Source organism: Aethina tumida, chromosome 4 (assembly GCF_024364675.1).
Source record: "Aethina tumida isolate Nest 87 chromosome 4, icAetTumi1.1, whole genome shotgun sequence".
In the NCBI taxonomy this organism is placed as follows: domain Eukaryota; kingdom Metazoa; phylum Arthropoda; class Insecta; order Coleoptera; family Nitidulidae; genus Aethina; species Aethina tumida.
Genome location: NC_065438.1, coordinates 19,642,722 through 19,920,745, shown reverse-complemented (window position 1 = coordinate 19,920,745; position 278,024 = coordinate 19,642,722). Strand labels below are relative to the sequence as shown.

The 278,024-nt window shown below is 27.8% G+C and overlaps 12 protein-coding genes, 1 long non-coding RNA gene and 1 other non-coding gene across 21 annotated transcripts; 5 read left to right on the top strand and 9 right to left on the bottom strand.

The window, feature by feature from the left end:
* Positions 1–47,049: 47,049 nt before the first annotated feature.
* LOC109602440 (protein big brother) lies at positions 47,050–70,323 on the bottom strand. Its single transcript, XM_020018801.2, has 3 exons — positions 70,080–70,323; positions 64,901–65,089; positions 47,050–47,593 (listed from the first exon to the last, which is right to left on the bottom strand). Exons 1-3 carry the CDS (start codon positions 70,311–70,313, stop codon positions 47,312–47,314), a joined length of 705 nt encoding a protein of 234 aa, XP_019874360.2. The 5' UTR covers positions 70,314–70,323; the 3' UTR covers positions 47,050–47,311.
* Positions 70,324–78,339: 8,016 nt separating this feature from the next.
* On the bottom strand, positions 78,340–80,116 carry LOC109605937 (tRNA-dihydrouridine(20) synthase [NAD(P)+]-like). Its single transcript, XM_020022527.2, has 6 exons — positions 79,826–80,116; positions 79,637–79,775; positions 79,254–79,586; positions 78,913–79,200; positions 78,532–78,858; positions 78,340–78,477 (listed from the first exon to the last, which is right to left on the bottom strand). Exons 1-6 carry the CDS (start codon positions 79,995–79,997, stop codon positions 78,369–78,371), a joined length of 1,368 nt encoding a protein of 455 aa, XP_019878086.2. The 5' UTR covers positions 79,998–80,116; the 3' UTR covers positions 78,340–78,368.
* Positions 80,117–80,238: 122 nt separating this feature from the next.
* LOC109605941 (uncharacterized) lies at positions 80,239–81,575 on the top strand. Its single transcript, XM_020022533.2, has 2 exons — positions 80,239–80,855; positions 80,915–81,575. Exons 1-2 carry the CDS (start codon positions 80,702–80,704, stop codon positions 81,325–81,327), a joined length of 567 nt encoding a protein of 188 aa, XP_019878092.1. The 5' UTR covers positions 80,239–80,701; the 3' UTR covers positions 81,328–81,575.
* A 530-nt stretch (positions 81,576–82,105) lies between these two features.
* Positions 82,106–86,695, top strand: LOC109605939 (run domain Beclin-1-interacting and cysteine-rich domain-containing protein). The gene is made up of 7 exons (XM_020022532.2): positions 82,106–82,441; positions 82,495–83,776; positions 85,198–85,462; positions 85,517–85,693; positions 85,743–86,108; positions 86,163–86,316; positions 86,379–86,695. The coding sequence occupies exons 1-7, from the start codon at positions 82,271–82,273 to the stop codon at positions 86,568–86,570; spliced, it is 2,607 nt and encodes an 868-aa protein (XP_019878091.2). The 5' UTR covers positions 82,106–82,270; the 3' UTR covers positions 86,571–86,695.
* A 1,389-nt stretch (positions 86,696–88,084) lies between these two features.
* On the bottom strand, positions 88,085–92,512 carry LOC109605938 (G2/mitotic-specific cyclin-B3). Of its 4 annotated transcripts, none has more exons than XM_020022528.2 (6): positions 92,377–92,512; positions 89,795–90,060; positions 89,467–89,738; positions 89,094–89,373; positions 88,475–89,036; positions 88,085–88,417 (listed from the first exon to the last, which is right to left on the bottom strand). In XM_020022528.2, exons 2-6 carry the CDS (start codon positions 90,047–90,049, stop codon positions 88,260–88,262), a joined length of 1,527 nt encoding a protein of 508 aa, XP_019878087.1. In that variant the 5' UTR covers positions 90,050–90,060; positions 92,377–92,512; the 3' UTR covers positions 88,085–88,259. The 4 variants fall into 4 exon arrangements, with proteins under 4 accessions (XP_019878087.1, XP_019878089.1, XP_019878090.1 ...); XM_020022530.2 differs by having other exon boundaries at positions 89,094–89,370; XM_020022531.2 differs by having other exon boundaries at positions 89,094–89,349.
* An 87-nt stretch (positions 92,513–92,599) lies between these two features.
* Positions 92,600–110,562, top strand: LOC109605936 (peroxisome biogenesis factor 1). Its single transcript, XM_049966686.1, has 14 exons — positions 92,600–92,800; positions 92,849–93,070; positions 93,123–93,237; positions 93,296–94,267; positions 94,999–95,260; positions 96,662–96,824; positions 96,875–97,025; positions 97,074–97,258; positions 97,812–98,011; positions 100,553–100,612; positions 100,799–100,985; positions 108,548–108,715; positions 110,240–110,355; positions 110,410–110,562. Exons 1-14 carry the CDS (start codon positions 92,711–92,713, stop codon positions 110,474–110,476), a joined length of 2,958 nt encoding a protein of 985 aa, XP_049822643.1. The 5' UTR covers positions 92,600–92,710; the 3' UTR covers positions 110,477–110,562.
* LOC109607694 (sialin-like) lies at positions 100,992–102,848 on the bottom strand. Its single transcript, XM_049966688.1, has 3 exons — positions 102,834–102,848; positions 101,928–102,776; positions 100,992–101,877 (listed from the first exon to the last, which is right to left on the bottom strand). Exons 1-3 carry the CDS (start codon positions 102,841–102,843, stop codon positions 101,342–101,344), a joined length of 1,395 nt encoding a protein of 464 aa, XP_049822645.1. The 5' UTR covers positions 102,844–102,848; the 3' UTR covers positions 100,992–101,341.
* On the bottom strand, positions 102,936–104,852 carry LOC126265393 (sialin-like). The gene is made up of 2 exons (XM_049966687.1): positions 104,647–104,852; positions 102,936–104,421 (listed from the first exon to the last, which is right to left on the bottom strand). The coding sequence occupies exons 1-2, from the start codon at positions 104,663–104,665 to the stop codon at positions 103,040–103,042; spliced, it is 1,401 nt and encodes a 466-aa protein (XP_049822644.1). The 5' UTR covers positions 104,666–104,852; the 3' UTR covers positions 102,936–103,039.
* Positions 104,961–106,651, bottom strand: LOC109607693 (sialin-like). Its single transcript, XM_049966689.1, has 3 exons — positions 106,512–106,651; positions 106,092–106,454; positions 104,961–106,043 (listed from the first exon to the last, which is right to left on the bottom strand). The coding sequence occupies exons 1-3, from the start codon at positions 106,534–106,536 to the stop codon at positions 105,046–105,048; spliced, it is 1,386 nt and encodes a 461-aa protein (XP_049822646.1). The 5' UTR covers positions 106,537–106,651; the 3' UTR covers positions 104,961–105,045.
* LOC109605964 (sialin) lies at positions 106,659–110,222 on the bottom strand. The gene is made up of 3 exons (XM_020022558.2): positions 109,071–110,222; positions 107,672–108,520; positions 106,659–107,619 (listed from the first exon to the last, which is right to left on the bottom strand). Exons 1-3 carry the CDS (start codon positions 109,072–109,074, stop codon positions 107,105–107,107), a joined length of 1,368 nt encoding a protein of 455 aa, XP_019878117.2. The 5' UTR covers positions 109,075–110,222; the 3' UTR covers positions 106,659–107,104.
* Positions 110,563–129,854: 19,292 nt separating the features above from the next.
* Positions 129,855–155,127, top strand: LOC109604454 (uncharacterized). Of its 3 annotated transcripts, XR_007547841.1 has the most exons (4): positions 135,989–136,143; positions 149,220–149,309; positions 150,224–150,313; positions 154,901–155,127. It is a non-coding gene; the product is annotated as an uncharacterized LOC109604454 (long non-coding RNA). The 3 variants fall into 3 exon arrangements; XR_007547840.1 differs by lacking the exons at positions 135,989–136,143; positions 150,224–150,313; positions 154,901–155,127 and adding exons at positions 129,855–130,009; positions 149,960–150,041; XR_007547839.1 differs by lacking the exons at positions 150,224–150,313; positions 154,901–155,127 and adding an exon at positions 149,960–150,041.
* Positions 155,128–170,829: 15,702 nt separating this feature from the next.
* Positions 170,830–182,224, bottom strand: LOC109604453 (transcription factor SOX-14-like). The gene is made up of 2 exons (XM_020020983.2): positions 181,404–182,224; positions 170,830–171,741 (listed from the first exon to the last, which is right to left on the bottom strand). The coding sequence occupies exons 1-2, from the start codon at positions 181,610–181,612 to the stop codon at positions 171,243–171,245; spliced, it is 708 nt and encodes a 235-aa protein (XP_019876542.1). The 5' UTR covers positions 181,613–182,224; the 3' UTR covers positions 170,830–171,242.
* Trnan-guu (transfer RNA asparagine (anticodon GUU)) lies at positions 172,789–172,862 on the top strand. The gene has a single exon. It is a non-coding gene; the product is annotated as a tRNA-Asn (tRNA).
* A 47,847-nt stretch (positions 182,225–230,071) lies between the features above and the next one.
* On the bottom strand, positions 230,072–276,863 carry LOC109605450 (transcription factor Sox-21). 3 transcript variants are annotated; one of them, XM_049966487.1, is made up of 6 exons: positions 276,845–276,863; positions 265,046–265,293; positions 254,099–254,293; positions 249,951–250,037; positions 235,962–236,107; positions 230,072–231,616 (listed from the first exon to the last, which is right to left on the bottom strand). In XM_049966487.1, exons 1-6 carry the CDS (start codon positions 276,856–276,858, stop codon positions 231,065–231,067), a joined length of 1,242 nt encoding a protein of 413 aa, XP_049822444.1. In that variant the 5' UTR covers positions 276,859–276,863; the 3' UTR covers positions 230,072–231,064. The 3 variants fall into 3 exon arrangements, with proteins under 3 accessions (XP_049822444.1, XP_049822445.1, XP_049822446.1); XM_049966488.1 differs by lacking the exon at positions 276,845–276,863 and adding an exon at positions 273,337–273,520; XM_049966489.1 differs by lacking the exon at positions 249,951–250,037.
* Between the last annotated feature and the right edge of the window lie 1,161 nt (positions 276,864–278,024).

Sequence of the window (278,024 nt, the reverse complement as noted above, 5' to 3'; positions counted from 1 at the left end):
TTTGGTGAATCTAATTGTTTAATGAAGAAAATCTCAGTTTAAAACAAAATGATGAAGAAAGACCAAAGAACAGTGCAAACAAAACCTACGATGAAGAGGTTAATTTTAATTGTTTATTTAATTGTTAAATGAAGAAAACATTAGTTTTTAACAAATTGATGAAGTACCTAAAAGTCTAAATCTAAAATTAATAACAATAAAATAATGAAGAACTACCCAAAGGTGAGGAGAAATTGTTGATGAAAACAAATAATAATGGCAAAGATGTCATGTTAATTTCTAATTAATATAAAATAATAAAGAAGGTCCTGAGATACAATGGAACTGATTATAAACAAACAATTTCTGACATAATTTGAATGATTTAATTCATCACAAAATAAAACCTTTTCTATTTCTACTCCTGCATTTTTAAACGTTTCAAATTCATCGTTGTGAATCGGCCCTTTGTGAAATATTTGCATGAACAAGGTGATAATGCCATTCATATCGTTCCATACTCCTTTTTCCACAATACAGATTACAGATAATATAATACCGTAAAATATAGGCGACAAGAAAAGATTACCTCGCATGTTTACATAACGGGGTATGAACTGTACCCTTTCGCATACGAAACTAATGTGCAAAGGGTTCGTCCGTAATTGCTCTAAGCAGTACGGCAAACAAGTCCGGAACCGTGCAGCCACGAATTTAAATCGAGATATCAACGCCTATCCCGTTTTTTTTGGACGTGCGTTTGCATATTAAGACATAAATCATCGATTTGGGATCGGATTTTACTTGTTAAATGTTGTTTTTGTATTGGGGAAGGGTTGGAACGTGTGAGCGGCACGTTTGATTACGAAAATAGACGTACGATGACCAGAAAATTGGAATGAATTTGGGGTTATCTTCTTAGTAATACATCTCAATATCAGTCATGAGACGTAGCTACGTCAAGATTATGCTCAAGATCATCGTGGATCAGAATTGAAGAGTGTGAGTTGCAAAAATAAACTTTTGAATACCATAAAATTGACAAAAATGTAATGTTATCTTTTAAGTAATTCATCCCACTCCAAGACTAAGGTCAAGATTATCGTGGCAGGGTTGAAGAGTGTGCATAGCAAAAATAAACCTTTGAATACCATAAATTTAAGATGTAAGATAAAGGCCGAGATTATAGGGGAACAAGGTAGAAGAGTTTGAGTTCCTAAAATAAACCTTTAAATACTATAAAATTGGCAAATATCTTCTCAATATCTCATCCAAATATCTGTGATGAGACATAGCTACTCCAAGATCAATACCACGATCATCGTGGGACAAGATTAAAGAATGTAAGTAGCAAAAATAAACCTTTAAATACCATAAGATTGGCAAAGATGTAGTAATATTTTCTCAATAACTCATCCCAATGTCTATAATGAGACGTAGCTATTCCAAGATCACCGTGAGACAGGATTGAAGAGCGTGAGTAGCAAAAATAAACTTTAAAATACCATAAAATTAACAAAAATGTGATGTTATCTTCTCAATAACTCATCCCAAAGTCACTAACGAGACGTAACAACTCCAATATTAAGGCCAAGATTATCATGGGCAGGATTCAAGGATGTGCATAGCAAAAATAAGCCTTTCTATACAATAAAATTGGCAAAAATGTGATGTTATCTTCTCAGTAACTCATCCCAAGGACTGTTATGAGAAGATAAAGGCCGAGATTGTCGTGGGACAAGGTTGAAGAGTGTGAGTAGCTAAAATAAACCTTTAAATATCATAAAATTGGCAAAGATGTGGTGTTTTTTTCTCAATATCTCATCCCAATGTCTGTGACGAGACATAGCTACTCCAAGATCAACGCCAAGATTATCGTGGGACAAAGTTAAAGAATGTGAGTAGCAAAAATAAACCTTTAAATACTACAAAATTGGCGAAGATGTGGTATTGTTCTCTCAATAACTCATCCCAATGCCTGTCATGAGATGTAGCTGATTCCAAGATCAAGTCCAAGATCATCATGGGACAGGATTGAAGAGTGTGAGTATCAAAAATAAACCTTCAAATACCATAAAATTGTCAAAAATGTGGTGTTATCTTCTCAATAGCTCATCCCAATGTCAGTGACGAGACGTAGCAACTCCAAGATTAAGACCAAGATCATGGTGGGCAGGGTTGAAGAGTGTGTATAGGCAAAAATAAACCTTTGAATACCATAAAATTGGCAAAGACGTCGTGTTATCTTCTAAGTAACTCATTCCAATGATAAGAAGATCAATGCCGAGATTATCGTGGGATAGAGTTGAAGTGTGTGAGTAGCTAAAATAAACCTTTAAATACCATTAAATTGGTAAAGATCTTCTCAATATCTCTTCCTAATGTCTGTGATGAGACGTAGATACTCTAACATCAAGACCAAGATCATCATGGGACAGGGTTGAAGTATATGAGTAGTAGAAATAAACCTTTAAATACTATAAAATTGGCAAAGATGTGGTGTTATCTTCTCAATAACTCATCCCAATGTCTGTTACGAGACGCAGTTACTCTAAGATCATAATCGGAAAGGACTGAAACGTGTGAGTATCACGTTACAAAAAAATAAACATATAATGACCATAAAATTGGGAAGGATGTGGTGCTGTCTTCTCAGTAACACATCCTAATGTCGATGATGATGCATAGCTACACCAAGATCGTGGAAACAAACCTCAAAGATGTGGTTACCAAAAACTGTTGCTACGTTAAATACAGTGGCTCGTTTCACAATCGACAAACCTAACTAAATTTTCTCATGTGCAAACCGAGAACTCCTCCAGTACTTGATACGTCATTACCGTTCATGCAAACATTAACAGGCTTTGACGTCGTGAGTCACCCGAGTCATCTAGTTCAGGTGTGGTCCTTGTTTTCCGCATTTTTTTTATGCTCTCGGTGACACCGCACTCTTATTGCGTTAGACACAAGGGGGGGGATTACATTACGGCGTCGATCACGGGCGACCTGATACCAAAAAGAGAGAATAAGTAACTGCGATCATTGTTTCACGCTCAGCTGCCTACGATTATTAGGGAGTAAACATCGGACTACGGGGCAACGTGTAATTACGAAACTCGAACCTGTCCGACGTATTATGCCCTCTTTTTACGGTTTTCAATTACTTTTGGCTGATTATTGATTTTTAAATTGAGGCCGGTGCGATTCGGTTATAATAGAAATGGATTATGAGATGGTTTTTTTTTTTTATTCCTGTTCTTCTGCGTTCCGGTAACGATGTAATTTCGAGTGGAATGAACCTGCGACGTTGCGATGAAGATGTTTCGGTTATTAGGTACGTGGAAGAATGCTGTGGGACTGTGGCTGAGACCGTCTTGGTCCGTGTCCTAACAGTTTTTCATTGACTGGAAGGAGTTTCACCCTTCCGAAGGCCGACTGGATGCGAGCGTAATTTGTGCCTTCGCACCCCCGGGCCGACCCTCAATTTCGAATTCACCAAACAATCGTAATAAACACGTCAAAAACTGACACATAATTCGAGGATTACTTTCCATTGAACAGCTGAGGCGCTTTCGAAACTTCCAAAGCTGATATCTGACGCCTTTTATAAATGGATTAATGCCGCTCTAATCCCGGATGTTTTCCTCCAAGGGTTATTAGGTTTATTATGATATGTTTAAGACATGTTTTCAAAACATGTGCTTTGTACGTTCCTAAGGTGTAATTACAAAACAGAAACTCTTCCATGGGCTGGTTATCGGGATCGATTCATCAACTGGACGCGATAACACTGATTTTTTTTCGGGCTCATTTTTTACGAACACGTGGTGGTGGGCGTGCGCCCTTTTCGTCCGACGTTTAACATCACAAAACTGCGATAGGAGGAGGGGTCATTAAAACGTGCGCTAATCCTTTGATAATCGAGAGAGCGTTTCCAATCGATCATTTTTTATTTTCGGTAAAATTGATGTATCATCGCGACGAAATGGGACCGTTCCGTTTTTTTTTTTAATAAATAACGGATTACGACGAAAACGGCCATAAATCACGTCGAAAGGTCTCGTGAAAAGTTCATTACCGACATAAAATGGGAAGCGGATCGTGTGGGGATTTGCGAGCAAATGTTAGTCAATAAATTTAACAGCGTGTTTAATTTTAATGTTGTCGTGTTAAATTTTAATTGCTTTTTTGAAGAAAAACTGAAGTTTTTTCAGCAAAACAACGAATAAGTACCGAAGTATGTGTGCAAAGATATTAATGAGGAGTAAGTTAATTTGTATGTATTAGTATGTTGAAAATGACTATGAGAAAAACAAAAATGTTTCATAATTATGAAGAAATACTTAAAGAACTAACACAAGGATCTGAGTATAAAAGAGGATGATGAATTAGTTTTAGTTGTGTCTCTTGAAATAGAAAAACCAAATTGCTTTACAATGTCGTCAATTGCTTCTTCGAAGAAAACATCAATTTTTAACAAAGATTGATGAATAATTACACAAAATTATTATAAAAATGATGATAATCATGAGTAAATCAATTTTGTAAGTAACTGATGATGAGTAAAATAAATTGTTTATTTATATTGCTGTATTAGATATTAATTGACACCTTAAAGAAAAACAGTGTCTAACAAAATGATGAATAAGTACACAAAAGACTAATATAAATATATCAGTACCAAAAAATTGATGAGGAATAAGTCAATTTTTATAGAATACGTTCTAAATGATGTTAAGTAAAGCAAATTGTTTAGTATTTTGTTACCATATTAAAGATTAATTTCTGGTTTGAAAGAATTATCAAATTTTAACAAAATGATGATGAAGTACCCAAGAGACTAATATAAAGATATCAGTGACAACAAATTGAAAATAAATAAGTCAATTTTTGTAGAACATGATGTAAATGATGAGAGTAAAACAAATTGTTTGCATTTATTGTCACCATAATAAATATTAATTGTTAATTTAAAGAAAAACTCAGATTTTAACAAAATGAAGAAGAAGTATCCTAGAGACTAATATAATGATGTCAGTGACAACTAATTGAAGATGAATAAGTCAATTTTTGTAGCAAAACGTTTTAAACGATGATGAGCAATGCAATTTATTTAATTTCATTGCTCATCATCGATGGTGAAGAAGTACCCAAGAGACTAGTATAAAGATGTCAGTGCCAACTCAGATGAATAAGTGGATTTTTATAGAAAATGGTGTAAATCATGGTGGATAAAGGAAATGGTTTAGTTTTATTGTTGCCATTTTAAAAATTAATTGTTAATTTAAAGAAAAACTCAAATTTTAACAAAATGGTGAAGTAGTACCCAAGAGACTAATATAAAGATATTAATGCCAACAAATTGAAGATGAATAAGTCAATTTTTGTAGCAGAACGTTTTAAATGATGATGAGCAAAACAAATTATTTAATTTCATAGTTGTCATATTAAAGATTAATTGTTAATTTGAAGTAAAACACAGATTTTAACAAAATGGTGAAGAAGCACCCAAGAGACTAAAATATAGGTATCAGTGACAACAAATTGAAGATAAATAAGTTAATTTTTATAGAATACGATGTAAATGATGATGAGTAAAGCAAATTGTTTAGTTTTATTGTTGCCATATTAAAGATTAATTATTAATTTGAAGAAAAACTCAGATTTTAAGAAAATGATAAAGAAATAACCAAGAGACTAATAAAAAGATGTCACTCACAACTAATTGAAGATGAATAAGTCGATTTTTATGGAATATGTTGTAAACCATGATGAATAAAGCAAATTGTTTAGTTTTGTTGTTGCTATTTTAAAGATTATTTGTTAATTTAGAGGAAAAGTCAGAATTTAACAAAATGATGAAGTAGTACCCAAGAAACTAATATAAAGATGTTAAAAAAAGCAAATTATTTAATTTCATTGTTGTCATATTAAAGATTAATTTTTAATTTGAAGGAAAATATAGATTTTAACAAAATGGTGAAGAAGCACCCAAGAGACTAAAGTAAAGATATCAGTGACAACAAATTGAAGATAAATAAGTCGATTTTTATATAAAATGTTGTAAATTTTGATGAATAAAGGAAATTGTTTAGTTTTGTTGTTGCCATATTAAAGATTAATTGCTAATTTGAAAGAAAACTCATATTTTAACAAAATGATGAAAAGGTACCTAAGAAACTAATATAAAGATATTAGTGCCAACAAATTGAAGATGAGTAAATCAATTTTTGTACATTTTGTTGTAAATGATGATAAATAAAGAACATTGTTTAGATTTATTGTTGCCATATTAAATATTAATTGCAAATAGATTTTAACAAAATGATGAAGAAGTACCTTGTATAAAGATGTCAGTGCATCAGTCAATTGAATAAGTATATTCATCATTATTGTCAAATTAAAATTTAATTGGTAGTTTAACAAAAAAACTCAAATTTTAACAAAATGATGAAGAACTACCCAACAGAATACAATGTAAATGATGAGTAAAGCAAATTGTTTAGTTATATTATTGTCATATTGAAGATTAAATGCTAGTTTAAAGAAAAATTCTGATTTTAATAAAATGATGAAAAAGTACCCAAAGATGCTGTGTCAATAAATTGAAGAAGAAATCAGTTTTTGCAGAATAAGTAGTTAGTCATATTGATGATGAACAAATACCAAAAAGACTGATAAAAAATGTCAATGGCAAAATGAATAAGTTAATCAATCAATATAATTAATTTTTGATTTCGTTGAAAATATGAAGAAAACATATTTTTAAAAGACAATCATTTAGTTATTAAACTTAACTAAATTATTCAAATAAGATTCTGAAATTCAAGATGATTTCAAAATTCCAATTCACCCGTTTTTAATATTCAAAGGATAATTTTGTGATCGGAAACAACCCGAACCAAATGCAAAATCAACCCTCGTTAATTCTTTGATTTCCTCTCAATAACATTGACGTCTAAATAGGTACAAATCAGTCAATGGATGAATGGGCCGTATTTGCTGAATGCACCATTATACTCCCACACAACACTGACAGGGCTAATTAGTTGCAAATACAATCAATACGTCAATAGAAAATTACAGGTACTCGGATATAAAATTATAGCTATTATTATAGAGGGGGAGTAGAACAATTCATTCGTGAATTAACTCATGCAACTGGCCATAAACGTGAGCATTCGGGATTTCTCTACTGGACGTATAAAATACGTCGTTAATCTGTGCATTTGTTATAATTGATTCAATATTCTGCTGATCGAAGATCTACCCTCCTCGTAGCAGCCGGGAGCTGTGTTTTAACACCGATTTGCATACATCAACCCTTGCGTTGACGGCTTATTCAAATCTGACTAACGGCTTACGGTGCCACCGAATTCACTTTACACCTGCACATTTCCTACGAGCCTTTGATTTATCGATCCATTTTTTTCAACAAAAACCGTGTCGAAATTATTTAAATACGACGCACAGAAGGTACGCCATGACGAATGGCCCGGTACCACATTGTTCGATCATTTTATCACTTTATTCTAATTCGAGTCGAGGGAGAATCGTTAATGTTTCGCGATTTGCACCATGTGAAATATGTAAACCACATCTTGAACCTGACCCGAAATAAACTTTCGAGTCATGAATGTCTGTGGTGGAATAATCGTACCATCAATAAACTCGAAGATGTGCAGACATTCTGTGTATTATGCGGTTGTGCAGTAATTTTAAAGTAACTAGAAAGCCTACAATGAAAAAGTAGTGTTCGGACACACAGCGTTTATGATTTCACGATTGAATTCACTTAGACAAAGAAACAGAAAATCCCATTGACCACTTTCTACACAGAATCCGATCGCTCACGTTGTAAACTGTAGCAGGAAACGATTATCAAGTTTTGCTGATTTTTTTGCGTTAATAAATCAAGTCGTTAATGTTTAAGCCGGAGCGGGACTTGGTGACGGGGTTCATTAATTACGGGGGGCTAAATTTCATAAGACTGTGATAATTGAACCATCTGTTTAAGCCCTGTGTCAAACACACAAGTGTTAAAGCGTGCATACAAAGATCCGGTACGTGATACTGCAACACTTTGCATAAGGATATTGTAACGACACCGTTATCAATATGCACCCAATAATAGGGGTTGAAAACTCCCCCGACTCAACCGTTTTTCGACCTTTAAAGCTGCCCCGTTAATTATCTCGACTGGGCTAAATTAACGTTACAATTCTGGAATTATTTAAATTAAACTTGAAAGGAAGATAAAGATATGTTAATTACCTTGACCATTTGAAACTTCCTTTTGTTTCAAGATAACTTATCCATATCAAAAACCATGGCGTTTCCTAAGACGCCAAATATTTCAAGTTTGTCGTAATATTTATTCAATTTAATTAATTTGGAAGAAGGAACAATTTTCACTGACCCAAAAAAGCTTCCCCAGTATGCAAACTACACTTGTTTCTAATGCAGGATAATAGAAAGGGGCGTTACGTGTTAATTATGCGCCGATAACTGGATTTGCATATTTTTAAATCTAGTTTGCATAATTTGCCTTCGATATATTTGTCGGGGGTTATACGGTGCGTCTAGGTTATTGAAATTCATAATTTATATCCCATATCGAATCGCGGGATTCGATTAAGTATGTGGCAATAAAGTCTCCGGTTACGAAACCGTATCTTCGGTTGCAGCTGAGGAAGGGTCATGTTTTTTGAGACTCGAACAAATAGCCTCGATGAGAATTAAAAAACAGAACTAGAATATTAAATTTATTATTTATAACTTTGAAATTATAATTTTTATAATTTATAATAATTATATTTTTAATTTATAATAATTATATTTTTAATTTATAATAAATAATTATAATAATTTATAATAAATAATTATAATAATTTATAATAATTATAAAAAATTATATAATTCTATATTTATATAATTCTTCTTTCAAACTTTTTTCATAGTGGAATCTAAAATTAATATGATTTTTACTTGTACCATCATTTTATTTTTAATTTTTATATAATTCTTGTTTTTTGTAGAATAATTAAGAAGAAAGTTAGCACTCACAAATAATTCAGAATATATTTATTTATAATAATTTAATTTATAATTTATAATTTATAATTTATAATTTATAATTTATAATTTATAATTTATAATTTATAATTTATAATTTATAATTTATAATTTATAATTTATAATTTATAATTTATAATTTATAATTTATAATTTATAATTTATAATTTATAATTTATAATTTATAATTTATAATTTATAATTTATAATTTATAATTTATAATTTATAATTTATAATTTATAATTTATAATTTATAATTTATAATTTATAATTTATAATTTATAATTTATAATTTATAATTTATAATTTATAATTTATAATTTATAATTTATAATTTATAATTTATAATTTATAATTTATAATTTATAATTTATAATTTATAATTTATAATTTATAATTTATAATTTATAATTTATAATTTATAATTTATAATTTATAATTTATAATTTATAATTTATAATTTATAATTTATAATTTATAATTTATAATTTATAATTTATAATTTATAATTTATAATTTATAATTTATAATTTATAATTTATAATTTATAATTTATAATTTATAATTTATAATTTATAATTTATAATTTATAATTTATAATTTATAATTTATAATTTATAATTTATAATTTATAATTTATAATTTATAATTTATAATTTATAATTTATAATTTATAATTTATAATTTATAATTTATAATTTATAATTTATAATTTATAATTTATAATTTATAATTTATAATTTATAATTTATAATTTATAATTTATAATTTATAATTTATAATTTATAATCATAATTTATTTATAATTTTTAGAATAAATATTTACAATTTTTATTTAAATTAATTTAAATTCTGAATTATTTATAACAACTGAAATTCATTTCTCATAAATTTTGTAATTAAACAAAAAGCTATAAAAATTTAAATTAAAATATGAAGATGTAACTAAATATTTGTTTAATGGCATTAATTTTTATTATAAACATGAAATACAGAAGTTAAAAATATATGTTTAAATATTCTTTTCTTCTTTTATATATAAACTGTAATTTAATAAAAATAATATGAAATATAGAATTAATGAAATAAATTAATTAAAATTTTATTAAGAAATTATTAGATTAAAAAATATTTATTTTATTCAATATTTTAAATTTTGAAATTTGAAAAAAATATTGTAGTTTAAACAGAAAAATCTATAAAAAATAATATTTTAAGATTTTGTTAAGTAATTTTTGGAATATTTATTATTTTTATAAAGAAATTTCTTTTAAATTATCTTAAATTATGAAATACTAATAAGAACTGAAATTTTCTTAAAAATTTTAACAAAAAAAATATAAAAATTGAAATTAATCATATTTTAATTTCGAAAACTTTTGAAACACAATATTATTTTTTTAATCATATTAATTTTTATTTCAACCATAAAATGCAGAAGTTAAATCCTTAAATAAAATTTTATTTTTTATTTAAAAACAGTTTAAATAAGAATAATAAAAATTATAGAATTAATAAAATAATAAATTAATTAAAATAATTAATATCATTATTAAGTTTCATTAGAATAAAAATATACTTACTTACTTTTAAATTTTAAATAGATATTGTAATTAAAACAGGAAAAGATAAAAATTGAATATATTTTGAAGTAGTTTTTGATCCTTAAATATTTTAATAAATAATTTTTAGAATAAATATTTACTATTATTATAAACAAATTAAAACTATCTTCTTTTAATTATTCAGGAAAAAACAAAAAATAAAATAGTGGTACAAATAAAAACTTTTTAAATCATATTAATTTTGATTTTTACTATTAAAAACAAAAGTTTAAAAGATATCCTTAGTAGACCTTAAAGTAATTATTAGAAGAAATATGTTTTCCGTTCTTCTTATTTAAAAAAAATGTAATAATTAAAAATAAAATAAGATTGAAAATAAATATGTTCCTGTAGCTAAATAATCTATTAATTTAGGTATCAACCATGAATACAATTAAAAACGATCTTAAATAAATTCTTAAAAAAAAAACAATAATAAACTTAATAAAATTATGATTAATTAAAATAATTATTTTATTAAAATAAATATTACATTATCATTTAACTTATTTTAAAATTTCTTCCTATATATATTAATAATAAATAAAATACCAATAAAAATTAAAAATAAAGTATGATAGTGAAGTTAAAATCGAAAAAATAATTTTGTCATGAAAAATAAGTAGAAAAATATAATAAAATTAAGTCATAAAAAGTTTTAAATATCAAAATATTAAAATTGGCTACTTTTAAAATATGATAATAATAAGAAAAATTGGTTGAGGGTTGTAAATCCTTTGCGGTAGGTCCAATATAACAATAATCCAGTTAAACTGCATCCCAAAAACACCGAAACACCGAAACACCGAATAATAATAAAAACCTCAATCCCATGCATATTCCCAGAAAATTATCTATCGCATTCGTAAAACTCTCACACAGATCAGGGCATCTTACGCTGCGTTTGGTTTTACGGAACGGCATCCGTGTACTTTTATATTGTGCAAAGAACAATATAAAATCGTTTTAAAATAATTGCTTTGAAAGCGGCACCCGAATGGAACGGAGTTCTTGCCCGGCCACGGTTGAACATTTTTAAAATTGAATTTTTCACACACCAGTACTCTTTAATGTGGCTCGGTGCGTTCAAATTTTTGCCGTTTAACTAAAAAGGCAGCAACCCTTTTCTGCCATTGTGCCGGTTCAATGTTTTGGAAAAATCACACCAACTTAATTATGTTGTAACAAACATAATAAACGGGTTGTAAAAATTAAGCCGTAAGCCATGTACCACCCAGCGCTACCCCGGGGGCAGATGCATCGATAATTTTAACAATTTTGCCGACGGTTCAAAACGTATTAAAAATTGCCAGTTAAAAATACAATTTCGTCGTATTGTCACATTACCCCAGTTTGAGCGGTTTACGTTAATTGGACGGGACCGAAATTAGAAGCCATAAGTTTCTTCGACTACGAAGAGGGTGTGCGTAACTAAAAGTATTTTGACTACTCTAAATACCTACGAGTAATCGTTCCGTTTGTTTTCGTTCCGCTTATTTGTAGTTTATTTTCGTTTACGATTGTTTTGACACAGTTTTTCTCCTGGGACAAATGTCAAGAATAAATCTCACGCTAATGGCACGACGTAACGGATGTTGATAATTTATTAACGGCGCCCTTATCTCGTCTTCCTATGTGCGATAACGCAAGTTGCGTAATTTTTTTTTTCGCTGATAAAGTCACCTAATTTTCGTGTAGAGTGACCGCAGCAAGCACTTTTTCCTGTCCAACACTTCTGTCTAGGGAAATGATAATATTTTAATGTTGAAGGTTATCAGCAACACAAAAACTTTCAAGGAGGTCTATGCAAAATATTAATTAAATTCACTCTTATAGCGGACACTGTATATCCTAAAAAAAATTGAAATTTTGTATGCTTAAAAACTTATTTAAAATTTTTGATTAGATTTCTCATAAGTTTGGATACAGCTGAAAGCTTTTAACTTTTACTGATTTTTTTCTACCAAAAAAACATCATCAAGAGCTCAATAAAAATATACACTAAGGTGTCTTAGCACACTCTGTATATTGATTAAAAAAATTGACGTTTGATTTATCGTAAATATAAAAAATGTACTATTTTCACAGTTATAAAAATTAAAATTTACATTACTAAAAGCTTGGAGCTTTTTAAAATTTTTTATTAGTTTTCTTAAAAGTTTTGGTGCAAGTGAAAGCTTTTAATTCTAAACTATTATACTTAGGTTGCAAAGTTTTAATAATATTGTAAATTTTACTGATTGTTTTCTACCAGAAAAATGTCAACAAAAGCTCAATAAAAAGATACATTAAGGTGACCTTCTAGCAGACTGTATATTGATTAAAAAATTTGACATTTGAATTATAATATATCATAAAGATAAAAATATATAAAAAAAGTTAATAATCTTGTTATATGAAATGATAAATTACAAATTATTTATATATATATATTTAAAAAAAAAAAACAATAAATAAAAATTTGGAGCTTTTTGAAATTTTTCATTAGTTCCTCAAAAGTTCTGCTACAGGTGAAAAGACTTAATTTAAAACAACTATTGTTAAGCATTAAGCTCATAATCAACTTAAAAAAGTTATATTAAACTGACCTTGTAACAGGTACTCTGTATATTCATTACCAAAAAATTTTGAGAATTGATTTAAAATATAGAGATAATAAGTTTGTATAGTCATAAAAATAAATTAATTAAGAAGCTGTTTATTACACTTCTATAACCAAAAAATGTTTAATTATAAAAATTTCATGTGAAAATTATTGTGAAATAAATTTCTTGTGAAAGCAAAATTTGGTCCTCTCGAATAATTTTGTTTCGAAGAAAATTTCCCGATTGAGAAGTAAATACTAATGAGTCATAATTTCGAAATTTCTTGGGTGCACTAATTGCTGCAATTACGAGTGGTAGCCTTAAAGAAATATATATACATACAGTATATATATATAAATATAACGATGTTACGAAAAACGTAAAAATTTACTAAAAACGTAAAAAACTACTAAAATCTCAAAAATTCATTAAAAACGTGAGAAATTACTAAAAATGTAATGTGACCTAATTCCATACGATCAAATTACATACGATCATTTTCCATACGATTAAAATCCATACGATCATTTTCCATACTATGAAAATCCGTACGATCAAAATCCATATGATTATTTTCTATGCGATCATTTTCCATATGATCAAAATCCATACGATCATTTTCCATGCGATCAAAATCCATACGATCATTTTTCATACGATCAAAATTCATATGATCATTTTCCATAGGATCAAATTCTACACGATCAAAATCCATACGATCAATTTCCATACAATTAAAATATATAGAATAAAATCTATACGATTAAATTTATACTGATTAAATTACATAGTTTCACTTTAATAACTTTATGGATTTTTATTTTTTTACTAATACTAATTTTCTGAAAAATCATTAAATCATTTGAATTCCCAAAAAATTACTAAAAACGTAAGAAATAACTAAAAGACATAATCATTTTATTAAAAGAACAATTCTTTTTAATTTAAATTAATTTTATGATTATTTATATATTTTTGAAAAAAAAAATAAATAAAATTTATAATATTATTAAAAGCTTGTACATATGAAATATTAATTAATTAAACGATAAATAAAAATGATTTATATATTTTTGGAAAAAAAAAACAATCACTAAAATTTACAATATTTGTTGAAAATTTTAATTAGTTTCTCCAAAAGTTTTGGTACAGCTGAAAGCTTTTGTATGAATATTGTTAAGTTCCAAGTTGTAAGTTTCACTGATTTTTTCGTTCTATCAAAAGATCTCTGTAGATTTATTATTAAAAAATTTTATTTGATTTCAATCATAAAGATATATAATTATAAAAATATTAGTTAATTAAACGATAAATTAAGAAATGTTTATATATTTTTGAAAAAAAAAAATAGTAAATAAAATTTACAATATTATTAAAAGCGAAGCTTTTTGAAATTTTTGATTTCTCAAAAGTTCTGGCTTAGCTAAAAGCTTTTAATATTAAATTATTATTATTATCAAACTGCAAGCTTTTATTGTACTAATTTTTTTTTCTTCAAAAAATAAAAACATTAATAGTTTTTTATAATTTTAGGGTTCTGATAAAACTAAAAGCTGGACTATTATTGTAAATCACCAAGCTTTTAATAATATTGTAAATTTAATTCAAATTTTTGTTTGTACTAAAAAAACATTGTTTCCAGTTCCAAAATGAATAAAAAGGATTTTGTCAGCCTTAATTTGACATTTTTAAATGGCCAAACGCGGCAAAATGTTGTTTGTTAAACCTCCACTGTTTGATGTAATAAAACATCGTTTGAAATCATATCGAACATACACTTCTAAAACACCGACATATCGTTTGCATCCCTACTTTAGTCGCCAGTCAACTCTGCTCATGTGTATTCATGGCACTAAGTGATGTGTGCCATCCAGTCACGTGGCCACCCACGGAGACACGTGCATTAATGGCACTAATGCTAGGTTAATTGGCGGCCCGGGACCGGATAATCCTTCGTTTATTAACGAATTCTTTGTGTCCCGAATTGAAGTCCACGCACACGGGAGGTGCGGCAGGTCGAGCGCAAAAAATTTTTTTGTCCAAATTCATCGATGTCTATCTATCGGCGAGTTTGCGTTACAAAAGGCAGATTAGAATTCGAGTTTTCGGGGATTTGTAACGAAATCGAAACCCCGGATTAGCAGTATATATATGTGCAAACATTCCGATAACATCGGAGGAGTAATATTCCACTTGCGCTTCCAGACGTTCGGGCACACAATGGGCCGTTCCTTGAATAACTTGCTCGTGTTTCGCTTAAATTGCGATTAGATAAGAGAACTGCCTGGACGTTATTTATTTCCTTCTATATAGTTTTTTTTGGTTCATATTATGTATTTAATTCCCCAAGGCAATAAAACACTGACCGTAACACGTGTAGAACGGGGCAAATTTCATCTGTGAAGTCATAATTCAGGGCGAAAACGACACATGTCGATAATTTCACCGATTTAGGGAAAAGGGTGAAATGACTACTGCATTGTGTACCATTGAGACATAGTTTTTATTTTGTAAAGGGTTGGTTAATATATCAATAATATCGATACACTGTGTCTAATCACTTACAATTCGTAATTGTCTGGAACGGATTTTCAATAAGATATGTTACAAATTTTGTGTGGGACAGAGCAACAAAAATTCGCACGTTTAACACAAGAATTGCTACGATGAACAGATTGTTCGAGGAAAAATTGAACTATACAGTTTGTTTCAAACAATATTTCTTTGTCACAAACTGGTTGATTTTGGCTTTTACAGGTATTTTCTGACCATACTTAATATCCTTTGTTTCAGAGGCAACAACATTAATTATCTTAAAATTTTTCAGAAATATCGTTTTATCTTAACTATAGATAAAAGTAAAATAAAAAAAATAAAATAAATAAAATAAATAAAATAAATAAAATGAATAAAATAAATAAATTAAATAAATAAAATAAAATAAATAAAATAAATAAAATAAATAAAATAAATAAAATAAATAAAATAAATAAATTAAATAAATTAAGTAAATTAAATAAAATAAATAAATAAAATAAATAAAATAAATAAAATAATTTAAATAAAATAAATAAAATAAATAAAATAAATAAAATAAATAAAATAAATAAAATAAATAAAATAAATAAAATAAATAAAATAAATAAAATAAATAAAATAAATAAAATAAATAAAATAAATAAAATAAATAAAATAAATAAAATAAATAAAATAAATAAAATAAATAAAATAAATTAAATAAATTAAATAAATTAAATAATATAAAAAAAATAAAATATATTTTTATGAAATCTGATAAATGTTAGTTACCAGAAAAGGACAAAATCAACCAATTTGAAACAGCTTGTACAAATTACTAATGATACAATCTGTAGCAAGTTAAAATTATGACATATTTTATTTAATTCAGAACGATTATTCCTACTACAATAAATAAACTAAAGCTTTCTTGAAAAAAAAAATATTCGAAATGAAATACGAAGAATGGAAACGCATGCAATTATTCGTATACACGTACAAAAATTAAACAATTCAAAAATAAAATAAATATCACATTAAACGCTTATTAATTCGCCGGTTTTCCTGTTGTTTAAGTCAGTCGGCGTTCACCTCTGAAAAGAAAAAACCCATGATTAGATTAATTGAACAAGATCAAATAATACAAAACAACTACAATTTATTTAAATAAATTAGTGGTGTGAGTCAAATTAAAAAAAAAAAAAATACAGTAAATGATGGGAAATTTAATGATTAATATAAAATTAATTTTAAATTATTAGAAAACAATGTCATTACTAATTTATTTAAATGATTCGTAAAATGTTATGACTTTTCATTAAATAATGTTTTAAAATATGTTAATTTATTATCCTAATAAAAAACTTCGTTAAAATTAGTTAATTGAATTAAATAAATTTTATACATTGTAAAATGTAAATTCGTAACAATAAAATTCGATTTTTTTATACTTTTATAAAAGAAAAATGGTAAATTATATTTTTAAATAAGAAACTTAATAATAAATTATTTTAAATAGTTGTACTATTCAAAACTACAAGTAAACTAATTTATTGAAATAAACAAGTTTTACGAAATGTAAAATATTCATAACAATTAAATTTGTTTTTTCTCTAAATAATTTTGTCAAAGAAAAGTTAAATTAAGAGAAAAATAAAGATTATTTTTAAATATAGAAAATTGATTAAAGGCTTAATAATAAATTAATTTGTTTAATTGTTAAAATAATTTATTTTATTTAACTTAACATTCTAAATAATTTTATAAAAGTTATTTAGTTAAAGAAAAATAGTAAATTATATTTTAAATTTAAAATTAAAAATGAATTAAAATATTTGATTTAATAATAAAATATAATAATAAAATTTTTAATAATAATAAAAAAAGATATTAAAATATTTAATTTAAATTAATATATATATATATATATATATATATACACCTAATTTAAAATTAAAGAGAAATAAAATATTAAATTATTTTTTTTAGTTTTATCATAAAAAACAATGTCAAAACTACTTGATATTTCTCTAAATAATTTTGTAAAAATTATTTAATTAAAAAAATAATAATAAAATTTTTAATTTTATATTAAAAAATTATAATAGATTTTATTTCAAGAAAAAGTAAAAAGAAAGGAATTTAAATGAAATAAATAAAATATTTAAATTAAAATTAAGAAAATAAAACGTATAATTTAGATTAAAAAAATGATTATAAAGATAATAATTTAATTGATTTAAATTATAATATATATATTTATATTACAAAAATATCAAAATATTAAATAATAATAAATTATTAAATTAATTAAATTTTTTAATAGTTTAATCAAAATAATAATATCAAAACTAATTTATTGGATTAAACTTGATATTTCTCTAAATAATTTTGTAAAAATTATTTAATTAAAAAAATTGTAAATTATATTTTAAATTTGAAATTAAAAGTAAATTAAAAAATAATAATAAGTAATTTAAATAAAAAAAGTGATAAATTATTTGATTTAAATTAAAATATATATTTATAAATAATAAATAAGTCTTATTTAAAATTAAAAAAATAAAATAATAAATTAATATCTAAAATTAATTAACAATAATATTAATAATTAAAAAAATTAAAATACTTAATTTTAATTAAAAAAAAAATAATTTAATTTAAAAAAAAAATAATTTTAATTAAAAAGAAATTAAAATATTTAAATTAAAATTAATAAATAATAAAAAATTTCATTTAAATTAAAAAAAAAAAATTAAAATATATAATTTAAATTATAAAAATAAAATTATTATTATAATTTAAAATTAAAATATAATAAAATATTCAGTTTAAATTAAAATATATTTATAATAAAAATAAAACAACTAATTTAAAATTAAAAAAATTAATAAAATATTAAATAATAGTAATATTTTTTTTTTAATAATTCAACTTAAAAAACAAAGTCAAACTAATTTACTGAATGTCACTGTTTTATACATTGTAAATTTATGACACTTAAGCTTGATTTTTCTCTAAACAATTTTGTACGAAATACCCAATTAAAAATTTTGTGACTTAATAGTAAATTATTTTTTTTAAACAGCTTCATTAAAAAATACTAATTTACTAAATTGAACAAGTTTTATACATTGTAAAAAGTTAATTTAAAATAATTAAAATCAGCTTTTGTCTAAATAATTTTGTAAGCAATGTTAAATTAAAAGAAAAACAAGTTTTATATATTGCAAAATTTTAATTCATAATTAAATAAAAAAATTAAATTAAAAAAAAAAATAATAATAACATAATGATATAATAATTAAATTTCGTATTTTTTTGCATTTGTCTAATAATTTTGTAATAAATGCTGAATTAAGAAAAACTAAATAATTGTTTTATACAAAACTAATGACAAAATAATAATCTAAATTGGTTAAATATTATCAGCATTAAACTAATTTATGTAAATTTGAAGCAGAGTTTTGAATACGAACCCGTTAATCAACCACCAGTTAAAATTCCTTAAATTCTTTCAAACATATTAACCGTGACTTTAATATTCACATATTTCACAAAGAACCCAAAATCATTCAGGGCATTTTAAACGCTCCAAAAAAACATCCAATTTAAAAGCTTTGTAGCCTAATAGAATTTTTAATGTAGTGTTTCCCAAAACATTCGGGAACAGTCGATAAAGCACCATTTCAGAACAAAACACAATCCTTAATACTTTTCACCAGCGTGAGTTATTGACGTCGTCGAAGAAATAAACGGCCCCATTCGACAATAATATTTCAGTGTGCCCATCGACAATAAAACGATGTTGTACCCCGTAATTAAATAAATGGGCCCCGGTCGTTTTACGTCTCTATTCCGTCCTCGATTTTCTCGGTAAACACCTTAATAAATTAAAAACTCAACGTTTTACCTAACTTTAAGGACTCATTTTTTACTCAACAAACTATCCAAGTGTCAATTTCTGTTTGTGTACCAACCGGTAGGCATTTATAAATGGTAAATTTGCTTTTGTCGGCCGATAATATCTCTAAACACGGAGGACATTTAAACATATCAATTTCGGCATGGTGTCGCCCAACGAAATCTACGTCCTCAGGTAGTTTCGCACGGGGTGAATTGTTGTTTGTGCGACTACGGGGGCTGTGTAAAAAAAAGTGCTTTTGTACACTGTCAAAGTGTCAGTACTTAGGAGACGTGTACGGTAGCCGACGGAAGGGAGTGAAACTGTTTTGAGGGGGTCGGAATGGTGATTCTACCTGGAGCTTTTTTTTTTGACTACTACAAAAGACATGTCACAATCATCACAATCGTCACGACGTATTATTGTGTTATAAATGTTGTTTTTCGAAATTAGAAACCAGATCGTTCGCAGAACAAGTTGCAGAAGAAAATTGTTCAATCAGGCTTCGCCCTTTTTTCTTCGGTTTATTAATCAATTGTGAAATGGCATGCTTTCTAATCGATAAATATTTCGTTTACTTCAGTTTGGTAGCGTGATAATGTTACAATTAATAATAGATTTTGTTTGATCTTAGTGTTTAGATTAATTTTACAGGGTACTAACCATAATATTCGTTTTGTAAACTGTGTATATTTAATAAACACACCACTAATTTTGTTTTATAATAATAACAACTATAACTATATAGGAATGTGCTTACGACAATAAGGATGAACGTTTTATTGATTATTAATTTTATTTATAAAATGCAGGATTTATAATCTTTATTTCATACCGGTATCGTATAATTTTTAATCAATAATTTTAAATTTAAACAAAAATTAAAATTATATTATAAAAATAATTTAATTCATATTAACAACTGAATCTAATTTAGTGAATTTTGCATTGTTATTACATTGTGGTTTAATTTATGAACAATAAACATTTAGAATATTCATGATGCGGAATATTGATTATTCTTTTTTTTTAACTTGGTTTACGTAAGACATTTTTACAGTACATTTTTCAATAATATACTCATTTTTTTCTTGTTTTATTCATTATCAATATAAATAAATAAGAAAACTATTTTCAGTTTAGTCGGAAATAGTTATTGTATATTTACAATTAGAAAATATTTTGCTAAAATTTTTACAAAATAAAATAATGAAATTGTATTTTCTAATAATAAAAGAATAAGTAAATGATAATAATATATAAATAATTAAATTAAAACATATTTTTTTATTATTTTATTAAATTTATTATCAAACACAATTTAATAATTTAATAATATAATATGCTTATTTTGAAATTATATTTTTTGTTAAAACTTTAAAATTTGAAAAATTTATAGTCTAACTTTATTTGTAATAATAAATTAAATTTAATATTGAGTATTTTGTCAAATGTTCTTCTTTGTCATTAATCAAATATTAAATATTATTTTAAGATATATTACATATTTCTTTAATATTATTACATACTTTATATTTTTAAAAATTTATTGCCCAAATTTCATTACAACAATTTATGATAAGAATAGAGAATATTAAAATTTGTATGATATTTTTTAAAATTTTATTTTTATTTTAATAATATAAAAACTCATGAATATTTAAAAATTTATTTCTCAAATTTCAATGTATTAATTAATTAAATATTACTATTATCTGTAGTATTTTAAAATCTGTTGTGTTTTTTTTTATACTGAAATTTATTAAATTTATTATAATATACTAAATATTATTTTAATATATAATTTTCATTTTTTTTTCTTCTAACATATTTATTCTCTTCTATTATTTCATTATAACAATTAATCAAATTAATATTTTAATAATTATAATTTATTATCATCTTGTATATTTTAAGTTTTACAACACATTATTTTAATATATTTTTATATCATTTTTATTATTATATTATTTCCTTAATAAAATGTTACATACTTTGGTAGATTTTTTTTATTTATTCCATACATAACATATTATTTTAATACTTTAATAATTTATTATTTTCATTATTATCTTGAGTATTTTAAAATCTTTCGTACAATTTCATATTTTTGAATTTATTAAATTTATTCCAACACATTATTTTGATATATTTTTAAAATCGTATTTCCACGAATGTTTTTACAATTTTTAAATATTTATTAGTCAAATTTTATCGTAATAATTAATTAAATATTATTATTATTACTATCTTGAGTATTTTAAAATCTTTAAATAGAATGTTAATTTTTTTGTATTTATTAAATTTATTCCAACATATTATTTTAATACAATTTTTATTATTTTCAAAACCGTATTTCCTTCATAAAATCTTAAAACCTTATTTTTTTTGTATTTTACACTCTTTTTGGATTCAGTTAAATTCATTCTAAACCACTAAACATTATTTTTAATAAATATGTTTTTATTATTAAAATATATAATATTTAAATAATATACTCATAAATATTTAAAAATTTACTACCCAAATTTCAATGTATTAATTAATTAAATATTATAATATTCAGTTGTATTTTAAAATTTTTTGTAGATTTATTTATATTGGAATTTATTAAATTTATTATAAACATTATTTTAATAATTTTTATAATTTTTACCTTGATAAAATGTTACATATTAATATATATATTTTTTTTTTTGTTTTTTTTTTTTCAATTTTTAAAAATTTATTCTTTTCTACTTTCGTAAAAAATGTATTAATCAAATTTCATTATAACAATTAATTAAATTAATATTTAATATTAATTTATTATTTTCATTATTATCTTTAGCATTTTAAAATCTTTCGTAGAATTTTATATTTTTGAATTTATTAAATTTATTATTTATTATTATTATTATATTAATATATATTTTATTATTTTTAAAATCGTATTTTCTTGATAAAATCTTATAATGTTTTTTTTTTGTATTTTACACCCTTTTTGGATTCAATTAAATTTATTCTAAAACACTAAACATTATTTTTAATAAATGTGTTTTTATTACTAAAATCATATTTTTATTTAAATTATATACTCATAAATATTTAAAAATTTATTACTCAAATTTCAATGTATTAATTAATTAAATATTATTATTTTCTGTTGTATTTTAAAATTTTTGAAATTTATTATAAACATTATTTTAATAATCTTTATTATTTTTAAAATCGTAATTTCTTGATAAAATGTTACATATTTATACAAATTTTTTTTAAACTTTTAAAAATGTATTCCCTTCTACTTTCGTCGAAAATGTATTAGTAAAAATTTCATTATAACAATTAATTAAATTAATATTTAATAATAATTTATTATTTTCATATTATCTTGAATCTTTCGTAGAATTTTTTTTTTATTTATTAAATTTATTCCAACATATTATTTTAATATATTTTTTATTATTTTTAAAATCCTATTTTCTTGATAAAATGTTATATAAATATAATGTTTCAATTTTTAAAAATTTATTAGTCAAATTTCATTGTAATAATTAGTTAAACTAATATTTAATAATAATTTATTATTTTCATTATTATCTTGAGTATTTAAAAATCTTTCTTAGAATTTTATTTTCTTGAATTTATTAAATTATTTTAATATATTTTTTAATTTTTTAAAATCGAATTTCCTTGAAATCTTACAATCTTATATTTTTTTCATTTAATTTATAAAAATTTCTTAATAAAATTTCATTGCAAATTTCCTTTACATATTGTTAATTTTATTATAAATTAATTTTTTGTTTGTATTTTTTTTTTCAATCTTAATATTTTAATTCTTTTTTTGCCGAATTATTAAATATTGACATATTTTATTTTAAAAACAAAAATTGTTTAGTAATTCTTATTCAGATACTATTAAAGTCAAATGAATAATAGGGTTCATTCTTAAGTCTTCTTTGAGTTCTTGGGATAATAAGTATGCTTTTGATTTCTTGTAAGAATCTTACAAATAAGAATTATTTAGTAATATTTATACATACGCTTTCAAAGTCAAAAGAAGGGTAGTGGTTCATTCTTAATCTAGTTTAGTACAAAATTATATATATTTGATCACTTGTAAGCATCTTACAAACAATAATGTTGAGTAGATTATTTACATAATTTATTTATTTTCATGCTTATAAAAATGTATTTGCCCAAATGTCATCGTCATAATTACTTATTAATTAACTCTTGAGTATATTAAAATCTCGTTTCCTTGAAATTACAAAGCTTTCAAGAAAAACGAAACAAAACACAATTACAAACTTATATGCATTTAGATTTGATTTACAATTCCAGAATAATAATTTCTTGACACATGTGGGGTTTTCCTCCCATTAAATTGGGTCCCACCTTTTTATTTAATATAAAACAAATGTATTATTAGCCAACAATAGACTTCTAAGAAACGCAATTTCACTAAAACCGACAAAAAATTAAATTTATTCTTCTAATGTTTTAACAACTAATCATTTATTCGCAAACAAAATAAAAGTTCCGAGTAATTTCTCGTTCTTACATCACCGTAAAACCCACCGCCTTAATAGAAAGTCAAATAATTTTAATTTATTTACTTTTTATTCGAATTTTATTTTTGCACAAACGTTAACAAACAGAAACCTACATAAATAAACAAAAATGATTGTGATCGTGTTTCTTTGTTTATTACGCACGTTGTCCGTCGTTAACAACTAACTAAAACAACAACGTACACACATCCTCCCTGATTCATCGTCGAGTGTCGTATTATTTTATTAATGATTCATTGGATGTAAATGGACGCACATTATATTTGAATAATATCTGACATCTGTTTACAAGTTAATATATGTTAAAATGTAGCGGCACCGAATAGACCTTGGCTAAAAGGCACATCCGAAGTCTATTCAAATTAATTCCGAACCCTTTTTTATTTAATGCCGCCGCCAGTGGGACAGTGTCACATTTGTTTCGAATGACCCACGAACAATATGACCGTGTTGTCACCCCTATTTTCTTCGTCTAATGGCCCGCCAGTCGTTTTCGTTTCGTACCATTCTAATTGCTCGTCGGATTTACGACCGTATTTTTTATTTTTTTTTTTTTTTAATTACCTCCAAAGTCATAAAGTGACAGAAACAAAGAAAATTAGCAAATGAGATTCATGATAAACGAATGGAAATTCGAATTAGTAACGCGATAACCGGTACCGGGAACAGCCAATTTAAAATCAAAATATATTACGTGCGTACGTGGCTTTTCATAAATATGAAACGGAACCACTTGTATGTGTGTGAGTGTGTGTATTATAATTATGCGGTGATTAATTGGGAATGATCCGGTGATTAATATGGTTCGTACGTCAATTACGGCACGAAGAATTTTTCCATGGCACAGTTCCATCGATTAGGTGGCTATGATTGACGGGACGAGAAATAAAAATTAAGTGCAAATCTGTCCGCAAATATTGACCAAACTTCTGTTGATTCGTATTAAACGAGGGAAATAACAGTTGTTTGAGCACGTCCGTATTGCACGTGTTCTGTCAATGAATTTGATCGGACGTAAGATTCTTACTAACAAACATTATTTAGTAATTTCTATTCAAACGTCACTTTACAAACGAAGATTATTTACTAATATTTATATAGTTGCTTTTAGAGTCAAAAGGAGAACACCAAGTTTTAGGAATGAATCATTAGTGATTAATCAATTATTAGTCATTTGATCACTTGTAAGGATATTAGAAAGCAAAAGAGTTTAGAATTTTTCCTTCTAATGCTTTCAAAGTTAAGAAGTAGAAATTCAATTCTTACATCTTATTTCGCTTTTCAGAAAGGAAATTTGATTACTTGTAAGGATTTTACAAACAAAAATTGTTTAGTAGTTCATATTGTTACTTTCAAAGTCAAATGAATAACAGGGATTCATTCTTAAGTCTTCTTTAAGTTCTAGGGATAATAACTATGCATTTCATTACTTGTAAGAATCTTACACACAAGGGTTGTTTAGTAATATTTATAGAGACGGTTTCAAGTCAAAAGAAGAGTTGGGATTCATTTTTAATCGAGTTTATTACAAAAAATTATATATTTGATCACTTGTAAGCATCTTACAAACAAACAGTATTAATTAATTTTTATTTAGGTTCCCTCACAATCAAAAGAAGAAATGAGATTCTTTCATAAATATTCATTTGGTTTTAGGGCAATGAAGTAATCAATTGATGACTTGCAAGGATCTTACAAACAAAAATTGTTTAATAATTTCTATTCAGATGTTTTCAGAATCAAATGAGTAACAGGGATTCATTCTTAAGTCTTATTTGAGTTCTAGACAAAATAAGTATGCATTTGATTACTTGTAAGAATATTACAAACAAGAATTATTTAGTAATATTTATACATATGTTTTCAAAGTCAAAAGAAGAGTAGGTGTTCATTCTTAATTTAGTTTAGGACAAAAAAATATATATTTGATCACTTGTAAGTATCTTACAAACAAATAGTGTTGAGTAATTTTTATTTAGGTTCTTTCACAGTCAAAAGAAGGACTGAAATTCATTCATAAATATTCTTTTAGTTTTAGGGCAAGAAAGTAATCATTTCATCACTTGTAAGGATCTTACAAACAAAAATTGTTTAATAATTTCTAATCAGACGTTTTCAGAATCAAATGAGTAACAGGGATTCATTCTTAAGTCTTCTTTGATTTCTAGACAAAATAAGTATGCAATTGATTACTTGTAAGAATATTACAAACAAGAATTATTTAGTAATATTTATACATATGTTTTCAAAGTGAAAAGAAGAGTAGGGGTTCATTCTTAATTTAGTTTAGGGCAATGAAGTAATCATTTGATAACTTGTAAGGATCTTACAAACAAAAATTGTTTAATAATTTCTAATCAGACGTTTTCAGAATCAAATGAGTAACAGGGATTCATTCTTAAGTCTTCTTTGATTTCTAGACAAAATAAGTATGCAATTGATTACTTGTAAGAATATTACAAACAAGAATTATTTAGTAATATTTATACATATGTTTTCAAAGTGAAAAGAAGAGTAGGGGTTCATTCTTAATTTAGTTTAGGACAAAAAAGTATATATTTGATCACTTACTTGTAAGCATCTTACAAACAAATAGTGTTTAGTAATTTTTATTTAGGTTCCTTCACTGTCAAAAGAAGAACTGAGATTCTTTCTTAAATATTCTTTTAGTTTTAGGGCAATGAAGTAATCATTTGATAACTTGTAAGGATCTTACAAACAAAAATTGTTTAATAATTTCTATTCAGATGTTTTCAGAATCAAATGAGTAACAGGCTTTCATTCTTAAGTCTTATTTGATTTCTAGATAAAATAAGTATGCATTTAATTACTTGTAAGAATATTACAAACAAGAATTATTTAGTAATATTTATATATACGTTTTCAGAGACAAAAGAATAGTAAGGGTTCATCCTTAATTTAGTTTAGGACAAAAAAGTATATATTTGATCACTTGTAAGCATCTTACAAACAAATAGTGTTGAGTAATTTTTATTTAGATTCTTTCACAGTCAAAAAAAAACTGAGATTCTTTCTTAAATACTTCTTTAGTTTTAGGGTAATGAAGTAATTATTTGATCACTTGTAAGAATCTTACAAACAAAAGTTGTTTAATAATTTCTATTCAGATGTTTTCAGAATCAAATAAGTAACAGGGATTCATTCTTAAATTTTCTTTTATTTGTAGACAAAATAAGTATGCAATTGATTACCTGTAAGAATATTACAAACAAGAATTATTTAGTAATATTTATATATACGTTTTCAAATTCAAAAGGAGAATAGGGGTTCATCTTAATTTAGTTTAGGACAAAAAAGTATACTTTTGATCACTTGTAAACATCTTACAAACCAATAGTGTTGAATAATTTTTATTTAGGTTCCTTCGCAGTCAAAAGAAGAACTGAGATTCTTTCTTAAATACTTCTTTAGTTTTAGGGTAATGAAGTAATCATTTGATCACTTCTAAGGATCTTACAAATAAAAATTGTTTAATAATTTCTATTCAGATGTTTTCAGAATCAAATAAGTATGCATTTGATTACTTGTAAGAATATTACAAACAAGAATTATTTAACAATATTTATACATACGTTTTCAAAGTCAAAAGAAGAGTAAATAATCATTCTTAATTTAGTTTAGGACAAAAATTATATATTTGATCACTTGTAATCATCTTACAAAGAAATAGTGTTGAATAATTTTTATTTAGGTTCCTTCACAATCAAAAGAAGATTTCAGATTTGTTCTTTAATATACCTTTAATTTTAGGGCAATGAAGTAATGATTTGATCACTTGTAAGAATCTTACAAACAAGAATTATTTAGTAATTTTATACATATGTTTTCGAGGTCAAAAGAAAAGTAGCAGTTTATTCTTAATTTAGTTTAGGACAAAAAAGTATATATTTGATCACTTGTAAGCATCTTATAAATAAATAATGTTGAGTAATTTTTATTTATATTCCTTAACAATTAAAAGAAGAACTGAATTATTTAGTAATATTTACACATATGCTTTCAAAGTCAAAAAAAGAATAGAAATTCATTCTTAAGCCTTCTTTCTAGGCAAAATAAGTATGCATTTGTTTACTTGTAAGAATCTTACAAATAAGAATTATTTAATAATATTTTTACAGGCGGTTTCTAAATCAAAAGAAGAGTAGGGATTAATTATTAATTTAGTATAGGATGCAGCAGTATATCACTTGTAAGCATCTTACAAAGAAAAAATAAATTAGTGACAATTATAAAGATCTTTTCAAAGTCAAAAGAAGAGCGGGAATTCATTGAGTCATTTATTCTTTTCATTTAAAGGAATTTAGTTAAAAAGTCTTCACAAAACAAAAAATTGATTTTAAAATTAAAATATTGTTTACCTTGGTGGACCATGACATCGCGATGTGACACCTCCATGATGTCCATGATGACCGTGAATATTGTTCGTCATTCTTAACTGTAATAAAGAAAACGTGTTGTTAATATACATTTTCCTGTGGGAGTAACCAATAATTACTGCTAGTATTTACAATTCATAAACAAATCTGAACAAAAACAAAGGGGACGTTCGAATAATCAATTCATGTTCTTCAAAAAATAAAACCTTAAATAAAACACGATCCAAAATATATTCAGACACGAATTGTAAAATCACGTTCTCGTAGACAAAGGCGGAACGCACATCGACGGAGATCCGTCGATTCATTTTTTTTTATGCAGGGAGGAAACGGACCGTGGGCCGTTTCTATAACGAGCGTCGAGGGTGGCCCCGTGAAGGGGCGCGACCCTCGCAAATTAAAGGGCGACCTTTCGCTATATTAGAGCCTACGCGACAGCCAATCAGTTCTACACACCCTCCGACTTTGTTCTTGGAGCTACTGCTACTTTCCCTTCCCCAGCGATGCTGCAAGCTTGAATAATTGATATCTGTGTTGAGATGTTTCGCTGCGTTTATTATACTGAGTGTTTTAGAAGGAACCCCGGCAAAATTATCAAAATAAAATTTCTATAATTAGTACTGAGGTTTATTGAATTAATTATCGTTGATGAAGAACACCATTGTAGGCGATGGCTCAGTTGAATTTTGGGTGTACCACAAGACAGACATTTTCTTATTAAACACCGAGGCTAAGTTCCAATTGAATCTCAATATTAGAGCCTACGCGACAATCAATCAGTTCTACATCTTCCAACTTTGTTCTTAGAGCTACTGATACTTCTCTTCCGACGCTGTAAGCTCGAATAATTTATATCTGTATTGGTAAGTTATAGTGGATTTATAAAATTGAATATATTAGAAGAAACAGTGACAAAATTATCGAAATAAACCATCCATAAATAGTACTGAGGTTTAAATTAATTATTGTTGATGAATAAAACCATTGTAGGTGTTGGGTCAGTTGAGGTTTGGGTGTACCACAAGACAGACATTTTCTTATTAAACAGCGAGGCTAACTTACAATTGAATCTCAATATTAGAGCCTACGCGACAATCAATCAGTTCTACATCTTCCAACATTGTTCTTAGAGCTACTTCTACTTCTCTTCCGACGCTGTAAGCTCGAATAATTTATATCTGTGTTGGTAAGTTATAGTGGATTTATAATATTGTGTATTTTAGAAGAAACAGTGACAAAATAAATAGTACTGAGGTTTAAATTAATTATTGTTGATGAATATAATCATTGTAGGTGTTGGCTCAGTTGAGGTTTGGGTGTACCACAAGACAGACATTTTCTTACTAAACAGCGAGGCTAACTTCCAATTGAATCTTAACATTAGAGCCTACAAGACAATCAATCAGTTCTACATCTTCCAACTTTGTTCTTAGAACTGCTGCTACTTCTCTTCCGACGCTGCAAGCTCAAATAATTTATATACGTGTTGGTAACTTATAGTGGATTTATAATATTGTGTATTTTAGAAGAAACAGTGACAAAATAAATAGTACTGAGGTTTAAATTAATTATTGTTGATGAATATAATCATTGTAGGTGTTGGCTCAGTTGAGGTTTGGGTGTACCACAAGACAGACATTTTCTTACTAAACAGCGAGGCTAACTTCCAATTGAATCTTAACATTAGAGCCTACAAGACAATCAATCAGTTCTACATCTTCCAACTTTGTTCTTAGAACTGCTGCTACTTCTCTTCCGACGCTGCAAGCTCAAATAATTTATATACGTGTTGGTAACTTATAGTGGATTTATAATATTGAGTATTTTAAAAGAAACAGTGACAAAATTATCGAAATAAAACATCCATAAATAGTACTGAGGTTTAAATTAATCATCGTTGATGAATAGAACCATTCTGGGTGATGGCTCAGTTGAGGTTTGGGTGTACCACAAGACAGACATTTTCTTATTAAACAGCGAGGCTAACTTCCAATTGAATCTCAATATTAGAGCCTACGCGACACTCAATCAGTTCTACGCATTCCAAATTTGTTCTTAGAGCTACTGCTACTTCTCTTCCGACGCTGTAATCTCGAATAATTTATATCTGTGTTGGTGAGTTATAGTGGATTTATAATATTGAGTATTTTAAAAGAAACAGTGACAAAATTATCGAAATAAAATATCCATAAATAGTACTGAGGTTTAAATTAATTATTGTTGATGAATAAAACCATTGTAGGTGTTGGCTCAGTTGAGGTTTGGGTGTAACACAAGACAGACATTTTCTTATTAAACAGCGAGGCTAACTTCCAATTGAATCTCGATATTAGAGCCTACGCGACAATCAATCAGTTCTACACATTCCAACTTTGTTCTTAGAGCTACTGCTACGTCTCTTCCGACGCTGTAAGCTCAAATAATTTATATCCGTGTTGGTAAGTTATACTGGATTTATAATATTGAGTATTTTAGAAGAAACAATGACAAAATTATCGAAATAAAACATCCATAAATAGTACTGAGATTTAAATTAATTATTGTTGATGAATAAAACCATTGTAGGTGTTGGGTCAGTTGAGGTTTGGGTGTACCACAAAACAGACATTTTCCTATTAAACAGCGAGGCTAACTTCCAATTGAATCTCAATATTAGAGCCTACGCGACACTCAATCAGTTCTACGCATTCCAAATTTGTTCTTAGAGCTACTGCTACTTCTCTTCCGACGCTGTAATCTCGAATAATTTATATCTGTGTTGGTGATTTATAGTGGATTTATAATATTGAGTATTTTAAAAGAAACAGTGACAAAATTATCGAAATAAAATATCCATAAATAGTACTGAGGTTTAAATTAATTATTGTTGATGAATAAAACCATTGTAGGTGTTGGCTCAGTTGAGGTTTGGGTGTAACACAAGACAGACATTTTCTTATTAAACAGCGAGGCTAACTTCCAATTGAATCTCGATATTAGAGCCTACGTGAAAATCAATCAGTTCTACATCTTCCAACTTTGTTCTTAGAGCTACTGCTACTTCTCTTCCGACGCTGTAAGCTCGAATAATTTATATCTGTGTTGGTAAGTTATAGTGGATTTATAAAATTGAGTATTTTAGAAGAAACAGTGACAAAATTATCGAAATAAATCATCCATAAATAGTAATGAGGTTTAAATTAATAATTGTTGATGAATAAAACCATTGTAGGTGTTGGCTCAGTTGAGGTTTGAGTGTACCACAAGACAGACATTTTCTTATTAAACAGCGAGGCTAACTTCCAATTGAATCTCAATATTAGAGCCTACGAGACAATCAATCAGTTCTACATTTGCCAACTTTGTTCTTAGAGCTACTGCTACTTCTCTTCCGACACTGCAAGCCTGAATAATTGATATTTATGTTGGTAAGTTGTAAACCACTTATTATACCGAGTATTTTTAAAGAAACCATGACAAAATTATCACAATAAAGTATAAATAAATAGCACTGAGGTTTAAATTAATTATCACTGATGAAGAAAACCCATTGAAGGTGTTGGACGGGCTGAGGTTTGGGTTTACCACAACGCACGCGTTTCGTTGTTAACCAGTCCGGCCAACTTTCAATTAACACACATTCACGACAAATCCGACGAAAGAAGTTTCGATCGAAACGAAATTAATTACGAAGCCGGAAGAAATCAAAGTGTAACCCGTAAATAATAACCTGTAAACAAACAGTGTCACGGTCGGTTTTACGAGATCGAATAAAAAAAGTCTATTAAAATCACGAAAGCTGAACACTCCGGGTATTTTTAGAATGCCGCCAGAAATCCCGTGTAATCCTTCAAAAATACCGACGGGTCTTAAATAATAATAAAAAAAAAAGAAACCGGGGGCTAAGCGCCATGCCTGTTTACGTGATGCCCCCATTAAAATTGTCATGGGGGCATTATAAAAAAAAATAAAATAGAACGGGAGTCCGGAATGAATCGCTTCAAAGCGCCGCCACTATCATCCTCTCATCCTCTTGTGTTACAGATTAAAAAGTGATACTGTGACAAGATCGGCCGATAAAAAAAGGTATCGGGAAATTTAATCTTTGCATGCGGACACTTTCCTGATTGGACCGTGCAATTTCGGGGGCCGGAAATTCGTTTTTTTTTTTACTATTTTGATGTTCTACCTGGGTACCACGTTAAGTGTTTATCAAAAACGGACTCGGCATTATTAGAAAATCGGTATAAATGAGGCACTTGTAACGGATACTCTCTCACAGATGTGAAGCACTTAATAAGCCAGTTGTACTTTTTGTATTAAATTTGCTTATTGAAGGATTCCGGACAATGGGCATTGTGAAGTGTTTACGAACGATAACAGATGTTTAGCTTTCGACGGGTCAACAAAAGCTTTTTTTAAATTTTATTATTCCGGAGAGATTGTACAATTTTACGTACGAAAATGGTTATTGTATGTAGACTTATCGTTTTTTGTTTAATAACATTTTCCCGGAATTTTCAAGTGGTAAACACCATTTAACACAAAAATGCTAATAAAGATAATTTTCTTAAGATCTCTTTTGTAAATATTGTGCTGTTTGAAGTGTATATGTGGGTTTTTACACTTATATTTTCCTGTAAGTACAAAATTAGTTTATAAACTGCTCAGAAAAAAAGAAATTTTACTTTTTTTCTTTGGGTATATATCTAATTTTATTAAATTTAATTCAAAATAAAAATATTGTGTCTTTAAACAGAAGATTATAATATTTCTTTGAAAAGAAGAATACTAATACAATTTTTAAATTTTCCAAATTGAATGCTTTATTAAAATAAATGAAAGTATAAAAAATAAACAAAATTAGGTTGAGGAATAATCAAATCCAATTATTTTTTTATTTCCTGTTTTGAACTATATTTCAAAAATTGTAAAATTAATATTAAAAATTGTTTAATTTAGTTTAAAAAAAATCATAATTCTTTTAAAAAAGATTAACAATTGGAAATATTTAAATTATTTTAATAAAATTATTTAATAAATTTTATATTTAAAATTTTGTATTTTAAACATATAAACTTTCGAAATTGTGAACTTGAAATATTACTGATTTAATTGAAAAAAATATATATTTTAAAATATTGAAAAAATTTATATAAATAAATATTATTAACTATATATAATATTTATTTATTTAAAATTAGTAAATAAATTTATTAAAAATAAATTTTTTTATATTTAAAATTTTGAAAAATTAATTAAATAATTATTTAAAAGTTACAGATTTAATTTAGAAAAATTTAAAATGTCTAAGGAATATAAAATATAAAAAAGTTGAAATTGAATTGAAATATGTTGAAATTTAAAAAAAAAAATTAATTAAAAATCCTATTTATTAGAAATGTTTAAATAAATTTAATAAAGCCAATTAATTTATATTTACAATTTTCAAATTATTTTTGATATTAATGAATTTTTTAACTTTAATATACTTTTTTAATATATATTCAAAATTTTGAAAACATCAAATTAATTTGTAATCTTAATTAAATAATTATTTAAGAATTACTAATTTAATTTAAAAATTTAAATTTTCTAAAGAATCAAAAATTTAAAAAATTAAGAATTCAAATATTTTGAAATTTTAAAATAATTGAAAGATAATTAAAAATTCTACTTATTTGAAATTTTTGAATAAATTTATTAAAATCAATTAATTTATGTTTACAATTTTCAAATTATTTTTGATATAAAACAATTATTTATAAATTATTGATTTAATTCAGAAAAATTTAAAATGTTTAAAGAATATAAGATTTAAAAATGTTGAGAATTGAAATTCTGAAAAAATTCTATTTATTTTAAACTTATGAATAAATTTAATAAAATTAATTAATTTATATTTACATTTTTCATATTCACATTTGTTTGAAACTTTTGAATATATTTAATAAAATTAATTAAGTTATATTTATAATTTTCAAATTATTTTAAATATTAATGCACTTTTTTACTTTTATTAAAATATTTAAATATATATTTGAAATAGATAATAATAGATTAAATTTTAATCTTAATTAAACTATTCTTTAAAAATTACTCATTTAATTTAGAAAAACTAAAAAGTTGGAAATCGATATATTTTGAAATTTTGAAAAAAACATGGAAAAATTTAATGTTTAAAGAATAAAAGATTTAAAAAATTGAGAATTGAAATATTTTGAAATCTAAAAAAAATGAAAGACAATTAAATATTTTATTTATTTGAAAATTTTGAAAAAATTTAATAAAATCAATTTATATTTACAATTTTCAAATTGTTTTTCATATTAATGCATTTTTATAATTTTTTTTTTAAATATATCAATATATTTGTAATTTTGAAAATACCAGATTAATTTGAATTCTTATTTAAATAATTCTTTAAAAATGTCTGATTTAATTTAGGAAAATTAAAAATTTCTGGAGAGTATATAAAATTTAAAAAAGTTTTGAATTGGAATATTTTAGATTTTAAACAAAAATTAAAGTTTAGTTAATATTATTTATTTATTTAAAATTTTTGAATGAATTTATAATTTTTTATTTTATAATAAATTAAAAATTTTTTAAATTTTTAATAAAATTTGAAATATTTGATATAATTTCAGAATAAAGTAATAATTTTTAAAATTGCCAATTATTTTTGATATATTTAGTGTATTTTTTCCTTTTTTTATTTATTTATTTTTAAATTTATATTACATTTTTTCAAAGAATCAAATAATCATCAAAATAAATAAAAAATTAAATTACAGTTAATTTAAATAAAATTATTTCAAAAAATTTTGAAAATATGGTATTTTAAATTTTCAACCAAAATTAAAAGATAATCTGAAATACTTTAATATTAAATTTTATAAATAAAAGGGAATTTTCCAAATTATTTTTAATTAATTAAATTAAACATTTTTTTTAATATGTATTATATTTATTTAATATTTTTTAGAAATATATAATTAGAAAAATAATAAGTTAATTAACTACACAAAACTTTTTTAATAATTTAAATTTGTAAGATACATTTATTTAAATCCACAACTAGGAAGTATATTGTATTTTTTATATATTTTAATGACCTCAAATAAATAAAAGTCCTTCAGCAACAACAAACAGACAATCTTTGTTAATTACCATAAATAAAAGCCAACAAACAGTGCGCCGCATTGAACGTAACAAATCAAAGAACCAAATTACATTTCGTCGACCGTTATTCCCTCAATACACCGACGACAATAAAAATCGTATTAGTAATAAATTAACAATTCTCATATACGACAATACAGAAAGCAATCTCATCCGAAAAATGTATATAAAAAAAAGCGTTCGGTCCGTAACACGAATTAAATTCCACGTATATTCAATTGTACGCCCTTATTAGACACCCCGAGGGGGGCTCGACGGGTGGCCGTCCCCCCCTCCCGATCGCACGCTGCCCCCGTTTCCCGCCGACAATATTCGGGCCCAGCATGCGCAACTTATTGACATCTGAAAAGGTGCCGAAGTGAAAAATCAAAAAAAATAAAATGAAATAGAAAGGAGGGGACCCATATTTGTGTTTATGATACCCCCTGTCGAGACTCAAGTTTGGCCACGTTTTTGTTACAGTAGTTTTTCTATTTTGAATCTGTTAGCATATGTCCGACCTGGATACGGGAATAATAAGCTTAGCTGTTGTTGAATGACGTTTATGATTTCCGTACAGGTAGATTTTACAATAAATCTAGATTCCGGCTTTATATATTATGTACGTTTTCGGATTGTGAGAGTGGATGTTTGTGCTACGGCTTGGGCAATCTCACGGATCAATAACAAGACGTCATCTTTGAATGCCTACGGTTTGATCCACAAACAATTTTACAAATGTTTTATTATTTTATTATGAAAAATATCATAATCTCTGATTCATCTATTCATCTTTTTATAAAAAATGTTTGTACTTCATTTTTATTAAGTTTCAGTTTCCTTTTTATACACTTTATTACTGACTATTAGTATCTTCTCATTACATGCTAATTTAATAGGATATAATTTTCATGAAATCTGAGGAGAAGTAATCCAATCCTTTCTTTAAAAATTTTGTGGCTGAGTTGAGTTAACTGCCTGCTTAAACTATTATATATCAATACTTTAGTTATATATGTCTATAATTGGTAGAAGACTTTCCAGTTTTCTTCCTTTACTTGTTTATGAAGTCTCATTATGTTAAAATTAATATTGATTTCATCTCAATGAAACCAAATAAAAAAAATAAAATTCTACTTCATACCTTTAAATTAAAACCCTCATCTATAGCTAGATTATTCATTTTGAAGTGACTAATTATCTGTTGGTGAAGTTTTTTTATTTTTATATTTAGTATTAATGTAATAAAATTAATCCGATTAAAGAATTTATAGCTTTAAATTAAACCCTTCATCTACATCTTATTGAGTCACTTTGACTTGATTGTCTGTCTGTTAGATGGAACTGAAGAAAGATTCTCTAATATTCTTCCTTTAATTTTGTGTTGAGTATTAATGTAATAAGATTAAACTGATTGAAGAAGAGTCATGTAAAAATAAAACTTGCATTTGTGTCTGACATTTGGAAATATTTATTTTTTATCTCAAAATCACTGAAGTCTAATTACTTTTATTTTTACTTATTCAATTATGTTCATCACAAAGAGACATTATAAAATCTAGAATAAAATTCTTTTTATTCTTTCTAATTTAATACTCTTTATCACAATGAGACCAAAGAATAGAAATAAAATTCTATTTTACATCTTTAAATTAAACCCTTCATCTACATCTTGTTTAGCCATTTTAACTTAATTGTCTGTCTGTTTGATGGAACTGAAGAAAGATTCTCTAATATTCTTCCTTTAATTTTATGTTGAGTATTAATGTAATAAGATTAAATCAATTGAAGAAGAATCATGTTCAAATAAAATTTGCCTTTGTGTCTGGCATTTGGAAATATTTATTTTATAACTCAAAATCACTGATGTCTAATTACTTTTATTTTTACTTATTCAATTATGTTCATCACAAAGAGACATTATAAAATCTAGAATTAAATTCTTTTTATTCTTACTAATTTAATACTCTTTATCACAATGAGACCAAAGAATAGAAATAAAATTCTACTTTATAGCTTTAAATTAAACCCTTCATCTACATCCTGTTTAGCCATTTTGACGTGTTTGTCTGTCTGTTAGATGGAACTGAAGAAAGATTTTCTAATATTCTTCCTTTAATTTTATGTTGAGTATTAATGTAATAAGGTTAAACCGATTGAAGAAGAGTCATGTAAAAATAAAACTTGCATTTGTGTCTGACATTTGGAAATGTTTATTTTATAACTCAAAATCACCAAAGTCTAATTACTTTTATTCCTACTTATTCAATTATGTTAATAACAAGAGACATTATAAAATCCAGAATGTAATTATTTTTATTTCTACTAATTTAATACTCTTTATCACAATGAGACCAAAAAATAGAAATAAAATTCTACTTTATACAGACAGTCTGTTAGATAGAACTTAAGAAAGATTCTCTAACATTTTTCCTTTAATTTTATGTTGAGTATTAATGTAATAAGATTAAATCGATTGAAGAAGAATCATTAAAAAATAAAACTTGCATTTCAGTTTGACATTTGAAAATATTTATTTCATAGCTCAAAATCACCAAAGTCTATTTACTTTTATTTTTACTTATTCAATTATGTTAATCACAAAGAGACATTATAAAATTCAGAATGTAATTCTTTTTATTTTTACTAATTTAATACTCTTTATCACAATGAGACCAAAGAATAAAAATCAAATTCTACTTTATAGCTTTAAATTAAAGCCTTCATCTACATCTTGTCTAACCATTTTGACTTGATTGTCTGTCTGTTAGATGGAACTGAAGAAAAATTCTCTAATATTCTTCCTTTATTTTTATGTTGATCATTAATGTAATAAGATTAAGATAATTAAAATTCAATTATGTTCATCACAAAGAGACATTACAAAATCCAAAATTTAATTCTTTTTACTTTTACTAATTTACTAATGTTGAGTTTTAATGTAATATGATTAAACCGATTGAAGAAGAATTATGTAAAAATAAAACTTCCATTTGTGTCTGACATTTGGAAATATTTTCTTTATATTCTAAAATCACCAAAGTCTAGTTAGTTTTAACTCATTTAACTTAACAGCACATTTAACTTAACTGGGTCCAAAGATGATTTTGTTAGAAGTAAAACACTAAAATCTAAAATCACTAAATTTTAATTGCTTCCATTATCACTAACTCAATTAATTCCATCAGAAGCAGATTAAATAAGCTTGTGTTAGTAGAACTTCTCTTCGAGCCTACAGACTAAATCCTTTCTGCTGATCTCGTTCAGTTCATTTTGAGCCAATTATCTGCCGTAATCCAAAACTTGTCGAAGACCGTGCTCACAAAAAAACTTTAGACAATGAACTGCCGCTGTTATTTTGATATCCGCGACGGCTCAAACAAAAGGGTGGAGGGTGAAAGCGCGTGCGATCTTTGAAAACTACTTGAGCCGCTCAACGATTTTTCGATTGTTTGTTATTCATTAGAGCCGGATCAAGTGGTCTTTAGCGTGCCGTTGGGGGAGATCCGACTAGGATTTCGTAAATAAACTCGTACCGACGTCGGACGTGATTCCACATAATAATTTCGTGAACGCATTTAAATCGGGACCGTCGTCGGATTATGCTTTTATCTAACGACGAAATTAAAATGCAACAGCCATTTCCTGGTTCGAATGCTACCGGTTGACTTGTGCGACTGACCGGTACGGGGTGGCATTGTTAAACGGTTGAAATCGGCGTAAATGCCTCGGGGGATGATTTATTATCGAGATCGGGCCCATTCAAATTGAAGAGGCTTATGGTGATTTGTAAAATATTTGGACGTTTAGGGGAATTTATGATTTCCGTGGCCAGTGATGTGTTAATTATGTCTATGTGAACTTTTACGGTGGAAGTAATCCGGATCGATCAATGTCAACTAGTTTTTTTGGGATTGTTGGGCTTTTTTGAAGCGACACCCTCGTGTAATTGATTCTGATAAAAAGTGGTTGCGTTAGATTTCGAGCTGAAGAGAAAATTGATTCGAGGGAGTTCTCATCTAACAATTTTAATTGGGTTTCTCAAAAAATTATCGGTAGCACAAAGGTCTTTCTTCTTATTGCTTCTTGCTTCTGATTCAGTCTGTATTTAATAGTCTTTGTTACTTATCATTGATCTCTGAAAAGTTCAGTAGCATATTTAAAAAGGCCAAATAAATGAAAACATTGGCTTAGACCCTTCTCAGTAAGTATTGTGTTAAAATTCACAATAGAGCTGAGCCATACAAAGACCATTAAGCAAATTAAGAAGTGCCGTGTAGTTTTCAGTCAAATGAAAATAGTTGTATAAACACATATTAAATAAACTAGTTTTGTTTAGGATTATTTGGTTTTTTGAAACGGAACCCTTATGTAACTGAATCTGATGAAAAAGAATTGCCTTAGATTGTGAATTGAAGAGAAAATTGTTTCAAAGGAGTCCTCATCTGACATTTTTAATTAGGTTTCTCAAAAAATTATCGGTACCACGAAGTTCTTTCTTCTTATTGCTCCTTGCTTTTGGTTCAATCTATATTTAAAAGACCTTGTTACTTATCATTGACCTCTAAAAAGTAGCATATTTGAAAAGGCCAAATAAATGAAACCATTTACTTAGACCCTCTTATGCAATTGATTCTGATGAAAAGGAATTGCCTTAGATTTTGAATTGAAGAGAAAATTGTGTCAAAAGAGCCCTCATCTGACATTTTTAATTAGGTTTCTCAAAAAATTATCGGTACCACAAAGTTCTTTCTTCTTATTGCTCCTTGCTTTTGGTTCAATCTATATTTAAAAGACCTTGTTACTTATCATTGACCTCTAAAAAGTAGCATATTTGAAAAGGCCAAATAAATGAAACTATTTACTTAAACCCTCTTATGCAATTGATTCTGATGAAAAGGAATTGCCTTAGATTTTGAATTGAAGAGAAAATTGTGTCAAAGGAGTCCTTATCTGACATTTTTAATTAGGTTTCTCAAAAAATTATCGGTACCACGGATGTCTTTCTTCTTATTGCTTCTTGATCCTGGTTCAATCTATATTTAAGAGAATTTGTTACGTATCATTGACCTCTAAAAAGTAGCATATTTAAAAAGGCCAAATGAATGAAACCATTTACTTAGACTCTCTTATGCAATTGATTCTGATGAAAAGGAATTGCCTTAGATTTTGAATTGAAAAGAAAATTGTTTCAAAGGAGTCCTCATCTGTCATTTTTAATTAGGTTTCTCAAAAAATTATCGATACCACGAAGGTCTTCCTTCTTATTGCTTCTTGCTTCTGGTACAATCTATATTTAAGAGACTTTGTTACTTATCATTGATTTCTAAAAAGTAGTATATTTAAAAAAGGCCAAATAAATGAAACGATTTACTTAGATCCTCTTATGTAAATGATTCTAATGAAAAGGAATTACCTTAGATTTTGAATTGAAGAGAAAATTGTTTCAAAGGAGTCCTCATCTGACATTTTTAATTAGGTTTCTCAAAAAATTATCGGTACCACGAAGGTCTTTCTTCTTATTGCTTCTTGCTTTTCGTTCAATCTATATTTAAGAGACTTTGTTACTTATCATTGACTTCTAAAAAGTAGCATATTTGAAAAGGCCAAATAAATGAAACTATTTACTTAAACCCTCTTATGCAATTGATTCTGATGAAAAGGAATTGCCTTAGAATTTGAATTGAAGAGAAAATTGTGTCAAAGGAGTCCTCATCTGACATTTTTAATTAGGTTTCTCAAAAAATTATCGGTACCACGGATGTCTTTCTTCTTATTGCTTCTTGATCCTGGTTCAATCTATATTTAAGAGACTTTGTTACTTATCATTGACCTCTAAAAAGTAGCATATTTAAAAAGGTCAAATAAATGAAACCATTTACTTAGACTCTCTTATGCAATTGATTCTGAGGAAAAGGAATTGCCTTAGATTTTGAATTGAAGAGAAAATTGTGTCAAAGGAGTCCTCATCTGACATTTTTAATTAGGTTTCTCAAAAAATTATCGTTGCCACCAAGTTCTTTCTTCTTATTGCTTCTTGATCCTGGTTCAAATATATTTAAGAGACTTTGTTACTTATCATTGATCTTTAAAAAGTTTCGTAGCATTTGTAAAAAGACCAAATATATGAAAACATTTACTTAGACCCTTCTCAGTAAGTATTGTGTTAAAATTCACAATAGAACTGTGCCATACAATGAGCGAATTAAGCAAATTAAGAAGTGTTGTGTTGTGCTCAGTCAAATGAAAAAACACTTGTTAAACACATTTTAAGCGCCATTAGTACTACAATGCTCGTTGGAGTTGTTCATTTCCGTCAAAAGTAAATACCTTCCCACGATAAAATCATTATCCGTGTCCGAACTAGGTTTCACTTATACAATGCTACCTAGCCGAGTTTTTTTTTGAAGCGCCGCCGAAATGTAAATCTCTTAATAACACACCGGAGGAATTGCGCAAGCAACCCCCGAAAACATCCATCACAGGTGGATAAAGTGCACAGATATTTATCAGTTCGGAGAACGTCGTCCAAAAGTAAAAGTTTCAAGGAACCAACCGGCACCCCAACGAAACAATTCCATCGAAAACAGACGGCGGCGTAATTCACTGCAGCAGCAAGGGTTGCAGGGCCACCCTTCCCGCGTTTCAGCCGGGCATTCCGAGGGGGCCTGATCCAATAAAACAGTTTAATTGAAATCAAAATATATCGGCGAACGCAATAAAACATCCCCATCAGCTTAAACTTCTTAAATCGGCGGCCCTTTTGTCATCCTACATTTTAATATCCCTTAATTGAATTCCTCGCATCCCCGATTTCGTGCACATGTTCATCAGTGCACCTGTATGTTCGTTTAATAATAAATAACTACAAGTTTTGGTTCGAGTTTAACGGTACAGTTTTTGCATGCGTCCCTTAAGCGGCCATTAAAGTCACAATAAAAAAAGGTCCTTCGTTCCCCGGCCGTCCCTTTCTTGTACGAAATTCGTTCGTCAGGTGGATGATACGTTTAATCCGATTAGGGAGAATAATGACGTATAAAAATCATCGGTAATGCATCCCTCGGGTCATCCAAAAATCTGCGTGGGAGACGACCGTGATGTTTAAACAGGATTTCGGTTGAAAGACCCCCGGGTTCGGGAAACGGGTGGCGCTTTCCCCTCCGGGACAAATTGGGAATCCATGCACGAACGCTTCGGACGCATACGTTTAAACAATGAAAATCGCTTCGGATGAATAATTTAGTTGTGACGGCGTGTAAATAAATAAAGAGATAATCATCGGTGTTCTGGGTGAGGATGAGCTGGACGGAATTTTGAAGACGTTCTAGTTTGTCACCAACAGATTTTTTTATATTGACTCACTTGATTTATTATTATTTAATATTTGGTACTGGAAAAGGTCATTCGAGTTGTTTGGATAAAATATTATATATTTTATCAATTGTATATATTATTTGAAAGTTTTTTATACATTTTGAATATGTTGTTTATTTTTATGTTTTTTGGAAAAGAACCCGTAAGTAATGAAATGGTACCATTTCAGATTTGTAAGTTTAAAACTAACAACAATGAATGATTAAAATTGAACAACGTGAAGGTCATACTGAAACTTGTACCAACGATGAAATTAAACAATAAATATCTCGTGTAATTCTTGCTATGGTCAAAGGGTAGATTGTTCAAGATCTCTTTCTAAAAGGAGAAAGACTTCAATATTCATTATTTACCGAAACTATTCTATTTTTGTTTATTTTTTGGTTAATTTCATCAATAAAGAAGTCAGTTTCAAGATTTGATAAGAATTTTCTGGGTTCAAGCTGTCTTTTCTTTCTGTCATTAACAAATTTTCTTGTCGTTCAAAAATGCTCCATCCCAGTGGATTTTTCAAAGCAACTACAACGTTTTAAAACACGTAATTTAGAGCCAGATATCTCTGTCATCAGCAAATGTTCTTGTCATTTAGGAAACAGCTACAACATTTTAAGTTAAGAAATTTAGATAAAATTATCTTTTTTTCAGGTCTTCAATTATAGATAAAGTTATGGAGAAGTTTTCTCATCAGAATTATGACGATTGTTGTTTCAGGAAGAGATGATGTAATATTATTGATACATAAGAAAAGAAATTTGTTTCAAAGAGTCTATCTTTGGCTATTTTTGAGAAGGAAGGGTCATTTTAGCTGAATATGCTTATATACAACTAGTATAGAATAAATATTATTTTTGAAAGAGTAAAAATATTTCAGCCAAAGTTCTTTCTCTGGCCAAAAACTAGATTATTTAGAAAATTTTAACAGAAAAGGGTCTTCACTGTTTTGTGCAACATTTTTTGAAGAAAGTATTTTTCTTCTAAAGAAGTTATTTACCAGAAATATTGTTTTTGATTTTTTTTTGGTTAAAGACTATAGATTGATGAAGAATTTCCCTTTGTCTGACACAAAAGTCTTCAATATTAAGTCTATTTCAAGCTCTGTTAAGGACTTTCTGGGACTAAGCTGTCTTTTCTCTCTGTCATTAGCAAATTTTCTTGTCGTTCAAGGATGTACCATCTCTGTGGATTTTCCAAAGCAACTACAACGTTTTAATTTTGTTAATATTAAAAATTATATTATAATTTTTTTAGTTTCTGTTCTTAATTGTTTATTTTGCAGTTATATTTTTAATGTGCATCCACGAACTATATAAATAAATGTCACATTTTTATTTGAGTTTCCACTAGATTCTTAGAATTATAAATTAAATCTAAACAATGTAAAATAGACTTGTATCGCATAAATTTATTTTATTTATGCCTTTTAATTCTGTTTTTTTTTTAATTAGAGGCTTAGTTATAAGTTAAATATTATTAAAAGTGGCGCCCAACGTACATATCACGGCCACGTTGGGCGCCACACATGTTATATATATTACAAAATAATATTTTCAAAAATAATTATTTTGTTAATATTAAAAATTCATTGAAAAATTGAATTTAAGTCAAGTAATTTAGAGCCAGATATCTTTCCTAGCAAATCTTCAATCATGTATAAAGTTAAGAAGAAGTTTCCTCATTAGAATTAAGATGATAGTTGTTTCAGGAGGAGCTGATATAATATTGATAAATAAGAAAAGAAATTTGTTTCTAGATGTTTGTTTTTTGCTATTTTTGTGAAGGAAGTGTCATTTTAGTTGAATATGTTTATATACAACTAATACAAAATAAATATTGTTTTTGAAGGGGTAAATATATTTCATCTGAAGTTCTTTCTCTTGCCAAAAACTAGATTGTTGAAGTATCTATTTTTAACAGAAAAAAGTCTACACTGTTTGGTGCAGCACTTTTTGAAGGAAGTATTTTCCTTTTAAAGGAGTTATTTACCAAAAATATTCTGTTTTTGATTTTTGGTTAAAGACTGAATTGAATAAGATTTTTCTTTTTGATCCTTTTTGATTTAAAGACCAAACTGATGAAGAATTTCTCTTTGTGTGGTACAAGTCTGTTTCAAGCTCTGATAAGGATATTCTGGGACCAAACTGTCTTTTCTCTCTGTCATTAGCAAATTTTTTTGTCGTTCAAGGATGTTTCATCCCAGTGGATTCAAAGCATCTACAACGTTTTAAGTTTCCTCATTAGAAATAGATTGTTGATGTATCTATTTTTAGCAGAAAAAAGTTTTCACTTTTTGGTGCAGCACTTTTTGAAGGAAGTATTTTCCTTCTAAAGAAGTTATTTACCAAAAGTATTCTGTTTTTGATTTTTGGTTAGAGCTTGATTGATTAAGAATTTTCCTTTAAGATACTTTTTGATTTAAAGAATTTATCTTTGTCTGATACAAAAGTCTTCAACAGTCTGTTTCACGCTCTAATAAGGATTTTCTATAAACAGCAAATTTTCTTGTCATTTAAGGATGTTCCATCCCTGTGGATTTTCCAGAACAACTACAAGAAATTTCGAGCCTTCCTTTCTTCCTTGAAGATCTTCAACTATGGATAAAGTTACGGAGGAGTTTCCTCATCAGAATTAAGATGATTGTTGTTTCAGGAAGAAATGATGTAACATTATTGATAGATAAAAAACAGAACGGAAAAAAGTCTTCTATCTTTGGTGCAACACTTTTTAAATAGGGTATTTTCTTCCTAAAGAAGTTATATACCAGCAATATCACGTTTTGATGACGAATAAATATTATTTTTGAAAGGGTTAAAATATTTCATCTGAAGTTCTTTCTCTAGTTAAAAATTAGATTGTTGGAGGACCTATTTCTAACTGAAAAAAGTCTTCACTGTTTGGTGCAACACCATTTTCTTCTAAAGAAGATATTTACCAGAAATATTCTATTTAATTCTGTTATCTATTTTCTTCTAAAGAAGTTATTTGCCGGAAATTCTGTTTTTAATTATTTTTTAATGTTAAAGAATTTATTTTTGTCTGATAAAAAAAGTGTTTAACATTAAGTTTTTTGTGTCGTTTAAAGTGATAAAGTAGTATTTCAAATTGTTGATTTTAATGATTATCATTTTATCGAATAAAAGTTTATTTTATACATAATACATTAATTATTAATATTAATTATATTCTTTTGTTAAGGACGTACTAAATAATCATTCATTTCTTTATAGAAAAGATAATATGAAACATGATGGAAAAATGTTTTAATTATACACTCTCGTTGTAATCTAATTGGAAATTTTTCCTAACTTACATAACATCGTGTAATAATTTAAACTGCTTTGTCAATTTATTTCAAAAACAATCACGTTGATTATTTTTAATATATGTAATTGCTTAAAATACTAGTAATTAAAACATTTGACGTAAATTTCTAAATATAAATGTGATTCCTGTAAATCTATAAAATTTAACATTAAATTAAATTTTAATATTTATTAAATACGTTTTAAATTTTTTAATTAAGTTTTTACGAAGAAGTTATGATGTATTATGATTAAAAAAATTCCACTTTCGAATAAAATAACAAAAATGATTATTTAAAAACTCGCTTTTATTAGTATTAAATAGAGGTATTACTTATTCAATGTTCAAGGTAAACATGTGGATCTAAAACAATAAAAAATGCACAAATGAAACTTACTAATAAAAACAAATTGAACAAAAACATATTTATTTTAATTTATTACCAATATTCAGTAGTAGGATTTTATGGTTTAAAAATAAAATAAGGAACTTTTAGATTCGGTAAATTAATATTTTATGACCATACTTACCAGAACAACGCCACAACTTACCTTCTAAAAATAAAATATAAAGAAAAAAACAAATAAATAAATAAATAAAATAAAACAACAAAATCATAATCACTTAAAATTTATTAATTATTTACATATTGCATCTATATAAAACATATTCAACAAAGTCTTAACTTATATACACAATAAAAGTCAAACGCGAAAAAAAACTTAAGTAAATTATATACAACGAAGTAAATGAGAAGGATTCAACGTAAAAACTAAAATCACCACACAATGATCAATGAACATATTCAATTCGAATTATTGCTCTTGGCATTGGAAAAGACGAGTCCGGTTCGTCGAAACAAAAAAAACTAAAACCTCAATAGAGCTTCATGAAGGACCTAGACGGTATTTGGCCATGCATCGAGGAACGTACCTCCAGCTCCTCGGGCCTGTCCTGTCTATAGCCCCGCTGCTTGTCCTCGAAGTCCCTCAGTCTCTGGTTGTATCTTTCGATCTGTTCACGCAGGAGCGCGTCCTCCTGCGCCGCCTTCTCCTCGTTGAACTCGATGCAACCGACGCCGTCCAATCGTTCCAGATCGATCCAGCCCCGCCATCTCACGCAGACGCCGTTCATTATGAAGAACGATTTTATGTGGACCTGAAATGGAGAAAGAAATCAAATTAATATTGACAAGTCGAATAACAACAAACTTTAGCACCACCCGCCGACTTTTTGTCGGGCCAGATGTTCGTCAAATAAAAAAAAAAATAGTGTTTCGATAACGACATAATTTTCGCACGCCTTTGCCTTATAAACGTTACAATGGTGTTCGGAAAGGGGTAGCCGTAGGACCGAGTCAGGTTTGAAAGGTGCCACACGCTGGGCCAGAATGTGCCCGTTCGGCGCGTTGCTTTTTGTTCCAGAAAACTGTCCGCCTATGTAAAACTCCATCACGCTGAGAGGGTGGGTCTAATTGAATTATTAGGAAATATTGTTGCTTTTGCTTTGCTGTGTGAAAGTGGAACGGAACGAATGGGCAGAGATTTGTAAACAGAAGCATTTTGCCATTCAATTATGGATAGTTACAGAACTTTTTCCATTAGGGCTAAGATGAGTTATTGTTACATTATTGATGGTAAGTATCATTTTTGACAATAAAACTCTTTAGTATTTGTTGCATCACTTCTTAAGGAGATGGTTCAATTTCTAGAGAAGTTTCTATTATCAATGAAGATTATATTATTGATAAGAAGGTAAAAAAGGAAGAAGAGTTACATTTTGGTTGGTGTCAAAGATTTCTCTTTGATGCCTTTTTGGTGTCCTGTTAGATTTGTTAAATCATCATTTTTTGACAGTAAAACTCTTTAGTGTTTGTTCCACCACTTCTTAAGGAGATGGTTCAGTTTCTAGAAAAGTTGTTTCTATTATAAATGAAGATTATATTATTGATGAGAAGGTAAAAAAGGAAGAATAATTATTTTTTGGTTGGTGTCAAAGAATTTCTCTTTGATGCTTTTTTGGTGTCCTGTTAAATTTGTTGAATGATCATTTTTTGACAGTAAAACTCTTTAGTGTTTATTGCACCACTTCTTAAGGAGATGGTTCAGTTTCTAGAGAAGTTGTTTCTATTATCAATGAAGATTATATTATTGATAAGAAGGTAAAAAAGGAAGAAGAGTTATTTTTTGGTTGCTGTCAAAGAATTTCTCTTTGATGCTTTTTTTGGTGTCCTGTTAGATTTGTTGAATCATCATTTTTTGACAGTAAAACTCTTTAGTGTTTGTTGCACCACTTCTTAAGGAGATGGTTCAGTTTCTAGAGAAGTTGTTTCTATTATCAATGAAGATTATATTATTGATAAGAAGGTGAAAAAGGAAGAAGAGTTACATTTTGGTTGGTGTCAAAGAATTTCTCTTTGATGCCTTTTTGGTGTCCTGTTAGATTTGTTGAATCATCATTTTTTGACAGTAAAACTCTTTAGTATTTGTTGCACCACTTCTTAAGGAGATGGTTCAGTTTCTAGAGAAGTCGTTGAAGATTATACTATTGATAAGAAGGTAGAAAAGGAAGAAGAGTTATTTTTTGATTGGTGTCAAAGAATTTCTCATTGATGCTTTTTTGGTGTCCTGTAAAACTTGTTGAATCATCATTTTTTGACAGTAAAACTCTTTAGTGTTTGTTGCACCACTTCTTAAGGAGATGGTTCACTTTCTAGAGAAGTTGTTTCTATTATCAATGAAGATTATATTATTGACAAGAAGGTAATAAAGGAAGAAGATTATTTTTTGATAGTGTCAAAGAATTTCTCTTCATTTGACTTATTTATGAAGATGTTTTAATAAAGAAGAAGCTATTCCAGTACTATACAAAACTGATTTGGTGTCATCCGTTTTTTGGCAAAATTCTTTTGCAAACTGTACAATATATGTTGTATTATACATTTTTATTACAACTTTCAATAAAAGATTCAAATAAATTAGAGCCAATTCATCTTCTCTGGGCATTTTGGTCACCTGCCATCCAAAGCAGTGCAACAAAAAAACTGCCAAAGGTCAGAAAGTCTACCTGTCGAGTGCAAAGAAAAGGTTCCCATTGTATTCATCAAATGTCCCAGATTTGGGGACGAGAAAGTTAAAAACGCAGGTATCGATGCGCTTCGAAGAATCACAATTTTCGGAAGTGGCTCCCCAGGTCATCCAACGCAAAATCTGTTGTGTCACCGCTCCGTTAATTAACAACTCGCCGAGTTAATCATAACTTTAACCGGATTAAAAGTCGATTAGGATTTTTTAAGCGCCATCTGTCCGTTCCAATTCGATTGTTTTAATTCTGATTTGTCACCACCTCGGCCCATCCAGATTGCGATGACTGGACAGTTTGGGCCCCCCTTACATGTGTCAACCGGCGGAGATTTACCAGCAAACGAGTTTTTTATGCAACGGTGGAACAAAGGGTTGGACCGGGTGTAGCCCAATGGCCACGCAACCCTCGATGGGCAGTGGAAAGTCGGACCATACGGCTTATTTACCGTATTATGATGCAAAAAGCATTCTTTCATACTTTACGGCACACCAAAATAGGCGTGGCACGCATAAATCTTGCACAATGGGCATTCATATCCTCTGACCAATGTCCTAGTTACATCAAAAACGGGAAGTGGCACAAATCGTAGTAAACAGCAAGTGCGTTTTATTGGAGGAATTGCAAGGTTGTGCCATAATCTAACGGTCAATTACATCAACATTACCTACCACAAACGCCAGAATGTTTTGGTCAGATAATTTGCACCGTTGGTGCTAATTCTGCACGATTACGACCACAACCAACGGCGATTACGGGCTACACAGATCAAACACGTACGGAATCAATTACGACACCCGTAAACGGCGAAGTAAACAATTTGAATCGCGTCGGTTCGACGAAAAACTCGCTGCATAGGGAATTCCCTCTAGATATTACATATTCACTCGATCAACTCGCGCTTGACCTTGGCTATTTCCTTCTGTAGGTCACCTTTTCGACGTTCATTTTACTGCTTGCATTCAATTGTTTAAATAATTAACTTGAATATAAATATATTGATGATTCAGCATTGCCGTAATAACTTTTCTGGGACCAGGTAGTTTTTTTTCTCTCTCTATGTCGTCAGCAAATTTTCCTATGGCTCAAGGATCTTTCTATCTGGCGGGTTTTCCGATGTAACTGTTCGTGGTCTGTTGTCTCTGCATCCAAACTGAGGTCAGCAAGTCTGCAATCATGGATGAACTTTCAGAGAAACTTCTCCATTTGAATAATGGTCATGAGTTGTTCAGGATGGGTTGATGGCTTAACTGAAGGACTATCTATGGTCACACACCAGATTCTTGAAGTATCTATTTCTGACACAAAGAAGTCTTCACAGTTTGGTACAACACTTCTTGAAGAATGTTATTTACCAAAAATATTGTGTTTCTCATCATTTTTTGGTTCAAGACTGGATTGATTAGGAATTTCTCTTTATCTGATATAAGAGACTTCAACTTTAAGTCTGTTTCAAGATCTGATAAGAATTTTCTAGGACCAAGCTGTCTTTCCTCTCTGTCATTAGCAAATTTTCTTGTCGCTCAAGGATGTTCCATCCCTGTGGAGTTTCCAATGCAACTAGAACGTTTTAAAACAAGTAATTTGAAGCTAGATATCTTCCTAGCAAATTATCAACTATGGATAAAGTTTTCTCATTAGAATTAAGATGATTGTTGTTTCAGGAAGAGATATTGTAATATTATTGATGCATAAGAACAGAAACAAAAACTAGATTGTTGAAGCATCTACTTCTAACTGAAAAAAGTCTTAATTATTTGATGCAAAACACTTTTTAAAGAAATTAGATTAGATTTTTTGGATTCTCTAGATTCTTCAGATTCTTTATATTCTTTAGATTCCTTAGATTATTTATTTTCTTTAGATTCTTTATATACTTTATATTCCTTAGATTCTTTAGATACTTTAGATTCTTTAAATCTATAGATTGCTTAGATTCTTTAGATTCTTCAGATTTTTCAGATTCTCTAGATTCTCTAGATTCTCTAGATTCTCTAGATTCTCTAGACTCTCCAGATTCTATATATACTTTATATTCCTTAGATTCTTTATATTCTTTAAATTCTTTACATTCCTTAGATTCTTTAGATACTTTAGATTCTTTAAAACTATAGATTGTTTAGATTCTTCATATTTTTCAGATTCTCTAGATTCTTTAGACTCTCTAGATTCTTTATACTCTCTAGATTCTTTAGATTTTTTAGTTTCTTTAGATTCTTAAGATTCTATACGTTATTTAGATTCTTTAGATTTTAAAGAAGTTATTTACCTCAAATATTCAGTTTTTGATTCTTTTTTAGTTAAAGATTAGATTGATGAAGGATTTCTCTTAGATACTCTATATTCTTTAAAACTATAGATTGTTTAGATTCTTCAGATTCTTCAGATTTTTCAGATTCTCTAGACTCTCTAGATTCTCTAGACTCGTTAGATTCTCTAGATTCTCTAGATTCTTTAGATTCTTTAGATTCTTTAGATTCTTTAGATTCTTTAGATTCTTTAGATTCTTTAGATTCTTTAGATTCTTTAGATTCTTTAGATTCTTTAGATTCTTTAGATTCTTTAGATTCTTTAGATTTTAGAGAAGATATTTACCACAAATATTCAGTTTTTGATTCTTTTTTAGTTTAAGATTAGATTGAGGAAGGATTTGTCTTTGTCTGTAAGACCTATCAAGAATTGGAATAAGTTTCCTGGGACCAAATGGTCTTTTCCCTCCGTCACCGGCAAATTTTCCTGTCGCCCAAGGAGGTCCCGTCACGGCGTGCGTTTCCCAACAAAAACTGAAGTAATTTGGTGCCAGATGTCTTCCTGGCAGGTCCGCAAGATCGGACCGTCCGCAAAATGAACGGACAAAGGCAATTAAGTCGAATGGGGGCAATTTGGGTACTTTGTCGAAGACCAAAACGCCGGCCGTAATTGCGAACGTGCAACAATATCTGTCCGAAGTGGTTTATGACCATCTGACCTCTCCGCGCCTTCAGACAATGACAGTGTTACGTTTAAAGGGTGGTCATTAAAAATTTACTGCCCCAGCCATCGACGACTCGATTTTATGACAATGGAACTTTGTCGTGTGACTTTTTCTGATTTACGGCGATTTTATTATCGCCGACGCTAATTTCCGTTGTCGGAGTTGTCGTTGCCGATTAGACGGGCCCAACGGTGGACGGAACAAGTGGAGCAACTGTTTTGGTCGAGGATCTGCGGTCGGGATGGAATGCGTCTAAACGAATTGCTTCCAATAGGCGGGAGCACCATGAAATATTTTTCGATTAAAATAGTTGTCATTACAGATACACCGTATTATGGCACCGTACAATGGCCAATATTAATGTACAAAGGAATCGGGTTATTTTTAAACGTTATTGTTGTCAGACACACAATCCAGTCAAAATAGAGAGGGCATAATAAACTCCATCGCAATATAATCTTGCCAGTCATTCTACTATTTCAATGTTTGCTCGTACTGACGTGCTGCTGCGGTTTTACGCTGGCAGGACAACGAACACGGATTTCATCGTTTTCACGACCAACTGTGCCTAACTGATAAACCGTCGTGAAAAAATTGGAGCACGAAGACGCAACAGCTGTCCGATAGCCGAGCCATCCACCTCGGGGGTACGTCTGAATTCGTGTAATCCGTTTTTTTTTTTTGGTTGACATTCGAATTAATTAAACAAACAGGGCACAATGGCCGAAACAAATGGACAACGGGGTTTATAATCGTCCGTAAATCATGCTCATTTATAATTTAAAACAAACCACGTCAGAAATTGACCCTCGTTAATGAGGGTGACGTGCCCACTAAACGCCTAATACCTTTGTAATAAGAGGGGACGAAACAATGCCCGGGACAGTTTTACAAGGTGTGGAACTGGTCCATTTTTTTTTGTTTCAGCAACTCTAAGCGAAGCTATTAATTTTTTGCGTCTGGTAAAAGTCATTCTTTAGATTGAAACGGTCACAGATTGAAACTAAAAAAAAATAATAATAATAAATGTGCATTAACGGGAGCAACGTTAACTGCCGTAATTGCCGTGAATCATCGCGATGTTATTCATCTGATGTTATGGTAAGATAAATAAATAGTAATTTGCGGTATAATATTATAGGTTTATGGCAGAAAGTTACTTTAGAATTTTGTTGTTTATTGGTTGTTAAAATGATGAAAATATTGGTTTTCATTTAGTAATTCTCTTTATGAAATTGTCTAACAGTTCACCAACATACAGTTAACATTTTTTGTTTGAGACAAATTTACTATTCGTCTCTGAAATCGGATAAAACAATTAAATTCTTATCAAATTATACAATTTATATTTTCCCAAATATAAGAGAGAAGTTAAATAAAGAGGAATCTACAAATTCCATAAAATATTTTTATTTACAATTTTTTATATATATATATATATATATATATATATATATATATATATATATATATATATAGTGTTTTCTGAATACATTAGTTTTAAAAAAAAATTAAATTAAAAAAAATTGTTTTTACCAGAATTGTATTCCTAAAATACGGATAACAAAAAATGTATGTATATTTTTGAATGGACCTTCTCAAAATTATAATAAATTATAGAAAATTAACTTTTTTTAATAAAAAGTAAAATAAAAATATTTGTATATAAAAAATATATACTGTATCCATTTTTACCATTTTTTAATAAATTCTGTTTCTCCAATAAATTTTGCTTTAAAAATTCTATTCTTAAAATATACATAATAAAAAATATCTAAAAATATTTATTTGAAAAAAGATCCTGAAAAGATTTATTTTAATTGGAATTTTTTTTAAAAAATGTGTATTTTAAAAATTTATTCCTTCATCAACTTTTTTATCAATTTTTTTTTAATAATATAAGAACATTGGTGTAATGTTTTCATTATATCAAAAAAAGATTAATTTAATGATTTTTAATAAAATTCAGTTTAAATGGTCAAAAATGTACAAAATTGTTGAAGAAATATTTTTTTAATAAAAATTATTTAATTCTCAATAAATTTTACTTTTTGAATTTAAAATTAAAAAAAATATATTCTTTTTTTTTTTTTCTTAAATTTTTTATTATCTGAAAGAAAAGAATAAATGTAAATTTTATTTCCTTTATTTTTTTAATGATTTTTAATCATTTTAATTTAAAATTTAATTTGAATTAAAATTAAAAAAAATATGTAAAAAATGTAAAGTAAAAATACACAAAATTGTTGTAAAAATATTTTTTTAATAATAATTTATTTTTCAATAAATTTTACTTTTTAAATTTAAAAAAGAAATCATTTTAAAAATTTTCTGAAATCTGAAAAAAAAAAATTTAAATAATATTTCCTTTATTTTTTAATGATTTTTAATAAAATTTATTTAAAATATATATATGTTCGTTTTTTTCAATTTTTTATTATCTAAAAAAAGATCAAGATCAAAATCATTTTAAAAATTTTCTGAAATCTGAAAAAAAAAGTAAACAATATGTCCTTTATTTTTTTAATGATTTTTAATAAAATTTAATTCAATTTTTCAAAAATATACAAAATTGTTGAATAAATATATTTTTTTTAATGTAAATTATTAATTACTCAATAAATTATGCTTTAAAAATACTTTTTAATTATTTTTTAAATGTAAATAATAAAAATGTTGAAAGATTTTTGGAAAAATTACAATTGAAAAAAATGCTGACTTTTTTCAAATCCCTATTTATGAAAAATTTAAAAATCACATTCAAATAGGATTGATTATTTAATTTTTTACTAATAAAAAAGACGTTGTTACGAAATTATTATATTTTCTTTATTTTTTTATGATTTTTAATAAAATTCAGTTTAATTTGTCAAAAAATCTATTTTACACGTTTCTAATGAATAAGAACTTCGAGTTTTTTTTCTGAAAAAAAAAAAAATCAAGAAAAATAAATTATATATTTTTATATTTGTTTAGTGATTTTTAATAAAATTCAGTTTAATTTGTCAAAAATTTAGAAAAATTTTCAAAACTTAAGTAGTTTTGTTTAATTTTCTTAGAAAACTGAAAAACTCAATATACTCATAAATTAATAATAAAAAAAATGTGAATATATTAAAAAAAGTGGTTGTTTTGACAGAAACAGAAAAAGACAATTAATTCCTAATTTAGTCATACTTCCGAGAAGCAAAAGCCAAAAAGATGGATAGAAAACACCGCCTGTTCTCCATATTTCTATCCGCACTCCACGACAGATCCCCGCATCATTTGTCATCATCGTTTCCATCGGCTCGACTCAATTAGTCCGGTCTCGGCCCGTTTCCGTCCCTGCAATTTCAAGAATTCGCTCTCCGCTCCCGTTCAAATTGCTCCGCTCGTGTCTCGTGCTCGCAGCTATCACGTTACCTAAACATCTGTTGTTTAGTTGTTTCGCCGTCGAAACGGCTCGAAGATGTTAACCCCCCCGAATTCCTAGCCCAAATCCCGGTATCGATTACGGAACGTGCGTCTGTTTTATGAATTTTTGGGCAGAGAGGTGTCGTAAACCAACACGGACCACCCGAAATCGGCCGATAAATCAAACGGCCCAACATCCGTTGTGTCCGACCGAAAAACAACGGGAGCGAAAAAACGGAACGGGAATGAATGGACTTCCCGTCGCGTGTCGTCCAGCATTGAGACAAGAAACAAAAGACGTGGTTTAATTGACGTGGATGGAAAAGCGTCGACGGAGACGCGTGCGAATAGCGGGTGTACGAAAAACAACATAACAAAACTGGGCATTGTGCCCCGGTATAATTGTATAATAGGTGTTTTGTTTTTTCGCTGGAGCAATTAGAGATGTCGTGTCGCGTTAGCGATAATGGGACACGTGGTGCGACAGCGTGTGCACGGCACGATGAGAACGTTCCATGTGACACCAGAGATTGTTAATTAATTTTTAAAATATGCTCCGTCCAATGAAAGAGTTGGGATCTGTAGAAAATTCGGAGATTTTTATATAATTGTAGCCCAAAAAAATTAGAAATACAGAAAGTTGGAGTAGTATTTAGGATTTTTTAAAAAATGGAGAGTAAGCACCGTTGTCTATCAATCTTTCGGACAGTTCTTTTGAAGTATTTGCTAAATCAGTTCATTTTTTTGAGATATTTACTATTATTTATTCTTTCTTTTTAAATTGTATTGGATAAAAAATATTTTAAATCCAAAATTTTTATATGATATTTTATATTTCCCAATTTTTTTCTTGTAAAAAAACATAATTTTTAATAATTCAATTAATTTTCAACATAATAATAATTTTCAAAATGTTTTCAATTCTATATTTGAATGAAAATAATTATATTTAAAATTTAATTTGCCTTAAAAAATAGATTTTTTCTTTATTTTTATGTATTTTTGTCAAATAAAACTGAATTTTTGATAAAAAAATCAGCCAAAAATAAAGGAAATATATTATGTATTTTCCTGTATTTGAGAAAACTAACAAAAAATACTTCAACGTTTTGTATTTTTAAAAAATATTCTTCAAAATGATATTAAAGATTCCCTGAAAAATAATTGGGAACACAGAACAATTTCAGTATTTCTTTATCAAGTGAATTTCATTAAACAAAGGAAATAATATTTTAATTTTCTTTTTCCTGTCAGTTTTTATAAAATTTTCCATTTCAATGAAGGAAATAATTTTTAAAATTTAATCTGTCTTTAAAAATTGGATTTTTTTTATATTTCTGTGTATTTTTCATAAAGAAAACTGAATTTTATTAAAAAATCTCTCAGAAAAGAAGGAAATTTTCCTGTTTTTGAGAAAATTAACAAAAAATAATTCAAAGTTTTAAATTTTTAAAAAAATATTCTTCAGAATGGTTTCAAATATTCCTTGAAAAATAATTAAGAAAACAAAACACTTTCAGTATTTCTTTGCAAGTAAATTTTGTTTAAACAAAGGAAATAATATTTAACTTTCGATTTCCTGTCAGTTTTTATATAAAAAAAATATAAAACAATTTCAATTTCCCATTTGAATGAAGAAAATAATTTTTAAAATTTAATCTGTCTTAAACAGGATTTTTCTATATTTTTGTGTATTTTTCACAAAGAAAACTGAATTTTATTAAAAAATCTGTCAGAAAAGAAGGAAATTTTAATCATTTTCTTGTTTTTGAGAAAATTAACAAAAAATAATTCAGCTTTGTGTTTTTAAAAAAATATTTTTCAGAATGGTTTCAAATATTCCTTATAAAATAATTAAGAAAACAGAACATTTTCAGTATTTCTTTACAAGTAAATTTCATTAAACAAAGGAAATAATATTTAACTTTCGATTTTCTGTTAGTTTTTATTAAAAAAATATATATAAATAATATTAATTTTTCATTTGAAGAGAAAAAATAATTTTTAAAATTTAATCTGTCTTAAAAAATAGGTTTTTTTCTACATTATCCTGTTTTTGAGAAAATTAACAAAAAATACATCAAGATTTTGTATTTTTAAAAAAAATATTCTTCAGAATGGTTTCAAAAATTCCCTGAAAAATAATTAAGAAAACAGAACAATTTCAGTATTTCTTTATAAGTAAATTTCATTAAACAAAGGAAATAATAGTTTAATTGCTAATTAATTATTACAATCATTTAAAATATATTCTATCTATATTTGAATAAAAAGGATAAACTTAAAAATTTAATTTAATTTATTTTAATTTAATTTATTTTAATAGTTTTTTTTGTTGTTTAATTTTATTAAAAAAAATCAGTCAAAAATAGAGGAAATATAATTTGTATTTTTGGCAAATTAAACTGAATTTTGATTATCTTTAATTTGGCGAGAACATTAAAGATAATCTGACACGTGGTGAGACCGTTTAGTGTGACAACACAGACTGTTAATTAATATTTTTTAAGTACAAATACGTTTTTAACTCGCATGACGGTGCCCACTTTGTCACAGACGTCCGGAAGGAGATTTATGTGAGACGTCCGATTTTTTTTCATTAAAAAACAACCCTTTATCACGGCGATTCGTAACAGTGGGGCATCACCTGGTCGCATCGCCGTCGACAAAGGGATGTTGCCCGTTTTAATATGACTGCAATTTGTCAAACTACAAAAGGGCACAGTTAACACTCTTGTAAACTGTGCCCCTCCAAATTTTCATTCCAATCCCTACAACACTATCTATTAGATAGATAGGTCATTATAAATTGTAATAGGGGGGGGGGCCTTAATTCGAACGACATAATTAATCACTGAGTTCATAATTGTTAGCCGATGTAGAAACACAGATAGTACGTGTTTGTCGTAACGTGATATCAATAAAACTTATTATAATTATAAAAACACGAACGGGAAGCGGAAAACCGCTGAAAACAGATCCCTTTTAGCTCCGTCGAAACCACAACCGTCCATACGTTTTATAAGCTTTTGTAACTAAAATCCTTATTGGCAACATAATAAAAAATGTAATGCATACTGCGGGGCTTCCGATGTGTGAGAGACAATTTGTGTTGTTTGACCAAATGTCCAAACAAATGGTCGAATACGTTTTGGAAACAATTCAAAAAATGTTTTGTTTAGACAAGTGTGAACCTAAAAATCAATAATTTAGAAACCTATAAAGTTGTGCTTGAAAGTTTTTAAAAAAAGACGATGATGAAAGATTATTTCTTTATAGATATATGTCAAATTATTCATCAGTTTTTTAATAAAATATGTTTCTTGGAACATTCGAGTGTGAAACAACAGGAAACTTGATAAGCTATCAACGTTAATAATTTCCAAGAGTTTAAAATTTCGAAATAGTTTATGTAAAAGTAATAAGTTTTGCAACTATTAACACTCTTTGAATTACTTATATTATTATTAACATATAAACATTTAACAATTAAAGGTCTAAAATGACAATCAAGAAGAAAAGAAAATGAAAGGAAAAAGTTATTATATAAAATTGATCACTAATACAAAAATATTAAATAAACTTTACGAGAATTTATAATAGATAAGAATTATACATTGCCAAAATTATTTTATGAAGAGAAAATTCTAAAATCTGTCAATTTTTTTAACATTGAACAACTCTCATCATAACCACCAAGAATAAAAAATTTATAAAATTGACTACTGAAAAGGAATATATATATACATATATATATATATATTCCTTTTCTGACCATTGGTGTAAAAATGTTAAAAAATACAAATGATATGAAATTTTGAAAATTTGGATATTAGAAAAATATTTAAAATTTTTGATTTATTAGTAAAAGAATGTTAAAATTATTAATAAACTACAGAAGACTTAGGCTATGTTTTAGAAATTAAAACTTTCAAATGTCATATAGTATATAATATTTAAAAACTAGTATATACTATTTAAAACTAGTATGTATTATTTAAATACTAGTATACATTTTTTAAGACTAGTATATACTGTTTCAAAAAATAGTATATACTGATAAAACTAGTATGTACTAGTTTTATATGCTAGTATATATCATTTTAAAATAGTATAAATAGAATATATGATGATTAAATAATAAATATTTATAAACTGAATTAAAAAACTACATTTAAAAACTTATTAATTAGTACTTAAAAGGAAAATTTTATGAGGAAAAAAATTCTAAAATATGTCACTTTCTATTGAGCTTTGAACAACTCTGATCTTAACTACTAAGAAAGGAATATTTATAAAATTGACCATTAACAGAAAAATTTTAAAAAATGTGAGACAACTTGTATTATTTAAAACTAGTATATACTAATTAAAAACTAGTATACACTTTTTAAGCCTGGTATATACTATTTAACAGGTTTATATGCTAGTATATCTCATTTTAAAATACTATATATAGAATATAATGATTAAATGAGAAAAATATTTAACCATTAGTTAATGTCAGGAAATTTGTAAGAAAATTGACGACATAGACAAAAAATAAAAAAATCATATATCATATAGTATATAATATTTAAACACTAGTATATACTATTTAAAACTAGTATATACTATTTAAAACTAGTATATACTATTTAAAAGTAGTATATACTATTTAAAAGTAGTATATACTATTAAAAGTAGTGTATATTAATTAAAAACTAGTATAGACTAGTATAAATTATTTCAAAAAATAGTATATACTGATAAAACTAACAGCTTTATATGCAGAAAATTGACGACAGACAAAAAATAAAAGAAAAATATGTAATCAAGAAATAATGAAGTGGATATGTTATAGAATATAATCTGTTATCTTCTGTAGAAAAAGCAACAAGTAAAATCACCAATAACCAGGAGTGGCCCTGTTTCGAACAGAACGAAAGCAACATAAACACACGTTTTGCGTTTCCGTTCTCCGCCGTCGTCAATAAAACACCGTAAAACCAGTATCAGCTATCAAAGAGTTCGGAGACGAACGAAAAAAACGCCGTATCCAAACAAACAATTGTTAAGACTAACCACCGATTATTTAGAGAACGGCGAAATCCGTAATGATGCCGTCTATCGTGGCGTGTAATTGAGGCGCCTAAACGTAATAAAAACGGTTTTTAACAGTTATTTATAAAGACATGGGCATGGCATGAGTTACAATAAACATCGACTTTATGATACACAAAATGCGTGCGACTTTGATAAGCCGCTCTTTATTATTGACCATCCGGTACCGTATTTACGATTTTACGATCATCCACCAACTGGGCACGAAATTTTTTTCTCTTTTTTTTATAGTTTTTTGGGTGTATCGTGCAGATTGTTCCCGCATTTAAAAATTACACGGGACCCGGGCTAATAGAAATTGGTTAATTGCACTTGATTGAATGCGTAATTATGGGGTTGCACATGTTGCAGCGCCACGGACCGTTTGACGCTAATTGTTACGCCCAACACAAAGACCTGTGCGCGTACCAAATAAAAGGACTCGCCCTGACGCGTCTCACCCATATGGTGTCCGTCCAATTTTTTGGGCCAACACGCGAATAAAAATTACGAATTCGGACGTCGAAATGGCCCCCCGATGGAATAAACACGGGATTTCACGTCTGACAGGACAAGAAAGGCCCGCGTCTGGGGTGAACATCGGGGTGGTCCGGTCCGGGGCATCACTTACGCAATTTCATACCACCCATCGTATCGACTTTCATGCGTATCGATGTCGACTAAGATAACACCACCTGATACTGATCGTCGATCTTGGGGCTTCTGGACCGTTGGGAATTCGAATGCTGGACGTACTTTTAGGGGGGGAAGAAGCCCCACCTGTTAATTACGAGTAAATTGGCCCCCGAAATACCGAAACACAGTCAGACAGTCAGACAGACGATTTTTTAATTTACGTCCCCGGGGCGAAGGTTTTGTCGCCAGTTGTTAAGCGGAGCCACTAAATCTTCGGAGGGCATTGTTCTAAGACGACGTCCGGGACTCGTGCTCGTTCGGAGTTCGTGGAGATTAGCCCTTGGTGCGGTGTTAAAAGGTCTTTCGAGTGCCGTTTTATTGTCGGACAGTTGACAGCGTTAAATTCTCTTAATGGTTGATTTCGGTGGTACGGAGCAGTTACAGTTTAAATGAGATCTTTTGTCCGGTGTCGGGTCCGGTACGGTCCGACATCCGGATACTTTGTCCTTTTGTTGAGTAGCTGAGCTAATTTTACACAATTACGTCCCACCTTTTGTCCAATGAATCCACGTTAGTTGTCGTTTAACTGTAACGACCGTGCAAATCGCAGAATAGCATGGATTATTGGAATGGCAGAGGATAGTTAAGAGAGCGTGTAATGTTTGTCATTTAATGTGAATTCGTTTCGTTTGTGTTTATTTAGTTGTGGGGCGTTGTAAATTAGACTGCTGTTAATGTTTAGGTGTTTCAAGCTTGGCTGGTGATGGGAAAATACTTCAGGCCTTTATACTAAGCTTGGAAAATTACAGTAACTTTAAAACTATTCTTTAAGTAACAAAAATAGAATCTTGTTCTAAAACGTTGAAAATAAATAATAAGTAAACACTAAATAAATATTTTACTTGAGAAAATTTAGAAATAATTTATAAAATGACAATTAAACATTTTTACTTTAATTGGGAATATTAATATATCATTCTAAAAATTATCAAAAAAAAATTACATAAGTAAAAATCATGTTTTAATTTTTCAACAAGATTGTATTATAAAATATTATAAAAATTAAGATCTTGAAACTATATTAGAAATTTTAGATTTTTATAAAAAAAAAAGAAAAAAGAATAATTTAATTAATTATTATACAAGATATTATATAAATAAATATACAGTTAAAATATACTATTTAAAACTATAGTATATACTATTTAAAACTAGTATATATCATTTAAAACTAGTATATATTATTTAAAACCAGTACATACTATTAAAACATGTATGTAGAATTTAAAAACTAGAATATACTCTTTAAAAACTAGTTTGTACTATTTAAAAACTAGTATGTACAATTTAAAATCTGTATTTATTACTATTATATTAGTATAATTAGTATGGCATAATTTTTTTGATAATATTAAGATTTTATTCTGAGATAATCATAAATACGAATCATATTTTTATTTTTAGAAGTTTCTAAAACTGACTTTTTCTAATTCTTCAACATCATTAACTAAAAATTCCAAAAAATTGAAAACCTTACATTTTTATAAATAAGAAATCTTTAAAAAATATAAAACTTAAAAAACCAATACTCTTAAAAAATAGTTGAAGAAAAATTTAAATAATTACTTTTTACAAACAAAAAATATATTATTTAAATTACTTTTAAAATATCTCTTATATATTTCTTTTGGAAATATACCAGAATGTAATATTTTAAAACTAGTATATACTATTTCATAGCTAGTATATGCTATTTTAGAAACTATTAACATATAAACTATTTGGAAACTAATATAATCTATTAAAATTATTATATACTATCAGAAATCAGTATTTAAAACTAGTATATATAGTTTTGAAACTAGTATATATAGTTTTGAAACTAGTATATATAGTTTTGAAACTAGTATATACTAATAAAACTAATGTGCTGTTTAAAAGCTATTATATCATTTTAAAATATGGAAGACAATGTTTAATTAATAAATTTTCAACAATTCTAGATATTTTAAAACTGAATTAAAAAAATATACTATTAAAAACAGTAATTTTTTTTGAAAAAGCTTTAGAAAAAACAAAATACACTTCTATAAATTTAAAAAAGTATGTTTTAAAAGCTTAGAAAATATTATGGTGTTAAAAAAAGAAAATTTAACTTTAACTTTAAATTTAAAACATTTTATTGATATTATGTATAGATATTATTATTATTTATAGATATTATGTAAATTAATACAAAAAATTATAATGCATTTTTTATACAAAAAAAATATTAATTTTTATTTAAAAATAATTTATATTGCATAAAATGCAAAATATTAGTATATAAAATTTAAAAACTAGTATATACTATTTACAACTAGTATATACTATTTAAAACTAGTATACATTATTTAAAACTAGTATAAATTATTTAAAACTAGTATATATTATTTAAAACTAGTATATGCTGTTTCAAAAAAATAGTATATATTAATAAATAAAATAGTATAGGTAGAAGATAATGACTAAATAATAAATGTTTATAAATTGAATTAAAAAAACTACTTTTAAGAAACTCTTTAATTCTTTTAAAAAGTTTTGGCTAATGTCGGAATAAATTTTTAATGTTTAATTATTGAAAACGAATCAAATGAGTTTTAAGAACAAATATACATTTGTAAAGAAGAAAAATATAAAAGAACAAATTTCAACTTAAAAAAATATATATTAATAAATAATATATAATGTTTTTAATGACACAAAAGTTTCATGTTAAATAATTGGAACGTCAAAACGTTGGATTGAAATTAATTTGGACCGGCAGTCGGCGATTATGCGGGCGGGTGTGGGAAAAGATTCAAAATGGCGAACATCGACGCTCATTTAAAAGCACCAATGGCACGTCGGCGTCTATATTGATCCGCGGGACGCCATTGCCACCGAAAGCGGCGTCGGACCCTCCAACTTTTAACGGCTCCCGACTTTTACTACGGCGCTGCCCAACTCATTCATACACTTTCGGTTTGGTAGAAAAAAAATTAAAAAAAAAAAAAAACAAATAAAACACAATTCGGTGGTTGGAAACTGGTTTACGGTCGATCGATCGACCTTGGTTCACCGCAATTTCGATGTGCACCCGTCAATGGTGGTTCCGCGGGAAGATCGTCGCACAAACAAACGTAGCGGTTTCGGCGAACCGTTTTTTTTTTGTTGTGTCAACCACCTCTCGAAACCGATGCCCCACAACCTGACCCAATTAGTTCGAGGAAGACGAAAGTGTGCGGAGAAACGGAGGACCGAATCGAATTGCTCACCTTTCCGGGTTCTTTGTCGAAGTCGCATTCCTTGTCGGGACTGTAGACGGTGGACGGTGGCGGGAAGCTGAGCTGGAGGTTGGTGCCGGTGGCTGCGAAGGCTATTTCTATGTGACCTTCGCGGCAGCTGTTCTGGAAGCGCACCACACGCTCTTCCTGCGGTCTGTCTCTGAATCCTGTGTATCTAACCTGAAACAATTGGAGGAACAGGTTAAAATTTGGTCCAGTTGGAAGAACTAGCTTGGAACAGAATCAACAAATTAATTACAGTATTTGGTAAAACCTATCCAATTTTTGGATTAAAATTTGATGATATTTGGTGAAACTGATCAAAGTTTTGGATTATAACTTAAAATCACAGTAAAAATTATTGGAATTGATCTTAAATATCAAATCAATACCAGTTAGAAGAACTAGCTTGGAAGAGAATTCAGTTTCCAGACATGTATTTAATTAATAATCATTAATTATTACAGTATTTGGTGAAACTGATCCAATTTTCGGATTAAAATTTGATGATATTTGGTAGAATTGATCAAAGTTTTAGATTATAACGTAAAATCACAGTAAAAATTATTGGAATTGATCTTAAATATCAAATCAATACCAGTTAGAAGAACTAGCTTGGAATAGAATTCAGTTTCCAGACATGTATTTAATTAATAATCATTAATTATTACAGTATTTGGTGAAACTGATCCAATTTTTGGATTAAAATTTGATGATATTTGGTGAAACTGATCAAACTTTTGTATTATAACTTAAAATCACAGTAAAAATTATTGGAATTGATCTTAAATATCAAATCAATACCAGTTAGAAGAACTAGCTTGGAATAGAATTCAGTTTCCAGACATGTATTTAATTAATAATCATTAATTATTACAGTATTTGGTGAAACTGATCCAATTTTCGGATTAAAATTTGATGATATTTGGTAGAATTGATCAAAGTTTTAGATTATAACTTAAAATCACAGTAAAAATTACTGGAATTGATCTTAAATGTCAAATCAATGCCAGTTAGAAGAACTAGCTTGGAAGAGAATTCAGTTTCCAGACATGTATTTAATTAATAATCATTAATTATTACAGTATTTGGTGAAACTGATCCAATTTTTGGATTAAAATTTGATGATATTTGGTGAAACTGATCAAAGTTTCGGATTATAACTTAAAATCCCAGTAAAAATTATTAGAATTGATCTTAAATATCAAATCAATGCCAGTTAGAAGAACTAGCTTAGAAGAGAATTCAGTTTCCAGTCATGTATTTAATTAATAATCATTAATTATTACAGTACTTGGTGAAACTGATCCAATTTTTGAATTAAAATTTGATGATATTTGGTGAAACTGATCAAAGTTTTGGATTATAACTTAAAATCACAGTAAAAATTATTGGAATTGATCTTAAATATCAAATCAATGTCAGTTAGAAGAACTAGCTTGGAAGAGAATTCAGTTTCCAGACATGTATTTAATTAATAATCATTAACTATGACAGTATTTGGTGAAACTGATTTAATTTTTGGATTAAAATTTGATATTTGGTAAAACTGATCAAAGTTTTGGATAAAAACATGATATTACATTAATTAGAATATCTCCAGACTGTCGCCTATCTAATAAAACCAAATAAAAAATTCACATTTACTCGAATTAACCCAAAACCCTAGTTTAATTTTAACAACTGTAGTATTTGATTTCCAACAACTATGATCCATCACTCCGGTTCTTAGAAACAACAGTAGACGCGATGAATCACACGACACCAGCTAATAGAAAGTCGACGAAAACAAACAGTCCTCCTAAATTACGAAACTGAGAATCGTGACGTAACATAAAAATTACGCATAATCCTAACTCGGACGAAATAATGTGTCTACATTGAAGAATTTAATTCATGTCCGGTTCTCGTGAATACAATTTTTTTTTTGGTTTTTACGAACGTGTGTTCCATGAATTTGATTCCATCAATTCGGTCGTTTTCATTGTGTGTTATTTATGGGCCAATGGTACAAGGTTAATCAGTCCATATGGTTCTGGAATATTAAGATGTGACAAAATACGAGGAATGATACCTGGACCTGGCGGTGCACGATTGTATTTTTGTTTTATTTATTGCCATCTTCGATAATTTGTTATTTCCTATTAGTTGGTGAATCACAGAAATGTTAATTAAGATTTGGAGGTCGAACTTCTAATGTTTAAGCTGTAATTTACTTGTTGTTTTTTCAATAGTATAAATTACGTTTAAATACATGCCTGAAAATTGGTTTATCTTCCAGGCTATTTCTTCTAACTGTAACCGACTGAACTGGTATTTAAGATCAATTCCAGTAGTTTTTACTGTAATCAGAAAATTGGATCAATTTGACCGAGTACTATAATTTACTTGTCACTTTTTACAATGTAAATACGTGACTGAAAATTGAATGTTCTTCCAACAGGAATTAAATATATAAATTCAATTCAAATACATATTAATATAATTTCAAATTCTGATACAAAACTTTGGTCAGTTTCACCAAATGTTAGTCCAAAAATTGGATCAGTTGCACCAACTTGACTAGAAATTTTTAATGTTCAGAAGTTTTTTAAAAAATCAGTGAATATTAAGCTTTTTAAAATAAATTATTCTTTCATATAAATAGGAATAATAGATATAATATGAATATTTGATTTTTTAACAATTTTGAATTTTGAATTTTTTTAACAAGTTATATAAATTGTAATCATTTATATAGAAAGGAAATCAGTGAATATTAAGATTTTTACAATGAATTTTTGTTTCATATCAATTGGAATATTAGATAATGAGAAATTTTGAATGTCTAGATTATTATATCAGTATGTGATATAAATTATAATCATAAAATTGGAAGGAAATCAGTGAATATTAAACATTTTAAAATAATCATTACCAACATTAAGATCATTTTAAAATAAATTATTTTTTCACATTAACATGAACATTTGATTTTTAGCAATTTTGAATGTCTGGAAGATTTTTTTAACAAGTGATATAAATTGTAATCATTTAATAGGAAGAAAATCAATGAATATTAAGATTTTTACAAAGAATTTTTGTTTCATATCAATTGGAATATTAGATAATGAGAAATTTTGAATGTCTAGATTATTATATCAGTATGTGATATAAATTGTAATCATAAAATTGGAAGGAAATCAGTGAATATTAAACATTTTAAAATAATCATTACCAATATTAAAATCATTTTAAAATAAATTATTTTTTCACATTAATATGAACATTTGATTTTTAGCAATTTTGAATGCCTAGACGATTTTTTTAACAAGTGATATAAATTGTAATCATTTAATAGGAAGAAAATCAGTGAATATTAAGATTTTTAAAATGAATTTTTGTTTCATATCAGTAGGAATATTAGTTAATCAGAAATTTTGAATGTCTAGAAGATGATTATATCAGTATGTGATATAAATTGTAATCATATAATTGGAAGGAAATCAGTGGATATTAAACATTTTAAAATAATCATTACAAACATTAAAATCATTTCAAAATAAATTATTTCTTCATATTAAAATGAATATTTGATTTTTAGCAATTTAGAATACCTAGAAGGTCTTTTTAACAAGTGATATAAATTGTAATCATTTAATGGAAGGAAATCAGTGAATATTAAGACTTTTAAAATAATCATTACCAACATTAAAATCATTTTAAGATAAATTATTTTATCATATTAATATGAATTTTTGATTCATATCCTTAAAAATATTAGATAATCAGAAATTTTGAATGTTTAGAAAATGATTATATCAGTATGTGATATAAATTGTAATCATATAATTGGAAGGAAATCAGTGGATATTAAAAAGTTTAAAATAATCATTACCAACATTAAAATCATTTTAAAATAAATTATTTTTTCACATTAATATGAACATTTGATTTTTAGCAATTTTGAATGCCTAGACGATTTTTTTAACAAGTGATATAAATTGTAATCATTTAATAGGAAGGAAATCAGTGAATATTAAGGTTTTTAAAATGAATTTTTGTTTCATATCAATTGTAATATTAGATAATGAGAAATTTTGAATGTCTAGAAGATGATTATATCAGTATGTGATATAAATTGTAATCATATAATTGGGAGGACATGAATTGATGATAATGAATATTAAGAAGTTTAAATTAAAGAATTTTTTTATTATATACATTTTAAAAATTATAAAAAATAACTGACGAATAGTTTTTTGATTAAATATAAATTGTAACGACCAAATAATAAATTATTATTATTAATTAAAATAAATTTTAAAATTATATTATTATTTTTTTCATGTTATATTATTTTTTATGTCAGTTTACATGACATAATAGTGAATTAAAATATGTTTTAGTAAATAATATAATTTATAAACATTAATTAAAAGAAAAATTAATTAATATTAAAAATGTTAAAATGATCATAGTTTATTTAAATTAAAATGATCATTATTAAAAAATATAACATAAATATATTACATTGATTTTAAAAATAATAAAAATATGCAACTGATAAAATATTGAATAACATAAATGATTAAATATCTAATAAAAAAATTAATTAACACTAAGAAGTGTTATATTAAATATTATTTAAAAATACCAATCAATGAAATTTAATAATATAAAAATATTGTGTTAAAAAAGCAGTAAAATTTAAGACTTGATTGTATCACTTTTAAAAAATATAAGTTTTCATAAGTAATAATTATTTAAACGAACAATTATAATTATTAAAGATTGTTAAACAATAACTATGACTATGTAATATTGAGAAAATAATTAAATATAATTAAAAAGACAATAGAACTATTTAACTATAAAAACTAATATAACAATTACTTCAACAAACTTGCTAATAATAATAGATTAAATATGTTAAAATGATTTTATAAAATATTGTCGCGTTATTGGAAATTTAATAGCAGACTACATTTTTAAGGAATTTTAAGACTAGAAATAAGGAAACATTCACGACATTTGTTGCGTCCACCAAACGCATCCACCATTATTTTTAAACCGCAATAAACAAACAAACCCACCGACACTTTTCAACAACAATCCGCTGCTTCGAACATCCCAGAATCCTGACACAAAAACCGACATCTCAGGATCCCAGCACTACATCGGTACTTACTTCGCTCTCCCTGCTGAGCCTCCTGAACAGCTCGTCGGACTCGAACTTGGCCTTCTGGTCGGGCACCACCCTCGGCATCTTGAAGATGAACCGCGGCTTCTGCTGCTCGTACAGGCCCATGGTGTCGAAGGGCAGCATGCCCGCGAACGTGGCCGACGGATCGTTCATGTGCATCTTGAGACCGGACACGGATACGCGCGCTGTACTGAACGTTGGACGTGCCGCAAACGACATTCACCTGCACTCGCTGCGATCGAGAGCGTACTGACGGTTTGCGCGGCCGAAAAAACGCCCTGGACCCGACGGTGCGCGTCGGGGGGCGAAGGGCGTGGCCTGTGGACAGGCGGCGGACCAATGGCGGGCCGGCCGGGGGCGCCGGGCCGCGCGTACGGTCGTCGTGACGGGCGGCGATGTTCGCGCGAGGACGGGGATGGTCGCGGGACCGGTGGAAGTGGCAGTGCGGCGCGCTGACGGGCCTTTATGGGATTTATCTCGTAATCGCATTGTCTGAATGCATCTGCTTTGCGACTTCAAAGAGTGTTTTATTATTTATTTGGACGAGTGCGAGTCTCGTTTTCGGTAATGATACCTTTTCGGACGGTTACGAGCTTGGGTTTATTTTTGCTGTTAGCTTCGCCGGCTTGCTCGAGCGTGCCGAACGGTTTCTATGATGCATAGGAAAAAATTACAATTTGGATAATTTTGTTAAAAAATATGTATAAATTTGAAAATTTCAGAATACTTCCCAAAGTAAAAAAAAAAAATTTTATAAGATTTATCAATATTATGGAAAAAAAGTAAAATGTAAATAAGAAAAAATAAAAATTCTATAGAAAATAAGATATTTGCACTAATTTTTAATAAAATTATGTTATATAAGATTTTTTTCTAAAAGAAATTTTAAACATTTTTTTTAACAAAGTACCAAAGGATGTCTGAACATGTTATAATAGTTTTATTATAATAGAAGTATATAATTAAAATAAAAATTAAGAAATTAGAGCTTTTATAGTAATTTTTAATACAATATAATTAAAAATAGAGAATCACAACAAGAACTTTTAAAAAATATTCAATAAAAAATACTGTCTGTTCAAATGTTTTATTAATTTAGTTCTTATAATAGAAACTGCACAATGTAAATAAAAAATATGATTATAAAATTAAGAAGTAAAGTTTATCCAAATATTTTATTATTTTAATATGATTATGATAAGAAGTATATAATTAAGATGAAAATTTAAAATTTGGAGTTTTTATAGAAATTTTCAATAAATTTGAGTATAATTTTAAAATTGAGTATAAAAACTATATCAAAATTGTTTGATTATATTATTTTTTCAATATATATTATAATAAAAGTAAGAAATTACAAACTAAACCTTTTATAAAATATACAATCAATTTATGTAAAATTATAATAGAAACTACAGAATGTAAATAAAAAATATGAAATCTAAACTTACAATTATATAATTAAATAAAGTTGTCTAAATATTTTATTATTTTAACAATATTCAATAAAATTATAAAGTTCAATGATGCACTCTCTCCAAATATTTTATTATTGTAGTTCTTATAATAGAGGTTATAGAATGTAAATAAAAAATATGAAATTCAAACTTTTACATATTTTTTTTTTATAAATTTATGTATAATTATAAAATTAAGTAGTAAAGTCTGTCTAAATATTTTATTATTTTAACATTATTATGATAGAAAGTATATAATTAAGATAAAAATGGGAACTTTTAGAAATTTTCAATAAATTGAAGTAACTCTGTTCAAACATTTTATTATTTTAGTTCTTATAATAGAGACTACAGAATGTAAATAAAAAACATGAAATACAAACTTTTACATTTTTTTTAAATTTATGTAAAATTATAAATTTAAGTAGTAAAATTTATCTAAATATTTTATTATTTTAACATTATTATGGTAGAAAGTATATAGTTAAGATAAAAATTGAAATTTTTAGAAATTTTCAATAAATTTGAGTAAATTTTTTTTTGTTTAGTATAAAAACTATGTTAAAATATATGATAATATTATTTTTTTTTTAAATATATATTATAATAAAAGTAAAAAATTATAAACTAGAGCTTTCAATAAAAGTATAAAATTCAATGATGAACACTGTCCAAATATTTTATTATTTTAGTTCTTATAACAGAGACTACATAATGTAAATAAAAAACATGAAATTCAAACTTTTACATATTTTTTTTTTATAAATTTATGTATAATTATAAAATTAAGTAGTAAAATCTGTCTAAATATTTTATTATTTTAACATTATTATGATAGAAAGTATATAATTAAGATAAAAATGGGAACTTTTAGAAATTTTCAATAAATTGAACTAACATTGTTCAAACATTTTATTATTTTAGTTCTTATAATAGAGACTACAGAATGTAAATAAAAAACATGAAATACAAACTTTTACATTTTTTTTTTTAAATTTATGTAAAATTATAAATTTATGTAGTAAAATTTATCTAAATATTTTATTATTTTAACATTATTATGGTAGAAAGTATATAGTTAAGATAAAAATTGAAACTTTTAGAAATTTTCAATAAATTTGAGTAAATTTTTTTTTGTTTAGTATAAAAACTATGTTAAAATATATGATAATATTATTTTTTTTTTTAAATATATATTATAATAAAAGTAAAAAATTATAAAGTAGAGCTTTCAATAAAAGTATAAAATTCAATGATGAACACTGTCCAAATATTTTATTATTTTAGTTCTTATAACAGAGACTACATAATGTAAATAAAAAACATGAAATTCAAACTTTTACATATTTTTTTTTTTTATAAATTTATGTATAATTATAAAATTAAGTAGTAAAGTCTGTCTAAATATTTTATTATTTTAACATTATTATGATAGAAAGTATATAATTAAGATAAAAATGGGAACTTTTAGAAATTTTCAATAAATTGAACTAACATTGTTCAAACATTTTATTATTTTAGTTCTTATAATAGAGACTACAGAATGTAAATAAAAAACATGAAATACAAACTTTTGCATTTTTTTTAAATTTATGTAAAATTATAAATTTAAGTAGTAAAATTTATCTAAATATTTTATTATTTTAACATTATTATGGTAGAAAGTATATAGTTAAGATAAAAATTGAAATTTTTAGAAATTTTCAATAAATTTGAGTAATTTTTTTTTTGTTTAGTATAAAAACTATGTTAAAATATATGATAATATTATTTTTTTTTTAAATATATATTATAATAAAAGTAAAAAATTATAAACTAGAGCTTTCAATAAAAGTATAAAATTCAATGATGAACACTGTCCAAATATTTTATTATTTTAGTTCTTATAACAGAGACTACATAATGTAAATAAAAAACATGAAATTCAAACTTTTACATATATATTTTTTTAAATTTATGTAAAATTATCAAATTAAGTAGTAAAATTTGTCTAAATATTTTATTATTTTAACTTATTATGATAGAAAGTATATAATTAAGATAAAAATTTAAAAATTGAAATTATTTCAGATATTTTCAATAAATTTGACTAAAATTTTTATGTTTAGTATAAAAACTATGTCAAAAATATATTATTATTTTTTAAATATATATTATAATAAAAATAAAAATTATAAACTAGAGTTTTCATAAAATATTCAATAAATTATTATTCAATGCTGAACTCCGTCCAAATATTTTATTATTTTAGTTCTTAACATGTATTGAGACTACAGAATGTAAATAAAAAATATGAAATCCAAACTTGTACATATTCTTTATACAAAATTTATGTAAAATTATAAAATTAAAGTTTGTTTAAATATTTAATTATTTTAATATTATTTTGCTAGAAAGTAACATGAAAATTTAAAAATTGCTTTTGTAGTAAAATAGTAAATTAAATTTTTAAAATTTAGTATATGAACTATGTTAAAAATATTTGAATATATTATTATTTTAATAGGATGTATTTAATTAAGTTAAAAATGTAAAAATTGGCGTTTTTTTAGAAACTTCCAACAAAATTGAATAAAATTTTAATGTTTAGTATAAAAGTATGTCAAAAATATTTGACTGTATTATTAATTTTTAAATATATATTGTAATAAAAGAAAGACATTTTAAACTAGAGCTTTTATAAAATATTCAATAAATTTATGATAAATTATGAAGTTAAATGTTGAATGTAAATTAAAAATATGAAATACAAACTTCTACATATTTTTTTATAAATTTATGTAAAATTATAAAATTAAGTAGTAAAGTTTGTCTAAATATTTTATTATTTTAATGTTATTATGATAAGAAGTATATAATTCAGAAAAAAAAATTAAAAATTGGAGCTTTTACAAAAATTTTCAATAAATTCATGTAAAAAATGTATCATTATTTATTATTTTTTTAATATATTCAATAAATTTATGTAACTGTAATAAAAAATTATGAATTAGCTTTTAGAAATATTCAATAAATTTTGGTCTTCACTTTGTTAAAAAGTTTTAATATTATTATTAATATTTTTTATAATAAAAAATACATAATTTAAATGAAAATTAAGAAACTCAAACTCAAAAAAAAAAAAATAAAATTTAGAGCAATAACTGTAACATTAAATTTAAAATTGAACTGAGTTAAGTTTTTTTTTTAATACAAATACAAAGACTCTAAAATTTAAATTATAAATTTTTATAAAGTATATATAATATAGTAACCAAAAAAATGATTTTTATGCATTTATGCATACTATTACAATATGTGGTTTATAAAGGATTTAAAGCAATAAAAGTTTTTTTTTAAAACCTTCCTTGTACTTTTCAATGTATTAAAACATAAATAACACAAATGCACAAATAATTATTTTTCAATTATTAATTCTATTTGTGGTTTAGTTATCTAAACCAAACACTTTTACTAATGCAAATTAACTAATTATAATTATATGATATTAAAATAATTGGCTTCGACCAATTTATTTACATTAATCATATCTTAATTAAATTATATAATAAGCTATAGGTTATTTATAGATGTTTATGAAAACATTCATAAAACCATTTCCTTTCGGAAACATCTAACGTACGGATTTGGATAAATCCGCAAATAATCCTGTTGTAACTTGTGAATACAATGGGCACATTTAAATATTATTTACCTGTAATTAAAATTGCTCAGTGGTTTTTAATCTGTGCAATATTTACATAAACAAAATATTAAATTGGCGGATGTGAATAAAGAGATTTCAATCGTCTAAATATAATAATAAAATGATATTATATAATATAATTTAATGATATTCTCTTATTGCGCCGGCATTTTTCCATGAAGGTAAATTTTATTATTTTATTATATCAATTAAATTTCATAATTTTTTCATTAAATTTTTATAACTTAAGACGTAATTGAATATTTGACTAGAATACTTAAAAAATGTCCAGCATTTCTGAGCGCATAATATATTATATACAGTAGTGGCCATAATTATAGCAACTTATTAAAATATGTTAGAAATATGAGCTCGCTGTACTGCTTAAGTTGATTATCAGTACAGAAGATAAATTTTATTATATTATTATATGAATTAAATTTTATAATTGTTTCACTAATTTTTTATAACTTAAAACATAATTAGATATTTGACTAGAATACTTAAAAATGTACAGCATTTCTGAGCGCATAATATATTATATACAGTAGTGGCCATAATTATAGCAAAAAATATGTTAAAAATATGAGATGTACTGGTTATCAGTACCTATAATGATTATTGTTTTTCTGTTATTGTTATATATAGCAACTTTTTACTTTATGGTATTTCATTGCTTTTTGTGAATTTAAATCAATGGTCTTTTGCTTATTATAATTATTTAATCACTGCTTGATGTGAAACTGTAACGAAAATTATAATTCAGTGTTACCAAGACCGAAAAAAATAAAAAGAGATAGGTAAGGGTTACGGCTGAGTCATTCGTTTCCCATATTATTAAAAAATAAAAAAATTAGAGAAACTAGCTAGAAAAAAATTGTCCGAGTTCGAAAAACTTGAAAGAGAATCTATAACTGGATAATTCGAATGTCAAAAAACAATCGAAACTGAAATTAAAACCAACTTGTAGGAAATGGACTGTATTTTAATTCAAGGACTGTGAGAAGAGGTCGTAATCCCAGACCTACAAGAAAAACCCTGGTTTCTAGTAAAAATTTAATTTAAATCATTAAAAATACTTACTTTTACCTATATTTATGTCCAATACAATACAGAAAAATATATGTAACATTTTATAGGAAAAAATATATAAGTGTAGTTTTTATAATACATAATAATATATGTTATACATAGTTAAATAAATGAACAAAAACAATATGTGTATGTTTTCCTGTCTATTCTGCACTGGAAATATATTTTTGGGCATTTTATATAATACACAACTTCCAGTCCAGTGGCTTAACAATTTCAAGTCTATCCATCTAAACCATTTTACACCATGTACTTAAAAATTCATATCAAATTTTTATAACCAGTCTGGAACCTCTCGACCAAAAAAAAAAAATCCATAAATAATTACAACTCCGGTAACATTTCAAATCCCCATTGGCCTAAGATCATGCGGATAATTTTCCATCATCCAATGGTGTTGCGAATTTTACATGGGGTTCCGACTATCTGACAACATAATAGGACGTGTCTAACATACTGACATTGTGCTGATGTCATAATACATCCGAGGGGGGCTCGCACGATATTATCATGATAAAAGGGTCCACTCTCCGAAACGGCGATCACGCCGAGAGACACTCAATTACCCAAACAAATTCCGGGCCGTGATACCCGTGAACATTCAATATAATCCATATAAATGTAAATGGATGCGAAAACAGCACCGTCCGTCTGTCCGCTGCTTACCTACAAAAACGAAAAAAAGTAATTGTTCCGTTTAAGGGAAAGTTTATTGTTATACGACGGGCCGTGAACTCGTCGGCAAAATTGTAATTGCTACGCGTTTTTGGGAGCAACTTCTGTTTTATTGTCAGTAGGTCGAAATTGTTTGGACGGTTGTAAAATGGGACGGACCCATTTTAAGGGTTTATTACGTTATTTCAGGTTATTGGAGTTTCGGGATCTGTTTTTATTGCCGTTTATTAGTCTTGAAGTGACGTCGAGATAATCCAATAAATGTGTCCGGCTGTGGGCAAAACGGGAAACCCTGTCGGTACCCTTTATAGATTTAGAATTATCGGTGGCAATTTATATAGGTCAAATAATAAAATGTTTGTATAGGTATAAAAATTTAATTATTTTCATTTGAAACTCGCCTTAATTACAAATAATATAAAAAAGAAAACGAAATTTTTAATAATAATGATAATATCAAAATAATTATATTTAATTGGCATTAAAAAGTTTTAAAGGATTGTTGAAGTGATTTAAGCGGAGACATTCCAATAAATTTACAATGAGGGAAAATGTAAATATTTGTAAACAAACAATTATAAAAAATATTATCATAATTTATTATAGTATATAAAAATAAATTTCAACCCTTTTGTTAAAATTGTATATTAGCTGCAAATAATATTTACTAAAAAAGATTAATGTTATAAAAAGACCTTATTTAATTATTTCCAGTTATTAGGACTTGATTATTAATAAATTATATATAAAGCATAATTTGTTTTTAATTTTAAAATTTGAATTTTCTTACATAATGTAAAGGTTTGACTTAAAATAATTCTTTGATTCATTTCTTCTATGGAAATTAAATTTGATGTATGACAAGCTTTATATTTGAAATTGCACTCCATAAATTGCACTTATCCAACGCAACAGTAGGCAACCCATATTACTTGTGTTCAATTTCAAATATACAGGGTGTCTCTACTAATCTGTCATTGTTAAATACTATATGACGTAAAAATATTGTGATTTAACCAAACTTGCCTTATTCATTCAAGTTAATGATAACTAAAATACGAATGGCCAAATATTAATATTGATTTTATCCAATAACTTCTGTATATCAATTATTTGAGTAAAATTTGATAAATATTTTTTTCAACTTGAGTTATACTCTGTTGTAGAATAATTAAATTACACGTATTTTAAAATCATTGTAATTTCTTTAATATCTCTTTAAATATCTTAATATTTCATAAAAATATTGTTTGTCCAGATCTAGCAGGAATAATATCTTATAAATATCTTTCAAAGTAATTTTTGAGCTATTGGGACATAAAATAAAAAACAATAGTTATTAAAAACTGATTTATATTAAAACACTTATTCTAAGATACTCCCATCTTTAACAAGTTGTTCCTTTTCAATTAGTCCCAAACTCACAGCACAAACTAGTGCAGCACCTTGTTCTGCAAACCTCTTGTTCTTCTCCCTAAGTAAATTATATCATAAATATAAATGAACAAATAAAACGTAAATAATTTACCAATAAGAAGAACTATACTTTTTATCCTGAAAGCAGCATATAGCCCTGAAAAGCTTGTCCTCATTTATAATTTTATAAACAGGGGTTTTCAATTTATTCTTGCCGCAATAGGCAATGATTTTTGACTTAGGAAGATCTGTATCCGTTGGATAATTGACTCTAATAAACGCACATTTTAATTTGATGACATCGTCGTCTTCCTCAGTTTTCCGCCGTTTCTTTTTCGGATCGAACATGTCTGGTGTTACTTCCCTTCTACTTAATATCCCCTTTGACTGAAATTCTAATTGTTTTTGCCTACAGTATTCTCCTAAACCCCAAATTGAGCTAAAGTTACCACGATTAATAAAATAAAAAACATTTCCAATTGGATTAATTTACCAAATCTGTTCCAGAGTCTGACATTCTAAGAATTTCTTCCCCCTGGGGGTCTCTTGCAATTCCTTAAGCATATTTTGAACACAGTACTTTGTACTATTGGGTGAGTTATCGTAGTCAACGCAAATTTTTAAATAATCTTTTATCACACTGTCCAGTTCTTTGAGCCCCTCTTTCCTAAATATTGAGCAGTTGCTTTCAGCAGCTCTGGCAATCATAACACTGCTAGCCCCACACATGTTTCTAAACTTTTCTATGTCTGTGTACCAGTCAATCTCCCTTGATCCCCCACTAAAACAATTGTCTGTTTAATCATTAACACACATACACAAATTATACAATACTTTGCAATGACGGGGATGTTCACAGCTTCAGTTATTGCTTTTATAGTGTGATTCCTGTTGGGGTGTTGAGGCCTTTCCACTTTTGTCCTACCATGCACGCCAATTGCTGAAATTCCAGTTGCCTCAAATTTTTTAACCAACTCTAGAGTTTTATTTAAATCCTCAAACACTCTTATTTTACATGTAATTGGAATTTTTACATTGCTTACAAGAGTTGAAAGGATGTTTGTGGCCAGCTCAGGGTTGCATAATAAAGCTGCCCCCATTCCTCCTTTCACTGAAAACTCCTTGGGACATCCCATGTTTATGTCTATGCCTGCCACATCATTTTCACTAAAATTAACCAGTTTAATTGGTTTTAACATCGTACAAGGATGACTTACACCATTTTGGCCACCTTTAGTGCTCTTTCCGGGTCGCAGGTGCCCATTTGTAGCACCACCCTGTCCTTTTCTTTGTCACAGGTTCGAAATACAATTGTGCCATCAGATTTGTCAATGTAATCCACGGTTCCCAACACATCTGAAATATTATTTCGTTAGTTTAACATACACATATTGGGGGAAAACTACCGTTCACTCGTCGAATTGATTTTAAGAACTTCCAATCCACCAGTTCCTCAGAGTAGACGATGTCAGCCCCATATTCTAATGCCAACAGTCGCATAGGAAGCGTCCCCACTCGCACCATGGGAGCTAAAATTACTTTATTTGAGTAGTCCAATCTTTTTTCACTATTCGTCATTTTTGTTTTCAAATTGGGGCCGTTTCAACTAAACATATTTTAGGTTAACATGGAAAGTTGAGGTTAGGGTAAGCGGCGCATGACGTAAATAAATTTAATCAGTTAAAAATAAAATCAATTGAATTTTATTGAGGACAACAAATTTAATTTAACTGTTTTAATTATTTGAACTAATAAATGTATGTTTTACAAATTTTTTATTTATTTTATTAATTTGCTGTATTTTACGTAAAACTTCAAGATGCGAAGAACTATTTGGGAAAACTGTTTTTCGGCTAAATTATCAACGTCAATTTAAATCGTGTCAAACCATCGAGTCATTGCTTATGTAATGATAAAATCCTATAAAATATTTTGACTTCCAAAGTCGCGTAACGCAGAATCAGCTGATAATGGCCTGAAGTAGTGGGTGTGTAACGTTGCCAAATGATTTTATCAGTGAACCGATAAGTCTAAAAGTAAACAAACAAACTGCCGGAAACATTCGAACGAAACAATATACCGGCTCTTCGACATAAATAACATGGTCGTACTAGCCGGACGATTTCCACAACGAAAAACCGAAACCGGACATTCCTACACTACAACAATGTACAAATAACTGCATGTCACAATTTGGGGGGCATGATATAATATTAAACTGGAAACTGTGATGACTGCTCAGTTGTGTTTTACGGGTTACTTTTGCATTTATTTATGTTAAAATGCGTGGCCAATTCGCCACGGCGCTGTCACATCTGTTATTGGCTGGCACAGGGGCATACTGCTTGAAACTGATCTGGAATGTGGATTTGCCCCTATCCCATTGCTGTTTCGGCTTAATAATACTTAACAATGTGCTGGGATTGTGGCAGAACGGTTTGTAGTTGTTTTTTTTACAGTGTGGAGCTTTCACTAAACTGCTTGGCTGGTTTCAGGTAATCCACAGTACGGAGATAAAGTATACAGACTGTTTCGAATAACAAGGGAACTCCAAGACTTATTTGTATTACCTCTAATCGCCACCACTGTGTGGCTGATGTATAATTATAGATGGGAACTAGCACTTGCTCATTTGTTACTGCCCATGTGGCCACTGTGTATGTTTCTGTTCAGGAAAAAGCAGTACAAGCTGAGCAACATGGTGGTTGCCATCAATGTAATGTCACTTGCTATTTTATCCTATATGTATAATAATTATTACGGGTTTGCTACCGCATTTACGTATTGCTTCGACTATTTTTTTACGAAGGGTGACAATGAAAACTTCCTCAACATACCGTCTCAGGATCTAAGTAATTATATAATGTGTTTTTTGACGTTCTTTTCTGTGCAGACACTTTTTGATTAATGTACAGTAGACCAAATTTTTTTATATGAGTAACAGGATCTTCCAACTGAAGATTTTCATGTGAAATATACAATGAAGATATTTTTGTGTATTGCTTCTATACTGTATGCATATCATTGTTTGTGAAATCTTTAGCATATATATATCTTATAAATGTCTATTTTTATATATTTATTATATACTGTAAACTGTCATGATGTATATGAATATATTTACTTATATTGGATAAATATATGAATGTTATACTATGTGCAGTTCTTATTTTTATGTCCCAAAGCCCAGATGTATAATTATGCATTGCATCATCTGATATAAAAGAGTAAAAATAAGTTTCCGGTGAGCTCGTCTCGAATATTTTTAAATGTTTAAATTTATGGGACATTCAGAAACTGTGGTCAATAAAAAATATCCTTTGCACAGTACCGTATTAAAACATATTTATTTTACTAATATTGTTATAACTATAACAACAAAGGAAAACTACGTATTGTACTCATACGTTAGCAATCAATAAATATATTATCCTTGAATAACAAATTGGGGGATATTTATTGTTACAATAAGTTAAGGTTGCTTTGCTGGCGCCATCTACATGTAAAACATTGAACTGAATTATTGGAAAAAGCCGAGTACTTGAAGTAACAGTGGTTGCATAATTTCCAAAATGGGTGTCCAAAATAATTTTCGATTTTGATAATTTTATTAATATAATACAAAATTCCAGTTAATAACAATTACACAAATTAAAACTAAATCAGAGTTGCAGTAAATATCATTCTTATACCATTAACACCAAAGGACAACAGTGTCAAACGTCAGCTGTCAGGAGGCGGATTAATCACCTCTATTTGTTTATATTATTCGCAATTCCTTCGATCAGATCGACAATACACCATCAAATGTATATCGAGAAACGTGACTGTGATGCTGACCGTCGTTCAGCATGCCCCAGTACAGCGTGAAACATCAGCAGTTGCTCGTCGACCTAAAGAACACAGTTGAAAGCCTCCTGGTCGCCCAAGTGGCCAATGTTTGGTCCATCTATGGCGCGCTCAACCGTCTCCACAATTGTATGGAAAAAATATTTAAACACGGGGTCAAGAGTTCGGAAGAAGTGAGTGGGATTTTATTTGTACATTAAATTACTCATTAATGTGTTTGTTTTAGGATAACGAGTATCTGAATTTCATACAAGGCCTGGAGTGGTTGCAACCAGAGCATTCCAAATCGTATTTCTCGATTGATTGCGAGTACAAGCCGCACATTCCGGCTAATTTGAAGGATGACAAGTGTTCAATTTGGCTGTATCGAAGCTTAGAGAGTCACTCCCTGTCACAGAAATTGTCATGGTTGTTGTCTGATAAGACTCATTTGCTTGCCTGTTATCAGTCATACGCATTCCTTTGTCAGGAAAAATATGCAGAAGCCACTTTAATATGTTTAAGGGCTATTGAACACAATCAACCCAGTTTGATATCTGAGATTAACCCTTGTTTATTTGTTATTAAGAGTACAGGTAAAGATTACCACAAGGTACACAGGCGGTGCTCTTCATTTCCTGACAACCACTTCAAGAATATACAACAGGAAATCAGGCAGACGCGCAGCAAATCGTTTACAGACAAACCGGAGAGCAATGGTGCAAGCAAAGTGAGTAAAAAAATCAACATACAAGGCAAACTGAAGGCGTGGAGCAGTCTGCCTTCACTTCAAATTGATAGTGTGAATGTCAAGGATCTAATTAAGGTCAGAAATATCAGTAAAACAACCCCCTCAACTCCAATCCACAATAAAAAAATCTCGCCTAGCATGATAAAAGTGGACTACACAACATTTCAACACAAACCCAGGAAGTCCACTTTGAAAAAAGGATCCACATGGAAGCCAAAGATCAAGCATGTAATCATCAACAACCAGGACATTGTGGAGCACACAGCCCCACTCAGTAGTTCCCAGAGCAGCGGAACGCTGGAGCTTTCGCACATGTCGCTGAAAGACCAACGCAGTCCGATGCACCAGGAGTCCTCGTCCCCGAGGATGCTGATGAACTACAGCTTCCTGGCGTTGCCCGGCGAAAAGGATTACAGAAGGAAGCCGAAGAAGTCGTTCATTGAAGACGGGGGGATGAGCGTGCTTCCCATGGCCACGGGCTACTTTCCGAAGCCCACAAAGGGTCAATCATTGCTCTCGTTTTTAAGTTCTAGTCAATTTGCAAGGGCCAACGCGGAGTTGGACAGGGAGAATGCACATTTTAAAATTTCCGAAGCCATCATCTCGGCGATGGAGCAGATCAAATGCAAGAAGGATTTGAAACAAGCGGAGGAACAGTTGGACGACAGCGATCCGGAGATCGTCGATCTGAAACAGAGGATCAGGCTGAGGAGGAGGCAGAAGATGGTGGAGCACAGGATGTTTCCTGGAAGTCTTCTGAGCGATGAGAGGACTGACAGTAAGTGATTGTTCTTTTAATCATCTTTGTTTATTTTTATGCATAAAGTTAAATAAACCCAATGTGATAAATAATCAAACAAATATGTATTGAGAAATTTTCAGATTATTTATAGTATGTATAATTGTAAATTTTATTGGATTTACAGATCTTATTGACGCGTAGTAATGGAAGGTTATCAGAGATCACATCCATGTACTTTAATCATATTCAAAAGTTACATTTAATTAGTCGCATTAACATTTTTTATAACAATATAATATGCAAGAGACTATTTCAAATGTAAACAGTCTATATTTGTTATTAAGTGATTATAGATACAATTCCTAATATGTATTTAAATATTACTAATAAATAACATAAAAACCCATTAAATTTGGTTGTTATCATGACTGATTCACTAATTTAATCAAAAATATTTTCAAATTCAAAAATATTTATGAGGAATCATTTAATTAGATTAAATATTTTGCTGCTAATGCATTTATAATTAATTATTAGTACTATTTGAATAAGTAACAGTCACAAGTAAAAAATCACGTATTTTATAATGTCATATTATTCTAATTATTAATCCAATGTCGATAAAATAAATGTTAATTTAATTACCACATAATAATATATAATATAAAATATTTAATTTAAATTAATACTAAAATATTTAATTTACATTAAAAGAGAAAAATATTCATTTAATTTAATTTAAAATAAAATAAAATATTAAATTAAATAAAACAGTAAAATATTTATCCTAAATAAAAAAGTTAAAATATTTAAGTTAAAATTAAATAAATATAAATATATAATTTGGGTTAAATAAAAAAGTCAAATAAAGAAATTTAAAATATTTAAATTAACTATTAAAAAAAAATAAATTCGAATTAAAAAAAGGATAATTAAAATAAAGCAATAATAAATAATTGAACCCATATAAGAAAAATTAAATATTTTTTAGTTTAAATTGAAAAAAATTAAGTGAATTAAAATAAAATAATTAAAATATTTAATTTAAAATAAAAGATAAAATAAATTATTTAATTACAATAAAAATAGAATATTTAATTTAAGGTAAAAAAAATAACAAAATATTTAATTTAAAATTAATAAAACTATAATTTGAAATATTTAAATTTATATTAAAAAAAATGTATGAAATACCTAATTTAATTTATAAAGTATAATATTTGATGTAAATTAGAAAAATAAAATATTTAAATTAAAATAAAAATAAAAAAAATTAAAATATTTAATTTAAATTAAAACAAAAATTGAAGTAAAAAAAATGTTTTATTATTTAAATTTAAATTAACAAAAAATAAAATATTTAATTTAAATTAAAAAAATAACATTTAATTTAAAATTAAAATATTTGATTTAATTATAAAATAACACAATATTATTCATAATTTAATTGTTATCAGCTGCGACAAGCGTGAGCCCGAACTCGACGACGACCGACTCTCTTTCGGACTACTTAAGTTCCGACGACGTTGAAGACTACGAAATCGGCCAAGCATCAAACCTGGTAGAGAACGCTGGCCTGTCAATGTCGATGGCATCCCTCTATTCGGAAGCCGACTTGATGAAACGACCTCGAGGGGCCCCGGACGGTGCCTCCGATGTGTTGTCCGCCGAGGGCGTCGCCCTGTCCCTGATCAGTAAGTTCAGCGAAAGGCAACTCCCGAGGTAAGTTTTGCGTTCAAATGTTGGAAATTGGCGTAACAAAGTGGGATGTTGTAGGGCTTCCGAGTTGGACTGGTTGGTGTCCGAAGAGGACGCCCCCCAGGCCCTGTTGCCCATGCCCAAGAGTTGGCCGGTGAGTCCGGACGATTCGGACGACACGACCCTGCTGCGTGGGACGCAGGAGTGGGCGCCGCCCCGGCCGCAGATCATCTTCACCATCCATCCGCCTTCTTCGTACGTACGAATTTAAACGCTTTGAATTGCTTGACTTATTTTTTTTTAGGAGGAAAGTCCTGATGGAGAAGCAGAACTACAGATGCGCCGGTTGCAGCATGAGGGTGGCGCCCCAGTACGCCTCCAGGTTCCGGTACTGCGACTATCTGGGACGGTACTTCTGTACCGGCTGTCACACGAATCAATTAGCTTTAATTCCCGGTCGGATACTGCAAAAGTGGGACTTCAACAGGTATTCGGTTTCGAATTTTTCGTACAGGCTCCTGGAACAGATGTATGCGGATCCGCTGTTCAGGGTTTTCGAATTGAATAAAAACATAGCGAAGATGTCCAAGAATCTGCAGTTTTGTCGGAAGTACCGCATGGGTTTATTTTATCTTAAGGATTTTATATTCGCTTGCAAGTATGCGGAGACGTAAGTTGTTGCCTCGGGTTTGTATCGATGAATTTTGAAAATTTCTCTTTGTAGAATACAAGAGAGACTGGAAGAATCGAAGCAGTACGTGCTGAACGACCCAGAAGTATATTCCATAGAAGATTTAGTTAATGTTAGAAGTGGCGAAATGAAGGCCCAACTTAAGTTATTAGTAGAATTGTGTTGTAGACATACTTCAGAGTGTAAAGTGAGTATTTTGTTAAATTAATTTTTGTCACTATTGCTAATATTTTTGTGTGTATGTTTCAGTTGTGTTTAGGCAGAGGTTTTATATGTGAAATTTGCAATTCAGAAGAAATAATTTTTCCATGGCAAATGCGAATAGTACGACGATGTGATAAATGCGGAGCATGTTACCATTCGAAATGTTGGAAGGAAGGTGACTGTTTAAAATGTAGGAGAATTAACAGACGAAAACAAAGTTTACAAGAATTAGATTAAGGAAACTAATGAGATTATATACAATTTTTATTTAAAACGAGTATTTTTATAGATATTTTATATATAAAACATGTTAAACCAGTATTTATTTTTTTTTCAAAAATAAAATATTTTATAGCAACCAAAAATTGTTTTATATTGCTCTATTACATAAGGATATGTTGCCAGCATCTTTTCTTCATATTTTCATATCACCATTCAAAAAGTTGGAAGGAAGGTGACTAAATGTAGGAAAATTTACAGAAGAAAACCAAGTTTACAAGAATTAGATTAAGGAAACTAATGAGATAATATACAATTTTTATTTAAAACGAATATTTTTATAAATTAACTTGTTAAACCAGTATATATTTTATATTGCTGTATTACATAAGAAAATGTTTTGAGAAAATATTGATCTAAAATATACAGAAAGTTAATGATTGTTGGCAGCATCTTTCCTTCATATTCTCATGATACCATTTGAAATGTTGGAAGGAATGTGACTATTTAAAATCTAGAAGAATTAACGGAAGAAAACAAGAATTAGATTAAGAAAACTAATGAAATTACATACAATTTTTATTTAAAACAAATATTTTTGTAGATATTTTATATATAAAACACATGTTAAATTATTTATTTTTCAAAAATTTTATATCGATCAATATTGTTTTATATTGATCTATTACATAGTATATGTTGTGGGAAAATATTGATGTAAAATGTACAGAAATTTACTGATTGTTGCTATTTGAAAGGTTGGAAGGAAGGTGAGTATTTAAAATGTAGAATTAACAGTCGCAAATAAAGTTTACAAGAACTAGACTAGATTAAGAATGAGATTATATACAATTTTTATTATATTTATTTTTTATAGATATTTTGTATATAAAACATGATAAACCAGTATTTATTTTTTTAAAAAATATATTTTATCAACCAAAATTTTGTTTTATATTGCTCTATTACATAAGGATATGTTGTGGGAACAATGGATTAACCCATTTTTTAAAGGTTTTCAACAAGTTTTATTTATTAACAACATAAATGTTCTATTAAAATAGCAACATTTAATATCTTGAACTGTAAAATTAACTAAGAACTATGTGATCAACAAGGTGATTAAATAACAGGTATTGAATATCTGCTGATTTAGGAAGATCTGTAACATAAATGGAGTTTTGAATTATTGAATTGAATTTCAACATGGTAAAATTTTTTAAAAATTTTGTTCTATATAAACCAAGATTCACAACATAATTCACCCAATTAAGGAAAAATAAAATTCGAATTTAGAATTTCGTATAAATAAACACAAACTACATAAAAAAATAAATCGTATTACAAAATAAAAGTTGCATTTGTTATATACACTACAAAGGTAGAACTGACATTCCGCACAAAATACGAACATTTAGTAATAATTTATTTATTCAATATATAACAAAAAATTATGTCTAGTCATTAACACAGAATTGTACACCGAAACAAATCAGCAGTCACATGAAAATAAAATAAAATGAATCAAAACATGAGGTATAAAAATAGTTCTATTACTTTTAAAATTGGATACAAAAGTAAAACAAATCATACACAAATAAACTATATAGTTAAGTAATATTGTGTATATGGGGCCACATAAAAGGGACAAACCTATATAAAAATTGTGAATATAAAAATTAATATCCTAAAAATACTGGCCTAAATTTAAAGATTCTCATTGCTTATCAGGGGCGTTTTGGCTACTTCGAAAAAGATCTTGTGTGAGTATTTATTTTTGACGGTGACGGTCTTTCGCGAGATTGGTTTGTGCAGTCCATTGTTCAGTAATTGCACTGTACTCTTTATGTCCTCGTATTTGTATCCTGTAATTAATAGTGACAATGAAGTTGATTGAAAGTTTTAGAAATGTAGTGTCTTACCTGTGTAGAATTCGAGGGCCGGCGTCCAACCACTGATATTCTTCATCTTGAGTGCCAAGAAAAGAGATGCCGAAGCTAAAATAGAGTCGCGAATCGTAACTGTGGCGTAATTCATCAAAGAAGTCTCCAAAATGTATCTGGCCAAAGTTAACACGGGCATCGTTATTTTAGTGACTCTGGCATATCTCCTGAGGAATCTGTAACTGATAGGTATCCCCAAATCGAACTGGCAGACCTTCAAAATGCTGATCTCCATGCGGATCAGCTCTCTGCGGGTGTAGGCACCGTCGCAGATGTACAAAAAATCATCGATCATCGGCGGCATCCTTTCGTCGTATTTGCTGGCGATGAACATAGCGGCCGCTCCGACGAGTTGCAACGTGTCCTTGCCAACTGTTATGCGACTCAGGTACATGTCGACCAGCTTGACGCCCAGATAGAGCGTCTCGTGGTTCAGTTCGAAGCTCTCCTGGATCTCGACCATCCAGTCGACTAGAAGTGCACGCATGTTGGTGGTCAGGCAGACCTGGCGGTCCATGTAATCCGGGATTTTGAAATGAGACTGAAACAAAGACCAACGTTATTACCACTCATTGACGAGTTGATGAAGCTGTGATACCTCTCGCTCCTTGTAGTAATTGAAAATGTCCATCGCGTAGTGGGAGACCTGGTAGACGTCGTCCCAGTGCTCCTTGTCGTAGTCTTCGACGTTCTCGGGCACCTCGTGGTTGCCCAGATTGAGCTTCGCCTCCATCTCCTTCGCCACGATGGACACATTGCTGGGCGTCGACGGCACCGACCTGTTTTCCTCGCATTCGGTCTTCGAGGACTCGCTACTCGTCTTGGAACGGCCGGTGGCCGATGGTTTCTTTGCACTGAAGTAGGTGGAATCATTGCTGCTTTGATGAGTGCGTTCGATTGAAAGAGAGACAATGCGAGATGAACACGATGAAAATGAGGCGGCTCGAAATGCACGAAGTAAATAAACCTACCTGTTGTCCTCTAGGGCGCTGCTATACAGCGATTCCTCAGTCTTCTCGAACTCATTGCTCAGTCTTGTCTTAATTTTGGACCCTTGTCCGTTTTCCTTGTTCTCCTTATTGTCGTCCTTGGGTTTGGCCGCGGTCTGATTAGGCGCCGGCAGGCTCACCTTGCTGGCGGCCCTCGTTAAAATTTTGTGGGCGGGCGCGGGCGGCGGCGCCAAGTTCTCGTTCTGTCTCGGCTTCGTCACGGTCTTCACCGAAGCCAGCACTTTACTCTGCACCTAAATTACAAAGTTCAATTACCTTTTTATTGTATGTGCTTCTCCGGTGTACTTACGGTTACTTTTTTGGCGACTGTTTTCACGGTGGCTTTTCCGTTTTCCATGTGCTTGGCCATCTCGAGCACGTTGGAGACGTCGCCGAAGGCGGATCGCTTGGCGACCTTCTCCTTGGACGGGGAGCCGTCCGCTTTCCTTTTGCCCCGGAGAACATCTTTCGAATGGTTGCTGGAGTTCGCTATCGTGCGACTCCTCGTCGCTACTGTGTGGATGCCCGTCAGGATCTGTTGGTTTGAGTTGCGGATTGGAGCCATTTAATTTTTATCTGTAAATCGGAATTGGTGGTATAATGAAATTGTATTTTGAATGTGGTGTAAAACACTGTAAAGTTCAAAGCTTTGTATAACACTGTAGAAATGTTTAATATGACAGTTGCATTAATTTTGACAACTGTTGTTTAATAAAGCCTGCTGTACTAAGAATATCAGGTATCCATAGCATTAATATTAAGCATCCTTTAAGTAGCCTAATTCATTGAAATTTGGACAATAAACCAAAGTACTAGGAAAGCAGATTTAAAATTAACATATATTTTACTTCCAAGCTAAGCTCTAGATTATTTGGTAAGGACAATAATTATCAGTGCTAATTTAATTTAAATTACATAAAATTCAAAATGGCATAATTATTAATAGAAACAATTTTGAATGAATAAAAAATAAATAAAAATATTATTATTTTCCAAATCCACAGAATTAATTAAGGTGAGACACTATTAAAATCTGTATTTTTTCTTAGATTTTAACCAACTTTATTTTCATTTGTAAAGCATTAAAATATGTACTTATAAACAATATGACACATTTTTGACTCAAAGACCTACGGGTAATTTTTAGTCATGACAATTGAAGAAATCATTCTAGCATATTGTTTTTAGAAAATCTAACTACACCACTGGATTAACCACGCCTTGAATTGAGTATATACCAAATTTCATAAAAATATGCATATTCATAATTTTCTGAAAAAATATATAATCATATTCTTTTTATGAATTTATTTTTTAATCAGAATAAATTGTCAAAAATGACACAAATTTTATTTTTCAAAAATATTGGAATATTATATATACTAATAATACTGTATTTGTTTGTGGTTAATGAATCATGTGCTCGTGGTTAACGAAACATGTGAGGAAATTACCAAAAAGATATAATAAATTCATTGAATAGAAAATAAATAAAATAGGGTATTAAGACAATAAATTTCAATATTCTTGAAATATAAGATATATACATATTTATACATATATAATTTTGACAGGTTATTTTATGGATTGTAAAAATAAATTCATAAAAACATATGATTTTAATTTTTTCCATGGAATTATAAACGCATATTTTTTATGAAATTTGGAACAGGGGGAGCTTAATCCAGTGGTGTAGTTAGATTTTTCATAAAAGAATTGACAGTATGATTTCTTCAATTTCCATGTGTAAGCTTTAGTTTTGGGCCAAAAAGGGGTGAAATTTTGTCTATAAGTACATATTTTTCTGCTTTAAAACTGAAAGAAAGTTTGTTAAAATCGGGCACACATTTTTAATTTTTTCACAGAAATATGAATATGTAAATTTTTATGAAATTTAGTATATACCCATTTTAGGGGGTGCTTAATCCAGTGGTGTAGTTACATTTTTCATAAAAAATACTAGTATGATTTCTTCAATTCATGCCTAAAAATCACCCTGTAGACTTTGGTTTGGGACCAAAAATGATGAAATTTTGTTTATAAGTACAGATTTTCCTGCTTCACAATTGATAAAAAGTTAGTTAAAATCGGGCAAAAAATACAAATTTTATGGGGGTGACCTACTTTCAGATGGGTCACACTGTATATTAAAACTTTTGCTTATATTATATAACATGTACGTATGTTAGGTGTTAATTTATAATAATGGACAACGAAAATTTAAGGTTCTAATTATTTGGCAAGGTTTAAACTTAAAATAAATAAAATAAATCAGTAGCAAATTTCTCTACAAACTCACAAGTTCAATGGACATTTTATTTGGATCCAAAGTGTACAAATTAATATTAATAATTCCATTAATACTTACAGTACTGAAAGCAATATTCAAAAAACGGCTCACACTTGACTGGAATATTTAACTGCCACACAAGGTTGGGTGTTATCAATTTGCAAATAGTGTTAAAAAAATGCGCCAATTTGTTGTTATTTCCCACGTAAACTCTATCTCGTTAAAATTTATGTAAATTTATTTATAAACCAGCGCTGAGTATTGAACACTGGCGGAAACTAAAGATGGATTAACTGTTCTGGGAAGAATCCCCGACTAGTTTTGCCGCCTTTTGACCAGGTAAAATTTCCATCGGCCCCGTGGTAAATTTCGGACAAAACTCTACCCCCAATAATTCACACACTTAAACAACGACACATTTTCTATCAAACTAACTGAACGCAAGGGTAATTGAGCTAAAAAATCACCAAAAAAGCCCGTATAATAAAAATGGTGACCGTTAAACTGAACGGTATAAACATCGTAAAAAAACGACAAATTATGAATTAAAAAACTAACTAAACTAATTAAAACACGTTAATAACAAATCAATAGACACATACCCTCGTTAATGTCCTAAAATTGACTGGGTTTACGGTGGAAACGGGCAAAACGGCACATGTAAAAGTTCGTTGGTGTTAGTGGAGCTAGTCAGCTTGTCGGTTTTGATTTTCGGTTGTTTTGAAATCACCAGTCAGTTAGAAAAACCGACGTCGACGATTGGTCGGACGGTTACAAAAGAGGGAAACTGGCGCCCACTACGACCGTACCGCGAACTAACACCCAAAACAACGTACCTAACCTCACAACTAGTGAACTTTGTATTCCTGGTTTATGAATTAAATTATGCGTTAATCGGTTGTTGTCTCCTAGTTTGTTCGTTAGTAATCCACCAAGATGTTCGAGAGGATGTTTAAGGTGAAGTTTTTGCCGTGCAAGAATTGTTTCTGTTACATTTCGTCCAGGTCTTATCTGCCACAACAAGGGGTAAGTTCCCAATTAGGAAATGTACTTTATTAACACCCCAAATTGTAGAACTACGTAAAAATTATGTTCGGTGATGGAGACACCGCTTATTTTTCCGTAAATTACACCCTAACAAGCCTGGATAAAGACTGTATTGGCATCAGTTCTATCTATGCGAAAACCTTGGGCATTAAAGAGAATGACACTGTGATATTAGTAGAAGTACACAAGCCTCCCTCTATTAAATCTATGTCAATTACACCCTCGTGTGAGAGTGACTATGAAGTGTTGGTATGTGGGCTCATGTTATATAATTATCCTGCCCTAATATTCAGCATTTTAGGAGCTACTGGCTGAGAACGTGCAGTCCACCTTATTAGATCAAATTAGTGTGATTAACTCAGGGAAAAATATAGTTATTTGGATTGGCAGGAATATTTTCGTCAAGGTTCCTGTTAGTAAGTTTGTTGTATTTTTAAAACAGCAAATTATGTGATGATTTAATTATAATTTAAGGTGATGTTAAGCCAGTCAATTTGGGTTGCATAGATAATCTAACAGAAGTCATAATTAAACCTCCGGCAAAACAAAACAATGCTAAAAGTATTACATATGATAAAACTAAAATACAGACTAAAAATAACAAGCTCACATCTGAGGTGCTTAATGACGACTCCATAAAGTATTTTATGAAGTTGATTGAAGGACTGAAACTGGATGAAATTTTGCTGAAACATCTAGACAAGTATTTTGATGAAAAAGATGATTTGCTGTTTAGAATGATCCCAACAAAGCAGGAGAAACTCTTTGTTGACTTGCAGAAATATTTACATCCATTTAACGTTTTCGTATCTAGACAAAAGCTTGAACAAAACTGGTTGAAAACTAACTCCAAACAAACCCCAATAATATGTCAATTGGAGCTGTTAACGAACGGCATGTTTCCACCTAAGCCACTTCATGTGCGCCTTTGCATATTAGAAGATTATATTCCAGAATTCAACGCCAACGTCTACGAAGATAACATGTACGTGGGTGACGTAATCATGGAACATTTCTCCTGTAAACCAGGAGCCAGGGGATTCCTGAACTATGAGCCAACCACGCCCTCAGTCAACGAAATACACATATGCAGCAAAAAGAATTACTTGATCGACATTAAGGAACGTTTCAAGCAGTTTTTGGCCGTCAAAACTGAGGGTCAACCCTTACTGTTAAACCCTGAGGTCGTTATGGACATCGACGACGGTATTAAATGCCTGCTGAAGTTTACGCCAATTGAATCAAAGTTTTGTCTCGTCGACGAAAAGTTGATACGCGACTGCAAATATACGTTGCTGCAGGATTTACATGTTACGGAACCGGACGAGGAAAAAATGATGCCGGAGAATAATTTAAATGCTTGTAATTTTGGTCACATTGTAGATAATGTTAGTAGGTTGTTTGATTGTACTCGATTAAATAAATTCGAGAATGTTTTGCTCACAGGTAGGTTTATCTATGTTTGTTGTAGATAATAAATATTTAAATATTGCGCTTTGGTTGTTTGCGTACTGGTTTTGCTGAGATAGGAATTTTGGCGCCAAATTTTGTGCACGATTTTAAATTGCTTTTATTGAATACACTACTTGACAAAATTTTAATACAATTTCTTACAAATTAACAGACAATAACATAAAAAATTAAATTATTATATAAATATTATTATGGCAACTCTTTAAAATATTAAATTTTTTAGCCATAACTCTTTTATTTAATGTGAACTGTTAAAATAATTAATTTACTATTGTTTTTTACACAGTATTATAAAAACTACCGTATTCTTATAATATAAAATGTTACATATATTTTTCTAAATTGAGCTGGGCATAAATATTACAACTTAATTTTTAAAAGAAATTTTTAATGATTAAATCTGTGTTATATAATACAGCTCATATTTATAATATATTTTAAAAAGTTACTATAATTGTGGTCAAAAAATTGTAATTAGACTATTAAATTGAAATAAATCATTAAAAATATATTTAAAATCAATTGATTTTCTCAAGTAGTGTACTTATTAATTTTATTATTTTTATTTACAAGTTTTATTGAGGTAAATAAGTATAAGAACATTTCAAATTCAAGTGTTATTTGCTAATTCAATTAGACAAATAAAATTGAAATGCCCTGGTCCAAAGTGGAGGCACGTTCCAGACGTTTTTCTGTGATTTTAGGCAAACCCGGCACGGGCAAAACAACTTTGACCGCGGTACTACAAGACAAACTGAAAGTCTCCCCGTACTATCTCTATTCGGAGACGATCCGTTGTAAACAGATTAAAGGAAAAACACTCGATTCCCTGTTGAAATTATTCTCGACCACCTTCTCCAATCTGATCCTCCACCAACCCTCCGTTCTGATATTGGACGACCTGCACGTACTGTGCGAAAACGTACCGGGCGAAGAGGTGGCACCGAACGCGATCTATTTTAATAGGTAAGAGCGACGGCGCACGCACGTAGTTTCAGCTGTGGATTTCGGATCGTGCATTGAAACGTCGCATCTGCCTTTTTTGGGAAAGGTCATCGACTAGGTGCACCATTAAGGGCCTGGGGTGGCTTTCTATGGTGCCGGGACGCGGGGTACACGCTTGGTCACTCACAATGCTCAAGACATGTGTCTTTTTCTTATAAATTGTACAATATGGTTGGACGGAACAAATAACTCTTGCTGACAACGGACAGACGGTCGAAAAATGTCCGTTTTACTTGTTTAAAATGCACTCTTTGTAATAATTTGACTTACAAGTTGAATAAATTAGGTACTAGAAAAACTAATTGATATTCATAAAGCTTAAATTTTAAAAGAATCAACATTATGATCGACGTTATATAAGTAAATTCATGTCACGAGAAAAAAATTCTGGGTCCTTCAAACTGAGAAAAAAATCGACCTCAGTTTTGACCTCCTCTTCAGAATTAAACCCTTTACTACGTAGAAGATTAGGCAATAACAAAAATAAATAATAGTCAGAGGGAAGAATTTCTGGTTTATGTGGTGGATGAACTCCATACAGCCATCAAAAGTTTAGACTTTTTAAGTACTACTCCACGAGTTTTACTAGCTTCAATCTATTGGCCATAATTACATAATCAATCTATTTTTACTTAGTTAATTTATGTGAAATCTATTTTTCTAACTTGGAACTGATGGAATTTGTTGTATATCATCTCTTCTTAATTGTTGATTAATTGTAGATTATTGACTGGCTTATTTCCAAATATTTTCCATGAGATATTATTTAATTGTCCCTTCAATTTAATACAAAAGTATTGAAACATAATATTATAATTTTTCCAAATAAATTATGAACGAGATATCTAAATTAATTCTTCTGATACTTTATGTTTTAGTTCACCATACAATCATCAAAATCATTTGTGAGTTTAGATTTTTTAAAGTGATACTCCACGAGATTTACTAGCTTTAATCTATTGCCCAGACCAACGAGAAATGTATAATCAACCAATTTTTACCTATTTAAGTTGTGTGAAATTTCTTTGTATAACTTTTGAATAAAATCCATTGTACGAACTCTATTGATTGGTTTATATCCAATTTTTTATACGATATTTATACGCTTTATTCCTGCTTCAATTTAATACAAAAATGTTAAAATAGAATATAAAAATTCAACTAAATCATAAACCTAAAACTTAAGTTACTTTCTCTGGTATCTAATGTTTTGAAGGGTCTATCATAAATGGTCAGAAACCCTGTGCAGGTTGTGTACGTGTGGTCAAACACGTTCTTTTAATATGTGAGCAAAGGGCCTCCTAATACATTAAATAACTCGGCATGTTTCCCAGTTAAAATAATTATACTTACGTATTTTAGGATAAGCGAGATGTTACATGATTTATTTAAGTCAAACTGCGAAAATAATTTGATTGGTATTATTGCCACGTGTGAGTCAACCATGAAGTTGAACAGTTATATTTACACATCCAGAGGAAGTCATTTGTTTAAGAATTTATTTAGCATTGACTCTTTTAAGAAGGTATTGTCGGAAATGGTTTCCTGCCTCGTCTTTAAAATGATTAATTTTAGGAGGACAGAATAATGTTGCTTAAGTTCTTGTTTAAAAACTACACCCTTAAATCAGTAGATTTCGATGAACTAGGGGTTAAAACTGAAGGTTTCGTTATGCAGGACTTGGTCAATTTTGCCAATAAGGCGGTGTATGAGGCGTACAAGGACGGTAAGTAACCACAGGACGACGATAAAATAATATTAAATGAAACGTCAGACCCCAACAGCTCACACGAACCAACAATTACAAACGACCATTGCGAAAGGGGTTTAAAAAACACCACTGTCCTGTCCCTGCACGACGTCCAGTTGCATTCGCCCGGCGACAAAGACTTCAGCGACGTGGGAGGACTGAAGGTGGTCAAGGACCAACTGGTGGAAACGTTGCTTTGGCCGGTGCAAGTAAGTACCGATTTTCGTTTTGGCAAAAGGATTTACACACGAACGTTTGGGGTCCAGGTAAGCCGGTTAATTATGCAGCTCACCCCTGATAATCGAGGGGTTGCCGCAATCTGTGGCGATCGAGCTTTCTCAGAAGGGTCTCGCAAGTGGAGGTTTTTGGCAAAAATTTTTACTTGTGTGCCTCGAATCGTTCGATATCAACCTGTTGGAGCTGGAGATTTATGGCGGCCGGGGGGGTAATCCGGAGCAGTAAACTGCTTCCGCATTGACCCTCGCCTAATTGCCTGACAATAACTGTTACGGGGCAATAATGCTACTTTCTGTTGTCCCGGTTTGTTTGCCCGAGACCCTTCTTATTACGGGGGGCTCCCACTGTGAGAATTCCTAAGGATTACGCATTAGCGGACCATTATGTTTTGTAATTTGCCATTCAGTTTTGATAAATTTTTGTTGGACCCGATTTTCGTGCAATTATAAATAGCAATCTTAAATATAGATTGTTGGAAGACGCGAGTCTGTAACGTATTATTCGAACCCGTTTTTTTATTTATAGTATCCGGAAATATTCGCTGGCGCACCGCTAAGATTGCAGACGGGGATGTTGCTGTACGGGGCGCCGGGAACGGGGAAGACATTGATGGCGGGCGCAGCTGCCAGACAGTGCGGCCTGAGGCTGATCGCCGTCAAGGGGCCCGAGTTGCTGTCCAAGTACATCGGGGCCAGCGAACAGGCCGTGAGGGACGTCTTCGAGAAGTGAGTACCGGGATACGGTGCTGTTCCCAGCAACGTTCACCCTCCGACCCAATAAATACCTCGAGTGAAATTTAATCAATTTGGGATTTTGGGTTTAAATAAAAATAATCCGACACTTTTTGTAAAGATGAAGGCGAGATAAGGTGGTACCGTTATCTAGGTACTCTAGAAAATGACGTTTAAATAAGTTGTGGTCGACTGGAACAACTCTGTTTCTCACACCGGCTGGCCCGGATATGTGAGATGCTGCGTCTACTTGTTTTCTCAACGGTTTTTGTCACTTCCTACACGAGTCCCTCCCCGAGAATTCGCAACCCGCTGACCTTGTTCACTTGATTTTCCCTATGGGGTAAACAATCCCTTATGCCATTAACATGACAATTCACGGACCCAACGGTGACTCCGTCTAATTTATATTATAATTAAAGGTACCACCATTCAACGTGCATATCAAAATATGTTACAAGACATCAAATGCCTTCTCAAATTTCAGTTTTTGTTGATTATTTGATTTTTAAAGTGTCACACGGTCATGTGGGTCGATTTCTTTCACTAAGGTCGACCGAGGGCCCTAAACTACCGATACCTATCTTTTAGTCCACCATACAGTCATTAAAATCTTTTTTGGGTTTAGATTTTTACAAGTACTACTCCCTGAGTTTTACTAATTTCAATTTATTGTCCAGACCAGCCAGAATTACATAATCAAGTTATTTTTATTTAATTTACTTTTCTAAAATATATTCGTTCAACTTTTAGGTGAAATTTTTGTATGAAATGATTAATCTATTTTAATTTACTTAATTTATGTGAAATCTATTTGTCTAACTTTTGGATAAAATTCGTTGAATGAGGCCTCTTTCTAAATATTTTATATGAGATATTGCTTAATTCCTGCTTCAGGTTAATATAAAAATGTTAAAATATAATATTAAAAATAATTTAAATAAATCATAAACTAGAAAAACAAAATTACTTTTTTAGTTATCAAAATCTTTTTTGAGTTGTTTTAAGTACTACTTCGCGAGTGTTACTAGCTTCAGTCTGTTGTCAAGATCAGCTAGAATTACATAATAAAGCTATCTTTACTTAGTTAATTTTTCTAAAATTTATTTGTCCAACTTTTATATGATATTTTTCGTATGAAACTTCCTTTTAAATGTTGATTAATTGCAGTTTATTGACTGACTTATTTCCAAATATTTTACGTGAGATATTGACTAATTCCAGCTTCAATTTAATACATAAATGGTAAAACATAATAGAAAAATTTATTCAAATAAATCTTTAACCAAAAATCTAAATTACTTTTTCTGATATCTAATGTTTTAGTCCACCTTACTTTCATCAAAATCTTTTTTGAGTTTAGACTATTTTAAGTACTACTTCACGAGTGTTACTATCTTCAATCTATTGTCAAGATCAGCGAGAATTACATAATCAAGCTATTTTTACTTGGTTAATTTTTCTAAAATTTATTTGTCCAACTTTTAGGTGAAATTTGTTGTATGAAACCTCCTTTTAAATGTTGATTAATTGCAGTTTATTGACTGATTTATTTCCAAATATTTTACGTGAGATATTGACTAATTCCAGTTTCAATTCAATACATAAATGTTAAAATATAATATAAAAATGTTTTCAAATAAATCTTTAATCAAAAACCTAAATTACTTTTTTTGATATCTAATGGTTTAGTCCACCTTACATTCATCAAAATTTTTTTTGAGTTTAGACTGTTATAAGTACTACTTCACGTGTGTTACTAGCTTCAATCTAATGTCAAGACTAGCCAGAATTACATAATCAAGCTATTTTTACTTAGTTAATTTTTGTAAAATTTATTTGTCAAACCTTTAGGAGAAATTTGTTGTATGAAACCTCTTTTTAAATGTTGATTAATTGCAGTTTATTGACTGACTTATTTTCAAATATTTTACATGAGATATAGACTAATTCCAGCTTTAATTTAATACATAAATGTTAAAATATAATATAAAAATTTATTCAAATAAATCTTTAACCAAAAACCTAAATTACTTTTTCTGATATCTAATGTTTTAGTTCACCTTACATTCATCAAAATCTTTTTTTAGTTTAGACTGTTTTGGGTACTACTTCACGAGTGTTACTAGCTTCAATCTATTATCCAGACCAGCTAGAATTACATAATCAAGCTATTTTTACTTAGTTAATTTATGTAAAATTTATTTGTCTAACTTTTGGATAAAATTTGTTATATGATGTCTCTTTTTAGTTTTTGTTTAATTCAAGTTTATTGATTGGCTTATTTCCAAATATTTTATATGATGCATTACTTAATTTCTTCTTCAGTATAAAAAAAATGTTAATAATTAAATAAACAGTGAAATTCAAAGTTCGTATCTAAATTCAAAGTTACAAGTCATCAAATAATTGCCTCCTCAAATTTCAGTTTTTGTTAATCATTTGATATTTAAAGTGTCAAAAGCTTATGTGGGTATATTCCTTTCACAAACATCGACCGGTGGACGATCGTAATTTATTATTTTTGTTTTCCAGAGCACAGAGCGCCAGACCCTGCATTCTCTTCTTTGACGAGTTCGACAGTCTCGCTCCCAGGTAGGCATCCCAAGACTTTTGTTCCGCTCGTAACGCGTCACTTATTCGCATTATGGTCATATAATAAAAAGGAAAAGGCGCGGGACCAGAAATCGTTATCGGGATTAAATCATTCTTCCCCAATTTGAACGCAGATTTCGCCAATGAATACCAGAAAAAACGGTGCCTTGATTATTTTCGTTACAGGCGGGGGCAGGACACTACGGGTGTCACCGACAGGGTGGTTAACCAGCTGCTGACGCAGCTAGATGGCGTTGAGTCACTGACTGGGGTGTGTGTGTTGGCGGCAACATCAAGACCCGATTTGTTAGATCCTGCCTTGCTGCGACCTGGAAGATTGGACAAACAACTGTTGTGTTCCCTGCCCAACGAGGTGAGTTCATTTTAAATTGTAATTTATGAATCTGTTTTTGTTGGTTGTACATTGATAAATTTATATTTACACTGTTATCACCTTAAAATATGCAACGATGAGGTTTGCCCAAAGTCACATGGTTCGTAAAATTAATTACTTGTCTCTTTTTATATATTTAATTGCACAAGTGTGTTCCTTTATTTAAACAAGATAAACAACGCTATGTTTTCCTAACAGTAAAGTTATGGCGTTATCAATTAATGCGGACACCTTGAAAAAGACTTATAAATATGCCCTCGTCCTTTTTATGTAATCAACTTTGTTAATATGTTGGCAATGAACGATATTGCACTTGACGTCATTTTAAACACATGTTAAATAAACGATTTTATCGCTGCCACGTCTTTTTTAATCGTTACTTCGGACTTTAATGGTTCAGCTTCTTCCTCCTTCTCCGAATCCCACTCCTGTATTTCACCCGAAACGAAAATGATAAAAAATGTGGCTGACACAATATTCAACCCCCCAAGTATGATAAATATGAGCCCCCAGGCGTTGGAGTCGTTTTTTTCTGCTGTTATTACTCCAACAAGTTTGGTGCCAACCCAGCCCATTATGGCACCGTACGTGCTTGATATTCCCATTAGGGTTGGTGCCAAATTTTGGGCGATATCCAAGTAATTCGCCAAGTAAGTTGACGTAGTGCAACCTTTAATGGACAACAAGGCGGTTATGGTTATTATAGACATGACTTTTCCTTGATCCCAGACGGACAAGCTTATCATCATGAGTGATGGAATTATCAGGGCCACCACTGTGAATATTCTTCTGGTGTTTTTGGTAGAAACAGCCCCATTTTTGCGCATCCTGTCTGCTACGTAAGCTCCAATAACTGCCACCACGTATTTTCCTGCAACATTATGGTCTTTATTTGTACTTATTAATTGATTAAGGTGTTACCTAAGTATGGAAGGCTTGAAAATATCCCATTCTCTTCGATGCTCAAGTGTAAAATGTCCTTCAAGTACGTGGGCAGTTGGTTGATGAAGATGAAGTGGTTCAAGGTGTTTCCAATAGTAGCAATGGCAGGCGCCCAGGCCGCCGTAGAAGTCAAAATCTTCCAAAGGGGAAACTTCTTAGGCATATTTGTTGACCCCCCAACCAGTTTCAACTTGGACTGTATCTTCAGCTTCTCCTCGAAGCTGATCCTGGGGTGCACGTCCGGAGAGTCATACACCAAATAAAACCACGTCAGACTCCAAATCAATCCCAGACCTCCCGTGACATAAAAAACGCACTCCCATCCTACTCGAGGTATCATAAACCCTCCGATGGGCAAAAATATGGCCACACCTAGTCCTTGGGCTGCCATATTGGAGGTGAATTTGGACCTGTCGGCTGGCGGGATCCAGAACTTGGCCAAGGCATAAATGCTGGGGAAGGTAATGCCTAAAAACAACCCGACGACGACCCTAGCAAGTATTGCGCAGTAGAAATGCAATCTGGCCAACCAGGGAAATAAAACGGTGGCCACGCTGGCACCTAAAATTCCGATTCCGTGCACCTTCCGGGCGCCGAACATTTCAGCAAGTCGTCCCCCGATTATCATCGTCCCCAGGTAGCCCCAGAAGAAGCTGCCCAGAACTTCATTCTTTTGTATTATGGTCCAGTCGAATTTGTTGGTGTTGTTGGTGGTGTTTTGGTCTAACATGTCCACTATGGCTATGGATATGTTTATTCTCAAGATGTAATTTAATGAGATTCCGCTGATTATTATCAGGTACAGAATCTTGGTGCATGTTAAATATTCTAGGGAAATGCATTATGGGGTAATAATTAGAACTATTCATGTAATTTCAGACTTACCAGCTGACATGTTGAAAGTTGAAATTATCGTTTCAGAACTGTCGACATAAATATTGTTTTTATCAGGTTGTAAAATATATTAATTTAAATAAAATATGCAAATTTATTTTGAATGGCGCAAATTACTTTTGTTATATATACAAAATTACAAATAATAATATAAAATACATTATTGGATATCGTTCATAATATTATAAATAAAACATTCAGGGAACATTTCCATTTTTTTGATCTGACAACGTTTCCAATTCGGTTTCTTCCACCACCCTCTTACAGGTGTGGTCGTTCCAAGGTTGAACGTCTCCGGACCCAAAAAACATGTAGAAGACTGTTCCTGTACAGTTAACCAGTGCTATAATTAGGAACACAGTTCTCCAGGTTTCGAAATTGCTGGCTTCTTTGGTTAACAGTCCGACCATTTTGGTGCCCAACCATCCGGTGAAGGATCCCATCATCAAAGACACTCCAAAGATGGTACCAGAGTAATTGGGGGCCAGGTCCATGATGTTGGAGATGTATCCGGCTGGCACAGCTCCTTTAAACGAGTGCATTAGGGTGATTAACACCACTGCCACGTAGGGGTTGCACTTGTAGTACCCCAGGGCCAGCATGAGAGCCGACGGAAGGTACATGGACACGGCAATAAAAATTTTTCTGGTGTTTCCCGTAGATATTTTCTTAGATTTTCGCATTTTGTCAGCCAGGCAGCAGCACAGGACTGCGAACGCGTACTGACCTATGTACGGGAGGCTGGACAACAAGCCATTTTGTTCCAGATCGAAGTGGAGCACGTCGTTCATGTAGGTGGGAAGAACGTTGGAAAATGTGAAGTGGTAGAGGGAATTGCTGATCTGCACTATAAACACGCACCACACCGGAATTGACGTAAAGATGCTCCTCCACGGTACCTTGCGAGGCTTCCTTTGAGTACTTTCGTTTTGTAGTTTCTTGGTCTGTTCGATGTCCCGTTTTTCTTTTGCCGATATCCTTGGGTGCTCCTGGGGACTGTCGTAGACGGAATAAAACCACAACAAAGACCACAACACGCCCACTAGTCCGGTGGCGTAAAATACTCCCTCCCAACCGAAGTGTGATAAGATAAATCCACACAAAGGTAAAGTTATGGCTACACCTAAACTTTGTGCCATCATGTTTGAGGTAAACTTTGACCTGTCCAAAGGGGGAATCCAGTTCACAGCTATGGGAAGGATGCTTGGAAAAGTAACCCCTAACACAGCCCCCGTTATTAGCCTCAAAACAAGGGCTGCGTAGAAGTGAATCTTGCAGATCCAAGGGAAGATTATAGTTGCAAGGCTGGCCCAAAGCATGCCGTTACCAAAAACTAATCTGGTACCATAAATTTCAGCCAGCCTTCCACCCCACAACAAGGTGGTAACATAACCCAACAGGAATATACCTAGAATTTCGTTTTTTTGGACTGAATCCCAATTAAAACGAGTGTCTTTTTGATTCGTATTGTTGCCTCGTATCATTTCCACCACTGCTATTGATAGGTTCACCCTTAGCATGTAGTTGACTCCAAAACCAACCGTGGTCATGATGTACAGTATGGCAGTGCATGAAAATCCTAAAAATAGAAATTACAATGTTTCTATAATTGAGTTTGTTTTTATTTTTGAATTAAATGGAAGCAGTGATGACGAAATATGTTACCATGAATTTTAAGTGTTGGAAACACCACATTAACAATGTTAACTCTTAATTGTTTACTTATGTTTTTTCATTGACGTGTGATAATTAAATTTTTTCTTTTTGCCTAATTTTATAAATTACAAATTATTTTTAATTTTACCTTTGCTTGTTGGTTCCATTTTGTTTAAATTTTCAACATGTGCTATTAAGTCAGTTTGGTTTTGTGCACTTGCAAGTTGTTGAAAAGTATGCAAATCTGTAGAGATATCTTGAAGAATCTCATTAATTTTTAATAGTATGTAATTGGACGAAAACCTTCATTACAATATTTTTTGCAGTTTTAACTGTAAATAACAAGTCATAAATTGTTGCTGCATATCTAAATTATGTTAAGACTGTATGGTCACATTTAAATCATCCAATGGAAATGGAAAGGAAAATTTGCTTGTGATTTAGTAATAAAAAATCGAATTTGCAAAAATAAATATTTATATGTACACAAACACTTGTTTACAAAAAAACAACATTTAATACTTTATTTTGCACAACTAACTGCATATCATTGTGAAATAACACTTAAGGGCACCATTTCGTTCCTTTTTTCTTTCTTACATTGGCCCACACTCCAAGTTTGGATGGTGGCTCTTCCAAAAATAATATAAAACAGTCCACCAAAAGCATATACTCCAGCCATCACAGCAAAAACGTATCTCCACGTGTTGAAGGTGGATTCATCTCTTGTTATCACTGCAACTATCTTCGTTGACACTGCTCCAGCCAGTGAGGCAAGAGTTGTAGCCAATCCCATTATGGTCCCAGAAAAGTTTGGAGCTATGTCGATGGGGTTGGGGAGGTGTCCACCGCTCATCAACCCAATGCAGGCGAAAGATATGTTGATCAGAATTAAAGCCAATATTTCGTTTCGACCCCAAATCACAAGGGCTACTGTTAGTATTGAGGGAAGAATGCAGGAGAGTATGACGAACAGCTTCCTCGTCCAAAGTTTGCTCAGAGCTTTCGATTTGATGATCTTGTCGGCCGAGTAGGCGGCTATGAGGGCCAAAAAGTACTGTCCCAAGCTGGGCAAGCTTGACATTAACCCGTTCTTCCTCAGATTGAAATTTAGCACGTCTTTCATGTAGGTGGGCAGCTGAGTTATGATCATGAAGTGGCAAAATCCCAAACTTCCATGCACGATTAACACCGACCACACTGCGGGGGACGCCAACAGCTTCAGCCAGGGCAGCTTCACTTGATCGGTCCGTTTTTTGCCCTTCACTTTCTCACAGATCTCCTCCCGTTCCGCTTCGGATATTCTGGGATGGCTTTCGGGCGAGTCGTAGACGAAGTAGAACCAACCCAGACACCATACACCCCCCAAACAACCGGTGAAGTAGAACACGCTGGGCCAGCCGAAGGTCGTGATCAGGTAGCCGCAGGTCGGAAGGGAGACGGCCACCCCAATCCCCTGCGCCAACATGTTGGACATGAACTTGGAGATGTCCGAGGGGGCGATCCAGTTTACGGCCAGGGGAGCCAGGCACGGAAAGGTTACACCTAGGAACTCACTTTAAATTCTGTTAACAGTTTAATTCGGGTAATTACCTAAAGAAAGCCCAATTCCAAATCTTGCCGCCATGGTCGCGTAGTAATCCCAGTCACAAGCCAGAGGTGTGATGATGGTGATGACACTGGCGACCAGCATTCCGTACCCAAAGATTTTCTTCGGCCCAAACAGTTCGGCCAGTCTTCCGCCGATGATGTCGGTCAGGATGTAGCCCCAGAAGAATATTCCTAGCAGGTCGTTTTTTTGGAAACGGTCCCAGTCGAATTTGTGGCCTTCCGTTGTGGAATTGGGTGGTTGGATCATGTCGATTATGGCCATTGATAGGTTCACCCTCAGCATGTAGTTGGCCATGATCCCCAAAATGGTCATTATGTACAAGATGCGGGTGCATGTTAGGAACTCTGAAAATTGGTACTCTGAGTTGGTGATCTACGAGTTGAATGAATAAAGGGACTTACCTTTGGGCTGGTAGACTTGTTTCATTGTTGGTGCCAGAAATAAACAAACAAAATGGAAATAATAGGTTTTATGTCATTTTTCAGATTAGATTTATTGTGGTAGTTATTTGATATAGTGTCTTAACTATATATACAAAAACAGTAGCGGTACTTTTAGCATTTAATTAGTTCTACAAATCAATTTAGATAGTGTTTTTAATAAAATATGTAAATAGTAATTAGCTAACATGTACTTTCATTATTTTCATACACGAAATTGCATAAATTACAAAGTTCATGGTGTAACTGATAAATTGGAGCACATAAAAAACACTTAATGTGCTAATGATCACAGTGGCAAAATGTGGAAGCTCTTTGCAGTTACAAGAACTTGTCACTTCGAACTCCCAGAAACATTAATTACGTACACTTACACTAAATACTGAGAAAATACAAGTTTTTAATTAATTAATACAAAGTAACCAGGAATAATTAATTTTGGTGTTAAGGATTTATTTACAACAGAGGTGCATTAAGTTTATGGCTTTTATCAAACGTGTGGTAACATTTACGAGTTAACATTAATGAATTCAGAGGCGTACCAGTTTTCTGATTTAGCACTCAATTTTTACGTTCAAACTCTTCCTCTCTTCTTTATCATCTTCCTTCTTGTTGGAATTCCATTTCTGGACGTTCCCATCAGCAAACAACACAAAGAACAGCCCACCTGAAGTGTACACCACAACCATAATGATGAACACGGTGTTCCAACTGTTGATGGAGCTGTCGTCTTTAGTTACAATAGCAACAGTCTTGGTGGCCAGCCATCCAGCTATTGAAGAGATAGCGGTGGCAATGCCCATGATTGTGCCGCAGAAGTTTGGCGAAATCTCCAAACAATTGGGCAAGTGTCCGGCACTCATGAATCCAATCAAGGAAATTGATGTGGTCATGAAGAACATGGCGACCGTCACTGAACGACCCCACCAGATTAACATCAGGGTCAAAATTGCTGGGACGAAGCACGTTAAGCTAGCAAACAGTTTCCTGGTGGCAAGTGTTGAGAGTCTGTCTGACTTCCGGATTTTGTCTGCGCAGAATCCAGCCAAGATGGCAGCGCAGTACTGACCTGTAAGCCGTTAAAGGGTGGTTAAAGTAAAAAAACTATTAAATTGTAGTACCTAAGTTTGGCAGGCTTGAGAGCAGTCCGTTTTGTTGTATATCAAAGGCGAATACGTCCCTTAAGTACGTGGGTAGTTGGGTTATGTTCATGAACTGGCAGTAAGCTATGAAAGAATGAGCCACAATTACAGCCCAAGCTGGCAATGACAACAGTATTTGCCCCCAAGGCATCTTCTGTGGTTTATCTGAAACAGTCTGCACAGGACCCATTTGTGATTCGATTTCCTGTCTCTCCTCCGGCGAAATCCTGGGATGGCTGGCGGGTGAGTCGTAGACCAAATAAAACCACAGGCAACTCCAAGTTAAGCCCAATAAGCCGGTGCAGTAGAACACGCTGGGCCAGCCGAAGCAGGAGATCAACAGGCCACAAACGGGAAGGGAAACGGCCACCCCCAAACCTTGGGCCAGCATGTGGGCCATAAACTTGGATCTGTTGGATGGGGGTATCCATTTGACGGCCAGGGGACCGATGGCCGGGTAGGTGACTCCCAGGCACATCCCCAGGGCAACCCGGGCAGCCACCGCCAGGTAAAAGTGGATGTAGCAGGTTGCCGGCTGCAGTACTGTAACGATGCTGGCTGTCAGCATGCCACCACCGAAAATGAGCCTCGGTCCCAAGGTTTCTGACAGTCTTCCTCCGAGGATTGTGGGGATCATGTAGCCCCAGAAGAAGGCTCCCAACAGGGTGTTTCTTTGCTCCACGTCCCAGTTGAAACGTTGTACTTGGGTGGTGGCGTTGGTGTCCAGCATGTCCACCACTGCTATTGATAAGTTGACGCGTAACATGTAGTTTGCCATGAAACCCAACACGGTCATTATGTTGAGGATTTTGGTGCACGTCAGGTACTCTGTAATTAAAACATTGTTTGTTGCAGGCTGAACGTTTGGAGATCCTGGAAGCTTTATCGAAAACTTTGAGCCTGAGCAAGGACGTTAACTTCAGGAAGCTAGCTTCTAAGACTGAGGGCTTTTCAGGTGCTGACCTGCAGTCAGTCCTTTACACCGCCCAACTGTCTTCTGTGGACCATCTTTTGTTAAACACGGTGAGTATAAATGTTTGTGGTGTTAATTGCCAACGTGAAAGACTTATCTAGATAGTTGATCGAGAAGTTGGGCCATCAATTTTGTGGTTAATGTCAGTTGTGAAAACTCAAGAGACGATTATATCGCACCGTTTTGATAAGGTCAGGTGTCTGCAGAACTTTGTCAATATATTCCTTACCGTGTGAACAGCCTAAGGAAGGAGTAAATGAGATAATACACACTAACACTATTAGTAAATCTTCCATGATTAAGGTTCATTTACACTCGGCAATTTCCACCCGCACAATTTGAGGGATGCAAATTAAATTTTAATTAACCAGGATAAATTAAAAATAAGACTTGTTCTCCACTTACCCATCTTGATTACCAATAATAACTTGTTAGATCAGATTAAATTATGAAACAATTAACTAGTTTTTGAGGAGTTTATTGATGCCACTTCACATCACATAAATAAATTCAAATATGCATACTCATTATTCCAATTAAGTGTCTATAAACAATGTTTTCACAAGTACAACAACACAACCATGTTTAGATGCCTTGTTGTGCGTTCGATAAATAATGATCATGGAAATATCCAACCAATTTTTATCAGTAAGTCAAAGGTTAAGCGTGTGTGTCTTTTGGCTGACAAATTATATCATTAATCTTTCATTCACGACTCATTTTACAAAGTGATGACTGTTGTCACACGTTTTATTATGACTACTAATTTGCTGATTATGTATTTCGCAGCTACAAATAATTATATGCATTCATGTGCCGAACACAATAAAATATTTGAAGCTGGTTTAAATGGTGACAAGTAATTTAGCGGTTAGCTGGTAATTATCGTTTTGTGCGAATTAATATTTCTCTGCAATTAAAATTATGTCGGAACAGAGACGTAGAAATTGCGAATGGTTTTGTGCCGCCTTTGATGAGTTTTCTCTGCAGAAACGACGACGAAAAAGGTTCCCCCTAATTAGGTTCATTCATTACTAATAAATTTAATATGTGACTTATAAAGAGAAACGCGTTTGATTGGGAAGCAGTAGAAAATTAATGAGACGTAGCGAAATAAAGCGTAAACACGTATAAATTAAATTAAAATTTTTAAGCGAACACTATTTTATTGCAACTGGGAGGGCGGTGGTGGTTGGTTTAATTTGCCACGTCTGTGGAAAACAATTTGCATTGAACGGTTCAAGACAATAATTAAACGGCATTAAAATTTATAATTATTTTCGGTGTGTTTTGAAATTAATTAGGCTGGACTGGTTAAATGTGAGCGGTCGGAATAGGAACCCCGCCAGAATAAGTGAAAGATAAAGCGTTATCTTATTACTTCAAAATGTCGCGGTTCAGTTAACGAAGATGGCTAATGAGTGAAGTAATTATCTTGCTACGTAATAGATAGTAAATTGAGACCTTGTTTGGAACGAGATTATTTTCTAGTGGTGGCATTGATTTTGTCGTCCCACATTTTAATTAGGTCTTTTAATTAATAAACACTAATATTTTTATTTTATTAATTTTAGGAACCGGCACCAGGTTCAAGCAAACCTGTCAAAATTACTCAGAAGCACTTGGAGGACGCTCTGAAGAAAACGAGGCCTTCTTTAACGCAGCAGGACAAAGTAAAATATGACAGAATGTAATAATAAAAAAATAGTTTAATTCATTTAAAAGTGAACAAATATATTTTCAGATATGCACAATTCCAAGGTGGATACAAGGAAGATTTTATACCTGGAACCAAAGCCACGTTGGCATAAGTTTTAAATTGTTTTGTTGAATGTTTAATAAGAAATAAATTGTTATATATTTTCTGTTACAAATTAAATAAAAGTTAGTTTTTGAATGTTTGTTTCAATATTCATTTACTTCTCTTTTGTTATCGAATTATTTTCTATTTTAAAACTTCACTTTTAAATATTATTTATTGTTTAATTAAATCTATATATATATATATATTTTTTTTAAATATTAAGTATATTAAATAATAATATAATAAAATAAAATAAATAATATTTTTCAATAGAATATTATTTTGAATTATTACTTAAAAAATAATTTAAAAGTTTAATTAATTCATCTTATTCAAAACATGCATTTGAAAATATAAAATTAACATTAATTTACAAAAATTAAAATTAAATAGAAATAATTTTCAATTTTATTATTTGTAATTCAAATTAATAAATAATATTTAAATTTATATTATAAAAAAATAAATAATAATTAATTAATAATAAAATATTTGAAAACTAAAATTATGTTTTATCTTCCTTTTATAAAATATTATCTTGAATAATTCACAAAAATTTTATATTTTTTCATTTTATTTAAATTAAAATTAACACAATTTAAAAGTAATTTTATTCTAACTTAATCTAAATACATATTTGAAAATATAAAAATAATATTTTAAATTAGTAAATAAATTAAACATTTAAAATAAACTAAAAATAAATTTAAATTACAAAAAAATTAAAATATTTAAGAATAAATAAATAATATTAAAAAATATTTTATTTTATTTATTAGTTTACATTTTTTCATTTTAATTGAAAATATTTGAAAGTGAAATGAATATAAAAATCTATTTGATAATATATAACTGAATATATTTAGTAAATAAATTAAAATATTTTAGAAAATAAATTTAATATAAAAATGTGAAATATTTAAAATAATAAAATATTTGATACTTAATATGATTAGTTTTTATTTCCTTTCATAAAATATTGTATTAAATTTTTAATTATTAGATCACAAAATTTTATATGTTTTATTTTAGTTAAAATAATTTGAGAGAAGATTTAATATAAAATATATTTGAAAATATAAAATTAAGTTTACAAAAATTTTATATTTTTAATTAATGGATTTTAAGAGTAAAATTAATAATAAATTTATATTTATTTAAAAATGTAAAATTAAATAGAAATGTTTTTTAATATTTAATTTAGTAATTTAAATTAGTAAATAAATTAAAATATTTAAAATAAATAAAAAATAAATTTAAATTGTAAAAAATATTAAATATTTAAAAAATAATATATTATATTTTTTCTTTCTTTTCATAAAATATTATTTTAAATTTTTATTTATTAGTTAACAAAATTTTATATCTATTAAATTAATTTAACAATAAAATTAATATAAAAATATATTTGAAAATATAAAATTAAGTTTACAAAAATTTTGTATATTTCATAATTTTAATTAATGTAATTTGAGAGTGAAATTATTAATAAATTTATAATTACTAGAAAATAAAATTAAATAAAAATAATTTTCAATTTTTATTTGAGTAATTTAAGTTAATTAAAAATAAATAAAATATTTAAATTATAAAAAATGTAATATTTTATAATTTAAAATGTTTATGTACTAAAAATATGATTATATTTTCTTTCCTTTCATAAAATATCATTTTAGAATTTTGTTTACTAGTTTAGAAATATTTTATATATTTTCTTATTTCAATTAAAATAAATTAAAAGTGAAATTATTTAATCTTAATCTAAAAATATATTTGAAAGTATAAAAATAAAAATTTTCAATATGTAATTTAGTAATTTAAATTAGTAAATAAATTAAAATATTTAAAATAAACTGAAAATATATTTAAATAAAATTATTAAATATATTTAAATAAAATAAATTAAATTAAAACAATAAAATATTATTTTAGTACTAAAGTATGGTTTTTTATATTCTTTCATAAAGTATTATTTGGAAATTTTATTTCTTAATATCATAAAAAAATTTGTATATTTTCATTTTAATTTAGGGATGGGATTAATTGAACTTACAGTAAAACTGATTATGATAATTCAATAGTCAAATAGAAATAATTTCTATTTTTTATTTTAGGGAAAAAAATTATTTATTTAAATTATTACATAAATTAAAATAAATGATCCCTTCAATAAAATATTATTTAGAAATTTTATTAAATTTAATATATTTTCTCATTTTAATATAAAAAATTAAGAAATATTTTATCTTAGTCTAAAAATATTGTATAAATAATATCAGAAAAATTAATAATATTTAAATATACAAAAATGAGATTTTTCGATGGTTTTTATAAAATAGTGCTGAAATTGGAAACAGTCTTATCGATTGATTAACGTCGATTTGGGGCAAAAGCAAATTATGAAAAACACATTCGACACCCCCTTAAAACTGTCGACAGTTTCTTAGGCGATGAAAAGATATCATTAGCCGCATTCGGAAAACGGGCTCGAAACACCCGACGATAAGACGGGAACGAAGCTGTGAAGCAACAACACCCATCACACGAGCCGGCTTGTTTTATTTGCTTTATTGATTATGTGATTAGCGGTTAGATTTGAGTATTTGTTCCGAAAACATCGCATTGTAATGAAAAGAAAGCATGTGAAAAGCGATAATCGAATCATCGGAATTGGATAACATCGGGTGGGAAGCTGCGTATCAACCACAATACTTTTATATTTGACTGTGATGTCGTCTGTTTTTTTTTTCTTTTTTTGAATAAAATAATGTATCAGTCAACCTCGGAGTGTTATTAGTAATCCAGAAGTACAATATGTAATAGGAATACCTTATTTAAATTAGGTTATACAGCTTCCTTTGTTTGAGCAAAGTCTATGTGATTGATAGTTTGAAGTATATCCTAGGATTTCTGTAAATATTTTTTTGACATCAATTGAATCTCTGCAGATAGGTGGACAAATGTCGAAGTAAAATTACATGTGGCCCACTCCCTTGGAATCTGGCAAATAAATCTTCTCCTCCTTCCAATTCTACACTTCTTCCTACTTTACTCTTCTTCTTACTTTACTCTCACTTCTTACCCTTCTTTTTTTACTCTACTTTTCTTCTCATTCTACTCTTCTCCTTATTCCTCTCTTCTTCTTACTCCACTCATCTTTTCACTCTATTCCTCTTCTCCTTCTATTCTTCTTCTCATTTTACTCTTCTTTCTACACTACTTTTCTTTTCATTCTACTCTTCTTCTTAATGTCCTACTTCTCTATTTATTTGTTCTTGTAACTCTACTCTTCTCTTCTTCCAATTCTACTCTTCTGTGCTTCTTACTATAATCTTCTCTTTTTACACAGTTTTTCTACTCACACTATTCTTCTTCTTACTCTTCTCTTATTCTCACTCTCCCACTCTACTTTTCTTTTCACTGTACCCTTTTGGCCATTCTACTCTACTTTTCTTCTTATTGTCCTGTTTTTCTACTTATTTTTTCTTGTAACTCTCTTGTCAGTCCACTCTTCTTCTTACTCTACTTTTCTTCTTACTGTTCTACTTCTCTACTCTTCTCTTCTTTTACCCTTCTGTTATTCTTACTATACTCTTCTCATCTTACCATTCTTTTCTATTCACATTGCTCTTCTTCTCAGTCTATTCTACTTTTCACTCTACGCTTACTATTCTTCTCACTCTACTCTTCTTTTCACTCTATTCTTTTTCTCATTCTACTCTTTTTCTTTCTCTACTTTTCTTCTTAATGTCCAACTTCTCTACTCTTCTCTTCTTCTGACTCTACTCTTCTGTTCTTCTTACCATACTTCTTACATAGCTTTTCTACTCACTTGCTCTTCCTCTCACTTTACTCTTTTTCTCTTTTCTCATTCTATTCTTCTTTACACTCTTCTCTTCTTCTCATTCTCATTCTTTTCTTCTTACTGTTCTACTTCTCTACTTTTCTCTTTTGATACTACCCTCCTGTTCTTCTTAATATACTTTTCTCTTTTTACTTTTCTTTTCTGTTCCAATTAGCGTTCATCTCAGAATACTCTTCTTCTCACTCTATCCTTCTTCTCCCTCTACTCTTCTTCTCACTCTTCTTATCTTCTCACACTACTCTTATTTTCACTCTGCTGTTCCTCTCATTCTACTCTTTTTCTTCTTACTATACTATTCTCTTCTTACATTGATTTTCTACTTGTACTATTCTTATTCTCACTCTACTCTTGTTCTCACTAGCTCACTCTACTCTTGTTCTCACTAGCTCACTCTACTCTTTTTTTTCACTGTATTCTTTTTTTCAGTCCACTCTTCTTCTTACTTTACTTTCCTTCTTACTGTGCTACTTCTATACTCTTCTCTTCTTCTATCCTTGTGTTATTCTTACTATACTCTTCTCTTCTTACCATTCTTTTCTATTCACATTGCTTTTCTTCTCAGTCTATTCTACTTCTCACTTTACCCTTATTATTCTTCTCACTCTACTCTTTTTTTCATTCTACTCTTCTTCTTTCTTTACGTTTCTTCTTAATGTCCTACTTCTCTACTCTTCTCTTCTTCTGACTCTACTCTTCTTACTTACTTTTCTACTAAGTTGCTCTTCCTCTCACTTTACTCTTTTTCTCTCTTCTCATTCTACTCTTCTTTTCATTCTACTCTTCTTCTCATTCTTTTCTTCTTACTGTTCAAATTTTTTATTTTTCTCTTTTTACTTCTCTTTTCTATTCACATTACCCTTCTTCTCAGTATACTCTCCTTCTCACTTTTTCCTTCTTCTCCCTCTACTCTTCTTCTCACTCTTCTTATCTTCTCACACTATTTTTTTTCACTTTGCTGTTCTTCTCATTCTACTCTTCTCCTTGTTACACTGTTTTTTACTCTCTTTGCTTTTCTTCTTAGTCTACACACATACTTTTAATAATTATTATTATTTTCTTGGAATTTTGAGATAGGCTCTATAATTAAAATTTTATATTTAATTACCTCAATATTTAATTTTAGCTTATTCAGGAGTAATTAACTCTTACTTATATAAAGTTATAGTTATTTTAAAATTAAAACTCATGATTTCTGATGTCTCTGGTGACTTGTCTGTTTCCATTTTTAATTTAGAAAAATTAACAAGTGGATACGCTTCTGGATAAAAGTTATCAGGCAAATTGAGTAGTGAGTGGCGTCGAGTTTGACGTCTTGATTTCTTTTTATCTCATTACCCGCCGTTTGTAATGGTAATCAAAGAATTTTTCGCTAAATACAAAATCTCATTCACACAATCGGCCTAATGGTTTGTGAATTTTAAAAAGGACAAACGAAATACAAACGGGGACGCGTAAAGTTTTTCACGGCAAACTCAATTAGACACAAAAACGGCCTTTCGAGGAAATTAAAAAGTAAGAAGTTTTATTCGGGCGACAAACAAATTTTTATGTACGAAATATAAAACGCATTTTCCAGTGGTGCCCAACATGTTTTCTCTGTTGAATTAAACAAATATCTCTTTTAAATACGTTAATTAGTTAATTATTTTAGTTAATCGAGTCCACCGGTGGTTTATCGGGGTGTTTCCCGCCCCCGCGTGTGAAGATTACTGCAAAGCATCGATAAACGTGTACATGGAAGATTAAAAAACATTTGGGGTGCCGCTTTGCGACACAATTAGTTTACAAATCGTCATTGAAAAGTATAACCGACAATTCGAAGTGTAAAAATGGTTTCGCCGTTGAATGGCTGCCTAATTTCCAGTCTGCGATTCTCGCGTCTTTACTGCGAAATTAGCTGGAAAAAAAATCTTTTGATGAGCTAAGATTTTAAAATTCCGTAAAGTTTCCGTAGAATGAGGCCGTAACTAACGGCATGAATATTTATACATTTAATTACATGATTTCATTTTGGTCGGGCAGAAAGAAGTCGGAATTATGAATTCGAGAACTGCAAATTACGTCGGACAATTTCGTCGGATTGTGCGTTTGTTTTCGACGAAAAACGGGCGGCGTTTTATTGCTTAATTTATTGTGTTGGAACAACCAACAACATTCATCCACCCATTTCAATGGCAAGACAACAACAACCGGGACAATTTCATCTTAATTTATTTTATGTTTTTGACTATAATTATACCATTATATAGAAATCTTTTCCAATTTTTAGTTTAAAATATTAAATAAATTCAAATATTTAGAAAAATTTAATTAACTTTTCTGCCCTCTCAATAAAATATTATTAAAAATTTTATTAATTAGTATTAAAAAAAGGTTAAAAATATTACTCATTTTTCAGTTCTTTCATTAAATAATTATTATTTATCAGTCATTTTAAAATAATAAAAAGTGGAGCTATTATATCTTAATTAAAAATATATATACTAAATTAATTATACAAAAAGAAATATAAATATAAATGAATATATAATTAAATATATATAAATTACAAATTTTAAATATTAAGTAATTTAGAAATACTAAAAAAAAGCTAGAAATATTATTCATTAAAATAAAATTAAAAATTATTTAAAAGAACTGTTTTATTTTAATTTAAAAATGTATCTGAAAATAATTATATAAATAAAATGAAGTAATATTCTATTTTTATTTTGAAAATTTAAATAATTAAGTAAATGGAAATATTAAAAAAAATAAACTAAAAATATAATTAATTTTTCAGTACATTAACTAAAATAATTTAATAATGAAACTATTGTACATATTTGAAATTAATTATACAAAAAGAAATATTTTCCAATATTTATTTTATAAATTTTAATTATTAAATAATTTAAAAATACTAAAAGAGAAGCTAAAAATATTTTTTATTTTTCAGCCTTCCCACTAAAATAAAATTTTGGATTCTTAATAATCTGTCTTCAAAAATTTTATTTATTTTCTCATTTTAACTAAAATTATTTAAGAACAGAACTTTTTTTATCTTAATTAAAAAATGTGTCTGAAAACAATTATATAAATAAAAAAAAATATTTTTTTTAATTTATCATTAAATAAAAAGAAATAATTTTCTATTTTTATTTTAAAAATTTAAAATTATAAAAAATAATTATATAAATGAAAATTAATAATTTTCATTTTTTATTCTAAAAATATAAACATTTACATAAATTAAAATATTAAAAAAAGAAACTAAAAATATTATTCATTTATCAGTGCTTTCAATAAATTAAAATTTTGCATTCTTTATCCTCCAAAGTTTTATCAATTCTCATTCTAGTTAAAATTATTTAAGAATAATAATCATATAAATAAAAAGAAATAATTGTCCATTTTTATTAAAATAAATAAATAAATAAATTATTAAATAAATTAAAATATTAAAAAAAAAAAGCTAAAAAAGTATTCATTTTTCAGTCCTTTTAATAAAAAAATTTTGGATTATTAATTATGTCTTCAAACATTTTATTTATAAAATGGAACTATTATATCTTAATTAAAAATATATATTTGAAATTAATTATACAAGTAAAAATAAATATTTTCTAATATTTATTTTGTAAATTTTAATTATTAAATAAATTAAAATATTAAAAAGAAGCTAAAAATATTATTAATTTTTCAGTACTTTCAAAAAAATAAAATTCTGAATTATTATCAGTCTTCAAAAATTTTATTTTTTTTCTTATTTTAACTAAAATTATTTAAGAATGAAACTATTGTATCTCAATTTAAAAAGTGTATCTGAAAATAATTATACAAAATAAATAGAAATAATTTTCTATTTTTATTTTAAAAATTTAATAATAAAATATTAAAATAAAGAAAATAAAAATATGATCAATTTATCAATCCTTTTTATAAAATAATATATATTTGTCAGTCTTCACACATTTTATTTATTTTCTCATTTTAACTAAAATAATTTAGGAATGGGACTGTTATATCTTAATTATAAATATATATTTGAAATTAATTATACAAACAAAAGAAATATTTTCCATTTTACAAATTTTATTATTAAATAATTTAAAATATTAAAAAAAAGAAACTAAAAATATGACCCATTTTTCAGTCCTTTCAATAAAATAATATTTTGGATTATTATTTATCAGTTTTCAAATATTTTATTTCATTTCTCATTTTAACTAAAATTATTTAAAAGTTGAACTGTTGTATTTTAATTTAAAAATGAAAATAATTATATAAACAATTTTTATTCTAAAAATATAAACATTTAAATAAATTAAAATATTAAAAAAATAAATTAAAAGTATTATACATTTTTCAGTCCTTTCAATAAAATAATATTTTGGATTATTATTCATTAATCTTCAAAAATTTTCAATAAAATAATATTTTGGATTGTTATTTATCAATCTTCAAAAATTTGATGTACAATTTAAGATTTAAGATTTTTATATTATTATTATCTACCACTCTATATTTATTTCAAATTCTAAATTTTAAACACTTAAAATAAAAATGTTCATATATTAAATTTATAAATAATTAAATGTAAATAAATAAATTATTTAATGAGAAGAGAAATTTATAATCTATTAAATTATAAATAGATATAATATGAAAAATTTTTAAAATTCATAATTTTATTTTTAAAAATTCTTCTTTTTCGACAACATAACAATTATGAACTAATTAATTAAATTTTAATCGCAAACAATTATATATTTTTTTCAAGTTCATAGATTTACGATTACATGAATATTTATTGTTTTTAATTTTTTTAATATTTAACTACCCTTATTTATATTTTATTTCAATACCTATTTTTTAAAACTTAAATAAAAAATTAATTATAATAAAATTTATAAATAAATTTAAATAAATTATTCAATTTATAAATTTATAATTTATTAATATAAACAAATAATTAGAAAAACTTTTGAAATTTGTAATTTTATTATTAAAAATTTTCTGGCAATGTATAACTAAATTTTTGTTGTTTTTTATACAATATTTTAATAAACTCTGTAATAATTTGTGTAATATTTATATTTTATTCCAATTTCCAATAGTTAAATAAAAATTTTAATATAATAAAATTTAAATAAAATTAATATTTCAAAATTAATTAAATATTAAGTATAAATAATTAAACACAATTTTGAATTTTATAATTTTTCATAAATTAATTTTAATGAAATAATTAACAATTTATTTAATCGCAAGATAATTATTGTTTCCGAATCGCTCCTCCAAAATCCCCATCAGGGTCTGGACGACGGGCAACACGACGGAAAACAATTTCGCCGAGAAATAAATTAAAGGACGCGGCCCGGGGGCGTCGGCGCCTGAATATCTGCATAAATTTCTATCCGTAGTTACAATTTCGCGGGTAACAATGTTACATAACAGCCGAGCGATTTCTAATCGGGTGCATGAAACAGTTTAAGGAGAGGCGAAACAATTTCGTCGACGCCACGTTGTTTTACGGTTGCCTTAATCTTCAACGAGATGCGATCTGCGGCCCGCCTGGGCGTGAACAATATTTTGATTAGGCGAAGAAGCAAAAAAAAAGTCCATCACGGGATCACGCTAATTTGTAATTTAACTCTCCCGGCGAGACGCCCTGTTCACGGTGGTTTGCCACTTTTTGTTGAAAAGACATAAAAAAATAATCGTATTTTTGGTTTATCATTTTAAATATTTTTAGATTTGGTTAAAATGAAAAAAATGCATAATATATTTAAAAACTAATATATAAATATACAAAATTGTACATTATAGTAATATTTTTATATTTGAATTATATAAATTTGAAAATTATTTTTATTTAATTTTTATAATTGATTAAATTATATTTTCACTTTTCGTAAAAATATGTAAATTTCGGTAGGTTAAATATAAAAAGTTTTATTATACAAAAATGGTCAATGGTTAAGCTTATAATTATAAAATGTCAAAATGTATAAATATAAAAAAAACGCCACACTCAGAACTTATTCAAATATTTTCACAAAATTTGGTTGTACCTGTTGAAATAAGAAATGATTAAAATTTCAATCGGAAAACTTATTGTCGGTTTTTTGTTCTCTTTTTTTCATTTATTTAAGGTATTAGATTTTGTTACAATTTGCTTATTATTAGACAAAAATTGTAAAGTAAAATACATCTTTTTGTTTATATGCAAGAGTGAGTGAGAAGGAGATATATGTTCATGAGAGTTAGATAAGGAGAAATGTATAGGTGTAATATGTAATTGTGGTTTTAGAGAGGAGAAGGGGAAAATTTCGATTTTTGCTGTTTACGAAATATATCAATTCGTTCTCACAGATAATTAATATTTTTTGTTTTTAGAATTATTAAATTATTATTATTTAGGTAATTTATAATATTTAATAATCACATTACTTAAAATTATCAAATAATTCATTGTAATAATTTTATTTTTAATAATAAAATATAATTTTGCAATATATATGTTTTTAATTAACAGTTTTAAATTATTAAAATATAAATTAATAATAGTATAAACGCAATAAAATATAACAATGGTTTTGTTTATTTCATAGATTACTGTAATGTTATAAATATTATATAACAAGTCAGATTAATCAAACGCTTAAATTTATTACTTCTTCATGGTTAAAATTTTGGCGAATGCGACGTAATTATAAAATATTTTCATAAATACCAACAAATCTGTAAATTAAATGTACAAGTGATTTTAATAATTTTTGTTGAGAATTAAGAATAAGGAATATTTACTTTAATTAATTTCTTTAATTTTTTCTGAAAATTGTCTGGTACTGCAAGTTTATACATATTAATGTTAAATTTATAATTTTTTAAACATTTTACCTGCGTTTGAATGAAATTAAATGACAATATATTTTAACTATTCCTAATTTTTTTTTTTGGAATTCTCCAAACGAAATAATATTGTCATTATTATTATTAAACTTCATTGTTTTATTATAATTTCCAATATTTTAACGGTGAGCCATTTCATTAAAACAGGCGCATCCACCAAAATACCCAACAAAAATGATCTTGATCGTAAAAATGTTCTTACCTGTGAAAAAATTAATATTTTTTTCAATTTTTATTTTAATTTTTTGTGTCTTACGAAAAAACAAATATTTGACATTTGTGATGTTTCATCTCAAACCCTTTTTCCAAAAATCCTTTCTTTAATTTAAACCAGACAAAAATTCTTTGACATAAAAAAATTATATTTTTAATTTAATTTAATAAATTAAATTTTTAATTACTGTATAATTATTTAATTATATTTTTAAATTTCATAATAAAGATATGCAAATTTTGGTAGGTAAAATATAAAGTTTTATTAAAAACGATGAATAGTTAAGTTTAAAATTATAAGCTTCAAAATAATGTATAATTAATTATAGACTTTACAGTTACTATATTTAAAAATCTTAAATGATTTATTGGTCTATATATTTAATTGTATTAAATCAGCAAAATTAAAATTTACCTTTGTCCGTGCAAAAGTGAAAGAAAAACAAAGAGAGTTAGAGAAGAATAAAAGAAGAGGTGGTGTTAAATGAGTTGTACAATTTTGTGTGGTCGGTTTAAACAGAAGGGGAAAATTTCCGATTTTTGATGTTTACGAAATTTATCAATAAGATTTGCACCGACAATTAATATCATTCATTAAAAACGTGAGAAATTGCTAAAAACGTAAAATCCATACGATCATTTTCCATACGATCAATATCCATATGACCATTTTCCATACGATCAAATTCCATACAATTAAAATCTATAGGATTAAAATCCATACGATTAAATTCGTACTGATTATGTGAAAAATATTTTAATAAAATTAAATTTAATTTGAATAATTAAAACTAATACTTACTTAATCAAATTTATTCTTTATCAAAAATCCGCGTTTTAAATTTTAACACACAAAAATTGTTAACGCAATGAAGCTTTTTATTTTTACAAATGAATTAAATTGCACACGTGCGTTTCTTTTCCAGGAATCTTGAACCGGTTTATTTCGCCCTTCCGCCGGTGAACGGCGAACAAACAAATTATTACAGTTTAGACGATTTTTGATTTTCATCAGAGTAAGACATGTCCTCTGATTTTACTCGGTTTTTTGACAATTTTAAATAATTTTATTATTATTAACTTTATAAATGTGTCCTGTGGTGTTTCATGTTTACTATTGATTGATTTGTGTGACTCTAATGCAGAATTTCATGGAAATTTAAAGAAAATTCAGGTGAGTTTTGTTGAGACTCGAATTTAGGTTAATTTAAGAATTAATTTTGTTTCGACACATACCGATTTCATTAATATCAAATCAATAAAGTTAAAATTGCAAATTTTAAATACAAAAATTATGTTTAATTTAATAATTAAGTATACAAATACAAGTTTTAAATTATTTCGTTTTTGATCAATTTAAGCTTCGAATTTTATATTTGTCACTGCAAATGTAAGAGAGAATGAAATAGATGTTTATAAGAGTTAGAAAAGGATAAAAGGAAAGATAGCATATTGTACCCATCAAGTAAGCTGTGCAATTTTGTGTGGCAGCCTACATACAGTTGTTATTCTTGAAATCGCGTTTTCAGTGAGGAGAAGGAGTAAAAATGAAATTTTTGATGTTTACGAAATATCTCAATACGGTAGCACTGACAATTTATGTTATTTGTTTTTAGAATCATGTTATATTTAAGTATTTAAATAATTCACAAAATTATTAATCAGATTATTTAAAATAATCAATTATTCATTTATAATATTTTTATTTTTAATAGTAAAATACAATTTAAAAATATTTAATGTTTTTATAACAGGTTTATATTATCATAATTTAAAAAATTAATAATATCAATTTAACAATTTGTAACAATAATTTAGTTAAATTGTCAAAAAATATTATTCAACAAAATATTGGAGAATTTTGGAGAGATTTAATTATATTTTGAATAATGAAACAATACAGTATACAAAAATATTTAAATATAATTCAGAAAAAAAATTACATTAATAAATTTTTGATAAAATTGTTAAAAACTCTATTTATCACTTTAAATCTATATAACAAATTTATATTAATTTAAAAATAAAGCCTTCTTATACGAAAATAAAGAAATTAAAAGAAATTACTACTTTATTATAATTTCTAATATTAAACGGGCGCATTCGCCAAAAACTTCAACAAAAATAGTTTTAATTAAAAAATTTCTTAAAGTAATTAGTTATGTATAAATTAATATTGTTGATATTTTTATTTCAATTTTTTATTGAGTTCTACAACAAAACAATTATTTAATATTCTTATTCTTTCAAATCAAACTTATTCTATACCAAAAATCATTTAACTTTTAATAGACAAAAATTGTATTAAACATAATAAGCCTTTTTGTTTTTTTGACAATTTTTACAAATTTTATCATTGTGATGACTTCGTAAATGCGTTCTGCGGTGTTTTATCAACTTTTGATTGATTAGTGTTATTTATAATGCGGGATTTTATGAAAATTAAAAAAAAGTTTTATGGAGAATCTTTTGGGTTAATTTCATTTTAAGACATGCCGTTATTTTTAATACTGTTTTAAACCAAATTTATATTTTAATCCTTTAAACTGATTATCTAAGTATAACTTAATACAACAAAATAAAAATTTCAAATTTGAAACCATGATAATTATGAATTAATCAAACTCACTATTGAAAAATACAAAAAAATATATATTAATAAATTAATAAAATATTTAATGATTAGATTCTATTTAACTCTAATTTCAAATTTGCATTTGTTCGTTCAAGAGTGAGAGAGAAAAAAATATATAATTATGAGAGTTAGACTAGGATGAAAGAATAGGTGGCGTATTTTGATTAAAACAATTATCTTAATTGTAAATATTTCTTAAACTAATTAGCTCTGGAAAAAATAATTCTTTTTTTTTTAATTGTTATTCTATTTTTTTAAGTTCTATAACAAACTAAATATTAAATATTCGTATTTGTACATTAATAAAATATTTAATGATTAGGTTCTATTTAATTCTAAATTCAAATTTTCATTCGTTCGTGCAGGAGTGGGAGAGAAAGAAATATATAATTATGAGAGTTAAAGAAGGATGAAAGAATAGGTGGCGTATTTTACACGTCAAGTTATTCTTAGAATGGCGGTTTTAGAGAGAAGGGAAAAATTTTGATTTTTGCTGTTTACGAATATATATATATATATACGAATATATATATATATATATATATACGAATATATATATATATATATATATATATATATATATATATATATTATATATATATTATATATATATATATATATATATATATATATATATATATATATATATATATATATATATATATATATATATATATATATATATATATATATATATATATATATTAATAATTTCAAAGTTATCATTTTAATAATAAAATAATTTTTACAATATATTTTTGTTTTTAATTAAGAGCTTAATTAAGATTATTAAAAGTGAAAAAAATAATACAAATTCAACAAAATAGGACAATGGTTTTGTTAAATTCTTACATTATTGTAATTTTGGAAATATTATAAAACCAAAGTATATTTAAATAATTTACAATATTTATTAAGCAGATTATTAAGAATTATTAGTTATTCCTTTGTAATATTCTTATATTTAATATTAAAATAAAATTTTACACTAAATATTTCTTTTAATTAACAGTTTTAAATTAATAAAATTGAAAAAAATGAACTATATTAATTGAACAAAATATAACAAAGGTTTTGTTGAATTCTTAAATTAATGTAATGACAAATATCAATATTTTTCAAACCTACTATTAAATGTGAATATTCAGTGCCCAACACATTTTAATAATTTTATAAAGATTTAATTAAAAAAAAACTATGTACATATATTATAATTTTTTTAATAATGAAATAATACATATTTAAATATAATCTGAAGTAAAGAAAATTTATTAAATTTCAGTAAAATTGACAAAAAATGGTTTATGATTGTAAATATATACAAATTAATGTTTAATTTATTCAAATAAATTTAGTTTTCTAAAAATAATGGATACATACTATGAAATTAAATGGTAATGTATTGTAACCGTCCAAAATATTAATAGAGAATTCAAAGAAAATAGTATTGCTTTAAATTTTTATTAATGCTTTATTGTAATGTTCAATATTTTGATTACAACAATTATCTTAATCGTAAATATTTCTTAAACTAATTAGCTTTGGAAAATGTAATACTATTTTGTAAATTTTTATTCTAATTTTTTATGTTCTATATAACAAACTAAATATTATTATTTAATTCGTATTTGTTCAAATCAAGCTTTTTCTTTACCGAAAATTTTAAAAGATAAAAATTGTAAAATGTCTCTTTTTGTTTACATGAGTAAATTAAATAGCACACGTGCATGTACTGTTTCCAAGAATCCGAGAACCGGTTTATTCTGCATTTGTTTTGGTCAACTGTGAACAAACGTATTTTTGCAGTTTAAACAGCATTTGATTTTAACGCGAATAAGACGTGTCCTCTGTTGTTCCACGGTTTTTTGACAATTTTCCCGAATTTTATTATTGTGGTAAACTTGTAAACATGTCCTTTGTTTTATATGTCTCTTGTAAATGTTTTGTGTGATTTTAACGCAGGATTTTATAGAAATTTTTGATAAAATGTTGGTAAGTGTTATTGAAACTTTAGATTAGTTTAGGTTTCATTTTAAAAGTTTCAAATTTGAAACCAAATATTTGTACTGACAATTGTGAATTAATTATGACAACAACTGAAAAAACCCAAAATTTGATTCTATCCGATTTAAAATTCAAATTTTACATTTGTGAGTGCAAGAGTGAGTGAGAAGGAGTTATATGTTTATGAGAGTTAGAGGATGATAAAAGAATAGGTGCTGTGTTATGTCCGTCAAGTAAGCTGTGCAATTTTGTGTGGCAATTGTTATTCTTGGAATTACGGTTTTAGAGACGAGAAGGGGAAAATATCTGATTTTTGCTGTTTACGAAATATTTCAATATGTTCGTACTGATAATTAAAATTTTTTGTTTTTATAATTATTTTATATTTAAGTATTTAAGTAATTTATGATATTTCATAATCACATTATTTAAAATTATCAATTAATTTTTTGTAATAATTATATTTTTAATATTAAAATATTTTTTTACAATATATATGTTTTTAATTAACAGTTTTAAATTGTTAAAATTAAAAATAATAATAGTATAAATGCAATAATGTATAACAATGGTTTTGTTTAATTCATAGATTACTGTAATATTATATAGCAAATTAGATTAAAATTATTAAAAGTTTAAATTTATTACTTCTTCATTGTTATAATTTTGGCGAATACGTCGTAATTATAAAATTTTTTCATACATACTGACAAATTTGAACATTAAATGTACAAATAATTTTAATAATTTTGTTGGGAATTGTCTAAAATAATTAAAATCAATATGTAAATATATTATACATTTTGAATAATATAAAAATATAATATATGTTTACATATATATCGGAATAAGGAAAATTTACTTTAATTAATTTCTTTAATTTTGTCTATAAATTTATACATATTAATGTTATTATAATTTTTTAAAAATATCACCTACTTTTATGTAATTAAATGTACTTAACTAAATTTTAATAAATTGTCCAAACAAAATCATATTGTCTTTATTAATTTATAAACTTTATTATTCTTTGATTATAATTTTCAATATTTTAATGAATTCACCCATTTTATCAAAATATTTATTAAAACAGGCGCATCCACCAAAATACTAAACAAAAATGATCTTGATCTTTAAAATTTCTTAACTGTAACAAAAATTAATATTATTCTTTAAATTTTAATTTTTGGGTGTATAATTTTTGGTATCCTACAACAAAACAAATATTTTATATGTGTGGTTGTTCATCTCAGACTTACCCATTAATTAATAATTAAATATATAAATACAAGTTTTAAATTATTTCGTTTCTGATCAATTCAAATTTCGAATTTATGTTTGTCCCTGCAAGAGTAACAGAGAAGGAAATAGATGATTATAAGAGTTAGAGAAGGATAAAAGAAAAGATAGCTTATTGCACCCATCAAGTAGGCTGTGCAATTTTGTGTGACAGTCTACATTCAGTTGTAATTATTGGAATCGCGGTTTTAGTGAGGAGAAGGGGTAAAAATGAGATTTTTGATGTTTACGAAATGTTTCAATACGGTTACACTGACAATTTATATCATTTGTTTTTAGAATCATGTTATTATTTAAGTATTTAAATAATTCACAAAATTTATTAATCAGTTTATTTAAAATGATCAATTATTTATTTGTAATATTTTTAGTTTTAATAGTAAAATACAATTTTACAATATTTATTCTTTTTATTAACAGGTTTATATTATTATAAATTGTTAAATTCTTAGAATACTGTAATGTCATAAATATTATTCAACAAAATATATTAAAAGGTTACATCTCTTTTTAACCTGATCATTTTAACCAATACGTTGTAATTTTAAAAATTGTTCAAACCTACTAATAAATGTGAACATTAAATTTATAACATATTTTACTAATTTTGGAGACATTTAATTATATTAGACTTTTTTTAATGAAGAAACAATACAATATACAAATATATTTAAATACAATAAAAAAATTACATTAATAAAATTTCATAAAAATACCTTACATTATTGATAGTTTATTGAAATTAAGTAATTTTAAACGGGCTCATTCGCCAAAAACCCCAACAAAAATTGTTTTAAGCAAAAATTAACGTAATTAGTTATGTATAAATTAATATTGTTGTTATTTTTATTTCAATTTTTGGGTATATATTTACTACAACAAAACAAATATTTATTATTCGTATTTTTTTCAAATACAAAAATTGTATTAAACATAATAAGCCTTTTTGGTTTATGGACAATTTTTAAAAATTTTATGATTATGATAACTTCATAAATGTGTCCTGTGGTGTTTTATCAACTTTTGAGTGATTAGTGTTATTTATAAAGCGGATTTTATGAAAATTAAATAAAAGCTTTATTGAGAATCTTTTGAGATAATTTCAGTTTTAATTTTATTTTGAGGCATCTCGTTATTTTTAATATTATTTTAAACCAAATTTATATTTTAATCCTTTAAACTGATTATCTAAGTATAACTTAATACAACAAAATAAAAATTTCAAATTTGAAACCATGGTAATTATGAATTAATCAAATTAACTATTGAAAAATACAAAAAAAATATATTAATAAATAATAAAATATTTAATGATTAGGTTCTATTTAAATTTAAATTCAAATTTTCATTCTTTTCGTGGGAGAGAAAGAAATATATAATTATGAGAGTTAAAGAAGGATGAAAGAATAGGTGGCGTATTTTACACGTCAAGTTATTCTTGGAATCGCGGTTTTAGAGAGAAGAAGGGGAATTTCTGATTTTTGTTGTTTACGAAATATTTCATAACAGTCGCACTTACAATTAATATTATTTGTTTTTAGTATTACGTCATAATCAAATATTCATATGATTTGATATAATTATTAATCAAAATATTTAAATTTTTTAATAATTTCAGATTATTAAAAATGAATAAACTAATCATACAAATTCAACAATAGTTTTGTTGAATTCTTACATTAATTTATTTTATTAAATGTTTCAATAATTTGCTATTTTTATTAATCAGATTATTAAAAATTATTAATTATTTCTGTATAATATTTTTATTTTTAATATTAATATAAAATTTTTAAATCATATATTTTTTTAATCAACAATTTTAAATAAATAAAATTGAGAAAATATAACAATGGTTTTGTTGAATTCTTCAATTGTTTTTATAAATGTTATAAAACAAAATCGTTTAAAGATATTAAAAGCTTAAATTTATTACTTCTTCAACCAGAATAAAGAAAATTTACTTTAATAAATGTTATTAAAATTGTTAAAAAATGCTCTACCAGTATAAGTCAGATCAAATTATTGTTTAATTTATAAAAATAAATTTACAGTTTTTATAAATAATACTTATATGAAAAAAAAAAAAATTCTTGTTTAAAAGGTCGCATTCGCTAAAAACTTTCATAAAAATTATCTTAATTGTAAACGAGTTAGGAATGTAAATATTAATATTGTTGTATAAATTTATACTTCAATTTTTGGATATATAATATTTAAGGTTCTACAACAAAACTAATATTTAATATTCGCTGTCAAATAAAATTTATTTTCACCGAAAATCACTATTTTACCTTTTAACAGATAAAAATTGCATGAAGAGCAATAATCCTTTTTTTAAATACTTTTTTAAATAGAACACGTGCGTGTATCGTTTCCAGGAATCACAAGAACCGGTTTAATCCGCATTTCTATTGGTCGACGGTGAACAAACGGTGAATTTTTGCTGTTTTAAACGGCATTTGATTTTAAGACGTGTCCTCTGTTGTTACACGGGTTTTCGACAATTTTCACTAATTATATCATTGTGGTACAGTTGTAAATGTGTCGTTTGGTTATTTATGTTTCTCAAAAGTGATTTGTGTGATTTTAACGCAGGATTTTATAGAAATTTCAACAAAACTTAGGTAAGTGTTATTGAGATTCTTTTAGGTTAGTTTAGTATTTAATTTCAATTTAAGACGTACCGTTATTTTTAATATTTTACTAAAGGACGTTTATCTAATTATCTAAATATAACTAAATACAATATAATAAATAGAATTGCATATTCAAATTCATATTTGTTTATTATTAGTAAAAAAGACAATAATAATAATAATAATAATGTAAGAAGTATAATAAATTATTTAATTATTCGATTCTATTACATTCAAAATTCAAATTTTGCATTTGTCTATGCACGAGGGAGAGAGAAAGAAATATAAGTTTATGAGAGTTAGAGAAGGATAAAATAATGGATTGTGTATTTTGACCGTTTAGTAAGCTGTGCAATTTTGTGTGGCCGCCTTAATTCAATAAAATATTTAATGATTAGATTCTATTTAACTCTAAATTCAAATTTTGCATTTGTTCGTGCAAAAGTGAGAGAGAAAAAATGTATAATTATGAGAGTTAGAGAAGGATGAAAGAATAGGTGGCGTATTTTACACGTCAAGTTATTTTTAGAATCGCGGTTTTAGAGAGAAGGGGAAAATTTCGAATTTTGCTGTTTACGAAATATGTTAATACGATTGTAGTGACAGTTATTATTATATATATATATATATATATATTTTAATAATTTCAAAGTTATCATTTTAATAATAAAATAATTTTTACAATATATTTTTGTTTTTAATTAAGAGCTTAATTAAGATTATTAAAAGTGAAAAAAATAATACAAATTCAACAAAATAGGACAATGGTTTTGTTAAATTCTTACATTATTGTAATGTTGGAAATATTATAAAACCAAAGTATATTTAAATAATTTACAATATTTATTAAGCAGATTATTAAAAATTATTAGTTATTCCTTTGTAATATTCTTATATTTAATATTAAAATAAAATTTAACACTAAATATTTCTTGTAATTAACAGTTTTAAATTAATAAAATTGAAAAAAATGAACAATATTAATTGAACAAAATATAACAAAGGTTTTGTTGAATTCTTAAATTAATGTAATGACAAATATAAATATTTTTCAAACCTACTATTAAATGTGAATATTCAGTGCCCAACACATTTTAATAATTTTATAAAGATTTAATTACAAAAAAACTATGTATATATATTATAATTTTTTTAATAATGAAATAATACATATGTAAATATAATCTGAAATAAAGAAAATTTATTAAATTTCAGTAATATTGACAAAAAATGGTTTATGATTCTAAATATATATAAATTAATGTTTAATTTATTAAAATAAATTTAGTTTTCTAAAAATAATGGATACATACTATGAAATTAAATGGTAATGTATTGTAACCGTCCAAAATATTAATAGAGAATTCAAAGAAAATAGTATTGCTTTAAAATTTTATTAATGCTTTATTGTAATGTTCAATATTTTGATTACAACAATTATCTTAATCGTAAATATTTCTTAAACTAATTAGCTTTGGAAAATGTAATACTATTTTGTAAATTTTTATTCTAATTTTTTATGTTCTATATAACAAACTAAATATTATTATTTAATTCGTATTTGTTCAAATCAAGCTTATTCTTTACCGAAAATTTTAAAAGATAAAAATTGTAAAATGTCTCTTTTTGTTTACATGAGTAAATTAAATAGCACACGTGCATGTACTGTTTCCAAGAATCCGAGAACCGGTTTATTCTGCATTTGTTTTGGTCAAATGTGAACAAACGTATTTTTGCAGTTTAAACAGCATTTGATTTTAACGCGAATAAGACGTGTCCTCTGTTGTTCCACGGTTTTTTGACAATTTTCCCGAATTTTATTATTGTGGTAAACTTGTAAACATGTCCTTTGTTTTATATGTCTCTTGTAAATGTTTTGTGTGATTTTAACGCAGGATTTTATAGAAATTTTTGATAAAATGTAGGTAAGTGTTATTGAAACTTTAGATTAGTTTAGGTTTCATTTTAAAAGTTTCAAATTTGAAACCAAATATTTGTACTGACAATTGTGAATTAATTATGACAACAACTGAAAAAACCCAAAATTTGATTCTATCCGATTTAAAATTCAAATTTTACATTTGTGAGTGCAAGAGTGAGTGAGAAGGAGTTATATGTTTATGAGAGTTAGAGGATGATAAAAGAATAGGTGCTGTATTATGTCCGTCAAGTAAGCTGTGCAATTTTGTGTGGCATTGTTATTCTTGGAATTACGGTTGTAGAGACGAGAAGGGGAAAATTTCCGATTTTTGCTGTTTACGAAATATTTCAATATGTTCGTACTGAAATTTTTTGTTTTTATAATTATATTATATTTAAGTATTTAAGTAATTTATGATATTTAATAATCACATTGTTTAAAATTATCAATTAATTTTTTGTAAGAATTATATTTTTAATATTAAAATATAATTTTACAATATATATGTTTTTAATTAACAGTTTTAAATTGTTAAAAATAATAATAGTATAAATGCAGTAACATATAACAATGGTTTTGTTTAATTCTTAGATTACTGTAATATTATATAACAAATTAGATTAATGTTATTAAAAGTTTATATTTATTACTTCTTCATTATTATAATTTTGGCGAATACGTCGTAATTATAAAATTTTTTCATACATACTAACAGATTTGAACATTGTTGGGAATTGTCTAAAATAATTAAAATCAACATGTAAATATATTATACATATTGAATAATATAAAAATACAATATATGTTTACATATATATCGGAATAAGGAAAATTTACTTTAATTAATTTCTTTAATTTTGTCTATAAATTTATACATATTAATGTTATTATAATTTTTTAAAAATATCACCTACTTTTATGTAATTAAATGTACTTAACTAAATTTTAATAAATTGTCCAAACAAAATCATATTGTCTTTATTAATTTATAAACTTTATTATTCTTTGATTATAATTTTCAATATTTTAATGAATTCACCCATTTTATCAAAATATTTATTAAAACAGGCGCATCCACCAAAATACTAAACAAAAATGATCTTGATCTTTAAAATTTCTTAACTGTAACAAAAATTAATATTATTCTTTAAATTTTAATTTTTGGGTGTATAATTTTTGGTATCCTACAACAAAACAAATATTTTATATGTGTGGTTGTTCATCTCAGACTTACCCATTAATTAATAATTAAATATATAAATACAAGTTTTAAATTATTTCGTTTCTGATCAATTCAAATTTCGAATTTATGTTTGTCCCTGCAAGAGTAACAGAGAAGGAAATAGATGATTATAAGAGTTAGAGAAGGATAAAAGAAAAGATAGCTTATTGCACCCATCAAGTAGGCTGTGCAATTTTGTGTGACAGTCTACATTCAGTTGTTATTATTGGAATCGCGGTTTTAGTGAGGAGAAGGGGTAAAAATGAGATTTTTGATGTTTACGAAATGTTTCAATACGGTTACACTGACAATTTATATCATTTGTTTTTAGAATCATGTTATTATTTAAGTATTTAAATAATTCACAAAATTTATTAATCAGTTTATTTAAAATGATCAATTATTTATTTGTAATATTTTTAGTTTTAATAGTAAAATACAATTTTACGATATTTATTCTTTTTATTAACAGGTTTATATTATTATAAATTGTTAAATTCTTAGAATACTGTAATGTCATAAATATTATTCAACAAAATATATTAAAAGGTTACATCTCTTTTTAACCTGATCATTTTAACCAATACGTTGTAATTTTAAAAATTGTTCAAACCTACTAATAAATGTGAACATTAAATTTATAACATATTTTACTAATTTTGGAGACATTTAATTATATTAGACTCTTTTTAATGAAGGAACAATACAATATACAAATATATTTAAATACAATAAAAAAATTACATTAATAAAATTTTATAAAAATACCTTACATTATTGATAGTTTATTGAAATTAAGTAATTTTAAACGGGCGCATTCGCCAAAAAACCCAACAAAAATTGTTTTAAGCAAAAATTAACGTAATTAGTTATGTATAAATTAATATTGTTGTTATTTTTATTTCAATTTTTGGGTATATATTTACTGCAACAAAACAAATATTTATTATTCGTATTTTTTTCAAATACAAAAATTGTATTAAACATAATAAGCCTTTTTGGTTTATGGACAATTTTTAAAAATTTTATGATTATGATAACTTCATAAATGTGTCCTGTGGTGTTTTATCAACTTTTGAGTGATTAGTGTTATTTATAAAGCGGATTTTATGAAAATTAAATAAAAGCTTTATTGAGAATCTTTTGAGATAATTTCAGTTTTAATTTTATTTTGAGACATCTCGTTATTTTTAATATTATTTTAAACCAAATTTATATTTTAATCCTTTAAACTGATTATCTAAGTATAACTTAATACAACAAAATAAAAATTTCAAATTTGAAACCATGGTAATTATGAATTAATCAAATTAACTATTGAAAAATACAAAAAAAATATATTAATTAATTAATAAAATATTTAATGATTAGGAGGTTCTATTTAAATTTAAATTCAAATTTTCATTCTTTTCGTGGGAGAGAAAGAAATATATAATTATGAGAGTTAAAGAAGGATGAAAGAATAGGTGGCGTATTTTACACGTCAAGTTATTCTTGGAATCGCGGTTTTAGAGAGAAGAAGGGGAAAATTTCCGATTTTTGTTGTTTACGAAATATTTCAAAACGGTCGCACTTACAATTAATATTATTTGTTTTTAGTATTACGACATAATTAAATATTCATATGATTTGGTATAATTATTAATCAAAATATTTAAATTTTTTAATAATTTCAGATTATTAAAAGTGAAAAAACTAATCATACAAAATCAACAATAGTTTTGTTGAATTCTTTCATTAATTTAATGTCAAAAAATATATATATAAAACAAGGTATTAAATATTTCAATAATTTGCAATTTTTATTATTAAAAATTATTAATTATTTCTATGTAATATTTTTATTTTTAATATTAATATAAAATTTTTAAATCATATTTTTTTAATCAACAATTTTAAATAAATAAAATTGAGAAAATGAATAATATAAATTTATCAAAATATAACAACGGTTTTGTTGAATTCTTCGATTGTTTTTATAAATGTTATAAAACAAAATCGTTTAAAGATATTAAAAACTTATTACTTCTTCAACCAGATTATTTTAATGAAGAGGTTTCAATTAAAAATATTGTAAATAATTTTAATTTCTAATAATTGTAAATATTAAATGTATTTATTATAAATAATTTAAACTACTTTTATTTAAAATAATTAATACTAATATTTAAATAAATTATACAATTTTTAAAATAATTTAATAATATAATAAATAAATTTATATATAATTTAAAATAAAGAAAATTTACTTTAATAAATGTTATTAAAATTGTTAAAAAATGCTCTACCAGTATAAGTGAGATCAAATTATTGTTTAATTTATAAAAATAAATTTACAGTTTTTATAAATAATACTAATATGAAGAAAAAACTTCAAAAAAATTAGTATTATCTTAAAACTTTATTAATATTAGTATCAGTTTCATCAAAATTCTTGTTTAAAAGGTCGTATTCGCTAAAAACTTCCATAAAAATTATCTTAATTGTAAAAATTTCTTAAACTAGTTAGGAATGTAAATATTAATATTGTTGTATAAATTTATATTTCAATTTTTGGATATATAATATTTAAGGTTCTACAACAAAACTAATATTTAATATTCGCTGTCAAATAAAATTTATTTTCACCGAAAATCACTATTTTACCTTTTAACAGATAAAAATTGCATGAAGAGCAATAATCCTTTTTTTAAATACTTTTTTAAATAGAACACGTGCGTGTATCGTTTCCAGGAATCACAAGAACCGGTTTAATCCGCATTTCTATTGGTCGACGGTGAACAAACGGTGAATTTTTGCTGTTTTAAACGGCATTTGATTTTAAGACGTGTCCTCTGTTGTTACACGGGTTTTCGACAATTTTCACTAATTATATCATTGTGGTACAGTTGTAAATGTGTCGTTTGGTTATTTATGTTTCTCAAAAGTGATTTGTGTGATTTTAACGCAGGATTTTATAGAAATTTCAACAAAACTTAGGTAAGTGTTATTGAGATTCTTTTAGGTTAGTTTAGTATTTAATTTCAATTTAAGACGTACCGTTATTTTTAATATTTTACTAAAGGACGTTTATCTAATTATCTAAATATAACTAAATACAATATAATAAATAGAATTGCATATTCAAATTCATATTTGTTTATTATTAGTAAAAAAGACAATAATAATAATAATAATAATAATAATAATGTAAGAAGTATAATAAATTATTTAATTATTCGATTCTATTACATTCAAAATTCAAATTTTGCATTTGTCTATGCACGAGGGAGAGAGAAAGAAATATAAGTTTATGAGAGTTAGAGAAGGATAAAATAATGGATTGTGTATTTTGACCGTTTAGTAAGCTGTGCAATTTTGTGTGGCCGCCTTAATTCAATAAAATATTTAATGATTAGATTCTATTTAACTCTAAATTCAAATTTTGCATTTGTTCGTGCAAAAGTGAGAGAGAAAAAATGTATAATTATGAGAGTTAGAGAAGGATGAAAGAATAGGTGGCGTATTTTACACGTCAAGTTATTTTTAGAATCGCGGTTTTAGAGAGAAGGGGAAAATTTCGATTTTTGCTGTTTACGAAATATGTTAATACGATTGTAGTGACAGTTATTATTATTCGATTTTAGAATTTCGTTATATTCAAATATTTAGCTAATTTACTATATTTATTAATCAGAATATATATATATATATATATATATATATATATATATATTTTAATAATTTCAAAGTTATCATTTTAATAATAAAATAATTTTTACAATATATTTTTGTTTTTAATTAAGAGCTTAATTAAGATTATTAAAAGTGAAAAAAATAATACAAATTCAACAAAATAGGACAATGGTTTTGTTAAATTCTTACATTATTGTAATGTTGGAAATATTATAAAACCAAAGTATATTTAAATAATTTACAATATTTATTAAGCAGATTATTAAAAATTATTAGTTATTTCTTTGTAATATTCTTATATTTAATATTAAAATAAAATTTTACATTAAATATTTCTTTTAATTAACAGTTTTAAATTAATAAAATTGAAAAAAATGAACAATATTAATTGAACAAAATATAACAAAGGTTTTGTTGAATTAAATTAATGTAATGACAAATATAAATATTTTTCAAACCTATTAATAAATGTGAATATTCAGTGCCCAACACATTTTAGTAATTTTATAAAGAATTAATTAAAAAAAATATGTACATATATTAAAATTCTTTTAATAATGAAATAATACATAGTATTATTATTATTAAGAAAATTTATTAAATTTCAGTAATATTGACAAAAAATGGTTTATGATTGTAAATATATACAAATTAATGTTTAATTTATTAAAATAAATTTAGTTTTCTAAAAATAATGCATACTTTATGAAATTAAATGGTAATGTATTGTTGTTACCGTCCAAAACATTAATAGAGAATTCAAAGAAAATAATATTGCCTTAAAATTTTATTAATGCTTTATTGTAATTTTCAATATTTTGATTACAACAATTATCTTAATCGTAAATATTTCTTAAACTAATTAGCTTTGGAAAATGTAATACTATTTTGTAAATTTTTATTCTAATTTTTTATGTTCTATATAACAAACTAAATATTATTAAATATTCGTAATTGTTCAAATCAAACTTATTCTTTACCGAAATTTTTAATGGATAAAAATTGTAAAATACGTCTTTTTGTTTACATGAATAAATTAAATAGCACAGGTGCATGTACTGTTTCCAGGAATCTGAGAACCGGATTATTCCGCATTTGTTTTGGTCAACGGTGAACGGACAAACGTATTTTTGCAGTTTAAACAGCATTTGATTTTAATAAGAATAGGACGTGTCCTGTATTGTCACGCGGTTTTTTCACAATTTTACCAATTTTATTATTGTGGTAACTTTGTAAATGTGTCCTTTGTTTTTTTTTAAGTGCCTGTGTTTGTGATTTATGCGATTTAAATGCAGAATTTATTGGAAATTGGAAGAAAATTTAAGTAAGTGTTATTGAGACTCTTTTAGATCAGTTTAGGTTTCATTTTTATTTTAAAACTTAACGTTACAAACTACAAACAAACAAGCTATATATTTGTATTGACAATTGTGAATTAATTGTGACAATTATTGAAAAAAAAACAGGAATGATATTAATATTATAATAAAATATTTAACAGTTTGATTCTATTCGATTTAAAATTCAAATTTTTCATTAGTTGTTGCAAGAGTGAGTGAGAAAGATATATATGTTCATGAGAATTAGAGAAGGATAAAAGAATAGGTGCCGTATTATGTTCGTCAAGTAAGCTGTGCAATTTTGTGTGAGTGTGAGTTTTTAATAGAAGAAGGGGAAAATTTCTGATTTTTGCTGTTTACGAAATATTTCAATACGCTCTCACTTATAACTAATATTTTCTGTTTGTGTTTTATATTTAAGTATTTATTTAATTTATGATATTTAATAATTACATTATCAATTAATTCTTCGTAATAATTTTATTTTTAATAATAAAATGTAATTTTACAATATGTTATATATGTTTTTAATTAACATCTTTAAATTGTTAAAATTAAAAATAATAATAGTATAAATGCAATGAAATATAACAATGCTAAATTAATACTATTCTATTCGCCTTAAAATTCTAATTGTCATTGTCCATGCAAGAGTGAGAGGGAAAGAAATATAAGTTCATATGAGGTAGAAAAGGATAAAATAATGGGTTGCATATTTTGTCCGTCAAGAAAGCTGTGCAATTTTGTGTGGCGGAGTGCATTCAATTGTTATTCTTGGAATCGCGGTTTTAGTGAGGAGAAGGGATAAATTTCCGATTTTGGATGTTTACGAAATATTTCAACACGATCGCACTGACAATTAATATTACTTGTTTTTAGAATAATATTCTATTTAAGTATTTAGATAATTTACGATATTTATTAATCAGATTGCTTAAAATTATCAATTATTTCTTTGTAGTATTTTTATTTTTTATAATAATTTAAAATAAAATATTACAACATGTATTTTTTAAATTAACAAAAAGTGAAACAAACATTATATGAAATTTTTTATTGTAAATTTAAATGTGGTAAATTTACATAAATAAAACCACAATTACATAAGAATTTTTTTAACTGTATTTATTATTTAATTAAATTTTTGAATATTTTGGTGAATGCGTCAGTTTCAGCTAACCTAACCTAACCTAACCTAATTTCTACACCACAGTATATTTTACTACGAACAATTAAGCCTTCAACATTTTTAAACAAAAAAGAAAAAAGTTCTATTGCTTAATTCAGAGTCGTCTCTAAGATATGTCAGTTTTAACGTATGAAGAAAGTGACAAATGTACTAATAAATTTGTACCAATAAATTGAATGACCTCTTATGCAATAAATTTAGTTGTAAAACAGGTATTATATAATATCTTTTATTGTAAGTTTAAACGGATAAATTCACATAATTATTTCTACAATTACATACGAATTTTTTAAATTGTGTTCATTATTATGATTTAATTTTTGAATATTTTGGTGAATGCACAAGTTTTAACTAATCTTATTTAACTTTGCCAAATCCTCAACAAAAGTTTTCTCTTTATTCTTCTACTTTCTACACCGTCTTATATTTTACTATGAACTATTAAGTTTTCACCTTGTTTAAACAATTTAAAAGAAAAAAGTGCTATTGGTTAATTCACACCCATTTCTAATTTATTTCAGTTTTAATGTATGTAGTAAGTGACAAATGTACCAATAAATTGGACGATCCTTTGTAAAATAAATTTGATGTAAAACAAACATTACGAAATTTTTTATTGTAAGTTTAAAGTGTAAATTTACATAAATAATTTCACAATTACATAAAAAAATGTTTAACTGTCTTTATTATTTAATTTAATTTTGGAATATTTTGGTGAATGCGTCAGTTTTAACTAATATTATTTAACTTTGCCCATTCTCCAAATCCAGAACAAAAGTTTTCTTCTACTTCTCCTAATTTCCACACCGCAGTATATTTTGCTATGAACTATTACCTTTCATCTTGTTTAGACAATTTAAAAGAAAAAAGTACTATTGATTAATTCACAGCCATTTCTAATTTATTTCAGTCTTAACGTATGAAGTAAGTGACAAATGTACCAATACATTGGACGATCAATTGTGAAATAAATTTGGTGTAAAACAAACGTTACGAAATATTTTATTGTAAGTTTAAAGTGTAAATTTACATAAATAATTCCACAATTACATAAAAAAATGTTTAACTGTCTTTATTATTTAATTTAATTTTGGAATATTTTGGTGAATGCGTCAGTTTTAACTAATATTATTTAACTTTGCCCATTCTCCAAATCCAGAACAAAAGTTTTCTTCTACTTCTCCTAATTTCCACACCGCAGTATATTTTGCTATGAATTATTAACCTTTCATCTTGTATAGACAATTTAAAAGAAAAAAGTACTATTGATTAATTCACAGCCATTTCTAATTTATTTAAGTCTTAACGTATGAAGTAAGTGACAAATATACCAATAAATTGGACGCCCATTTGTGAAATAAATTTGATGTAAAACAAACATTACGAAATTTTTTATTGTAAGTTTAAAGTGTAAATTTACATAAATAATTTCACAATTACATAAAAAAATGTTTAACTGTCTTTATTATTTAATTTAATTTTGGAATATTTTGGTGAATGCGTCAGTTTTAACTAATATTATTTAACTTTGCCCATTCTCCAAATCCAGAACAAAAGTTTTCTTCTACTTCTCCTAATTTCCACACCGCAGTATATTTTGCTATGAACTATTACCTTTCATCTTGTTTAGACAATTTAAAAGAAAAAAGTACTATTGATTAATTCACAGCCATTTCTAATTTATTTCAGTCTTAACGTATGAAGTAAGTGACAAATGTACCAATACATTGGACGATCAATTGTGAAATAAATTTGGTGTAAAACAAACGTTACGAAATATTTTATTGTAAGTTTAAAGTGTAAATTTACATAAATAATTCCACAATTACATAAAAAAATGTTTAACTGTCTTTATTATTTAATTTAATTTTGGAATATTTTGGTGAATGCGTCAGTTTTAACTAATATTATTTAACTTTGCCCATTCTCCAAATCCAGAACAAAAGTTTTCTTCTACTTCTCCTAATTTCCACACCGCAGTATATTTTGCTATGAATTATTAACCTTTCATCTTGTATAGACAATTTAAAAGAAAAAAGTACTATTGATTAATTCACAGCCATTTCTAATTTATTTAAGTCTTAACGTATGAAGTAAGTGACAAATATACCAATAAATTGGACGCCCATTTGTGAAATAAATTTGATGTAAAACAAACATTACGAAATTTTTTATTGTAAGTTTAAAGTGTAAATTTACATAAATAATTTCACAATTACATAAAAAAATGTTTAACTGTCTTTATTATTTAATTTAATTTTGGAATATTTTGGTGAATGCGTCAGTTTTAACTAATATTATTTAACTTTGCCCATTCTCCAAATCCAGAACAAAAGTTTTCTTCTACTTCTCCTAATTTCCACACCGCAGTATATTTTGCTATGAACTATTACCTTTCATCTTGTTTAGACAATTTAAAAGAAAAAAGTACTATTGATTAATTCACAGCCATTTCTAATTTATTTCAGTCTTAACGTATGAAGTAAGTGACAAATGTACCAATACATTGGACGATCAATTGTGAAATAAATTTGGTGTAAAACAAACGTTACGAAATATTTTATTGTAAGTTTAAAGTGTAAATTTACATAAATAATTCCACAATTACATAAAAAAATGTTTAACTGTCTTTATTATTTAATTTAATTTTGGAATATTTTGGTGAATGCGTCAGTTTTAACTAATATTATTTAACTTTGCCCATTCTCCAAATCCAGAACAAAAGTTTTCTTCTACTTCTCCTAATTTCCACACCGCAGTATATTTTGCTATGAACTATTACCTTTCATCTTGTTTAGACAATTTAAAAGAAAAAAGTACTATTGATTAATTCACAGCCATTTCTAATTTATTTCAGTCTTAACGTATGAAGTAAGTGACAAATGTACCAATACATTGGACGATCAATTGTGAAATAAATTTGGTGTAAAACAAACGTTACGAAATTTTTTATTGTAAGTTTAAAGTGTAAATTTACATAAATAATTTCACAATTACATAAAAAAATGTTTAACTGTCTTTATTATTTAATTTAATTTTGGAATATTTTGGTGAATGCGTCAGTTTTAACTAATATTATTTAACTTTGCCCATTCTCCAAATCCAGAACAAAAGTTTTCTTCTACTTCTCCTAATTTCCACACCGCAGTATATTTTGCTATGAATTATTAACCTTTCATCTTGTATAGACAATTTAAAAGAAAAAAGTACTATTGATTAATTCACAGCCATTTCTAATTTATTTAAGTCTTAACGTATGAAGTAAGTGACAAATATACCAATAAATTGGACGCCCATTTGTGAAATAAATTTGATGTAAAACAAACATTACGAAATTTTTTATTGTAAGTTTAAAGTGTAAATTTACATAAATAATTTCACAATTACATAAAAAAATGTTTAACTGTCTTTATTATTTAATTTAATTTTGGAATATTTTGGTGAATGCGTCAGTTTTAACTAATATTATTTAACTTTGCCCATTCTCCAAATCCAGAACAAAAGTTTTCTTCTACTTCTCCTAATTTCCACACCGCAGTATATTTTGCTATGAACTATTACCTTTCATCTTGTTTAGACAATTTAAAAGAAAAAAGTACTATTGATTAATTCACAGCCATTTCTAATTTATTTCAGTCTTAACGTATGAAGTAAGTGACAAATGTACCAATACATTGGACGATCAATTGTGAAATAAATTTGGTGTAAAACAAACGTTACGAAATATTTTATTGTAAGTTTAAAGTGTAAATTTACATAAATAATTCCACAATTACATAAAAAAATGTTTAACTGTCTTTATTATTTAATTTAATTTTGGAATATTTTGGTGAATGCGTCAGTTTTAACTAATATTATTTAACTTTGCCCATTCTCCAAATCCAGAACAAAAGTTTTCTTCTACTTCTCTTAATTTCCACACCGCAGTATATTTTGCTATGAACTATTACCTTTCATCTTGTTTAGACAATTTAAAAGAAAAAAGTACTATTGATTAATTCACAGCCATTTCTAATTTATTTCAGTCTTAACGTATGAAGTAAGTGACAAATGTACCAATACATTGGACGATCAATTGTGAAATAAATTTGGTGTAAAACAAACGTTACGAAATATTTTATTGTAAGTTTAAAGTGTAAATTTACATAAATAATTCCACAATTACATAAAAAAATGTTTAACTGTCTTTATTATTTAATTTAATTTTGGAATATTTTGGTGAATGCGTCAGTTTTAACTAATATTATTTAACTTTGCCCATTCTCCAAATCCAGAACAAAAGTTTTCTTCTACTTCTCCTAATTTCCACACCGCAGTATATTTTGCTATGAACTATTACCTTTCATCTTGTTTAGACAATTTAAAAGAAAAAAGTACTATTGATTAATTCACAGCCATTTCTAATTTATTTCAGTCTTAACGTATGAAGTAAGTGACAAATGTACCAATACATTGGACGATCAATTGTGAAATAAATTTGGTGTAAAACAAACGTTACGAAATATTTTATTGTAAGTTTAAAGTGTAAATTTACATAAATAATTCCACAATTACATAAAAAAATGTTTAACTGTCTTTATTATTTAATTTAATTTTGGAATATTTTGGTGAATGTGTCAGTTTTAACTAATATTATTTAACTTTGCCCATTCTCTAAATCCACAACAAAAGTTTTCTTCAACTACTCCTAATTTCCACACCGCAGTATATTTTGCTATGAACTATTAACCTTTCATCGTGTTTAGTCAATTTAAAAGAAAGAAGTACTATTGATTAATTCACAGCCATTTCTAATTTATTTTAGTTTTAACATATGAGTAAGTGACAAATGTACCAATAAATTGGACGACCATTTGTGCAATAAATTTTATGTAAAATAAACATTATGAAATTTTTTATTGTAAATTTAAAGTGTAAATTTTCATAAATACTTCCACGATTACATAAAAATTTTTTTAACTGTCTTTATTATTTAATTTAATTTTGGAATACTTTGGCGAATGCGTTAGTTTTAACTAACTTATTTAACCTTACCCATTCACCAAAACCACAACAAAAGTCGATATTAAATAAATTTTACAACAACATTATACAAAAATATAATGTATATTATCGCCGTCGTTAAAAGTACTTAATGACAAAACTCGACTGCATTTTTATTTCGACAATGAAGCATAAAAGCAAATTTCAACAGCATAAAGACGCAACGTTATTTATTCACCTTTTAAGTGAATATTTATTTTTTTATGGTCCCATAAACGAATCCATTCGCGTCTAAATGTCCGCGGTTTCATTTTGTCGCCGATACGTTTTTTTTCTTCTCCTTGTGTGCGATCTCCATTTAATATTTTCTTTACGGCCATTACGCGGCATCATTAAATCGGGGCCACCGGCAGCCGCCACCTGAGCCCGGGAGTAAAACTGAACGTACAGATCAGATAGGGCAGGTCTCCATAAATCGGGCGGCACCGCACAAAAATGACCCGACTCTCAGAATAGGTGGCGGCGAAAAGAAAAGGAAGGCGTTGCTGGTCGTAAATTTTAAAATATAAAGTGGAAACCTCATCGGGGAGGTGTTGAGTGGCGACAGTTACATTACAATGTTTATGTGTACGACGGTGTCGGGGGTGTTTGGTCGGGCGGGGGAGCCGCCGCCGCCCCCCGTCACCCAGGCCCCCGTCACCCCCGTCTTTTGTACCGCTAATTTCAGTTGTGTCTGCGCACTATCTGGGCAAAGTGTGAAATTTATGGCGGGCGGCGCACGTGCGAGAGATAGTGATAAAGTATACGGGCTTGCTTGCCGAGATAACGCCCACTGTATAATAGGATTTACTATACGTAACATAATGGTCCATTCTGCGCCGTTTTCTTATTCTTTCTTGAGATAAAGTGGCGGAATGCTCGCGATATCTGGTTATCAGTGTTGCCGCAGCGTACTCCGCGGAAATGAAGGAATCTTGGCGATAACGGCGCCCGCCACAACCGACGCCACAATACGAATATAATGTTATCTGCACGGTTTTTATGCCTGTTGTGTTTTCACGTTGCCCTTCTTTCGACGGTGTCTTTGTTTAAACACAATCCGACCTTATTATTAATTGACCCTTTTACACGTCCTTCAATCTCTCCACCTTTACTTCCAACTTAAAAAGTCTGGTGGGACACAACGAAACACCACACATTTTTAAGTTTATTATTGGAAATTACATCTTTATTAAAACTACCAAACTATTATTAGAATTTAGTCATTTAATTTAATTTAATTTGATTCATAATAATGAGAGGAAATCTAATCTAAATAACCTAAACTAAATAAGTAACCTTATTTACTTCATTATAAAATTAATATTTATGATATTACAAATTTTAAGGAATTTTAATTGAATTATCAATTAGTAACTAAATTTCCCTATTTTTCTATTTGTCTTTTATTTTTATTAAATTTAATTGTCTAATTAACCTAACTTAAACTAACAACCTGTTTTAAAGAAGGAAATCTCTCTTGGAATTAAAACAACCTAAACTAAATTTACACAACATAACCTTATCTACTCCATTATAAAATTAATAATTATGATTTTTATATTATAAATTTTATGAAATTTTAATTGAATTATCAATTAACAAGCCAATTTCCGTAATTTTATATTTGTTTTTTATTTTTATTAAATTTAATTTTCTGTTTTTTCTAAACAAATCTAATCCACCACATCCTTGTCAAATTAGCATAGTTTGACCTAACCTAACCTAACTTAAACTAACAACCTGTTTTAAGGAAGGAAATCCGTCTTGCAATTGAAACAACTAAAACAAAATTTACATAACATAACCTTATCTACTCCTTTATAAAATTAATAATTATGATTTTTATATTACAAATTTTATGAAATTTTAATTGAATTATCAATTAGTAACCCAATTTTCCTAATTTTCTATTTGTTTTTTTATTTTTATTAAATTTAATTTCCTGTTTTTTGTCAACTAATTTTATCTACCATAACCTTGTCAAATTAGCATAGTTTGACCTAACCTAGTCTAACCTAACCTAACTTAAACTAACAACCTGTTTTAAGGAAGGAAATCCCTTTTGGAATTAAAACAACCTAAACTAAATTTACACAACATAACCTTATCTACCCCATTATAAAATTAATAATTATGATTTTTATATTACAAATTTTATGAAATTTTAATTGAATTATTTTCAATTAGTAACCAAATTTCCCTATTTTTCTATTTGTTTTTTATTTTTATTAAATTTAATTTTCTGATTTTTCTCAACTACTCTAACCTAACATAACCTTGTTTAATTAGCACAGTTTACCTAACCTAACATAACTTTAACAACTTTTTTTAAGAAATAAAATCTCCCTTGCAATTAAAAATTATAGAAATTGACTTGATTAAGACTGTTAAATTGTTATTAGAATTTAATTAGGTGTATTAATGGTTAGGCATTTAATTTAATTTAGAATGATAAGAGAGAATATAATTTAAAACAATTTAACCGGATTATATCTAATATAACCTTTCTTAATCCCTTATGAAATAATTATTTTATTTAATTTAATATTATTTAATTTTTATTTTACAAGTTTTTTGATAATTTTATTTAAATTGTCAGTTAACAGCCAATTTGTTCTATATTTCCATTTTTTTTTTGGTTTTATTAAATGTAATTTTGTTTTTTTTATCTAATCTAAACCTTGTCTAATCTAGCATAGATTAACCCAGCCTAACCTAACCTAACTTAAACTAACATGACCTTTTTTTATACCGTAAATTTTAATTTGTTAATTCGTAAACGATATTTTATCAATTTTTTTTATTTTTGATTCTAATTTTCTATTAGTTTTATCACAACTTAACCACTTCCAATTTCATCTTAATTTGTTAAGTTGTTAATTAGTACGGATATGGTTATATTTCTATATTAATATATTTTTATTTGTTTTCTAATTTTATTAATTTTAATTATATGCATTTTCTGAACTAAACTAAATTATCCTATCTTGCCTAACCTAACCTAACCTAACCTAACCTAACCTAACCTAACCTAACCTAACCTAACCTACCCCGTTATACACTTTTTTGTATTTTTTTTTTTTAAATTAACGTTGTCTAATCTAACATAATATTTTTTCTGTCAGTTTCTTGTTATTTTTATTTAAATAATATTTATATTGCCATATTTGTATATTTCTATAATTTTTTTTCTTTAAAGTGTTATTGTTATCTTTTATATTTTCGTTTATTATTACATTTTCTTTTATTTTTTAATTTTGTTAAATTTAATTTTGTATACTTTCTCACCTAACCTAATCTAACCTCATCTAACTTAACATAACCTTGCTTAACCTAGCCATGTCTCTAACTTAACCTAACATTTTTCCTTTTCTATTGTTTCATTATTCTTTAAATTATTAATTAGTATAAATAAACTATTAGTCTTTTTAATATTTTTCTATATTTTCTCAAGAAACCTGACCTAACTCAACCTATTTTATTAATAGTTTTTGTAGTGATTTACATAAATTATTAATTTTTTTTTTGGTTTTATTTTTCTTAAAATGTATCATGAGAAGAATAATTTTGTGTTTGCCTTATTAGTTTTATATTGTTTTTTTTAATTGTTAATTGATATGAATATAATAATCTATTAAATTTTATTTTGTTTAACTGCCTTCAATATTTTCTTTACTTTAACTTTTCTAAACCTAAATTAATAAAATTTGATTTACTTTTTTAATTTTGTCAACTTTAATTTGCTCACCTAATCTAACTTAGCCTAACCTAACTGCACTAAACCTAATCTAGCCAAATAATATTCCCATATGCAAATCTGTAGCCTATTTATGGTTGCACAATACAAAATAGGGCTACGTCATATCGAAGGGGTGAGAGAGAGGGATTTTCGCTACGTTCGCGTATATTGCAAATGAGACAGGTCGGTTCATATTTTACGCCAATTTGCAGTAATTTTGATGGCGTTGTGGCGCGATTTTTCTATTTTTCAGCCATGATTGTAATTCCTTACGGTCGGTCGCCTTTGACGCGTCCCAACGTCAAATCACATTATTGTAATTTCCGCTCGACGTTTATTTTATAATGTCGTTTAACTTGCGCCCTCGGGGGGATTGCACCCCCCGGTTTCGTCAACACTTCCACGCCGATTTTTGTTTGGCAATAAAAAACGAATGTTTGCGGGGTAGTAACATTGATGGTGTTAATTTGTTACAGTTTATTAGATTAGACAGATTGATTCATTGATTGTAATGATCTATTGAACTACTGGTCTATATTTCATGATTGGAATTTAACTAACCGATGTCTTGTTAACCGACATATTCTCCCTGATCGATAATCCATCAGATATTACTAATCAGTTCACTAATTATAACCAATGTGCCACATTACAATAGTTACAATACGTTATTCAAGCACTAATAATTGCATTCTATTAACTATAATGACTTTGAACTTTAGCCTTTGGGGAGTATTATTACTGAAATAACATTATTAAACTTACAAAACAATTCCAATTTAAAATCTGCTTGAAATCAATTTCTCAGGTGATATATTTGTTGATTTGCCTGAACGTAACTATGAGAAAGTCAATAAGGACTAAATAATTATAATCTTTAAATTGTCAGTTTCATGGTATTTTAATTTAAATTACTACTTAATTAGTACAGATATATATTTGTTATTTTTTAATTTGCCATTTTTATATGTTTCCATAATTTAATACATTTTCTTTTATTTATTAATTTTATTAAATTTAATTTTGTATATTTTCACACCTTGCCTAACCTAGCCATGTTTAACCTAACCTAACATTCTTCTTTTAGGAGGGAAATCCAATAAGGCATTAACTGTTCTGGTATTTATATTGGCAGTTTCTAGCTATTTTAATTGAAATTATTGCTTAATTGGTACAGGTACATATTTGTTATTTTTATTTAAATAATAATTTTTATATATTTCCATAAATTTTTATATTTTCTTTTATTTATTAAATTTAATTTTGTATATTTTCACACCTAAAGTAACTTAGCCTTACCTAATCTGACCATGTCTAACCTAACCATGTCTAACCTAACCATGTCTAACCTAACCTATCTTTCTTCTTTCAGAAGGGAAATCCAATAAGGTACATATTTGTCATTTTTATTTAAATTGTAATTCTTATATATTTCCATAATTTTTTGTATTTTCTTTTATTTATTGTTTCTATTAAATTTAATTTTGAATATTTTCACACCTAACATAACTTAATCTTGCCTAACTTAGCCATATTTAACCTAACCTAACTTTCTTCTTTCAGGATCGAAACCCAATAAGGTATTAACTATTTTGATATTTATATTGGCAGTTTCATGCTATTTTAATTGAAATTATTGCTTAATTAGTACAGATACATATTTGTTATTTTTATTTAAATTGTAATTGTTATATATTTCCATAATTTTTTGTATTTTCTTTTATTTATTGTTTCTATTAAATTTAAATTTGTATATTTTCACACCTAATATTACTTAACCTTGCCTAACTTAGCTACGTTTAACCCATCCTAACTTTCTTCTTTTAGGAGGGAAATCCAATAAGGTATTAACTATTCTGGTATTGATATTGGCAGTTTCATGCCATTTTAATTGAAATTATTGTTTAATTGATACAGGTATATATTTGTTATTTTTGTTTAAATTGTAATTTTTATATATTTAAATAAATGTTTATATTTTATTTTATTTATTGTTTTTATTAAATTTAATTTTGTATATTTTCAACCCTAAGGTAACTTAACCTTACCTAACCTAGCCATGTTTAACCTAACCCAACTTTTTTCTTTCAGGAGGGAAATCCAATAAGGTATTAACTATTCTGGTATTGATATTGGCAGTTTTATGCCATTCTAATTGAAATTGTTGTTTAATTGATACAGGTACATATTTGTTATTTTTATTTAAATTGTAATTGTTATATATTTCCATAAATTTTTATATTTTCTTTTACTTATTGTTTCTATTAAATTTAATTTTGTATAATTTCAAACCTAACGTAACTTAACCTTGCCTAACTTAACCATGTTTAACCTAACCTAACTTTCTTCTTACAGGATCGAAATCCAATAATGTATTAACTATTCTGATATTTATATTGGTAGTTTCATGCTATTTTAATTGAAATTATTGCTTAATTGGTACAGATACATATTTGTTATTTTTATTTAAATTGTAATTGCCATATATTTCCAGAAATTTTTATATTTTCTTTTATTTATTGTTTCTATTAAATTTAAATTTGTATATTTTCACACCTAAAGTTATTTAACCTTGCCTAACTTTCTTCTTTCAGGAGGGAAATCCAATAAGGTATTAACTATTCTGGTATTAATATTGGCAGTTTCATGCTATTTTAATTGATATTAATGCTTAATTGATACAGGTACATATTTGTTATTTTTATTTAAATTGTAATTGTTATATATTTCCATAAATTTTTATATTTTCTTTTACTTATTGTTTCTATTAAATTTAATTTTGTATATTTTCACACCTAACGTAACTTAACCTTGCCTAACTTAACCATGTTTAACCTAACCTATTTTTCTTCTTTCAGGACGGAAATCCAATAAGGTATTAACTATTCTGGTATTTATATTGGCAGTTTCATGCTATTTTAATTGAAATTATTGCTTAATTGGTACAGATACATATTTGTTATTTTTATTTAAATTGTAATTGGTATATATTTCCATAGATTTTTATATTTTCTTTTATTTATTATTTTTATTAAATATAATTTTGTATATTTTCACACCTAACGTAACCTAACTTTACCTAACCTAGCCATGTTTAACCTAACCTAACTTTCTTCTTTTAGGATGGAAATCCAATAAGGTATTAACTATTCTGGTATTTGTATTGGCAATTTCATGCTATTTTAATTGAAATTATTGCTTAATTGGTGCAGGTATATATTTGTTATTTTTTAAATTACCATTTTTACTTATTTCCTTAATTTAATTTTATTAAATTTTTCTCACCTAACCTAGCCTTGCTTAACCTGATTTTCTCCTTTTAGGAGGGAAATCAAATAAGTAATTAATAGTTATGTTCTTTATATTGACAGTTTCATTTAAATTATCAATTAATTTGTACAGACATAGTTTTTTATATTCCAATTTAAAATCTACTTGAAATCAATTGTCCAGGTGATAAATTTGTTGATTTAAGTTGAAATTTTCCCCATCGAAAAGTGCGTTTAAATGAGAAAAATCGCCGGATTAAATCTTATCGGCGGTTTCGGGTTTACAATCTGACACATTCAATATCGAAGAATAGCGGATTCGATTTCCGCATAAAACGCGAGATAACCAGCAGCACTTCTTCGACATTTGTCACGGGGCTTCTGTGTCAATAAAGAATCACATCGGGCCCCGAATGGTATCCGTAACCGCAAAATAGACCCCATTTAATCGCCAACAATATCCAGTTTTAATCGGGCAAAAGTAATTTGAAGTTTTAATTTGGACGCATTGTCGGAGGAACGAGGTTTTTAATTTGTTTGTTAGGACTTGTAAATGTGTAAATATTTGGTTTATTTTAAATTTACGTGGGCTGTGCGCGCACACACACACACATAAAATCGGTTTTTATCAGTTTTTGTCGGCGACAAATTAAATTTTAACGTCGATAATTAAATTTGCATAATCGAATTTCGTGTCACGGTCGGTGTGAGGGGGTGGGGGGTTGAGTTTTCGTTTGAAAACTTCAGAAAACATAAAACGCCCGAACCCCGTTCCGCCATTTAACCGGAATATTGTTTCGTTGGTTCGCGACGCCAAATGTATTTTACCGTTACATTGAACAGAAATGGCTCCGGCGATAAATAAACGTAAAAATATTCAAACGGAACACTGATAGAGCGAAAACGTCGTCACATGTCGAATTCCATGACAGAAATTCGTTTTGCAGAAAGTACATGAAAATAACCCGCCCTTACACCCCCCGAACCGTTCCCCACCACCCAATTCCGGGCTCCTCGCATATTGAAGACGTAATCCTTAATAACTTAAATAAATTATATTTCGGTATAAACGCATGGCTAAGTTACAAAGTGCATGAATCGGTCTTTTAATATGTATCGTTTTCTATTTCGCAATTTATTTCTTGCTACTTAAATTTCACGCCGGCTCGTTTTCAATCCATAAGCAAATTACGATATAAAGGGACACACACAAATGTCCTGCCATTCACGGTGCAAGGACCCTTCTGTATCTGCTTCTGGAGATGAATTTCTAACTTCCTTTCAAGATGCTAATCTGTGCGCGGTGGCTCAATTTGGTGGTGAATTTTGTTATCAATATTTTCAGACCAAATAGAAAAAAAAGATACAATTATTAAAACTTACTACTTCATCAGCAAAATATATCTCAGATTTAGAGATTATCTGTATAACTATTTTACCATAAATAAATTTGATTTTTTAAATATTTGAACAAAATTTATTACAAAAATATATTATTTGTGATGTCTTAAACTATATTTTATTTAGAAATAATTAATTTAATATATAACAAATTGTATATGTATAATTATATTTATACTAATTACTAATTTATATAACTGGTAACAAAAAATAGATTTTAATTATATATTCTATGAGGACTTTCTCTTCTTAAAGAATAATAAAGATTATGTTAGGTTAGGTTGGGTTAGGTTGTGTTAAGTAGATTTGGTTAAGGTAAATAAGTTAAGTTAGTTAAGGTATTAAGTATTAGAAATTCTATCATATTAAACATTATAATTTCATTTAATTGTTTTAGTTTATAATTACAAAATTTCATTTTTATTTTAGAAAAGTTTAATGACGTTTTTATTAATTTATTGGATGAACTGTCAAAATTTACTCAGAAATTATAACTCATTAAAATATTGAGTATGTATTTATTCCATAAATAAATTTGTTTTTTAAATATTATTAACTAAATTTATTACAAAAATGTTGCTTGGAATGTGTTAAATTACCTTTAATATAGAAATAATTAATATTTTTGTTTATGGAAAAATAAGGCTAATTAATCAAATTTTATTTAATTTAATCATGGTATTAATAATTGTTTTAATGACCAATTTTATGTTAATTTGGTTTAAATTGTTAATTATTGTAGATATTATAAAAATTTAAAAATATTGTTAAATAATATAGAATAAAATCATTACAAAATGTATCATTATAATGAATATAAAATTTGGTTAAATAACGTATGTCCGGTTAGAGATAAAAAAACTGAAAACTGAATTTAGTAAAATAAAAACAAGTGTATGTTATAGGTTAAGTTAGGTGAGAAAATAAAAGAATATTTAATAATTTCTATATTTATTAAATTTTGTTCATTTTCTCCCCTAGCCCAATTTATTTATTTTTCTTTGTAGAGAGAAAATCATAATGTAATTAATAATTGTGTTAATTGTTACATTTAAGTTAATTTGGTTATATATATATGTCGCAGCGCGGTCAGGATTATCGGCCATTTCGAATATTAAATAACACGCAAATAGTCCTTACAATGTAATTGAACTAACAGGCACAGGATTACAACTAATAGTCAAACAATTAGGTAGGAGTCGTATGAAACGCGGTGATCCCGACGGTTATGCCAAGCCAAGACTTCTACGCAGCTTCCCTGACGGAGCTTAACTGTCCGCCCTCGCAGGTCTCCTCTACCGTCACCCTCGGTTCGAGTACCATCCCCTGCTTAGCACTTCCGCTGATTCCACCCAAGTACTATAAGTATGCAACCCATAGTACTACTTGCGTTTCACATGAACCCTCCGACATATATATATATATATATATATATATATATATATAAAGAAATAATGTAAATTTTTATATTCACTAAAGTGATTAAAAGTAGAAAACCTATCCAATCCTAACAGCCTATTTAATATGAAATAGATACATTATTGTATGTCACTTTAACACAATTTTAATTTATATAAATTTCTATGTTACTATAAGTTAATTTTTTTGTTTATTTTCTCACCTAGCTTAACCTTTTTTTTCTTTGTAGAAAGAAAACCATAATGTAAGTAATAATTATTATTAGTCTAACCTCATTTAATCAAATTTTATTCATTATATTGGTCAAAGGTTGTAACAAAATACTCATTTCAAGTCATACAGAACACAGAATTTCTTTAGATACATATTTCATAACAATTACATGTTTTTGAAGACAAAATTACGATTTTTTATATTAAATTTAATTTGATATTTAATTACAATTTGTTAATAAATTTATTTGTACATATATAAAAACAAAATATTATTGATTTTACTTGTATAGTTTTTAAAATTATAATTAATTAACTTTTAATATTTTTACCTATTATAGATTTATTGGTCTTATTAAATAATTACATATTTCATATATATTTTTTAAATAATTCAATTTAAGTGTTATTCATAAAAATACATTATTTATTCATAAACACTTCACATCTTGTTTTTTTATTTTCAGAACATCGAAAGGCTTCAAACAAGGGAGGACATTTATCCCGGAGATTTATTTGTTTCGCCTTTGTGGTCAACAAATGGATGCAAATCCGTATAAATGTCCCCGTAATCACAATACACCCGAGCCTCCCTTTTTTATGTGTTTATACAGTCTAATTGAAAGTACCCACACATAAAAATCAATTTGGGGCAAGTCGGGTGTTGTCTTTTGTCGCACGGCGATGGGGGTGCGACGTGCACTCGTATACGTTCTGATTATTGCTGGGGTGTGACGAAGATTTGATCTCGACGATGGGGCGGGGGAGGGTGCACTCGACAATATCTGAAGCTCGAGCGGGAAAATGCAACACGATAAAAAGTGTCGTTTTGTTGTTGAATTAAAGGTAATTTTTGGAAAACTTTGACGACATTATGTACGGTGTGTAGCTGAAAGCGGGGACGGTAAATTCTTCTGCATACGCCGTAAAATATTTTGTTCTGTTTGTTACACTCGAATAATGGGAACTCTTCAATACGTGTTGGAGATTTTGAGTGAATACATCCTTTATGAGGAGCCAGTGAATCGGCACAAACTGAATGGGATTATTTTCACACATGTCGTGTTTGTATAGACATTAAAATACATATTACGGGGAAACATTTTTCTACGTTTCTGATGCAAGTTTCACCGTGGCTGCGGCAATGTGGGGAAGGGGGGTGTCTTATTTATGGGAGGACGTCGGATAGCCCAGACTCCGTGCGGAGTGCGGAATATTGCATAATACGAATAAAGCAAGGATTGACAAAGGGCATAAAGCCGTAATTCAAGTCACGTGTGGGCTCAATCAAGGCACAAAAGCGCAAATTTGCACGTGATCTACAGTGGCTGAGCCAAATACAACGCGAGATGTTACTTGAATTGGTAAATGTATTCAATATGAATATTCTGTGTTTAGGTTTCACCTAGTCATTGTTGGTGTGTCACACAGATCTATTTGGTAATTGAGTTAAGAACAATGGACGCCGTAATAGTCCGATTCAATGTTCTGTTAATGATCATAATTTTATACGAGGGTGCACCATAATCTATTTAAAAAATTATACATTTTTTTTGTTCTTTATATTTATGTATATAATTTTTTTGTTTGGTGATTTGAGATTTTTAATTTTTTATATTTTTATTCGTAGATTTCGTTTTTATGAGATTTTTTGATTAGAAAAATTTACAATATTTATGACACCTCAAATTTATTAGACAAAATGCAACAAAAATTAAAATTAATTTCATCTCTGACTATGATTTATCTGTAAATTAGAAATCATATATAAAAATAAAAATGTATTCAAGATATTAATAAAATTTAAATCATATTCACAAAAATTATAAGAATAAAATTTTTAAATTTATTATAAGTAATTTTTTAAATTTGTGATTTATTGATATACTTTATAATTTCAAATTATTTACTAAAATTATAAAATAGATATAACAATATTTCTGATAACTTTTTTATACAATTCATATTTTTGTACATGAAAATTCAAAATTATATAAAAAAGTAAAAATTTATACAAGAAATTAATAAATTTTAAAAGCATGTAAATAAAAAATATAAAAATGATGTATTTTAAATTCAATACTACATTTAATATACGTAATTTTTCAAATATTTATTGTGATTTATTGTTAGAATAATGAATTGTTTACTAAAATAAATTCAGTAAATAAAAATTTGTTATAAATTAAATTTATTTTAGTTTAGATATAACAATATTTCTGGTAAATTTTTAAATAACTCATATTTTTGTCCATGAAAGAAAGACTATAAATTTGAAATCATATAAAAAAAATAAATTAATAAATTTTAAATCACGTGCATAAAAAATATAAGAATAAAGTATTTTCAATTCAATACTGTATTTAATATATGTAATTTTTCAAATATTTATTGTGATTTATTATTTTACATTAGAATTCACAATTTGTTACATGTTAAATTAATTTTACTTTAGATATAACAATATTTCTGGTAAATTTTTAAATAATCCATACTTTTGTACATGAAAGAAATACTGTAAATTCAAAATTATATAATAAAGTAAACATTTATACAAGAAATTAAAAATTATGATGATGATTTATTTAAATCATGTAAATAAAAAATATAAATTCAATACTACATTTAATATATGTAATTTCTCAAATATTTATTATAATTTATTGTTTTACATTAGAATAATAAATTGTTTACTAAAATTATTTCATTAATTAACAATTTGTTATATGTGAAATTAATTTTAGTTTAAATATAATAATATTTTTGGTAAATTTTTAGATAATTCATATTTTTGTTCATGAAAGAAAGACTATAAATTCAATATTATATAAAAAATAGTAATTTATACAAGAAATTAATAAATTTTAAATCATATACTTAAAAAATATAAGAATAAAGTATATTAAATTCATTTTATATGTGGGAACAAAATTTCTTATTTATTTTGCAAATAAAGTTGCTTGTGTTTTGTTTCTTGATTGATATTTATTTCTTTTATTACAATTACGATCAGTTTATGAGGATATATTTTTTTAAAAAGTATTTTACTTTAAGAAAAAAAGTTATCATTGCACTTTGTCTATTCAATGTCTTTTTTGTGAAAATCAACTTTAAAAAAAAAAAGAGCTTTGGACACTTCGGTCAGCCTTTCTCTATCTGGCTAAGAAATATTCTGTGTCAGTCAAAATCCAGTAATTTGCGACACCCCGTACTTACGAGTACACCGAAGTGAATCGTAAATCTGAATATATTATAATCTCTCTCACTCAATCAAGCCGTGAATTTTTACTGCCCCCCACACTGATTTCAATGGAGGGTTAATAATTGCCAGCTAAACTTTTGTTTCTATTTTCCGCCTCGCCTGGCTTTAAAGAATCGTTATTGCATTCACGAGGGCCCCGTTTAAATCAGAAATTAAAAAATAATGTTTCATTAAGAATTAAGTACACTTTGATTTTATTACCTTCGGGATTATTAAATAATATTTTCCGCGTTTTTATTCCGGCTCCGTATGAAATACGCTCAAATGCATCATTAAGCTGCAGATTAATTGACTGGAAATCCGGTTTTATACGGTCGCAATTAATCTTGGAATTAAACAATAAAATCCCGGCATATTTTGCCCCCCGAAAACTGATCCAGTTAACGCCGAAGTAAAAAACAAACAGTAATTTATTGGAGAACGGCTATTTTATTATTATTTTTTTCTGGACTCGGGCGTCGATTTGAAAATATAGCGGTCCGCATTTTACATTCGTGCAATCTTTGTTGGGATCACAAAACGCATATTTTTATGCATTTGGGTCTTTCTATTAAGATAAAAAGTTGACGTCGTGCGATATATGACCGTCTTTTGGTCATTGGCAGGAAATAAAAGATGAATATCTTGTGACGGTGTGTCGTAACTGACCACTTGAGCCGCTTTATTTATTTACCCTATGCACCATTTATTCCTTGTACTACGTTTGTGCTTAGAATCGATTTCCGCAATATATCAGCACGACCAAATCAAAAAGAATTTTGTACACTGACCAAAATCATCGCCTGAATGTAAATCTGAACCACAAAAGTGTATAAAAGTTGAATATGAGACAATAAATGAAATATTATATATTAAATGTTTTAATATATTTTATATATGTCATCCCACGGTTCAAGACTTACGTAACATATATCATTTTAAATTTAATAAAAAATTATAATTTCAAATCAGGACACATAAAAAAATTAGTTTTATATGATGTCTAATAAGTTATAATTAAATTTAAAACAAAAATGGAGATACAAAATTAACTAAAAGTGACTAAAATAATATATTATATTGTCATTTGTAAGTCAATTTTATATAAATTGTTAATTATAATGAATTTCCCTATATTTCCATATATTATTAAATTTTCTTTTTTTTGTCACCTAACCTAACCTAATTTAATGTGTCCTTTTTTCGTTTGTACAGAGAAAATTATCATGGAATTAATAATTATGTTAATAGTGTTTTGAGTTAATTTGGTTAATTATTGTCAATACTGTTAAAATTTATTAAATTATTGTTTGTTTTTTATTTTATTACCACTAATTCAATCTTCACTTTTTTCTCAAATAACCTAATCTACTTTAACCTATCCTACTTAGCCTAACCTAACATACCCAAACCTAACATAATGTATTTTTATACCTTGAAGAAATCCATTATGGAATTAACAGTTATATTTTTATATTGCCTGTTTCTCTTATTTTTATTTACATACAATATGTTATAAATTAAATTAGACTTAACTATATTTCAAATAAAATTTGAAATAATTAATATCTCTTTGTTAAGAAAATTTAACGTCTAATTAATAAGATTGTTAATAATTATAGATATGTAAATTATTAAATATTATTTTGTTTAGTTTTTCACTCTTTTTTCCTTGAGAAAAAAACCATCATGGAATTAATAATTCTGTTAATATATAATTCTATGTTAATTTTGATTAAATAATTAAATACTGTGAATATAGATATAATTTGTTAAATTTTCATTTGTTTTTTATTTTATTAAATTCGAGTTTTAGTTTTCTCTTAGCTAACCTAATCTACTCTAACCTTTAACCTAACCTAATGTATTTGGATATTATTAAAATTTATTATATTATCATTATTTTTATTTACATACTATATGTTATAAATTAAATTAGACATAACTATATCTATACATATAAATAAAATTGGAGTGTCCGTTTGTAATATTGAAATAATCGTTTTTTACTACATGCATATGAATATAAATACGGTACATACACCAAAATAACATTTTTTACAATTTTTGTCTATCTGTCTATTTGTTCCAGCTAATCTCTGAAATGGCTGGACCGATTTTGACGGGACTTTTATTGGGAGGTAGCTGATGTAATAAGGAGTAACTTATTAAAATTAATTTAAATTAAAAAGAATTGTTCTTTTAATAAATATGATTATGTCTTTTAGTTATTTCGTACGTTTTTAGTAATTTTTTGGAAATCCAGGAAGAATTAGTATTATTTATTTTTACTTTTTTAATGATTTTTCAGGAAATTAGTATTAGTAAAAAAATAAAAATCCATAAAGTTATTAAAGTGAAACTATGTAATTTAATCAGTATGAATTTAATCGTATGGATTTTAATCCTATAGATTTTAATTTTATGGAAATCGATCGTATGGAATTTGACCATATGGAAAATGATCGTATGGATTTTAATCGTATGGAAACTGATAGTATGGAAAATGATCGTATGGATTTTAATCATATGGAAGATAATCGTATCAAAAATGATAGTATGGATTTTGATTGTATGGATTTTGACCATATGGAAAATGATCGTACGGATTTTGATCGTATGGAAAATGGTCGTATGGAATTAGGTCAATTTGCGTTTTTAGTAATTTTTTATGTTTTTAATGAATTTTTGAGATTTTAGCAGTTTTTTACGTTTTTAGTAAATTTTTACGTTTTTCGTAACATGGTTATATCTATCACTCGTAATTGTGGCAATTAATGCACCCAGGAAATTTCGAAAGTATGGCTCATTTGTATTTACTACTCATACGGCAATTTTCTTCGAAACTAAATTATTCGAGAGGACCGAAATTTCTTCCAATTTTGCTTTCACAAGAAATTTATTTCACAATAATTTTCACACTAAATTTTTATAATTAAAATTTTTTTGGTTATTAAGTGTAATAAACAGTTTTTTTCAAATAAAAATTGAAATAATTAATATCTCTTTGTTAAGAAAATTTAACGTCAAATTAATAAGATAGTTAATAATTCTGTTAATATATAATTTTATGTTAATTTTGATTAAATTATTAAATATTGTGAATATAGTTATAATTGTTAAAATAATTTGTTTTTTATTTTATTAAATTCGATTTAGTTTTCTCTTAGCTAACCTAATCTACTCCAACCTTATTTAACCTAATCTAATGTATTTGGATATTATTAAAATTTATTAAATTATCATTATTTTTTTATTTTATTATCATAAATTAAGTTTTCAGTTTTTTTTCAGCTAACCAAATCTACTTTAACCTTTTCTAACCTAGCCTACTTAGCATAATGTAACGTAACATAATTTTATGTTTAATTGGTTTAAATTGTTAATTATTGTGAATATAATTCTAACTTAATATTTTTTCTTTGTTTTTTTATTTTATTAAATTCAATTTTTAGTTTTTTTTATCTAACCTAATCTTCTCTAACCTTATTTAACCTAACTTTTCTAACGTAATATAATGTAACCTAACCTAACATATCTATATATATTTTTAAAGGGAAATTAATAATTTTGTTTTTACGTTACTAGTTTCATATTATTTTTAGTTAATTGTTACTAGATTTAATTATGTATGTACATAGAATTACTATAATTATTTGTTTAATGTTTTTGAAAATTCAAGAAAAACCAATAAATAATTTTAATCAAATTTAATTGTACAAGAATTTGTAACTGTAAGAAGTGGATAATTTCAAATATTATATTGTTATTCTCCATATTAAATTAATATTCCAAAATTTTTTAATGTTTATTATAATTAAAGAAGAAATAAATAATAACTGTCTAAATTTACTCTTATATAAATTTCTTAAATAAGTACTCAAAATTACTCAATTCTAATTTAAATTTATTGATTTTATAACTTCAAAATGATAATATTTATAACATTATTACATTATTATTATTGTAAACATAAATATCATATAATTTAAGAAAATTAAAGAAATAATTCATAGATAATAATTCTAGTCTAGTTTCGTACAAAATTTTTTTTAATTATTATATTATTATTTTCTTAATTATTATAATGTGTTTAGTATTTAATGGAATAATTTACGAAAATTATGGAAGACATTAATAATATCATTCTTACATAAATTTAATAATACCTTAATACACTTATTTTTTTATTATTTTAAATAAAACATAATCTTATATGATTTATTTAATATTATTAATTATTGCATATAATTTTTATCTATTGTAATTGTAAATAAAAAATATTCTTCTATTTTTTTAAATATTGTTAATTGTATTATATATAATTGAGGATAAAATGAATAACAACAAATTTATTTGTATAAACTTTTTATGATAATTTAATAAAAGTCTGTTAAACAAAGGCAAATAAATAAATCAAATAGAGACAGTAATTTCAATTAATATTTCGTATTGGACGTTCCCCCATTTTCAAGAGTTTACTTCCTGTAACAGTGTGATAATTATACCACATTTGTACTTAAACAACTCCTCGACATATGTTTTCGATGTACTACTGTATCAAAACCATGTACAAAACTACAGATAATCATTTAACAATAAATGTTAACCATATGTTTGATAGAAAGGCAATAAAATTCACATTAATTTTGATTTCGCACAAATATTTACGAACGTGATTATTAATAATATAAATACCGTGATTTACAATATTTTCGGTCATAAAAGCGGCCGCAGGGCTTATTGAATTTTAGGGCCGGATTTAATAATCAATCATAATTCGGTCAACGTGAAAAAACATTAACATTTTATTTCGCCCGTTATGCCACCAGATAATATTCTAATGAAGCACCTCGTTTACAGGATTACCTATTAATGGGAACGGGAAATAAATGGGAAACTAAGAGAGATAAACTGCACAATATTAAACGGTGTAACCCAATTATTCACATGATAATTAAACCGCCCTAAACATATCAGAACGTCATTAAGTTCGCTTACAAAATTTAATAAGGAAAACATTATCTGGCCGCATAATCACCAAACTCCCCGAGATGTTGCTACACTGTAAATTCTCCCATCTATTCCGCCACATCCACCGATTTAATCGTCACGTTGTTCACGGTGTTTAATCATACTTAAGTCGCTGTTCAGTGGCTTAATTAGTTTTTTAAAACGCTTAAGGTGACTGCAGTTTTTTTAGGGGGTTTTCCGGGTTAAAACTCCTCCCGGAACGCTTCGGTGCAGCGTAATTGGTTCCGGCAAAAGTGGAGTAGTAGTGAGTCATAGAATTCGTTCCGTTATCAGTTCATATTGAAATCCCGTAAACAAGAACGAAGACGCGGCCCCGAAACTTTTCGAAAGTGCCGCTGATTTACGGCGCATTTAATCTGGTAATTAAGTGATACTTCCCAACAACGCAACTTATAATTAGCATATGTAAACTTTGTCTGGCTAAATGCCGCGGTGGTTAAACTTTTTAATTGTTACAAATTGCCCAAGTTGTATAACTATGTAATTAACTCCCCGTCTCATATTCTGCACTTAACTTTGCGTCGCATCATTTCCTCGGCCCGATAACAGTGTTGCCAAAAAACAATTAGTTTTTGACGATTAGGCTTTGGGGGGGACGCCAGCTAATTATGACGGTTTTCGGATCCAGCTTTCACCCGTTTGAAATGAGTGAATCTGGTTAGTTTTTGTCGAGGCGTTAATGCGCTAAGTTTCTTAATGTCTTCGTTTAATCGCGATCCCGGACTGATGTACGGGGTGTTACGAATTGGTTGATTTCGGATGTTATGAGTATTTCTGGTCCAGATGGAGTAAACTAGATCTGAACCCGTTTTTCTAACGTAGCAAAGTGCATTTTTATGTGACGGTCTCAGAAATATCACTGAAAACTGACATTTATGAACACACTATTTAAATTCATCAAACAAATATATCTTATTTCATAAATAAATAAATATTAGGACAAAAATATTAGGTTAAAATAATAAAATTTGTAAAAACTCTTGGACAAGAATAGTTCAAAATCACATTCTTTCCTTAATTTTCATAAATATTATTATTAAAATTATATGATTTACTATAACAATTTAATAATATTTCCACAAATCATTTTTTTATAAAATCAATAGATTCACAGTATTCCTCATTAATGAATTATAAATATTATTTCTTCTTTAATTAATTACTAAAAATAATTTAAATCTTACGAGAACTAGTTTAAAATATTTTTGTATATTATAAGTATCTCAATAATATTTAATATTTCATAAAATTTGCTTAAGAATAATTCTTTTTTATTGCTATTTTATACATTTTGATTCTACATATATTTTAAGATGTCAATGAAATTTAATATGCTACATAACCATTTCTTTATATTATTTTAATTTTTATCTTTCTATTTTTTTCATTTTTTTTTCTCTTTTTTATACGGAACGCCAACGTCTAGTTTATAAATCCTTAATAAATACTTTAATTCCATTAACATTTAGTTAAATCTGTTAATAAAATTTAGTATTTTAGTAATTTATTTTAATTTTATTTTATTTATTGATTTATACAACAAATATAATAGTTTATTTTATTATTATTTTTTAATATATTAGTAAAATTTAATAACTTACGAGATTAGCTTAAAATTATTGTAATTATTCATTTATAATTTACTTGTCTATTTTATTTTATTTTATTTTATTTTATTTTATTATATTTTATTATATTTTATTTTATTTTATTTTGTTTTATTTTATTTTATTTTATTTTATTTTATTTTATTTATTTTATTTTATTTTATTTTATTTTATTTTATTTTATTTTATTTTATTTTATTTTATTTTATTTTATTTTATTTTATTTAATTTTATTTTATTTTATTTTATTTTATTTTATTTTATTTTATTTTATTTTATTTAATTTTATTTTATTTTATTTTGTTTTATTTTATTTTATTTTATTTTATCTTATTTTATTTTATTTTATTTACTTTATTTTATTTTATTTACTTTATTTTACTTTATTTTATTTTATTTTATTTTATTTTATTTTATTTTATTTTATTTTATTTTATTTTATTTTATTTTATTTTATTTTATTTTATTTTATTTTATTTTATTTTATTTTATTTTATTTTATTTTATTTTATTTTATTTTATTTTATTTTATTTTATTTTATTTTATTTTATTTTATTTTATTTTATTTTATTTTATTTTATTTTATTTTATTTTATTTTATTTTACTTTATTTTACTTTACTTTATTTTACTGTATTTTACTTTATATTACTTTATTTTGCTTTATTTTACTTTATTTATATCATTCAGTAATTTAATTTATATATTTTATTAAGTCTATTAATAAAATTTACTATTATATATATATAATAATAAATGTATATATATATATATATACATTTCACTTTTTTTATTTTTTTATATAATATTTTAATATATTTTTTAATATATCAGTAAAATTTAATATCTTATGAGGTCTAACTTAAAACATTTCTTCGTAATAATTTAAATATGATTCGTATTTAGTTTTTTATATCATAGATACTTTAATTTAATTTACATTTTATTAAATCTGTAAATAAAAATACAAACATTTTTGAAAATTGTTTAAGATTTTTTATATTGCTTGACTTATTATTTTTTAATATATCAAAAAAATTTAATAACTTATCAGATTACCTTAAAATCTTTTTTATTATTGCAATTATTTGTCTTATAGTTGATGTATCTATTATTTCATTTTATTCCCTTTTTATTTCTTTTAATATCATTCTTTAATTTAACTTATATAATATTTTTTTAAATCTGTCAATAAAATTTAATATTTTATGAAATTGGCTTAAGAATCTTCTTAATTCCTTCATAATATTTATTTTTTTATATTTTATATAATATTTTTATTATTTTACTTATTACATTCTTATTGTTTGTCTGTTTATTTATCTTTCATTTCATTCCTTTTTTGTTTTTAATTCAAAATTTCATGAAATTTGCTTAAGAATTTTTTATTGGTTTATTTTTATTTCATTTTATTTATTATTATATATTTTTATTTAACAAATATAATACTTTATTTTATAATTTTTTAATGTGTCAATAATATAATAACTCACGAGAGATTTCTTAATATTTTTTTATTGTAATTTTTTTATTGGTTTTCTGTCTATTTTTGTTTCATTTTATTCATTTTTTGTTTCTTTTTTCATATATTCTTTAATTTAATTTATATTCCTTAATTGTATTTATATTATGAAATTTGCTTTAAGAGTTTTTTGTAGGTTGACTTAAACCATTTTTATTTCATTTTTTTATTATTCATTATTATTATTTTTTAATATAATAATAAAATTTAATATCTTTATAAGATCTAGCTTAAAATATTCCTCCATATTGTTGTAATTATTATTTTTTTTATTGTTTGTTTCTTTACGTGAATAAATTTAATTAAAATTTTTGTTTTTTCTTTGATTTTTATAAATAATAAAAAAATACTTTTCTTTATTCTAATAATTTAAAAATGTCTCTACGAAAAGTTTATGCCTTCATAAATGTCAATAAATTCAAATTAGAATTAGAATAATTCTGAGTACTTGTTTAGGAAATTTATATATGAATAAATTTAGGTATAGGTATTATTTATTTTTCTTTTTTATAACAATAACAATAACAATCTAAACATATTTGTAATTATTTGTATAAATAGTATAAATAAAATAATTCAAAGTAATTATGATTAATTAATTGAGTGATTTAGCCTTATTTATTTAACTTAATTTTCATAAATAATAATGAAAGTCCATAGAATTAGTTCATGAATTTAAGATAAATAATATTTATAACTAAATTAAGTAACGAAATTAATTTTTAATTGTACTATAGACAGACACATTTAGCAGGATTATAGCCATTTGTAGAGGAGACACACTCGAATTAATTAAGCAATTAAAGTGACGTTGTGTCCGCTATTATGCTACTAGGAAATTATATTTGTTAATTCCCATAGCGAACAGTGGCACGAAAATGGGCCAGTTATTAAATTAATTTCCCAGATAATATCCATTTGAATACAAATGAAATCTTAACGTGATAAAGGCGTCGGGGGCCGGGCGGCCAAACGGAGGGACGTCGGGCATTATCTGCGGAGGCCCGGCAAAATAATAAGCGTGATTGTGCGAATTGTGTCGGAATTGGGCAGCGACGACGACTGAATGCGCCCTAAAGACCACTCAGCTATTGCGTTATTCCATTCAGGCAGTCGCCTTGCTCTTTGTCACTCTTTTTCAACTGATTTCCGCTTTCCTTGTAACCCTTTCCAAAAGCGTCGGCGTCGCAGCGTCACCGGGTCCATTGTTGCCGATAAAGTCATTGCAGGAAAATATAATGGAGTTTTCACTTCTTCTCAATTGCATTCTTCGTGGCATATTGTCGATAATAATTCGCACTGATACCGGTGCCGCTTTTTTATTTTGCCTTCTCTTTTTTTTCTTCTTCTTTTTTCTTTTATTTTGGGCGGTCGCCAGCTTTAACTGTTCAACAATTTTACGGTTCTAAGTTGTAAATTTCAAGGATGAATTGCGTCTTATCCTGTTCTAGTTATATAAGTGACATCACCAAAATATTTATTTTGTGTCAAAGAGTTCCTTGTTAAAGATTTCATTCACGGAGGCTTTACTTATCTTAATAAAAAATAAGTAGAAAATTTGTCAGCCATATTTGAACATTGGTAAAAAAGTAAATATTATTTTATTTAAATAGTATTACTTCCACGAAACAAAGCAAAATAATTCTTTAAAATTGTTTTGTATTTTTTGTCTATAAATGAAATTTAATATTCTTATTCTGATTCTATGTATTTATTGCTTGCTTATCATTTATTTTTAATATTTTTTTATATTTTTTTAATTTTTTGTTGGATATATATAATAAATCATTTTTGCTTTTTTATATAATATCACTAAATTTTGATATTTTATGAATTTTAGTTAAAATCTTTTTATTATTATTGGATTTATGATTTTTATTTCATTTTATCTTTTTTTTGTTGGATAAATATAATAATTTCTCTCAATAAATTTTGATATTTTATGAATGTTGGAAAAAATATCTTTTTTTATTATATGATTTATCATTTTTATTTTAATTTATTTCTCTATTTATCATATGGTATAATGGTATTTTACTTTATTTTATTATTTTATTTCACTAAGATTTAATATATACCATATATAATTTTTTAAATATTTGTTTCTTATTTAATTTAAATATTTTTCGAAATTTGATTTCTCTTTATTTTATTGAGTAACTAATATATAATATTTTTGTTATTTTTGTGTATTAATAAAATTTAATATTTAGTCAACGTTCATTCATTAATTTACTTTATAATTATTTAAATTTGTTAATATATTTAAATATTTTATGACATTTGATAAAAAATCTTTCTAACTTTTATTTCATTACAATTTTTTTTTTTGAATTTTAAGTAAACTTTAGTTACTTTTTTCTCTATTTTCATATATGTATATATATATATATATATATATATATATATATATATACCAATTAAATTTGATACCAGTTTCACTTTAAAATATTTCTTCTTATTATTGTATCTCTATTTTATAAATAATTAATACAATATTTTATTTTATTATTTTTATTGTATTAATAAAATGTAATATCATATTCTACGCCACATATTTTTAAATTTAATTTACATTTTCTTAAATCTTTCAAAAATTAATTTAATTTAATAAATTTAAATATTTTATGAAATTTGGTAAAAAATCTTCCTTTTCTTACTTAATTTACTATTTTTATTTCTTTTTCCCATTTTTTATCTGATTAATGTACATAATAGTTGATTTTATTATTTTTTTAAATATATCAATTAAATTTAAATCTTGTCAGTACTAATAAAAATTTTTCTTTCTATTTTTTTATTTTTTTTTATCAAGAATTTTTTTTTATTTTCTTATTGCTGTAAAATTTTAATAAATAATTATTAATTATTTAATTTATATTTCCATTAAGTATGTCATTGAATTTTAATATTTTATGAAATTTAGTAAAACATCTGTCTTTGTCTATTACTTATTTACCATTTTTATTTTATTTTATTTTTCTTTCTCATATATATTTATATTTTATTTCATTAATTTTGAATTTATCAATAAAATTTAATATCTTGCCAGTTCCAGTTTAATTTTTTCTTATTTATTGATTTTTTTATTACATTTTAATACTGAAATATCATTTAATATGATAATCTCTATTTTATTATATGAGTTACCATTTTTATTTTATTTATTTCTCTCTTTATTTTACAGATGATTAATAATATATTTATTAATACTTTATTATATATTTATTTATTTATTTTATATTTTGATTAAAGTTATATTTTATATTATATTTTTATCATTAAAATTTGATATTTATCAGATTTAACTTCTTAAACCATTTTTCTTATTGTAATTATTATTGATTTTTTTCATTAGTTTTCACTCTATTTATTTTCATTTTATCGGAGTTTTATTATTTTTATAAGATAGATTCTTTAATACTGACTATTTTTATTTTATTTTATTTATTTATTTATAATATATATATATATATATATATATATATATATATATATATATATATATATATATATATATATATATATATATAATACTCTATTTTATTATTATTTAGTATATTAATAAAATGTAGTATCTTATCAATTCTAGTTTATTATTATTGTATTTTTTATTGCTCTCCTTTCTATTTATTTTCAATTTTTATTATTTTTTATACCACTCATTTTTAAATTTAATTTATTTTCTTAGATATGTCAAAAAAGTTTATGATTGAATATAATATATCAATAAAATTTAATATCTTAACAGATTTAGCTGTAAATGTTTCTTCTCATTATTGTAATTATTTTTTAGAGATTGTCTTTATTTGTCTTCCTTTTTATTCCTTTTTTGTTTTTTATATCCTAGATTATTAATAATATTATACTATTTACATTTTATTTTATTTATTATATATATATATATATATATATATATATAGTACTCTATTTTATTATTATTTAGTATATTAATAAAAAGTAATATCTTATCAATTCTAGTTTAAAATCGTTCTTATTATTATTGTATATTTTATTGCTCTCCTCTCTATTTATTTTCAATTTTTATTATTTTTAAATTTAATTTACTTTCTTAGATATGTCAAAATAGTTTATTATTGTATGAATTATGGTCTTTTTAATATATCAATAAAATTTAATATCTTAACAGATTTAGCTGTAAATGTTTCTTCTCATTATTGTAATTATTTTTAGGGGTTGTCTTTATTTGTCTTTCTTTTTATTCCTTTTTTTTTATATCCTAGATTATTAATAATATTATACTATTTATATTTTTATATAATAAAACAAATATTTTTTTATATTTTATTAGTTATTTTTTATACGGCAAATTAAATATTTATTTAATTTTTTACTAAATTTTAACATTTTCCAGATTAAACTTAAAATCTTTCTACTTAACATAATTATAATTTTATTGTTTGTCTTACTATTTTATTTTATTTTATTCTTCAGGTGTTCTATATAAATGTCGTTTTTTTTAATTTAATTTTCTCAATTTATCAATAAATTTTATTATTTCACTAAATTTATAAATTTATTTTATTGTTATAGTAATTATTTCTTTTCATTTATTTTATAATATGTTATTATTGTTTCATTACTTGACCTGCCAGATTTATTTAATTTAATTTTTTCTATCAGTAAATTTTGGAAAATATCTGTATCATTATTGTAATAATTATTTTTTTTTGTTAGTCTTTACTTTTATTTTTCCTTTTTTTGTATTTTCAAATAATAGATTTCATTATTTAATTTATATAATTTTTTTATGTTTAATCATATTTAACCATTTATTTTCTTAATTTAATATAATATTTTTTCATATCAAATTTGTAATTATATTTTATCATTTGTCTTATCATTTAGATTTCATTTTAGTTTTTGTGTCATTACAGATTTTATTCTCTAATTTATATAAAATATTACTTCCACTTTTATTTTTGAATTGAATTTTTGGTAAATCAAAAACAACACATTTATAAAAGAAAACTTTATTCTAATTAACATTTTTACATTGATTGATCTACAATGATATTGTTCTATCCTGGACAAAATTAACAAAACAATTTGTACTACACTTATAACATATAAATATAACAAACATTTGTACAAACATAAACAAACATATTTACAAAAAAAAACTGGTGCCGGTAATGTACAATTGCACTGTCCCATCGCCGCACGCACCCACGAAAATCCAAAAGCTCGCGCGCCGATTGTCTCGTCTAATTACCGTTAAAACAATTTTTATTAGTCATGTCGCAGGGACTGTTGCTGTCGCGGCCGGACCGGTTGTCGGCCGTCGACACGGTCGCCGTGGCGTTGGAACTGGTCGCCAGGTTGGCGATATCACTAAACCATGTGCCCAGGTTCAGCCTTTCCGGCAGAACCGGGAGCGGTTTTCATATGACGTGGCCCGGTATCGGTTCGTTCCTGAACTCGTCGTTCTTCATGATGACGCACACCGGCCGCTTCATGTCCTCAGGACTGGGCGTCCGTCGGGGGAAGGTCGGCGGGCAGATGTTGCACGGGCTGTTGACGTTTGACGGCAGGCCGTTGATGGGCCAGTTCAGGCTGGGCGGGTAAATGGGGTTGTTGCTGTACAGCAACGCCAGCTCGGCCGCCAGTTTGGTGTCGTCCGGGTGCCGGAACGGGTGGTACAGGTAGGGTAGCGGAGGGAACAGCGTTCTGGACAGCTTCAACGGATCTGAGTCCGGACTGGACAGAGGTGGGAGGCCCGAGGCTATGGAGATGGGGGGCAACAGGCTTCTGGGCAAGTTCGGGTTGTCCATGGAGGAGGCCATTAAGGGGGAGAAGAATTTGGGTTCTTTTTTCAATAGTGGCTTCGGTTTTCTGCGTGGACGGTATTTGTAGTCCGGATGTTCCTTCATGTGCAACGCTCTGAAACAACGGAAACAATTGTGAGGGGATAATTCACAGTTTAGGCTGATCGGGAATCAATCAGGCGGGCATCTTATCCTTTATACCGGAGGGCGGGGGCGGCAACAAGCAAAGCAGAGGTAAATACTCCAATTGCTCGGTTAGAACAAAAGGAGGTGGCGCGTGAAAAGGTCCATTGTGGCGGACGGGGGATTGGAGACAGAGCTTGCCTAGAGACAATCTCCCTCTGAATAGGGATCACAGGAGGTGCTCAATGTGTCCTTACAATGGAGGCATTATCTTTTGTCGCCAGCTGAATATGTTGGCTTAGATAGTGTATTGTTATACTTTGCGCAACGTGATTTCTCCGTCAGTACTTACATTTCAGTTTCGTCTAGCTTGCAATTTATGCCAGGCGGATCGTTTTTTAATCGATGAATTAACTGTTGATTGGTTTTATTATTCGGTGCTTAAGAAACGAACAATAGAACAAAACAATTAGGAAGTAAAATTTTCCAGCAAAGACCTGATTACATAAGTAAACATGTAAAAATGATGATTTTTTATTGCAATTAAGAGCTAAAAAACTAAAGGTTATCTGAAGAAGCATAAAGATGACTTTAATAGGAGATTAGAAGATATAATAGTAAATTTATGGTCTTTAAAAAACAACAACCGTTCTATGAAAAGGCCAATAATCCATTATTTAATTACGATTGTGATGATTCTATAGAATTCATCTCAAGGTTTTGATTCGTGATTCATTATTTTTAACGCCTTAATGATTCTTTTTAAACTTTTTGCTTAGTATTTAATTCTTAATGAATAGGAATAATTTATAATATCGTTAAAAATAATTGATTTGCCTCTCATTACGGTTATGTTGGTTCTTTGTTGAAAATTGAATTTTGGGACATTGGCTTTATATACAAAAACATGTTCAAAAATCAAATTTTCTCAATTTTATTTTATAATTGCAATGATATCGAATTATTACATTGTATATTTGAATAATTTTGTTTTTTTTGTTTGATTAATTAAGCCATATAAATAAATATATGTTCATCTGCCTCCGTGGCGCAATTGGCTAGCGCGTTCGGCTGTTAACCGAAAGGTTGGTGGTTCGAGCCCACCCGGGGGCGAAACTTTTTTCACTCTTTTAAATATTAGTACAATTAATATTTTATTAATTTATAATAAGGAAAACAAATTCTCTATTTCTTAACTAATTTTTGATTTAAAAAAAAATTAATCAATTAATTTAAAATTTAACTTATTTTCAAATAAAAAATAAAATCAATATTTTTAATTACTGAAAATTTATATTTTCGATGTTAATTAACAGATATTTTTTAAACATATTTTTAATGATCAATTTATATATAATTATTTCCTATATAGGAAAAATAAACTAAATAAAAAGTTTAACAAATTTATATATATTTTTAAAGTTAATAAAATATTAGTTAAACGTATGTTTTATTAATATTTAGAATATTTTTTAACAGATAATTATTTTTTAATTAGTTAAATAATATAATTATACTTAACGACTTCTTTATAAAAATTTAATAATTTTATATATTATTTTATTTAAAATTTTATTTATTTACTGAAAATTATTATTTTTGATGTTTATTTTTATTACGTTTCTGATTTCTTTATAAAAATTTATTAATTAATATTGATTTATTTAAAATGTTCAATCCAAAATTGTATTTATTTATTAAAAATTACTATTTTTGATGATAATTAACTATTTTCTTCATGTGTATAATAAATTAAATTAAAGCTTTAAAAATTTAATATTAATTTTAGAAATTAATAATATATTAATTAAACGTACATATTTAGTTATCTAACAGTTAATTACTTTTATTTATTTATTTTTTAATTATACTTATTGACTTCTTTATAAAAATTTAATATATGCAAAATTATATTTATTTACTGAAAATTATTAATTTTGATATTAACAGTTTATTTTTTTAACAGACTTTTAATGATCCACTGTTAATTATTTCTTTAATAGACATAATATATCTTAAATAAATTAATAGAATATTTGTTGCATGTATACATTTTTTAAGTTATCTTAATAGTTAATTACTTTTTAATTAGTTAATTAATTAAATTCCACCTTCTTGATTTTTTTATAAAAAATTTAATAATTTATAAATTATTTTTACCAAAAATTTTTAATTCAAAATTATATTTATTTACTGAAAATTATTAATTGTTATATTAACTAACACTTAATTATTTTTAAACATATTTTTAATGATCAACTCATAATTATTTCTTTAATACACATAATAAATCACATTTCCATTTCTTAAATAAATTAATAGAATATTCTTTACATTTATTCATTTTTTAAGTTCTTTATAGTGAGTTAATTACTTTTTAATGAGTTAATTAACCTTCTTAATTTCTTTAAAAAAATTATTATTGATATTATGTTTTTATTATGACATGTTTTTAACGATTCATTGACAATTAATTATTTTTTAAATGAATTTCTTGATTTCTTTATAGAAAGTTTATACCTTTATAAAAATTTAATAATTTTATATATTATTTTATTTAAGATTTTTAATCTAAAATTGTATTTATTTAGTGAAAATTAATAATTTTCATAATAACTAACTGTTTATTATTTTTTAAACACATTTTAAACGATAATAAATAAAATTTCCTGATTTCTTTATAAACAATAATACATAATATATTAATTTATTTAAAATTTTTACTCTCACATTTTATTTATTTACTGAAAATTATTATTTTAAATGTTAATTGTCAGTTAAGTATTTCTTTAATGGATACAATTAATTCTTAAATAAATTAATAAAATATTAGTTATAGGAATATATTTTTTAAGATATCTAACATTTAATCACTTTTTAATTAATTCAATAACTAAATCTTGATTTCTTCTTACAAAATTTAATAATTTAATGTATTATTTTTATTTATAATTTCATCCAAAATTATTTTTATTTAGTATATATAGTTATATATATATATATATATATATATATATATATATATATATATATATATGTATTTTTTAAAGTTATCTAACAGTTAATTATTAATTAATTAATCAAATTATATCTTATATTTAATAATATATTATTTTTAATTAAATTTTTTTATTTAAAATTGTATTTATTATTTTGAAATGTTTTTAATGATGCATTAATAGTTAATTATTTCTAAAAAGGATATAATAAATTCTCCATTTTTGATTTCTTTATAGAAATTTAACAATTTAACTGAGAGTTAATTATTTTATCTTGATTTAAATATATTACATAGAAAATTAATTAATTAAAATACTACATTCTTAATCTCTTTATAAAAAATAATAACTTAAATAAAATAATATGTTTATTATATTTTTAATTCAAAATTATACTTTATATTGCAAATATATTTTTTAATTTGGTATAATAAACTAAAATATTTTGAAAATTTAAAATTAATTTTAATTTCATTTGTTATAAAAAAAGACAAAGACGAGAAGATTTAAAATTCATTAGTTATTCAAAAAGCAAATGATTTTTATATCCAAAAATCTTTATATTTAAAAAAGATTTCTTAATTTAAAAATAATAAGATAATAATAAATATAACAAGAAATTAGTTTAAATTTTATATATACAATTTTTTTCCAATTCACATTTGATACGTGACAATCTTATTAACAGCAATTTGAGTATAAAAATAGTATTTTTTCTTATTTAAATAACACAAGTATTTCATTAGTGCCTCCACATAATAAGAAAAGAAACGAATTTTTTTGCTAACCCCAGCCCCAACCCCGAGACAGTGCCGAGACGAATAAAGCCGAAAAGTCCCCGCCCCGTCGATTAAAAACGATGAGCGATCCAAAAAGGGACTTTTGTCCCCATCGAAACTAATAAGATTGTATAGCTATAACACTGCATTATGACTATATTAATATACCCCTTCTAATCTCGCATAAGTCCCTCTAATAGCTTGCATAAGGACCGTTCCGGAGCGCTCACTGTTATCTTTTGTAAAACAGACGACCTGTTTTGTAGTGAATCACTTTAAATCTCTGTTTATTGAGATGAGGAGTCCCGCCTGCATTATTAGCCCCCACGCGTACGTAATACGTGTGGGAAATGTCACGTTGTAAACGAATTCGTTACGTGTTTAATTGTTTTCGGTCCGACCACATAACACCTCTAATTGCAAAATTTGCAAACCACGTCCGAAGGTGACGTCTTATCAAAATTTTGTGGCACGTGTTACCCGCAATGTTTGCCCAAACACAACGGACGATCTGTAAACGAAAATCCATATTCGTTATTTACCCCCGACGCATATGTTTGAACGGTGCAAAAATAAAAAAAATGCAGCCAACCTTGGACGGTGCATAAGAGGCACCGTTATGCATCCCGAAATGTTATTTTGATTTCTCGGTAACAAGTCAACAGCAATTCATAATTCCCAAGATGCGAGTGTGTTTGTCAACTGATAACTATAGAAATACGTATTGTGGAAGTACAAAGGGAACATTATCTTGTATACACAAGGTGTTAGGCACTGAAAAGTGACCGTAAAAGAGCATGAACGAATATTTTTGTTTAAGTGCAAACAAATAAGGAAATACTTTATCTGCATTGTGTGATATATAAATTATTTGTTCAGGTTTACATTATTTCAAAGATTAAATACACAGCCCTTGTGCGACTTATCGCTGTGTCAATATCGGGGAACAAAAAATTACAATCGACCTTTCTTGCGAATAATAATAAAAATTACTCATGTGTGTATAAACAGAAATACCATAAATCATCGGCTTTTCATGAATTGAGAGAATTTTAATAAAATAAACACGTTACTAACGTTTTATTAATTTTTGGAAAATACGTTCAATTTTGTAAGAAATTTTTAATAAAAATTAAATAGAAAGTTATTATTTTTTATAAAGAAATCATTTTATTGTTAGGTAACATTATTAACATTTTTATAAAGATGTCAAGAAGAGGGGATTTATTTTATTTAATATATTAATTATCAGTGAATAAATACTGAATAAAATTATTTTAATTATTTTTTTACAATTAAATTAATAAACATTACATAAAAATGTCAAAATTCTTATAATTAATTACAACTATTATACTCAATTAAACTTAAATTAACTTTTGCAAAGGAATTAAGATGTTAAATTTTGATTTGATATAACTAACTAAAAAATAATAAGCAGTTAATTAATATCAAAAACTTTTATTTCTATTACTAACATTTAATTAATTATTAAAATATATGTATTAAATTATTAAAATTTTTATAGTCAAGAAGGGAAGAATTTAATTCTTCTATTTTTCATTATTTTTCTAATTTTCATTAAATAAATACAATTTTAAAATAAATTAAAATTAAATATTAAATCAGTAAATTTTATACAGAAATCAAGATACAAAAATATAATTTATTATATCTGATAAAAAAATGAATAAACTCTTAGTAAATAAGAAAAATATTTATACTTATTAGTAATGTTTTATTTTTTTTAAATATAAATATTAAATTATTAGTTTTTATAAAAAATCAAGAAAGAAAAATTTAAAAACATATGTTATTCACATTTTATTATCTAAATTTATAAGAAATTTTAAATAAAAATTAAATAGAGAATTGTTAATTTTTTTTAAAAAGAAACCAAAAATAGGGAATTTAATTTATTATAACCAATAATAAACTGTTAGGTAACATTATTAAAATTTTTATAAAAGTGACAAGAAGGGGGGATTTATTTTATTTTATACATTTCATTAATTTTTAGTCAATAAATACTGAATAAAAAAATTTTAATTTTTAAATAAACTGCAGAAATTCATATTAACATTTTATTAACTTTTATTAAGTGTGTATAAATTTATAAGGAATTTTAAAATTTTAAATAAAAATAAAATATTAAATTATTATTTATAAAGATATCATGGAGGTACAATTTAATTTAATATAATCAACTAAAAATTAAAAACACTTAATTATATTAAAACAGTTTTATTTATTAATAACATTTAATTAATTATTGATTTTTAGAGTAAATATTAAATTATTAAAATTTGTAAAAAGAAGTAAAGGAGATAATTTAATTTATTATATCCCATTATATAACATACGATTCATTTTCAATAAATAAATACAATTTTAAATTAAAATTAATTATAAAATTAGTATATTTTATAAAAAAAGTCAAGATTGAAGAATATAATTTCTTATACCCGATTAAAAATTAAATTGTTTAGTAACATATTATTAATTTTAAAAATAAATATTAAATTATTAAAGTTATTATAAAAAAATAAAAAATGGAAAATTAACATTAAAAATAAGTGTAATTTATGAGAAATTTTAAATCAAAATAAAAAATTAAATTGTTAATTTTTTTATAAAGAGATCAACAAGGTCGAATTTAAAATTATTATTAATTGTTAGTTAATATAAAAAATTGCATTTAATTAAATATTATTTTTATTTAATTAATTTTTATTCTTGAAGTAAATATTAAAATTTTTATAAAGATATCACGAATAAGAAATATTTATTCTTGTTGTAATTTAGAATTTTATTCAAATTAAAATTAAAAACAGATTAAATTCTTAATTAATATCATAATACAAATACAATTAATTATTAATTAATAAATTTATTTGTAGTAATCTTATTTTTTGTGGAATTTTAAGTAATATATTATTTAATATTATATAATACAGTATTCATCAATAATAATTTTTGTTTCTGTGGAAAAGTCAAATCGAGACATTTATTTAAGATAATGACGAAGAATAAACATTTGTCTACGTAATAGATTAGATATTCTTATTATTACAACAAATGCAGCAATAATAAAATTGAAATATAACGTATTTTCTACATAATAATAATTTCCCGCCTGTTTTTTTGTTATCTAATGTATGTATTAAACAAATAAAATGTTCACTGATGGATTGATTAATATTTTAAGAGTAAATAATAAAAAAGGGGTGTCACTGAAAGGATTTTTAATAAAATAAATCAATGATATCATTTATTACACACACACACAAAAATTCTGTTTGTCAGTAAATATTTTTAAAATTGTTGTGGCAAATTTACTTTTGACGCATTTTTTATTTGATTTGAATGTTTTTTTTATAAACATCATTGTAGCTAATAAACATGTCAAATTATGAAAAAAATATATTTGTAATTAACAATAATTAAGTCGTAAAAATTTTAAAATATAAATATTTTTTTTATATTTTTCTGTAGAAAAATTGTTTATTGTTTATTAATTTTTTAGCAATTTAATTTTATTAATTTGGAGAAGATTTTTGTAATTATTTATTATACTAAATTAACTTTTTTTTTATGCCTTTTTTATTTGGTTTGATTATTTTCGTGTATTTTATAAATATCATTATTGTTATAAACATGAATTAATTATAATTAATAATTATGAAAAATATACTTTTTATGGTAGAAACTAAATCAAATAACCTCATGCAACATTTTCAGTAGTCAGTAAATTTCCTTTCTTGCGTCAATCTTTGGATATCTTTTAATTATCATTTAATTAAAAACATTATCAAATTATTATATAAAATATACATTTCATCTTAGAAAAATGTTACATTTAAATTACGAAATAATTAATGGTATATACAGGTTAAAAAACTTAATCAATATTAACTGATTATATAAATTACAATTAACAAACAATAATTATGTCATAAAAATTGTTTGTAATTATCAAGTGATTCTGTAGAAAAAATTGATAACTTTTTAGTAATTTTAATGCAGTTTAATTTTTTTAATTTAGATAAGATTTTTGTAATTAATATTGTGGTATATATACTTCTTTTGATGTATTTTTTATTTGATTTGATAATTTTCAGATATTTTAAAAATATTATTTTTATAAACATGATCAAATTTGAAAAAAATATATATTTTTCAGAAAACAATTTAAATAACTACATGCACTTTTTTTTTAATTTGAAATCAAAATTTTGTCTCCTTTTTTGGATATTTCCTAATTATCATTAATTAAAAATATTATCAAATTATTATATAAAATATGAATTTTATCTTAGAAAACTGTTAAATTTAAATTACAAAATAAATAATATATACAGGATAAAAATTAAAAATAAATAAAAAAATACACTAATTAATAAATTAATAAAACTAAGTAATTCCATGTTATCTGTTCTTCTCATTTAAGATTATTTTGTGACAAATTTACTTTTTCTTACTCATTTTTCTGTGATATTTTATGATCATCATTTAGTTAAAAATATTATCAATTAAAATATGATTGTATGAAAATGTTAAATTTAAATAATAAAGTAAATAATAACTAATTTATGTGATTTTTAACTAACAATAATTCATTCATACAAAATTATTTGTAGTAGTTATTTGAAGAAATATACATTTTACATTTTTCTGTAACAAAATTTTTCATTTTTTACAATTTTTGTAATTATGGTAAAAATTTTCGAATATTTTGTAAATAACATTATAGTATAATTATTATTTAAAATATACATTTTATTTCAGAAAAATGTAATAAACTTAATTAACTAACTAATTATTAATAACTAACAATAATTAAGTCATTAATGGAAATGTGGCAAATTTATTTTGTTTTTTGACTGTTTTTTTTTTGATATTTTATAATCATAATTTAGTTAAAAATATTATTAATTAAAATATGATGTATTTTAGAAAAATGTTAAATAAATAAGTTAAGTAATAAAGTAAATAATAACATTTAAAGAAATATATTTTTTACATTTTTCTGTAACAAAATTGTTGATTTTTTACAATTTTTGTGCATATTTTTTGATTGTTTTTTGTTATTAATTATGGTGGAAAGTTTACCATTTTTTAGCATTTTTTATCTGATTTGACCATTTACAGATATTTTATAAATAACATTATAGTATAATTATTATTTAAAATTGTAAAATTTAAATTACAAAATAAATAATGTATACAGGGTAATAAACTTAATAAATATTAACTAATTAATTAATTATTAATAACTGACTATAATTAAGTAATTCCATGTTATTCGTTCTTCTCATTTAAGATTATTTTATGGCTTTTTTCTGACTCATTTTTTTTCTTATTTCATTTCATTTAGATGAAAATATTATCAATTAAAATATGATTGTATTTTAGAAAAAATTTATTCAAATTTACATTATGAAGTAAATAATAAGAAGTAAGTAGACAATTGAAGAAAATGTTTTTTAGATTTGTCTGTAATTGTTATTTTTTTACAGTTAATTTTATTAATTTAGTGAATTTTTTGTAAAAAATTTACCTTTTTTGCAGTTTTTTATTTGATTTGGCCATTTTTGGATATTTTATAAATAACATAGTTATAAACTTTATCTAAATATGGAAAAAAACTAAATATCCATGCAATTTTTTTTCACTTGAATTAAAAAATATACATTATATTTTAGAAAAAACTTAAGTAATTTTCTAATTTATAATTAACAATAATCAAGTCATAAAAAATTATAGTTATTAATTAATATAATAATATAATTTAATATCTCTGTAGTAAAATTGATAAATTTTTAGCAATTTTATTAATTTCGACAAGACTTAGTTAAATAGTAATGTATATTTACCTCAATCTTTTAGCTTCGTCGATGAACGGCCTCTTCTCCGTCTCGCTGAGCAGCTTCCACTCGGCACCAAGCCGCTTCGAAATCTCCGAGTTGTGCATCTTCGGATTCTCCTGTGCCATCTTCCGTCTCTGTCCCCTCGACCACACCATGAACGCGTTCATGGGCCTCTTGATGTGCTCCTGCGAGTGCACCGGCTTCGGCGACGACATCTTCTCCGGACGAACAACAAAAAGTATTACCAAAAAAAAAAACAAAAATTTGAACCCGACAACAGTTCGCACGTTCGTCTCGTGACCGGGGGTGTACGGTGTCGTGTCACTGGCGAATCGGTTGGTCCGCTCGCTCCGGGTTGCAAACCAGATTGTGGTGCGGTTTCGACTGGAATCACGAGGCCGGCGATTTCAAAACACACACACACACATTTCCCCGTTCTTGTTGATTCGGCCGGGCCGCCGTGCGGTGGTAGGGATGGGGGCGCGAGGGCGGTCTGTGTGCGCCGAATTATTCAAATTTTAACCACCGGATTATGATACATTAGCGCGGTGCACAATGAATTTCGGTTATCGTCGCCTTTGTCGGTGGGGGTCAATCGGATGGGTGTTGTTGTTTGTTGACGACCGATTGGGCAGGCACTTTTCTATTTTTTATTATTATTTTTTTTTTACTAGGGCAGATTATTATACGAGATGAATGCCGGTGATTCAGCATCGTTTTTGGTGAATTGTCGTAATGGGAAAATACAATTAATAAACTTTTGTACATTGGTGATCGGTATGCTATTAAATATAAATTTAATAACAATAAAGTATCATTAATTATGACCTAATGATAAAAAATACAATACACCATCATTTCTATTATAATATATAATTTGTAGGTATTATCAAATTATTTATTTTTTATTATTTGAACCTAACCTTCCAATTTATTAATTTAATCTTTGAAAATACATAAATTAACATAATTGACAATCATTTTTTACTTTAATATTATAACTATTCCTGAATATTTTTATTATTACATATTTTTTGTTAATTAAATATATTGAAGAACATTTGTGATTATAAAATTATTACCTTTGTTTGTATCAGTAGAAATAAATAATAATGAATAAAAAAATTAAATAATCTATACAATTACTAGACAAATAATTTTTTTCCTCATATTAATCTCATAAATAATTGTTAAATTAACAAATATTTATAAGCAAATTTTTATTGTATAATTTTAACTCAAGTACAATATTTTGACAGTAACCTTATTCTTTTCCCATTAAGCCTCTTTTAATTAGTTTCATATTTGGTATAATTTTTATAACCATAACAATATTAAACAATAATAGATTGATGATAGTTGGATAATATTTGTTGCATTTTAAAATTATAGACACAATTTTAAAAAATTCTTTATAGCTTCTATAGTTTCTTTAAATTTTAATTTACACAATTATAAATTTAATATATTTTAAGTTAATTTAATATAATAATATTTTCTATTACATATTCATTCAAATATCTAGTTTTTTTATATAAAAAATTGTTAAATTAAAATTTATTAACAAATATTAATAAGAAAAAGTGTATTTAATAATTGTAGCCTAAATGTGATGATATTGATAGTAGGTATTTATTTTTTTCATATTAGGTTTCTTTTAATTTTTATATTTAATATTAATAGTATAATTTTAACCGTTAATAATTTTAGTTTATTTAAAAAAAAAATAATTCCTATATAAAATAATAAGAACTGGATAATAATTATAATAATTACTTTTTAAAATTGTTTTTTAATTTTAATTTCTAAATTTAAATCTTTATAATACAAAATATAATTTTAATAAATTTTAAATTATATTAGAATAATTTAATATTTTCTAATATATTTTTACATTTTACATTTTAAAATAAAAATTGTATAACCATATTTTTACAAAAAAAATCTATATTTAATAATTTTAACCTAATTACAAGACTTTGGCAGTAGTTCTCTTTACTAGTCTAATACTCTGTATAATTTTAATAGTTAATTAATTTTAGTGTACTTTTAAAAATTTAATTTCTATATAAATTGATGAGAAATTGAGAACAATTGTAATAATTACTTTTTAAAAATAGAAAAAGATATTGTTTTAAAAATTTTAATTATATCTTCTTCAATTTCTTTAATTTAAATCTTTATAATACAAATACAATTTTAATAAATTTTAAGTTATATTAAAATAATTTAATATTTTCTATTAAAATTTTAAATTATCTACCTTATTCTACATAAAAATTGCTAAATAAATTTTTTTAATATATTTTTACAAAAAAATCTGTATTTAATAATTTTAACCTTAATATAATTTTAGTGGTTGATAAATTTTAGTTTACTTTTAAAAATTTAATTTCTATATAAATTGATACGAAATTGGATTATGGTTATAATTACTTTTTTAAAATTGTTTTTCAAAGACATTGTTTTAAAAATTTTGATTATGTCTTCTTTAATTTTCTTAAATTTAAATCTTTGTAATAGAAACATAATTTTAATAAATTTTAAGTTGTATTAAAATAATTTAATATTTTGTATTTAAATTGTTAAATAAAAATTTTATTATTTTTACATAATAAATCTGCATTTAATAATTTTAACCTAAATACAAGACATTAGCAGTAGTACTATTTTATTTCCTAATAATATTCTTTTTATTAATTTAATATTTAGTATAATTTTAGTGATTAATAAATTTCAGTTAATTTTTAAAAATTTAATTTCTATATAATAATAATTAATTGGATAATAATTATAATAGTCACTATTAAAATTGTTTTTAAAGACATAAAAATTTCAATAATATCTTTAAATATAATATAATAAATTTTAATTTATTTATTTATATATATTTTTTAAATATTTTTTACAAAAAAAATCTATATTTAATAATTTTAAAAACTCTTTGACAGAGTTTTTTTCAATTAATTTTTTCCTATCAACCTTCCTTTTATCAGTTTAATATTTAGTGTAATTTTAATGGTTAATAAATTTTAGAATTTAACTTCTATATAAATTAATGATAATCAGATAATAAGCATTATTTTTTTTTTAAATTTTAATTAAAATTAAACACTGTTTCAATGTTTCAATATTCTTCATCTTTAGTTTTTAATTCTTAATGATTTTCATATTTTTATTCTATTTTTAAACCATTAATTAATCCTTAATTCATAAAATTCAATAACAAATTTAACAAAAATTATGTTATGGTATATAATATAAACATGAATTTAACATCACATTTTTTGATATTTAGTCCTCCTTTTTTAATATCATTTTTTTTTATTAAATGCTCGTTATTTTCTTTTATAATAAAACCCTAAATCCTTAAAATATAATAATATTTTTATTCTATTTTTAAACAAAATATAAATCCTTAATTCATAAAATTAAGTAACAACAATTTAACAAAAATTGTTTTATTTAATATAAACGTGAATTTAGGATGTGAATTTTTTATATTTATATTTATATTTATATATTTTTAAATCACTACTTAATATATTATATAATTTTAAAAATACATTTTACTCCATTTTTAGTTTTTTAATATTTTTTTTTTTTCATTAAATGCCCTATTTTTCCTTATATTTACAATAATTTTAATTTCTTTGATCTTTTTCTTTTATTTTTAATATCTAAAAATACATTTGTTTATAATTACCTTATTTTAATTAATTTTCAATTTATTTTAAATTAATTATATATCATTCTTAGTACTTTTTTTATTTCTCAATTCATTTTTCAAATATTTTTGAATACATTCAAAAATTGTAAATACAATTTTAAATTTTAATTTGGTCAAACAAATACAGAAAATAATAATAAAAGAAAAAAAAAGAATTAAAAATCAATCAATTAAACTGAAATAGAAAAACTAAAAAACAATAAAATACTTATGTAAAATAAGTTTAATAATTTAATTAATATTTACTTAAAGCAAAGTATTATTCATAATACATAGTAATATTTAAAAAATATATTATATAGTATGTAGTGGTATATAATAAAACTTTTATTATAAAAGACGGTTCTGGCTGAGCCGTTCAAGTTGGCTGGATTTCGTCGGCGCTCCGTTTTCTTTCGAAAGTGCGACGGCACGGCGCGAAAGATATCCTGATATGATTAGGAGATATCCGCGCCAATGGGCTGCCGCCTAGGCGGGGTTTAAACAATCGATGCGCGGAGTGGGGATTATCCATGGCGCCAGCAACAAGTGTGAGCGGAGCGCCAACACAAACCTCTAATCCAATTCTTTATGCTTTCCCACTATTTAAACTGCACACCGAGAATGTTATTCGAATTTCATGAATTTTTACGTTTTGCTTTTTCAGAAAACTTTTTTTGACTAAATTAAAAAATTATATTAAAAATAAATAAATAATATAATTGATAATATTTAAACTTACTTACTATGTTTTTTAACCTCTTCTCTTCTATTCTCAATTTTACTCTCCACTTCTCTTTTTTGCTCTTCTCCTCTTTACTTCTCATATCTTCCCTTTTTCTCTTCTCCTATCTTCTCTTCTCTTCTCTTTTCTCGTCTTCTCTTCTCTTCTCTCCTCTTCTCTTTTCCTCTTCTGTCTTTTCTTCTCATATTTTTTCCTCTTCTTCTGTCTTCTCTTTTCTTCTCTTCTCTTCTCTCCTCTTCTTTTATCTCCTCTTTTCTTATTTTCCCTTCTCTTCTCTTCTCTTCTCTTTTCTTCTCTTCTCTCCTTTTCTCTTCTTTTCTCTTCTCTTCCCTTCTCTCCTCTTCTCTTATCTCCTCTTCATTCCTCTCCTCTTCTCTTCTCATATCTTCTCCTCTTCCCCTGTCTTCCCTTCTCTTCTCTTCTCTTCTCTTCTCTTCTCTTCTCTTTTCTTCTCTTCTCTTTTCTTCTCTTCTCTTCTCTTCTCCTCTCTTCTCTTCTTTTCTCTTCTCTTCTCTTCTCTTCTCTTCTCACATCTTCTCCTATTCCTCTGTCTTCTCTTTTCTTCTCTTCTCTTCTCTTCTCACATCTTCTCCTATTCCTCTGTCTTCTCTTCTCTTCTCTTCTCTTCTCTTCCCTTCTCTTCACTCCTCTCTTCTTTTCTTCTCCTCTTCTGTCTTCTCTTCTCTTCCCTTCTCATATCTTCTCCTCTTCCTCTGTCTTCTCTTTTCTTCTCTTCTCTTCTCTTCTCTTCACTTTTCTCGTGTTCTCTACTCTTCTCTCTCTTCTTTTATGTCCTCTTCTCTTCTTTTCTCGTCTCTTTTCTTCTCTTCTCTTTTCTTCTCTTCTCTTCCGCGATCTTCTCTTCCGTGCTCTGCTCTTTTCTTATCTCCTCTTCTCTTCCCTTCACTTCTCCTCTTCTCTTGTTCTTTCCCCTGTCTTTCTTTTTATTCATCCCTAATTTTGTCTCTTTCATCATTCATTGTATCCAAGCATAAATACAGAATATGGATTTATAATCCAATAAACAAATAAAGCGTCGAACAAACGAAACAATCAAAATGAATTCAAAATTAAAACAACGTATAATAAATGAGTAAGAAAATCGAATTAACGCCCTTGTGCGGCAACAGCCCCGGTTAATTTGTTTATAAACAAACGAATAAAATATTGAATCACGCGCGATTGTGCGAGGAAAATAAATCGCGACGATTTTTATTTAAACCGGAAAATGCGAAATCATCATAATAACATAATTAAACGCTAAAACCTGACACAATGCGGCCCGAATAAATTCAATATTTAACATAAATAACCGAAATCAAAATTCCTCTCATGTGTTGATTGAATTGAATGCTTGTAAATTGTCGGCACCGGGCTCAACTGTTTGTCACAACCTACTGCATTGTGCGCGATACAAAAACAAATTGACATCGCAAAAACCCTCAATTGTCTCACCAATCAGTTTCTATTGTGCATTCAATGCCTGTTTAATCGCGGAGGATGGCAAAGGGTGGATCTGGTGTCGGTAGTCGATACAGACTGGAGGACTGGAGGGTCCGTGTTTCACCCTCTTTATTTTCCGTGGACCTTGTTCAATTGCGATTTATTAAAAAAAAAAAATACTGATAAGGGAGATGAATGGGACGATAATGGGGATTGGAGGCGTGCGGAACTGAGACAAAAGGGTAAGAGGGTAAACGATAATGTCATTTTTGCAATCAAGACCGTGCACACTTGAAGGAAATTAACTTGCCGTTCTGTCTTTTGGGAATTCACGTGTGTTTTTATTCAGTTCTTTAGAAAGAAGAGCTTCTGTTCAGGTTTAGTACTCGCATTGGTTACTTCAACTGGTTCTCTTTGATAAGCTTTATATATGTTTTTACTTTTTTTAATTACTTTAGAGGAAAGAGTCAGTTCAGATTAAAAGGAAACTGTTCAGTACTCACATTAGTTATTTCTACTGATCCTCTTTGATATACTTATTTAGTTTTTGTACTTCATTTATTAATCTTTAATTCCATCCTGAAACATTTACAACATACTTGTACTTAGTAGTCACATTGTTTACTTCAACTAGTCCTTTTTGATAAACTTATTTAGTTTGAGTACTTCTTTATTAATATTTATCTCCACTCTGAAGCTTTTGTATCACACTCGAAAGAAAGTAAGTTGATGAGAGTTTATATATGTTTTTATTAACTTCTTTAGGAAGAAGAGATTCAGTTGATGTTTAAAGGAAATTATATAATCTTCACATCTGATATTTTAATTGGTTTATTAATATTTAATTCCATCCTGAAGCTTTTACAACATACTTACTTGTACTTAGTAGTCGCATTGGTTACTTCAACTGGTCCTCTTTGGTGAACTTATTTAGTTTGAGTACTTCTATATTGATATTTATTTCCACTCTGAAGCTTTTGAATCACACCTGAAAGTAATTAACTTGACGTCTTGTTTTTTGAGAGATTATATATGTTTTTATTAATTTCTTTAGGAAGAAGAGATTCAGTTCAGGTTAAAAGGAAATTATATAGTCCTCACATCTTTTATTTCAATTGGTCCTCTTTGAAATGCTTATTTAGTTTAAGTACTTCATTTATTGATATTTAATTCCATCCTGAAGCTTTTACAACTTGTACTTAATAGTCGCATTGGTTACTTCAACTGGTCCTCTTTGGTGAACTTATTTAGTTTGAGTACTTCTATATTGATATTTATTTCCACTCTGAAGCTTTTGAATCACACCTGAAAGTAATTAACTTGACGTCATGTTTTTTGAGAGTTTATATATGTTTTTATTAATTTCTGTAGGAAGAAGAGATTCAGTTCAGGTTAAAAGGAAATTATATAGTCCTCACATCTGTTATTTCAATTGGTCCTCTTTGAAATGCTTATTTAGTTTGAGTACTTCTATATTGATATTTATTTCCACTCTGAAGCTTTTGAATCACACCTGAAAGTAATTAACTTGACGTCTTGTTTTTTGAGAGATTATATATGTTTTTATTAATTTCTTTAGGAAGAAGAGATTCAGTTCAGGTTTAAAAGAAATTATATAGTCCTCACATCTGTTATTTCAATTGGTCCTCTTTGAAATGCTTATTTAGTTTAAGTACTTCATTTATTGATATTTAATTCCATCCAGAAGCTTTTTCAACATACTTGTACTTAACAGTCGCATTGTTTACTTCAACTAGTACTCTTTGATGAACTTATTTAATTTTAGTACTTCTATATTGATATTTATTTCCACTGTGAAGCTTTTGCATCACATCTAAAAGAAAATAACTTGACGTTTTGTTCTCTGAGAGTTTATATATGTTTTTATTAATTTCTTTAGGAAGAAGAGATTCAGTTCAAGTTAAAAGGAAATTTTATAGTCCTCACATCTGTTATTTCAATTGGTCCCCTTTGATATGCTTATTTAGTTTGAATACTTCATTTATTGATATTTAAATTGATCCTGAAGCTTTTACAACATACTTTTACTTAGTAATCGCATTGTTTACTTCAACTAGTCCTCTTTGATAAACTTATTTAGGTTGAGTACTTGTTTATTTATATTTATTTTTACTCTGAAGCTTTTGCATCACACTTGAAGGAAATTAACTTGCCGTTTTGCCTTTTCTTTAATATATTTCTTTATGAAAACGAGATTCAGTTCAGATTTAAAGGAAATTATTTAGTACTCTCTACTTTCTACAAAACACTTGAAAGTAATTATCTTGAAATTCTGTCCTTTGGGAGTTTCTATCAATTTTTGCAGGAAGAAGAGCTTCCGCTTAGATTTAATAGATAACATTTAGCTGGTACGGTACTTTTTGATACACTAATTTAGTTTGAGCACCTCTTTTATTGTTATTTATTGCCACCCCGAAGCTTTTGCAACAAGTACTCGTGAAATGAATCGGATAAATTACAATCCAATAAGGCAAAAGCCAGCACATTCATCATCGCAGTCCGGTCAATAAAGTACCACAATATTGATGACGCTTATTGATTCTAGCAACAAAAGTAAACAATTTATTATACACCAGACATTGATGCATCAGACAATCCGACGTTCGAATTCTTCTTTTGGGCCGCCAAACCAACAATGCTACCACCACAATGGAGCTAATGTTATTTGAAAGGATAATGATCGAATTATTCATATACAATCAGTCAGCATTGTAGTTAATGATTATTTTAGTGAAGCGGCCGGTTTTTTGTTTTCTAATTGTGAATGTTTTGCGGTAATGGCTTACGGTTGTTCCCGTTTTGTCAGCGACCGCATAATGTTTGTTGTCCGCATAATCAATTCGGATTCATTGATTTGATTAACGAAAAAAAGTGGGTTTCACACTTAAACAACCCATTGTTCTTCGGACGATCGGGCTTTTGCCGGTTAATTGGCCGACGAATTTGATGGCGATTATTCGTACAAAACGGATTAGACATTGTGTGTGCCACTTTCGGTGCCACAATCGATGGAAACCCGCCGGTCGGAATTGCAGGAAATAAATTTGCGTGTCCTTTATGCCGAAAAATAAAAAAACAGGTTCGAGAGCGAACATTTTTTCCGTGGCATTTCCGTATGCAACAGCAATCTCGGGGGGATTGTTGATAGACGGGTGGTTTTGTGGCGAGAAAAAGGGATCCGGCATCCTTATAAAGATCCACACATTCGCATCTATTTAGAATCCAATATACCATTTGAAAGGATTTAGTTACAAAATGCGAACGTCGCTTTACACATTCACACAAATCCTAAATACGGGAATTTATCGACGACGGACTCGAATAATTCGCCAGTCCTACACACACACACACACACACACGCTCGTACTTCTTTTCTTCCACCAGTAAACATTGTAACATTTTTTTTAGGTAAATTCAATCCGCCACAATCAAACTCTATTGGTTTTCGGAATCGAATCTTTTCAGCGGTTGCCAAATAACCAAAAAAAACCTGATTAGTATTATTTCAGAAGTAAATTAAATGGAAAACGTGAAAACAATTTACGAAGGAAAATATCCGAGAGGGGCACAAAGGGGAGTTTTATTGAATAAGATAATAATTAGAGTACTTTTTTATTAATATTTATCTCCACTCTGAAGCTTTTGCATCACACTCAAAAGAAAGTAAGTTGATGAGAGTTTATATATATTTTTATTAATTTCTTTAGGAAGAAGAGATTCAGTTGATGTTTAAAGGAAATTTTATAGTCCTCACATCTGTTATTTCAATTGGTCCTCTTTGATATGCTTATTTGGTTTGAGTACTTCATTTATTGATACTTAATTCCATCCTGAAGCTTTGGTTACTTCAGCTGGTCCTCTTTGGTGAACTTATTTAGTTTGAGTACTTCTATATTGACATTTATTTCCACTCTGAAGCTTTTGCATCACACCTGAAAGAAATTAAATTGACGTCGTGTTTTTTGAGAGTTGATATATGTTTTTATTAATTTCTTTAGGAAGAAGAGATTCAGTTCAGATTTAAAGGAAATTTTATAGACCTCACATCTGTTATTTCAATTGGTCCTCTTTGATATGCTTATTTGGTTTGAGTACTTCATTTATTGATACTTAATTCCATCCTGAAGCTTTGGTTACTTCAGCTGGTCCTCTTTGGTGAACTTATTTAGTTTGAGTACTTCTATATTGACATTTATTTCCACTCTGAAGCTTTTGCATCACACTTGAAAGAAATTAAATTGACGTCTTGTTTTTTGAAAGTTGATATATGTTTTTATTAATTTCTTTAGGAAGAAGAGATTCAATTCAGATTTAAAGGAAATTTTATAGACCTCACATCTGTTATTTCAATTGGTCCTCTTTGATATACTTATTTGGTTTGAGTACTTCATTTATTGATATTTAATTCCATTCTGAAGCTTTTACAACAACTTGTACTTAATAGTCGCATTGGTTACTTCAACTGGTCCTCTTTGGTGAACTTATTTAGTTTGAGTACTTCTATATTGACATTTATTTCCACTCTGAAGCTTTTGCATCACACCTGAAAGAAATTAAATTGACGTCTTGTTTTTTGAAAGTTGATATATGTTTTTATTAATTTCTTTAGGAAGAAGAGATTCAATTCAGATTTAAAGGAAATTTTATAGACCTCACATCTGTTATTTCAATTGATCCTCTTTGATATGCTTATTTGGTTTGAGTACTTCATTTATTCATATTTAATTCCATCCTGAAGCTTTTACAACAACTTGTACTTAATAGTCGCATTGATTACTTCAACTGGTCCTCTTTGGTGAACTTATTTAGTTTGAGTACTTCTATATTGATATTTATTTTCACTCTGAAGCCAAATAACCAAAAAAAAACTGATTAGTATTATTTCAGAAGTAAATTAAATGGAAAACGTGAAAACAATTTACGAAGGAAAATATCCGAGTGGGGCACAAAGAGGAGTTTTATTGAATAAGATAATAATTAGAGACAGAAGAATACGTGTGGCGTTAAACGAGTGCGCTTCTCTCGGCTAACAAAAAGAAGCCAAAAGCCCAAATCCTCTTTCAGTGAACATAAAAGTCACAATTCTAAATGGGATTTGTAAAGTTTACGATATTATTCCAGCGCCATTCTCACTTATAGAAAGCTCTATCAAGATTTCAGCAAGTTTGGCCTTTGAAAAGGAAACCATTCAGGGAGTATTGGAAAAATTGAGCGCCGCATCTAAAAGAAAAATGCGAGTTATATTACTATCCCGAATTTATTGCAGATATCTTAATATATTTCTAATTTATACAATTGAGGTTCCGCGTTTATTGGGCCATTTCAATTTTTATACCGACACCGCGTCTTTCTTCGTCTCATTTATTGCATTATTATTGAAATCGTAAAAACGATTAAAATATCGAGTGAGTCACGCTGTGGTTTTAATAACAATAATGTTGCGGGTGACACTGCGGGAAAAGAACAATAGTTTGCGGGCCCTTTGGCAAGGTTTTGGGTAAACATCGATGGAAACCTTATTGAGTGGAAAGAATGATTCGACAGGAGCAGACTATGGCAATAAATGGCCGCGTCTAGTGTCCAGTGTCAACAGTGGTTTGCCGGGTTCGGAGTGTCAATGTCAAACATCCCCCGGGTTATTCATTTGTTCCCTTATAAAAATACGATCAGTCTGGTCATTGTGGCGGGGCTGAAATGTCCTTTTACTTTTTCTATGGTGGCAGTTTTATTGTGGAAAATGGATATTGTAAGAAAATATTTTTGTTCCATATCCTCTTTGATCGTCGATTATTTATATTAATTTTGTTTTGTTCGTTCAGTGTTTATTGTGAAAAGTTAATAAAATATTTTTCCTGCCGTTAATAAAATGTAATTTATGATTTCAAATAAATAATACAATTTAAGAAAAATAATAAAAAGTGAACGTGGGGCATGTAATTTGAATATACATACTAATTTTGGTTTATTTCATTGATTAAATTCAATCAATAAAGTCTACAGAAGTCTAAACTACGAAACTTCCAGGTAGAAATTTAAAAATTTAATAATTATAAACAGAAATCTTTCATTAATAGAAAACTACAACGTTTAAGTTTCTTATATTCTATTTAAAATATATTCAAAAGAAGTTTACTACCTTACAAAGAGGGGAGCTTCAGACATCTATCCGTAGATGGCGCTACTATATTTAAAGGATGTAATTTGATTTCAATATCTTTTAAAATGTCTAACAAATTATAAATTGTTTTAAACACTTAAAAATAAATATAAACAAAGTAGTCTTGATAACATTACAGTATTAAAACAAAATAAATATATTATATTATTTATTGGTTAAAATTTTAGATTAAAATAATTTTAACTGTACAACATTTTTAATATATGATTGTAAAATTCAAAACATGAAATACAAAACAGAAATCGCCAATCATCAACAGAAAATTAGAATATCGATACCAAAAGTTATTTAATAAGGATTACTGCATATTGAACCAGAAGAATTTATGATTTGATCTATAGATGACGCCACCTTATGTAACAAAACATTTAAAATAATATTTTTATGTGTAGTGAAGTTACAATAAATTTCAATAAACATTCTAATTAATTAGTGTATTTATGTTGAAATTTGATAGGTTAACTTAAAAAATATCAATATTGTATTAGACAATGAAATAAAAAACATGTATAATTATTTTCCAACAGTATTACCATTGTGAAATACAAAAATTGATAAAAATTATGAACAACATTTTGCCTCTATTTTAAAATATAACAAAGGTAGCTTTCAAATATTATTCTGTTATGACGGTTTAAATTTATCTCTTTTATATATTCGTTTAATTTATATGAATTGCAATTGTTTATTCAATAAAACGAGTTTGCATTTTCAGTTTATTGAATTTGTTAGTTTTTGTTAATAATTTGCTAACTAATAGAATATTTATTTTGTCCATGGCTACGAATAAAAATGATATTTTTAATTAAAAATTAAATATGAATATATAGAAATTTATTTTTAAATTATTATACAAATCATTAATTTTAATATTATACGGTTATAAAATTTTATCATTGAAATTGTGTATTTAAGTAAATGCCTCTATTTCTCAACATTTCACCAAATTATTTTTTATATCTTCAGGAGAATTTTGTAAAAATTATCCTGTTATTACACTTTTTGTACGTTGTGATCAATGTTGATAACTTGATCATTTTTATAGAATGGTCCTAAAGAAGACAAGAAAAAAATTGAGATATTGAGATAATAAAGACTTTTTCTTACTGACCATTATTCTAAAGTTATTATCATTGATTACAATGTTTGTACAATGTACATTGTACAGAATGCTCCTGAAGAAGCTAAGAATATACTAATAAAATAATGAGATAATAGAGACTTTTATTTATATACCATTACTCCAAATTTATCAATATTGATTATATAGTTTTTAATTGATAGTTTTCCTAGAATGCTCCTCAAGAAACCACGAACAAATTGCCAAAATATTGAGATAATAGAGACTTTTATTTACTGACCATTATTACAAAATTATCAACATTTATTATATTGTTTGTATATTGTTTATAATCAGTGTTTATAACTTGAGATTTTTATAGAATGCTTACTATACATAAAATATTAAGATAATAGAGACATCAACATTGGTTACATTGTTTGTACATTTTTTTAATCAATGTTGATAACTTGAGATTTTCTAAAGAATGCTCTTGAACAAGCTAAGAATATATTAAAAAAATAATGAGATAATAGAAACTTTTACTTATAGACCTTTACTCCAAACTTATCAACATTAATCATATAGTTTTAATTGAATATTCATAGAATGCTCCTCAAGAAGCCACGAATAAATTACAAAAATATTGAGATAATAGAGACGTTTATTTACTGATCTTTATTTCAGACTCAATGTTGATAACTTTATACTTTTTATAGAATGCTCTTGATTAAGCTAAGAATATATTAATAAAATATAGAAATAATAGAGACTTACTTATAGACCATTAGTCCAAACTTATAAAACAAAGAATAAATTGACAAAATATTGAGATAATTGATACTTTTACTTACAAACCACTATTTCAAAGTTATTAAGATTGATAACAAACAACAAATTACAGTGTTTGTAACCAATGTTAATAACTTGATAATTTTTATAGAATGCACCTCAAGTAGTCAGGAATAAATTGACAAAATATTGAGATACATTACTGACCTTTATTCTTCTAGAGTATTGTTCTAATTAGATATAGAGTATTGATTGATCAGTTGATGATTCTTCCTCTTTCATCTTAAGAAGAAGCTAGTTATTAATTCTTTTTGAGAGAGTCTTGTGAATTACTTTATCCAATTCCAGATAACTGAAGTTAGATTATCTTACATAGAAATATATTAGAAGTGTGTGATGGATGGAATCTTTGATCGAACTATTTTTAATGGAATTATTCATAAAAAGTGACTTGAATTATAATGTTTAAATCCAAATAATTTAAGTTAGATGACATTATATTGAAAAAATATGATTGGCTTTGGAGAAATTTAAAGGAATTGTTCATAATATGTGTTCCTACTTGAATTTAATTACTCTGTTTAATTAAAAATAATTGAAGTTAGATGACATTATATTCAAATATATTAGAAATAAAATATGATTGAAAATGCTTTGGAGAAACTTAAAGGAATTATTCACAATAATTGTTCCTACTTTAGTTTAATTACTCTGTTTAATTGAAAATAATTGAAGTTAGATGACATTCTATTCAGATATGTTAGAAGTATGATGGATGAAAGCTTTGAAGGAACTATTTTATAAAGGAATTATCCAAAAGAAATATTTCTAAGTGACTTGAATTACTATCTTTAAATCCAAATAATTGAAGTTAGATGACAATATACTGAGATATATTAGAAATAAAATATTATTGGAAATGCTTAGGAGAAACTTAAAGGAATTATTCTGACTGAAAAAAGTCAAGAATAAAATAAAAAAATATTGATATAATAGAGATTTTTCCTTACAAACCATTACTTTAAATTTATCAACGTTTGTAACATTATTTCTTGTTGATAATTTTCATAGAATACTCCTGGAGAATTCAAGAATTGTATTGTATTGTAATTGATGAGTTTTACAGAATGCTGTTGAAGAAGGCAAGAATAAATTGGTTAAATATTGAGATAATATAAACCCTTATTTACAGATTACTACTCCAAAGTTATCAACATTGTTAATAGTATTGTTTGTACTTATTATTTTAAATATTAATATACTTTAGCAGATTTCTTATATATATAATTGTATTTTTTGCCAACTGTAAAACTGTTTACTTGAAACGGAATCGATTAATCCCCGCAGCCGATCTAAAAGACCGTGCCACCCCCGATTGATCGAACCCGCCGGAGCATCGGGAATGACAAAGCACTCAAGTTAATAGTAAATAATACGAAATAGAGGCTGCAGAAAAAGGGGCCGTCTCGGGGGCATTAGCTGGTCGCATGCAGCCCGATGGCGGCGGCGGCGCGTACGCGGAGGCAGCAATCGCGGACTTGCACACGTTTTCCTGCCCGCCGCCCCCGCGCACCAAATCCATTGTGTTCGGCTGTTTTAATTTACAACACAATAAAAACACATGGGAAAACAGTAGACGCCATTTTACTGATTAACTAGGGATCCTACCAGGCACTGAGTTTTGTTCATATTGCTTTTTGTTTTGATTGTGTCCATTGTTTCGCCATTCGATTGTATTTTTTTTTCGCTCTTTCTCTCTCCTGCCCCGTGTCTCCCGCCCCGCCGTTTATTTCGTAACTCGTGAGGTGAAATTTTAATTGGATTTTCAGCTGCGTTTCCACCGCCGCTGAAAATCGTCCGGATGATGGGTTGTGCACTTAACTGCGGCACTAAGGCACCGGTCTTCGTTCCTGCGTTGTGTTGTTATCTTAAACGTCGTGCATGGATAAATTGTGAAAAATTTTAATTAATTAAAAACACCCTTTGACTCAATTAAAGCTGTAACTCCCTGAAAAGTGTTTTATGCCGTCTAATTGACAATAAATTGAATATATAACAGGATTTATTCACAGAAATTCATTTGGTAATTTATGAAATTAAAAAATATGTATAAAACTTTTGTTCCCCGTTTATGAGCAAGGTCTGAAAATCCGGATGTGGCATTTAGTGTAACGTGAGAAGCATAAATATTCGTTAACATTAATTATTCCACACAGCTATAACTTAATTACCGAATCCTTTGAAGTAATTGACTGCAAATGTGGTTAATTTAGTTCTACAAAATTAATATTTTAATTAATCCAGTGAATGAATAGCTGAACGCCTCCGAAAGGCGCAATTCCGACGTGGCATAATGCCTCAAAAAAAAAACACACACACAAAACAAAAAGCACGGGATTAATTAAAAAAATATTCACATGCCCGGAGTGATGAAAAAAAGTGGCACAGCTTCCCTAATAAACATTCGCTTTGCGAGAGCAGCGATGTATAAAAACATGTTAAGGAGGTCGAGAGATGCCGACGCCGCAGCTCACAGGAAGTGAGCGACCACTCCAAGTTTCCGGCGTCTAGTATTAAATGCTTCAAGTAGCAATTAGCTTTATATCAAAGTGAGGTTTCCATTCGCAGTACGCCTTTTCAATTATGCAACGCACATTATGATCATCTTTTTAATGACTCTTATTTTTTTCGCTTATTACACTAATTTGCCAAGGCCGCATTTCACCCTCCGTCCTGCCGAGGCCAATCCTGCGACGCCGCCATCCTAATTAATCCCTACCTAGACTGTCGTTAGGACAAAATCGAAACTGTAACGGCGTTAATGGCGGTGCATCTCGAATATTAACAGTCACGCAACATACAATGGGGTGCCACTGATTTAAATCCAAACAATTGAAGTTAGATGACATTATATTGAGATATATTAGAAACAAACTGTTTATTACACTTCTATAACCAAACAATTTTTAATTATAAAAATTTCATGTGAAAACTATTATGAAATATAATAAATAGTAAATACTAATGAGCCATACTTTTGAAATTTCTTGGGTGCATTAATTGCTACAATTACGAGTGGTAGCCTTAAGGAAATATAACGATGTTATGAAAATCATAAAAATTTACTAAAAACGTAAAAAACTAAAATCTCAAAAATTTACTAAAAGCGTGAGAAATTACTAAAAACGTAAAGTAACCTAATTCCATACGATCAAATTCCATACGTTCATTTTCCATATGATTAAAATCCGTATGATCATTTTCCATACGATGCAAATCTGTACGATCAAAATCCATATGATCATTTTCCATACGATCATTTTCCATATGATCAAAATCCATACAATCATTTTCTATACGATTAAAATCCATACGATAATTTTAGTGTCACTTTAATAACTTTATGGATTTTTATTTATTTACTAATACTAATTTCCTGAAAAATCATTAAAAAAGTAAAAATAAATAATTCTAATTCATCCTGGATTCTAAACTAGTTCAGAACCAAAAATCAGACCTTTAAAAGTCTTATCCAATCACTCCTTAATTTAACCACTGAATTCTTAAAAATCCTTTTCTTTTAGAGTATTGTTCTAATTAGATACAGAGTATTGATTGATCAGTTGATGATTCTTGCTCTTTCATCTTAAGAAGAAGCTAGTTGTTAATTTTTTTTGAGAGTGTTCCTACGTGATGTGAATTACTTTATTCAATTCCAGATAACTGAAGTTAGATTATCTTACATAGAAATATATTAGAAGTGTGATGGATGGAATCTTTGAAGGAACTATTTTTTTTAATGGAATTATTCATAAAAAGTGACTTGAATTATTATGTTGAAATCCAAATAATTGAAGTTAGATGACATTATATTGAAAAAATATGACTGGAAGAAGCTTTGGAGAAACTTAAAGGAATTGTTCATAATATGTGTTCCTACTTGAATTTAATTGCTCTGTTTAATTAAAAATAATTGAAGTTAGATGACATTGTATTTAGATATATTAGAAGTATGATGGATGGAAGCTTTGAAAGGAATTACTCACAAGATGTGTTTCTAAGTGATTTGAAGAACTATGTTTAAATCAAAATAATTGAAGTTAGATGACATTATATTGAGATATATTATAAATAAAATGTGATAGAAAAAAGCTTTGGGAAAACTTAAAGGAAATATTCATAATAAGTGTTCTTACTTTAGTTGAATTATTTTGTTTATTTCTAAATAATTGAAGTTAGGTGATATTATATTAAGATATATTAAAAGTATGATGGATGGAAGCTTTGAAGGAACTATTTTGTAAAGAAATTATTCATAAAAAGTATTCCTAAGTGACTTGAATTATTATGTATAAATCCAAATAATTGAAGTTAGATGACATTATATTGAGATATATTAGAAATAAAATATCATTAAAAAGAACTTTTGGAGAAACTTAAAGAAATAATATGTTAAGTGTTCTGTTTAATAATAATAATTGAAGTTAGATGATATTGTATTCATATTACAAGTATGAGTATCGTTGGAACAAAATCGAAATTGGGACGACGTTAATGACGGTACATCTCGCAAATTAACAGTCACACAACAAACAATGGGGGGTGCCACTGATTTGGTTATTGAAAATTGACAAAAGATGTTTTTTAATGACACCTGAACAAATACGTTTCTGCCTTCTCGTGCATTGTGGACCAGACAATGCCGTACTCCGGCGCATCGGTATTCATTTGTTTATTTTTCTTTTGCGCTTCTTTTATCGAGCCACCCCTATTTTTATAAAGTGTGAAATAACGCGTCTACTCTTTTATTAATGCTTTTAATTTGATGTTCTGTTGATACAGTTGAAAAGTGTACGAGATAAATTTAAAATAACAGAAACCGTTCCGAATGGCTTTTCACCAGCGAACAGGAATGTTATTGATGGGCTTTGTTAGATGGTTTTTTTTTCGTTTCGTATATGGATAAGATGATCTGGCTCCAATCTAGAATCGATATCAAGTTGGCGCTGTTTGTTTGTATCAAATGAAATGAATCACAACAACAATCCATTACAAATTTTAAATGTGTGCCAATAGAAGGCTGATGGCAAGTGAAAACACTCCTTCTGGATAGTTCTTTTAAGAAGTAGTCCCTTCAAAGTTTCCTTTTTCTTCCTGTATGTCTCAACATTGTGTCATCAAACTCCAATTAGTAGAAAGGAAGACTCCATATGAATAATTCCTTTAAGACGTAGTTATTTCATAGCCTCAATTGGATATATACATAATAATTCAAGTTACTTTGGAACACTTTTTATGAATAATTTCTTTAAAAATTAGTTACTTCAAATCTTTCATTCATCATACTTCTAATATATCTGAATATAATATCATCTAACTTCAATTATTTGGAACTAAACAGAGTAATTTAACTCAAGTAGGAAGACTTATTATAAATAATTCCTTTAACTTTCTTCAAGCTTTTTTTCAATTATATTTTATTTCTAATATATCTCAATATAATGTCATCTAACTTCAATTATTAGTATTTAAACATAGTAATTCAAGTCACTTAGGAACACTTTTTATGAATAATTCCTTCATAAAATAGTTCCTTCAAAGCTTCTATCCATCATACTTCTAATATATCTTAAATACAATGTCATCTAACTTCAATTATTTGAAATTAAACAGAGTAATTCAACTGAAGTAGGAACACTTATTATGAATAATTCCTTTAAGTTTCTCCAAAGCTTGTTTCAATCATATTTTGTTTCTAATATATCCCAATATAATGTCATCTAACTTCAATTATTTGTATTTAAACATAATAATCCAAGTCACTTATTAACACTTTTTATGAATAATTTCTTTAAAAATTAGTTCTTTCAAAGCTTCCAGCCATCACACGTCTAATATATCTGAATACAATGTCATCTAACTTCATTTATTTGAAATGAAACAGAATAATTAAATTCAAGTAGAAACACTTATTATAAACAACTCCTTTAAGATTCTTCAAAACTTTTTTCAGTCGTACTTTATTTCTAACATATCTCAATATAATGTCATCTAACTTCAATTATTAGGATTTAAACATAATAATGAAAGTCACTTATTAGCACTTTTTATGAATAATTTCTTTAAAAATTAGTTCCTTCACAGCTTCCATCCATCATACGTCTAATATATCTGAATACGATGTCATCTAACTTCAATTATTTGGAACTAAACAGAGTAATTCAACTCAAGTAGGAACACTTGTTATAAATAATTCCTTTAAGTTTCTCCAAAGCTTGTTTCAATCATATTTTATTTCTAATAAATCTCAATGTAATGTCATCTAACTTCAATTATTAGGATTTAAACATAATAATGAAAGTCACTTATTAACACTTTTTATGAATAATTTCTTTAAAAATTAGTTCCTTCACAGCTTCCATCCATCATACGTCTAATATATCTGAATACGATGTCATCTAATTTCAATTATTTGGATTTAAACATAATAATTCAAGTCATTTTTTATGAATAATTCCTTTAAAAATAGTTCTTTTGAAGCTTCATCATCACACTTCTAATATATATCTATATAAGACTTTCTAACTTCAGTTATCCTGGAATTGAACGAAGTAATTCAAGTCATGTAGGAAGACTCTTTGTGAATAATTCTTTAAAAATAGTTCTTTCACAGCTTCTTCGATCATATTTTACTTCCATTATATCTCATTATAATCTTATCTGATTTCAATTATTCAAGTAACAATTGTTATGAATAATTCATTAATGAAATAGTCCCTTTAAAGCATCCTCCGATAATATTTTACTTCCTGTTTATCCAACTCCAATTATTTTAACTTAAACGTAGTAATTCAAGTCTTTTATCAACTTAGCCAGACGTCAAATTATTACGTACACCCCAAAAAGCGTGCTTATCCACCTGTCGCCCAAAAGTAAAGCCCACCCCTTCGCTCCGACAAGCGGAACCATCTGTTGCCAGCAACCCAGCGGAGAACCCAGATAACCAAAAAGATAAGACAGGACAGAGAGCCGGTCGTTGGTCGCGGCAATCCGAACGGAACGCCTCATTAGCGGTGGCCAGAAGACAGCCGGCACCGCGGACGCATCCGCCATGTTGCGGGCGGCGTTGTTTTTCCACGGCCCGCGACGAACGGATCCGCCTTGCGCCGTGCGAGATCCATCGGGGGCGCGCTGTTCTTCTTCGAGTAGGGGTCCGCCGTTTTCGATTCTAAGACGCTCAATCGAGGACTCGAGGTGTTTGTCTCGGATGTCTTTACGTTCTTGTTATTGTTCGACGTTCGGTTACGTGCCGAATCGGCCACTTAGGAGACAATGTTTTTGAAAATGATCTCTTGAATTGAGTGGATTTGTTATCAGCAGTGGAATTTCTTATTTCTTTCTAATATATTTACTTGGGGTTGAATTGTGTATGGGAAGTACGAAGACATAAATAAAACCATGTTTAATTGTCTTTAAATAATTTTATTTATCAAAAATCATCAACACTCTTAAAATTATACACTGTTTATGAACAATTTCTTTAAGTTTCTCCAAACCTTTTTTCAATCACAGTTTATTTCTAATATATATCAATATAATGTCATCTAACTTCATTTATTTGGATATAAACATAGTAATTCAAGTCACTTAGATATACATCTTTTGAAAATTCCTTCATAAAATAGTCCCTTCAAAGCTTCCATCCATCATACTTCTAATACAATATCATCTAACTTCAATTATTTGAAATTAAACAGAATAATTAAACTCAAGTAGGAACACTTATTATAAACAATTCCTTTAAGTTTCTTCAAAACTTTGTTCAATTATACTTTATTTCGAATATATCTCAATATAATATCATCTAACTTCAATTATTTGGATTTAAACATTGTTATTTAAGTCACTTAGGAACACTTTTTATGAATAATTCCTTTATAAAATAGTTCCTTCAAAGCTTCCATCCATCATACGTCTAATATATCTGAATATAATGTCATCTAACTTCAATTATTTGGAACTAAACAGAGTAATTCAATTCAAGTAGGAATACTTATTATGAATAATTCCTTTAAGTTTCTCCAAAGCTTGTTTCAATCATATTTTATGTCTAATATATCCCAGTTTAATGTCATCTAACTTCAATTATTTAGATTTAAACATAATAATCCAAGTCACTTATTAACACTTATTATGAATAATTTCTTTAAAAATTAGTTTCTACAAAGCTTCCATCCATCAGACGTCTAATATATCTTAATATCATCTACCTTCAATTATTTGGATTTAAACATAGTAATTCAAGTCTCTTAGAAACACTTCTTGTGAATAATTCCTTCATAAAATAGTTCCTTCAAAACTTCTATCCATCATACTTCTAATATATCTGAACACAATGTCATCTAACTTCAATTATTTGAAAATAAACAGAATAATTAAACTCAAGTAGGAACAGTTATTATAAACAATTTCTTTAAGATTCTTCAAAACTTTTTTCAATTATATTTTATTTCTAATAATCTTAATATAATATCATCTAACTTCAATTATTTGGATTTAAACATAGCAATTCAAGTCTCTTAGAAACACTTCTTGTAAATAATTCTTTCATAAAATAGTTCCTTCAAAACTTCTATCCATCATACTTCTAATATATCTGAACACAATGTCATCTAACTTCAATTATTTGAAAATAAACAGAATAATTAAACTCAAGTAGGAACAGTTATTATAAACAATTCTTTTAAGTTTCTTCAAAACTTTTTTCAATTATACTTTATTTCTAATAATCTCAATATAATGTCATCTAACTTCAATTATTTGGATTTAAATATAGTAAGTCAAGTCACTTAGAAACACTTTTTATGAATAATTCCTTTATAAAATAGTTCCTTCAAAGCTTCTATCCATCATACTTCTAATATACCTGAAAACAATATCATCTAACTTCAATTATTTGAAATTAAATAGAATAATTAAACTCAAGTAGGAACACTTATTATAAAAAATTTCTTTAAATTTCTTCAAAACTTTTTTCAATTATACATTATTTCTAATATATCTCAATATAATGACAACTAACTTCAATTATTTGGATTTAAATATAGAAATTCAAGTCACTTAGAAACACTTCTTCTGAATAATTCCTTCATAAAATATTTCGTTCAAAGCTTCTATCCATCATACTTCTAATATATCTGAATACAATGTCATCTAACTTCATTTATTTGAAATGAAACAGAATAATTAAATTCAAGTAGAAACACTTATTATAAACAACTCCTTTAAGATTCTTCAAAACTTTTTTCAGTCATACTTTATTTCTAACATATCTCAATATAATGTCATCTAACTTCAATTATTTGGATTTAAACATAGTAATTCAAGTTACTTAAAAATACTTCTTTTGGATAATTCCTTTATAAAATAGTTCTTTCAAATCTTCCATCCATTATACTTCTAATATATCTGAATACAATGTCATCTAACTTCAATTATTTGAAATTAAACAGAATAATTAAACTTAAGTAGAAACACTTATTATAAACAATTCTTTTAAGTTTCTTCAAAACTTTTTTCAATTATACTTTATTTCTAATATATCTCAATATAATGTCTTCTAACTTCAATTATTTGAATTTAAACATAGTAATTCAAATCACTTAGAATCACTTCTCGTGAATAATTCCTTAATAAATTAGTTCGTTTAAAGCTTCTATCCATCATACTTCTAATATATCTGAATACAATGTCATCTAACTTCAATTATTTGAAATTAAACAGAATAATTAAATTCAAGTAGGAACACTTATTATAAACAATTCCTTCAAGTTTCTTCAAAACTTTTTTCAATTATACTTTATTTCTAACATATCTCAATATAATGTCATCTAACTTCAATTATTTGGATTTAATCATAGTAATTCAAGTTACTGAAAAACACTTTTTTTGGATAATTCCTTTACAAAACAGTTCCTTCAAATCTTCCATCCATCATACTCCTAATATATCTGAATACAATTTCATCTAACTTCAATTATTTGAAATTAAACAGAATAATTAAATTCAAGTAGGAACACTTATTATATACAGTTCTTTTAAGTTCCTTCAAAACTTTTTCAGTCATACTTTATTTCTAATATATCTCAATATAATGTCATTTCACTTCAATTATTTGGATTTAAACATAATAATTCAAGTCACTTTTTATGAATAATTCCTTTAAAAAAATAGTATATTGCTAGATAAGATCTAACTTCAGTTATCTGGAATTGTATAAAGTAATTCACATCACGTAGGAAGACTCTCTCAAAAAAAAAGAACTAGCTTCTTCTTAAGATGAAAGAGCAAGAATCATCAACTGATCAATCAGTACTTTGTATCTAATTAGAACAATACTCTTGAAGAAAAGGATTTTTAAGAATTCAGTGGTTAAGTTAAGGAGTGATTGAATAAAATTTTTAAAGGTCTGATTTCTGGTTCAGAACTACTTTAGAAACTGACAATCAAACACATAAAAGCAATTTAATTAATACTTCCTTTGATCATAAGAATGTTAAGTCCTCATATCTCATCTTTAGAGTGTCACACTCTATCAGCAGTGCAGACTACATTCCATTGTCGCGTCTTGTTCTTGTTGCATTCTTTTGCGGCTCGGACTTTTTCCCTTGTCAATTTTGAGTTATGATGCCATTTATTACATCACAATATTTGGATTGGGCCTGTGTCGTGTTGGCCTTACGCAGCCGTTACACATGTCGTCCATTATCGCGTATGCGCGTTGTTTTTTCTTTTTCTTGTTTTCTTTTTTTGATATATCTTCGGTCTAACCGGACGAAAGTTGCACGGTTAAGTAATTTATGTGCGTGCGTCTTGCACAATTACGCCGATGTCCAGCGTGGAGAGTTTATGTGGGTACTGGTACGGGAGTTATATACGGTCTTCCTGGCCAACGTAATTTATGGACGAACTAGGATTTCATTTGGCATATGGAATTTTATGTAAATTGAGATTCCGTTCGTTTCGTTTCGAAGTTATTAACCAGGAAGGTGTCGGAATTCCTCAAATTCTGAGCGTGAAGACGAAAAATCGATGTATGGTGCTGTTTCCTGATTGGACTTCTGTTATTCTCAATGAATTTCTCCATTCAGATTTTAATAGAAAGACATGAATTAAGATTTATTGAACCACTGTAAAATATAAACGAAAAAAAATGTCTTGTACTGTATCTTCAATAGGAAGAAAATAATAATAATAATAACAATAATGTATGACGTTTTTTCCTAATAGAACATTTCTTCTTCTTAAAGAGTTTCTTCAAACAGATTTCAATATAAGGTGTTGAAATATATATTTTATAATTTTATTATTTAATTATAATTAAATTTTATTGTTTTCCAATATTTTAAAGAAGAAAAGTCCAAAAATTATTGAATGGTGTTTTTTCCTCATCAAAATCTTCCTTTCTTCAATTAATTTATTTATTTAAAATAATTTACGCTTTTTTAAAATTTCTACAGTTACATAATGTTTAAAAAATGAAGATACACAAAAATTAAATGTTTTTTATTGATTCTTGATTGGATTTTTCTTCTTCTGTGTGAATTTCTTTCTTCAAATTTTAGGAGATTAATTAATTAACTTATCTTTAATTTTCTATAGTTACATAATGTTTTCAAAAATGTGCAGGGAAAGAAATATAATGTTGTTTCAGATCGAAATTTCTTCTTTTTAATGAGTTTCTTCGTACGAATTTCAATATAAAAGGATGAATATATATTTTTTAATTTTATATTTTTCCAAAATTTTAAAAAAGATGAGAAGAAACCTAAAAATTATTTAATGGTTTTCATTAATTTTTCATTCATTCCTTTCTTCAATGAATTTCTTCATTCAAAATTTAATACAAAGAGATGATTTAAACCTTTTCTTAACTTATACAGTTATATTATGATAAAAAAATATGGAGAAACACAAAAAATAAATGTCTTGTGTATTCCAGTTTGGATTTTTCTTCTTCTGTGTGAATTTCTTTCTTCAAATTTTAGGAGATTGATTAATTAACTTACCTTTAAATTTCTATAGTTACATAATATTTTTAAAAATGAAATATTGTTTCAGGTCGAAATTTCTTCTTTTTAATGAGTTTCTTCCTACGAGTTTCAATATAAAGAGATGAAGTAAATGTATTTTAAATATTATTGTATTCCAACATGTTTAGAAAAAAGAGAAGTCTAAAAATTATTGAATGGCGTTGTTTTCATACATTCCTTTCTTCAATAAACTTTTTTATTCAAATTGAATTTTCTTCTTTTTGATGAGTTTCTTCGTATGAATTTCAATATAAAAAAATGAAAAATATATATATATACATATATATATACATATATATATATATATATATATATATATATATATATATATATATATATATATATATATATATATATATGTATATATGTATATATATATATATATATATATATATATATATTTAATTTTATTGTTTCCCAATATGTTAAAAAAGAAGAGGAGATGTCTAAAAATTGAATGGTGTTGTTTCCATTTATTCCTTTCTTCAATGAATTTCATTATTCAAAATTTAATACATAAAGATGATTTAAACCTTGTCCTAACTTCTGCAGTTAAATTATGATTAAAAAAATGGAGAAACACAAAAAATAAACGTCTCGTTGATTTCTTATTGGATTTTTCTTCTTCTGTGTAAGTTTCTTTCTTCAAATTTTAATACAAAGAGAATAACCAATTAAGTTGCTTTTAAATTTCTATAGTTATATGATGATTATAAATAGAGGGGGGAAACATTAGAATGTAGTTTCAAATCGAATTTTCTTCTTTATAATAAGTTTCTTTGTTGGGATTTGAATATAAATGGATGAAATATATCTCAAAATTTTATCGTTTTCCAGTATTTAAAAAAAGAACAGGAAAAGCCTAAAAATTATTAGATGGTGTTATTCCATCAAACTCTTCCTTTCTCCAATTAATTTCTTTTCTCAGAGTTTAATACTTGATAATTACATAATGTTTAAAAAAATATAGATGCACAAAAAATAAGTGTCTTTTGTTGATTCCTGATTGAATTTTCTACGTCTTACTGAATTTCTTCGTACAGATTTCAATATAAATAAATATATTTTATTGTTACCCAATATTTTTAAAAAGAAGAAGCAAAATCTAAATATTAATGTATAATGTTGTTTCTTCAGTCTGTTCCTTTCTTTAATGACTTCCTTTATTCATCGTTTAATACAAATTTCTATAATTACATGATGTGGGAATAAGAACCTTTAATAATTGTTTTGAAAGGAGTAAAAGAAGTCGGAATAAATTTGTAATAATGCCGGTATAATAAATATTATTCTAGATCAATATCAGTGGACATTTATTGGCAATATTATTAGGAAACCGAAACCCCTAGGTGCAGGGTGGATGATCATAGGAGCGTGAACAATATTTAGCCGAGAGTTACTAATAAATCACTGGTATAAGTGTGCAGTAATAGGGAGAAGAGCTATTAGCGGGTACTTACGGCTGGCTGTCGGAAGGGCCGTATCCATTCACGGCGGCAACTAGCGTGGAATTAAGCAATATGTTTGCAGCTATTAGGGCCTTCGGGTTAGCTGATGCGTGTCGTCGTCACTTTTTCACTGCGCCCGGGGTTGGAACTGGTATTATACTAATCACATTTTCATTGCCTTTTGGTTTTAATAAAGCATCCAGCGGGGATGCGATCTCTAATTGAAATAATTGATTGTTGCTCCACTCCAGAACAGCCCCCCCTTCCTGTTTGTTCGAGTGGACAATTTTTAATTTTAATTGCCGGGATTAGACGGGAAAGTTTATTCGGGCGGCCCGGTTTTGTTTTTTGGTTTGTTGGAGATTTGATGCCGTTTGAAATAAAATCCTATTATTTTCATTGTGCCCGTTTGAATAGTGTTAAGTCATCGAGACTCACACGTCGATATTGTTACGAGTGCACCGTCATTGCCTGCCAGTTGTATATTACTTAGTTTTTTTTTTAACTGTTTTATTTATAACCGACCGATGTTGTATAAGTAGCCGTATTCATTCGTAAAAGGTTACGTACCGAAAAATATTCCTCAAAGCGAATTTCACAACGCTACTGCGAAATAATTGATGGATTAAACGACAATAGGTGTGCACCAAAGGATTCGTCCGTAGTATTTAATTGGATATTATCCCTGTTTACTTCGACCTGTTATAAATCCGTGCAAATTAAGAACGAAAAGAAAAAACCCATTTGTAACGATGCGACATCGACAAAAGGGAATAAAAATCGCATTCGTCGCATTATTCGTCGATCCTTTGTGTCCCGCTGAATATGAAAAGTATATAACGAATATAAGAGAATTTTATTATTTAAGTCTTTATTATTGACGGCGTCTGTTTTACGTAGGCGAACAAACATAAAAAGCTTAAGAGTGAAGTTCAAAAGCTACACATGAGCTTTTCATGCAAATCTGCTCCATTTCAATGGCATTAAAAGTCGACAAAGGAAGCACGTAATACACTGTCAAACGCAAATAATGTGGTCCATGTTCCACTCGCCATTTGATATACGCTTTGATTGCACCAAGAACGGGGGAAAGAAACTGTAGTTTTCTAAGTGTATTACATCATTGTAGTTTATCTAAAAGCTCAGTGGGACGATTTTAATTTCATCAATTTTTGATGTAACTCTACGAATTACTACCTCTTTTACAGTATTACTTACTAATTTGGTAATAGTTTAGTTTCTTTATCTTAAATTGTAAAGAAAAATAATTCTTATTTAAAAAGTATGTTCTAGTTTTTACTGTATTATTGTGTATTTATAGTATTGTTTACTAATTTCGAAAAAATCTAGTTTATCTTAGATTGTAAGGAGAAATAACCAGTCTTCTTTAAAAAGTCTCTTCTAGTTTTTTGTGTATGTGATAAATAATAGAGTAGTGAAAAGTGAAGAATGAGAAAAATAAATTGAAGTTTTTTAAGTATATTACATCACCGTTTTTTAACTAAAAGCTCAGATATATATTTTAAATTTCAACAATATTTGAGGTAAAAATTGTCACAGATTTATATCTAAAAGCTCAGTTGTATAGAAAAGCCTCTTCTAGTTTTTTGTGTAAGTGATAAATTTATTAATAAAGTAGATCTTAAAAAAGTAAAGAATGAAAGAAATATATTGAAGTTTTCTAAGTATATTACATCACCGTTTTTATCTAAAAGCTCAGTTGTATATTATAAATTTTAATAATATTTGAGGTAAAAATGTGAATGTGTTTCTTTAAACAGTTCTTTTTACTGCTAATTCAAGAAAAATAAAGTTTAAATTATATAAAACAAGTAAAGAAACCTTTTTATAGTATTGTTTACAAATTTGGAAGAAATCTAGTTTCTTTATCTTAGATTGTAAGGCGGAATAAAATCAGACTTCTTTAAAAAATCTCTTCTAGTTTCTTGTGTATGTGATAAATGTATTAACAGAGTATATCTTAAAATTGTGAAGAATGAGAGTAAGAAATTGAAGTTTTCTAAGTATATTACATCATTGTTTTTTTATCTAAAAGCTTAGTTGTATATTATAAATTTCAACAATATTTGAAGTAAAAATCTGAGAGTGTTTCTTTAAACAGTTTTTTTACTGCTAATTCAAAAAATATGAAGTTTAGTATACATAAGATAATTAAAGAAACCTTTTTAAAGTATTGTTTACTAATTTGGAATAAATCTAGTTCCTTTATCTTGGATTGTATGGAGAAATAAAATCAGTCTTCCTTAAAAAGCCTCTTCAAAAGTATATCTTAAAAAAGTGAAGAATGATTGAAATATATTGAAGTTTTCTAAGTATATTACATCACCGTTTTTTATCTAAAAGCTCAGTTGTATATTATAAATTTCAACAATATTTGAGATAAAAATGTGAGTGTGTTCCTTTAAACAGTTTTTTTTACTGCTAATTCAAGAAAAATAAAGTTTAGAATATATAAAATACGTAAAGAAACCTTTTTATAGTATTGTTTACTAATTTGGAAGAAATCCAGTTTCTTTATCTTAGATTGTAAGGCGGTATAAAATCAGACTTGTGAGTAGATTCTAAACAAACGAAGAATGAGTTATACTATGCAAAATAACTAAAGACTTTTTTTATAGTATTGATTACTAATTTTTTAAGTAATAAGGAAGAATGATAAAAAGAAACTTAAGTCTAGTAATTGAAATCTTCAGTAATTTCTTAGGATCTACATCGATAGTTACATTTATCATCTATATTAAAAACTTGAAGAAACTTGTTGAAGCAGATTGCATTAGTGACTTTTTTGGTTCGGCTTTAAGCAAATGGTATAAGAACATTCGAATTTAAAATAAATGTACTTGATCTATTACTGATCTAAGCATACCATATTAAAACATAATTTTAACTCATTTCTAATTATTGTTGTCCTATTTAATATAGCTATTATTTTGTCATAGCGATTCCAAATGTCACAAAATCCAATTCGATTTGGAATTTCCAATAAACGCGTGTCCCAAAATCACCCTTTCTTTCTTTGAATAATTTAAAGTGTCCCACTATTTCACCGTGCGCAAACTTTATCAATCGACATTAGCATTCCGGCCGTAGGCAACAATTCTTTTCAACAAAGCTTGTCCGCCATTATAAAAGGTGGAAATATTTACAGTGTATATTTGGAAAAAAGAATTTACATAGTAGAAAAGAGCCATTCGCATGGAAATGCGATTTCTATGCGGCATTGTAGACGGCCGATAAAATATAAGATGACAACAATGGATGTTAGTTGGAAAGCTCGCTGAAAACGCTCGCCATTTGATGTATTGAGAATGGGGTATTTGGCTCTGCTGTGTATGCTAACGACTCAGGAAGTCCGGTTTTTCTATTTTACTACGACGAATAAATAAACCATTAGTTTGACTTACGGTTCATTTGCTTAATACCATTAAAACTTTGATTCCCACTATGATTTATTGAGGCGGTTCGTTCAAAATTAAAATTATTTATCGTGCATGTTTTTCGTTCAAGTTTACTGACACATGTTTCACATGAATGGTTGATCAAACAAAATAATTTTTTCAATACTTTTTTATAATTTACTCATTGATACAGTAGAAACTTTTCTTACTAAACTACTGTAGAATAATGAACAAATAAGTTTTTGTTAAAAAAGAACAGTGATGTTAATTCTTTTCACAAAACTTTTTCATTTTTATCTTATTATTCACTTTTTTAGGGTCTACTCTGTGGGGTATTATTAATTTCATTATTTTTTAAGGTAATGAGACTATTCCAAGGAAGAAAAGACAAGATAAATTGAGACAAGACTATATTTTTGGACTTTAAATTATCTTCTAAGCACTCTTTATTTTCTGAATATTTTGGAGCACCATTTCTTTCTAGTTTCTTCCTTTTTTTCAATAAGATTGTTTCTTTAAACAGGTTTTCTCTTTGTTATTATCTTAAGGAACAAAAAAGATAACATAAATTGAGACAAAACTAAATTAACTGCTAAGCACTCTTTTGAGTATTTTTCTATCTAATTTATTTCTTTTCTTTCAATAAAATTGTTAATTTATCCTAAAATTAGTTAAAACAACACTGAAAAATATATGAACAATGAATAATTAAGTGAGAAATTATATTTTTGGACTTCTACTTTGAAGGCAACTCAAGACACTTACGAGATAAGCCATTTATAAAGACTAAAAATTTAAAAATGACTTTATTAATAAGTTACTCTTCAGTTACCTTTTATTCTAGAGTACCGCTTCTTTCTGGTACCCGACGTGAAAATAATAACCAAAAGAAATTGTCGAAAGTATCCGCCTCCATTGTTTCAATGGGCTTTCTTAAAATTACGTTACCAATTGTATAGAACGACTGACAATTCTTTTAAGTTTCATTAAACTTTTCATACGCTTAATCAGGAACCTCGCTTATTGATACGAACGAAAAAAAAACTCAATTATTGTTTGAAGCATGTACTTTGTATTGTGGTGAATGTAAATTCTGTTTGACAGCGGCCATAGTCGCTTTTGTACGTCGAACAATTAAAATAATTAAAATAAAAGATCCCAAGATATTGTTTATCCAAGGTTATATAAATTTACATTTCAATAAATATTTACCGTGAATTCTTATAGAAATCTATTCACAATAACTGCGAACACAAGAGCGTCATTGTTTCATTTTCATTAAAGACTCCCGTAAAATAAAAATTAGCCATCATCGGGACGCAATAAAAGGATACAGTCAGTTATATTCGTAGTGAACAATCAACTTGGCGATTAAAACTGAACAATAGACTTCACAGGAGCCAAATTACATCTGAATGACGAAGAGAATAATGAAGGACTGAATGCTTCTTGAAATAGGAGAAACAGTCATCATCGTATTTAAGGGAAAACAGACTGGGAATCTGCCATGCTATAGATTTAATTATAGAAAATCGATTGGACACATCACACCGAACCGTTCCAATGTTATTTGAATAGATTGGAATTTCTGTACACAATTAAAAATGCCACGACGAAGTGGATTCATTTTCTAGCGTCTATGTTCCAGATGCAAAAACAACAAGGGGTAATAAAAGTCTTCGAAAGTGGAGGAGAATAACAATTCTTTGGTTGAAATTGTCCCTTTAAACTGGTTTCTTCTTGGTTTACATTTCAACGAAGAAACAAGCTATGTCTTTTTTATAGTAAATTTTAAACTAATTTGTTTAAATAACATTTTAAAAAGAATCAATTTTCTTTAAAAAGTTTCTTTTAGTTTTTATTGTAAATGATAACTGTATTAATAGATCATAAGAAATTACAGAAGAAACTGAAGAATTAGGAAAAGAGACAATAGCTTTCTAAGAGTATTACTTCACTTTTTTAAAAAAATAAGTTTTATTAATTTCATTAGTCTTTGAGGTAACAATGTGAAATTGTCCCTTTAAACTGGTTTCTCCTTGTTTGTTATTTCAAGGAAGAAAATGCTAGGTAAAGATATTTTTAATGTATCAAATTGTAAACTAATGCGTTAAATATTAATTTGTTTAAATCAGATTGTAAAGACAAATGGAATAAATCTTCTTTAAAAAGTTCCTTTAAGTTTTTATTGTAAATGATAACTGTATCAATAGATCATGAAAAATTATTGAAGAATCTAAAGAATGAGAGAAGGAAACAACAGTTTCCTAAGAGTATTAGATCACTTTTGTTTTAAAAAAACTAAGAGTGGTGTTATTATAATGTGAAATTGTCCCATTAAACTGGTTTTTCCTTGGTTGTCATTTTAAGGGAAAAAAAGCTAGCTAAAGAAACTTTTTTACAGTAAATTCTAGACTAATTGATTAAAAAACTAATTTGTTTAAATCAGATTGTAAAGACAAATGGAATAAATCTTCTTTAAAAAGTTTTTTTAAGTTTTTATTGTAAATGATAACTGTATCAATAGATCATAAGAAATTTCTGAAGAGACTGAAGAACGAAGGAAAGAAACAACAGTTTCCTAAGAGTATTACATCATTTTTGTTTAAAAAAAACTCTGAGTGGTATAGTACAATGTGAAATTGTCCCTTTATATAGGTCTTTCCTTGGTTGTTATTTCAAGGAAGAAAAAAGCTAGCTAAAGAAACTTTTTTATAGTAAATTCCAAACTAATTTGTTTAAATTAGATTGCAAATACAAATGTAATAAACCTTCTTTAAAAAGACTCTTTAAGTTTTTATTGTAAATGATAACTGTGTCAACTGATCATAAGAAATTACTGAAGAAACTGAGGAATGAGGGAAAGAAACAACAGTTTCCTAAGAGAATTGCATCACTTTTGTTTGAAAAAACTAATTTGGTAAAATACTATTTTATTTAAATCAGATTGTGAAGATAAATGAAATAAATCTTCTTTAAAAAGTTTGTATTGTAAATGATAACTGTTTCAATAGATCATGCAAAATTATTGAAGAATTTAAAGAATGAGAGAAGGAAACAACAGTTTCCTAAGAGTATTATATCACTTTTGTTTAAAAAAACTACGAGTGTTGTTATTATAATGTGAAATTGTCCCATTAAACTGGTTTTTCCTTGGTTGTCATTTTAAGGAAAAAAAAGCTAGCTAAAGAAACTTTTTTACAGTAAATTTTAAACTAATTGGGTAAAAAACTAATTTGTTTAAATCAGATTGTAAAGGAAGATGGAATAAATCTTCTTTAAAAAGTTTCTTTAAGTTTTTATTGTATATATGTATACAGTATACAGTATATATATAAATATAACGATGTTACGAAAAACGTAAAAATTTACTAAAAACGTAAAAAACTACTAAAATCTCAAAAATTTATTAAAAACATGAGAAATTACTAAAAACGTAAAGTGACCTAATTTCATACGATCAAATTCCATACGATAATTTTCCATACGATTAAAATCCATACGATCAAAATCCATACGATCAAAATCCATATGATCATTTTCCATACGATCAAAATCTATACTATTATTTTCCATACGATCAAAATCTATACTATTATTTTCCATACGATCAAAATCCATATGATCATTTTCCATAGGATCAAATTCCATACGATCAATTTCCATACAATTAAAATCTATAGGATAAAATCCATACGATTAAATTCATGCTGATTAAATTACATAGTTTCACTTTAATAACTTTATGGATTTTTATTTTTTTACTAATTCTAATTTCCAGAAATTATTGAAGAAACTGAAGAATGAGGGAATGAAATAACAGTTTCCTAAGAGTATTACATCATTTTATTTTTAAATTCAGAAGGGCATTAATAATTTAATTAGTCTTTCAGGTAACAATGTGAAATATTTCAAGCTGAAGAAACTTGATGATGATAGTAAATTCTAAATTAATTTAGTCTACTTTGACTACAATAGGAGAAACAGTCCTCATCGCACTTTTAGAGGACAACAAACTGAGAATCTGCTTTGCTATAGATTTAATTATAGAAAATCAATTGGACACATGACACCTAAACGTTTCTATATTATTTGAATATATTGGAATTGCTGTACACAAATAAAAATGCCATAACTAAATGGATTTATTTTGTGGCGTCCACGTTCCGGATGCAAAAACAAAAACGGTGCAATAAAAGTCTTCAAAAGTGCAGAAAGATCATCTTCGGTGCCAAGGACGGGGTCCATTAAGAAAATCTATTTGCCGACGCGATTGTGGCGGCGGCAGCGTCATCGCATTGGACAATGGCCGGCGAATTGAATCCAGAATCGCCGCCGCTGAATGACTCCACACTTGTGGCCATTGTCTGCGATAATTGTAGCCTCTGGAGTAGTTGCCGTGAGCGCCGGGTGGTAAAAGGCCACTTTGCCGCGGCCCCCGTGCATCCGCCGCACCCCGCCCCGGGGGCACAAAGGCCGCGAAATAATTACGCGGCGCGGGGGGCCGCACCGTCAACAATCAAAACACAATGTCACGTTTGAAAATGTGCCATTGTTCTTTGCGACGTACGGTAGTTGTGTGGAATTATTGACCATTATAACGAACTAAATATTACTAAGTATTTCCTTTGTCCGGTCCCGCACCAGGAATCCGAAAATAATCGGGGCTTTCAAGCGTTTTTTTTTTTGTTCCTTGAGTCACAAATTACGCATTGATTAGTCGGCAAGACGTAAACACTCGAGACTCATTATGCAAACTTAGAACCGACGTGTCGAAGGATAATTGTTGAGCACACATCGAATATGCAAATTCAACCGGTGGCTTCTGTGTATCAAATTAAATTCCTTATTTACTAATAGATCCGGGATAAGCCGGGGGACTTGCTTAGGGGGTACAGGCCAAGGAGCATTGTGAGCACGAGTTCATTACAAATGGACCTTTTATTCACCGGTCAATCTCATCTGAAAGCGATCTAGTTACAAGAAATGGATTTAGTCTTTTTCTTTATGAAAGGATTTTATTCCCATTCGGAGCAGTCCGCCTTTTCCCAGCCGGTTCGGTCTATCCATCCACCTTGGTCCTGGCGAATTTATGTTCCGCACGCCGCGAATTGTACCACGGACTACCATTGTGACGACGACAATCAGTTTATTCTTTAGAAATCGCGTCCTGTAGCCTTTTCAACGACGGACTTTGCGATTTTCTCTCGAGATTCCCCGGATAAGGGGGGAGATTTTTTCTTTTTCTGTTTTTTTTTTTTTTTTGATCAGGGGTCAAGTTAGCAGGGATTTAGCTCCACTATAACGTAACAATGTTGTATTGGTTTTCATAATGGGCTCAATGAAAGGGAAAGTTTGTTCTCCGCGAATTGCGACTTCCTGTTACACCAATTTTCAATTATTGGCAATAACGTTTCGCTTAAAATCGGATCGATCCGATGTTAACTTTACAAGTGACCTTCTTAAGGAAATAAAATAGATGTCGATGTTTTCTTCTCAATTGGGGGTGATATAGAGAACTCCTCACTTGGTCTTCTGAAGGGAGTAAAATGGATTTCAATAAACTAATTGAACCTCACAGTTTCAAGTTACATAAAAAAACCCAAATGGGTGAAATTAATGAGTACTAATGAAAGTCATGAATACTAATGAAGGTTATCAATGCCAATTTTACTGGTGATTATTTTTGTACTATAGATAAGATGTTTTCTTCTCAATTTAGCTTCATAATGAAGGTTTTTGGGTTGTTAACGAATAGAAACTTCTTCTAACAGTATTTCACAATTTTTGTTAATAATATTTTAATTTAAAATCATATCGTACAACCACAATTCCCCAAATTGTCTTCTGAAGAGTACAACATGGATTCAATTAGAAGATTAAATCTTTGGATTCCAAGTTACGAAGGAAAGATTTCTAAATGAGCAAAATAATGAAGACTAATGAAGGTCATCAATGCCAATTTTACTGGTGATTATTCTTGTTCTATAGATAGAATGTTTTTCTTCTCAATTTAGATTCACAATGGGGGTTTTTGGGTTCTTTATGAATGGAAACTTCTTCTAACAGCATTTTACAATATTTGTTAATAATGTTTTAATTTAAAATCAGATCGTACCATCACAATTCCTTAAAAGGTCTTCTGAAGAGTAAAAAATGGATTCAATTAGAAGATTAAACCTTTGGATTCCAAGTTACGAAGGAAAGATATCTAAATGAGCAAAATAATGAATACTAATGAAGGTCATCAATGCCAATTTTACTGATGATTATTTTTGTTCTATAGATAGGATGTTTTTCTCCTCAATTTAGCTTTACAATGGAGGTTTTTGGGTTCCTCATGAATAGAGACTTCTTCTAACAGCATTTTACAATTTTTGTTAATAATGTTTTAATTTACAATCAGATCGTACAACCACAATTCCCCAAATGGTCTTCAGAAGAATATAAAATGGATTCAATTAGAAGATTAAACCTTTGGATTCCAAGTTACGAAGAAAAGATTTCTAAATGAGCAAAATAATGAATACTAATGAAGGTCATCAATGCCAATTTTACTGGTGATTATTCTTGTTCTACAGATAGGATGTTTTTCTTCTCAATTTAGCTTCATAATGGAGGTTTTTGGGTTCCTCATGAATAGAGACTTCTTCTAACAGCATTTTACAATTTTTGTTAATAATGTTTTAATTTACAATCAGATCGTACCACCCCAATTCCCCAAATGGTCTTCTGAAGAGTATAAAATGGATTCAATTAGGAGATTAAACATTTGGATTCCAAGTTACGAAGAAAAGGTTTCTAAATGAGCAAAATAATGAATGCTAATAAAGGTTATCAATTCCAATTTTACTGGTGTTTATTCTTGTACTATAGACAGTATATTTTTCTTCTCAATTTAGCTTCACAATGGAGGTTTTTGGGTTCCTCATGACTAGAGACTTCTTCTAACAGCATTTTACAATTTTTGTTAATAATGTTTTAATTTACAATCAGATCGTACAACCACAATTCCCCAAATGGTCTTCAGAAGAATATAAAATGGATTCAATTAGAAGATTAAACCTTTGGATTCCAAGTTACGAAGAAAAGATTTCTAAATGAGCAAAATAATGAATACTAATGAAGGTCATCAATGCCAATTTTACTGGTGATTATTATTGTTCTATAGATAGGATGTTTTTCTTCTCAATTTAGCTTCATAATGGAGGTTTTTGGGTTCCTCATGAATAGAGACTTCTTCTAACAGCATTTTACAATTTTTGTTAATAATGTTTTAATTTACAATCAGATCGTACCACCCCAATTCCCCAAATGGTCTTCTGAAGAGTATAAAATGGATTCAATTAGGAGATTAAACATTTGGATTCCAAGTTACGAAGAAAAGGTTTCTAAATGAGCAAAATAATGAATGCTAATGAAGGTTATCAATTAAAATTTTACTGGTGTTTATTCTTGTACTATAGACAGTATATTTTTCTTCTCAATTTAGCTTCACAATGGAGGTTTTTGGGTTCCTCATGACTAGAGACTTCTTCTAACAGCATTTTACAATTTTTGTTAATAATGTTTCAATTTACAATCAGATCCTACAACCACAATTCCCCAAATGGTCTTTGGAAGAATATAAAATGGATTCAATTAGAAGATTAAACCTTTGGATTCCAAGTTACGAAGAAAAGATTTCTAAATGAGCAAAATAATGAATACTAATGAAGGTCATCAATACCAATTTTACTGATGATTATTCTTGTTCTTTAGATAGGATGTTTTTCTTCTCAATTTAGCTTCACAGTGGAGGTTTTTGGGTTCCTCATGAATAGAGACTTCTTCTAACAGCATTTTACAATTTTTGTTAATAATGTTTTAATTTACAATCAGATCGTACCACCCCAATTCCCCAAATGGTCTTCTGAAGAGTATAACATGGATTCAATTAGGAGATTAAACATTTGGATTCCAAGTTACGAAGAAAAGGTTTCCAAATGAGCAAAATAATGAATACTAATGAAGGTCATCAATGCCAATTTTACTGGTGATTATTCTTGTACTATAGACAGTATGTTTTTCTTCTTAATTTAGCTTCGCAATGGAGGATTTTCGGTTCTTCATAAATAGAAACTTCTTCTAACAGCATTTTACAATTTTTGTTAATAATATTTTAAATTAGAATCAGATCGTACCACCACAGTTCCCCAAATGATCTTCGGAAGAATATAAAGTGGATTCAATTAGAAGATTAAACCTTTGGATTCCAAGTTATGAAGAAAATATTTCTAAATGAGCAAAATAATGAATACTAATGAAGGTCATCAATGCCAATTTTACTGGTGTTTATTCTTGTTCTATAGATAGGATGTTTTTCTTCTCAATTTAGCTTCATAATGGAGGTTTTTGGGTTCCTCATGAATAGAGACTTCTTCTAACAGCATTTTACAATTTTTGTTAATAATGTTTTAATTTACAATCAGATCCTACAACCACAATTCCCCAAATGGTCTTTGGAAGAATATAAAATGGATTCAATTAGAAGATTAAACCTTTGGATTCCAAGTTACGAAGAAAAGATTTCTAAATGAGCAAAATAATGAATACTAATGAAGGTCATCAATACCAATTTTACTGATGATTATTCTTGTTCTTTAGATAGGATGTTTTTCTTCTCAATTTAGCTTCACAGTGGAGGTTTTTGGCTTCCTCATGAATAGAGACTTCTTCTAACAGCATTTTACAATTTTTGTTAATAATGTTTTAATTTACAATCAGATCGTACCACCCCAATTCCCCAAATGGTCTTCTGAAGAGTATAAAATGGATTCAATTAGGAGATTAAACATTTGGATTCCAAGTTACGAAGAAAAGGTTTCCAAATGAGCAAAATAATGAATACTAATGAAGGTCATCAATGCCAATTTTACTGGTGATTATTCTTGTACTATAGACAGTATGTTTTTCTTCTCAATTTAGCTTCGCAATGGAGGTTTTTCGGTTCTTCATAAATAGAAACTTCTTCTAACAGCATTTTACAATTTTTGTTAATAATATTTTAAATTAGAATCAGATCGTACCACCACAGTTCCCCAAATGATCTTCGGAAGAATATAAAATGGATTCAATTAGAAGATTAAACCTTTGGATTCCAAGTTATGAAGAAAATATTTCTAAATGAGCAAAATAATGAATACTAATGAAGGTCATCAATGCCAATTTTACTGGTGTTTATTCTTGTACTATAGATGGGATGTTTTTCTTCTCAATTTAGCTTCACAATGGAGGTTTTTGGATCCTTTATGAATAGAGACTTCATCTAACAGCATTTTACAATTTTTGTTAATAATGTTTTAATTTAAAATCAGATCGTACCAGTTCCCCAAATCGTCTTCTGATGAGTACAAAATTAATTCAATTAGGAGATTAAACCTCTTGATTTCAAGTTATCAAGAAGAGACTTCCAAATGACCAAAATTATTGAATACTAATGAAGGTCATCAATTCTTGTACTGTGAATAAAGTTCTAATATAAATAGGATGTTTTTCTTCTCAATTTAACTAAGGAGGTTTTTGGACCCTTTATGAATGGAGATGTCTTCCAATAGCAATTTTTCAATTACTTTAAATTTTTTTGTCTAAAATCAGATCCCAGACTCCTAATTTGGCTTATAAGATAGATATTAGATTAAAGAGAATTTAAACTTGTTAGTACCAGACACTCACAAAAAACTTTCCAACAATACTTAAAACAAAAGAAGGTCGTTTAAGCTAATGTAGCTGGTATTTATCCTTGCGGCGTGAACAAAATTCGACCACGATTGCGCCATGTTTTTCTTCGCGTTTAGTCTTAATAATGGCTTATTGTAGGTCCACAGAAGTTGATTGCCAACAAATACGCGTCGTCTGAGTCCAACTCTGTACCCTGCGTAAGTAATGCAGAAACAAAGGGTGAATTCTGCGATCGTTATAGAGAACTCCTTCATGCGAAATGTAATTCAATTATTACTCTTATTTTTAATTATAAATCCGCGAGTCAAACCGAAACATAATTATAATTGTGTGGCACACAACTCGGCACAATATATTGTTTGGGCCTAACAATGCCCGGCCCAACAAAAGCAGTCAGGTATAGCATTGCTCGCAGTACAATTGAGCCAAGTCTGAAAAGTTTTAACGATGTATTCTACATTAATAACTTGTTGGAGTACTCGGCGATCAATATGAAACAATGTACCACATGCAATATCACTCTGTGTGTGCCTGCCCTGAAACAAGCTACCAAACATATTTTCAAATCTTCACTTCTTTTTTTGGCGTGCATGTTACAAGTGCACTTTCTGCCGGTGCTCACTCAATTATTAAGCAAATTCAGCGAGTCGCGTTTCTTTGCAACCTTAAAAGTTTCAGCATCACTCGGGTGCTGAGCTTATTATCGGATGCTGAAAACTATTTTTGCGAGGACGCGATTTATGTTGCCCAAACTTTCCAACAATTTCCGGATTAACGTTTGTTGAAAACAATTCATCATTGTTGCCGATAAATCAAAATTAACATACCGCGTTGGGAAAAAATAAGCTCTTCAACATCAACAGCGGTGATTAATTCAATTTTATAATTAGCTATTGTGTCTACAACAATGACACAACATTCCTCGACTATAATTTATATCTCAATTAAAGTGTGTCAATTCATTGACAAAACGTTAACTTTCCAACCGAAGAACAAATAAAACTTGATCCAGATACAGACAGATAGTGAAATCATTATTGGACTGAATTTTGAAATAAATCCTGCCACATCGGTTTTATTTACTTACTTAATTATTCCGGTGGATTTCATCATAATTCGCATCGACTTCTGTTGGTGCTATAATCATTTCGCATTTAGCCTGCGGCTTAATTGCAATCGACAATTAATAGTAATTCGTCACTTAACATAAAATTCTCGAGTGTGTGTAAACAAGGATGCAGTCCTTTTGTGAGAGGCCACTTTAATTAAGTGATTATGTGCTTGTTAATTGTGGTTTCCACTCATCATTTTTTCAACTTCATTAAACCTAACAAAAAGTCAAGAGCTCGTGACATAATAATCACGAATAAAAAAGGCCTTCGGGGAGAAGAACTCAAATAAATCTAATTTAATAATTCCATAATCATCTCTTTCTTTTTCTCTTTTTAACAACGAAAATAATCGTGATATTTCAACAACATAATGGTATGTTATTTATATAATCAAGTGTCAGGATATTAAAACAGACACCCGAATGAATAGAACACAATACTCTATTTTTGTTTCAATCCCCAGTCCGAAAAAAAAAAATAAAATAAAAATGCTAGTCGTTACTGAAAAATTTTAACTGACAGTGGACCGCCCCTTATTATACCTCAAACACTATTTATCCACCACTCATTCGTTTTAATTGAATACCGTGCCCTGGAAGCAAGTTTTGGGGACCGTTTTTCGAAGGGATTCTGCGGCTTTTGACACCTCAAGCCCACAGTAGGGTAAACACTATGTTCAAAATGGATTTTCTAAAAATATTTTTGTGATTTTTCTTATTAAATTTTGTTAGTGTTTATGTTCTTTTAAATTTATATTTATAGTTTATATAAATCATTTTTTTAAAGGAATTTTCGTTAATATCTTAACCCCACTGTGGGGCAAATATCATAAATTCAAACGATTAATTAAAAAAATTGTGATTTTTATGGATTTTATAATCAGTGTAAATATTAATTAAAAATATAAATTTTATTATTAAAACATATTTTTAAATATTTATATTAAGATACTTAATTAGTTTTTCTTAATTTTTGAATTTTAACAAAATTTAAAAAGTTTTTCCAGAAGAATCAATTGACCTTTAATATTTGAGCCCCACAGTGGGTCAAACACCGTAAATTCAAAGAACTAATTAAAAAATATAATTTTTATTTTTCTAACGGATTTTGTAATCAGTGTTTATGTAAATATTAATTAAAAATACAAATTTGATTATTGAAACATGTTTTTAAACATTTTAATTAAGAAAATCTTTTTAATATGTTAATTTTTTCTTTTAATTTTTAAATTCCAATAAAATTTACAAAATTTTCTTTTAAATTAGTTTATCAATTTATACTTCTTTATTTTGAGAAACGTTTTTCCAAAGGAATCTTTTGGCCTTTAACACTTCAACCCCACTGTAGGTCAAAGACCATAAATTCAAAGAGTTAATTAAAAAATATATTTTTCATTTTTCTAATAGATCTTGCAATCAGTGTTTATGTAAATATTAATTAAAAATACAGATTTTATTACTTAAATATGTTTTTAAACATTTTAATTAAGAATATCTTTTTAATATATTAATTTTTTCTTTTAATTTTTAAATTCCAATAAAATTTACAAAATTTTCTTTTAAATTAGTTTATCAATTTACACTTCTTTATTTTGAGAAACGTTTTTCCAAAGGAATCTTTTGGCCTTTAACACTTCAACCCCACTGTGGGTCAAAGACCATAAATTCAAAGAGTTAATTAAAAAATATATTTTTCATTTTTCTAATAGATCTTGCAATCAGTGCTTATGTAAATATTAATTAAAAATACAGATTTTATTACTTAAATATGTTTTTAAACATTTTAATTAAGAATATCTTTTTAATATATTAATTTTTTCTTTTAATTTTTAAATTCCAATAAAATTTACAAAATTTTCTTTTAAATTAGTTTATCAATTTACACTTCTTTATTTTGAGAAACGTTTTTCCAAAAGAATCTTTTGGCCTTTAACACTTCAACCCCACTGTGGGTCAAAGACCATAAATTCAAAGAGTTAATTAAAAAATATATTTTTCATTTTTCTAATAGATCTTGCAATCAGTGCTTATGTAAATATTAATTAAAAATACAGATTTTATTACTTAAATATGTTTTTAAACATTTTAATTAAAAATATCTTTTTAATATATTAATTTTTTCTTTTAATTTTTGAATTCCAACAAAATTTATAAAATTTTCTTTAAAATGTGTTTATCAATTTACACTTCTTTATTTTTTTGAAACGTTTTTCCAGAGGAATCTTTTGGCCTTTACCAACCCTTCTGTGGGACACAAATCATAAATTCAAAGAATTAATTATAAAATATAATCTTGATTTTTCTAATAGATTTTGTAAACAGTGTTTATGTAAATATTAATTAGAAATATAAATTTTATTATTTAAATATGTTTTTAAATATTTGAATTAAGAATATTTTTTAATATATTTATTTTTTATAATTTTTGAATTCAAATAATTTTTTTTTTAAATTAGTTTATCAATTTAAACTTTTTTATATTAATCTAGTGATCTTTAACACTTCAGCCCCACAAATTCAAAGAATTAACTAATAATATATATTTCTGATTTTTTTGTGGATTATGTAATCAGTTTGTATGTAAATATTAATTAAAAATACAAATTTTATTATTAAAACATTTTAAATAAGAAAATCTTTTTAATATATTTATGTTCTTTTTTTTAATTTTTGAATTCAAACAAAATTTACAAAATTTTCTTTTAAATTAATTTATCAATTTAATCTTCCTTATTATGGGAATCATTTTTCCAATGGAATTTGTAATCAGTGTTTATGTAAATATTAATTAAAAATACAAATTTTATTAGAAACTTATTTTTAAACATTTTAATTAAAAATATATTTTTAATATATTTTTTTTCACATATTGATTTCTACAACATAATTTAGATAATTTTTGATTTCTACAACATAATTTAGGTAATTTTTATTATTAAAAATATAAATTTTATTATTTAAAAATTTGAATTAATTATATCTTTAATATTATTATTATTATTTTAAATTTATGGATATTTATAAAATACATAAATTTAATTTTTTTATTAATTTAAATTTGAAATATTATTTCTTCGCACTGTGCGTCCGAATCCACAGATCAAAACTGATTTCTCCGTGCACCCATCGCCAACTTATCGCCCCTGTATTATGTCTGGTGTCCAAACAAAACGGATTTCGTGTGGGGTGGTTGCGTCCACAAAGATACTAATTTCTATACGGGAGTAATTATAGTAAACTGTTTGTTGCGTCACTTTTTCCAACAGTTTAATTATGGGTCGTCAAGACGGAAGGACAATGTGCGAAGAAATGTTGGGGCCTATCATTAAAATTCTTACCCACAGTAAAATTTCAGTAGCCGTCCCTTTATCATCTCGATCTGGAAATAAACGACTTAATTCGCATCTTTAAAAAAAAAATCCCAATCAATATTGACAATAAAATTACGATTATAAAGGCCTTCAGTGTGCTTCGACAATGACGTCTGATGTACACAAACAATTTGGGTGAATATAAAGTTGACTTGTAAGGTGTTTTGAATGAACGAGCCCAAATCCAATTAATATTGACAAAATACTAATGCCATTATCCGACACACCATTGTCGACGTTGTTTATATTAGACTAATTAATAGGAATAGGTGATCATTCCATGGGAAAGTGCTGGTATGGAACAGCCAGCCGATATTCAAATACCGTTCCTGCTAATTTGCTACGCTGTCGTACATAATGATTTATCGAGTATTTAATAGTTTATTTTCCTTTGTATTGTATGTGAAGTGTCAGTTTTGTGTAACTTGAAAATAAACATTTCGTATTGTTAGAAACGCTATCGATTCCATTCAAATTTGTAATTACCCGTTTTTATATTCGTGTGCCCAGACTAATTAATATTTACCCAATAAGACGACTTTTTCCTCAATTTTGAAGCTTTTAATTGAGCACATCGCCGAAGGTTGGACAGAAGTGGGTGTCACAACAAAGGTGTGCAATAGCTAATTATTTCCAGTAAACAACTGTGTAGAAAATGGATTGTGGATTTTTGCACAATCAATGTTACCAACACCAATTATTCATATATATAGGAAATCTATAACCAACAATCATACGAGTTGATTAAGCAATTTATCTTCAATTGCTTCATTTGAATGAGGCTTTGTGTTTTGAACAAATATGTGTTTCTTAGCCAATTGCTTCTAAATGTAGATCAGTAGCGTATGCTTTAGTCTAAAGTACAAAAGACTTAAGGTCATGTGTTTTGAATAATACCACAACTGAAAAATTTATTTAAAAAGCAACTTACCTGTATATATTTTCTTATACAATCCAAAAATCATTCTAGTCAAGAATAGAATTAATTAAAAGTCAATAATTATTTAAACAATGGCATAATAGTTTATTATGCGTTTTTGTAGCATAATTACTATAAAATAGCAGGAAAATCTTATGAGTTGACTAAGCAATTTATCTTCGATCTTATGTTTTGAATAAATATGTGCTTCTAAATGTAGATCAGTGCTTTACTATTATACTATACTTATACAAGTAAAAAATATGGTTAAAAAGGAACTTACCTGTATATATTTTCTTCTACAATCCAAAAATCATTCAAGTCAAGAATAGAATTAATTAAAAAGACAATAGTTACTGAAACAACCACATAATAGTTTACTATGTGTTTTAGTAGCATAATTACTATAAAATAGTTGAGCTGACTCAACAATTTATTTTCAGTTGCTTCATTTGAATAAGGCCTTATGCTTTAGACAAATATTTGTTTTTAAACCATTTGCTTCTAAATGTAGATCAGTAGCTTATGCTCCAGTTGAAAGGACAAAAGGCTTAAGGTTTATATATAAAAAATTACAAAATTTTCTTTTAAATTTGTTTATAAATTTATGTTCTTAACTTTGGGAATCGTTTTTGTGGGTTTTAACACAGACCCACTCCATAATTTCAAAGGATTAATTAAAATATTTTAATTGTGATTTTCTTATGGATTTGTAGTCAGTGTTTATGTAAATATTAATTAAAAATGTAAATTTTTTATTAGAAATTGTTTTTAAACATTTGAATTAAAAATGTAGTTCTTATATTTTTATTATTTATCCAAAGACATTTTGTGGGCTTTAACACTTCAACCTCACTGTGGGACTAATTCCATAATTTTAAAGTATTAACTAAAAAAATAAGTTTTTGATTTTTTTATGGATTTTGTATTGAGTGTTTACGTAGATATCAATTAATAATACGAATTTTATTATTAGAATTTGTTTTTAAATATTTTAATTAAAAATGTTATTTTAATATTTTTATTATTTTTTAATTGAATGAATTCTAATAAAATTTGCAAAATTTTCTTTTATGTTAGTTCATAAATTTAATCTTATTTTGGGAATCGTTTCTCCAAAGGTATTTTTTGAGTTTTAATACTTAATTAACTAAAACAATACGTTTGTGATTTTTTTATGGATTTTGTATTCAGTGTATAAACACTGAATACAAAATCATAAGTAAATATTAATTAAAAATACAAATTTTATTATTAGAATTTGTTTTTAAACATTTGAATTAAAATGTATTTTTAATACTATTATTATTTTTTTAAATGAATGAATTCTGACCAAATTTACAAAATTTTCATTTAAATTAGTTTATAAATTTCCAAACTCACATAATAATATAATATTTTTATTATTTTTTTAAATGAATGAATTGCAACAAAATTTACAAAATTTTGTTTAAATTAGTTTATAAATTTAATAATAATAATTTTAGGAATTGTTTTTCCAAAGGGATTTTACGGCATTTATCACTTCAATCCCACTGTGGGTCAAACTCCATGATTTCAAAGGATTAACTAAAAAATATATTTGTGACTTTGTTTTTAAACATTTGAATTAAAAATGTATTTTTATTATTTTTATTATTTTTTTTAATGAATTTATTTCAATAAAATTTACAAAATTTTCTTTAAAATTAGTTTATTAATTTAATCCTCTTTATTTTGGCAATCGTTTCTTCAAAGGGATCTTTAACATCTCAATTCCTCTGTAGGACAAACACCATAATTTCATAGGATTAAGTAAAAACTAATATCTGTGACTTTTTTAATGAAAAAATATGGTTGAAGAGCAACTTACCTGTATATATTTTCTTCTACAATTCAAAAATCATTCTAGCCAAGAAAAGAATTAATTAAATTAATTAAAAAGACAACAGTTACTGAACCAATCACATAATAGTTTATTATGTGATTTAGTACCATAATTACTATAAAATAGGAATAAAATCTTATGAGTTGACTAAGCAATTTATCTTCAGTTACTTCATTTGAATGAGGGCCTTATGTTTTGAACAAATATGTGTTTCTAAACCAATTGCTTATAAATGTATATCAGTAACTCATACTTCAGTTCAAAGAACAAAAGGCTTAAGCTTTAGAACTAAGGAAATTTGATTTGACAGTACTCCAAGTAAAAAATATAATTAAAGAGTAACTTACCTATATATATTTTCTTCTACAATCCAAAAATCATTCCAGCCAAGAATAGAATTAATTAAATTAATTAAAAAGACAACAGTAACTGAAACAATCCCATAATAGTTTATTATGTGATTTAGTACCATAATTACTATAAAATAGGAATAAAATCTTACGAGTTGACTAAGCAATTTATCTTCATTTACTTCATTTGAATGAGGGCCTTATGTTTTGAACAAATATTATGTGTTTTTAAACCAATTGATTCTAAATGTATATCAGTTGCTTATGCTTCGGTCTAAAGGACAAAAAGCTTAAGTTCAGGTGTTTAGAACTGAGGTAATTTGATTTCGACAGTACAAATAAAAAATGTAGTTAAAGAGTAACTTACCTTTATGTCTTTTAGTTAGTCCGTTAGTTCAAAAAAAGAATTAAGTTAAAAAAAAACAATAGTTACTGAAACAATCACATTCTAGTTTATTATGTGTTTATGTATATTGAAACTTTACATAACATATTGTTACAGTAATGCTAAGATTTGTTTGTTGATAGTTTAATAATAACAAGTTATACATACATGAATACTTTTTTTTAAGTAGTATAGCTACTATAAAATAGGAACAAAATGTATAAATAATAACCAACTTTGTACAGTAACACAAACTCTGTCTAATAATAAAATCATCACAACTTAACCAGCAAATGCTAATACATATATAATTTGTACAACGATTAGTATTTACAATTTTTTACAAAAAAATTAAATATTTATTTAAATTAGGATATTGCAAATACGTCCAATGTCACTTTAATAATGGACAATATTTATAATCGATGTGCTATTTTTTTTTGTTGTAACTGGCAAATAACTTACAATAAACTAAAATAAATAACGCTGCCAGGATTAAAGTTAAGTCGTGGACTAAAGCTATTAGAGATAAACATTAGGAGTACATTAATCTACAGTTTTGTACATAAATGTCTGGTACAAAAAGTGGATTTATTTTTATTTTTTTGCTATAAAATTTAAATTCTAGTTTTAATTTTTCCAGCAAATCTGAATGTCTAATACAATATTGTAAATTAATTCAGTGAATTAATTTTATCTTTGAAATTAATTCTTGGGGTAGTGATCTGTAAAGTATTATCACAAATATTGCCAAAACTATTGTTTAGAAATTTGAGATAATAGAGACTTTTACCCCATAATTTTTAAAGATAATTATGTAATTTTATCAAAATTAATATGGACCAAGCCCACCTTGCGTACCAAAAGAATAAACGTGTCCACAAAACTTACATTAATCCATACCAGCCGTCCACAGTGAAACCAACGAAATCAACGGTCGTATACATAAATTCGAACGAGTAAAGAGCCTTCCGCATTGCATCGCGCACATCTACTGCACACCCACAAATCACAAGTCACATTCAAATACGATCTGGTCAAAATATGACGGTCAGGGGTCGACGGAATTCACCCCCGGGCGTTTGCGTCGGATACTGGCTCGCATATTGGGCCATCGGCAACAGCCCCGGCACCGCGTTGCCCTGTTGCATCGCACCAGTGGGGTAGTACCCGGGCAGGGCGCCGGGCGAGGCCCCCGCCGACGACGTGGTGGTCGAGCTGGAGCTGGACGTGCCGTCCTGCCGTTCCTGGTTGTGCTTCACCTCCGGCGAGTCCGACGACCTGGGCGAGCCCAAGTTGGCCGGCGGCTGCTGGCCCGGCCCGTCCTGGTACATTTTCCCAATGTCGATCGGATAGGAACGGGCCGATTCGGTGCTGTACTTGCCGTCCATGTACATCTTCGAGTGCTCGAAGTACGCCTTAGTTATGTTGGAGTCCAAGTAGCCGCGTTCCAGGTAACTCTTGGAGGTCGAGTCCATGTACTTGGGGTCCGAGTACATGGACATTGTGAGCGACGAGGGTGGCATGTAGGCGGAACGGTACTTGTCCGCTTCCATCGAGTACTTCATGGCGTCCATCGAGCTGACCACCTGAAAACGATGCGGAATGAAACGGTGTCGATAAGGTGCGAAGGTGCCGTCGTTCATTATTCGGCGCAACGTGCAACAAACTGCACACAATGGCCGCATGATTTATGCCGGTGGAAAAATGCATCGCGAGAGCGAGAGAGTCTGAAAATTCCATGTGTCCGCCACAAAGAACCGGTGTAATATGTTATGCCTTTGTGGCCTCAAAGAGCAGCACCTTGCAGGACCAAACTGACTATATATCATCGGTCACAATGAGCCCTAACGATTTAAACAAACGTCCTGCGTTACGCGACTCCGTTTTATTTTGTTCGGGAGTTTCAATTCCGGGGCCGGGGGAGCCTTATTGTTTTTACGTCCTCGAATTTGTTTAGGACTGGTCTCGGGGGTTTGGTACTGGGGTATAATTAATCAATAACGTGGTATTAAAAGAAGATTTAATCGCAGCTAAGCCATCCAACATAATGACATCGTTAAAGAAAGCATTAAACATCGCTGTCAGATCAGACCACAAAAACAGAAAGAAGAGCAACAAATAAACAACGGCGATCGCTTAAGCCTCCGATGTCAAATATTCAAAGGCGAATTAAACGAAAACAGTGGAAGAGCCGTGTTAAGATAAGATAAGCAAAAGGCAACAACTTAAAAACGCACAATCCGCGTCAAATAACAATATGTAAATGCGGCATAGAACAATTTATCCGGCCGTTGTTATGCAAATGATCCGGCGAAGAGTGTGGAGAAGCGAGGGAGTCCTCTCTTAGATGGTCGCCCGGTAAGGCATGATTGGAACAGGCTGCTGTCACCGGGACACAGACAAAGATTATTAAATCAGGATTAGCGGTCTGTTTGTGACTGGTCTGAGGCCTTTTATAAGAAAAACAAGCATTGATTTGTTGGCTATCGCGCCACTGCAGGAATGTCGAGATCATGAATACGAATTAACAGTGCCCGAGACCAGATGTACCCCACATCGATATTAAAATGCCTGGTTTATATCCACAAGTCTTGTTTGTGGATCATAAAAGCTATGAACAACGCGGTTTATCACTTTTTGGTGACTTCTGAAGTAGCTTGGTTGGTCTACACCGTCAAGATATACGATGACACCACCAATTTTCGTTAAATTCACGACTAGATTTTCAGAATTGCCATCGCAAATTTTAATATAAATTACCTACTGTTTATTTATGGGGTTAACTGTCTTGACTGTCTGCCAACCCTGCCAAGTTTTATTAGAGGATCAATCCCTCTCATTTTTTACTATTTTCTTAATCTTGTGTGGTACTTGACTTATTTTTCCTCTTAGGTTTTTTACAGGTAAGCCTGTTGATTGATGAAGAAAGTTCAACTCCGACATGATTTTCTTAAGATTTTGTTCATTATCACTGAACATGAATTATGAGGTTAAGTCTCCTCCATTCAGTTTTATTGGAGGACTGTCAATCCTTTTTATTTTTTATCATCTTCTTCATGTTTCTTTGTACCAATAAGATTTTTACTTAATCCTGCAGACTGATGAAGAATGGTCAGTTTAGACCGGAATTTTCTTAGAATTTTGTTTATTTAATGACATTGAATTTTGAATTATGGAATTAATTGTTTAAAGTCTCTTCCATCCAGTTTTATTGGTGGACTGTCAATCCTTTTTGTCTTTTTATCATCTTCTTCATGTTTTTTTGTACCAATCTTATTTTCCTTTTAAGTTTTTTACTTAATCCTGTAGACTGATGAAGAAATGTCAGTTTCGACTAAAATTTTCTTAGATTTTGTTTATTTGTTGACATTGAACTTTGAATTCAGGAATTAATTGTTTAAAGTCTCTTCCATCCAGTTTTATTGGTGGACTGTCAATCCTTTTTATCTTTTTATCTTCTTCTTCATGTTTTTTTGTACCAATCTTATTTTCCTTTTAAGTGTTTTACTTAATCCTGTAGACTGATGAAGAAATGTCAGTTTTGACCAACATTTTCTTAGATTTTGTTTATTTGTTGACATTGAACTTTGAATTCAGGAATTAATTGTTTAAAATCTCTTCCATCCAGTTTTATTGGTGGACTGTCAATCCTTTTTATCTTTTTATCATCTTCTTCATGTTTCTTTGTACCAATTTTATTTTCCTTTTAAGTTTTTTACTTAATCCTGTAGACTGATGAAGAAATGTCAGTTTCAACTAAAATTTTCTTAGATTTTGTTTATTTGTTGACACTGAACTTTGAATTCAGGAATTAATTGTTTAAAGTCTCATTCATCCAGTTTTATTGGTGGACTGTCAATCCTTTTTATCTTTTTATCATCTTCTTCATGTTTTTTTGTACCAATCTTATTTTCCTTTTAAGTTTTTTACTTAATCCTGTAGACTGATGAAGAAATGTCAGTTTTGACCAACATTTTCTTAGTTTTTGTTTATTTGTTGACATTGAACTTTGAATTCAGGAATTAATTGTTTAAAATCTCTTCCATCCAGTTTTATTGGTGGACTGTCAATCCTTTTTATCTTTTTATAATCTTCTTCATGTTTTTTTGTACCAATCTTATTTTTCTTCTAAGTTTTTTATTTAATCCTGTAGACTGATGAAGAAAGGTCAATTTCGACCAGAATTTTCTTAGAATTTTGTTTATTTATTGACATTGAAGTTTGAATTCAGGAATTAATTGTTTAAAGTCTCTTCCATCCAGTTTTATTGGTGGACTGTCAATCCTGTTTATCTTTTTATAATCTTTTTCATGTTTTTTTGTACCAATCTTATTTTTCTTCTAAGTTTTTTATTTAATCTTGTAGACTGATGAAAAAAGGTCAGTTTAGACCAAAATTTTCTTAGAATTTTGTTTATTTATTGACATTGAACTTTGAATTCAGGAATTAATTGTTTAAAGTGTCTTCCATCCAGTTTTATTGGTGGACTGTCAATCTTTTTTATCTTTTTATCATCTTCTTCATGTTTTTTTGTACCAATCTTATTTTCCTTTTAAGTTTTTTACTTTAAATTATAGGATTAATTGTCTCTACTTGTCCAGTTTTATTGGAAAACAGTTAATTCTTCTTATTTTTTATCATGTCTTCTATGTCTTTGTATTTATCTTATCTTTCCTATTAGACGTTGATATTTCTCATTTTTTTATCATCTCTTTGATTCTTCACTGTAGCAAACAGTTTCATTTTTAACTTTTTATATAGATTGATTGATTGATGAAGAAACATTTTCATTTCCTTTCAAGTTAAGAAATGACCTGAATATTCCAGTGCTGTTGATATTTAATTTAATTAACTGCCGAAAATGTCGATAACCACCAATCAGATATTGAACTATTTAGACCAAATTGTGCATAAAATTTAATCTCATATCATACGTCTGCTCTACACACATCGCACATCGAAAACCCATTGTTTTCATCCCCCGTTGTTAATAATGTGTGATAATCGATTGTTTAAACCCTTTTTACATTTAAATCGTTTGATTTAATTAGTTAATTTAATGCCTCGTACGTGTTCAAGCAATCATCGAGTCGAGTGTTCATTATCCCGAACGGTTATCCAATTTATCAACAAACGGTACAACAGACGTTTATAATTACAAAACGAGGAAAGGGAAACGTATATTTAAAAAAAAAGAACTGACTTCCTAACAAGTGGCATAAATATGAAAATAAGGTATATGGGTGATAATGCCCCAAATATTTGTTCTGCCCTAATTGTGGTACCTTAAAACAACAGTAGCTTTACGATGTTTGCACGTCTTCAGGTGATAAGTACACCTTTTCTGAATCAACAAAACCTCCAAACCACTATGTAAATCCGGTCGACCAGCCACACAAACGAAATTGTAAACACAAACGGACGGGGTAAGAAATAGACGAGGTGAAAATTAAATTACCATCACGATAATGGTGATAATTCCCGACCCAGAGTACAACGTTCGCCCCGATCATCCCACGTATTAATCACATTGTATCAAATCGTACCCGACATTGTGTCCGTCTTCTTCGTGACAGCAATAAAAACCCCGATCGTCCGGACCGGAGATTATTCCGATGACCTTGCAAATTTAACCCTACAAGTCTATTTTTAAGACTGACTAGTTTCGAAATTGATGACCCCCGCACACAATGGGATGGCAAATCGATGATCGGTAATCCCCCAACTTACACGGATAGTTTGATGTTTTACTGTAACTAACGCGCCGTGTGAAATGCGACACAAGTTGTGCGGGTCTCGCTTTCGAAATGTGTAAAAAACGTTGTCCGAAGTGCAAAGTCACGTCGGACGCGGGCGGCCATTTGGCACGGTACTCTCGCACGTCCAGGTGTTGCGTGGGCGGGCGTGGTGCGTGAATTCGGTGATAGTTACCTGTGCCGAAGCTGACAGTCCGGCGGACATCGCAGCCGCCGACTGTTGTACGGCGGCGGCCGCCAACGATGCGTTTATGGACCCGTACGCCGCAGATGGGTTGTAGTACGGCGACATCGACTGTCCCATGCCGCTCACCGCCATCCCTGCAAATAAAGTACGTCCGTCAATTGTTTTATTTAATTAATAACAAATTTCTCGTGTGCGAATTGGTTGTTGGGCAATAAACCAAATTTCCGGTACGCCGTGAACGCGGCACGGCAGAAATTAATAACGAGTCATTTATTACAATTGGTTACAACGTCCGACGAAGACCGGCTGAATGTGCGAAGAAAGCTGAACTATGCGGCTCTTCCGCCACGATAAAGTCGCGAACATGAAAGCCAGTTGTGTAAATATTGTGAAAATAATTTCAGGAATGATAGTTTATAGCTGTGGTGGATTGTTTCCGGTTGTTTCGACTGGTAGAAATTCTCAGGCGTTTTAATAAAATAAATTTATATGATGTTTATGTAATGATGCCAAATATTTTTACCATATAAGTGGTGTAAAATTGTCAATTATATGTTAAATACATGATAATAATGAATATAAGATATCACAGGAATTTAATAATTTTAATAAGTCAGACGTTAAAATGTACGATAAAAAATGACATTTATATCTTATTTATTTTACTAGAAAATAAAATAGGTATAATCAACTCATAAATTGTTAAAGGAAACACGCAAAAATGTAAAAAGTTATTTATTCAAAGAATAAACGTAATTTTAAATTAGGTAGCTTAAGAGACAAAGAAATTTTGTGATCAACTTATTGCCTCTTCTAATGTTAAATAGACATTAAATTATAAAAAATACATGACACATCTGGAAGAAGTTTATTTTTAATGCACAGTCACTTAAATAAATAAAAAACTGAAAGTACTCGAATTTATACTCTAAAAAAGACAAAACTATAAGAAAACAGTTTTTTTATATATATTTAGTGCATCTTGTTGGAATAAATAGTTTAATGTTAAAAATGTTAAAGCTTTAAACTGTAAGAAAATAAAACAACAAATCTTGAAGCAAAGTTTATATTTAATTTGTTCAACTGAACCATAAATATTATATATTATTGTTTTGAAAAGCACCTTATATGTAGAAAAACAGTTTTTTTTTATAAACTTTATGTATTTTTTAGCATTAAGCTATAAGAAAATAAAACTTGATAAATGTTGAAGAAAAGTTTATATATAATTTATTCAACTGAATCAAAAAATAAGTCTCTTTACTCAAATCTTACATTGTGGAGAAAATTCTCTAAAAAACTAAAAAATTATAAGAAAATAGTTAATAATTATTTAAACAAAAAATGTAAAATTTAAATTATTGTTTTGTAAAGAACCTTATAAGTAGAAAATCAATTTTTTTATTAATTTTATATATTTTTTAGTGTTTAAAATTTTAAAGCAATAAACTACAAAATAAAACTTGATAAATCTTGAAGCAAAGTTTATATTTAATTTGTTTAACTAAAACCAAATATAAGTCCACTCAAATCTTAAATTGTAGAGTGTTAAATTCTCTAAAAAACACAAAATTATAAAAAATAGATGATAATTATTTAAACAAAAATATAAATAGAAAAACATTTTTTTTTTTATAAATTTTATATGTATTTAATGTTTAAAATGTTAAAGCATTATATCATAGAAAAAATAAAATTTGACAAATCTTGAATAAAAGTTTATAATTAATTTATTTAACTGAATCACAAATTAAGTTTACTCAAATCTTAAATTGTAGACTGTTTAATTCTCTAAAAAACACAAAATTATAAGAAAATAGTCGATAATTATATAAACAAAAAAATGTAAAATTTAAATTATTGTTTAGTATAGTAACTTTCAAGTAGAAAAACAAGTATTTTTATATTTTTTTTTATATTTTGAATGTTTAAAATGTTAAAGCATTAAATTATAAAAAAATAAAATTTGACACATCTTGATCAAAAGTTTATAATTAATTTATTCCACTGAATCACAAAATAAGTCTGCTCAAATCTTAAATTGTAGAGGGTTAAATTCTCTAAAAACAAAAAAAATATAAGAAAAGAGTTGATAATTATTTTAACAAGAAAGTAAAATTTAAATTATACTTTAGTAAAGTACTTTAAAAATAAAAATTTAAATGACAATTCTTGAAACAAAGTTTATATTTAATTTATATATCTATAGAAAGTTAAATTCTCTAAAAAACTCAAAATTATAAGAAAATAGATGATTATTGTTTAGTAAAATACTTTATAACTAGAAAAACTAGTTTATTTTATAAATTTCATATATTTTTAAAGTTTAAATTGTTAAATCATTGAACTATAAGTTTATATTTAATTTATTTAACTGAACCATGAAAGTAGTAGAAGTAAGTTGCTTATAAAAAGAAAAATAAAATTTGACAAACCTTGAAACAAAATTTATATTTAATTTAACTAAACCATAAAGTAAGTATACACAAATCTTAAATTATCTTATGAAAAGAAAACAGGTTTTTACAATGAATAAAAAGTTATGCAATAAAACATAAGATAAAAATTGATAAACCTTGAAACAATGTTTATATTTATTTACTTAAATAAACCTCAAAATAAGTATCATCAATTTTTACCTAATAATTATATAAACATTGAAAGTAAATTAATCTTTTTTGGTGTTCAATCGTTAAAATCGTTAAATGTAAAGTAAAAAATCGACTTATCTATAAACAACTTAACAAAATAATAAATTAATTGTAATCAAATTTGAATTGTAGAAGCTTAAAATCAATACAAATCATAAAAATTAAATTAAATCATTAAAAAAAATAATATATAAGATATAAATTAAAAATTAATCCACAGATTATATATATATATATATATATATATATATATATATATATATATATATATATAATGAATATTTATAATGAGTTTAAAAATAACTAATTAGAAAGTGCGATTTAAAATAAAATGTTCTCGGATACCACTTCTAGTTTTTCGAATTCGAATTAATTAAGATGCCGTTAACAACTCCACTCCACGTATTTAATACCTTACTGTCAACAACTTCACTTTTCCAAAGAGGTGTTTTATTAATTTTCTTGTGCGCCAGCGTAATTAAACTACGGCCGTGCGACCAACGAAAGTAATAAACCCGTTTAAATATCGCTGACAGTTAACATTGCCTTTTTGTCATTCAATATTTTAAACCATTATTTGCTGACTATTGACTTAATTACCGCATGAATAATGTATCGAAACCGATAAATAATTGTAACAGGGCAAGGAGTGTAATTGCAACATGCTTTGGACCGTAGAAAAAGATTTCGAATTATTTTTATTATGTTTTAATTATCGGTTGGGCAATGGTGGTTTCCATTCACCGTTTACGGCCTCAAGCACATGTTATGGACAACGAATCGTTGAAGAAGAGGTTTTAACACCAATTACGGTGATCAATTTTTCGCAACCGTTTTTGTCTGGTCGATTACCATTAATTGCCATGCGGCCGTCGACAATGTGCGAATGGGTTTTCTAAAATGTCGAATAAAAGGCTGCGTTTTATGATAACGCTGTGATTATCCGTATCGTTGTTAATGCACATTGTTAATGCACAAACATTCGAATCATTGTCCGGCCATAAATTACTTTCACTGCAGAAGAGTGCATTAATGGCCGAATTCGTTTGGCTAATTATCCATGAAATATGTGGTACAGTGGTGGGCAGAGAAATTTAAACATTTTGGAAGATATTTCATAAAGAGATTTGATTCAAAATTTATCCAGTCGTACTCTACCTTCTTCCAAAAGAAGGAGCCATTATTGATATTATTTCTCAATCTTTTATCTCATTGGAGATTAGAAATTGTTTTCTTCTTAAAAGTGATGAAATTAATAAGTTCAGTACTTCTTCAATGAATTGTCTATGTGAAGAAATAATGGTTTCATCATTATCAAGATGCCCAATAATTGCCAGGTGAGAAAAATTCTAGTTTTTTGGAAAATTGATGCAAATCAATTTATGGAATATGAGACTTCAGAAATATTTGTCACAAGCTACTTCCTTCTCGAAGAAGCAGCAATTATTAATATAACATCTTGATAATAATTTTAATCATTTATGTGATTGGAGATTAGAAATTTTCTTCTTCTGAATATTGATGAAATTAAAATGTTCAGTACTTCTTCAATGAATTGTCTATCTGAAGAAATAATGGTTTCATCATTATCAAGATGTCCAATAATTGCAACGAGAAAAAAAATCTGGTTTCTTGAAACTGAAGATAATTTCATTGATGAAAATCAAGTGGTGGAATACGAGAGTTCAGAAACATTTGTCACAAGCTACTTCCTTCCCGAAGGAGGAGCAATTATTAATATAACTTCTTGGTAATAATTTTAATCATTCATGTGATTGGAGATTAGAAATTTTCTTCTTCTGAATATTGATGAAATTAAAATGTTAAGTACTTCTTCAATGAATTGTCTATCTGAAGAAATAATGGTTTCATCATTATCAAGATGTCCAATAATTGCAACGAGAAAAAAAATCTGGTTTCTTGGAACTGAAGATAATTTCATTGATGAAAATCAAGTGGTGGAATACGAGAGTTCAGAAACATTTGTCACAAGCTACTTCCTTCCCGAAGGAGGAGCAATTATTAATATAACTTCTTGATAATAATTTTAATCATTCATGTGATTGGAGATTAGAAATTTTCTTCTTCTGAATATTGATGAAATTAAAATGTTAAGTACTTCTTCAATGAATTGTCTATCTGAAGAAATAATGGTTTCATCATTATCAAGATGTCCAATAATTGCAACGAGAAAAAAAATCTGGTTTCTTGGAACTGAAGATAATTTCATTGATGAAAATCAAGTGGTGGAATACGAGAGTTCAGAAACATTTGTCACAAGCTACTTCCTTCCCGAAGGAGGAGCAATTATTAATATAACTTCTTGATAATAATTTTAATCATTCATGTGATTGGAGATTAGAAATTTTCTTCTTCTGAATATTGATGAAATTAAAATGTTAAGTACTTCTTCAATGAATTGTCTATCTGAAGAAATAATGGTTTCATCATTATCAAGATGTCCAATAATTGCAACGAGAAAAAAAATCTGGTTTCTTGGAACTGAAGATAATTTCATTGATGAAAATCAAGTGGTGGAATATGAGAGTTCAGAAACATTTGTCACAAGCTACTTTCTTCCCGAAGAAGGAGCAATTATTAATATAACTTCTTGATAATAATTTTAATCATTCAAGTGATTGGAGATTAGAAATTTTCTTCATCTGAATATTGATGATATTAAAATGTTCAGTACTTCTTCAATGAATTGTCTATCTGAAGAAATAATGGTTTCATTATTATCAAGATGTCCAATAATTGCCACGAGAAAAAAATCTGGTTTCTTGGAACTGAAGATAATTTCATTGATGAAAATCAAGTGGTGGAATATGAGACTTCAGAAACATTTGTCACAAGTTATTTCCTTCTCGAAGAAGGAGCAATTATTAATATAACTTCTTGATAACAATTTTAATCATTCAAGTAATTGGAGATTAGAAATTTTCTTCATCTGAATATTGATGAAATTAAAATGTTCAGTACTTCTTCAATGAATTGTCTATCTGAAGAAATAATGGTTTCATTATTATCAAGATGTCCAATAATTGCCGCGAGAAAAAAAATCTAGTTTCTTGGAACTGAAGATAATTTCATTGATGAAAATCAAGTGGTGGAATATGAGACTTCAGAAACATTTGTCACAAGTTATTTCCTTCTCGAAGAAGGAGCAATTATTAATATAACTTCTTGACAATAATATTAATCATTCATGTGATTGGAGATTAGAAATTTTCTTCTTCTGAATATTGATGATATTAAAATGTTCAGTACTTCTTCAATGAATTGTTTATCTGAAGAAATAATGGTTTCATCATTATCAAAATGTCCAATAATTGCCACGAGAAGAAAAATCTGGTTTCTTGGAACTGAAGAAGGAGCAATTATTAATATAACTTCTTGATAACAATTTTTATCATTCAAGAAATTGGAGATTAGAAATTTTCTTCATCTGAATATTGATGAAATTAAAATGTTCAGTACTTCTTCAATGAATTGTCTATCTGGAAAAATAATGGTTTCATTATTATCAAGATGTCCAATAATTGCCACGAGAAAGAAAATCTGGTTTCTTGGAACTGAAGATAATTTCATTGATGAAAATCAAATGATGGAATATGAGACTTCATTAACATTTGTTACAAGCTACTTTTTTCCTGAAGATAATCTTCATAATTATTGTCATTGGAAATTAGAAATTTTCTTCCTTTAATGATGAAATAAAAATGTCAAGTACCTCCGTATACAATTTTTATCTAAAGTAATAATGGTTTCATCATCATCAAGATGTTGTCACTTAATTATTTAAAATAAAACGTAAAATAGTTTGATTTCATTTAATTGCAAGTGTGCATTTCTTAATTTCTCTAGCCACCACTGCACACACAGATGCTTTCTAGCTTTCAATTTTGAATCATCCTCGAAGAAATCTTGTTTACACAATTAGCTAATTTATGCAAAAACTCATCGCAATGAATCACGAATTGTACAGAAACTGGTGGAAGAACAGTTTTAGCATTGTTTACTGATTAATAAACCAGAAGACGCTGACAATAAAAGACGGGCAGGTTTAACGCCCATTGTTACCGGACAAATCCCAACTAAACGAAGTTGTGTTTAAAAAATAAATTATTATTTGGCCTCCAAATGCCACGGTCCCGAAGAATAATGCGATGTATTTAACTGTCAATCATCCCTCATTTAAAGCGAGGAATTGACAGTCGAGATTGGTGTACACGGTTATTTATAATATTACGTGTATGGTGAAGACAGAAATACCTGTGTATGATCGATGCGTACGTATAATTTCGTGTTGGTAATGTATTATTAGACAGTGTTTAAAAATGATGACTTTATTTTGAAACATGGGCGTGCACAATTTCTACGTTTTCAATGCGGCCACAATGGCCATGGGAGAATTAATATATACAGTCTAATTTTGGGGGATTAATTAAATTTACTTTGGAACGGGCCCATTGTCAATAGATAATCATAGGCTGCGATGCGAATAATGGAATTCTTAGAAGACGGACAACCCCGTGTGTTTGGAAATAATCGAAAATTCTGCTGTGTTGTGTTCGACGGGTTTATTTTTAATTTTACACTTTTAATATTGGTTTTCTTTGTTGCAATGAATGGGATCCTATAAAGTCGACTTTTCAATAATAATCTAAACCCACTTAGTTTATTTTATTGCTTTCGTGTTGTATTTTAAGAGTGGTTTTATTGTTTTTGTACCCACATAATAATACGTAATCTGATTAAGGGTAATAAAATGTATAACATATGTTAACGATGCTGACACATTTTATGATCAAATACTTAGAATAATAATGCGGATACGTGCTATTTGTTTATGAGCTGATTTATTGGATTGTTTTCTCTTAACTGATCTGAAAAAATAGAAAAAAGGACAATTTCATTGGTGAAAAATTACGATTTATTGCAATTCATTTTTGAACCATATATTTATTCCTAAATTTAATTTTAATTTGATAATAAATACATTGAAGATGGTCGTCAAGGTCGTCCTAAAACATCAGAAATTAAGCAATATCTAATGCAAAAGACTCGTGCAACATGTTTGGAAGTAGATCATCAACCTGAGATGAATTAATCATTAAGAAGAGGCTTCATGAAGACGAAAAATGTCAGGGACATCCTGAAACTTATACTAACCAAGAAATTAAGCAATATCTCGTAAAAATCCTTTTGCAACAAGTTTGGAAATAGGTCAGTCATTATACTGTGAAGCCATTACAAAGAGGCTTTATGTTGGTAAACCTGATGGAACAGTAATTAAAAAGTGTTCCAACCCAGGAGTAATTTACTCAAAGATGAGTCTCAAAGGAAGCTTCAAAATGTGAAAGGGGAAGAACTATTTCAATCACTAGATAGTCCAGATATTTATTCATTATTTGATAATAAATATTTAATTCTGAAGAGGATATTAAAACTGATTGAATTCTTTTTCAGCGGCAAGAAACCAGAATTTTATTGTTGTGACAATCTTGATAATGAAGAACCCATATTTTCGTTCATATTTAAAAAATGAAAATTTCCTGTGACATGAATGATGAAATGAAGTTATATTAATAATTGCTCCTTCATCGGGAAGAAAGCAGAAGAAGAAAATTTCTAATCCCCAATAACATAAATGATAAACATTATCAAGAAATTATATTAATAACTGTTCCTTCTTTGGGAAGAAGATGGCTTGTTACAAATGCTTCTAAAATCAAAATTAGGCCTCGTCGAAGGACGTCCTGAAACTTGTACTAACGAAGAAATTAAGCAATATCTTAGTAGGTCAGTCATTAAACTGTGAAGAATCAACCATTAAAAAGAGACTGGTAAACCCGGTAAGAGTATTTAAAAAGAGTCTTAACCAAAGAAAGAAGTAACAGACTATATAGAGAGATGATTATGTTAATGAAAATCTTAATCGAGGATGGGTTTGAAAGGAATCTTCAAAATGTAAAAGGAGAAGCAGTACTTCAGCCACTAGATGGTCCAGATATATCTTCATTAATTGTTAATAAAGTACTAAGAAACCAGAATATTTTTGTTATGACAGTATTGATAATGATGAAACCATTTTTCCATTGACATTCAGAAGAGGAACATTTCTAATCTCCATTGACACGAATGATGAAAAGAAAAGAACAAGAATGGCTTTCTAATATCCAATAACATAAATTATGAAGATTAGTAAGAAGTTATATTAATAATGGTTCCTTTTTCGGAAAGAAGGTGGCTTATTACAAATATTTCTGAATTTAAGATTAAGGCCCCCTCGAAGGACGTCCTACAATTTGTACTAACGAAGAACTTAAGCAATACTCGTGCAAAATTTTGGTGAAACAAGCTTGGAAATAGGTCAGTCATGCAACAGTGAAGTGTCAACCATTAGAAAGAGGCTTCGTACTGGTAAATCTGGTGGAATAGCACTTAAAAAGAATCTTAACCCAAGAAAAATTTTACACACTGTATTGGATACTTATTAAGAGGTCAAACAATCGATATGGATGACCATGTTAATGAAAATCTTAGTCACAAAGGAAGTTTCAAAATGTGAAAGGAAAAGCACTACTTCAGCCACTGAATGATTTAGATATTTCTTCATTAATTTGGTAATAAATTGTTTAATTCTGAAGAAGAGATCAAAACTGGGGTTGAATTTCTCTTCAGTACCAAGAAACCAGAATATTTTTGTTATGACACTCTTGAAAATATTGAAACCATTTTTCTATCGACATTCAGAAGAAGAAAATTCCTAATCTCCAATGACAATGATGAAAAGAAGTTATATTAATAATGGCTTTCTAATATCCAATGACTTAAATAATGAAGATTAGTAAGAAGTTATATTAATAATGGTTCCTTCTTCGGGAAGAAAGTGGTTTGTTACAAATATTTCTGAAGCTAAGATCTGTCGTCGAAGGACGTTCTGAAATTGTACTAACGAAGAAGCAATATCTCGTGCAAAATCTTGGTGAAACTAGTTTGGAAATAGGTCATTCAACAGTGAAGTGTCCACCATTAGAAAGAGGCTTCATACTGGTAAATCTGGTGGAATACTACTTAAAAAGAATCTTAACCCAAGAAAAATTTTACCCACTGTATTGGATACTTATTAAGAGGTCAAACAATCAATGTTGATGACCATGTTAATGAAAATCTTACTCAGGGATGAGTCTCAAAGGAAGTTTCAAAATGTGAAAGAAAAGCAGTACTTCAGTCACTGGATGATTTAGATATTTCTTCATTATTAGCTAATAAATTGTTTAATTTTGAAGAAGAGATCATAATTGGGTTGCAACTTTTCTTCAGTGTCAAAACCAGAATTGTTTTGTTGTGACAATCATGATTATGATGAAACCATTTTTTCATCGATTTTCAGAAGATAAGAAAAATTCTAATATCCAGTGACAAGAATGATGAAGAGAAGTCATATTAATAATGGCTCCTTCTTCGGTATGAAGTTAGAAGAAGAAAATTGTTAATCTCTAATAACATAAATAATGAAGATTATTAAGAAGTTATATTAATAATGATTCCTAATGGAAAAAGGTGACTAGTTACAAATGTTTTTGAAGTCAACATTAAGGTTCCATTGAAGCAATTATAAGGAAGTCGAAACAAAGGTTGATCATTTCTTCAGTTCCAAAAAACCACCCTTTTTTCTCGTAGTAGCCATTGAAAATATTGATAATAATCATCATTATTCCTTCAGATATACAAGACAATTCTTTGCAGACATCATTCAAGCAATTACAAGGAAGTTACAATTGAGATTGTCCAATTCCAAGAACTTAATTTTTCTAGAAGCATAAATATTGGCAGAAAATCTTTGATTATAAACATGTTTTGCTGAATAAAATTTATCGTAAAGAAAGTAGTGTTATTTTTAAATTAAACCATAAAAAACTTTCACCACTATCAAATATTAATAATCATAATAAAACATTATCACTGGCAAAATACAAATTTAACAAAATAATGAGCATTCTATAAATACGTACTACTTTATTAATGAAAATAATACACAACAATAACAGTTGTCTGCGATTAAACTTCAGTATTCGTTACAAAATGAGCCACAGTGAGTTTCAATTAACATAACACAGATTTTTTTCCCATGTAATGACTGTAATTTGGTTGTTGCGTGCACAAAAGGTGTGTGTAAATATTATTAGACAAGTAACATTGGTTGCAACACCTCAATTCATCAACAAAACTGAACCTATTGTCGTGTTCTTTTCTACGCATTAAGCATAAAATCATTGAAACGTTGCGAAACGTCGATGATGGTGCTTAAACACACCTAATTTACAGGTTTTTCAGCCACAAATTGAATTAATGATGGCTCCCAACATGGATACTAGGTGTAAAAAATGCACAGAATTTACGTCCACCAAAACAGCGAAAGCGTAAAAACTAAAACCATGGGAACATTTCGAAAACATCCGAACAATGCGGACATAAATGTAAATAAAACGTCGACAACTTCATGTAGCCACCAATCAAAATTAATTAACGGCGAATCGGACAAAATTTATTACACGAACGACCTGGTTCGACAACAATAAATTAGACTTATATTGTAGTGGATATGCTCCAATAGGTGCTCAAATAATAAGTATCAGAAAAGTGTTGACGTCAACACAAGAATTCAAAGGGTAACAAGCAAAAGAGTCAGACTGTAAATTCAATAAATGTATAAATATTTTTTGTCACGTTAGAATACGATTGTGAAACTTCAGTTAAAAATTGTCTTCGATGAATTCTCAATGAATGGAATTAGGAAACACTCGAAGCCTTAATGCAATGTGATAGTGAATCGGGCTTATAATTCAATTTTATCCAACAATAAGCCCATGCATTAAACCGAACAGTTCACATATAAAACTACAGATTAAAAGAATAACGCCTCGCCAAGTAAATTTACTCGAAATTTATTTATCCCATTAGTGCGACCATTATTTAGGATTATTCGGTCAAGTTAATCGAATGTTTAACAGTGGATATCTGAACCGTAGGATCTCGTCAAAATAATATTTCAGCGTTGAAAATGACCTCGCGTGCCTCCACCATTATAAATTATAACGTACACGCACCGGCATGTTCGTATAATGGATCGTTTTGCCATGGATGCCAACTGAAACGTTTGTTCCACACAATGGTCACTATATTACATTTGCCCGAACTGTCCAAATATTAATGATGCCCTTACTTTATTACACACACGCTCCGACATTGCCATTCTCTCTCACTTCCACACGTTTTCTCCGCACAAGTTTTATGACGTCTAACAATTTTGAGTACTGACAAAATTCAGTGAATACGTGATATTTTACTACACTTTTGTTTTTATGCGTTTACCTTCTTAATTTTCACTTACAATAGGTCATAATTGGTTAATATCTACAAAAGGAACTAACGGGAACTTCTACAACTACCTAATAATAATTTTTTATTGGTTCCATAATTTTAATTCTAATTGATTACTGTGTCCTTCAAAATTACCTTCAGAAAAAAGAAGGACACCCTAATCAAATCTTTTAAATACTTGTCTATAACTACTTTTCAATATTTTTTTATTGATGTCAAAATAGTTATCATGTACTTCAAAAATATCTTCAGAAGGAAAAGCAAGAACCTAACCAAATCTTTTGAATGTTGTTATTCTATAACAACTTTTCAATAGTTTTTATTGGTGTTAAAATTGTAATTTTAATTGGTTTATGTGTAATTCAAAACTATCTTCAAAATGAAGAAGCAGGAACCTAACTAAATCTTTTAAATATTGTCTTCTTAACTACTTTTCAATATTTCTTATTGGAATCAAGATAATAATTCTAATTAGTTACAGTACAAAAATATCTTCAGAAAAAAGATGCAGGAACCTAACCAAATCTTTAAAAAATTGTTCATCTATGATTATTTTTCAATAATTTTTATTGGTGTCACAATAGTAATTCTAACTAGTTACTGTGTACTTTAAAAATATCTTCAGAAGGAAGAAGCAGGAACCCAACCAAATCTTTTAAGTATTCTCTTTCTATAACTACTTTTCAATAATTTTTATTGTTGTTAAAATGGTAATTCTAATTGGTTACTAAGTTATTCAAAAATATCTTCAGAAGTAAGAAGCAGGAACCTAACCAAATTTGTTAAATGTTATCATTCTATAACAACTTTCCAATAATTTTTTATTAGGGTCAAAATATTAATTTTAATTCATGACAAAATAGAAATTCTAATTAGTTACTGTGTCCTCCAAAAATATCTTCAGAAGGAGGAAGCAGGAACCCCACCAAATATTTTAAATGTTTTCTTTCTATAATTACTTTTCAATAATTTTTATTGGTGTCACAATAGTAATTCTAACTAGTTACTGTGTACTTTAAAAATATCTTCAGAAGGAAGAAGCAGGAATCCAACCAAATCTTTTAAATATTCTCTTTCTATAACTACTTTTCAATAATTTTTATTGATGTCAAAATGGTTATTCTAATTGGTTACTTTGTTATTCAAAAATATCTTCAAAAGTAAGAAACAGGAACCTAACCAAATCTTTTAAATGTTGTCATTCTATAAAAACTTTTCAATAATTTTTTATTAGTGTCAAAATATTAATTCTAATTCATGACAAAATAGAAATTCTAATTAGTTACTGTGTAGTCCAAAAATATCTTTAGAAGGAGGAAGCAGGAACCCAATAAAATATTTTAAATGTTCTGTTTCTATAACTACTTTTCAATAATTTTTATTGATGTCACAATAGTAATTCTAACTAGTTACTATGTACTTTAAAAATATCTTCTGAAGGAAGAAGCAGGAACCCAACCAAATCTTTTAAATATTTTCTTTCTATAACTACTTTTCAATAACTTTTATTGATGTTAAAATGTAATTTTAATTGGTTACTGTGGATTTCAAAAATATCTTCAAAAGGAAGAAGCAGGAACCTAATCAAATCTTTAAAATATTGTCTTTCTATAACTACTTTTCTATATTTTTTTAATGATGTCAAAATAGTAATTCTAATTGATTTCTGTATATCTCAAAAATATCTCTAGGAAGAAGGAACATGAACCTAACAAAAACTTCTAAATATTGCCTTTCTAAAATTACCTTTAAATACAATAATTTTCTTGTGCCAAACTAGTAATTCTAATTGATTACTGAGTACTTCAAAAATATCTTCAGCAGGAGGAAGCAGGAACCTAACCAAATCTTCTAAATAATGTCTTGCTAAAGCTACCTTTTTATAATGTTCTACCACATTGAAAATAAGGCTGTCCTACGCAATACTTTATCATACCTGCCCATGGCAAAGCATTTGGGGTTGCAGTAGCATTTTCAAGCACCTGGTCACATTGATTTGTTTGATTTGTCTTGGAAACCTCGGCTAGAAAGAAAAAGCAAAGCAAATAGAGGAAGAAGCAAATAAAACGGCAAATTAATAAAATCAAAGCTGCAAAGCTTTATTAGTCACATGCAAAATTAGCATTAAAAAAAGCATTAATAGAAAGGCAGAGTCTCAAGGCAACAACAATATGCATCACAACCGCAAAAACCGTAAAGTTCACAGATCTCCGACGTGTTCGAGTGTACGCCGTACGTAGTTCGTGACAAATGTCAATAGACACTCGAGAAATGCAAGATTTACGACGGAGCACACAATCGTAATAAAACAACACCGCACACAGTATTAACATAATGCATAATTAATTTTATGTAGTTAATTTATGCACTCAGCCTTCCACATAGACGTAAGACAGCAATAAAATTTATAACGTTCACGTTCGAATTTTAGGCAAGATGTTCGCTAAATAACAAGTTTATTAAGCCGGTATGACAAGTATGGACAGGACACGCTACGCGAACAATATTTTATCGGATAAATGGCCGAATGTCGAGATATATACAAAATATATCGACCAAGGTGTGTTTTATACACGTTTTAACTACGACCATTACCCGGATTATTGTTCATAAAATTCATTCAGGTCCGGGCAAAGGCTGTAAACACCCATACGCAGCTGGACGGATTATTGCATCGCATTTTTCATCTAATTAGCACCCAGAAAAGTCTTCGGTGAGAAACAACAGGAAAAATAAAGCGGTACGGTACGCGCATAAATTACCGCATTGATTTCTTCTGGACAGCGTCCAGTGGTGCTGGTAACACCTGGACGGCATAGGTGTGAGATCCCGCCGAGGCTGCCAACCCATCGCCGGACCCCCGCATCCGCCGTACACATATTTAAAATACCAGCCTGTCACAAACGGTTAACCGATGCCACAAGTCGTACCGCAGCTCCGTACGATTAAAAACTATTTCGACGTTTTAATTAATGGCCCAGTGTTCGAACGTCGGTGAGTTTATACGAAAAAATTACATCGATATTAACGAGTAAATATTAATTTTTAATTATTCAAATTAATCCAATTAAATGGTAATGTGATCAACAAGAAAAAGTGGCTAAAACTTAAATTACCCCCATCACGTTTTTAATGATAAATGGGTGCTCAAAATAAACACCCATATAAATGCAAAATTACACCTAAATCACCATAACGAAAATTTTATCGCCTTAAAGAACTTGAACTTGGATGAGTTATTACTTAATTAACTCCTGAGTTATTTTTATAATTATTGCATGCATTAAACACGACTGCATTGGCAATGATATTGAACTCAAGCGAATAAATTAACTTCAGCCTCAAAATAACTTTTATGACGTCCCGAGACCAAAAAATAATAGAAATTAGTTTTCAAAATAATAATTAAACAGTTAATAACAAGCAACGGGCCAATGTCGAATGGAATTTCAACACGGCATTGTTCCCAATAATAAATTTCAATTTGTCGCATGTATTCGATTATTTTTCATCGCAGCTTTTGTGTTTAACGCTAAATAATATTTTGTAATTCATGTTTTTTAAGCGCATAATTATTATTCCATCACGTTTTATGTATTTAAATTAATTTTATTTTAATAATAAAGTCCGAAACAAAAGGCCGAAGTTATTGTGTTCGAATTTAGTATTTTTGAATATCTAAATTCATATTTCAATTGAAAATCGCAACAAAAAAGCTTTATATGAATATTAAAATTATTTTTGTCTGTTTTTCATTCATAGCAAAAATAAATCGACAAAAGGGCCGTTAATTAATTTCTTTTGACAAAATTGCAACCGTTACAATTGTTGCAGCTTTTTTCATTCGACGGCATAACAACACAAATGGGTCACATCATCGAAAATAAAATATGGAAGGTAATAAATCAGATTTATTTCAAGATTTGGCTCCATTGTGTGTCAATAAGCAAAAGCAAAATAATATATAAATAAATTATAAGTCTTTGTTTTCGAAAAAGTTATATGCTAAAAAATATTTATATTAATCACTAGATGGCTCTATTTTGTGTGTAAGCAGTGCCATCTATTACAGGTTGCTTAGAACAAGTCAGGAAGCAAAAGGAAAATAATAGATAAATAAAATAAAGTTTTTATAAGTTTGTGTTTGTCAATTTTCAGTTTATTTGAAACTTTGATGGAAGCTAAATTCCATTATATCTATACATATAATTTTTATTTCCAAAATGAGAAATTTTTGTGTTTTCGAAAATGTTATTTGCTAACAAATATTTCTATTAATCACTAGATGGCTCTATTGTATGTGTAATCAGTGTCATCTATTACAGGTTGCTTAGAACAAGTCAGGAAGCAAAAGGAAAATAATAGATAAATAAAATAAAGTTTTTAAAAGTTTGTGTTTGTCAATTTTCAATTTATTTGAAACTTTTATGGAAGCTCAATTACGTCATATTTATACATATAATTTTTATTTCCAAAATGAGAAATTTTTGTGTTTTCGAAAATATTATATGCTAACAAATATTTCTATTAATCACTAGATGGCTCTATTGTATGTGTAATCAGTGCCATCTATTACAGGTTGCTTAGAACAAGTCAGGAAGCAAAAGGAAAATAATAGATAAATAAAATAAAGTTTTTAAAAGTTTGTGTTTGTCAATTTTCAATTTATTTGAAACTTTTATGGAAGCTCAATTACGTCATATTTATACATATAATTTTTATTTCCAAAATGAGAAATTTTTGTGTTTTCGAAAAGGTTATATGCTAATAAATATTTCTATTAATCACTAGATGGCTCTAATGTGTGTGTAAGCAGTGACATCTCATTCAGGTAGCTTAGAACAAGTCAGGAAGCAAAAATAAAATAAATAAAATTAACTTATTATAGAATATTAAAATTATTTCTGTCTGTTTTTCATTCACAGCTAAAATAAATAGATAAAAGGGCCGTCAATTGATAAAACTACAACCGTCACAATTGTCTCATTTTTCCATTCAACATCACAACAACACAAATAGGTCACATCACCGTAAATAAAACATCGACGGCAATAAATCAGATCCACCTCAAGATCCAAACAAAAGCCACAAAAGAATCCAAAATGCCGGGCATTAAATCCTTTTATTGTTTCACCGGTTCCATTAGTGGCCCATAAATACTTGCGGTAATTGTTAACCGTCCGCCGAAACGTATAATATGTTTAGGTGTGGAATTTCGTGGCTCCCCGGCCGACTTGATGGGGGGCCAACACGTCTTCGGGCCCTTTCCTCGCACATGCTTTGACAGCCGGACTTTTGCACAAGCTGTTTTACGACCGCGATAAATTATCGATATTTAATAAATAGTGCGGTCGTTTTTATTGTACACGACTCGGTCAGGTATTTATTGGGGACTTAATCAAATCACTACCGACCGCTTTTTTTCACCCGACACGAGCGGTTTTATCTGGAAGATCGGATCGTTTCTTTTTTTTTTTCCTGTGACTTTACAATGGGAACATCCGTGAGGAATTTTGTTGCGAGATTTATCGGCGTGTTATCCAAAAAACGTATTAATCTGTGTCTAACTATAAGAAGAGAATATTACAGAAATCTGTATTTTTTTCGTGTTTTATTTTTAATGCAATAGATGTCGTTGTTTTATTAATACAATTAACTAGTTATTAGAATGGGTTAAAATGATTTATTACAATAAAATTATGTTCAACACCTGTATTGATTAAAAATTCAATACACAATGAATTATTTTCAAAACTGTATCAGCTCAAAGGCAACAATTCTTAAAACCATTTCCCATAACAATCATTGAACTGGTGACATTCAAACGGATTATTATTCCAGTTCCTGATCCCAAGAATGGGATTACAATTCGGTATTGTGCTCCTATCAATCAAAAAAACCGTATTGAATTTGTGACCGTGTAATTCAGGTAGCCGTTATCGAAATCAAATGCGAAACAACGTTAACATCTTTTCCATCGATATTCAAACAAACGTTGATCTAGAAAAAGAGAATTCAATCCCCACAATCACGGTCACCGGTGTCCAGTTGATGGGGGGAGCCGTAACTTAATGATAAACTGACCTGCCCTTAGAGCGTCCATCTGCACAGACGGGTAGGGGATCGAATACGGATAACCTTCTTTCCTTAGGGTCTTCGGCTTACGTCTCGGCCTGTATTTGTAATCTGGATGTTCTTTCATATGTAGGGCGCGTAATCTCTTCGCCTCGTCGATGAATGGCCTCTTCTCGTCTTCCGTTAACAATTTCCATTCGGAGCCTGGAATTAAAGCCAACCATGAGTCACACATAATAAAAAAAAAGTAAAGTTCGATTCCGTTTTAATTAACATGCAATTGAAGTGATGGATTTGTGTTTTTCGTCCTTGTATCAATTGCTCCGACCATCAGATAAGTTTTGGAAACAAAGTGTTATCTGTGAAAAAGGCCGAAAGAAGGCGAAAAAGTAAGAGCAGCATTAAATTATCTTTTGAGCGCGAACGAGCGGACGAACAAAGGCCCATCATGGCTTGTAATTAATTCTTATCTCGCTTCAGAAGGCAGCCACAAAGGACCGAACAGTGGCGCTATACAAAGTTCTAGACACAAAATGACAAAACACAGAACAAAAACCAGTGTAATGTAATACAGCGTCTCTATTGGACGAACCAATCGGCCGGGTTATTGTTCCTCCAATCGTAGAACAGGTGCGAGCATCCGCAACAATGCAACGCCGTTCCGACGTTTCGCGGCGACTGAACGAATATGCACACCACCAAGTTGGACGAAAACGGGCGAATGTGCCGGTTTATTATTATTTTTTTTTTTCTTTTTTGTTTCATTTTGTCGGCACCGAAACCCGAAAAGCTCGATGCGCTGCAGTTGCAGTCGGGAACACGTCCTTTTGTCAGCGCCGCATAATGGCTCGAGTCCGTAGTCAAGGTTTATTTTCATGCTACGCACCGTGTCTCGCAGGAATATCGATCCGACGACTGTTTTCAGCACCGTGCTTCGCCTCGCACCTGTGTCGAATGTTCCGCTCGTTTATTTCTGTCGTGTTGTCGGCAACATTGTTTTTTTGTTTTTGAAAAAAGCAGGATTGTTAGTCAACTTTCAATTGGATAATAACTTTTTTCGAAGTTAGATTGGTATCCAGAATTACTATTTATTAAATAAAAAGTTTATGTTTTTGGCTCCATTGTGTGTTGGCAGTGCCAGCTGTTATATGCAATTCAGAACTAATCAAAAAGCAAAAGGAAAATAATAAATAAAAAAATAAAGATTTATAAGTTGGTGTATGTCAATTTTCAAAATTTATTGAAACCTAGCTAAATTACATTATGTCTATATACATAATTTTTATTTTCAAAATCAATTCTGCTTGTCAATTTTTAATTTATTTGAATATATATATATATATATATATATATATATATATATATATATATATATATATATTATTTCCAAAAAGAGAAATTTTTGTCTTTTCAAAAATATTTTATGATAACAAATATTCCTCTTCATAACTAGATGGCTCTATTGAGTGTGTTAGCAGTGCCACCTATTGCAGGCTGCTTAAAACAAGTCAGGAAGCAAAAAGAAAATAATAGATAAATAAAATAAAGTTTTTTTAAGTTTGTATTTGTCAATTTTCAGTTTATTTGAAACTTTTCTGGAAGCTAAATTACGTTATATCTATACATATAATTTTTATTTCCAAAATGAGAAATTTTTATTTTTTCGAAAATGTTATATGCTAAAAAATATTTCTATTAATCACTAGATGGCTCTATTGTGTGTGTAAGCAGTGCCATCTATTACAGGCTGGTTAGAACAAGTCAGGAAGCAAAAGGAAAATAATAGATAAATAAAATAAAGTTTTTTTAAGTTTGTATTTGTCAATTTTCAGTTTATTTGAAGCTTTTCTGGAAGCTAAGATACGTTATATCTATACATATAATTTTTATTCCCAAAATGAGAAATTTTTGTGTTTTCGAAAATGTTATATGCTGATAAATATTTCTATTAGTCACTAGATGGCTCTATTGTGTGTGTAAGCAGTGCCATCTATTACAGGCTGGTTAGAACAAGTCAGGAAGCAAAAGGAAAATAATAGATAAATAAAATAAAGTTTTTATAAGATTGTGTTTGTCAATTTTCAATTTATTTCAAACGTTTCTGGAAGATAAATTACATTATATCTATACATATAATTTTTATTTCCAAAATGAGAAATTTTTGTTTTTTCGAAAATGTTATATGCTAAAAAATATTTCTATTAATCACTAGATGGCTCTATTGTGTGTGCAAGCAGTGCCATCTATTACAGGCTGTTTAGAACAAGTCAGGAAGCAAAAGGAAATTAATAGATAAATAAAATAAAGTTTTTTTAAGTTTGTGTTTGTCAATTTTCAGTTTATTTGAAACTTTTCTGGAAGCTAAATTACATTATAACTATACACATAATTTTTATTTCCAAAATGAGAAATTTTTATTTTTCCTAAAATGTTATATGCTAAAAAATATTTCTATTAATCACTAGATGGCTCTATTGTGTGTGTAAGCAGTGCCATCTATTATGGGCTGGTTAGAACAAGTCAGGAAGCAAAAGGAAAATAATAGATAAATAAAATAAAGTTTTTTTAAGTTTGTGTTTGTCAATTTCCAGTTTATTTGAAACTTTTCTGGAAGCTAAATTACATTATAACTATACATATAATTTTTATTTCCCAAATGATAGATTTTTATTTTTTCGAAAAATTTATATGCTACAAAATATTTCTGTTAATTACTAGATGGCTCTATTGTGTGTGTAAGCAGTGCCATCTATTACAGGCTGATTAAAACAAGTCAGAAAGCAAAAGGAAAATAATAGATAAATAAATAATCACTAGATGGCTCTATTGTGTGTGTATGCAGTGCCATCTATTACAGGTTGCTTAGAACAAGTCAGGAAGCAAAAGGAAAATAATAGATAAATAAAAGAAAGTTTTTGTAAGTTTGTTTTTGTCAATTTTCAATTTATTTGAAACATTTTTGGAAGCTAAAATACATTATATCTATACATATAATTTTTATTTCCCAAATGAGAAATTTTTATTTTTACGAAAATGTTATATGCTAAAAAATATGTCTATTAATCACTAGATGGCTCTATTGTGTGTGTAAGCAGTGCCATCTATTACAGGCTGTTTAGAACAAGTCAGAAAGCAAAAGGAAAAATAAATAAAAATAAATAAAAAGTTTATGATAATATTATATTATATATTTATATAGTTTTTATATGTAAAATATAATAAAATAAATATATATTTATGTTTTCGAAAAAGTTATATGAAAACAAATTAATCACTAAATGATTTTATTGTATATGTAAGTAAACAGACTCATCTATCACATAGAGCTTATGTTAAAACAAGTCACGAAGCAAAACAAAAATAATACACAAACAAAATAAAAGTTTTTATAAGTCATAATCGGTAAAGTGCATTATGTGTGGCCAATCGTGTTACAATAAACCGACATGCGTCCCATTCAAAGAGCCCATTGTCGGCTGAGTAATCGAAGCCGGCGAAATAAACTGTATTAGAGTTTGTCAAGTTTTCTGGAAAATCTAATAAGGATTGAAGCGCACGACATCCATTGTGGTCCGCAGTTAGATAAAAGCAATCGAAGACAATCTCTTAGAAAATGATGTAACTTGAAGTATCTGTTCGGAGGGAACAATGCAGTCGAACAATGCCAACTAAAGAGACATCGCTTTGAGCCATTGTCTCATTCAGAGTGTTTGTTGCGGGTATAAAAGGGCAGTTTGAACTGCAAATCTAAAGGAAAATATAACTGCTTTATCTGTTCGGCACAGACTTAATATCCTTTTTCACGGGAGCGTGCCTGAAAACGCTATTCACGACCAAAAAAATAGAATAAAATGAACAATTCGATTTAGTCGACGTTATTGATACTTGACAAATGCGCAGCGTGAGCGGCGCTCAATTTATTCGGCTATTTTCGGAGCGACGCTAAATTTATCCGATTTTATTGAGCTCCTAAAAATTTTAATAATTATTAAATCCCACGTTGAACTCGTAACATTCCTTCGATTGTTCGATTTATTATTAGATCGAAACCTGAAAAACACCTACTTCCAACGACAATCTGGTTTAGCTCCGGAGGATCAACGTTAAATACGTAATTGCACGTTGAGGTCGTACACCGGGACATGTTTATTATTAATGATGCCACAAAATTCGTTTTTTAGTAAAAGCTCCTAATTGTTTGTTTGATGCAATCTCAACGGCAACATTCTATTGAAACGTCCCCTCAATATTTTTTATATTTTTTAACTTTCAATTGGATAACAACTTTTTTCGAAGTTAGATTTGTATCCACAATTACTATTTATTAAATAAAAAGTTTATGTTTTTGGAAGTCATACAATAAAAAATGTTGCTATTAATCACTAGATGGCTTCATTGTGTTGGCAGTGCCATCTGTTATATGTAATTCAGAACTAATCAAGAAGCAAAAGAAAAATAATAAATAAAAAAAATTCATAGGTTTGTGTTGGCCAATTTTCAATTTATTTGAAACTTCCGTAGCTAAATTACATTATATCTATATACATAATTTTTATTTCCAAAAAGAAAAATTGTGTTTGTCAAATTTTAATTTATTTGAAACTTCTTTGGAAGCTAAATTACGTTATAACTATACATATGATTTTTGTCTTTTCAAAAATATTCTATGATAACAAATATTCCTCTTAATCACTAGATGGCTCTATTGTGTGTTTTAGCAGTGCCACCTATTACAGGCTGCTTAGTACAAGTCAGGAAGCAAAAGGAAAATAATAGATAAATAAAATAAAGTTTTTATAAGATTGTGTTTGTCAATTTTCAGTTTATTTGAAACTTTTCTGGACGCTAAATTATATTATATCTATACATATAATTTTTATTTCCAACATGAGAAATTTTTGTGTTTTCGAAAATGTTATATGCTAACAAATATTTCTATTAATCACTAGATGGCTCTATTGTACGTGTAAGCAGTGCCATCTATTACAGGTTGCTTAGGAAAAGTCAGGAAGCAAAAAGGAAATAATAGATAAATAAAATAAAGTTTTTATAAGATTGTGTTTGTCAATTTTCAATTTATTTGAAACGTTTCTGGAAGCTAAATTTCATTATATCTATACATATAATTTTTATTTTCAGCATGAGAAATTTTTGTGTTTTCGAAAATGTTATATGTTAACAAATATTTCTATTAATCCATAGATGGCTCTATTTTAATAATTATTAAATCCCACGTTGAACTCGTAACATTCATTCGATTGTTCGATTTATTATTAGATCGAAACCTGAAAAACACCTACTTCCAACGACAATCTGGTTTAACTCCGGAGGATCAACATTAAATACGTAATTGCACGTTGAGGTCGTACACCGGGACATGTTTATTATTAATGATGCCACAAAATTCGTTTTTTAGTAAAAGCTCCTAATTGTTTGTTTGATGCAATCTCAACGGCAACATTATATTGAAACGTCCCCTCAATATTTTTTATATTTTTTAACTTTCAATTGGATAACAACTTTTTTCGAAGTTAGATTTGTATCCACAATTACTATTTATTAAATAAAAAGTTTATGTTTTTGGAAGTCATACAATAAAAAATATTGCTATTAATCACTAGATGGCTTCATTGTGTTGGCAGTGCCATCTGTTATATGTAATTCAGAACTAATCAAGAAGCAAAAGAAAAATAATAAATAAAAAAAATTCATAGGTTTGTGTTGACCAATTTTCAATTTATTTGAAACTTCCGTAGCTAAATTACATTATATCTATATACATAATTTTTATTTCCAAAAAGAAAAATTGTGTTTGTCAAATTTTAATTTATTTGAAACTTCTTTGGAAGCTAAATTACGTTATAACTATACATATGATTTTTGTCTTTTCAAAAATATTCTATGATAACAAATATTCCTCTTAATCACTAGATGGCTCTATTGTGTGTTTTAGCAGTGCCACCTATTACGGGCTGCTTAGTACAAGTCAGGAAACAAAAGGAAAATAATAGATAAATAAAATAAATTTTTTATAAGATTGTGTTTGTCAATTTTCAGTTTATTTGAAACTTTTCTGGAAGCTAAATTTCATTATATCTATACATATAATTTTTATTTCCAACATGAGAAATTTTTGTGTTTTCGAAAATGTTATATGCTAACAAATATTTCTATTAATCACTAGATGGCTCTATTGTACGTGCAAACAGTGCCATCTAGTACAGGTTGCTTAGGACAAGTCAGGAAGCAAAAAGAAAATAATAGATAAATAAAATAAAGTTTTTATAAGATTGTGTTTGTCAATTTTCAATTTATTTGAAACGTTTCTGGAAGCTAAATTACATTATATCTATACATATAATTTTTATTTCCAAAATGAGAAATTTTTGTTTTTTCGAAAATGTTACATGCTAAAAAATATTTCTATTAATCACTAGATGGCTCTATTGTGTGTGTAAGCAGTGCCATCTATTACAGGCTGGTTAGAACAAGTCAGGAAGCAAAAGGAAGCTAATTTCATTATATCTATACATATAATTTTTATTTTCAACATGAGAAATTTTTGTGTTTTCGAAAATGTTATATGTTAACAAATATTTCTATTAATCCATAGATGGCTCTATTTTAATAATCATTAAATCCCACCTTGAACTCGTAACAATCCTTCGATTGTTCGATTTATTATTAGATCGAAACCTGAAAAACACCTACATCCAACGACAATCTGGTTTAACTCCGGAGGATCAACGTTAAATACATAATTGCACGTTGAGGTCGTACACCGGGACATGTTTATTATTAATGACGCCACAAAATTCGTTTTGTAGTAAAAGCTCCTAATTGTTTGTTTGATGCAATCTCAACGGCAACATTCTATTGAAACGTCTCCTCAAGTTTTTTTATATATTTTTTACGATGGTTATCTAAGATACACCTGCTTGGAGACTGGTTCGAGCTTTTGTTGGGCCTTTTTGGTGGGTAGTGACTGTAATGGCAAAATTATCATTTAGGCTCTAATTGGATAAGGCACCCTGTGTATAAGGATGGGCATCACAAATATTTACACTTCCGTTTAGACGCGTTGCGTTCTAATGATTCTGTTTGGACAAAGGCGCCATATAATCTACATTTTTAGAGTTCCTCAGTTTGGTTGACACAAACGGAGCACGTCACGGGGCCTATTCAGGCGCCAAACTCGTGAATTGTTGGACCGTAAATTTTTTGACAATAGTTTTTGAGCAGCATGTGCAAACGGAATGGTATCATTGACGTTTCCACAATGGTTACCGCGTGTTCCTTGGTCATTGTTCGTGCAGCATTTCGCATTTTATTGTGCAACATTTGTTCTAATGAAATTAATTTAATTACAGTAGCACCGTATTGAAAGGGACACAATGGACGTTATTGATTTGTACATTGTTCACGTAACGTTTCCATTTTATTTATATCTGGAATATTTCAAAACAAACGTTGAATAATTCTAATCGAGATTGCGGAGCAATTTCAATAGAAAAATCCGTATTTCGCAAAATCGGAATCGATTATTAATGGAATTGTGTGAGTTTTGACGTGCAATCCCTTATTCATGTGCTGTGGAAGAAATTACGACAAATGCCCAGAACAACCATTGTTCTTGGACAATGGCAAGAGGGCACTGTCAGTGGTACAACAATGAACAATATGCGGATTATGACAAAAACTATTGGTTTTCTTTTATACCTTTGTGCCAGGTGTTGTTATTTTCAGGTGGTCATTGACAAAAATGGGATAATCTTCCAGTTTCGTACATTATATTATTATTTTATAGGATTTTAAGACGTTTCGGTTTCGCACACACACAATGAGAGAAGATGAGGAGGAGGGCACATCTGCACCTTGTTTTTGTAGAGGAACCATGTGGAAAAATTTAGTAGGATTAAGTATCCACACTGTGGTTTACCAAAGGTCAAGTCTATTGTCTTCAGATTAGTGTAAAAAATGGAATTGGATCATCTGTCTCTTAAGCAACTTGTATTGACTCCTCCAGACACACTAACGGTGTACAAGTTCCTCAACTATTCATATTGTGGTCCACCAAATGTCAATTCTATTTTCTTCAGATTAAAGTAAAAATATTGAGAAAAAATTAATAAGATTAAGTTTATCAAATATCCATACTATAGTCTATCAAATGTCAATTCCATTGTCTTTAGATTAATGTAAAAATATATAATTGAGTTACTGGTATCTTAAACAACTTGAACTGACTCTTCCAGATACAGCAACAGTGGACAAAAACTGGTGTAACCCTTTGGTAATAATTGTTGTTGGTATTTCTCATCGTATCCTATTAATGGATGAAAATGGTTTAAATAATGTAAAGGCCACATAAGAAATCATGAGACTCTTCAGTTTCCCGATGTCTTTGTGGAGAAACCATGTGGAAAAAATGAATAAGATTAAGTTCATCTACTGTCCATACTATGATTTATGAAAAGTCAATTCTGTTGTCTTCAGATTAGTGTAAAAATATACAATTGAATTACTGACATCCTAAACAACTTTTACTGACTCTTCCAGACACAGCAACAGTAGACAAGTTCATATTTCTCACCGTATCATATTAATAGACGAAAAATGTTTAAAAATGTAAAGGTCACATAAGAAATCAAGAGACTCGTACATAAACTCTTCAGTTTCTAGACAGAGATGTCTTTGTAGAGGAACCATGTGGAAAAAATTTATAAGATTAAGTTTATCAACTATTCATACTATGGTCTATCAAAGGTCAATTCTGTGTCTTCAGATTAGTGTAAATATCTAGAATTGGGTTACCAGCATCTTAAACAACTTACACTGACCCTTTAAGACACAGCAACAGTGGACAAAAACTGATGTAACCTTTGATAATAATTAAAACACATGTTGATATTTCTCATCATATCATATTAATAGACGAAAATGGTTCAGAAATGAAAAGGTCACATAAGAAATCATAAGACTTTCACATAAACTCTTTAGATTCTGGATAGAGATGTTTTTGTAGAGGAACCATGTGAAAAAAATTTATAAGATTAAGTTTATCAACTATTCATACTATGGTCTATCAAAGGTCAATTCTGTGTCTTCAGATTAGTGTAAATATCTAGAATTGGGTTACCAGGATCTTAAACAACTTACACTGACCCTTTCAGACACAGGAACAGTGGACTAAAACTGATGTAACCTTTGATAATAATTAAAACACTTGTTGATATTTCTCATCGTATTATATTAATAGACGAAAATGGTTCAGAAATGAAAAGGTCACATAAGAAATCATAAGACTTTCACATAAACTCTTCAGATTCTGGATAGAGATGTTTTTGTAGAGGAACCATGTTGTGAAAAATTAATAAGATTAATTCATACTGTAATCTGTCATAGGATAATACTGTTGTTTTCAGATTAGTGTAAAAGTGGATTACTGACATCTTAGACAACCCTTACTAACTCTTCCAGGCACAGCAACAGTAGACAAAAACTGATATAACTGCCAATAATTAAAACACATGTTGATATTTCTCACCTTTATCATATTAATTGACGAAAATTGTTTAAAAATGTAAAGGTCACATAAGAAATCATAAGGCTTTCACATAAACTCTTCAGTTTCTAGGCAGAGATGTCTTTGTAGAGGAACCATGTGGAAAAAATTTATGAGATTAAGTTTATCAACTATTCATACTATGGTCTATCAAAGGTCAATTCTGTGTCTTCAGATTAGTGTAAATATCTAGAATTGGGTTACCAGCATCTTAAACAACTTACACTGACCCTTTAAGACACAGCAACAGTGGACAAAAACTGATGTAACCTTTGATAATAATTAAAACACATGTGATATTTCTCATCGTATCATATTAATAGACAAAAATGGTTCAGAAATGAAAAGGTCACATAAGAAATCATAAGACTTTCACATAAACTCTTTAGATTCTGGATAGAGATGTTTTTGTAGAGGAACGAACCATGTGGAAAAAAATTAATAAGATTAATTCATACTGTAGTCTATCTTAGGACAATACTGTTGTCTTCAGATTAGTGTAAAAGTGGATTACTGACATCTTAAACAATTTTTACTGACTCTTCCAGACACAGCAAAAGTAGACAAAAACTGATAAAACTGCCAATAATTAAAACACATGTTGATATTTCTCACCGTATCATATTAATAAACAAAAATTGTTTAAAAATGTAAAGGTCACATAAGAAATCATAAGGCTTTCACATAAACTCTTCGGATTCTAGATAGAGATGTTTTTGTAGAGGAACCATGTGGAAAAAATTAATAAGATTCATACTGTGGTCTATCAAAGGTCAATTCTGTTGTCTTCAGCTCAGTGTAAAATTATATAATTGAGTTACTGGCATCTTACTTAAACAACTTGAACTGACTCTTTCAGACATAGCAACGGTGGACAAAAACTGCCACAACCCTTTTGATTATAATTAAAACACGTGTTGATATTTCCCATCGTATGGCATTAATGGGCGAAAATAGTTTAAAAATTCAAAGGCCGCATAAGAAAACACGGGCCTCGTACATAAACACTTCAGTGTCCAGATAGCCGTGAAACAGCAGCTGTGCACTGTCACTTGTCGATCATAGCCTCCGTAGATGATCTGAATATGACATGAATAATTTATGAATTTCCCCACTACATAAACAAAATACAATACAATATGTTATGATATACCTTTATATTGCCATTTAGGGTGGAAAATCTATTTAAAATGTGACGTTTGCAGGATACATATGCGAGGACCCCCCCGTTTCTATTGATATGCTAAGTTTGGTTTTTACAAAGCTTTTAAATTCGTATTGTATATTATTATTAGGTACGCACCACGATCCGATTGAATGGCGTCGCTTACTTTATTATTTGGACACGAACGTTATTACGTTACCATAGAAATAAACAAACAACCACTGACCCAATCGTTTGGAGATCTCCGAGTTGTGCATCTTCGGGTTCTCCTGGGCGATCTTCCTGCGCTGCAGCCTCGACCACACCATGAACGCGTTCATCGGCCGCTTGATGTGGTCCTCCTGCTTCTTCGACGACTGGGCCGCCGACTGCAGTCCCTGCGGCACCCCAAGGGCGGCGGCGCCGCCCAGCGAGGCCATGCGGGAGAAGCCGTCGGCGGCGCTGAAGCCGCCCTCGCACATCTGACCCACCGACCTGGAACAACGGGGAAAAAGAGTCGTTAGGAATCCACTAATAGGAGTTTAATATTCCCGCGGTTCCCGGTTTTATTGGTATTAAAACGATTACGCCCTACATTATTCATGAGGCTGCACTTCCATATTCATAAGCCTCAATGAAGGCGGCGGCCCAATCTGAATGAGATCGCTCGATGTTTGCCTTTACGGAGCATTTTATTTACATTTGGCCTCCGTTCATGAGTTTCTGTTTGCCTTTTGACGCATCTCAATTTGTGTAGGATACAATTCAATTAACATTTAAGTATTGTTTATACGTACCATTATTCGAAAAACAATTTGTTGGCTCATTTCGAATTCATATCCAATTACTTGGTTGTTTGTTAAAGGTCTGTTAATTATTTGTCTGTTTGGATTATTACGATTGTTCAAACATTGTTTTCTTGATGGGCCAACAGAAGAAGCATCCGGTACGATTTTGGACGTTTCATAATGGTAATAGTGGTACGTGTGTTAAGGTTAACATCCTCGGTACCAGCACAAACAGCAACACGGCCGTTTTATATTAGAATAATTTTCCGTGGAAGGAACTAATAAGTGAAATAAGTGACAGTGCTAAGTGAATTGTTTGCGTTTTTGGCACTTCTTTTTATAAGAATGACGAAAATTTGAACTAACATTTTATATAAATACACCTTTTGTCCGATGGTACGTCGCTAATAATCCATGACTGGAAACATAATTATTATGTCTCGGTTTTTTGTCCAAACAAAAACCAGTAAAGAGCAATAAAATTACCGAGTGAGGCGTTTATTGTTCTTAAAATATAAGCACGGACCGCAACGCAAGTCATAATGAAGACGTTAAAACCTTTATTATTTATTTGACATTTTCGAAAAGAAGTAAATAATAAGCTTTATTGTTCGGGCCGGCAATGAAGCCGGGACTGATGCCAATTGAGCGACAGTAATGACTAAGACAAAGTCGAATTGTCCGAGTGCCGCTAATAAGGCTGAGAAACTCGACGTTTCGCCGACGGCAAAGTCAAACGTTAGACCAGCTAAATGGGATTTAGGAACAGATATCAATTATCATGTTTGATCCGATCACGTAATCCTGCATCTAAAATTACAACGACTTTGTTTGATGCTAATAAAATGTTCAAAGAATTTTGAAATGGTCAAAAATTCATTGACTTTGAATTGATGGTTTTTCTTTGATGAATGATGAATGGGTCGTTTATGGAATGACACCTTTGGACCGTTTACACCTTTTTCTCTCGCCCAGATTGTTATAAGTCAATTTGTGTAATTGACTCAGTTATAAATGTGTTTCGTTTTGATTAATTCGTTTTGGGGATTATTAATTTTGTTGGCCAGCTTTGGTGTTTTGTTGTGTTAATTTATAAACCGTTTGGAAAGTTAGCACTTTAATTGGCACATACCTTTGTTGGTCAAATGTCCCTCTTGGTCTTTACCATTTTAGACACACGAAATATATTAATTAAACTACACTTTACAATGTTGTGCCTTATATTTTGCTAGTTGAAGAACAACTTACAAATAATTATGTCAAGTAAAGAACAATAAATGGTACATTTCTGTGTTGGTCTTATGTCCCTCTTGGTCTTTAGTGTTTTGTACACAGAAAATATATTAATTAAATCGTTGATTATCAATAATTTACATCTTTTAAAGCTGTGAATTACTTTTTGCTAATTGAAGAGCAACTTACAAGTAATTATGTTAAGTAAAGAACAATAATTGGCACATTTCTGTGTTGGTCCTATGTCCCTTTTGGTCTTTAGTGTTTTGTACACAGAAAATATATTATTTAAGTCGTTGATTGTCAATAATTTACATGTTTTAAAGCTGTGAATTACTTTTTGCTAATTGAAGAGCAAGTTACAAGTAATTATGTTAAGTAAAGAAAAATAATTGGCACATTTCTGTGTTGGTCCTATGTCCTTCTTGGTCTTTAGTGTTATGTACATGGAAAATATATTATTTAACTCGTTGATTGTCAATAATTTACATCTTTTAAAGCTGTGCATTATTTTTTGCTAATTGAAGAACAACTTACAAGCAATTATGTCAAGTAAAGTACAATAATTGACACATTTCTGTGTTGGTCCTATGTCCCTCATGGTCTTTAATGTTTTGTACACAGAAAATATATTATTTAAGTCGTTGATTGTCAATAATTTACATCTTTTAAAAGCTGTGCATTAATTTTTGATAATTGAAGAACAACTTACAAGCAATTATGTCAAGAAAAGAACAATAATTGGCCCATTTCTGTGCTGGTCCTATGTCCCTCTTGGTCTTTAATGTTTTGTACACAGAAAATATATTAATTAAATCGTTGATTGTCAATAATTTACATCTTTTAAAGCTGTGAATTACTTTTTGCTAATTGAAGAGCAAGTTACAAGTAATTATGTTAAGTAAAGAACAATAATTGGCACATTTCTGTGTTGGTCCTATGTCTCTCTTGGTCTTTAGTATTTTGTACACAGAAAATATATTATTTAAGTCGTTGATTGTCAATAAGTGACATCGTTTAAAGCTGTGAATTATTTTTTGCTAATTAAAGAACAACTTACAAGCAATTATGTCAAGAAAAGAACAATAATTGGCACATTTTTGTGTTGGTCCTATGTCCCTCTTGGTCTTTAGTGTGTTGTACACAGAAAATATATTAATTAAATCGTTGATTGTCAATAATTTACATGTTTTAAAGCTGTGAATTACGTTTTGCTAATTGAAGAGCAACTTACAAGTAATTATGTCAAGTAAGGAACAATAATTGACACATTTCTGTGTTGGTCTTATGTCCCTCTTGGTCTTTAGTGTTTTGTACACAGAAAATATATTAATTAAATCGTTGATTATCAATAATTTACATCTTTTAAAGCTGTGAATTACTTTTTGCTAATTGAAGAGCAACTTACAAGTAATTATGTTAAGTAAAGAACAATAATTGGCACATTTCTGTGTTGGTCCTATGTCCCTTTTGGTCTTTAGTGTTTTGTACACAGAAAATATATTATTTAAGTCGTTGATTGTCAATAATTTACATCTTTTAAAGCTGTGAATTACTTTTTGCTAATTGAAGAGCAAGTTACAAGTAATTATGTTAAGTAAAGAAAAATAATTGGCACATTTCTGTGTTGGTCCTATGTCCCTCTTGGTCTTTAGTATTTTGTACACAGAAAATATATTATTTAAGTCGTTGATTGTCAATAAGTGACATCGTTTAAAGCTGTGAATTATTTTTTGCTAATTGAAGAACAACTTACAAGCAATTATGTCAAGAAAAGAACAATAATTGGCACATTTTTGTGTTGGTCCTATGTCCCTCTTGGTCTTTAGTGTTTTGTACACAGAAAATATATTAATTAAATCGTTGATTGTCAATAATTTACATGTTTTAAAGCTGTGAATTACGTTTTGCTAATTGAAGAGCAACTTACAAGTAATTATGTTAAGTAAAGAACAAAAATTGGCACATTTCTGTGTTGGTCCTATGTCCCTCTTAGTCTTTAGTGTTATGTACACAGAAAATATATTATTTAAGTCGTTGATTGTCAATAATTTAAATCTTTTAAAGCTGTGAATTATTTTTTGCTAATTAAAGAACAACTTACAAGTGATTATAAATTATAAAAAGTAACAATTGACATATTTTTATGCTGGTCAATTAAATTGAATATCAACAATTTACCTCTATTAAAACATACAATATTCTACTAATTAAAAAACAAGTCGCATTTAATTATTTGGAGAAGCAACAAGAACAAACAAAGATAAGAAAGAGGATGTATACTTCAAATATCATTAATTTTGTAGATCATCTAAAAGCATTTTATCACTGCGATGAAATCCCCAACGCAATAATCAACAAGTACTCCAGTTAACACCTCGGAAATCCGTCTGGACCGTTTACGTCGGCCCCCATCCTCCGGAGTGCAGAGGACCAGAGCGTGAGTCGCGAACGTCGACGCTGCGGGGATGCCGTCTCCCGCGTTGACCGACAAGTGCCCAACGGGGGTTGTTTAACCCTTGTTTCGGCCGAGAGAGAGAGACGGACTCATGCGGCGGCAAAATATCATTTGTACGACATATTAATATAGTATGTAGTCGTGTAAAATTTTATTCCGGCGATTGTTTTAATTCAATTTCACGAAGGTGTATCAATGTGTTGCAATTAAAACGTTTTATGAACGTGGTAGGTATGATTTATGGTCGCTGTTTAATTCATAATGAGATTAAAATGTATGAATTTATTAGCATGGGTAATGAGGAAAATTTACACACACAAGGTTTTTTTTCTACTACTATGTTCTAATGCTTGTAAAGTATGAATAACGTTTATTATTCATGCATCTATATTTTTTGATGAATAACTGATATGGAATTTACTTACAATTTATGGTTTTGTGTTACTGGTTTCAAATCTTGATTCAGTTCTTTATATAATTATGTATGTAAGTAATAACAATAAACGGATGATAGTTAAAATGTTTTTTATTGGTATATGGTGGAAACTAAAGAATATTTATAAATTGTTGAAATATATCATTTTTTATTTCTTGTTACATTTATTACCATTTTTTATTGAATGTTCAGTATAAATTATTGAATTATGTCAATAAGTTTTTATTTAGTTTTAACTATTTTCTTCAATTTAATTGTTTAAAATTTGAAAAATATCTTAATTTTTTAATAATTTGAAGCAGAAAAATAAATTAATGTAAATAACAAAGATAAGTTTATTCTCGTGTGATAATTAAAATGATGCTAACGTTGCCATACTAAATGTTTACATTGACATACTAAAGACAAGATTATTTAAACCCTTCGCCAAAACTTAACAATGTAGAAGAAGCCAATCTGCATATATTAATTTCAGCTATTTCTTCAAATTTTAATTGATTCACCTCTAATAAAATTTGAAACATGTCTTGAATATTTGATAATTTAAAGCAGAAGTACAAATTAATGTAAATAACAAAGATAAGTTTATTCTGAAGACACCTTCCAAAGTTACTATGGTGTGCTAATCAAAATGATGATAACGTTGCCATACTAAATGTTGACATTGTTATACTAAAGACAAGATTATTTAAACCCTTCGCCAAAAATTAGCAATGTAGAAGAAGCCAATCTTCATATATTGATTTCAGCTCTTTCTTCAAATTTTAATTGAGTCACCTTTAATAAAATTTGAAACATGTCTTGAATATTTGATAATTTAAAGCAGAAGTACAAATTAATGTAAATAACAAAGATAAGTTTATTCTGAAGACAGCTTCCAAAGTAAATACACTGTGCTAATCAAAATGATGATAACGTTGCCATACTAAATGTTGACATTGTTATACTAAAGACAAGATTATTTAAACCCATCGCAAAAAATTAGCAATGTAGAAGAAGCCAATCTGTATATATTGATTTCAGCTCTTTCTTCAAATTTTAATTGAGTCACCTTTAATAAAATTTGAAACATGTCTTGAACATTTGATAATTTAAAGCAGAAGAACAAATTAATGTAAATTACAAAGATAAGTTTACTCTGAAGACAGCTTCCCAAGTAAATATAAATACAGTGTGTTAATTAAAATGATGACAACGTTGCCATACTAAATGTTGACATTGTCATACTAAAGACAAGATTATTTAAACCCTTCGCCAAAAATTAGCAATGTAGAAGAAGCCAATCTGCATATATTGATTTCAGCTCTTTCTTCAAATTTTAATTGAGTCATCTATAATAAAATTTGAAACATGTCTTGAACATTTGATAATTTCAAGCAGAAGAACAAATTAATGTAAATTACAAAGATAAGTTTACTCTGAAGACAGCTTCCCAAGTAAATATAGTGTGATAATTAAAATGATGATAACGTTGCCATACTAAATGTTGACATTGGCATACTAAAGACAAGATTATTTAAACCCTTCGCCAAAAATTAGCAATATAGAAGAAGCCAATCTTCATATATTGATTTCAGCTCTTTCTTCAAATTTTAATTGAGTCACCTTTAATAAAATTTGAAACATGTCTTGAATATTTGATAATTTAAAGCAGAAGTACAAATTAATGTAAATAACAAAGATAAGTTTATTCTGAAGACAGCTTCCAAAGTAGATATAGTGTGCTAATCAAAATGATGATAACGTTGCCATACTAAATGTTGACATTGTCATACTAAAGACAAGATTATTTAAACCCATCGCAAAAAATTAGCAATGTAGAAGAAGCCAATCTGTATATATTGATTTCAGCTCTTTCTTCAAATTTTAATTGAGTCACCTTTAATAAAATTTGAAACATGTCTTGAACATTTGATAATTTAAAGCAGAAGAACAAATTAATGTAAATTACAAAGATAAGTTTACTCTGAAGACAGCTTCCCAAGTAAATATTGTGTGATAATTAAAATGATGATAACGTTGCCATACTAAATGTTGACATTGGCATACTAAAGACAAGATTATTTAAACCCTTCGCCAAAAATTAGCAATGTAGAAGAAGCCAATCTTCATATATTGATTTCAGCTCTTTCTTCAAATTTTAATTGAGTCACCTTTAATAAAATTTGAAACATGTCTTGAATATTTGATAATTTAAAGCAGAAGTACAAATTAATGTAAATAACAAAGATAAGTTTATTCTGAAGACAGCTTCCAAAGTAAATACACTGTGCTAATCAAAATGATGATAACGTTGCCATACTAAATGTTGACATTGGCATACTAAAGACAAGATTATTTAAACCCTTCGCCAAAAATTAGCAATATAGAAGAAGCCAATCTTCATATATTGATTTCAGCTCTTTCTTCAAATTTTAATTGAGTCACCTTTAATAAAATTTGAAACATGTCTTGAATATTTGATAATTTAAAGCAGAAGTACAAATTAATGTAAATAACAAAGATAAGTTTATTCTGAAGACAGCTTCCAAAGTAGATATAGTGTGCTAATCAAAATGATGATAACGTTGCCATACTAAATGTTGACATTGTCATACTAAAGACAAGATTATTTAAACCCATCGCAAAAAATTAGCAATGTAGAAGAAGCCAATCTGTATATATTGATTTCAGCTCTTTCTTCAAATTTTAATTGAGTCACCTTTAATAAAATTTGAAACATGTCTTGAACATTTGATAATTTGAAGCAGAAGAACAAATTAATGTAAATAACAAAGATAAGTTTATTCTGAAGACAGCTTCCAAAGTAAATACACTGTGCTAATCAAAATGATGATAACGTTGCCATACTAAATGTTGACATTGGCACACTAAAGACAAGAGATTATTTAAACTCTTCGCCAAAAATTAGTAATGTAGAAGAAGCCAATCTGCATATAATGATTTCAGCTCTTTCTTCAAATTTTAATTGAGTCATCTCTAATAAAATTTGAAACATGTCTTGAACATTTGATAATTTGAAGCAGAAGAAAAAATTAATATAAATAACAAAGATAAGTTCAATCTGAAGACACCTTCTAAAGTTATTCCAAACAAAATGATGATAACTTTGCCATATTAAAAGTTGACATTGCCATACGAACGTCATGATGATTATTTAGAACCTTCACCAAAAGGCAGCAATGTGAAAGAAGCCAATCATGAGTAATAATTCAATACCATACAAAAGATTGACATTGCCATATGTAAGATGAGATTATTTGAAGTCTTCAGCAATGTTAAAAAAGGCAACCACGACTTGAATGCTTAATGATTTGTAGCCGAAGTCTAAATTAATTTAATTAATAACATCACATTTATTCTGATGATAGAAGACAATGCCATACAAGTTATTAGCAATACCATACAAAAGTCAACCTTCGCCAAAAAATCATCAACGTGAAACAAACTAGTTAGAAAAAGTTAGAAAAAACAACTAATTCATCGTGTTAATTTACATAGTTGGTTGCGCCGTCGTGTGACAAGTCAACAATACATCTATATAGTATGCTAATTGACCGTACGACACACCACACTGATTTACGGTTTGTTTATATATTGCTGCAGCCACAGCGGGGACATACCTAATGAAGTGGCCGTTGGAGGCCTGCCTTTGGAGATCCAGATCAATTTTGAGGCAGTTCTCTTAAAATCGTGGTCTTTACGGCACTAAAATCAACGAACACACGTCCCGAACGCACGGTCTACCCCAAAATCGCCATAAAAATAACCCCAAATTGGCTACAATGGCAACCATCCACCGGTATACGTGTATTGCGATGCGAGTCACGGCGATCTGTGCCACGGCACGGCACGGCGAAGGTGCGTCCGCACTGGGCATGCGCCGCCGGCGCCGCCGTCGACCGACCAATGGACTGAATGGGCGGCGCGGACGGCATTATCTGCACACGTTATGGTTCGAAGGCATTATGGGCCCGCCTTGCCATTGTCATGTTAATTTTTTATCTCTTACTCTTTTGTACAGGTGTTTTTGAATTGTGTGCACGGTTTTTTCTTTTCTTTTCTTTTCGTTGTTTTTTTCCTCCACTTTATTTTATTTTATTTTATTTTTATTTTTACGCCCCGGTTGACAAAAGTCGACGGACGGAACAAAATAGCCTCCTCTTTGTGCGCGTCTACAATAATCAATGAGTATCGTTTTCTCCTGTTGAGTGCAAGGGGGGCGAATCTCTCTCGCAACCGCTTCCACCACGTCATTGTGGTCTTTTTTAATTAAGGCGATTTTTGGTGCCGGGGACACCGCCGTCATGGGAAAATTGTTCGGTTCGGTCTCGTCGTGCCGTTTTGTTTGTACGACATTTCGATGGTCCGATTGGAAATTGTTTTTTTGTGGCGTTCGCGTCTTGATTGTTCGGACCGTTTTTGGTTGAATCAATCATTGCGTTGACGGTTCGCGGGTGTTAATTAACCTTCGATTATTTTTATTCGTTTGTATCGAAAGGAACAAACAAGATTCGTGTTGTTTGTGTAACTAAGCATAACAACATAATAATGAGATTATTCAGATGTGATTGTTTATTTGTAGTTGATTTGATATTTCCGAACAAAAAATATTTCAGAAACAATAAATTATTTGTTGAAATACAAAAATAAAAATTCTGTACATTTTTTAAACAAAATTAGTAATACACATAATTTTCTTAAATTTTTCAAGGTCAAGGTTAATTCTTATCAATAAATAATTAAAATAAAATTTAATTAAATTTTTAAATTAGTAAAATTTGGAATTCTTTGAAAATTTTCAAGTTCAAGATAATTTTTGAGGTACAAAAATTTAAAATTTTAGAAGAAAATTGGTATTTTCAAGGTCACGTTTAATTATTTATAATACAAAAAAACATATTTTGGAAATAATTTAAATTTTTTTGAAGATCTTGAGAATTTTCAAGGTCAAGGAAATTTTTGTTCAAAAACCTAAACTAAAGTTTGAAAAATACTATTTAAAAACAAATTAGTGTTAAATTTTATAGTTTTTGGAAATTGTCAAGTGAAAATAAGGTATTTAAAAAAAAAACGTAAAATTTAAAAAATTTTAAAATTTTTCAAGGTCAATTCTTATCAATAAAAATTAATATAAAATGTGTTAAGTTTTTACATTAGTAAAATTTGGAAATTTTTGTAAATTTTCAAGGTCCAGATAATTTTCGAGGTATTAAAATTTGAAATTTTTGAAGAAAATTGGTCACGTATAATTATTTAAAATACAAAAAACAAAATATTTTTTTATATATTTTGGAAATAATTTAATTTTTTTTGAAGTTCTTGAGAATTTTCAAAATCGAAGAAATTTTTGTTAAAAAATCACTAAATTAATTTTTGAAAATACTATTAAAAAAAAATAGTATTAAATTTAATAGTTTTCGAAAATTATCAAAAAAAAATTTAGAAATTTTGAATATTTAAATTTAATTGTATATAAATATAATTTGGAAGAAAATATATATCAAGCAAAGATTGATAATTTTTTAATTAGTAAAATTTGAAATTTTTTTGAATATTTTCAAGATCAAGTTAATTTTTGAGGTCACATTGGTCAATTATTTAAAATCCAAAAAATAAAATTTATATATTTTTGTTATATAATTTGGAAATAATTTAAAGTTTTTTAAAATTCTTGAGAATTTTCAAGGTCAAGGAAATTTTTGTTAAAAAATCTCTAAATTAAATTTTGAGTATACTATTTAAAAAAAAACAGTGTTAAATTTAATAGTTTTTGAAAATTGTTAAAGTCTCAAGTTAAGAAATTTTTAAGAAAAAAATAGTAAAATTCAGAAATTTTTGAAAATTTTCAATGTCAAAGCAATTTCTTAAGTTCTTATTAAATTTTTTTTTTTTAATTATATATAAATAAAATTTTGAAGAAATTTATATCATGCAAATTTTGGTATTTTTTGAATTAGTAAAATTAGAAATTTTTTTAACATTTTCATGGTAATTTAAGAATGATATTAAAATTTGTAACTTTAGATAAAATTGAAAATTTTAAGATCACTTTGTTTATTATTATTATTATTATTATTTTCATAATCAAAAGAAATAAAATATTGTTTTTAACTAATTGGAAATAATAAAATTAGAATATAAAATCTAATATTATGAAAATAAACAACAAAAAACAAAAATAATAAAAACTTTTGAGAATTTTCAAGGTCAAGGAAATTTTTGGGTTAAAAATCTCTATTAAAATCTATTCAATTTTGAAAATAAAAAAAAATAAAATAAAACTCAGATGTTTTAGAAAATTTTCAATGTAATTTTGGAGGTAAAAAATTCAGATTAAAATCATATTAAATTTTCAAAAAACAAGACATTTTTAAAACAAAATAGTAAAATTCAGAAATTTTTGAAAATTTTCAAGGTCAAGGCAATTTTGAAGTAATAAATCTTACTATTAACTATTTTTAATTTAATTTGTTCAAGGCCAAATTCAACGAAACAAAGTCTAGGTTAGGTTACAATAGTATTTTAAACCAGAAATAATCATAACCCTTTTGAAAATATTGAAATTTAATAAAAGAAATTTAAATTGTTTATAAGGAAAATATAATTAAATATCAACAAAAATTAGGTGAGTAATTAAATCGGCAAAAACAGAATCCAATAAGACAAACAAAGCATAAAAATTAATAAACAAACAATAAAAAATTCATTCAATTTAATTCTTTATGAATTTCTGAACGTTTGAATTATAGTCATAAGAGCTCATGTGGTTGCATTTCTAAGTGTAAATACTTGTAAATACAATTTTGTTAATAATCATATATTAACAATAATACATTGTAATAAATTGTAATAAGAAATAATAACAATATTAAGTAGTAAATTTTCATAACATTCTCATATACAATTACTATTGCAATGATTCTTTTTCTTACATAAAAAAAGCTGAATGTTAAAATTGTGTTTATCTAATATAAAATGACCAATTGTAAAGTAGTACATGGATAAGTTGAGGTTAATTTATACAAAAGTAATCGGATAATACGGGTAGTATAACAATTAATCTTGTTCAGACCAAGGATAATGCAGTTTTTAATAATAATGTAAACAATATATCAGAGATTTACTCACTCGTTGTTTCCCATTTCAAGGCCAGAGCACACGTCAATTTTGTTAATCGAAAAAAAAAACTTAGTATGTATTAATCACGTGACTCTTTAAATAATTAAAAACATTATATTTAATCTTTGGCACAAGCTAAAAACGAATTTAAATATGTAACAAGTAATAATAGACCCTTATAAATAATAATATTCAAAAAACGCAATTAAATAAAATGTTGTTGGCAGAAATCTGTAATTAATACATGATAGTTTTGTTAATTATAATCTACAATACTGGTCATAATTGTGGTAACTTATATTATATATATATTAAAAATATGAGCTGTACTACTTGAATAAGTTGAATAAGTTAAGTTAAATTATTTTCTAATTTAATTTAACTCGATTTTTCTGAGTGTTCCATGGACACTTTATTATTTTAAAAAGTTGCTATAATAATGGCCACTTCTGTATGTCAATAGAGGTCGCTCGTATCGAATTCCTGAAAATTCTGAATTTATAAACCGTAAATAAATACATTTTATTAAACTAATTAATAAAAAATTTATATTTATATGAATAAATTGAAAAATAAATTTACTAAAACCTGTTCCAAAATTTATTTTACATAAAATGAATGAAAATTAAATGTAGTTGAAATATATAAATTCTAAAATTTCTTACACCAGAAAGAAATAAGAACAATTTATAAGTTAATATTTGGAAATTGTTAGAAATATTATTTAAATATTAATTATTGATTTGAATAGTTGAAAAATAAATATAGTGAAACCTGTGTTAAAATAAATATATTTTGCATATAATAAATAAAAATTAAGTTTAGTTGAAATATTTAAATATTGAGTCGTTTAAAAATTCAGGAATTATATAAATAATAGTAGTAAAACATTTATATATTTATTTGAATAAATTAAAATATATATTTACGAAAATCTGTGCCAAAATAAATTTATTTTGAATAAAAAAATTAAATTTAGTTAGATAAAACATAAATTCTAAAATTTATTACAGCAGAAAGAAATAAAAATAATTTAAATTTAAATAATAATTTCTTTTTAGATGATAATTTGAAAATTGTTAGAAATATTATTTAAATATTGAATTGTTACAAAAATTTACGAATTACAAAATTAATTGTGGCAAAATGTTTATATATTTATTGGAATAAGCTGAAAAATAAATTTACT

Excerpts from the sequence above, each read along its gene's own strand:
- LOC109604453 (XM_020020983.2), bottom strand. The coding sequence starts at position 181,612 with ATGTCGTCGCCGAAGCCGGTGCACTCGCAGGAGCACATCAAGAGGCCC. Across the intron at positions 171,742-181,403 it reads GACGAAGCTAAAAGATTGAG|AGCGTTGCACATGAAGGAAC; the intron begins GTAAATATACAT and ends CCGTTGTTTCAG.
- LOC109605939 (XM_020022532.2), top strand. The coding sequence starts at position 82,271 with ATGCCCCAGTACAGCGTGAAACATCAGCAGTTGCTCGTCGACCTAAAG. Across the intron at positions 85,463-85,516 it reads AGCGAAAGGCAACTCCCGAG|GGCTTCCGAGTTGGACTGGT; the intron begins GTAAGTTTTGCG and ends GGGATGTTGTAG. Across the intron at positions 85,694-85,742 it reads ACCATCCATCCGCCTTCTTC|GAGGAAAGTCCTGATGGAGA; the intron begins GTACGTACGAAT and ends ATTTTTTTTTAG.
- LOC109607693 (XM_049966689.1), bottom strand. The coding sequence starts at position 106,536 with ATGAAACAAGTCTACCAGCCCAAAG. Across the intron at positions 106,455-106,511 it reads ACAAGTCTACCAGCCCAAAG|AGTTCCTAACATGCACCCGC; the intron begins GTAAGTCCCTTT and ends ACCAATTTTCAG. Across the intron at positions 106,044-106,091 it reads TGGAATTGGGCTTTCTTTAG|GTGTAACCTTTCCGTGCCTG; the intron begins GTAATTACCCGA and ends GTGAGTTCCTAG.
- LOC109605936 (XM_049966686.1), top strand. The coding sequence starts at position 92,711 with ATGTTCGAGAGGATGTTTAAGGTGAAGTTTTTGCCGTGCAAGAATTGT. Across the intron at positions 95,261-96,661 it reads AACGCGATCTATTTTAATAG|GATAAGCGAGATGTTACATG; the intron begins GTAAGAGCGACG and ends TACGTATTTTAG. Across the intron at positions 98,012-100,552 it reads GTGAGGGACGTCTTCGAGAA|AGCACAGAGCGCCAGACCCT; the intron begins GTGAGTACCGGG and ends TTTGTTTTCCAG.
- LOC109605937 (XM_020022527.2), bottom strand. The coding sequence starts at position 79,997 with ATGACGAATAGTGAAAAAAGATTGGACTACTCAAATAAAGTAATTTTA. Across the intron at positions 78,859-78,912 it reads CAGACTCTGGAACAGATTTG|CTCAATTTGGGGTTTAGGAG; the intron begins GTAAATTAATCC and ends TGGTAACTTTAG. Across the intron at positions 78,478-78,531 it reads AAGTATAGTTCTTCTTATTG|GGAGAAGAACAAGAGGTTTG; the intron begins GTAAATTATTTA and ends TAATTTACTTAG.
- LOC109607694 (XM_049966688.1), bottom strand. Across the intron at positions 101,878-101,927 it reads TTCAAGCCTTCCATACTTAG|GAAAATACGTGGTGGCAGTT; the intron begins GTAACACCTTAA and ends ATAATGTTGCAG.
- LOC109605964 (XM_020022558.2), bottom strand. Across the intron at positions 107,620-107,671 it reads CTCAAGCCTGCCAAACTTAG|GTCAGTACTGCGCTGCCATC; the intron begins GTACTACAATTT and ends AACGGCTTACAG.
- LOC109605450 (XM_049966487.1), bottom strand. Across the intron at positions 236,108-249,950 it reads AAATGCTTTGCCATGGGCAG|GGATGGCGGTGAGCGGCATG; the intron begins GTATGATAAAGT and ends CTTTATTTGCAG. Across the intron at positions 231,617-235,961 it reads GACTGTCAGCTTCGGCACAG|GTGGTCAGCTCGATGGACGC; the intron begins GTAACTATCACC and ends CATCGTTTTCAG.
- LOC109605941 (XM_020022533.2), top strand. The coding sequence starts at position 80,702 with ATGCGTGGCCAATTCGCCACGGCGCTGTCACATCTGTTATTGGCTGGC. Across the intron at positions 80,856-80,914 it reads GCTGGGATTGTGGCAGAACG|GTAATCCACAGTACGGAGAT; the intron begins GTTTGTAGTTGT and ends GGCTGGTTTCAG.
- LOC109605938 (XM_020022528.2), bottom strand. The coding sequence starts at position 90,049 with ATGGCTCCAATCCGCAACTCAAACCAACAGATCCTGACGGGCATCCAC. Across the intron at positions 89,374-89,466 it reads AGCGCCCTAGAGGACAACAG|CAGCAATGATTCCACCTACT; the intron begins GTAGGTTTATTT and ends CACTCATCAAAG. Across the intron at positions 88,418-88,474 it reads GGCCCTCGAATTCTACACAG|GATACAAATACGAGGACATA; the intron begins GTAAGACACTAC and ends TATTAATTACAG.
- LOC109602440 (XM_020018801.2), bottom strand. The coding sequence starts at position 70,313 with ATGTCGTTTGCGGCACGTCCAACGTTCAGTACAGCGCGCGTATCCGTG. Across the intron at positions 65,090-70,079 it reads GGCTCAGCAGGGAGAGCGAA|GTTAGATACACAGGATTCAG; the intron begins GTAAGTACCGAT and ends CAATTGTTTCAG. Across the intron at positions 47,594-64,900 it reads TCGACAAAGAACCCGGAAAG|GTCCACATAAAATCGTTCTT; the intron begins GTGAGCAATTCG and ends TCTCCATTTCAG.